General features: G+C 43.9%; 2 protein-coding genes across 6 annotated transcripts; both read left to right on the plus strand.

Moving 5' to 3' along the window:
- The first annotated feature begins 41,245 nt into the window (after positions 1-41,245).
- Positions 41,246-185,755, plus strand: AGL (amylo-alpha-1, 6-glucosidase, 4-alpha-glucanotransferase). Of its 5 annotated transcripts, none has more exons than XM_068239967.1 (34): positions 41,246-41,300; positions 74,480-74,629; positions 96,117-96,327; positions 99,891-100,057; positions 105,519-105,722; positions 108,962-109,143; positions 117,681-117,792; positions 119,137-119,260; positions 121,749-121,851; positions 123,131-123,228; positions 123,954-124,093; positions 125,950-126,137; positions 128,723-128,846; positions 131,266-131,429; positions 136,334-136,435; positions 136,565-136,720; positions 139,789-139,939; positions 147,387-147,511; positions 147,593-147,705; positions 153,274-153,408; positions 154,601-154,731; positions 158,841-158,977; positions 159,703-159,836; positions 161,672-161,847; positions 163,211-163,313; positions 163,480-163,705; positions 165,090-165,201; positions 166,294-166,429; positions 170,863-170,975; positions 175,401-175,612; positions 177,730-177,827; positions 181,017-181,104; positions 181,181-181,314; positions 184,841-185,755. In XM_068239967.1, exons 2-34 carry the CDS (start codon positions 74,548-74,550, stop codon positions 184,956-184,958), a joined length of 4,599 nt encoding a protein of 1,532 aa, XP_068096068.1. In that variant the 5' UTR covers positions 41,246-41,300; positions 74,480-74,547; the 3' UTR covers positions 184,959-185,755. The 5 variants fall into 5 exon arrangements, with proteins under 5 accessions (XP_068096068.1, XP_068096069.1, XP_068096071.1 ...); XM_068239968.1 differs by lacking the exon at positions 41,246-41,300 and adding an exon at positions 51,429-51,517; XM_068239970.1 differs by lacking the exons at positions 41,246-41,300; positions 128,723-128,846 and adding exons at positions 74,043-74,133; positions 127,989-128,112.
- Positions 185,756-210,274: 24,519 nt separating this feature from the next.
- On the plus strand, positions 210,275-247,948 carry LOC137522552 (putative ferric-chelate reductase 1). The gene is made up of 6 exons (XM_068242633.1): positions 210,275-210,364; positions 227,617-227,815; positions 230,756-230,892; positions 243,092-243,180; positions 246,451-246,538; positions 247,781-247,948. Exons 2-6 carry the CDS (start codon positions 227,620-227,622, stop codon positions 247,835-247,837), a joined length of 567 nt encoding a protein of 188 aa, XP_068098734.1. The 5' UTR covers positions 210,275-210,364; positions 227,617-227,619; the 3' UTR covers positions 247,838-247,948.
- The last annotated feature ends 40,410 nt before the right edge of the window (positions 247,949-288,358 follow it).

A 288,358-nucleotide genomic window follows, 5' to 3' on the forward strand; every position in this document is an offset into this window, starting at 1 on the left:
GCAGATGATAAGTTACAACAAGTACTCCAACCAGGCTGTAGGTTCGCCTATAAAAAGGCCCGATCTTTGGGATCCACCCTCTCTCCCAGTCCTCTACTGCCCCAGTGCGGCCCACATGGCTGTCCACTGTTGGGTCGTACAGGTGTGGTTTCTCCACCTGTAATTTTTGTGCCTACCATCGTTCTTCACGTACAGTCTCATCCGTTGCTAATCAGAGGAATTTTCCTTTACGACAGTTTATCAATTGTAATACGAAATCTGTCATTTACGTGGTCACATGTACAATTTGCAACCTACAATATGTCGGTTGCACTACACGCTGTTTGAGGCAAAGAATCTCTGAGCATTTTAATGGGGCCTCCTGGAAGACGGATAATATTAGCAATGTGGCGAGACATTTCAGGGAGAAACATGATGGTATCATGAGGGGTTTTACTTTTCAAGGGATCGAGAGGGTTACTGTTTCACTTAGACGAGGTGATGCATACAAAAAATTACGAATAAGAGAGGCTTTTTGGATTCTACAGATGGGCACTAGGGAACCTAATGGCCTAAATGCCAGGTGGGATATTCATTTTATATACTGATATCGTTTTAACTGTTTTGGTAATTTTGTACTTTTGTACTTTTTTTATTCGTGTCATTGTATTTTTTGTCATTTTGTCATTTTATGTATAGTTTCATGGTGGACATATCTTTCCAGACCTTATGTCTGTGCCTTTAAATTCGAGTTAAGGCCTCTCTCCTATGGCTGTAGGAGTACACGCCCCTAGGGGCGGTCCTGACAATATATATGCTCCACCAAGATGTCAGTGTGTTTAGGCTATGAGTAAGGATCTTATCCGAAACATGTCAGCGAATTTTCTGTATTTGCGAGTTGGATTTAAATAAAAACCCTTGGATTATACCAGCGAGTGTGCGGACGTCTTCACTGTGTTCAGGGCAAGAGAGAAGTTGGATGGCAAATTGGGACACCTCTGGCCACAGGTCAAGCCTGCGCACCCAGTAGACCAAGGGTTAATCGTCGCTGCTCGCAGTGCCTACATCCACAGTAGTCGGCTACCTGCCGGTCCAGGCGTTGGTGGAGGGTGGATCCGGACGGGCTACGGCGTGGCGTTGGACTAAAGAATGTCCGCATGTCCAACATCACCATGAGATCGCTGGAGCTCCTGTCCTTGCCTGCGTGGACATGGGAGGAGGAGGATTACTGCCAGTGGTACCTTTATTGCGTTGTGCTGTCACATCACCCTTAAACGCATTGTAAAGCATCATTGCCAGCTTGTTCTGCAAGTGCTGCATCCTTTCCGCCTTCTGTTGAGTTGGTAACAAGTCCGCCACTTTGTGCCTGTACCGAGGATCTAGTAGCGTGGCCACCCAGTACAGGTCATTCCCCTTGAGTTTTTTGATACGGGGGTCCCTCAACAGGCTGGGCAACATGAAAGAGGCCATCTGCACAAAGTCGGATCCAGACGTACTATACATCTCCTCTTGCTCTTCCTGAGTGACGTTACGCAAGTCCTCTTTCTCCCCCCAGCCACGAACAATACCACGGCAACATGAAGCAGCACAAGCCCCCTGTGACGCCTGCTGCGGTTGTTCTTCTGCCGCCACCTCTTCCTCCTCCACAGAAACACCTTCCTCATCATCCGAGTCTGACTCCTCTTCTTCTTCCTCCTCCTCCCCCTCTGTGCTGCCGCTGGTGTTGAGGAAACATCTGGTTCGGATGAAAATTGCTCCCACGACTCCTCCTGCCGTAACTGTTCTTCTTCACGCTCCTCTACAGCTTTATCCACCACTCTATGCACGGTACGCTCCAGGAAGTAAGCGTAGGGGATCAAGTCGCTGATGGTGCCTTCAGTGCAACTCACCAGGTTGGTCACCTCCTCAAACGGCCGCATGATCCTGCATACATTTTGCATCAGTGTCCAGTTGTTGGGCCACAACATCCCCATCTTCCCAGATTGTGTCCTTCTACTGTAATTGTACAGGTACTGGGTGACGGCTTTCTCCTGGTCTAGCAGGCGAGAGAAAATGAGCAGGGTGGAATTCCAGCTTGTCGGGCTATCGCATATCGAGCGTCTCACCGGCAAGTTGTTTCTCCGCTGAATTTCCGCAAAGCGTGCCATGTCCGTTTAAGATCGCCTGAAATGCCCACACAACTTCCTGGCCTGCTTCAGGACGTCCTCTAAGCCTGGGTACTTTGACACAAATCTTTGCACGACCAGATTCAGCACATGTGCCATGCAGGGTACATGTGTCAGCTTTCCCAAATTCAAAGCGGAAAGGAGATTGCTGCAGTTGTCACACACCACGTTGCAGATCTCCAGCTGGTGCGGGGTCAGCCATTGCTCCACCTCTTTGTTAAGAGCAGCCAGGAGAGCTGGTCCAGTGTGACTCTCCGCTTTGAGGCAAGACATGTCTAAAATGGCGTGACACCGTCATACCTGGTATGCAGCGTAGGCTCTGGGGAGATGGGACTGTGTAGCTGGAGAGGAGGAGATAGCAGCACCACTAGAGTTGAACTGCCACTCACCCTAGGAGGAGGAGGAGGATGACAGCGAAGAGGATGTAGCAGGAGGAGAAGGAGAGGAGGTGGCAGGAGGCCTGCCTGCAAGCCGTGGTGTCACAAGTTGGTCCACTGCGCAGCCACTTACTCCCTGCTTGCCATCAGTCACCAGGCTGACCCAATGGGCTGTGTACGTAATGTAGCGGCCCTGCTCGTGCTTGGCAGACCAGGCATCTGTGGTCAGGTGGACCCTTTACCCAAAGCTCTTCACAAGAGATGACACCACTTGCCTCTCAACTGCATGGTACAGTTTGGGTATGGCCTTTTTTGAAAAATAATTGCGGCCTGGTATCTTCCGCTGCGGTGTCCCAAGCGCCACAAATTTACGGAAAGCCTCTGACTCCACCAGTTTGTATGGTAATAGCTGGCGAGCTAATAGTTCCGCCACGCCAGCTGTCAGACGCCGGGCAAGAGGGTGACTGGCAGAAATTGGCTTCTTCCGCTCAAAGACTTCCTTCACGGACACCTGGCTGCTGTGAACAGAGGAGCAGGAACCGCTCAAGGGCAAAGACGGTGTGGAGGAGGGTGGCTGTGAAGGTGCAAGGGAGAAAGCGGCTGAAGACTGTGCACCTGAAGGAGGAAGAGGAGGCGGAGGGTGGCTTGTCTTTTGGGTGCTGATTTTCCTCAGGTGTTCTTGACATTGCTGTTTGTGCCTTTTCTCCAGGTGCCTTCGTAAGGCACTTGTCCCTACGTGAGAGTTGGCCTTTCCACGGCTCAATTTTTGGAGGCAGAGAGAACAGACGGCTTTGCTCTGATCTGAGACACACACGTTCCAAACTGACGGGGTGATGGCACTATGGTGGCATCAGCAGCTGACGTTGAAGGGCATGTTGGCTGGCTGTCCATAGCTGGCAATACATGGCGCCGGACACTGCCCCCAGCTGTTTCTAAGGATGAGCTCCCTCTGCTTCTTTCATTGACTCGTCTCCTCCTACTCCTCTCTGACTCCCCCTCTGAACTGTCCCCCTGGTCATCTCCTCTATTGGGAACATACGTGGCATCCGTATAATCGTCATCATAATCCTCATGTCCAGCTTCGTTTTCCTCAGACAACTCCAAAACTGCACCAACACCAGGTACTTCATCAACCCCCTCCTCACACGTTACGTCCATACTATCGCCACCTAACTCAGACGTATGAGGTGGTGTAACTTGCTTAGCGCCTTCATCTTGTTGTAGCAGTATTGGCTGTGAATCAGTGATTTCCACACCAAATAACTCCTGCGAAGTGTCAAATGCAGAGGATGTGGTGCTTGTAGTAGCGCTGGTGGCTGCGGGAGATGAGGTGTTCTGTGTTAAATAGTCAAGCACGTCCTGATCTTGGGAAGTGATAGCACATGCCTTCTTCTGAGCACTGTACTTTGGGTCAGGGATGCACGAAATCACATCAACACGACCTCGCACAGACCTGCCAGTGCCAGGTGGCCTTCCTCTGGGTCTGCCTCTTCCTCTACCTGGTTTTTCCATCTTGGGGGGATGCTAGGTATATGCAGTGAGGTGGGTTCACTGAACACAGAAGGTAGCTATATGCAGTGAGGTGGGTTCACTCAACACAACAGCTAGGTATATGCAGTGAGGTGGGTTCACTGAACACAAAAGGTAGATGCAGTGAGGTGGGTTCACTGAACACAAAAGGTAGTTAGATGCAGTGAGGTGGGTTCACTCAACACAACAGCTAGGTATATGCAGTGAGGTGGGTTCACTGAACACAAAAGGTAGTTAGATGCAGTGAGGTGGGTTCACTCAACACAACAGCTAGGTATATGCAGTGAGGTGGGTTCACTCAACACAACAGCTAGGTATATGCAGTGAGGTGGGTTCACTGAACACAGAAGGTAGTTATATGCAGTGAGGTGGGTTCACTGAACACAAAAGGTAGTTAGATGCAGTGAGGTGGGTTCACTGAACACAGAAGGTAGTTAGATGCAGTGAGGTGGGTTCACTCAACACAACAGCTAGGTATATGCAGTGAGGTGGGTTCACTGAACACAGAAGGTAGTTATATGCAGTGAGGTGGGTTCACTGAACACAAAAGGTAGTTAGATGCAGTGAGGTGGGTTCACTGAACACAGAAGGTAGTTAGATGCAGTGAGGTGGGTTCACTGAACACAAAAGGTAGTTAGATGCAGTGAGGTGGGTTCACTGAACACAAAAGATAGTTATATGCAGTGAGGTGGGTTCACTGAACACAGAAGGTAGTTATATGCAGTGAGGTGGGTTAACTGAACACACAAGGTAGTTAGATGCAGTGAGGTGGGTTCATTGAACACAAAATGTAGTTAGATGCAGTGAGGTGGGTTCACTGAACACAAAAGGTAGTTAGATGCAGTGAGGTGGGTTCACTCAACATAACAGCTAGGTATATGCAGTGAGGTGGATTCACTGAACCCAAAAGGTAGGTATATGCAGTGAGGTGGATTCACTGAACACAAAAGGTCGTTAGATGCAGTGAGGTGGGTTCACTCAACACAACAGCTAGGTATATGCAGTGAGGTGGGTTCACTCAACACAAAAGGTAGTTAGATGCTGTGAGGTGGGTTCACTGAACACAAAGGTAGGTATATGCAGTGATGAGGTGGGTTACCTAAACACAACAGGTACTAGGTATATGCAGTACTGGATATTACAATGTGCAGCTCCCTGTCACACACACAGGTAGTCACTGAATGTGCTGGGCTGCTGGCAGTGGCACACACACAGTATAAATTATCAATGCTGTCTATGCAACACAAGTGTCAGTTTGACACACAGAAGAAAAAAAATAGATCACAAGAACAGGATTAGCTCTGAAAAGAGCTGTTGAGGGGTGCTATTAAAGCAATAAGATTCAGCCAGGAGCAAGCTAACAAGCCAAGAGCCTAAATAATCTTTCCCTAGGAGAAAGTCTGCAGCAGCTCGCCCTACTCTGTCTATTTGCAGGCACACGAGTGAGTGTAATGGCCGGCGGAGCCTGCCTTATATAAGGTGGGGAGTGGCTCCAGGGCTGAGTGTAGCCTGATTGGCTACAATGTGCCTGCTGACTGATGTAGAGGGTCAAAGTTTACCCTCAGAGCATTATGGGATGAATCAAACTTCCGAGAAAGTTCACCTTCGCCGGCGAACCACCCAAAGTTCGCCTGGAACCGTTCGGGCCATCTCTAGAAGTAATTTACATTTAATTCAGAGGTGGACAGGGAGCCAGTGAAGGTACCTGTAAAGAGGGGCAGCTGAAGAGGAGTGGTGGGAGGAGTAAATGAGCCTGGAATCTGTGTTCATAATTGATTTCAGGGGTTGGAATCTGGTCTCTGGAAGCCCAGAAATTACGGCATTGCAGTAGTCCAGAAACGGGAGAGGGACAGAGCAAGGACCATGAGTTTGGCAATGGCAGGGGTTAGGTAGGGGTGAATTTTGGTGATGTTGGAAGTGGCAGATCCTGGATGTATTCTGAGCTTTTTAGATCTTTAATGGACCTACAACGGGTGGTGAAAACTCAGATCTTATTCGGACCCACTTCTGAACTCTATGACTGTAGTTGTTATTTTCTAATATAATGTACTTATGTAGCACTCTTTTTTTTATTATTATTATTATTATTGAACTCAGAGCTATCATGAAGTTCCAGTTCCTTCAGAGGAAAGCTCCAAAATGTTGATTATTTTCTTGACTCGATTTTGGTAGATAGGTGAATTTTAGTTAAATCACTTGCTGCTCCAGGGGATATGATGGGTTTATAATTATGGGCATTTTGGCATGCAGAAGCTGTCAGTCTTGTTGTGCTCAAATGTTTGAATGCCAATGAGAAATGGAGAAAGGACACCTCCAAGTTGATTCTGCAGCATTTTTTCATATGCTCTTCTCTACCAGAATATGGACTCAGTAACTCGTCTGCTAAATCTATCCCTACATTGCAATCTGTACACCATTGTTAATATCAGTATTTTGTGCATCATTCTTTAATTCTGTAATGTCCCTGTATAACATTTTAACCACTTGATGACTGAGGGTTTTTTCCCCTTGTGGACCAGAGCAATTTTCACCTGTCAGCGCTTCTCCCTTTCTTTCGCCAATAACTTAATCACTAGTAATCACAGCGAAATTATCTATATCTTGTTTTTCTCGCCACCAATTAGGCTTTCTTTGGGAGGTACAGTATGCTAAAAATTGTTTTATCCTAAATGCATTTTAACATGAATAATAAGAAAAAAAATTGAAAAATGCATTATTTCTCAGTTTTTTGCCATTATAGTGTTAAAATAAAACGTTCTACTGTGGATAAAAGCCACACATTTTATTTGCCCGTTTGTCCCGGTTATTGCAACATTTAAAAATTGTCCCTAGTACAATGTATGGCGCCAATATTTTATTTGGAAATAAAGGTGCATTTTTTCAGTTTCGCATCCATCACTAATTACAAGCCCACAAATTAAAAATTAATAGAAATATACTGCCTTGACATAAATTTAAAAAAATATTTTTTTTTATGTAATCCCCCCCCCCCCCCATATAAAATAAAAAGTTTGGGTACTATGGGAGGGTGTGGGAGGAAAATAGTTAATTATAAAAGTCAGTGTAGGGATTTTTATTAAATAAAAATGTATTTTGGTGTAATTTACTATTTGGCCACAAGATGTCCTCAGTCATTATTTCCGATTCACGTACGTAAGCACGTGAATCGGAAGTAATGCGTAGCAGTATAACAACAGGAAGATACAATGAATGCCAACATCTCTTAGACGCCGGTATTCATTGAATCGGGGACTTAGATTTATGAATGGGAATTGCGATCCCATTCATAAACCTATCCGCTAAGCGCGCGCGCAGGCAAACAGGGAGTGAGCGTCGACTGCACACCGCTGCAGACTTGTATTCACGGCCCTGGTGCATCCTGTGAACTTTGCAGGGCCGTGAATGTACTGCACGGCGTGCATCAAGTAGTTAATTTGCAATTGTTCACGTGCATATTTTTCTTCATACAGTATTCATTTTATGCCAAAGCTGCCACTTGCAAGGCTTTTCCTGTGAACACGGGAAGACAGCAGAAGCCATATTCTACCATATCTTGGTCTCAGTGTGTAGTTTACCACATTATTATTATTTTTATTGATTTATAAAGCGCCAACATATTCTGTGGTGCTGTACAAAGTAAGAAACAAACATGGAGTACATAATACAGACAATGGTGTACACTAATATACAAGATACATAATTAGAGACAAAATACAAAAAATGATACAGCATACAGAATACAAAATACAGAAGTGGTAACGACAGTGATAAAAATAACATGATGAATAAAATGTATAATGATTTCCAAGACACAAAAGGGGGCAACATGTACTCAAAATCTGAAAAAACTCCCAAACCCATATCGCTCAGGATATGGATATGTAAATTTTGCCAACAATATCTCAACATCTCATACCAAGTGAGCATGTATAAATTATTTTCATATCACAATACTGTAAACACAGGTTTATTAAAATTTGTGGCTTCACTTGCCCAAAGCCCGAGCAAGAAAATCTTACATATTCTCTTGAGAGTTGCTTGTAGAAGACAAGCAGTGGGGTGTGAGGTTTTGTGCTGCGGAGCTGTCTTTCAGCACTGCTACCTCGCTCCCCTGTAAGATCTGCTGCACCTACATGACATCTGTTGCTCACTGCCATTACTGCTACAAAGCTCCCCCAAAACTCACGCGACTTCTGCAAGGGACTCATCCCCACCTCTATTTGTTAGAAGTGGTGGAAACTACTCCCATGCATGTGGGCATATGTAATGGAGGGGCATTATAGAGGTATCTGGGAACTTCTTTTAATAAGGCAACTCTCAAATGCCTGTCCCCCTTAGAATAGCTAAAGGGGGGACATTTTTTGAGCCTCTACTTAGATATAGATATATATCTTTTTTATTACTCACTTCTTTCTTCTGTTATTTCTCTTTTGTCTTCTTTATTCTCAACTAACCTTAGTTGAAGTGTCCCCTGACAAACTCCACTGCTCGTTACTACCATCCATCGCACTGCCACTACTTACTAAGTTTACACTGTAATACTATGCAGGGAGCCCTAGCAAAAACATGAGAACTTCAGTGGCCCACAATCTTAACCAATGACAATGCTCTCTGCATTGCTCAGTTTCTGTTATTCTTCTGTGTTCCACTTTTGTTTTTCTGGTTTTCTTTCTTCATCCTAAATTCAATATACCACCCGTAATCCATCCTTGAAATCCTTTGCTAAAGATTAGGAGCCCTGTACGCAGTATATTTAAATTCCCCGTTGAGACAGCCCATTATTCCATGTGGCGGGAAATTAAAACCATTGAATCTTACTTGAATTTTCTGTCCTTCCCTTCCTTATTGGTCCAATAAATTACTTTGTGAATTTCCAAAATCCCAGTGTGGGTGGTATGCATGCATGGCATGATCCCTTATTTGAATTTCACTATCAGAGAGGTCCTACAGTCCTTCACTGAGTTCTCCCCCCTTTGGGTTACTATATTGGACTCACCCCAGAGAAACTTGGGAAAATGAGAGCCTACCTAAGGCCAACTACAGTAAAAAGCAGGGGAGGAGAGCCTGAACTCACTTGGGTTCTTTTATATCTTGACATCAGGAGGGTTACACTTTGCAAAAGCTGCTGCATAAACATAACAGAGGGGAGATAAGAGCAAGGGTTTAAATTGTGCCAATGGAAGATATTTTAGTGGATAAGAATAGCCCATCAATCTGTGTAACAATCCTCCAGATTCCCATTGGTCTGTTAATAGACCAATGTGGAACCTTGCAGGGAAATTTTAAGTTGCTTAGGGCTCTTAGCTATACTTAGTATAGCTGAGAGAGGTGCGGGACAGCAGCGTGTGTGGCAGCAGGTGCGCAGAGATCTTCAATCAAGGTATCTGAGGATACTAGCATGGGACATTTCTGAGGATATTGGTGTGAGAACATTTTTTATAGTTACGTATTCATGCTTAATTTAGAACATTAAAATACTTTACTTGTGGTTTTGTTTTTATTTCTTTTCAACCCTTTGTGGAAATGGGTAAGGAGTACTATGTACCCCTTTACTCACTTCACCTGGGGAGGCGGCTGCCATCTGGGGGTCCCCTTCTGAAAGTGGAATATAACTGACATAACATTCAATAAAAATGTGTTTTCCTACTTTTTATTACCCATACAGTTATCATATTTGCTTTTGAGCACAAATAATATTGCGTGATTACAAATTACAAGTTCCCAAAGTACAGTTTATCCACTCTAAAAGCTGCCATTGCATTTTATTAATACATTATATTTATATATATATATATATATATATATATATATATATATATATATATATATATATATATATATATATATATATATATACATACATACACAGCAGCTAGTGACAATTTCTCATTTGTCCCTGCTTGGCAGCTCCCCAGCAGTTCCTTCTACATGTAGCTGGCTGTGTAACTAATTATAACTACTGAGGAATATAAACACAAGATAATGTTATCTCCACTTCCGATAGGAACCTAAGCCGAAGGGGTTCTCTCCATGGCAGGACAAAGTGCTGTGTTTAACTGTTTGAATGCTGTTCTACTACAATATTTTTCTGGTAGTAAGCTTAAAGGATACCCGAGGTGACATGTGACATGATGATAGACATGGGTATGTAGAGTGTCTAGCACACAAATAACTATGCTTTGTTCTTTTTTTTCTTTCTCTGCCTGAAAGAGTTAAATATCAGGCATGTAAGCGTCTGACTCAGTGACTACATTGTGACCCTCACTGATAAGAAATTCCAACTATAAAACACTTTCCTAGCAGAAAATGGCTTCTGAGAGCAGGAAAGAGATAAAAAGGGTCAATAGTTCATACATTTGAGCTCTGGCATACTTCAATGAATGTGCCATTGAGAATAAAGCAGTTAAAATTTAAAAAGTAGATTTAAACATAAAATAAAACTGTGGAATATCTTAAAAAGTCATTTTTTTAGGAGAAAGAAGATAGATACAATTGTTTATCTCATCAGTTTATCTTCTAGAGCAAAGAAGAAATGTTAAGTTTCAGATCACTTTAATGGGGACTCCCAGATGCCACCATGGGCGTCATCGGCCCCCTGGAGGAGAGGGGGGGGGGGGGGTTGGCCTCCCCTCTCCTCCCCATACCATGGACCATGCGGGCTGGAATAGCTCAAGGTGCGAAGCACCACGGGGCCGGGGCTCCGCATTCTGGCTATCCCAGCCTGCGTGGGGAACAAGGGGTTAAGGAGACTCGGGAGGGGGGCCCTCACATCATTTTTTTTTGAAGTGGGGGATTTCCCACACTCTGAACATATATTTTTAAAAAATAAATACATTTATATACATGTTGATACGCTATCTGTCATTTTACCGCAATTTCAATATAGACTTTTTTCCTCCAACTTTAACATCGATTTTCTCCAAAACTATAAGGTCTTTTTGAAAAATGTTTTTCCTCTTGTTCCCACTGTCCTCCTAAACATACCCTGGAAATTAGGCGTTTCCAGCATGTACAGGAGATTTGCTATTAACCACTGTAGTCAGCGGTCACTTAACTTTAAAAAACGTTTGTGCAAAATACATACTTATTGGCGACTATTTCACACCTAATCCTCCTCCGCCATGCCACTGTCCAGGTTTTGGTATGCTTTTTACAACTTTTTTTAAAGAAATTATTATATGCAAAGATGCCCTGAAAGTTTTAAGGTTCACCTGCCCATTAAAATCGATGGAGCTCACCGTAAACGGTTGGTTCGCAAACCTTTGCGGTAAATTCAAAAACGCAAAATTTTGATGTTCGCCATCACTACTGGTATGGTCGTGTGGGTGGCTACAGGGCCTGGCTATAATAACATGAAGCCTGACTACTATTGAGTGGCATATTTGCTTATGAACTCATTTTCTAAATGAGCTCTAGAGAACACAGCCTTACTCTTATTGAACGCTGGGTCAGATTTCATAGAGCAAAGCAGTCAATTTTGGCTCTGGATGCGCTGTGGTACTTTGGCACATAGGAGCTGATATACATACAGTAGCAAGAAAAAATATGTGAACCCTTTGGAATTATATGGATTTCTGCAAAAATTGGTCTTAAAATGTGATCTGATTTTGATCTAAGTCACAACAATAGACAACCACAGTCTGCTTAATCACTTGAGGACCACAGTCTTTCTACCCCGTAAAGAGACTCTGAAGCAAGAATAAATCTCATTTCAGAGCTCATAGTTAGCAGGGGCATGTTTGCCCCTGCTAAACCGCCGCTATCGCGAGGCTAAACAAGGGTCCCTGACCGCCCAAATCCCCTCCGTGCAGTGGGGGATTACTTCCTGTTTGAGGCAGGGCTAACCGCCGCAGCCCTGCCCCACGCGCGTCTGTTAGTGCGTATCTCCGCCTCTCCCCCGCCCCTCTCAGTCTTCCGCTGAGAGGGGCAGGGGAGAGGCGCGATGCGCCGCTGATAGACGCGACTAGAGGCAGGGCTGCAGCCGTTAGCCCTGCCTCTAGGAGCAGCAAAATCTACGACCAATCTGGTCGTTGATTTTGCGGAGGGGGGGGGGGGGGGGGGGTTGGGGTTGCCCCTGCTAACTATGAGCTCTGAAGCGAGAATTATTCTCACTTCAGTGTCTCTTTAAGGACCAGGCACTTTTTTTCCAATCAGACCACTGCAGCTTCCACGGTTTATTGCTCGGTCATACAACCTACCACCTAAGTGAATTTTGCGTCCTTTTCTTCTCACTAAAAAAAGCTATCTTTTGGTGCTATTTGATTGCTGCTGCGATTTTTAGTTTTTATTATATTCATCAAAAAAGACATGAATTTTGTCAAAAAATTACTTTTTTAACTTTCTGTGCTGACATTTTTCAAATAAAGTAAAATTTCCTATACATTTGAGCGCGAAAGTTATTCTGCTACATGTCTGTGATAAAAAAAAACATTCAGTGTATATTTATTGGATTGGGTAAAAGTTATAGCGTTTACAAACTATGGTGCAAAAAGTGAATTTTCCCATTTTAAAGCATCTCTGACTTTTCTGACCACCTGTCAGGTTTCATGAGGTGCTAAAATTCCAGGATAGTATAAATACCCCCCAAATGACCCCATTTTGGAAAGAAGACATCCCAAAGTATTCACAAAGACGCATGGTGAGTTCATACAAGATTTTATTTTTGTCACAAGTTAGCGGAAATTGATTTTTATTTTTTTCACAAAGTGTCATTTTCCGCTAACTTGTGACAAAAAATAAAATCTTCTATGAACTCACCGTACTCCTAACGGAATACCTTTGGGTGTCTTCTTTCTAAAATGGGGTCATTTGTGGGGTTCCTATACTGCCCTGGCATTTTAGGGGCCCTAAACCGTGAGGATTAGTCTTGAAAACAAATGTCTCAAAATGACCCTTGAAATTCTAAAGGTACTCATTGGACTTTGGGCCCCTTAGCGCAGTTAGGGTGCAAAAAAGTGCCACACATGGGGTATCGCCGCACTCGGGAGAAGTAGTTTAATGTGTTTTGGGGTGTATTTTTACACATACCCATGCTGGGTGGGAGAAATATCTCTGTAAATGGACAACTGTGTGTAAAAAAAATCAAAAAATTGTCATTTACAGAGATATTTCTCCCACCCAGCATGGGTATATGTAAAAATACACCCCAAAACACATTATACTACTTCTCCTGAGTACGGCAATACCACATGTGTGGCACTTTTTTGCACCCTAACTGTGCTAAGGGTCCCAAAGTCCAATGAGCACCTTCAGGCTTTACAGGGGTGCTTACAATTTAGCACCGCTCCCACTTGCCAGGACAGTTAACAAACCCCACAAATTACCCCATTTTGGAAAGAATACACGCTAAGGTATTCCATGAGGGCCATGGTGAGTTCATAGAAAATTTTATTTTTTGTCACAAGTTAGCGGAAAATAACATTTTGTGAAAAAAAACACAATTTCTGCTAACTGACAAAAAATAAAATATTCTATGAACTCACCATGCACCTAACGGAATACTTTGGGGTGTGCTCTTTCCAAAATGGCATCATTCGTGGGGTTTGTCCTGGCATTTTAGGGTCTCTGCAATCATTACATGTATGGCCAGTATTAGGAGTTTCTGCTATACTCCTTATATTGGGCATAAGGGTAATGCACTCTGGGCTGAAAGGAAAAATGAACGTCAAACAATCAATCAATCAATCAATGTGGATGAAAAAATATCTGCCAAAAAAATTTGAAAAAAAAAAAAAAAAAGTGGAAGGCGTCTGCCAGGACATAGGAGCTGCCGCCCCAAAAATCCAAACCCACCAGCTCGTAAGCCCTGGCAAACCTGATTTATCCATTCACACCGATCGATGTGGATGAACAAATCATTGCCAGAGTTCTTTCTTGATACAAAGTGCTTGCCAAAGCATATGAAATCCCAACACCGCTCCTCGGCCCATATGCCTCGGCAAACGTATCTTTTTGACTGCGGAGGAGAACTCTCGTCCTACATCGCTGCATGCACGAATTTTGTGTAATCTGACAGAAGCACAATGCTTCTGTCAGGATGCACAATCAGTGCTGCAGCTGATTGGTCGGTCTGGATAGAAAAAAGAGAGAAGAAAAAAGACAAAACAATACAAAAAGGAGGGGAAAGCGTCTGCCAGGACATAGGAGCTGCTGCCCCAAAAATCCAAACCCACCAGCTCGTATGCCCTGGCAAACCTGATTTATCCATTCACACCGATCGATGTGGATGAACAAATCATTGCCAGAGTTCTTTTTTGATACAAAGTGCTTGCCAAAGCATATGAAACCCCAACACCGCTCCTCGGCCCATATGCCTCGGCAAACTTATCTTTTTGACTGCGGAGGAGAAATCTCGTCCTGCAGCGCTGCATGCACTGACTTGTGTGTAATCTGACAGACGCGCAATGTTCTGTCAGGATGCACCATCAGTGCTGCAGCTGGTTAGTCATTCGCTTGGTCCACCTGGAAGGTTAATGGATGGAAAAAGAGAAAAAAAAATACAAAAAACCCCCAAAAAACAAGCAAGCAGCAAAGCAATTACTTCATTAACATTAATAAACTTTGAACTTTTTTAATCAAAACCTTAACACTGCGAATTAAACATTAACTTTTTTGCTTACCTGTTTATGTTTTTTTTTCAACGTACCTCCCGAGGACAAACCTCTCCTGCCCCATGGGACAATGTGCGAAGTGCAAATCGCACAGAGTTGTGGCGAAGTAAATTCTGCATTTTGTCCCAAGTGAAAGGAGAGGTTTCTGGCAGCCCTGTGTATTAGGGTCTCTGGAAACCCGATGTTTGGTTTCACACTGCATATTGACATATCCGGTGGGTCGAGCCCGCCGCACCGTATCGTCCAAAACAGACCTTCAGGGAAAACCACAAGGAGTAGCATTCGGCCTAGTAATGAACTGCGTCGCCATAGACTAACATCACTTCCGGGCCGACCGAAATTGCCGCAGAAGCCACGCATGCACTAGGCATGCACTAGCGTTAAGTCAAGCACTTCCGGCAGAGGGGGGGACCGCAAAGTGTGACTTTCGCTAGGCATTTTGCCCTAACGCATCGCAGCAGTGTGAAATAGCACTGAGAGACCCTTGTGTGCCTACCGCTGTGTCTGTAGTTCCCTACTCTCTAATAGTGTACCTGCTCGTGGTACCTCTCAAAACACTCCCCTAGGCATAGGCCAGGCTGGTCAGGGCAGCGGGGACAATAAACAGTGGTGTCACGCCTTGTTCCAGCCCTGCTTCAGACACGACAACGCTTTCTTCGGATTCGGTGACCTGGGGTACTCGGAATTGGATAGACATAATGCCTTCTATGCAGCCGGCTAGTTGCATCTTTGGGTTGGGCCCGGACACCTCCTGGATACAGGAGTTCCATAGTGATCTGTCTCTGAAATTGAAGAAACGATCCAGTTCTCCCAGCCTTACTGTAGAGAACAAAGCTGTTGTCAACTGCCAATTGAATTAAATAAAAAGACACTTTTTTATACCAGCGCCTTGTTTTGTGGGAAAGTAAATAGGGCGCTAAATTCTGGTCATTGAAGTCCACCCCTCCCATGTTGGTATTATACTCGTGGACGACAAGAGGTTTTTCAATGACCTCACTTCGCCGTTGAATTTCAACTGTCGTGTCTGCGTGAATGGTGGACAGAAAGTAAACATCCCTCTTGTCCTTCCATTTCACTGCGAGCAGGTCGTCAGCACTCAATGCGGCCCTCTGCCCCGTTGAAGTTTGGTGGTAATGAACCATTGGGGGAAGCCCTGGCGACTAGGCCGCATGGTGCCACAGCATCAGATTCCTTCTAACTTTAAGTGCTGATAGAGGGCCACACTTGAGTAGTAATTGTCCACATAAAGATGGTACCCCTTGTGGAACAAGGGTGACGCCAAGTCCCACACAACCTTTCCACTGCTCCCCAGGTAATCAAGGCATCCGACCGGCTCCAATTTGGAGTCTTTTCCCTCATAGACCCTAAAATAAGATGTATAGCCTGTGGCCCTTTCACAGAGTTAATACAGTTTCACCCCATACCGGGCGCGCTTGCTTGGGATGTACTGTTTGATGCCAAGGCGCCCGGTAAACCGTATGAGGGACTCGTCTACGCAGATTTGCTGTTCAGGGGTATAAGCATCTGCAAATTTTGATGACAGGTGGTCTATGAGGGGCCGAATTTTGTGGAGCCGGTCAAAAGCAGGGTGGTCACGTTCATGACAGGTTTTGTCATCATTGAAGTGCAGGATGTTCTCAAATCATGTCCTAGACATGGCAGCAAAGTACAAGGAAACATGTTGTGATGGATCCGTAGACCAATAAGACCGCAACACATTTTATTTGATTAGTCCCATGTGTAAGAGAAGGCCACCAAAAAATTGTAATTTCGGAAACTTGGACTGGTTTCCACCGAAATGGCTGGGCAAGGGGGACATTCGGATTGGCGGTTAGAAATTGTGTGGCTTTACGGTTGGTCTCTGCCACGACTAGGTCTAAGAGATCCTGGGTGATGAACAGATAAAAAAAGTCTAGGGGCGATCCTAGATTATCTGTCTCCACCTGGACTCCAGACTGGGCGGTGAAAGGGGGCAGTACGGGTGCGGCGGTATCAGGGGATTAGCAAAGAAATGAACAGCGCTACTTAAAAACAGATGAATGCTTACCTGCAAAAAAGTGCAGACCCCACTCATGGGATACAAATACACAATGAGCACACATACAACCTGTCTACCACTTGGAGGATGTTAGTTTCCACTAACAGCTTGCATGCAATTTGTTAGGTACTCGTCCCTTCCACTGTCGAAGAAGTCTTTCCTCCATGGGAGGGGACCTAACACTAACTAAATCCTACCTATGCATATGCATAGCCTGGGCGCGCTACCAGTAAAATTAAGAATTGCGCAGAAAAAGTGGGATCAGCGCATCACCAGGCCGCCTCTGAATGGCCTCAGCTCAGAGATGCGCTGAGCCCCCCCAGAGACTACAAACGCACCTTGAACTCAAACAGAGGCTCTGCATATACACCAAAGAAAAAACTAACATGTGGGAGCAGCTGGCCAGAATTAAATCAAACATAGCAAAGAAATGAGCAGCGCTACTTAAAAACAGATGAATGCTTACCTGCAAAAAAGTGCAGACCCCACTCATGGGATACAAATACACAATGAGCACACATACAACCTGTCTACCACTTGGAGGATGTTAGTTTCCACTAACAGCTTGCATGAAATTTGTTAGGTACTCGTCCCTCCCACTGTCGAAGAAGTCTTTCTTCCATGGGAGGGGACCTAACACTAACTAAATCCTACCTATACATATGCATAGCCTGGGCGCGCTACCAGTAAATTAAGAATTGCGCAGAAAAAGTGGGATCAGCGCCCAGGCTATGCATATGCATAGGTAGGATTTAGTTAGTGTTAGGTCCCCTCCCATGGAAGAAAGACTTCTTCGACAGTGGGAGGGACGAGTACCTAACAAATTGCATGCAAGCTGTTAGTGGAAACTAACATCCTCCAAGTGGTAGACAGGTTGTATGTGTGCTCATTGTGTATTTGTATCCCATGAGTGGGGTCTGCACTTTTTTTGCAGGTAAGCATTCATCTGTTTTTAAGTAGCGCTGTTCATTTCTTTGCTATGTTTGATTTAATTCTGGCCAGCTGCTCCCACATGTTAGTTTTTTCTTTGGTGTATATGCAGAGCCTCTGTTTGGGTTCAAGGTGCGTTTGTAGTCTCTGGGGGGGGCTCAGCGCATCTCTGAGCTGAGGCCATTCAGAGGCGGCCTGGTGATGCGCTGATCCCACTTTTTCTGCGCAATTCTTAATTTTACTGGTAGCGCGCCCAGGCTATGCATATGCATAGGTAGGATTTAGTTAGTGTTAGGTCCCCTCCCATGGAGGAAAGACTTATTCGACAGTGGGAGGGACGAGTACCTAACAAATTGCATGCAAGCTGTTAGTGGAAACTAACATCCTCCAAGTGGTAGACAGGTTGTATGTGTGCTCATTGTGTATTTGTATCCCATGAGTGGGGTCTGCACTTTTTTGCAGGTAAGCATTCATCTGTTTTTAAGTAGCGCTGTTCATTTCTTTGCTATGTTTGATTTAATTCTGGTCAGCTGCTCCCACTTGTTAGTTTTTTCTTTGATGTATATGCAGAGCCTCTGTTTGGGTTCAAGGTGCGTTTGTAGTCTCTGGGGGGGCTCAGCGCATCTCTGAGCTGAGGCCATTCAGAGGCGGCCTGGTGATGCGCTGATCCCACTTTTTCTGCGGTATCAGGGGATTGCCAATTTGGATTTTCCAGCACCTCTGGTAAACTAGGGGTAGTACGGGATCGTCTCCTTGGTGGCTGCGACTGGGGTGTTACTGCACGTGCCACCGAACCAGTTTCAACTTCCATGCTGGTGCTCGCCACTTCACCAGGGTGTACGGAAGTACTGGTTCCAGGTCCAGGAGATGCTGTGCTGCTGGTGCCTGCCCCACCATGAAATCTCAGACCAGCACGAGCACCACTCTGCTGCCCTTGAGGCTGATCCTGCGCCACCTGCGGTCCAACGACATGGGGTGTGGTACGCATGGCTCTAGCCGGGACCTCAACCTCGTCATCGCTATCGGTCAGTGAGCCACTGCTTAATTCAGGTTCAAACTCTGACCCAGATGATTTGTCGAATGGTTCGTCCCAATCGTCCTCATCCGACTGGGACATGTACCTGAACACCTCATCATCGGAATACCCCTTTTTTGCCATGGTGGACTGCTAAATTTAGGGGGTATTCCTCTGAGACTACCTAGGAAAAAGAGCACCTACCTAGCGAAAGGGAGTATTTGAGCGGTAGAAAGCTGTGATCACTGAGTTTTGATGAAAAAAAAAATCAAAACTGATGTTTACAGTGCACAGCTAGTGTACAGTGGTTTTTGCAGTGATCAGAAAAAAAAAATTCTGTCACTGCGGTGGGGTGGGCTGAACGCAAGTGCAGGCGAACGATCAGACCTGAGCGGGCAAACACTGCGGTTTTTAGTGGATCCTAGTGACCCTAATAGATCTGACTGCGATCAGTAATGATCACTTACAGATACTATATAGTAACAATGTTGATTAGCGACAGTGATGACGCTAATTAGTGACTGTGGTGCAGTGGGCTGAGCACTAACGGACACTAACAAAGGGGCCTAGCTAACTGGGCTAACTGCTAACACTAGTGATACTAAAAAAGTGACAGTTTTCAGTGATCACTGTTTTTAGATCACTAGGATAGTGACAGGGGGGTGGTGGCGAGTGGGGAATCAGAGGCAATCAGAAACAATCACAGGACAATCAAAGCCAATCACAGGCCAATCAAAGCCAATCACGGGCCAATCAAAGCCAATCACAGGGCAATCACGGGACAATCAAAGCCAATCACAGGGCAATCGCGGGACAATCAAAACCAATCACTGGACAATCAAAGCCAATCACAGGCCAATCACAGGGCAATCACAGCCAATCACAAGGCAATCACAGCCCAATCACAGGGCAATCACCGGTCAAACACAGGCCAATCACGGGGCAATCACAGGCCAATCACGGGACAATCACAGGGCAATCAAAGCCGATCACGGGACAATCAAATACAAGACAATCAAATACAATTACAGCACAATTAGTGTTGGGCGAACACCTGGATGTTCGGGTTCGCGAACGTTCGCCGAACATGGCCGCGATGTTCGGGTGTTCGCGCCGAACTCCGAACATAATGGAAGTCAATGGGGACCCGAACTTTAGTGCTTTGTAAAGCTTCCTTACATGCTACATACCCCAAATTTGCAGGGTATGTGCACCTTGGGAGTGGGTACAAGAGGAAAAAAAAATATTTGAAAAAGAGCTTATAGTTTTTGAGAAAATTGATTGTAAAGTTTCAAAGGAAAAAATGTCTTTTAAATGCGGAAAATGTCATTTTTCTTTGCACAGGTAACATGCTTTTTGTCGCCATGCAGTCATAAATGTAATACAGATAAGAGGTTCCAGGAAAAGGGACCGATAACGCTAACCCAGCAGCAGCACACATGATGGAACAGGAGGAGGGCGGCGCAGGAGGAGAAGGCCACGCTTTGAGACACAACAACCCAGGCCTTGCATGACGACAAGAAGCGTGCGGATAGCATGCATTTTGTCGCCATGCAGTCATAAATGTAATACAGATGAGAGGTTCCAGGTAAAGGGACCGGTAACGCTAACCCAGCAGCAGCACCCGTGATGGAACAGGAGGAGGGTGGCGCAGGAGGAGAAGGCCACGCTTTGAGACACAACAACCCAGGCCTTGCATGAGGACAAGAAGCGTGCGGATAGCAATGCATTTTGTCGCCATGCAGTCATAAATGTAATACAGATGAGAGGTTCAATAAACAGGGACCGGAAACGCTAACCCATCACAGATGTTCATTGTTCATGTTACTTGGTTGGGGTCCGGGAGTGTTGCGTAGTCGTTTCCAATCCAGGATTAATTCATTTTAATTTGAGTCAGACGGTCTGCATTTTCTGTGGAGAGGCGGATATGCCGATCTGTGACGATGCCTCCGGCAGCACTGAAACAGCGTTCCGACATAACGCTGGCTGCCGGGCAAGCCAGCACCTCTATTGCGTACATTGCCAGTTCGTGCCAGGTGTCTAGCTTCGATACCCAATAGTTGAAGGGTGCAGATGGATTGTTCAACACAGCTACGCTATCTGACATGTAGTCCTTGACCATTTTCTCCAGGCGATCGGTGTTGGAGGTGGATCTGCACGCTTGCTGTTCTGTGGGCTGCTGCATGGGTGTCAGAAAATTTTCCCACTCCAAGGACACTGCCGATACCATTCCCTTTTGGGCACTAGCTGCGACTTGTGTTGTTTGCTGCCCTCCTGGTCATCCTGGGTTTGCGGAAGTCAGTCTGTTGGCGTACAACTGGCTAGAGGAGGGGGAGGATGTCAATCTCCTCTCTAAAGTCTCCACAAGGGCCTGCTGGTATTCTTCCATTTTGACCTGTCTGACTCTTTCTTCAAGCAGTTTTGGAACATTGGGCTTGATTCACAAAGCGGTGCTTACTTGTTAGCACGCCTGTGAAAACCCTCTTAGCACGTCTAAACAGGCTTTTCGCGCACAAAACTTTACGCGCGTAAAACTTTACGCACGCACTGCACAGAGTGCAGGGCGCTCCGCGCGAAGTGCCCATTAAAACCTATGGGACTTAGCGCGCGTAAAACTTTGCGCGCGCAAAACTTTGTGCGCGGTACTTAGTGCGCGATCTAAATCAGAAATCCGGTGCTAACCTACTTAGCACCCTGGTTAGCATGTCTAAAGACTTTAGACATGCTAAGTAGGTTAGCACCGCTTTGTGAATCAAGCCCATTGTGTTTGTACCGTGGATCTAGAAGGGTATAAACCCAGTAATTGGTGTTGTCCAGAATGCGCACAATGCGTGGGTCGCGTTCAATGCAGTCTAGCATGAATTGAGCCATGTGTGCCAGAGTCCTGCCAGAATCCTCATCATCCTCTTGTGAGCGTTGTGATAGTTGTGATGCATCATAGTCGTCACCTTCTTCCTGGTCTGCTTCTGCTGAGCATTCGCGCTGAATTGTGGAAGTCCAACGTGCACCGCTCTGGCCCTCGTCAGTGGTGGCATGAAATTCCTGCTCCAACTCCAGCTGTTCCTCCTCCTCTTCTTCGTCATAGCTGCTGGGGCCAGCGTTTCCTAAAGCAGATGGCCTGATGTTGGTATCATCACGCTGATCGTTTTCTCCTTCAGATTCCCCCAGTTGCATCATGACAGCTGTTTCCTTGATTTTCAACATTGACTTCTTCAGTAAACACAGCAGTGGTATGGTAATGCTGACTGAAGAGTTGTCACTGCTCACAAGCAACGTGGATTGCTCAAAATTTTGGAGGACTTGGCAGAGGTCCAACATGTTGGCCCAATCGGATCCACAGAAGCTTGGCAGCTGTCCGGTTGCGCCTCGGTACTGCGCCGTCATGTACTGGACCACTGCACTCTTCTGCTCGCAAAAGCGGGCTAGCATGTGCAGAGTAGAATTCCAGAGCGTAGGGACATCACACAGCAAGCGATGATGGGGGAGATTGAAGCGCTCCTGCATCTTGGCGAGTGCCCCTGAAGCAGTACTGGAATTTCTACAATGTTTGGCCACTCGTCGCACCTTCAACAGAAGATCGGCCACGCCTGGGTATGTCCTCAGGAACCGCTGAACTACTAGGTTCATCACATGCGCCAGGCAAGGGATGTGTGTCAGCTTAGCCAACCTTAAAGCGTGAATGAGATTACTCCCATTATCACACACAACCATGCCCGGTTTCAGGTCCAGCGGTGCCAGCCACAAATCCGTCTGTTCCTTTATTCCCCTCCAAATTTCCTCCCCTGTGTGCTGCTTATCCCCAAGGCAGATCAGCTTCAGCAACGCTTGCTGACGCATGCCAACAGCTGTGCTGCACTGCTTCCACGATCCTAATGCTGCTGGGTTAGCGTTTCCGGATGAGGTACAGCTTTGAGATGCGTTGGAGGAGAAGGAGTCAGAGAGGTAGGTGCTGCTGTTGTTATCCAGTGGGAGGGACGGCGGTGCAGCTGTTTGCGGCGTGGGCAACACCCGCGCCGTAGCAGGTGAGGAATCGCTGCCAGGCTCCACAAGGTTCACCCAGTGCGCGGTAAGGAAGATGTATCGACCCTGGCCGAACGCACTCGTCCAGGTGTCAGTGGTGAGGTGAACCTTGCAGGCAACGGCATTCTTCAAGCTTCGGGTTATTTTGCTGACCACGTGCTCATGCAACTCAGGCACTGCACAGCGCGCAAAGTGGTAGCGGCTGGGAACCACGTAACGTGGGATGGCCACTGACATCATGCCCTTGAAGCTGTTTGTCTCCACCACTCGATATGGCAGCATTTCGCAGGCCAGAAGCTTGGCTATGCTGGCTGTTAGTGCCACGGCCCGGGGGTCATTTGCTGGCAATTTCCTCTTGCGCTCAAACATCTCCGAGACAGACAACTGAACCGTAGGGCTGCACACTGAAGGGCTGTTGGTTGTTGTGTTTGATGAAGACTGGGAGACCTCAAGAGCACTATTCCGGAAAGTGACAGTGTCAGCGTCGTCTGATGTTTGTGAATGTTGTTGTGAACCACGCAATGGCTGGGCTACTGCTGCTGCTGAGGAGGGTCTGGTGGTGAGTCTGGTGACCACAAGGGAGGCAGTGTTGCTGGTACCCTGTCCTGCCGCGTTTGCCCACAGAGTGGGATGTTTGGATACCATGTGGCGGGTCATGCTGGTGGTGGAGAGGTTGTTAATATTTTTCCCCCTGCTCAGGCGGGTCTTGCACACCTTGCAAATCACCATGGTACCATCCTCACTGCAGTCTTCAAAGAAAGGCCAGACTTTGGAGCACCTGCCTTGCTGGCAATTTCTGTTTGCGCCTCTTTTGCGTCTCACTTGAACTTCCACGCTTGTGGTGCCTGAAATTTCGCGCCGCCTACCTTGTGGCACAAGGCGAACTCGTGCAGCAGTGGGTTCTTCAACAGACTCATCTGTGCTGCTACGACGGCGATGTTCTCCTTCACATACAAAATCTGGGTCTGTGTCCACATTGTCCAAACCCTCCTCTTCCATCTCCTCAAACTCGTCATATGTGATTGTGGGCCGCCGCCGTGGAGTAGAGCTCCCCAGAACAACCTCTGCGCAGCTCACTCCAACGTCGTCTTCCAGATCTTCTCGGCCGACCTGCAATTGAAACCCCTCCTGCCCAACTTGCTCTGGGATTTGGGTTTCAAAGTCCTCGGACTCGCCTTGCATTTCAGTGCGCGGTGCATTTCCCACAGTAAATGGTTGTGAATCCGGGCACAACATTTCTGGCTGTTCCATTGACCTTTGAAAGGTGGAAGTTTGTTGGGCTGGGAATAGCTCCTGCGAATACCCCATTGTGTCCTGAGGAAATTCTTCGGACTGGTTATTTGGCAGTTGTGTGCGTGGTGTCGCTGCCGGTTGTGTCAGCTTTGTGCCCACTGGCTCCTTGTAACTGGCTGAGGACTCGGACCTCGTGCGTGATGTGCTGGTGCTGCTTAACCCACTGCTGGACGCTTGAGAGGTCATCCAATTAATTATCTGGTCCTCTTCTTTTGGATTTGTGAGGGTTGATTTCCTGGACAACATGGGCGGTATTGAGTGGGTTTTCTTCGGTGCTCCACTGTGGCCTGTACGTGAACCGTCAGGGGAAACACCTCTTCCCTTGCCCCTCCCTCTTTCACAGGATTTCTTCTTCATTTCACTCATCCTTAAAGTACACGCTGACTGGCAGCAGTACAGTGGCAGTACAGAAATGCTATATAGTGGTGGGTGAGCGGTGTACTACTATTCCCAGCAGCGACACAGAGCACAATGCTATACAGTGGTGGGTGAGCGGTGTACTACTATTCCCAGCAGCGACACAGAGCACAATGCTATACAGTGGTGGGTGAGCGGTGTACTACTGTTCCCAGCAGCGACACAGAGCACAATGCTATACAGTGGTGGGTGAGCGGTGTACTACTATTCCCAGCAGCGACACAGAGCACAATGCTATACAGTGGTGGATGAGTGGTGTACTACTATTCCCAGCAGCGACACAGAGCACAATGCTATACAGTGGTGGGTGAGTGGTGTACTACTATTCCCAGCAGCGACACAGAGCACAATGCTATACAGTGGTGGGTGAGCGGTGTACTACTGTTCCCAGCAGCGACACAGAGCACAATGCTAAACAGTGGTGGGTGAGCGGTGTACTACTATTCCCAGCAGCGACACAGAGCACAATGCTATACAGTGGCGGGTGAGTGGTGTACTACTGTTCCCAGCAGAGACACAGAGTGGCAGTAAACACAATGCTATACAGTGGTGGGTGAGCGGTGTACACAGAGTGGCAGTAAACACAATGCTATTTAGTGTGGGTGAGCGGTGTACTACTGTTCCCAGCAGCGACACAATGACTGGGGGGACCCTGGCTAGCTTGGCTGGAGAGAGAACTACCCTGCCTGCCTACCCAAAGCTAAACCCACAGACAAATGGCGGAGAAATGACGTGGATCGGGTATTTATTCACCCGAACCACGTGACCCGTTCGGCCAATCAGAGCGCGTTCGGGTCCGAACCACGTGACCCGTTCGGCCAATCACAGCGCTAGCCGAACGTTCGGAGAACGTACGGCCATGCGTTCTTAGTTCGGCCATATGGCCGAACGGTTTGGCCGAACACCATGAGGTGTTCGGTCGAACTCGAACATCACCCGAACAGGGTGATGTTCTGCAGAACCCGAACAGTGGCGAACACTGTTCGCCCAACACTAAGCACAATCAATTACGATGTCATCACAATCAAATACAGTTACAGCACAATCAAATACAATTACAGCACAATCAAATACAATGCACTGGGAAGGTTATTGGGGGGGAGGGGGGTCTGAGGGCGATCTGAGGGTGTGGGGGGTTGATTAGGTGCCCGCACGGGGCAGACTGGGTCCTGATCTGATGGGTGGCAGACACAGGGGGTGACCGATGGGAGATCAGTGAGTGATTACAGGGGAGAATAGATGTAAACGATGCACTGGGGAGGTTATCAGGAGGGGGGTTCTGAGGGTAATCTGAGGGTCTGGGTGGGTGATCAGGTGCCCCCAAGGGACAGTTTAGGGTCTGTTCTGATGGGTGATAGACAGGTGATTAGTGGGTAAGGCAAATGTATACAATAGTATACAGGGGGTGCTCTGGGGGGGGGGGTCTGGGGGATCTGAGAGTAGGGGGGGGTGTTCAAGGGACCCTAGGGGGCAGTTAGGGACCTAATCTAAATTATAGCGTCGGCAGATAGTGGCAGGGGGTGATTGATGGGTTTATTAGGGGGTGCTTGGGTGTAAACAGGGGTGTGCTGGGGTGGTCAGGGGGGGTCCTGAGGGCTGGGGTGGGCGATCGGGGGGTCTACAGATAAAAAAAAACAAGTGTTGTGCAGCTTACGACAGGGCTGTCTCCTCCTCTGATGATGCACGGACGAAGAGTGTGGAGGAGGAGGAGGCAGCCTGTATAATACACTTTGTCATGTAAACAAAGTGTATTATACATTTTGATTGGCCAGATCACCGATTCAAACCCCGTCGGCGCTGCTAATTGGCCGGCGGGGTATCGGGCCAGGTGGGCGGGGCTTTATGCCGGCGGCAGCGTGCGTCATTAGTGTCGCGGTCGCTGGCCGGACACGCCTTAAGGACCCGCCGCCGACAGGCGTATTGCGGTCCTTAAGGTGTCCACTTTGCCGCCGCCCATCGGCTGTGGGCGGTCGGCAAGTGGTTAAACTAACACCACACAAATAATTAAATGTTTCCATGTTTTTACTGGACACACCATGTAAACATTCACAGTGCAGGTAGAAAAAGTATGTGAACCTTTGGATTCAATAACTGCTTGAACCTCCTTTGGCAGCAATAACTTCAACCAAGCGTTTCCTAGCAGGAGTGCTGAAATTTCTCCATTTATAGACAGTTCTTCTTGCCGTGGACTGATGAACTGCAAGGCTTTTGGAAATACTTTTATAACCCTTTCCAGCTTTATGCAAGTCAACAATTCTTAATTGTAGGTCTTCTGAGAGCGCTTTAGTGCGAGGCATCATTCACATCAGGCAAAGCTTCTTGGGAAAAGAAAACCCAAAACTGGTGTGTTTTTTATAGCGCAGGACAGCTGTAACCAACACTTACAATCTTATCATTAATTGGACTCCAGCTGGCTTACATTTCGCTCCAATGAGCTGTTGGAGATGTCATCAGTCTAGGGGTTTACATACTTTTTCCACCTGCACTGTTAATGTTTACATGGTGTGTTCAATAAAAACATGGAAACATTGAATTATTTGTGTGGTATTAGTTTAATCAGACTTTGATTGTCTATTGTTGTGACTTAGAAAAAGATCAGATCACATTTTATGACCAATTTGTGCAGAAATCCATATACCGTATATTTCGGCATATAATACAACCCCCCCCAACTTTTCCAATTAAAATATAGCGTTTGGGATATACTCATCGTATAAGACTATCCTCTTCTTGCTATGGCTGAATATCTACTGGTGCTGTACTGTATGTGGTACCCAATATATAGGTGATTGACTGGTTGGATTGGTCAACTCTCCCTAAGTGGATTGGTCAGCACTCCTTGTCTACCTGTTTATCAGAGCAGTATGGAAGAATAGATTGCGATGTGCCCATAAAACACGCCTCTTTCATCCATCTGGCCCACCCTTGTATCCCATTTACCTCCTTCTCTGCCTCTCAGATCTCGCACATGTGTGCCTGCGCCACCTCACTACAGTCCTCAGCAGCGATATCTGAGAGGCAGGAACAGGATGGGGGGGCCAGACGGGTGGAAGAGGTGTGTTTTATGGGCACAGCGCAACCTCTTTCTTCCATACCCTGTGTGTCCTAGAACTTGCAGCGTGAGCGATGAGCTCCCCCCAGCATTAGCGGCGACCGCCGAATCTCCAGCACCCGTTAATGAATCATCAGCATGTCGCGTATGCGCAACACGTATCAGCATCATGTAAACATCAGCATGTCCCATATGCTCATCCAGTATCAGCATTGTGTATCACCCAGCATCAAAGACACCCGGCGTATAAGATGACCCCCGACTTTTTTTTAGAAGATTTTTAAGGGTTAAAAAGTAGTCTTATACGCCAGAATGTACTGTAATTCCAAAGGGTTCACATACTTTTTCTTGCTACTGTAGCTGTGATTGGCCCAATAAAATAGTGGTCACTGGGGCAGCCTGCTATACAAACTCAAATTACCACTTATAGCCACTGATTGCAGCTATTTACATTGGCACCTATGGCAGTGCTCAAACTACCCTTTTGTAGTTGCAGCTTAGTTAGGCTTAGGCATCGGTTTGGAGGGGTCAGTTAGGTTTAGGCATAGGTTTAGAGGGTCATTTAGGGTTAGGTATAGGTAGAGGATCAAGAGCTTCATTTAGGGTTAGGCATAGGTTAGGGGTCATTTAGGATTAGGTATAAGTTAGATGGATCAGTTAGGTCTAGGCACAGTTTGGGGGGTTGGTTAGGAATCGTTTGGTGGGTCGGTTAGAATTAGGCATCCATAGAATTCAAGTGTGAATGGGGTCACGTTAGGTTAGGTGGTAGAACATAGTGGTAAACATTACAGATTTTACTATTATAATTACATGCAGCCTAATAGTAGAATATATTTTACCAATATTTTACTTGTGGCTTTTTCAGTTGTCCAAATTAACACGGCACCTTTTTTACATATATGCTCATCAATAACCACTTTAATACAAACCTACATAAATCAACCTGCGGGTTGTTTTCATCTTAAAGGAGAACTTTAACCAAGGATTGAACTTCATTCCAATCAGTAGCTGATACCACCTTTCCAACAAGAAATCTTAACCTTTTCTCGAATAGGTCATAAGGGGGCTCTATATGGCTGATATTGTGGTGAAAACCCTCCCACCGTGTGATGTAATGACCAAGGTCCTGACAGTTTGCTGTCTGTGAACCTAGTTGCATTGTGGGAAATAACAGCTTTTTTCAACTGTCAAGCTCTGTGAATAGAACTCTCAGAAACATTTGGTACAGATCTAATTACATAAGCAAATTTGGTTGGCCAACATATAATTACAGCACTACTCCGTCGGAGGAGGCACACTGGTAATTTGAACTACTACACATAATCCACCAAGGAACTAAGAGTATCTTCACGTGCATAAATACAATTTTTTGGTGGCATACAAAATATAGCATGTGGTGGAGCTCAAACTCCCCATTTAAATTCATTCTAAAAACAATGGCTGTGGCTGGCACAGAGTGCTGCTGGTAATATAATTCCCACTGTCTTTGTGAGGGTATTTGCCCGCACCAATCGCCCAGCAATGCTATATTTTGTATGCCACCAATAAAATTGTATTTATGCACGTGAAGATACTCTGGTTCCTTGGTTGATAGTGTGTGTGTGTGTGTGTGTGTGTGTGTGTGTGTGTGTGTGCGTGCGTGCATGCGTGTGTGTGTGTGTGTATGTCAGTCACCACCAGTGATAAATGTTAGTATGTAAATCAGGAAGAGGAAAGATTTTACAGTGGGAAAAAACTGACTAAATTATCTATAAATAAGCAATTTTATAGATCATGTTTTCATGACAGTTCCTCTTTAAAGATAGAAGCAATTTTCCCCATTAGCCCTCCTCCCATTCATTTGCCAATAACTTTAACACTACTTATCAGATCTAAATGATCTATATCCTGTTTTTTCACCACAAATTAGGCCTTTTTGGGGTGATACTTGTTTTCATTTATTACCTCTACTTTATTTTCTATGAATTTTATGGGGAAATAGAAGGAAAAAAGTTTTAAAACAAATAATGCTACTGCAGGTAAATCCCACACATTATTTGCCCAGTTGTTCCGGCTATCGCAACATTTAAATTATGTTCCCAGTACAATGTATGGTAGCAATATATTATTTGGAAATAAAGTTGTATTATTCTGTTTTGTGTTTTATCAATAATTACAAGCCCTTATTTGCTAAAATAACTATACTATACCCTCATTACATATTAAAAACAGCTCAGACCCTAAGGTAACTATATAATAAATAAATATATATTTTTTTTTTCTAACTGTCACTTTAACATGATTATGTTTGGTAGCTATGGGGAAGGGGTGAGGGGTTAATAAGATTGTATTAAATGTATTTTGTTTATACTTTAATTTTGCTTTTTGACCATTAGATGGTACTATGCACTATCCAGGAAAATACCAGGAAGCGCTTGATCTTTTTTTTTTAACTACATTTGTACTTTCACTTTTAGGAATCAAAATGACTTGTGATTCGAGGCATGTTGATTCATTTGCAGGCGCTTCGGTTGGCGCAGTCTTGCACAGAAGCACAGAGGAAAGCCTGCTGCATCTGCTTATAGTATAAAGCTGAAGTATAAGATTTGTCGTGGGGAAGTCTGCTGCAAACCACAGTGTGTATGCTACCTCAGAGAATGCAGGAGCCAAATACGAATCAACTGAAGAGAAAATCTGCATCACTGTGTCAAGGTACAATCTTTATTCAAACAAACATGGACAGCAGCTCATAATGGTTAAATAGCACACTGTGATTAAATAGTTTGACATTTCTGACATTCAGTTCATCAATTACCTTTTTGTAAAATTCAAATAAAACATTTTAGTACCAGTATCTTTGTTTCTCCGCTGTAATTGCAATTAGGAAGTATGTAGAGAATATTGCACATATGCATCCCCGAATAAACAACAGTGTTTGCCAAGTATCCTTTATTGTGATGCCAATATACTTTTCTGAAGTACTTCATTGTGAGCAAATGCTTTCCAGACATTTCTTTATATGTTTTTAATCAACTAAAAATACTAATTTAGGATTGGGCTGTAGTGTACAGGATTCATCCTGTTTCACAGAAGACAAAATACAACCAGACAATAATTTTCTTGCAATACAATGACCTCTACTGGCAACTACAAGGTAGAGCAATAGAACTTGCCTGGTCTAGGAGAAGACCAGTTATCAGCTAAGCTATACCCCCTGGTGGTTAAAAGCTATACTGCAAAAAATAATAACTAGTTCAGTATTAGCTCAGGCACGGCTCTTACTGCAACATACTGATTGCTATATAATCCTGGACATTTTTCTGCCATTTGGACTATAAGGACAAGAAAGTACTGTACTGCTCTTGGTGTCCCTGTTGAAATAAATTCTCTAGAAGCCATTGGGTGGAGCTGCATGTAGGGATGAAACTGCTACTCACCTCCCGCATGCACGGCACGGATCCGCTCATCTTCAGAAGTACTCAGAGATGCAAGTACAGTAAAACCGTGGATTGCAAGAAACTTGGTTTAAAAGCGCTTTGCAAGACAAGAAAAACATTTTATGACATTTTGACTTAATAAGCAAGCAACGCATTGATATAGAAGCACAGTACGTGTCATAGTCACTGATGACATGTCATTAGAAGCCGGCACTAGAGGAAGCTGCACAGAGAAGCCGGATGTCATCAATATGAAGACATTCGCTTTGATATAAGAGTACTTTGGATAACAATGTTTCCGGAACAAATTACACCCATAAACTTAGATTCCACTGTACTTCTGAAGGCTGCCCGTGGAGGGACAGAGAGGTATGTGACCTAGTCGCTCGAAGGACTTCACAGGGGTTCAGCACTGGAACAAGGGGCCAGAGAGAGGACCAGGAAGGGTTCATGGTTTTTCAGAGCCTTCCCTCTCCATGGGTAAGTATCTATTGCTGCCTATTCTGTAAAATTGTTTTTAAAATGAATGTTTTAATGGTATATGGTTTGTTATTTATTTACACATTTAATGGTATTGCAAGTTAGACATTGCTATTTCTCTTTTTAATCTTGTTTATGTAAGCGAAGGACTTCCTTAATACGCTAGTAATGCCTAATCTACTTCTCCTAACTTGTAAAATAAATGTACAGTATTACTTCCTGGTCCCCAAATTTTCAGTCCTATTATTAAGATGTTAAAGATTATCAAGTGTGGACTCTCCAAAGATAGGAAATATAAGTGATTACGGGTCTTCACCAAAGCCCCCTGCAAGGGAAAATGGGTCACTACCCCTAGGTGGTGGACTGCTTTGCTTCCTAGTAGCCACCATTCCATGACCCTCAGGATTACCCTATAAGCAGTGGCGTTCCTATCACAGGGCGCAGGGGGGCGTGGCGCACCGGGTGCCAGACAGCCAGGGGGGTGTCGCCACGACCCCCCAAGTCATGCAGGAGCGGGGAAGAGCAGCGCTAAGAGGAGGGGTGACAGCAGGGATAGCATCGGGAAGGGGAGACATATCCCCCCCTCCCTCACCTGGGTCCCATCCTTCTGCCTCTCCCCCCCCCCCCCCCGAAATGCGGGCAGCGGGCCGTGGGCAGCGAGCAGGCAGGCGCGGAGAATACTTACGTCACTTCCGCGTATCAGCCTGGAACGCTGTGTCGCCGTCACGTGCCTCTTCTGCTCCTCCAATCATTGGAGGCGCAGAAGAGGCACGTGACGGCAACGCAGCGTTCCAGACTGATACGCGGAAGTAACATGAGTATTCTCCCTGCTCGCCGTTTGCTGCCCGCATTTTGGGGGGGGGGGGGGGGAGAGGCAGAAGGAGGGGACCCAGGTGAGGGAGGGGATATGTCCCCCCCCTCCCCACCGCTATCCCTGCTGTCACCCCTCCTTCTAGCTACACTGGGGGGGGGGGGGCACTATATTACCTAAACTGGGGGCCACTATACTACCTATACTGGGGGCAGCTATACGGGGGCCACTATACTAGCTACACTCGGCATGGGGGTCGCTACACTAGCTATACTGGGGGCCACTATATTACCTATAGGTGGGGGGGGGCACCATACCAGCTACAATGGAGGCCATTATACTAGCTACACTGGGGGCCACTATACTAGCTATACTGGGGCAACTATGGGGGCCACTATACTACCTATACTGGAGCGCAGCTGTACGGGGGCCACTATACTAGCTACACTGGGGGCAGCAACACTACCTACATTGTGGGCAGCAGCTATGCTGCCTATCCTGGGGGCAACTATACTAGCTATATTGGGGCAACTATACTACCTTCACTGGGGGCAACTAGCTACCTATACTGGGGGCAACTGCTAGCTACCTATACTGGGGGAAGTTGCGGCACTGGGGGGGGGTGCTTTGGGTGCTGAAGCACCCCCTAAAATTCTCCAAGCACCCCCCAGCGTGAACTGACTTTCGGCATCTAATAGATGTCGTGTCAGTTCACCGCAGCAGCAGAGCAGGGCTATAGTAAAATGTCCGAAGCCCTGCTCTGGAGACTTTAGGAGTTTCAGTTGCTGTCTGCAGAGGATCGTGGGAGCTGCGCACCGGACGGAGGCTGGAACAGGAGCTCTGCTGCAGGTGAGTAAATGTTTTTTTTTTTTTATTTATATTTTTACGTTTATGTTCTGGCCAGGTCTGCCACACGATTGAAGTGTTTTCTGGGCAAATCTGCCGACATGATTGCATGTATTTTCTGGGCAAATCTGCCGACATGATTGCATGTATTTTCTGAGCGAATCTGCCGACATGATTGCATGTATTTTCTGGGCAAATCTGCCGACATGATTGCATGTATTTTCTGGGCAAATCTGCCGACATGATTGAACGTATTCTCTGGGCAAATCTGCCGACATGATTGCATGTATTTTCTGGGCAAATCTGCCGACATGATTGCATGTATTTTCTGGGCAAATCTGCTGACATGATTGAACGTATTCTCTGGGCAAATCTGCACACATTACGTGTATTTTCTTGAGAAAACCTGGACAAGTATGTGAATTTTCTGGGGAAAGGGTCACCAAAACTTGGGTCCACTGTCTTTGCGTTGCACTTTTAAAGGGAATCCGAGGTGAGAATAATAGTGAGGCTGCCATATTTATCTCCTTTTAAGCAATACCAGTTGCCTGGCTGCCGTGCTGGTCCTCTGCCTCTAATTCTTTCAAACGTAGACCCTGAACAAGCATGCTTGTTTCTGGTGTGATTCAGTTCACTACTGCAGCTAAATAGATCAGCAGGGCTGGCAGGCAACTAGTATTGTTTAAAAGGTTTTAAAAGGAAATAAATATTGCAGCCTCCATATCACTCTCACCCCGGGTTCACGGTAAATTACAGTTAGCTCCGCCCTCATCCAGTCACGGCCATGCCCATTTTTTTGCCGCGGCTATATCCCCACCCGTTTTTTGCCCCTTTACTTTTTTTTTTTGACTAACAGGACTGACCAGCAGAATTGTTGGACAGGCTAGGGATGGAGAGTGTGGAACTAGACTAAACTAACAGGCCTGGACTGACAAGAAAGGACAAGCAGGCCTGTGCTGCACAGGACAGGAGTAGCAGGGCAGACTGGAGAGTGACAGGCTAGGATTGCACATGACAGACTGGACAGGAGGTATGGGTATATTAGGAGTGACCTGCAGGACTGACAAGACTGCATGGATGGACAGGGCAGGCCTGAACAAACGGACTGGTAATACGGACAAGGGAGGCCTAAACAGACTGGCAATCGTGCCAGAACGGCGTGGCAAAGTGCCGTGGCTGTGAGCAAACAGCACTGAATGCTGTTTGGCCATGGTTTAAATAACCCTGGGATTTGTGTCAGGGGCACAGCCCACCTCCCGCGGCTTTGTTACTATGCTACTGGTAGTTGTTTGGACATTTTATTTGCATATTGATGAGGACATTAGACACAACACAAAGCTGTTACCTGGTGTGATCATGTTCTAAATATAGGTACTGCTCTACCCACTTAAAATATGGTGCATGTTTCTGCAATTTAGAAAATAAAAAGAATTACTGGATAGGAGATTATCAGTGGTTACACTACATGGTATATAAGTTATAATATCTGTTTGGTGAAATAACCACTGCACAAGGACTGTGCTACCAACCCCACTTTCTGCCCCCAATACATTTCCTTACGGAGCCAACTTTTCTACAGAGAAGACGGCAACAGGATAAAGACTATGTTTGGGGCCTGAATGTAGAGATAAAAATAGCTCCAAGTTCAGGCATTATTATAAGTGCTATATTAAGTTAACTGAAGATCTGTGGCCACTAATCCTTTTACCAATATCACAGGACTGGAGAGTCTGACAGATGGCAATTGGAAGCAGCTTAGTGGAGGGTAATTTACAACTCCAGTTCAAAAGGAACTATATCTACCGTAATCCCCAAGGTGAGGATGCAGTGTATACAGTCGGCTTGGTTCCCTGCAGCTGGATCATGTACGGCTAGCAGGAGAGGACAATGTAGTGTCTGCGCCGATAGTCTGCTGGGGTCTGGATGGAACACGGGGTGGATGCGTTTCAACCATAGGCGATTTAGGAAATACATCTACCTATCCGGGATTATCACAGACAGTATAGAAGTGCGGTTCACTTACTGCAACAGATCCATTGCAGACAAACAAGTGTGAATGGCTCCTACATATAAAAAGGATCCGTTCACTGTCTGTTTTACAATGCTGTAGGGACACAGCCTTAGGGCTCATACACACTGATAGATCATCATTTATGGAAAAGAAAAATTATGAACAATGACCAACCTTTGAATGATGTTTAGACTTATAGCCTAAAGACAAGATCACTAGCAATAAAAATTGGTTCCACTCATTGTTTATGTATTTTAGGTCATACTGACAGCATTCTGGCTTGAAGCCTCTTGCACGGCTGGCTATGATCCATTCTGGCTTCAAACCTCTTCCTTGTGCCCTGCCCTAGAGAAAAAAACAAACAAGCAAAAATGAAACAAAAGTGATGCAAACGTGCCGAGATCGATTTTGTGCACTGAATGATATTACATGCTCTGCAAATGAAAAGCTATTCTTTATTGATCAAAAACATGGAAACATCAGGAGATTCCTTCATAAGCAACTGATATTTTCTGCCTTGCCCGATAGAGAAATCTTGACAATTTTCCCAGATATCGATCAATTTTTATAGATCGAGCATGATGCAACATACTCGATTATCCCTCGATTCGATAAAATTATCAAATCAAAAGGCCGATAATCCCCCAAATTTGAATAAAGTATGGCCACCTTTACAATTTCTTAGGAAAGGAAAACAACATTTAGCTGTATCAGGTCACTCTGCAATCAGTAAAGCTAGTCATACACTGGTCAATGGGGCCATCAGATAGATCCCTCTGAGATCATGATCTGTTTAGAGAGGGATCTATCTGATCCCTTCACACAGATTCTAACAGGATTTCAGCATGAAATTTATTGAAAACCTATGCATGTTGCCTGCCAGGCCTCCCAGTTGAAGACTCTCCATTGCCGGCGCTCCTCCCTGTCTCTTTACTCCCAGGGAGCTGTGTATCACCTGATTAAAGGCTAGAGACCAAACATTATGGGCACAGTGGCACATACCTTAGTATTTGGCCTCTAGTGTTTGACAGGTGATACACAACTCCCAGGGAGTAAATAGACTGGTAGAAGAAGCTCCAGCGGCAGCATTCAGGGTCTAGAGACTGTTCACAATGGGGCATTGCAGTGCAACATAATGGACACATCATAACGCAGAAAGTTGCACTACAGTGGTAAATTTATGCAATGTTCACAGGTGCGTCTGGTGCGATCTAACACGGTGCCATATCCGCATAATGTGTGCATTGTCAGCAGCAGTGAAGCATACAGTCAGTCGCATAACATCTGGTCCAATTTGTTAATTCTGTTGTGTTCCTGTTTTTAACCAGAACAAAACGCAACACCCACTGTAAATAGAGCTTAAAGGAAATGGCCAGGTGACACTTGAGAAATCCCTAGGCTAATGAGGAACACCTGCTGAAGAGTGATTTCTCAGCTATCGGTAATTCTGGTGCTACCTGCAGGTAAAACAGGCAACTGCAAGCCTTATAGTCATTGAAGGGTCACCCGCTTGTGGACTCTGGAAATTCGTCACAGCTCATGTCTCCTTTATAACGCATTGCCTAAAGTGACCAAACCCTTTCACCTCCTTACAGGGCAGCCGGGATGCTCATTACTCATCAGTAGCATCTCCAACAGTGAGAGTATAGAGGATAAGGGACTTCCTAGGTTCTCTCCGCTGCTGAGGTGCTAAGGTAAAATCAAGTAGACTCTACTGTGTAAACAATCATTTTTTTGTCTTGGCTGCAAATCTGTGTACAAGTCTACCCTAACATTGTTGGCAGAAGCGTATCTATAGGGGTGCAGGTGTGGCATGTGCCATGGGCCCATCTTACTGGGGGCGCTGCTCAGTAGCATTCTTGGTGTTCTCCATACAAATTCTAGTTTTTTATTTGGGGAACATTCTGCTACCTGGTAATATCTTTTGGGGGGACAAGCTCCCTGTTATTTGCAGGATATGTGTAGGCCAGGCTTTCTCAACCAGGGTTCCTTGGGTACTCTGCAAGCATCCCTTGGCATTTTCCCCATCGTGAGGGTTTGGAAAAGTATGATAGAAAGCACACTATAAAAGGGGTACTGTAAAAAGAAGCATTAAATTCAGAATGATAATGAGCACATTAATAAAAAGCACTAGAATAAGGAGACATTATAATGAAGGACACTGTAATAGGGGGTAGTGACAATCAGCCACACCAGCTTTAAAGACCATGCCACCTGCAAAATAAATGCAGGGGTTCCTTGAGATCCAGAAATCACTTGCAGGGGTTCCTTGAGGTCCAACAAGTATTTGCAGGGTTCCTCCAAGGTAAAAAGGTTGAGAAAGGCTGGTGTAGGCTGACCTATTACGATGCTACATTCTTATAGGCCATGCTTCACCTCAACTTGGACACAACCAATTCAAACGAGACTAAATATTTGGAGGGAACACCACCTTCCCAAGGGGCGGATTTCAGTGTTTGCCATAGGTGCTGTTTTCTCTAGATACAACTTTGATTGTTGGCCTCCCTTTAGTGATCTGGCAGGACAGATCACTGTCCCCGACTGAAAAGGAGTTCTAGAAAGAACTCTGTTTATCGTTCCTAAAGTGGGATGCAGCTCACCCATCCTCCCCCTTTCAAAGGGCAGAACATGCTGACATACTCCTCATCCATGAGCAGCAGGGTGCCTATACAGGAATTATTACTTATCTAAAACTAAAAATCAATTTAGGCAACAGAAGTTGAAAATGTGTATGTTACTTTACACATTTCAGATCAAATAAGAACAATGAAATTAGACATGGAACAATAATGTGGCAACACACAAAATGTTTGCAGGGTGTACTTCACATTATGTCGTTTTCACTTTATGCATCCGAGCAATGTTCACCTCCCATTCATTAGCCTATAACTTTATCACTACTTATCACAATGAACCGATCTATATCTTTTTTTTCCACCACCAATTAGGCTTTCTTTGGGGGGTACATTTTGCTAAGAGCCACTTTACTGTAAATGCATTTTAACAGGAAGAATAAGAAAAAAGCTGAAAAAATTCATTATTTCTCAGTTTTCGGCCATTATAGTATTAAAATAATACAAGCCTCCATAATTAAAACCCATGTATTGTAATTGCCCATTTGTCCGGGTTATTACACCGTTTAAATTATGTCCCTATCACAATGTATGGCGACAATATTTTTTTGGGAAATAAAAGTGCATTTTTTCCGTTTTGCATCCATCACTAGTTACAAGCTTATAATTAAAAAAAAAAAAAAGAAATATTTCATCTTTACATTGATATTTAAAAAGTTTAACCACTTCACAATTGAGGGGTTTTACACCTTGAGCACCAGAGCAATTTTCACCTTTCAGCACTCCTTCAATTCATTCATCTATAACTTTATCATTAGTTATCGCAATGAAATGAACTATATCTTGTTTTTTTCGCCACCAATTAGGCTTTCTTTGGGTGGGACATTATGCCAAGAATTAGTGTATTCTAAATGTGTTTTAATGGGAAAATAAGAAAAATGTGGGAATTTTTTTTTATTATTGTAATTTTTTTTTACATTTGGATGTAGTTTTACTTTTTGGCCACAAGACGGCAGCCATGAGTTTGTTTGCATGACGTCACTCTAAGCTTAACATGTACGCTTAGAGCGACGTAGGGGGACGCAAGAGGCAGAAAAAGCAAGGCTTCCGAGAGAAGCTGTCGCTTTTTCTGCGGGGGAGAGGAATCACTCATCGAGCACCATGTCTCAATTGATTGATTCCTGGGCTAATGATCTGCGGTCCCCCCAGTCATGCCCAGGGAGAACTCCCAGCAGCAGCCATTTAGTCATGTGCACCCGAAAAACGTCTTTGCACACCAGACAGTGAAGCACACCCAGGTGACAACCTGATGTCCAGTTGGACAGCAGTGTCACCTGATGCAGAATGGGATTGGAAGCCAGCGAATTACTGCTCACTGGCTTCTCCATGGATGGGTGGTGCCAACACTGCTATTCTATATGTGGGCTGCCGATATTCAAAGGTACAATGGGCCACATCTATAAGTTATACATTTTATGTTTGAGGGGCCAGTGAAAAAGCTTGCGGCCGTAGTTTGAGGACCACTGCTCTATATTTTTCTCACTTCAGTTGCCCTTTAAGTTCACAAGATTTGGACTGAGGTTCACTTTCAAAGTATGGCCGTGCCTGCGCAGGTGCAGTATGGCCACACTTGTACATAGTGGGGGGCACATGAACTTTCAGGAGGTCCTGAGCAGCAGTAGTGATCTCAAGGACGAGTGAAGATTTAAAGGATACCTAAACTGACATGTACCATGATGAGATAGACATGGGTATGTACAGTGCCTAGCACACAAATAACTATGCTGTGTTCCTTTTTTCTTTCTCTGCCTGAAAGAGTTAAATATCAGGTATGTAAGTGGCTGACTCAGTCCTGACTCAGACAGGAAGTGACTACAGGGTGACCCTCACTGATAAGAAATTCCAACTATAACACACTTTCCTAGCAGAAAAGGGCCTCTGAGAGCAAGAAAGAGGTAAAAAAGGGGAATTTCTTATCAGCAAGGGTCACACTGTAGTCACTTCCTGTCTGAGTCAGCACTGAGTCAGCCACTTACATACCTGATATTCAACTTTTTCAGGCAGATAAAGAAAAATAGGAACACAGCATAGTTATTTGTATGCTAGGCATTGTACATACACATTTCTACCACATGTCACATGTCAGTTCGGGTATCCTATAAAAAAACTTCTAGATGTAAACCAGTTAGATAAGATTATTTTCAGAAAAACACAATTTAAATTCGTTTTGCTATTACAGGTAGTTACAAAGCCAAGGATGATAACGGGGCGCTAGTCTACTTTAGGGGACCCACCGCAAATCCCCATAGACACTTTCAGCTGGGCTGCAAAACGGAACAAATGGCTTCCGTTTGCTTGTTGAAACCCCCACAAGCCTTATATCCCCGGGTAGCTACGCATGTCCTCTAACGAATTTTGCGGGTTTCGGTAAAAAAAAAGTTTGAACTGACTGTGTAGGAGCCGCGGAACGACCGCAATTTCGGGTCCGTCGGCCATCTTGGTACTGCTCTGCAGGTCGTTTCTTCCTCCTCATTGGAGGGATTGTTAGGTGGGGGCGTGCCAGCTAACAAACCCTCCAATGAGGAGGAAGAAAGAGACCTGCACAGCAGAATTAAGATGGCCGACGGAACCGAGATTTAGGTCGTTCGCATAGCTCCCAACTGTCCCTCTTTCGGAGGGACAGTCCCTTTTTGGGAGCCCTGTCCCTCTTACAACCTTATTTGTCCCTCTTTCAGGACTTTGTCCCTCTTTCTATGTAAATATATATATTTCTATACTAAAAATGTGTTTGATTGACTCTAAACTTTTTTCCCATCCTTTAAATTGATATAATACTAATTTTAAAATGTTACTATGAAGAAAAATGAACCAGGATAGAAAGAACCAGTGTGGTTTGAATTATAAAACAACATATTTTTCTTATGAAATCTTTATGGTATGCGTGGCTAGAGGCATGGTGAGGGCGTGGTCAGGGGCGTGGCTTAAGTGTCCCTTTTTCTCATCTCAAAAAGTTGGGAGGTATGCGTTCGGTGGCTCCTAATTTAAACTTTCTGTTACCGAAAACCTCCCAATTCGTTACAGGGCATGCTTACCTATCCATGGGTATATGGCTTGTGGGGGTTTCAGCAAGCAAACGGAAGCCATTTGTTCCGTTTTGCAGCCCAGCTGAAAGTGTCTATGGGGATTTGCGGTGGGTCCCCTAAAGTAGACTAGCGCCCCGTTATCATCCTTGGCTTTGTAACTACCTGTAATAGCAAAACGAATTTACCTTTTCAGGGGCGTGGCTTAAGTGTCCAAGAATTTTGGAGAGAATTTTAAATGTTTGTGCCATATTAATTCGATATGTACGTGGTGATTTATCAAAACAGGAGCAAAGCAGAAGTGCTGCATTTGCTCAAACCAACAATTCAGTACACTTTCTCAATTCAGCAGCTAAAACGCGGTTTTCTTTTTTTCTAAGCACAGCTCCCCTTCTTGCACCTGTCTCGATAAGGGAACCCTACTGTCTGTAAGATACATCGCTTGGAAACTCCACAATATACCGATACAGTAAATTATGCATAACGGAGAAAGTGATCTGCACTAAAACGATTTTGAAGCTACCGTATGTCAGATTTACTCCATCTTGTTCTCGTTTCAATAAAGTTGTGTGAAAGAGGACAAACATTAGAACAAGCTTTATTGTCCCAGAAGATAGAGACAAAAGGCATAGAGGGAGCAGCGGAGGTGAAAGCAAGGTGAGATAATGCATAAATGGATGGATAGTGTGTGTGTGTGTGTGTGTGTGTTGCTGCAGGCGTGGCTGCTTATTAACCCTTCCTTGCCAGAAACAGCTTATGGGTTGAGATCTTTGTGCACGTAGCCTGTGTACTGATCCATTCCCTGCTTCTGAATCTGTAAAGTAAGTGGGACTCCTGTCTCCTGTTATGAGAATTCCCTGCCACTTCAATAGCATGTTGTGGTTTACAGTGTCCATTTAGCCATAGAAATAGGTGGCCACAGCTTTCACTGTAGTAAGACTGAAATGCAATCTGCTATACTGTTAAAAATAATCAAACAATGAGTAGGGTGGAAGCAGGGAAACCTAAATGCAAATCAGGTAATAGTGAGTTAAGCCTGGTACACACTTTCAATTTTGATTGACCAATTTTACCACCTCTGTGTAGTATTATTATTATTGATTTATAAAGCGCCAACATATTCCGTGGCGCTGTAAGTAGTATGAGCGTTTACCTACACAATCTGTTCATTGTATTGAAAATCGTTTGGCTCTCCTGGTACATGCTCTTAACATTGGTTAGTTAATGGCCCATCAAAATTGAATGTGTGTAACATGGTTTAAGATCACAAATAAATGCATTTAGAATTTGCGGTAACAACTTGGGCCGATTTCACACTGGTGCATTGCGTTAGACAGTATAATTTTATTGCTAAGGTGATGCAATTATATTGAAATGGTAAGTTTACATCAGCATGCTAATAATGCAGTGCTAGAGATCCATGCAGCACAGTACTGTATGGCCCCTTGCCTTTTATGCCAGTGTTCTCCCCAGAAATTTTTTCCAGCCGGGTGGCATGAAAAAGTAGCCAGATGGGGTGTAATGCTGGGCATACACGGGTCGTTTTTGGGGCTCAATTAGCTGCCAGTTCGACTCCCGCCGCGTCCCCGCGCGCGCCTGGATCGATTCACTTTCACTCGTTTTCCGCTATTGTCTGCCTGCGGGGATCGAGCACAGAATCTATCTGCCGGGTCATCAGACACGTCGGATATTATCAATCGAGCCATCAGCGGCTCGATTGATAACAAAAAAACGACCCATGTATGCCCAGCATAAGAGGGGAATGCAGGGTCGGTGCAACTCTGCTTCCTGCAGAGGAGGAGGTAAGCTGATGACAGCCGGCAGTGTCCAACTGGGAGGTGGAAAAACTGAGGAAATCCACCTGCTGGCCAAGCAACAGTAACCCCTCGTTATCACTCCCGATAGAAACCTGCAGCAAGTCTTCACTGTGAGCAGCAACACCTGATTACTGCTGTTTGGCCAGCAAGTGGATTTCCTCAGCTTTTCCAGCTCCCAGTCCGACACTGACAGCCAGGTGCTCACCAAAATTAGCTGGGTGGAGCACCCGGCTAAAGGAGCCTGGGGAGAACACTGTATGCACTCCCATATTAGACTTCTGGGTTTTGACTGGCTGCAGGTCCATTTGAACGCTGCTCTCAGGAAGTCTAACACAGGTGCTTTGAACTTCCAGGGGACTGTCTCCGAGTAATCTGCTCTAGTGACTACCAAGGAGCAGACATGTAAAAACCACACTGCTTCCACAGAGAGTTTAATGTGTGCATTAAACACCAAGTAAAAACCTGACATATCTGGCTTAGCAAATTTGGCCTAATTGGCTATTCATGAGGCAATGCTCATGCAAATATGCATTTGCTTTCGCATGCCAAATCATGCAGGGTAAAAAAAACAATACCGCAAAGCGGTTGCCCTGCGGGAATTAGTTCATGCTACATTAGCACTATCCAGGAGCGCCATGGGGAGGCTTCCCAATGCCCACATACAACCGGGGAGCCGCGGGGCCCCAAGCTCTCTCACTGCTTGGAGACCACAGCGGCACCCCGGAGGAGGAGGCTGGGAGGTTCAGGTGACCCCCCCCCAAGCCAATGCCAGGGAGGGTCGTCCGCACCCGCCTCCTAAGATTAAAAACAGGCACTGGTACTTATCCGTTAGCCGGGCGCATCTGGCAGGTGGCGCTAATTACTATTCCCCCTCCAGGCCGCCATGGATAGTAGGGAAAGATGTAACTCTGGTGGAGTTTTCTCGCCACCTGCCGGATGTGCCCGGCTAACGGATAAGTACCCGGGCACTTACCTTAAAGTGAACCTCCGGACTAAAAATCGACTCAGCAGCACTGAAAAGGCCTGGTGTTTCTTTAACAGTATCACAGCATCAGAACTTTGTTTCTCTTATCCAAGTCTCATTTTTAGCTGCACAGAAGAAAACTGCCCGGGCTTTTTTCCCCTGATGCTGTGCAAAGCATGATGGGATTTCTGATGTTGTTGCTCTCATTTTTTTTTTTTTACATTTTGAATTTGACATTTGAAGCCTAGTGCAGCTGGGAGGGGTAATCAGGACACAGGACAGTTGGAACTGTGTCTCCTGCTCCTTGTCACCTCTTTTCAACCAAAAAGATGGCTGCCCCCATGACAAAGATGGCAGCCCCCATGAATCACAAACATTTGCCTGTTCTTTTAAAACAGGGTGGGTAAAAAATATATTACCTATCTATTCTAATTAAAATAACTAATGTAACTTAATGACAGTATGTTTGTTTAGGCTGAAGTTCCCCTTTAACGTCCATTGCGTTCTGCTACTGAGCATGACTTGGGTGCAACACAAAAGAAAGGAGTGAAGCAAGGGTCAACCCAAGCTTGTGGAGCTCAGGGTTGGCTCACACGCAGCACTCCAAGGAGGAGGGGCGCAGACAGCTCACTCTAGGGCTCACACCACCCAGAACAAGCCATCTACCACCCACCTCCAAAGAGGGGATAGAAATGAAATGCTTCCACAGAGAGTTTAATGTGTGCATTAAACACCAAGTGAACACCTGACATATCTGGCTTAGCAAATTTGGCCTTATTGGCTATTCATGAGGCAATGCTCATGCAAATATGCATTTGCTTTCGCATGCCAAATCATGCTGGGTCAAAAACCAATACCGCAAAGCGGTTGCCCTGCGGGAATTAGTTCATGCTACATTAGCACTATCCAGGAGCGCCACGGGAAGGCTTCCCAATGCCCCCATACAACCGGGGAGCCGCGGGGCCCCAAGCTCTCTCACTGCTTGGAGACCACAGCGGCACCCCGGAGGAGGAGGCTGGGGGTGCAGGCGACACCCCCTCCCCAAGCGTGCTGCTCTTCCCGGCGCTGGCCACGCTTGGGGGGTGGGTTGCCTGCACCCAGCCTCCCCCTCCGGGATGCCGCTGTGGTTTCCAGGCAGTGAGAGAGCTTGGGGCCCCGCGGCTCCCCGGTTGTATGGGGGCATTGGGAAGCCTCCCCGTGGCGCTCAGGGCAACCGCTTTGCGATATTGGTTTTAACCTTGCAAACTTTGGCATGCGAAAGCTAATGCATATTTGCATAAGCTATGTCTCGTGAATAGCCAATTAGGCCAAATTTGCAAAGCCAGATTTGTCAGGTGTTACTTTGTTTGATGCACACATAAATTCTCTATAAAGTGTAATGTAAAAACCACATACAGTACCTGCACTCACTTCCACCCTCCATGCTGAATAGCAGTGGATGGAGTTTTCCTTTCAAATATAAAAGTAAATATATAGTGGGTTGCAAAAGTATTCAGCCCCCTTGAAGTTTTCCACATTTTGTCATATTACTGCCACAAACATGAATCAATTTTATTGGAATTCCACATGAAAGACCAACACAAAGTGGTGGACACATGAGAAGAGGAATGAAAATCGTACATAATTCCAAACATTTTTTTACAAATAAATAACTGCAAAGTGGTGTGTGCATAATTATTCGGCCCCCTTTGATCTGAGTGCTGTCAGTTGCCTATAGACATTGTCTGATGAGTGCTAATGACTAAATAGAGTGCACCTGTGTGTAATCTAATGTCAGTACAAATACAGCTGCTCTGTGACGGCCTCAGAGGTTGTCTAAGAGAATATTGGGATCAACACCGTGAAGTCCAAAGAACACACAAGACAGGTCAGGGATCAAGTTATTGAGAAATTTAAAGCAGGCTTAGGCTACAAAAAGATTTCCAAAGCCTTGAACATCCCACGGAGCACTGTTTAAGCGATCATTCACAAATGGAAAGAGTATGGCACAACTGTACACCTACCAAGACAAGGCCATCCACCTAAACTCACAGGCCGAACAAGGAGAGCGCTGACCAGAAATGCAGTCAAGAGGCCCATGGTGACTCTGGACGAGCTGCAGAGATCTACAGCTCAGGTGGGAGACTCTGTCCATGGGACAACTATTAGTCATGCACTGTACAAAGTTGGCCTTTATGGAAGAGTGGCAAGAAGAAAGGCATTAACAGAAAGCATAAGAAGTCCCGTTTGCAGTTTGCCACAAGCCATGTGGTGGACACAGCAACCATGTGGAAGAAGGTGCTCTGGTCAGATGAGACCAAAATAGAACTTTTTGGCCAAAATGCAAATTGCTATGTGTGGCAGAAAACTAACACTGCACATCACTCTGAACACACCATCCCCATTGTCAAATATGGTGGTGGCAGCATCATGCTCGGGGGTGCATCTCTTCAGCAGGGACAGGGAAGCATGTCAGAGTTGATGGGAAGATGGATGGAGCCAAATACAGGGCAAACTTGGAAGAAAACCTCTTGGAATCTGCAAAAGACTTGAGACTGGGGCGGAGGTTCACCTACCAGCAGGACAATGACCCTAAACATAAAGCCAGGGCAACAATGGAATGGTTAAAACAAAACATATCCATGTGTTAGAATGGCCTAATCAAATTCCAGATCTAAATCCAATCGAGAATCTGTGGAAAGATCTGAAAACTGCTGTTCACAAACGCTGTCCATCTACTCTGACTCAGCTGGAGCTGTTTTGCAAAGAAGAATGGGCAAGGATTTCAGTCTCTAGATGTGCAAAGCTGGTAGAGACATACCCTAAAAGACTGGTAGCTGTAATTGCAGCAAAAGGTGGTTCTACAAAGTATTGACTCAGGGGGCCGAATAATAACGCACACCCCACTTTGCAGTTATTTATTTGTAAAAAATGTTTGGAATGATGTATGATTTTCGATCCACTTCTCACGTGTACACCACTTTGTATTGGTCTTTCACGTGGAATTCCAATAAAATTGATTCATGTTTGTGGCAGTAATGTGACAAAATGTGGAAAACGTCAAGGGTGCCGAATACTTTTGCAACCCACTGTATGTGCATAGGAGCTGCTTTACCCACAACCTTGAAGGCACATGGCTGAGTGCTTAGGGTTCCATCTTGACACTCTAGTATGAGTTATAGACCAACGCAGTAGTACCTTGTAGTTTGTTAATATCATTCAGCAGCTTATAGGAATGTGTCCTTACTTTGTGGAGATTCTCATCTTTGATAAAGGTCGCGTTTTGCTGCATATGCATTTGTGCGTTTTCTGTGTATTTGGTGTTTTTTTCCCCCGCACATGCGGTTTTCTTGTGCTTTGCATGCATTTTAATGCGTTTGTGGTTCGCATATACAAAACGCATATGCTTTTTGCATGCGTTGTTTTAATGCGTTTTATGCAAATCACTAGTCAACAGGAAGTGGAAATACATTATCAAGCTTGTTTCTTTTTTTTTTTTTTTTTTTTTAAAGCATATAAAAACGCATGCAAAACGCATACTAAATGCACTAAAACGCAATACCTCTGTGTAACCATTGACTTTCATTATGTGCGTTTTTGATGCATTTTGGAAAAATATGCAGCAAAACCAGGGTTTTTAAAAACGCACATTGCTGAGTGCAAACATATGCGTTTTTTCATGCGGCCCATTGACTTACATTAGGTGTGTTTTCTGCTAAGTTTTCCACAACGCTAGTGTTTCTGCTTTATTGTGTTCCCAGCCCGAAAGTTACGGTAAAATCTGCCTTCTATTTGGAGAAATTAGAAGGTTTAGGTAATCTGGACAATGAGACAAGAACACTATACACCAGCGATATGATCCCTGCTTGGGACAGGATTTGAGAGCACCTACCGTATGCTCAAAATGCGGTCCTGGTTAGTCAGAAGTCCGTGCACCCCATGATCTGGATTGTAAAATATTTTATTGCAGGTGGCTGAAGGTTTCTGCTGCCGGCAGTTTGTGCACAAGCAGATTATTCAAAACCTAACCCCCGAATAATGTTCTCTTTAACTACGGTATTTATTGCAAGGAGGACAGAATACCTATGTCCTTTGCATCTTCATCTGAGCCTCATATATGTAGATATACACCTTCTGCAATTAATGAGCCTAGTACATGTGTCAGCATGCACTTGTTCTCATTACCCCTAGGGTCTTCAGCGGGTTAACTTGGGAAGCCGTCCCTGGTGCCCAACCCCACTTTTCTTCCCTGCAGGGATCAGCAGCAGGAAGTGATGTCAAAGTAATGAAATTCACCTCTCCCACATTCCACTTGTGATGGCAACTTTTCCATGTTTTACACTTCAATCTGCTTCCTCTGGCTGTATATACCAGGTTACATCACCAAGATGGGACATGGCACATCGATTAGAGGAGACAAGCTACAGTACAAGAATGAGAGCACTGCTCAGAGCTTTGCACTGGGGAGTGTTGAAATAATACCCAGCCTGCCTTTTGCTGCAGATCTCTGCATGGGAAGGAAACTGCTTGTGTTCCATGGAAAGTTATAAATGAGCAAGGGAACCACTAGACCACCAGGGAAAGCTATATACAGAGTAGGGGGCACTGCTAAACCACCAGGGAAACTGTATAAAGGAGAGAGGAACTACTATGCCACTAGGAAAACTTTTGACCAATCGATTCAGTGCATGATCGGGTTTAGAATAGCACATGCTCAATGACAGAAAGCACTCATAGACAAGTGCTTACTTTTGGTGTGCAACCATGGTTCGTAACTCACGCCTAGCAGTTTTGAATATCTTTGCGCCGCTCAGGGGAATTTTCAAAATAGTATTAAACAGAGGAATCCAGTTGAACCAGGGACAGGGAATGGGAGCTACCCAGAAGTCAATGTCTAGAGTCTATGGAGGAGGGGTGCTTTAAGGTGCTGTGACAAATTAATATTGGATACATTTTTACCAGAATATTTTACCTGCTTCATTAAACTCCCTTCAGCTTTGAAGCCCTACTTCAGGCTTTTAATTTTAATGCATATTATACCTTTTACATAATTATTTGCATTGCACAGAAACCATTTTTGCATTATTTGATTTTTATTGCCAGACATAACGTATAAACCATTCAACATACGGGTAACTGATCCAGTATGCTCATACGGATACGTTAAAGAAGGAATGATGTGGGGTAGAGTCTTACTTTGGCATTCAGCCCCTTACACGCTCTTTAGGAGTTCTGGTTCACCATGAGCTTCCTGGGCAATCTGTAACTCTGGGCGTTTGAAGTAGTACCCCATAGACACCAAATTAAGAAAAAGAAACCCTGGAACAAGTACCACTCAATATAGTCACTTTTCAAAAAATTACACTGATCTTTATTATAACATGATCAATCACAAGGTAAGTATTATTTACTATGGATAATCCAAAAAGAATAAAACATTTAAAACAGAATCCCATAAAATTCCTTGCCAGAAATACCTGTTGCAACCAAAATCAATGTATACACAACACAATAGTATGCTGCTATCAGCACCAGGGGCTCAGGAAAATGCCCCCGGGGCTGTGTGATCCCAGGTTCAGTAATTAGTAAAGTGATGACTGTAGGGGTTAGGGGAAAAAGAGTTGAACTTACCCGGGGCTTCTAATGGTCCCCCGCAGACGTCCCGTGCCCACGCAGCCACTCACGGATGCTCTGGTCCCCGCTTCTGGTTCACTTCTGGAATTTCCACCCTCACTCGCACCAGGAGTGTATTGCGCAGGCCCAGTATGCTCCTGGTGACGTCAGCGGGAGTGAGGATACGGCCACGCAGGCGCAGCGATTTTCCAACTTTAAAGTCGGAAACTCCTAAAGTGAACCGAAGGCGGGCACTGGAGCATCGGGGAGTGGCTGCGCGGGCACAGGACGTCTGCGGGGGACAATTAGAAGCCCCGGGTAAGTTCAACTCTTTTTCCCTTTACCCCCCCTACAGTCGTCCTTTAATGCTAGTGCAAATATATTGAAAATAGTTTGTACAAAATCAATGACATACCATACATATCAACAAATAAAGTGCTCAATTAGTGCAAAATCATGAACATATGCTAAAAAGAAAAACAATAGTATGTATTATAGGGAGCCTATAGTGAAACAGTGAAGCAGCCCACAGTAGAAGTGCAAAGAAATTAGATACTTAGCCCAGGTATTTAGAAGGTGCTTTGGCAACAGAGCAGCGAGGAAGGACGGAGGATCCCTTCTGACAACCCCACTAGTTCTGCGGGAGTCACCCTGCTTTTCCAAAAAAAGGGGAGGGACCGTGAGAGATGGTGTATGTCATTGATTTTGATCAAACTATTTTCACTATATTTGCACTAGAATTAAGCAATAAGCACTTATTACTAATTACTGAACACGGGTTCATACAGCCCCGGGGGCACTTTTCTCAGCCCCTGGTGCTGATAGTGGCATACTATTGTTTTGTGTATATGTTACGGCCAGAACCCGAAGTGTGGCCACTTCGCGTTCTGGCCAGCCACTTCGGGTTCTGGCCGGCCAATTTGCGAAGTGGCCGCAGCGCAGCGGCCAATGTTAGAAATGCAAAGCTACACTTATTTTACGGCCGTCTCGCTGCGGCCAAATGTATTAAAAGTTGCTTAAATTTAATGAAATATAGCCGGCGGCGATGTGATAGATGAAGCCGCCGGCTTTCGCACTGCCTCCCCCCCCCCGCCTCTCTCCTTGTCCCCGCCTTCCATACAATACGGAGCCGCCGGGAGAGTCGTTCGTTGCGGCAGGGGAAGCAGAGCGGGGGAGGCTGCAGACATTGTTTCTGCCAGCACCCGCTCTGCAGGAACGGCAGGATTCCCCTGCCGCGACGAACGACTCTCGGGGACACGCGTGTCCCCGCCCGGCTGCTCCGTATGTCGTATAGGAGGCAGGGAGAGGAGAGAGGCGGGGGGGGGGGGGGAGGGAGGAGGAGGAGGCAGTGCAAAAGCCGGCGGCTTCATCTATCACATCGCCGCCGGCTATATTTAATTAAATTAAACAACTTTTAATACATTTGGCCGCAGCGAGACGGCTGTAAAATAAATGTAAACTTTCCATTTCTAACATTGGCCGCTGCGCTGCGGCCACTTCGCACATTGGCCGGCCAGAACCCGAAGTGGCCGGCCAGAACTAGAAGTGGCCACACTTCGGGTTCTGGCCGTAACATATACATTGATTTTGGTTGCAACAGGTATTTCTGGCAAGGAATTTTATGGGATTCTGTTTTAAATGTTTTTATTCTTTTTGGATTATCCATAGTGCATAATACTTACCTTGTGATTGATCATGTTATAATAAAGATCAGTGTAATTTTTTGAAAAGTGACTATATTGAGTGGTGCTTGTTCCAGGGTTTTCTTTTTCTTCCTTTGGTGTATATGAACAGACCCTAGCACATTCTTTTCTTACAGGTGCTGCGGATACAATGTGTTAAGTAGTACCCCATAGAGCCATATTAATCCATGCCATGCACTGATGAGGATCAACCAATCCGCAACAATCTGTATGCACGTTGGATTAGTTTGGATCTGTAATATCAACAAGCTGACATATCATTGCATTTCAGAGGTTCTGGAGGTGTGTTTTGCTTTCAGGAACAACAAAGAGATGATTTGCATATTTAGCAGTGATGCATTGTGGGACACCTCGTATGCTCACTCCAACCTGAATGATCGCAAATACCTTCTGTTTTAAGAAGGCAAAATTCTGTTATGTAGCTATGTGCTTTGAATATTTCTTTGCTGATTTATATTCTGCTGCCGTTGGCTGTCATGTTCCTGCTGTGAGATTAGGCTCCACACATCTAATTAGGGACATACCAGCACACTGAATAAGTAAACAAGAAAATGACACTTGATCATGTTTCACTGAGAGGAACTAAATTGGTCCTGCACATACTCATTTCAAAGAGGAGTGGAAATGAGTGAGATGTACCTTCCTGTTACTGCCTGGTTATGTTTGATTGGGTGGAGCCAGAGAGGGTTCTGTGGGTTCTCTCTGACTTAGGGGTAGGAGACAGAACTGGAGACTGATACAATGAAAAGAGGTCAGTGGGAGAGCAGAAGTTAAGGAGGCACATCTGCATTGTCCCAGGTATGTGTCCATATCATAGGACTGCCATTGTTTATATGTGATTGGATTAGTAGAGCACAACAGTGGGTTTAGAACTTGTGTTTGGGAAACAGTGGCGTAGGGATCACTATAGCAGCCATAGCAGCTGCTATGAGGCTTGTAGCCGAGTGGGGCCTGGTGCGAATGGTTAGGTGAATGTATTTGCTGTCATGTTATGGTATCTGTTTTTTTTACATGGGTCTGCATCTTGTTGAATGTGTCTTTAGGTTTCATTGCTTGAAATCATGCTTTTAAAGGGAACCTAAACTGAGAAGGATATGGATTTTTCCTTTTAAAATAATACCAGTTGCCTGACTCTCCTGCTGATCCTGTGTCTCTAATACTTTTAGCCACAGCCCCTCAACAAGCATGCAGATCAGACGCTCTGACTGCAGTCAGACTGGATTAGATGCATGCTTATTTCAGGCGTGTGATCCACTTACTACTGCAGCCAAAGAGAGAAGCAGGACTGCCAGACAACTGGTATTGTTTAAAAGGAAACATCCATATCCCTCTCAGTTTAGGTTTCCTTTAAACATTGAGACTTCTGGCCAGTTAGTACCTGAGTCATCCACTGGAACCAAGCATGCAAGACTAGAGTTCACATTTCAGGTTTTATTGGCTGTTTGCTAGGTCCAGCTTAAAGGGCACTTGAACTGACATGTAACCTAATGAAATAAACATGGGTACATATAGTACCTACCCTGCTTAGATACTTAGAGTTTGCCTGTGTTCATTTTTATGTTATTCATTGCAAGGGGTTATAAAGCAGTACTATATCTATTAAAATAAGGCCATTGAATTGCAGTTGAATGCAATTAAATAAAAGCAAAAACACTTGAAACTGTCTGAACAAGCACTCCTAATAGCATGATAGTGCTGAACAGATAAAAAGATCATTATTTCGCTTTGTCTTGAAGTTGAATGAACCAATATGATTTTACACTGCTGTTTACATTTCAGATAGAATTGCAGCTCTGAAACTGCTATACAGACAATTATCTTAAGTTTATTTTCCGCTCACTTTGCTTTAATGACTACTTATTTCTTGAAAAGAAATAAGTCAGAAAATGTGGGTGCCAGAGGCACAGGGGAAGCGTGGGCCCCCCACAGACACCCATGTTACATGGCGTCCATGTTGTTCATGGGGCCACAAAACTTCCCCGGATCCTGATATTTATGATGTATAGTGGCAAGCCGGCAAAGGTGATGCAGATATTGGCTGGGCAGTCATGGTTAGGCGTTGGTGGGGGGAAAGGTTAGAATTATGCATTGGTTGGGGGGTTCAATTAGGGTTTGGCATCGGTGGGGGTTGGTTAAGGTTAGGCATTGGTGTAGGGAGGGCACATGTGAGAAAAGGGTTAGGTTTAGAGAAAGTAAAATATCGGTAAAATGTACTGCGAACTAGTAGAATATCAGTAATTTCACCAATATTCTGCAAGCAGATCTTTACGGTGCTCAAATTTCACTTATTTTGCATGCAGACAGGTGAGGGTGCCCTATAATGTACATGTTTATAAACAACTAGTGACCTAAGCCCGTTTGAAAACGGCTCTAAGTCTGTCATTACTGCACGCCGCGTGCGCACACACCCGCCGCTCAAGAGTGTGCGCCCGCTAGTTGCGTGCCCACCTGCTGTTGCACGCTCTCTTGCCCGCCTGCTTGCCTTCCGCCCATCCGCCCTACGTCCTGTCCTAACTGCTGTCAGTGCTTGACATACGCAGTAGCGCAAAAGCACTGACACATGGACAAGACGCAGGGACACTTGATGATTCTTAGGTAGGATTGCCTATGGCATTTCCTCTAGCTCTGTCAATACAGGCTCACCCTGCGGTGTATTAGACGGAGGATTATGATGTCAGTTGACTTCGTCATACTGTTGTGTAACTGTCACATTGCGGTCAGTTCACGAAGGGCTGTTTGGAAAACAAAAAACTAGGTTGGTAAAATACCACGTTCTGTATTTTACACTTTTTTTTTCAAATTCTCTAAGATTTCCTCAAATGCAGTAAAAGTTCAGTAATTAACTGAAACTTTTTGCTTCAATTTACTAAGCCCTGCTTGGTTTGTCTCATCAGCTGTAGAGTAGGTTAGGCAGCCAGATGAGATTCTTCTTTCTGCATGTGCCATTTTTTGAAAGTAAAATGCCACCTATATCCCTTTAGATGTGCATGCAGCCACTAGAGGTCTCCCCTCTGTGTATTAGTATAGAAATCGGCACATTTACAGACATGCAGAAAACCTTTTTCAATGTCTCCTTTTTCTGAACTTGTAGTTTTTTGTGTGATGTCCCACCCCCAGTGCATTTGATCAAATGCATGAGAAGAAGGGACCAGGAGGCTCTTCCTATTCAATGTCTGGCTGTCTGCCTTGTCTATAACTGTTATCACATGGTGATAGTTAATGGCAAAGCCAGATAGGTCTTAAAATAATGAACATTTTACTTGCTTTGTGAATGCTCTGATGTTGGTGAATTGACATTAGATATGTGCTGTGTGATGTATTTACCAGACAAGCCGGTAATTTACCTCACTAGTCTGTAATTTTACTTTTGAGTATGGTAATAGCTTTAGTGAATTGTTGTTTGAGAAGATGTTCTGTAAACTCCTATTTTCTGAATTACCAAATGTGGTAATGCTTAGCGAATCAAGCCCAATATGTCCAAACAAAAATGTGAAAGGTGGGGTATGCACTGCTCATAAAAATGTTCCATTTAGCAGAACTGAACAGAACAAACTGGCATGGATGTGAACCGATCCTATGCAAAGGAATAGGATTCATTCACATTAGTCTGTTTGAAACAGATCTGTTTGATCTGTTCTGACAAGTGCAACGCAAGTATGGTTCCCATGGTTTCTGCACAATGTTTCAGGATCATCCAGATTAATCAGATGCCGATGGAATCAATGAAAACCTATGAGAATAGACAGAGTCGCTGGTCGCCACATGTTTTCACCATTTTTTTTACTCACCTGCTGCCGTCACATTCTGTCACTGCCGCTTCCACTGCAGAGAAGTGCCAGTATACAGATCTGAGCCCCATCAGAAGAAGCATCAGGCTCCCATTGGATTGCAACAGACCAATGAGAATCCTCCCTGGTTTGTGGTGTTTGAAGGAGGATTCCCATTGGTCTGTTGCAATCCAATGGGGTCCCTTAATGCTTTTGCTGGGCCTTAACTCTACCGGAGCTCCCCCCATGCAGCGGACCTGAAAGGCAGCGCCTCCTACTTCTCTTATGACTGTGACGGTTCTCTTTCATACAAGTCCTACTATATACGAAAGAAAATAAGTCCACTTTAACTAGATGTTTTTTGTTCACCATTAGCCAAGTGTCTTCATCAGTTGAAATGAAATGAAGGAGCCAGGAGTAAGGATGCACTTTATGTGGACTACAGATCAGCTTTAACTACTGTAACACACTGGCTTGTTACATTCATAACATAATACCTTTTGATAATTGTAAATATACATCTCGTTTATAGCGTTCATTTGTCCTTTTTTATCTTTTGATATCTCAGTTATGCTTTAATGAGAGCAAATTTGTTCTTTAACTTTTGATTGGAGCCACACGTGTATAAAGTAAAAAGGCAAAGTATGAGGAAGCTGAAGTACAGGGCCCAGGCCACAATAACTTGCAACTGATCACCTGCAGAAGAAAAATATTCATTACAATACACACACACACTGATTTTAGCAGTTATTTGAGCAGCTATTTCTATACTATGGTGAAAATTTCATTCTTTCTTTTGCCATTATAGAATCTTGTCCAGTGAATTAGATGCAGCATGTATAGTATAAACTTATTATTATTACTAGTTGACCTAAGGATCTTTAAAAAATGGCCCTAGGTCTCTGACACTGCCGCCGCATGTTAGTGCGCATGCGCTCGCACACGCCTGTTGCGCTGCGCGCTACGGCTCCCTGGCTCCGTCCTCCTGCCCCAACGCTGTCCATGCTGCACATGCACAGTAGCACAAACACACAGACACAGGGACAGGATGACGCAGGGACAGTTAGGCTTTATTATATAGGATTATTATTATTATTATTATTATTTAGTATTCATATATCACCATCCTCATTCGCAGTGCTGTACAGAATATATCCTTTAACCAATTCAGCCTTCAGTCGTTTTTCACCTTATGCATCCGAGCAATTTTTACCTCCCATTCATTCGCAAATAACTTTATTACTACTTATCACAATGAATTGATCTATATCTTGTTTTTTCTGCCACCAATTAGGCTTTCTTTTGGGTGGTACATTTTGCTAAGAATTCTTTTTTTCTAAATGCATTTTAACAGGAATATTAAGAAAAACATTGAAAAAAATAATTATTTCTCAGTTTTCGGCCAGTATAGCTTTAAAATAATGCATGCTACCATAATTAAAACCCACGTATTTTATTTGCCCATTTGTCCCGGTTATTACACCACTTAAAGAGAATCTGTACTCTGAAATTCTTACAATAAAAAGCATACCATTCTATTCATTATGTGCTCCTGGTCCCCTCTGTGCTGTTTCTGCCATTCTCTGCTGCAAACCTGGCTTGTAATTGCCAGTTTTAGGCAGTGTTTACAAACAAACTAACCAGCTTCTAATAGGCTCAGCTAAGCAGAGTGTGTTAGTCACACAGAGCCTGCAGGGGGTGTGTACAGCTTCTAGCTAATCACAAGCAGCCCTGCACATTCCAGTCTGACTGCCTCAGCCTGACTGTGCCGACTATAGAGAGAAGATTAGATCATATAACAGAGATAACACAGCTACTGTGCAATTAGGAAAAGCTGCAGTAAGCCAGACCACATTAGAAAAGGCATAGGAACTTATAGCATAGAAGAAATAAAGATAAACAATTTGTTACAGAGTCTCTTTAAATTATGTCCCTATCACAATGTATGGTGCCAATTTTTTATTTGGAAATAAAGGTGCATTTTTTCAGTTTTGCATCTTTCAGTATTTACAAGCTTATAATAAAAAAAAATAATATTTATTTATTTATTGTATTTATAAAGCGCCAACACAATATACCCTCTTGACATGCATATTAAAAAAAGTTCAGACTCTTAGGTAACTATTTATGTTTTGTTTGTTTTTTAAAAAATTTTTTAATTAAACATTTTATTTGGGTATTTTTTTAAGGGTGGGAGGTAAACAGTTAATTTTAAATGTAATTGTTTGGGTGTTTATTAAAAAAATGTATGTAGATGTAGTCTTACTATTCAGTCATTTTTTTTTCCTGTAAGCGAGTGCTCTCGCTTACAGGAAGTGAAGGGAGGACATGAAACTTTTTTTTTTCTTTAGAAAGATTGCGGCTTCTAATAGAAGCCGTCTGACTTTTTGAATGGGACTTAGATCAATGAAATGGGAACTGCATTCCCATTTATTAATCTCCAGGCTAATGGGCGGCGGCAGCCACGGGAGCGCGCAGCAGCAGCAGCGCGGCATCAGCCTTTTGGACATAGCAGCTACGTCCGAAAGGCTAAAGTAGTTAAAATACACCTGAATTGAGAGGCATATAGGGGCTGCCATATTTATTTCCTTTTAAACAATGCCATTGCCTGGCTGTTCTGCTCATCTACTGCCTCTGCTAGGTACACACCTAGTGCAATTTTCTGACAGATTTACTGTCAGATCGATTATTTCTATCATGTCCAATCTGATTTCTAAGATTTCTAAAATCAATCGGAACTAAGATGTCCTCTGCACCATGCAGGGACCCCGGGCTGGCAGCTGCGAACGGAGCTGTCAGCCTGGGACAGACAGCTGCCAGGGGCTGGAGAAAGCCCCAGGTAAGTAGATTGGATTTACTATATCTTTGCCTGATGATTCCTTTAAAGGATACCACAACTGACATGTGACATGTTGAGATAGACATGTGTATGTACAGTGCCTAGCACACAAATACCTATGCTGTGTTCCTTTTTTTCTTTCTGGGCCTGAAAGAGTTAAATATCAGGTATGTAAGTGGCTGACTCAGTCCTGACTCAGACAGGAAGTGACTACAGTGTGACCCTCCCTGATAAGAAATTCCACCTATAAAATACTTTCCTAGCAGAAAATGGCTTGTGAGAGCAAGAAAGAGATAAAAAGAGCAATTTCTTATCAGTGAGGGTCACACTGTAGTCACTTCCTGTCTAAATCAGGACTGAGTCAGCCACTTACATACCTGATATCTAACTCTTTCAGAGAGAGAAAGAAAAAAAAGGAACACAGCCTAGTTATTTGTGTGCTAGGCATTGTACATACACATGTTTATCTCATTATGTCACATTTCAGTTGTGGTATCCTTTAAGAGGAACTTTAACCGAGGATTGAACTTCATCCCAATTAGTAGCCGAGTAGTTTCCCATTAGAAATCTTGAATACATCATTAGAAACTTCTTTATGGCTAATATTGTGGTGAAACCCCTCCCACAGTATGATGTCAGGGCCATGACAGTTTGCTGTCTGTGAACCTCATTGCATTGTGGGAAATAAGGGCAATTTCCAACTGCCAAACAAGTAGTATCTTCCTCTGTTTTTGAAACTTTCAGTAAGCGAACATTCAACAGAGATCACCTGGTTGGTATAAACATGTGTCCAACTGTGATAAATTTCAGTATTTAAATCGAGTGAGGAAACATTTTACAATAGGCAAACACTTCATTTTATAAGTAAATATTGTAGAAAAACAAGCAATATAATTCATCCTAGGGCTAACCATTGACTGATTATTAGTACAACAGAGACCAGCACACTCCAAAATGTCTTGCTATTACATACTCTTATTTTGTTGCAAAAAGATCTTTGCAGCGTATAAGCAATAACTTATTGTGACAGACCAGTGCAAGCTGCAGGCAATAGGTAGGTGACCAAGGATCCCCACATCAATAAACCCACTTGCCACCGGTAGTGTAGGCTATATTAGACTCCCATTCCAAACAATCTGTGTCCTTTACATCATGGCAACAGAAAGGAGCAGTTAAAAAGTTGCTATTGTTATTGTTATTTATTCTAATATATGGGCACAATAGTTATTCATTCTAATATATGGGTGCAATTGTTATCTATCATAATATCAATAGTTTTTACGCTATTTAGTGGGTGGCTGCAATTTAATTGAAATTTATCGTTTTATTATCATTATTGGGGATTGTGGGGTGTTATGGTTAGGCACCACCAGGGGGGTATTAGGGTTAGGCACCACCAGGGTGGTTTTAGGGTTAGGCACTACCAGGGGGGGTCTTAGGGTTAGGCACCACCAGAGGGGTCATAGGGTTAGGCGCCACCAGGGGGGTCTTGAGGTTAGGCGCCACCAAGGGGTTTTTAGGGTTAGGCGCCACCGGGGGGGGGGGGGGGGGGTCTTAGGTTTAGGCACCACCAGGAGGTTCTGAGGGTTAGGCACCACCAGGGGAGGGTTCTGAGTGAGAGTAGGGAGAGGTTAGGTTATAGTTAGGTTATACATTATCTGTAAATTTACAGATAATATAATATCGCAATGAAATTTTACTCGTTGTTTTTGTTATCGTTGTCGTTATTTAACGTTGCACTTAAATTGTTATTTACTGTTATTTACCATCGCGCCTAAAATTAGCTCACAAATTTTTCAAATTCGATTTTTGCCTAAATTAAATCAAAATTCGATTGTTTGGACATTTTGGTGGAATCAATTATCATCAGATTATTTGAATCTGCGTACAATTTAAATATTGGTACCTTTAACAATAGCCCGCCTGACTAGAGATTAACTGTCATTTGCATACCTGAATATTTAATCCTTAAATTGAGGAAAAGAAAAAAGAATACAGCCTAGTTGTATGTAGGTATGGTACTGCATATGCAAATGTTTATCTCATCATGCAGTAAGTTAGTTCAGGAATCTTAACCAGGGCACATTCTGCATAGAGGTTTTTTTTAATGCTTTCACCATGTTTTTTTTTTCAAGGTGCTTTGGTTAAAGCTATAGGCTTGCTATACACCAGCGGTTTTGGATGCTTGCCTGGCTTACAGGGGCGAAAATAGATAATTTGCATATTCAGTGGTGGAGCATTGTGGGTAACCACAAATGTTCACTTATAGCTGAATTATTGAAAGTTTTAAGAAGGTAAATTTCACCAAGCATTGCTTATTAGTAGGAGGGCTTTTCGGTCTCTTTTATACCCCTATACATTCCTAGTGGTTTGGGTCACCCCGAGCTGCTTGGTTAGGGTCTATTTCCACTACACGCGGATTCTGGATGCAGAAAACTGACTCCAATTAATGCTTATGGGAAATCTGCATCAGAAAAATCGTGTTTAATGGAAACAGGCCCATAGGGATTCATTGGAGTCCGTTTTTCTGCATCCAGAAAATGTGTGTAGTGGAAACAGGCTCTTACTCTGCAACAATTAGAAACCAAGTGTAGGTTGTCATTGCGCAGCCATGCCTATATTGAAAGACCTTATTAACATTTTGCTATGGGCCCCACTATACCACTGCTCACAAATGTAATGCTAAGTTAAAGTGGACCTGAACTCTTTCATAGGACAAAAGGAAAACAGAGAGAATTGCACCCTGTATGTATTTGGAGAGTTAAGCCAGTCTAATTCCCCCTCACCTAATCACCATTGTAACTTGATCTCTCAGCAGTGTCAGCTAAGGAATCTCATCAGCCATGACAGAGCAGCTAATTTGTAAACACAGGATGTTAACCCTATGTCTGCTTCCATGAGAGCAGGAAGTAGACACACTGCAGATTTATCGCAGGATTTGTACCAGCTGGAACAAAAAAAAGTGTTTTTCTTTAAAGGTTATTATGCTGTTGCGTATGTTTTAGAGCAGAGAAGGGGTTCTGAATTCAGGTCTGCTTAAAAGGTCTTCTGTGGTAGCAGACCCGGATTTACCTCACAAGAGACTATAGGCACAGATGTCCTGGCACCTTACAAACCTACAAATCCCCACCAAACTGCACCGCAAGTGTGCTGACTGGCCCAGCTGTCACTTCTCCCTTACTTCCCTTGCCCATCATAGGTAGCTACAGGTGCCACTCAGTATTAGGTAGCTAGAGGTGCCCCCAAGTATTAAGTAGCTAGAGGAACCTCAGTATTAAGTAGCTACAGGTTCTCCCTACTGAAGGGAGATCTTGTCAGGGGAATGTTGAGTGCAGGGTGAGTAACCTCTCTTTTATACTCTCATCAGGACTCTGCATAGGGAGGGAGGCATTCAGGGAGGGGAGTAAGCTGCCTTTCCATCATCAGGCAACAGAGGGGTAGCTATGGGTGGGCCACGGGTGCAGCACTGTAAGGGGGCTCAGCACAGCCACTACACCTAAACATGCATGAGAGGCAGCTCACTGGCTGCCTGAAGTGCCCCTGCTTCTCTCCCTGCCTCTGCAGAGGAGTGCAGAAGCGCTAACAGCAGCTTAAAAAGCGGGGCACGTCTGGCTATCTAAAGGGGGCACATATGGTTATTTATGGGGAGGGGGCACACCCACATCTAAATGGGGGAAGGGGGGGCAGACATAGCTATCTAATGCTGGGCATACACAGGTCGATCTGGCGGCTCCGGATCGACTCCCTCCGCGTCCCCGCTCGTCCCCGCGGATCGATTCCCACTCGTCCCCGCTGGCGCTCCTTATCAGCCACTCGATTCCCCGCTATTGTCCGCCGGCGGGGATCGAGCGGGGAATCTATCCGGCAGGTTATCGGACCTGTTGGATATTATCAATCGAGCCATCAGTGGCTCGATTGATAAGGGAGAAACTGCCGTGTGTGCCCAGCATCAAGGAGGGCACATCTGGCTATCTATAGGGGGGCACATTTGGCTATCTATATGGGGCACACCTTGCTATCTAAAGGGGGGCACATTTGGCTGTTTGAAGGGTGACACATCTGGCTATCTGAACAGGGGAAGGGGGCACATTTGTCTAAACAGCATTTGTACATTTGACTTCAACCATGACCACGTCCACATTCTGATATGTGGCCATGCACATTTTGTCCAGGTGTGAGCACAAAAAATTGTCTTTGTCCCCGGGCGCTGAAAATCCTAGCTACGCCTCTGTCAAGCGCCTGTAGGCACGAGCCTACAATGCCTTATGGTAAATCCAGCCCTGTGTGGTAGTGACATAAGAGTTCAAGTCCCTTTTGAAGGACAGAAAGTAATGTGAATTTTTCACAATATAAATATATGTAAAATAAATAAATATTAGCAAGTTTTCTTACCACTCTTGTTGTCCTCTATGTGTAGAACTATAGAACAGCACTTGGAACCAGGATCTGCTGAGGATTTGTTAATATAACAGCTATACTCCCCCGCATCACTCTGAGTAATCTTCTCTATTGATAAAGCCATCATTTCACTGTGAGCCGACCATTGCAGAGACACTGTAGTCCTGCCCATGTAGGCTTTACTCTGGTTTTGGTGTTGGTCATATGAATAAACCACAATGTCTTCTGGTCCATTTGCCTTCTTCTGCCATACTGCCCACATGTCATCTTTGGAACTCTCAGATGGGGAAAAGTGGCATCGCAGGATGGCAGTTCCCCCTACAGTACTTGCTACTTCATATTTTGAGGTACAGACAGCAATATCTGCATAGAAGGAAGGGATCATTAGAATAGCAGTGGTAGTGGTTACCTATACTAGAATAACCTCCACATACCCAGCATGGTTCAGATCTGGTCTGGGGATTCTGTAGCATTCATTTCAATTTGTCCATGATGTGGTATTTTCAGAGCAATGTTGTGTTCTTTTTTTACCCCGATCACATATTCTGAATGGCCACTTCTCGATTAAACATGCCCACATGGAGTGTGTATCCCACCAGGAGTGTATGTGTTTCATACACAGTGTAAATATGGTGGTACAAGCATCTGTGAGCCCCTGTTCTGAAAACCTAACATTGCTGCACAAAATGTGGGTCACAAGCTACCAGCTATGGGTACATACTAGGATAATTGTAAAGTATGTTTCTCACAAAGAATGTTTCTCACTTACTTGTGAATCCTGCAGTTTGAGTGACCAAGAATGAAAAGGTTAATCCAAGCAGTAGGGTAGCCATAGTTGATTACTTCTGCGTAGTCTAAAACAGTTAGACCTTTTAAAGACAAGGTTGCTTGGAGACAGACTTTAGCCAGAACTTCTGTCGTTTTCAGTTTCCTTTTAAATATTATGTTTCCTGTATAATGACTATGACAACAGTGTGTGGTAAACAAAAAAGCCACAAGTCAGCATGGTAATAGAAAATGAAAGAATAAATCTAATTTTGATACACATTTGTTGGACTTAATCCTGGTCTTTCTAGGCTGGAGTGCACTGCAGAACCTGCATGATTTAGCACAGCTGGTATGGGTATTTGAAAGGTTGTCCGCTATTTAAAGAAAGCAGTTTTAGCTCTCTCTCCTGTGTCATAGAGTGAGGATTAGGAAAATGATCGTGAAAAATTGGTCATGTGACTGCAGTCACCTGAGCTACTTGTAGTGTAACACATTTCTGATATAATTGCAGGTTGTCCTAGATTTCTTTCAAAATGTTTTCACTGCAGGTGTGTGCATATGTGTATAATTGCACAGCTGCTGTTTCACTAACTTTTTAGCAAACCACGTACTGACAAACCGATTGCTGACACTCAGGAATTTTGGGTTTGTGACAGTGCATTTCTCTGTGTTTTACCTCACAAAAGTGAGTACACCTCTCACACTTTTGTAAATATTTTATTATATCTTTTCATGGGACAACATTGAAGATGTGACCCTTTGTTACAATGTAAATTAGTCAGTGTACAGCTCATATAAGAGTGTAAATTTGTTCTTCCATCAAAATACTGTAACTCAACACACAACCATTAATGTCTAAACCGCTGGCAACAAAAGTTAGTATGCCTCTTAAAGTAACCAGAGACGAAGCACCCTCATGTATTTTACCATCTATATCAGTGGGAACATTAGAGAAAACACCTACCCTGCTCTCTGTTTCATTTTTCACTGCACAGCCTGCTTCTTATCAGCCCTGATAAAATCCCCTACTTAGCATTCAGTCTGGCTTTGCTCAGGAATCATTATAGCTGCGTAATTATACAGAACCAGAAGGGGGCAGGCTTGGGTTTGAAAAGACATCAGAGAGGAAAGACTCAGCTATAATGATTCCTGAGCAAATCCAGACTGAATGCTCAGTCGAGGATTTTATCAGGGCTGATAACGAGAAGGCTGAGCAGTGAAGAATGAGAGCAGGGTAGGAGATTTCTCTAATGTTCCCAATGATATATATGGTAAAATACATGAGGGTGCTTCGTCTCTGGTTCACTTTAAAGGGAAGATCCGGGGGGAATAAAAAAAAAAGATCTTACCTGGGGCTTCCTCCAGCCACTGGCAGCCGTCTTGTGCCCTCTTCCAGCCAGTGGCGGCTGAGCTGCTAGTCACCACGCTCACGTAGCCTGGCGAACTCCAGACCACGCAAACGTGATTGCGAGTGGCGCTTTTGCAGGCGCAGAAGATGCCGACCTAGCAAGGTCAGCATCTGCTACGGAGGGGAGCACGGGACACCAGCTGGGAGCAAAGCTGCGGCGAGGGCACAGGACAGCTGCCAGGGGCTGGAGTAAGCTCCAGGTAAGTACATTTTTTTTTTTTTTTTGCTCAGACCTTCCCTTTAAGTGAAGAATTAAAAAATTCTGCCCAATTAGACATTTTGTTCCTCCGAAGAGTCATTCTATTTTACAAGGTAAAGACAACCATGTTTACATATAAAAGAAAGTCTAAAGTAATAAGGTGCAATATTAAAACTTCTGGATCCTGTAGAGGCTTCCTGCTGTGTCCTCTGGTCCCCTGTTGCGGTGTCCTCTGGTCCCCTGTTGCGGTGTCCTCTGCAAAGATTTCCAACAATTGCTTGTTAAAAAACTGATTGGGGCCACGCCACTCTTCAAGCATTAGCGTAGCAGTACTGCGCCTGTGGGAGTACAGCCGTGCCTGTGTGGTAAGGCGGAGCCCTAGTGCATTGGTGTAGCATGTTCACGCTCTGCTTGAAGGGGAGCACAACTCAGATCTTCTAGTGCGTCACACCAGGAAGCCTTTATAGTAAGCAGAGGCTTCCCTCTTCTTTGGTAAGTATTACCTTTTTGATCCAAAATTCGGCTTAGGTATACTTTAACCTTATGTGTTTTTAAAATTTTATTGAAGTTTTCTTTTTTGTAACATGGAAAATAACAGAACATGGTATATAAACAGAATCACCATAGAAAGACAATGAGGTAAAATTGCACAAGGCAAACAAATAAAAGAAAACTGAACTAAGCAAACAGTGCAGCTATGAATTGCCCATCAGCCTAGGCTGATAACAGGTATGAAAGTGCAGGATTCATGCATGTGTTACTGTGCACAGCTATTAAAACCAAAAAAGAGAGCAAACAAAACGGGGACCTAGTTAAAATCACATAAAATCAAAGTGAAATCAAGGTGGGGGCGGGCAAGGGGAAAGTAGTTCACTGAAACTCTAATGTGCTCCAGAGGATTACAACCAGTTATCTGAAGCATTCTTTGAGAGGAGCGGGAAAAGGGAAGTGGAACTAGCCTGAGGTGATGAGTGTCGGACAGGGAAGGAAGCCATGGAGGTCTGCTCTATAAAGCGGGCAGGACCTTTGCCAAGAGGTAAGCTAAGGGGTATACTTTAACCTTATAATATGCAATTAAAAAGATTCAGAGAGATTTTCTAATTAATGTATCATGCCATATGCTACATGTAAGTAGAGCTGGGGAGGAGTTCCTGTCTGCATAAATAATAGGGATCATACTATTTAGATTCCCTGACACTCCTTTCTCTCAGTTCGTTCAACAGCAATCCTATATAATAATAGGCAACTGTCTCTGCGTACAGCAGGGACAGTTGTCTCTGTGTAGCTGGGTCCGTGCTTTTTGCTACTGTGCATGTGCGCAGCACGGACCCAGTCTCACACAGACAGGAGGACGGGCATGGGCGGGCGTGTTTTAAAACGGGCTTAGGTCTGCTAGTTAAATCATAAAACACAAATAATCCCTACATGTTTTGCTTCCTAGGGAGGCTTCGTCAAGGGTGCAAGTGAATGTAGTGTCCCACTCAATGCTAGTGTACTGAAATACATTCAAACAAAACAATAAATAAAATGTAGCAGCATGATAATGGCCAGTGGCCTCTAAAAGTTGTTTTGTGGAGTTTTGGTAGCTGTTGAATGAGCTAAGAGAGGAGTGACAACTGGGACGATCCCTATTATTTATGCACACATAATCTCCTCCCCAGTGCTAGTTAGATGTATCATCTGGCATTCTTCACAAATTGGAAAATCTCTCTGAATTTCTTTTAAGTGCATACTAAAGGTTACATTTTAATATTGTACTTTATTGCTTTAGACATTTTACCATAGTGTTTTTGTTAGAATCAGCTTTTTTTTTTTTTGGAATCAGTTTTTTTGGTAGTGTTACAAGGTCTCGGGTGTGAGTGGGGAGCAGGTGTGTTACATTTGGTATTCTAAATCTCACACTCTCTTATACTGGTCAGTGGAAGTTCTGCATGGCACCTCATAGCAGAGAACTCTCTGGGGATTGAGAAAGAATTGTTGCTAAACATAAATATGGCCTAGGCCAGACTTTTTCAACCAGGGTTCCCTGGAACCCCAGGGTTCCTTGAGTAGTCTGCAGGAGTTCCTTGGCATTTCCCCCCATCTAGGGGGAAGTATAATAGAGCACATTCTATTATATAAGGGTGTACTGTAAAAAAGAAGCACCATATTGGGGCAGCACAGTGGCGTAGTGGTTAGCTCTCTTGCCTTGCAGCGCTGGGTCCCTGGTTCGAATCCCAGCCAGGGCACTATCTGCAAAGAGTTTGTATGTTCTCTCCGTGTCTGCGTGGGTTTCCTCCGGGCACTCCGGTTTCCTCCCACATTCCAAAAACATACGGATAAGTTAATTGGCTCCCCCTAAAATTGGCCCTAGACTACAGTACTTACACTACATAATATAGACATATGGCAATGGTAGGGATTAGATTGTGAGCTCCTTTGAGGGACAGTTAGTGACAAGATATATATATATATATACACTGTACAGCGCTGCGTAATATGTCGGCGCTATATAAATACATAATAATAATAATATTGTTGGTCAGAATAATGAGCACATTAGTAAAAAGCTCTAAAATAAGGAGACAGTATAATGAGGGTCAGTGTAATAGGGGGTAGTGACATAAACAGCCACACCAGCTTTTAAAGACCATGCCTCTTGCAAAATAAATGCATGGGTTCCTCAAGGTCCAAACATTATTTGCAATGGTTCCTTGACATCCAAAAAATTTGCAGGGTTCCTTCAGGGTAAAAAGGTTGAGAAAGGCTGGCCTAGGCTATAAGAAGATTGTCAACTTCCTGAAACTGAGTTGTAGCACTGTGGCCATTACCATACATCAATTATGCTGGATACACACATTGCGTTTTGCCGCGTGATTCGCGGGATCGATTCCATCGATTTGATTATTTCCAACATGTTCGATCGTGTTTCAATGGTTACAGCCGTCGATTTTACATATTAAGTATGCAAAATCGACGCCTGTATCCATCGAAACACTATCGAACATGTTGGAAATAATTGAATCGATCCCGCGAATCGCGCGGCAAAACGCAACGTGTGTATCCAGCATTAAACAGAACAGATTCTTCTCAGAACAGGCCATGGTTGACCAACAACCATGGTAGACCAAAAAAAGTTGAGTGCATGTACCCAGCATCCTATCCAGAGGTTGTATTTTGTAAACAGATCTATGAGAACTGGCAGCATAACTGCAAAGTTTGAAGGGGTGACTTCACTTCACTTAAAGGAGCACAGCCTTTAAATGACACGTGACTGCAGGACTACATGACCTGTTCCACTCCAAATACCTGGGAGTGCACTCGGGGGCACAGATCACTCTCCTACTGTATGCTTCGCTCACCATGTGGTGATAGGGCACTTGAGTGGAGAGGGTACAGTAGGTGACTTGCGTATAGGCTAAGGGATTAACTTTTCAGCACATTTTGGGTGCTAAAATATTCTGCTTTTACGTGATGATCATTATCTCATAAGCTTATTTTCAGTTCAGGTTGGTTTTCAGGGCCCTTTTAGACTGTGCTGGCTGCATTGCAATTCAAATAAATGTAGCATTTTGTTTTGTGAATTTTTATGTAACAGACTTGTATACCACTTTGTCCAAAGTTCTGCTGCTTGGTGTTTGCATAGGAGCTTAGTGTCATGCTGATTCTTGGCTCAGCATTATCCTGTGCAGGCTGTGAGGGGTTGGGCCACAGACAGAGCCCTTTGAGATTAATGTTGGATATAACCCAATACGTTTGTGCTGCAGGAAGTAGCTGGTTAAGAAGAGCCAGACCAGGTACTTTGAAAAAGTAATGTATCCAACATCAACTAATAATGTGTTTTTTGTTGTTTTTGTTTTTTACATGGGAGGCAGATGTGTGCACTAGTTGGGCAACTCAGCCTCACCTTATTGTATCACCTTACGGCTGCAAATTCATGCATCTGAATGGTAGTGTTTGTTACTCCACATGTGGGAGTGCTGGACACATGGTGCACTTGGCAAGTACATGACCAGTGCACGGCAGCAGCTGACAGGCGCTAGAATCATCACCACCTTCACCCTCCCATGTGAAAGAGACCCAAAAAGCTTCTACACAGGACTAGGTAAAACCATTCATGCCTGAATTCCAGTTTAAATTACCCTTTTGTTCAGTATCGTAGAAAACTCAATGGTGGATGATAGAAGTAGGGCAGAGCAATCAAATGTTTGCTTTGCTTCCATCTTCACAAGTGAGACACCTATGTTGCGTATTACAGATACGGAAGGGTCCCAGACTTCCGATTTAAAGTAAACCTGAGATAGGAACTTAAAAACTATATATATACCTGGAGCTTCCTCCAGCCCCCTCCCGTCTTATTGCTGCCACGCTGTTCTCATCCACCTTTTCATTTGTCTGCAATTGGCCTCGGAAAGTTCTCTGGTCCGGGCTCAGCTGCACATGTGCAGCCCGGCCGAGCACACTCCCCTGTCTTGCTCCCTTCGCCAGGAGCTTTCTGCGCCATGCAGAACGCTCCCGGCGAAGGAAGCGAGACAGGGGGGGTGTGCTCGGCTTTACTGCGTCTGCGCTGACTACCCCCGACTGGATGACTTACCAGGGCCAGTTGCGAAAAAAACGAGGAGACGGGGGGACGGTGTGGGAGCAATAAGACTGGAGGGAGCTGGAGCAAGCCCCAGGTATGTATATTTTTTCCCCATCTCTGGTACACTTTAAATATTAAATACTTAATGCAGGAAAGAGTGAAGGTGAGACTAAATAAACTATAAACTCGTAAGGCACCGGACCCAGATGGCATCCATTCTCGGGTATTAAAGTGGATCAGAGGTGAACTTTTACACATTGCATAATTGTGTTCCTTTCCTATTGTTTATAGGGCATTCCTCAAGCCAAATACTTTTTTGTTTTTGTTTTAATACTCGAATTCCCTATAAACTAAAAAATCCACACCCACAAGTTTTCAGAGAGCCTTGGCAGTAGCAAGGGCTCATGGGAGCTCAGTCTGGGCAGGAGGAGGGGGAGGTGTTAATAACCAATGATTTCAGAGGCAGGAGGGAGGAGGAGAGGGGATTAGGCTGATGGCTCAAGATACAGATACATACACATGTCGGATTTCCGCGAACGAAGGGTTGTTTGAACGTCCCGTCGTTCCGTCGTTCGCCCGCTAAATCGGGCATGTGTACAGACTATTGTTCGTTTGATAAGAGTGAGTTTGAGCGATCCGCCAGGCGGATCGCTCAAACCCACTCTTATCAAACGAACGATAGTCTGTACACACGCCCGATTTAGCGGGCGAACGACGGGACGTTCAAACGACCCGTCGTTCGCGGAAATCCGACATGTGTATGGGCCTTTAACCTGCCTCTGTGTAATTTTTACAAACAACATGTCTGCTGTCATTGTATCACAGGAATAAATATTCATATTCTATTAAAACAGTTTGCAGCTAGATTTGCTGTGTAAACCATCTAAACTTTAGATAAGAAATATAGACAAGTTACTTGTTATAGTTAGTTTTTCATCTCGGATCCACTTTAAGGGAATTAAGTTCAGTTATAGATAAACCCCTGTATCTTATCTTTTGTGACTATCTTTCAAGTGGGATAGTACCAGTGGACTAGTGTACTGCCCATTCTTTCCCATGACAGTATTTAAGAAGGGCAGAAAATCAGATCAGCGGACAATATAATTTTCTTTCGCCTCACAATAATATGCAAATAGTTTGAAGAAGGGGAGAGAGGCAGAAATTTCCTCTCCCTGTTTTCCTGTACCTTGGCTGTCTGTTTTCCAATTAAAATGTGCAAGTGATAGCGGATGTAGTCTATCTCAATTGCTTTCACTGTTTCCATCAGTCTACAGAATTTCTGCAGTGTCAGAAAACGAAATGCTGGACTTGACTTTGCATTCCAGTAAACAACAGAGACAATGGATGCGTTAAAAATGGATCCGACGACATGTCTGTTTATTTCTTGGTCCCCTTTGTGGAATATGGCATGTTTTTGGTATACATGTAAAAAAGACGCCGGGAAATTTGGCTGAAAACGTCTCACCCTACTGTGGAAAATTTCCTGGTGGCATTATTTACTATTCCCTCTCAAAGGCGCCGTTCAGTGGGGGTTAGATGCAATCCGGCTTTCAGCTATTGCTGGCGGCCAAATTGTGTTGTTTTTTTTTTTTTCGTAATTTGGGCTCCATCTTTTGCTGGTGCCCAAATTACTCGCCGAGCACCGCTATAGCCATACTGTACTGTATATACTCGAGTCTAAGTCTAGAAATTTAGGTCTGATTCACTTCATAAGAGTATAGGGGTCGACGTATACACAAATCACAGGCTACACTGAGCACACTGAGTAATGTGTGTTCCAATAGTGACATTTGCAGCAATTTACCCAGCGGTAATTGATACTTTGAGGAAAGGAAATGCCAATAAAATACAGGTCTGAAAGCCTTGGCCACAACAATTAACAAGAAAGGGGCAGGAGGGAAATACTGGGCTGCATAAAAGGGAGGGAATAATTGCAGCACTTTGGGGTCTGGAAGAGGTATTGGCTGCAATACTGTATGCAGTGCAGTCATTAACCCCTCCTGAGTCTCAAGTGCAGCCATTAACTTTGCTGGGTAGACTTATACTTGAGTCAATAAAAAATTCCAACTTAAGAGGGTCGACTTATACACAAGATCAACTTGTATTCGAGTATATACGGTAATTCACATTACAGCCTATGGTAGCGCCCAAATGTCCTCAGCCGCGTGGTGCTCTTTTAATCTGACTCAATGTTTTTGTGTGTAGTGTGAACCTAGCCTAAAGGTGGCCACTGATGCTACAATTTGCTGAACAATTGTTGACACATGATTATTTACATGAAGGATCGGAAATTATCGTTTGGGGCCACTAATGGACAAGAATCTCTTAACCAATCTGATCACATGAATGAAATTGATCCGATTTTTGAATCAATCCCGACAATCTGATTGAATTAGTTAGGAGAGTTGTTTGGTTGGTGGTCCCAAACACGTACATTTTGGATCTTTCATACAAATAGTTGTTTGTAAACAGTCGTTTGGCAAATTGTATCATTAGTGGCCACCTTTAGATAGGGGCTACCATTAAAGTGCTCTTAAAAATACTAGAATGCAAGAAAGCATATAAGTTAATATGGGTTTGATCCCATTAGAATGCTGGCATCCCTTTAGCCATAAAGATAGCACACAGTGTGCCTGGTGCATTTTGCCATATATAAAAAGCACACTGATTATTATTATTATTATTTTTAAATAAAAAAAAAAAAAGTAACACTTTAATAAGGGCTGGCTCAGACGGACGTCTGCGGAGCGTTTTAACTCAAGTGAATGGGAGCGTTTGTACCAGGCTTTTACAGGCGTTTACGCAAACGCGGCTTTCAGGTCCCGATTTTCCCTGGCGTTCAAGGCGACCCTGGACGCTACATGTAGCATCCTGGGGCAGTTAACTGCCACGGGTAATGTTCCCCTAGGGTAGGAAAAACACAGACCGCATCCAAAAGCTACGTGAAGGCTGCTGAAAGCCCAAACGCGTCGCTGCCGCAACGCCACCAAACGCGACGCCACAGAAAGCCGGGCGGACGCCCGTGTGAACCAGCCCTAACAGTATTGCTACTGCAGCTTTCCTACTGGACAGGGTTGTTTCTCAAGTTTGGTTCTGCTACACTTGGTGTACACAAGTGGAGTCAGGAATTCCTATACCCGGCACAAGTGTTTCCATAATCTCAGGTACTGCTGTATGTGTATGTTGTATAGGTATGATGGCTTTGTGCAAAGAATGTTGTCTGTGTTTAGTAAACAGAGATATCTCCACAAGACTGCTGAGCAACATATACTATCACTAGGTGGCCTGAGAGTTTTTTGTTTCTTTTTTCTTCCAAAGGAAAAATGAGCATTTGGGTGCTTTTTGATAAGGCAGTTCCATCATTTTCCATCAAATAATTTTCCATTGAGTTAGATCCTTTCTTATTCATTGAGATTGAGGTGAGCTTTTATGTGGTAGAAGGCAACAATGAAAACCATTGATTTCTTGGCAAATTCCATAGGAAGCCAAATGAAACCCAGAATTGATCGTTTTTATCGCCATTCGTGTGCTCTATTAGGGCCAGTTCACACCACAGTGCTCTAAATGGCCATTTTGCTGGATCGCAAAACTGACAATCAATGGATCGTATGTTATTAATAGGATCTTTTGACACTTGCCAGTCTGCAATGGATCTATGGGATCAGCTATGGTAAGTGCAATGCAAAGTCCTGATCTACACATTTTTGTAGACAAGTGAATGCATTTTCTATAGAAACCTATGGTGGAAATACCATTAGAGCGGATACCACAATGTTCACTCCTATTGGCCATTGGAGATCCGGCTCAGATGCAAGGCCGGATTTATACTTGTTGTGACCATAGGCCAAGCATGCTTTGGCTGCTCTTTCATGTGCAGCAGCACTCCTACCCTCATATGTGCAGCCCCCTCTTCCATGTTTATCATCTATGTACAGAGTCCCTTTCTTTTATGTACAGCTCCCTTGCGCATCAGTTTCCCCTTTTCATGTGTTACGCCCCATTTTCAGCCTTCACTTTCATATGTAGCAACACCTCTTTTATGCTCAGGTGTCCCTGTGGCTGCGGACTGCTGCCGCCCAAGGCCCAGACCTTTAGAAATCTGGCCCTGCTTAGATGGGAAATGAACCTATTCGGCATTCCTAGAATTCACTTGACTTCTTTAATTAGAATAGCATCAGTGTTACCTCATAAACACAGCAGGGTAAGTGATGAAATACATAAAATCATCACTAGCCTGTAAACAGTGAGGCCAACGTTAGCCTAGGTTAGGTCTGATAGGAGGGGCGTGTAATCTGTATTCTTATCGCTTCACTTAGGGCTGTACATGGGTGTGTATTCTTGGTTTTTAGCCATGTCTGTACTGAATAGGATTTTCATTATTTACCATGCCTCACTTTTGTGTACTTTGCAGTGTTTTGTTGTTGGCCAAGCACTGCCTGACGATCATAAACCTTGCAAGTGATGATATTTGGAGGTTGTGTGAACATATGTGCCCTGTGTCCAGTGTGAAATGTGTTCTCCAATAGGTATGTGTAGAAACGCCATATGGTATGTCTGTTAGTTGATATGCTGCTTAACAAAACTTACAAATATATACTGTATATATTACACTCCCTGCCTTACGAACACCAAACTTATGTACAGTTTTCGATGTAAAGAAAAAAAATGTAAGAAAAATGGTTTGGAAGTAGTAAAATTATTTTTTTGCTGCAGTGCACTGAGGGCACAGGGGAACAGAGGGGGACAGTGAAGGCACGGGGCAAAAGAGGTGACATGGAGGGGGACACTAGAGGCACAGGGGGCATGGAGATGATACAGGGGGCAGAGATGGCACAGTGTTTCAACTTATGGACAGATTCAGGTTAAGAACAAACCTACAGTCCCTATCTTGTTCATTAACCAGGGACTACCTGTATATCTGTCTATACATTTGTCTCCTCTCTATCTTTCCATCTGTCTCCTCTCTCTGTCTGTCACATATTAAAATAGGGAGTTTTTGCAGCAAATACTTCTGATTCTGGAATTGTATTGCCAATATGTAACAAATATAAGAATCCATATTCTTATATCCATATATTTCCCATTAATATTTTGTCTGTGTTGTGATCTCTCCATATTACATTGTATTTTTCCTGTAACAGGCTAGTCCAATGCTTATGTTGTCACTGTAGATCTATGTAACTGAAGCAGAGGAAATGGTGTGGATTTGTCTGTACAGTGAGGGTTGCAGCTAAGGCAAGGGAGCTGGAAAGCAGAGCTGTTTGTGTGTCTCATTCTGCAAGAAGGGGGTGGGTGTAAGCTGACAGCATTGCTTGTCTCTGGCTATGTGATAGGAGGGCTGAGATGCATAAGTAGAATGGGAGGTCTCTGGTCTTTGCCCTGTCCAGACTCTGTCACTCTCTGCACGTCCTACATTCTGTCAGGGTCTCAGGGACATTTAGAGGGTCTTTGAAGGGGGTGTACAGGAGGAGGAGGTGAGATCTATATATATTTAGATTGTTTCTCAGATCACAAGCGTTGCTTGAATGCCAGTATCATGTTGTGAGTGCTTCCTCTATTTATGAGCCTCACTGTGTGTCTGACAGCCTATGCCTGGCAACACACCTTCAACACTGATCCTTTTCACGCTCTCTTTAGTCTCTTGCACCTAACATTGCAGCAGCAATCTGTAAAGTGTTTTTTCCCCTTTCTTTAATTAGCTTTGAAAGTTTTGAAAAATGTAAGTGTGAAGCTGCAGCTGCTGCAAATCCATGTTTTTTATGCATTTAATCCTCACTTATTTTACTTCTATAACATCTTTTAATTTTTTTTTCTTAACAGGGGTCACTTGGGTTTCTGTGTCAGATCTGTTTGCGGCGTGAAGGAACAACAAAGGCCAGGAAACAAGAATGGAGCACACTAAGCAGGTCCGTGTTCTGCCGCTGAACGATATGGAGAAACTGGAAAAGAGACTTTTCAGGCTTGAACAAGGTAAGACGCTCCAGTCACTAGTCAGCCTCTCCCACCGGCTCTGGTACTCTGAAGACTTCAGTTAGTCTGTCTGCCCATTCACCAGATTTTGGCTGTAGTCAATGATTTGCAGTGGATGCGACCTTTGTAAGATCTTTATCCTTGACACCATATGGACTCTTCTGTATGTATTCTCGTTATATAAATGGCAAGTTATAGGAATGCCAGAAAAGTGTCTGCAGCAGACTGTAAAGCTTATCCATCACTTGTGTGCACTTCCTATATGTTCTGGTTATCGGCTTAACTACGTGATTATTGTTAGTTAAACACAGGACTGTGCTAGTGAATATTAGATTACATCCAGACTGTCCATTTATGGATTGCAGATCTCCCTGCTGCTAAATTGGTTGTGAATAGCCGTACGTTCTACAGGAATCTGGATTATTTAGTGCAATGGTTTATTGATCTTTATTTGTCTTCTATATCAGTTTGATCATTGTAAATGTAATATGGAATAGGGAATCATACAGTGATATTATGAAATATGCTTTTTCTCATTCAATTCTAACGAATGCTAGTTACCTGGCTGACATGGTGATCCTCTGCCTTCCTAAGCCAATGACCCAGGACGGGTAGCGCAGACCAGGTGTTCTGACCTCAGTCTGTGTAAAGCCTTACAGGAAGGGAACATGTGCATTGTTAATAATCCATGGTTAATTCCATAAAAGTGGCAGTAGTTCCAAAAAAGGGGACTATTTACTTCTAAAAGGTACTCTTTATATGGATGGTCAGTGAGATCGTTAGAATTCCAAGTTGATGCACATTTTATGCAAATTAATTCAGCTTGAAAATGGACCAGTGAAATGCAACAGTTCCTACATCTGATTGGTCCATTTTCAAGCTGCATGAATTTGCAGAAAATCTGCCCCAACACGGAATGATTTGCCATAACGAATCACTGGTGAAAATCTTCTTTTCTCTAGACCCCACCCCTTCTCCATCACTTCTGCTGTCATGGAAGTGACTGTGCAGCCTTGTAGAACTCTCTGCTGTCACTTTGTCTTGGCTTAGAAGGGCGCTTTCTGCACTTTTCATCCACGCATTTTTAGAAGGTGGGATGGAAGTGCTGGAATAGGCTATTTCCTTACATGTTGTATGCAATGATGTCAACACTGTGGCAGATCATTCTCACTTAATTTTCAGGCCATGCAAAGCATCCCGGCCAGACACCCCTGTACATAAATGCATGCCTGCCTTTGCTGACCGACATTTACAGAGATAGAAAATTAGAAGCTAATATTTCTGACTTGCATGCAGATTTCATGCAAACTGCATGCAGGTTGGAACTGGGCCTATCAAATGCACTTCCTATTGATTTGCATTGGCCTAATACTAAGATGCATGCAACTGTCATTACATTTGCAATGATGTCTTTAAAGGACATCTGAACTGAGAGGAATGGGTCAGCACCATGTAATATGTTGGCGCTTTATAAATCAATAATAATATTTTGGTGGCTGCCATGTTTATTACCTTTTAAACGATACCAGTTTCCTGACTGCCCTGCTCATCCTCTGCCTCTAATACTTTTAGCCATAGACCCTGAACAAGCATGCAGATTAAATATTTCTGACTGATGTCTGACTTAATCTAGTCAGACGTCACTTGCAAGCTGCATGCTTGTTTCTTGTGTGTGATCCAGACAGATACTATTGCAGCCAAATATATCAGCAGGACTGTTGGGCAACTGGTATAGTTTAAAAGAAAATAATTATGGCAGCCTCCATATGCCTCTCACTTTAGGTGTTCTTTAAAGATATCTTTATAGTGTAGTATTAGGGTACTTTTGCACTATACTGAAAAAGATGATTACAATGGTGATGAAAAGTTGCATCGCATGTTGCCGATATGCTGCAATACCTGCAGGGCAGCATACAGTCCACAGACTTATGCCAGCACTGTGACCGCATGGGTTGGCTGGTAACACGCAGTATGCTGCATGCTATTCCAACGACAATCGTTGCATTGCAGACACACTAGTTTAGAAGTTCCTTTGGAATATAATTGCATTTGGATGTGATTATAATGTCCATTGCACCACAACGCAAGGGATGTAGCATGAAAGGACCCCTAGTGATGTATAGAATTAACATTTACAAGTTTGATTGGCCAAAATGATCATTCATGATTTATAAAGGTGCTTTTGCAGAGTCTTTAGCAGTTCTCCTTAAAGGGGAACTGAAGAGAGAGGTATATGGAGGCTGTCATGTTTATTTCCTTTTAGACAATACCAGTTGCCTGGCAGCCCTGCTGATCCTCTGCCTCTAATACTATTAGCCATAGCCCCTGAACAAGCATGCAGCAGATCAGGTGTTTCAGTGGTTCAGACTTATAAGTCTGATCTGACAAGACTAGCTGCATGCTTGTTTCTGGTTTTAATCAGATACTACTGCAGAGAAATAGACCAGCAGGGCTGCCAGGCAACTGGTATTGATTAAAAGGAAATAAACATGACCGCCTCCATATACCTCTCTCTTCAGTTCCCCTTTAAAGTGGACCCAAATTAAAAATACAACATTTCAGAAATAAAATCTATTTTCTAAATTATAATAATAAATAGCAGCCTTTTTTCAGCTGCATGATGACAAATATAAAATATTTTACATTTATTCGAGGAACCCCTCCCTTCCTTTCAAATTGCCGGGATTTTTCCGGCAAACTGGTGGAGTAGATGGTGTCCAGCAATGGAGGAATTGCTAATGGCTGCCCCCAGTATAACCCTAGCTATGAAAAGAGAAGGGTGAAAAGCATGCACTGAAATGATCATAGGTTTGAAGAAGTGTTTATTTATCTTTGTATGTGTCAGAGTGGTGCAACTAAATATTTTCAATTAAAAAATGTTTGGTTTGGGTCCGCTTTAATGCCCACTAAGTGGTTGCTACTTAGCAACTGGGTATCCTGGTAAACTATGCCTGATCACTATTGTTATTAACTGCTGAAACTCTCTCCTCATTCACACCCCCTCTCTTTAGAGCAGAACATGCTACTTGGCAGAAGTTCATATTTGTACAGAGAAAGGCCTGTACTGGACCATATACTGACAGTTCTTGTTTGTGCAGAAGCACAGCCAATAAATTGTATGTGTATAGGAGGATGTGATTGGCCTATGATGACTGTCAACTCGCTCAGAATAAGTTCTACATAATTACCCCAGAGTTTTGTTACAACAGTGCTCTATTGTCACAGTTCCACAAAGCAATTACAAAATGCTAAACTGCAGCCAATGATTCTTTTATGCTTGCACAAGAGTATATCAAGCTTCCTCCTCTGTGTGCCCAACATTTACTAAACCGTAAATCAGACATTTAAAGTGATTGTTACAGAAAAAGGCTAGAAAGAAAATGTGTAGTGATACTAAAATTTAATTCGTTTTAATGGCTGAGTGAGAACTATTACTAGGACCTGTTCACACATGTCGGATTGCAATGGATCCAACACAAAAGTCCTGACCTGTATGGTTTTCCAGATAGCAGTGGCGTTTCCTGCAGGAGCCTATGGTGGAACGCCTCTGCCTCCAGACTCACAACAGACCACAGCGGACCACCAGAGCGAATATTGCATTGGCTGCTGGAGATCTGGTGCAGCCTCTGCCCAGTTGTGAACGGAGACTTAGCCAATTTATTTATTCATCTTCCTGCTTCTACCAATGACTAACCCAGTATCAGTGGCGTCACTAAGGAGCTTGGGGCCCCAGTGTGAGTTTTACATGGGGCCCCAACCACTATATTGATATGGAGCCCCAAACCTACCAAGGACAGCTGCTGTGTCAGAGAGGTGTATTAAGGACACAATTTAAGGATTAGTACTATGCAATATGCATATAGAGGTGACCATCAGTGATGCTCGGATACCCCTTTTCAAAATCCGGATCCGATTCGGATCCTGATACCCCGATATCCGATCCGGGTCGGATATCCGAGTTCAAAATTTTCTGATCCAAATGCAAATCGGATATCCAACCACAGTATCCGGGCTATCCGGGCAAATGGCCTATGGCCTCAATTCACTAAGATCATGCTAGAGATAATAAGGCAAGAGAAAACTTACCTCCACACGTGAGAGAGTTATCTTACCTCTTCATTCCTTAAGTTACCTCTCCTGTAGTTAATTTACCTCCTCTGTAGTTAATTTACCTCCTCTGTAGTTATTTTCACATGCAGCTAATGAACAGCCTGTCTTTAACTCTGGAGTTATTTTAAGGATTGGAGAGTTAATTTAAAGACAGGAGAGTTAACTTTAGGCTTGCCTGAGGTAAAATGTTTCCTGAATACTACATGCCTTATCACCATGGTAACAACTCTAGAAGAGTTATTAAAGACAGGAGATAAGTTTAGTGAATTGAGGCCATAGTGTTGTATGCTGCACGCAACTTTGTAAGGACGGCAGGAGGGAGAGAATGGGAGGAACCTGGCCCTCTAGCGACGGGCCTGCTTCATAGCGGCCATGGGTTGAATCTGCCCCGCGGGCCATAGTTTGTTTAGGCCTGCTGTACACTGACATGGGATGATCATTTTTAATACTGTAACATTAAATTGCTAAAAGACTTGTGCAGCACCCAGCCTTATTCATTGCAATATAATCACCAAAGAAGAGACAACCAATTACTGGGTCAGCTACACAAAACATGAGGCTTAAATCATGTGGTAATCAAAACCCTTTACACACCAGTGTCTACTGTTCATAACTTGTTCTGAGATCCTGAGTACACTTTCTGTAGCCTCCCGTGAGGCTAGTGTAAGCCTCTAATACGCTTTGAATGAAAGGCGCAGAGCATTGATGCTGCCTGTCTCACCTGTGCAGATGATTGATGCTGCCTGTCTCACCTGTGCTGAGGATTGATGCTGGCTGTCTCACCTGTGCTGAGGATTGATGCTGCCTGTCTCACCTGTGCTGAGGATTGATGCTGGCTGTCTCACCTGTGCAGATGATTGATGCTGCCTGTCTCACCTGTGCTGAGGATTGATGCTGGCTGTCTCACCTGTGCTGAGGATTGATGCTGCCTGTCTCACCTGTGCTGAGGATTGATGCTGCCTGTCTCACCTGTGCTGAGGATTGATGCTGCCTGTCTCACCTGTGCTGAGGATTGATGCTGGCTGTCTCACCTGTGCTGAGGATTGATGCTGGCTGTCTCACCTGTGCTGAGGATTGATGCTGGCTGTCTCACCTGTGCAGATGATTGATGCTGGCTGACTCACCTGTGCTGAGGATTGATGCTGCTTGTCTCACCTGTGCTGAGGATTGATGCTGCCTGTCTCACCTGTGCAGGGGATTGATGCTGGCTGTCTCACCTGTGCAGAGGATTGATGCTGCCTGTCTCACCTGTGCAGGGGATTGATGCTGGCAGTCTCACCTGTGCAGAGGATTGATGCTGCCTGTCTCACCTGTGCAGAGGATTGATGTTGGATGTCTCACCTGTGCAGAGGATTAATGCTGGCTGTCTCACCTGTGCAGAGGATTGATGTTGGATGTCTCACCTGTGCAGAGGATTGATGTTGGATGTCTCACCTGTGCAGAGGATTGAAGCTGGCTGTCTTGCTTGTGCTGAGAATTGATGCTGGCTGTCTCACCTGTGCAGATTATTGATGCTGCCTATCTCACCTGTGCAGATGATTGATTCTGGCTGTCTCACCTGTGCTGAAGATTGATGCTACCTGTCTCACCTGTGCAGAAAATTGATGCTGGCTGTCTCGCCTGTGCAGAAAATTGATGCTGGCTGTCTCGCCTGTGCAGAAGATTGATGCTGACTGTCTCGCCTGTGCAGAAAATTGATGCTGGCTGTCTCGCCTGTGCATCCACCATAGGGTTACTTCCACACAGAAAACAAAGATACTGGGTCTCTACCTGGATTTAAGGCCAGCTGGCCAGTTTTATTGCAAGTGCCATAGTGCTCTGCACTGTGGCACTTGCAATAAAACTGGCCAGACTGCCTTAAATCCAGAGCATTGATGCTGGCTGTATCACCTGTGCAGAGGATTCATGCTGCCTATCTCACCTGTGCAGAGGATTGATGTTGGATGTCTCACCAGTGCAGAGGATTGATGCTGCCTGTCTCACCTGTGCAGAGGATTCATGCTGGCTTTCTCACCTGTGCAGAGGACTGATGCTGCCTGTCTCACTTGTGCAGAGGATTGATGCTGGCTGTCTCACTTGTGCAGAGGAATGATGCTGGCTGTCTCGCTTGTGCAGAGGAATGATGCCTGCTGTCTCACCTGTGCAGAGGAATGATGCTGCCTGTCTCACCTGTGCAGAAGATTGATGCTGGCTGTCTCACTTGTGCAGAGGAATGATGCTGGCTGTCTCGCTTGTGCAGAGGAATACTGCTGCCTGTCTCACCTGTGCAGAGGAATGATGCTGCCTGTCTCAACTGTGCAGAGGATTGATGCTGCCTGTCTCACCTGTGCTCAGGATTGATGCTGGCAGTCTCACCTGTGCAGAGGATCGATGCTGCCTGTCTCACCTGTGCAGAGCAATGATGCTGCCTGTACAGACATCACTTTGTAAAAACAGGATTGCTAAGCAATAGATGGGAAACATTGCATTGTGCATGTAAGATGCTGCACATACAGTGGAGCATTCAGTCATGCTACGTTCACAGTGGTGCGTTGCGGTGTACTGCCATATTGTAACACGGCTTGCCACGTTAACAGTACCAGTGCAGCATAGTTTTCATTGAACATATTCTTAAATGCCTGCGACACAATGCTCAGATAACATGTGGTGTCTTTTTACTGATTTATTGCATTCCTGCTGTTACAGGGAACGCTGCGTTGCTCCCACTGAGAACCTAGCCTTAAAGTGTACCTGAGACGGAGGCCCCGCAATAAAATATGAATACCAGGGGCTTCCTCCAGCCCCCTCCAGCCTAATCGCTCCCACGCCCTCCTCTTCTGCTTGCCTGTTCATCCACTACTGGCCCTGGAAAATCCATCATTTGGGGCCAGTTGGCGCATGGGCAGTCGGGCCAGGTGCACTCTCCTGTCTCGCTCCTGTCGCTGGGAACATTCAGCGCCTACACAGTACTACTGCGCAGGCGCAGAACACTCCAGGCGATGTGACCACAGAAGCGTATGGCCGGGCCTCGCATGCGCAGTTGCCCTGAGACCAGATGAATTTCCGGGGCCAAATTCGGGTGAATGGAGAGAGAAGAGAGGAAGCAGTGGGAGCGATCAGGCTCGAGGGGGCTGGAGGAAGGTCCAGGTATGTATGTTTTATCCCAGGGGCCCCGTCTCAGGTTTCCTTTAAGGGCTCATTCACACTAATTAGTGGAGGGGGCTGGAGGAAGTCCCAGGTACATATAAGTACTTAATTTTTTTTCTCTCAGGTACACTTTAACCACTTCCGTACCAGTAGTCTCTGGCCCATTGAGACCACTGGTACTAAATGCAGGGGCTCGCTGACGTCACTCTGATTTCATTGGCTACTGACGCTGTGATCAATGTGAGCCAATGAGATTGGCTCACAGAGCTCTGCCATCATACCAGCGGCAGGGTGAGTGAGCTGCAGTGGCGAGAGAGTGACACTATTGGTGGCAGTGGCAGTAGCGCACGGCAGGGAAGTTGAAATCTACGTCCTCTCAGAAGTAAGTGGCCACAAACAGGACCTAGAGTTCAACCAATGCAGTCCAGAACAGGTTAATGAAATCATGGTTCACTGCAGCTGTAAACATGCACGTTGTTTGATACTGCATAGCATGCCTCATATTATTCTAATGAAATCTGTCACACGCATAGCATGTGCACATGGGAACGTTCCATACAATATTATTGCATTACGTTGTCTGATGCCCGTGTGAAAGTAGCCTTATAATACACATTTGTTCATTTTACATTCATTTCTATGGCAGATACTATTTCATCAAAAATGTGCCTAAAGAAGCAGCGTTAAACTTTAGAGATACTTAGCTAAAGAGAGGGAAGGCTCAGGATTCTATTGAGTTGTCTGCTCTCCCAATACTGAGCGCGGCCCTCCTCTACACCGGTGCCACACTCTTCTGCAACAAGTGCGGCCATGCAGTGGCTGTGCATGCGTGCACGAGTGGCCCTGGCTTATTGCGCATGCACGTCCATGCTCTAGCTGCTCCTGCTGATGCTAGAAGAGGGGCATGGCCCTGATATGATTGGAAACTATTTGTTGTCTGAAATCTTCCAGGCCGTACTCGGAAAGTGGGTAACGCAAAGGGATACCTCAGTGGGAACCGGAGTCTTCCCTCTATTTAGCTAATTATCTCTTTTTTTGTACCTGAGCTTCGGCCCGGATACACTTTCGAAGTACCCCTGAATCGGGAAGGGGGGAATGAATGATCTCATAGTGGGCTAGATTATCTGCTTTTGAGTGTCCAGACTCCAAATGCTGTTTGTTGTCCTCCCTGTTTGCCGTTTCTGGTCCTGTACGTGTTGGATGGGATCCTTCAGCTGGATACTTTTTATAGAAGTTCCCCCCAAGCGGCGCAGAACTGCCAGGCACAAGTTAGGAACCACAGGAGCACAGTGAAAGTAAGCCCTTATCTATGAGGTCTGTCTTTTACAGCGCATGTGTAGTTCAAAATTCATGCATGCAGTTTCACAATCGCTCTGTGCTGCTTAGAAGAACTTCCGAGAGACTGGGGAGGGGAGAGGTCCAGGCATGGGGGACAGGAGTGTTCCTGAGGAGCAGCATCTGGACACTCAGGAGGAGATAATCTAGGCCACCATGGGCTTTTTCAGTATGCTTTTTTCCTGATCCAGGAGTATTTTAACCCTTTGCTGACTGCTGATAGTAAATCCTACGCCGCACTGATGGCTATCTAAGCCTGACGCGGCGTTGGATTTACAACGCCTGCCGTTTCCGCTCCCGACGTGATCGTGCACACCCGAGAGGGGAGATTAAGCTGTCATATGACAGCTGACATCTCCCCTCAGTGATCAGGAGCCATCGCGATTAGCTTCTGATCACGTGATCGTAGTGATCACCATTAGAGCTGCGACAGTCTGATGGGAAGAAGAGGATTCACTCACCTTCCTAACGTTCCCCCGATGATCGTCGCATGCCTCCACTCTGCTCGGCATCTCTGCTCGCTCTGACTTAAGTGTCGGGTCCTGGCTTGATGACATCATCAAGCCATGACCCGGGACTGAGAGTCAGTGCGAACGAGGATGCCGGCCAGAGCGGAGGGGGGTAGTGCTGCACATCGCAGGACCCAGGAAGGTGAGTAAAGGCTGCTGGCTACACTGGGGACAACTGGCTACATGAGGGGACACAAGCCTTGCTATCTACACTGGGAAACCGGCTGCCTGCTCCCCCTAAATGCACCCTCCTCCCCGCATGTAAAATGGCCTGGTCCTTAAGGGGGTGTAGGCAGCCGGTCCCCAAATGGTTAAAGTGGGTCCCACTCATAAATAGTGCAGAATACTTGCATTACTGCTTTTATTGCTCTCAGAATGTAATGCAATGCTGCCAAAAAGCCACAGCGTGTAGTGCTACCATGCAGTGAGGCAAGCAGTACAATTAAAGTATGCTTCACTACCACAGTAAACACGCATATTGCCCGGTTAGAGCCCGCCGCACTGCGCTCAGTGTAAAAGTACTATAGGAATATCATTGCATCAAGTTGCAATGCGATTGTACTGTCTGTTGCGATCTAATGCAATGGACACAGTGTAAAAGGACCCTTTAAGCGGACCTGAACTCAGATCTTCCTGTCTGCTCTAAAAGATAAGCAACAGTATAATAAACTTTAAAGAAAATAATTTCTTTGTTACAGCTTTGTTACAGCTTATAGAACTCCTGCAATAAATCTGCAGCGTGTCTACTTCCTGCTTTTATGGAAGAAAACAAAGGGTTCAAATTCCTTTTTACATATTAGCTGTGTCTGCCAGGACCGCTGAATTTATGTGCTGATACAGCTGAGAGATCAAATTACATTTGTGATTACTTGAAGATGAGGGGGAATTAGACAGGCTCTTCGCTCTAAAAACACACAGGGTCAATTTCTCTGTTTTCCCGGTCCAATATAAGGTGCGTACCCACTTTTGAATGGTGTTGCCCGTCAGGGATCAGGACCTGATCTCTCGGGCAACATCACTGGCCCGGCTGAACAGATCCAAAGTCAGCTGTATAGGAAACAGAGGGACGGTGGAGTGGCATGTACGTCACGTCACACAGTGAGCATAATAGAAGTTATAGATAGAGTTGGCCAACGCTCAGCCAAGTTTACCCAACCGTGCGGGTCACTTGGGGTGTGGCATTTCAGGATCAGGGGCCGCTCTATACTCCCATGATTATCAGGTGAGGAGGTTGTTATTGCTGCCTTTGATCAAGCATGAGTACATACCTTCAGACTCATACAAGAGCTAAAGCCTGAGTTAAGACAGATATAAAGAGATAGTTTCATCCTCGTTTCTAAAGTGTTCCGCACAGTTTTCCTTCATATAGACTGTCCCCTGCTTACAAACAGGTTCTGTTCAATACGTGTAATGTGTATATAAGTGTAAACATATGTGTAAACATAAGTTTAATGTGTATATAAGTCAAGTCGTGTTATGCATAGTAAAACACAGAGAAATTATTTACGGTACTTTCCGTCAACTGTCAATTTGGGCATAGAGCATGAATTTTTTGGTTATTTTCAATGTGCTTGAAGGCCTGGAACCCACTAGGAGCGCTTTTCTGAGCGCTTTGTGATTTATTTTAAGTATTTATTTAGCGCCGACATATTATGCAGCGCCTCTACAGAGTATATTGTCTTGTCACTAACTGTCCCTTAGAGGGGCTCACAATCTAGTCTCTAGCATAGTCATATGTCTATATTGTGTAGTGCATGTTTCATAGTCTAGAGCCAATTTAGGGGAAAAGCAATTAAGTTATCTGTATGTTTTTGGGATGTGGGAGGAAACCGGAGTGTCCGGAGGAAACCCACGCAGGCATGGGAAGAACGTACAAAATCCTTGCAGATGTTGACCTAGCTGGGATTGGAATCGGGGACCCAGCGCTGCAAGGTGAGAGCGCTAACCACTACCCCACCGTGCTGCCCTGATTTGAACAGGTCTTTCTAATGTCATGCTATGGGTGTGATCCCACTTGAGCGATGTGATTTTATAAAAATCCCCATAGCATTGCAAGAGCAAGAGCTTTTTCAAATCACTAGCACTTAGAAAAGGCTGCTAGTGGCTTTGAGCCCTTAATGTGTTTTAACTACCTTAAGACCGCTCCACACCCACGGGCGTGGCCGCGGCGGCAGCTCCAGGACCGCCTAGCGCCGATTGGCGTCAAGTCCTGGGGCTGTAGTTTGCAGGAGATCCTGCGCGCGCATCTCCTGCTCGGGGGGCGGAGCTCCGCCCCCTCTTCAGTCTAAGACTGTTAGACAGCGTTATCGCCGTCTATTTACATGTACAGCGCTGGGATCGGCAGCAGCGATGTACTGGGGACAGCCGTATGACACGGCTTTCCCCCTGGGGGACAAGAGAGTAATCGCCTCTCATAGGCAGGAGCCTATGATAGCCGATCAGCAGGATTGGCTGGCTGGGGAGTGGGAGGGTTTAAAAAAATAATAATAATAAAGAAATAGTAAAAATAAATAAATAAAAATAACATAAATATTGATAAGAAAAATAAATAAACACGGGGGGGGGGGGGGGCATCAGACCCCACCAACAGAGAGCTCTGTTGGTAAGGGGAAAAGGGAGGGGGATCACTCCTCTGCTGTGTTGTGCGGCCCTGCAGCTTGGCCTTAAAGCTGCAGTGGTCAAATACAGAAAAGACAGCCTGGTCTTTAGGGGGGTTTAGCACTGTGGTTCTCAAGTGGTTAAAGGAAACCTGAGACAACAGAAAGACAAACATTTACACTTATCTGAGTCCTCCTCCAGGACCCTGTAGGCCGTGGGCTTCTTCACTGTCCTCCTGGGCGGTTCTGTTGTCCTGCAGTCAGCTGGCCGTGACTGGGAGCATTCTGTGCCTACACAGTCTTAGCAGACTGCGAAGTGCAACTGGGCCAGTTGGGGAATTTACCAGGTCAGACTGTGGGAGAACAGAGTGGCCCAAGAGGACAGTAAGACAAAATCAGTAATGCATGTATAATGCATTATTGTTCAGTGACACATTTAAAGGAATACTGTAGGGGGTCGGGAGAAAAAGAGTTTTACTTACCCGGAGCTTCTAATGGTCCCCCGCAGACGTCCTGTGCCCGCGCAGCTACTCACCGATGCTCCGGCCCCGCCTCCGGTTCACTTCTGGAATTTCAGACTTTAAAGTCTGAAAACCACTGCGCCTGCCCGGCAGCGCCCACGCTAATGTCACCAGGACCGTACTGAGCATGTACAGACCGTACTGGGCCTGCGCAATACACTCCTGGTGACATCAGCGTGAGCGAGGACACGGCAACGCAGGTGCAGTGGTTTTCCGACTTTAAAGTCTGAAATTCCAGAAGTGACCCGGTGGCGGGGCCGGAGCATCGGTGAGTGGCTGCGCGGGCACAGGATATCTGCGGGGGACCATTAGAAGCCCCGGGTAAGTTCAACTCTTTTTCCCCCGACCCCCCTACAGTATTCCTTTAAAGCACGGATATGAGACGCACCATAAAAATAATAGCAGAGATGTGTTAGTACGTTTTAGTGTATAAAAACACACTTAAGACATGAAAGGGTGAATGGACTTTAGTCAGAGTTAGAGGTACCAGTGTCTCACTAAAATGTACAACTCCGTTTCCCATGACTGACCGAATGTGACTTTTTTTTTGGCTAGCTGCTAGCCTGTAGCACATAACCCATTCAAGTAGGGTGTTATCCAAGAATGGTTTAATTTCCTGCTGAAAGCTAAAAACTTTCAACATTAAAATCAACATGGCAAACAATGTAACCTTGCATACATATATTTTATTACTCTTTTTATATTTTGTCTGGAGTTGTCCTTTAAATAAGCTGTAAGCCATGTTAGTAAAGGGCATGGTGCTTTTAGAAGAGATGGGAATGTCATGTGTCTACTTAGGAACTCTTAAAGTAGTTGACCTATCCTACCAATAATAACTCTGCCACTACAATGACTGGAGGGTCCATGTGTAGAACTGGGTCTGAGGCACGCTCCAGGCACGTGTGACCCATATATTTTGTTAGCACAGTCATATGTTTTAAGTTACTGTAAATTACCCCTCACACTGAGCACCTCCACTCGCCCCAACCCATGACATTCCCTATGCAAATAGATCACATCCATCACTTACCTATGCATGGATCAGTAGTGCTTTTCTGCACAGCGCTTTGTTAGTCTGTAGCGACAAGGCTTTCATTTGGAAGGGTGCAAGGTGACAACATTGCCAGGGTCCAATCTCCTCAAAAGCCTTCAGGCCCATTTTACTTTCACCTTTTCTGTGCCTGAAGAGCCTGCTGTGAAGTTAGCAGATCAGTGCTGAGCTTCATTGCTGTACACTGAAGTGAACGCCTGGAAAAGTCTGTGCACTTTCCTCCTCTTTACATATTGCAGCACGAAAGGAGAAACATGACGCTACAGGAAGGATCTGCACTGGGGAAAGCTTATAATCCTCAGACCCGTAGTAAGTGTGCTGGGGAGGAGAGGGAGACTGCATGTGTTTACTGTATAGTATTGTGTGTGTAATACTGGATGGTGTGTATGCCTGTCCCATACAGGATTGTGTCTGTGTGAATGTATACAATAATATTGAAATTTTAAGTATAATATTGCTATCTTCTGGACTTCATTTTGAGTAGTATGTTGTTTTATGCTACTGGCTTTGTGTATGAAGGTCATGGGTAACTCCAGGGGTGGTAAGTTTCAGGAGTGAGGCGAGAGAGATCATGTGTGCCCTGAAGGTCCTGATGGTAGCATATTTCTGCTCTTCACTCTGCTCTGTATGCTGCCAGCTGTCATGGAAACGGCTTCATGATGGCCATACGCAAAACAAACTAAATGAACAATTGATCTGGATATAGATGAAGGAAGCAACACATCATCTTTGATGTGAAAGGACCAGTTGTAGGCATCTGAATAATCTTTTTATTTTTGTCCAGCAATGTACCAAATTAGACTAAGGGGACCTGGGGAATGATGTTCTATGGAGAAGAAAAGAAAGAGTCATTATTAACTTTTTGATTGCCTGGTTAGCATCCTTATTACTTGTTTACCAGAGAAAAATAGAGAATTGAAGTTTGATTTTATGCCTGACAGTTACTCTTTAAAAACAAACATTGCCCACAAAAAAAGTCTAATTTGGGTAAAAAACAACAACCCAGAATATAGATCATTTAGGCGTGATAAGCAGTGACACAGTTATGGCCAAAATAATGGGAGTTGTGCTGACAGGTGAAAATGGCCCTTGGTGGTAATCGTAAAATAGCCTGTGGGACGAAGTGGTTAAAGAGAACCTGTAACAAAAAAAAAGTTCCCCTGGGGGGTACTCCCCTCGGTAGGGGGAAGCCTCAGGGTCCCAATGAGGCTTCCCCCTCTGCTGTAGCTGCAGGCAGTCCGGTGCTGGGTCCCCCGAAGTGTCCCGCAATCCAGGTTCGATAAGCCTGACAAGCTGAATTTATTTACCTTCCCTGGCTCCAGCGGGGCGCTGTTGCGGCTCTCAGCATGGAGATAGGCGAAAATAGCCGATCTCCGTCAGGTCCACTTTACTACGTAGGCGCGGGAGACTTGCGCCTGCTCAGTAGAGCGGCCCGACAGTGATCGGCTATTTCCGCCTATCTCCAAGCGGAGAGTCGATACTGCGCCTGCGCTGGAGCCGGGAAGATAAATATTTACATCCCCGCCGTTCGGAGGGCCAGAGCGAGACCGCTGTGGGACACATGAGGACGGGGGAAGCCTCGTTAGGATCCGGAGGCTTCCCCCTACCGAGGTGAGTACCCCCAGGGAAACTTTTTGGCGTTACAGGTTTTCTTTAAAGGAATTCATATATCATTTCTTTAAAGGAAACCTAAAGAAAGAGAGATATGGAGGCTGACATATTTCTTTTTAACCTCCTTGGCGGTTAATTTTTTTTTTCCTTATTAAAAAAATCCTTTTTTTTTTAAATTTTTTTTTTTTGTTTCATGTAAAGCTACCAGAGTGGTAGCTACATGAAACACCACTAGAGGGCGCATGTGGCCCTCTAGTCCGATCGTCGCCGGCATCTATAGCAAACAGGGGAACGTGTATAGTTCCCCTGTTTGGCTTCTCCTGTCGCCATGGCGACGATCGGGATGACGTCATGGACGTCAGCCGACGTCCTGACGTCAGGCTCACCCGATCCAGCCCATAGCGCTGCCCGGAATTCATTGATCCGGGCAGCGCAGGGCTCTGGCGGGGGGGGGGCCCTCTTCAGCCGCTGCGTGCGGCCGATCGCCGCAGAGCGGCGGCGATCAAGCTGTGCGCGCGGCTAGCAAAGTGCTGGCTGCGCGCACAGCAATTTACAGCACAGAAATCGCCCCACCAGGGGCTGAGATCTCCCCCTGCGCGGCATAGCCCGAGCTCAGCTCGGGCTTACCGCCAGGGAGGTTAAACAATATCAGTTGCCTGGCAGTCCTGCTAATCTATTTGGCTGCAATTGTTGTCTGATTAACACCAGAAACAAGCATGCAGCTAATCTTCTCAGATCTGACCATAATGTCAGAAACCTCTGATCTGCATGCTTGTTCAGGGTCTACGACTAAAAGTATTAGAGGCAGAGGATCAGCAGGACTGCCAGGCAACTGGTATTGCTTAAAAGGAAATACATATGGCAGCCTCCACATCCCTCTCACTTAGGCAGCCCTCTTCCCAGGTTAGATGGTCAGATGTAGTCACAGTATTTTTATTACACATTATAAGCAGAGCGCTATAGAAGTACTGCAGAAATTACTCACCTTATTTCTCGGTGTTGGGATCACCTCAGCCATGTCACAGTGTCTCATCTCTGACTCCCTCTAGTGGCAACACGTGCGCCGCTGGAGGGATTCATAGAGAAGACACTCTGTCATGCCTGAAGAGATCCCAGCACCAAGAGGTGAGTAACTTCTACAGCGTTTTACTTGTGACACTGCAATGACCAGGGGAGGGGAAACAGAGATGCACCCTCAGGGCTCTGTGCCCCAAGGCTGGTGCCCCCCAAGTCTTGGCCTGGTCCTGACACATAGGGCTGTATTCTAATAGACGTCACACCATTTTCACTTTCCCGCAGCTTACCTCAGCCAGAGGAGTCAAAGCAGGGCTATGGGAAGATGGCGTCCGAATCCCTGCTCTGGATACTATTTGTGTCTCCAGTACAGGGCTTTGGGCGCCATCTTCCCGTAGCCATGCTCTCTGCCTTTCAGCACGGGACTTTCAGCTGGCTGCAGGCACATCAGGGAGCTGCGCGCCACTGGTCACATTATTTCCTAGTGAAACGCTTTCCCACATTACGATAGTTTTCTAGTTAAAGGATAGATCCGTGCATACTACAAAAAACAAACTGCACTTACCTGGGCCTTCTTTCAGCTCCTGGTAGTCGAACGGTGCCCTCGCCGCAGGTCCTCTCCCTCCCGGCGTCCAGCGGTGAAGAAGCCGACCTCGCCAGGTCGGCATCATGTGCGCTCCACGGCGCGGGTCACGTGGTGTAGGTGACGTCATCGGGTCTCTACCGCGCAGACGCAGTAGTTCTGCGCCTGCGCAGTAGAGACCCAATGACGTCCCTACACCACGTGACCCCCTCGCCGTGGAGCGCATCGAAGCCGACCTGGAAACCGACCTGCCTTCTTCACCGCTGGACGCCGGGAGGGAGAGGAGCTGCCGGGAGGGAGAGGAGCTGCGGCGAGGGCACCGATCGACTACCAGGAGCTGGAAGAAGCCCCAGGTAAGTGCAGTTTGTTTTTTCTATTATGCGCGAACCTTCCCTTTAAACATTGCTGCAGTATGATTATTTTATTGTGAAACGCTGGCCACATCACGATTATTTTATCACGATTATTTTATGGTGAAATGCCGGCCACATCACACAATTGTGTTACAGGTTTTCTTGCCTGGAGTGACGAAATGGCTAGAAGCACCCCTGGTGTCAGGGCCCTCGGCGTCCTCTGGGTCCACTTCGTTGCCCTGTTGCCAGCTCAGAAATATCTGCGACTGGAACTCCAGTCCAGCTGAATGTGAATTTGTGGTCCCATCTGCGTGCCTACATGATCGCGCTCCCAACTACGGGAGTATTCTGTGTATGCACATTTTTCAAAAGAATGAATCGTGCATGCGCTGCACAGGGTAGGAACTTGTCACTTATTCTCCACTTGGACAGTCCCACATCACAGTCTCTGTGATGAACTCTGTGGAATAACTGTGTTTTACATGCTTACATGTAGGAAAGTTGAAGCAAGGTTTACCATTAAAAAACGTTTAAAAGGCTAGTGCTGTGAGTTTAGCACTGCCCTGCCGGTCATACCTTTAAAAGCATTGTTTTTCTATAGTGCTGTGCTGTATGGCTCACTCAGATGCAGCTTTGAAAATGCAGCTGAGAGGTCTAATCTCTTACTATACTAAAAGTAAATATTTTCAATGATAATTGGCCAATCACTGACCAATTTTACCACCTCCATGTAGTATTAAGGAGGCACACATCATACAATTTTTTAAATATCTTTTCAATTCAAAAATTGACAATCTACCTTACACCACTCGATTTTCATGAAAATTGATCAAAAAAATCCAACACTTCCGATCTTCTTTCGTTGAATAAAAATGGCAAATTAGAGAAGCATTCTCGAACTAATTAAAAAAAGCTTTCAATTTTTTTTTTGGTACAACTGATCGTATTTATCGAATTGGTGTAAAATTGGATCATCTAATTGTATGGAGTGTGGCCACCTTTAGGGTCAACAAATATTGAATACCATGAGCAGATTATAGGGAAACCCTCATACTACATTCAGAATGAATCTATTCCTACCACACACAGCACATACATTTCTAATAGATAGAAAATCATTTGAACCGCAGTACTATGTGCCATTATTCTGCACCACTCCTGGTTTAGTAAAAAAAAAACGATTTTAATTTGAATAATTGGACATTTAATTATCTGCAGGGATTCGAGTGGGGAAATTGATGTGTGTGTGGGTACCTTAAACCTGGAAAACAGTCTATATGTTTTAGACTTCTGATTTATAGCAATAGAAATTATAGTTCTTTTATTTGGGATTACAGTGTTCTTTTTTTTTTCTTAGAATAGTGTTTTGACCCAGTGTTTGTGATTTACTATTTATAGACTGTTGTATTTGTAATGACAAGGAAGCAGAGTCCTTGCTGTGTAAACATCTTATTGCTTTAGGTTAAGGAGAGGTGTGATTAATTGATAGAGCATTTTACACGTTTTCATCCATAGAGGACACTAGTGCCATACAACCGCTTGACCTTATCCCGGGCTTTTACATTGCCGCCATCTCTTGAATGGTGAAAGGGCAAGTTAATTTGAGATAAATATTCTTGGTGTCATCAACCTCTGAAACAGGACACCGGTGGCATATACCCTTGCAGCACAAGCTAATATTAGTGGAGAGTACAGTGAGTGGGCTGGCGTAGGACCTGGAGGTGACCTTTCAGTGTCAGGCCCTTGCCTCACAATAACCTGAATGTCATTTGCTGTCTAGCTATATACTGTATGCTGTGTGACAGGAACACATACAGTTTAATGGTTATTCTGATTTGGCAGACCTCAAGGTTGTTGAAATCCCAGTTCCCTCTTTTTGGCAGGCTGCTTATACTAATACAGAAAATAACTTGCAACAACTTGTGTCACTACATTTTTGCAGACTGTTACTGCTATCATTTATTTATGTGGAGAATTACTAAAGGATTAAACAAGGTGGAATAGTACGTGTTGTACAAAGTATTAAATTGCAACATTGTTGTTGCAGGGAAAATGTGCTCCCTTCAATTGAGCTCTATACTTTACAGGGATTGATAGAAAAGGTTTATTTATTGCTTACATGTGATCATGTAAAACATCCCAACAGAGAGCAATATGAGAGTGTCAAAATTGGCTTGAAGTCAGCAGATAAGTCCAGGTGTGGAAAATAAGTAACACACTCCTATTCTGTGCAGTTAATTAGTTGTTCAGCAAAATGGGAGCTTTCTAGACAGTCTGTACTCCACAGGTTCCAAACTTGTAAATAAGTGCTTCAGCTTCACGTCATGTTTGGAAATAGCTGGCTTTAAATTGAATTGGAAATAAACTTTTTAATAATCTTAAATAATAAAAAGTCTTGTGAAGCACAAATATGCATTTGTGTTAATTTTCTGTGAAATTGAAACTCATCTCTGGGTTCTCACAGTAATAAAGCCAGAGTCCCCATACTTGGCACAGTTGGTCACTTGGTGACCAGGTTAAACATTTGGGGAAAGTGAGTGAAAAACAGCCAATCAAATTTGAGCAATAATTTTCAATTGGAAAATGTAAACTGCAGCCACTCTTATGGTGCCCATACATGGTACAATTTTTTTTTCATCCAATATTACCATTTCTATGTAGTATAAGGGTAAATTAAGTGAATATACTTAAATAATAATTTAGGCAGTTACCTTATATTACATAGAAATGGTAAGATTGGATGACAAAAGTTATACCATGTATGGGCACCATAAGACTGTTAATCCCTGGGTTTTCAAATTTGGTACACTTGCTCACTGGGTGACTGGGATTAATATTCAGGAAAGTGGGTGGAGCCTACAACAGCCAATCAAAATTCACCTATTGATTTTCAAGGGGAATATTTAAACTGCTGCTATTCTTATACTTTTAATGGCAGAGGCCTATAACCTGGTACAGTCAGTCATTGGGTGACTGGTTTTTAAATTCACTAAAGGGGCAGTGCCACAAACAGCCAGTCAGATTTCTTAGCTGGATAAACTGCTTCCATTCACACATTTTTGATGCCAGGAACCCGAAAGCTCACAAACTTGGTCATTAAGCGACTGTGTGTCAAGGTTACAAAAAGTGGGCAGAGCCAAAAAGCATTTCACTGGGAAAATGTAAACTGCAGACATTCTTACACTTTTAATGGCAGGGTTCTTAAACTTCGCACTGATGGCCATTGGTTGACTAGGATTACTATTCAGAAAAGTGGTTGAATTCTGCAAAAACCTACAAAATTCACCTATTGATTTTCAAGGCGAATATTTAAATAAATTGGCCATTCTTGCACTGTCAATAGCAGAGGCCTTAAACCTGGTACAGTCGGTCATTGGGTGACTGGGGTTCAAATTCAGAAAAGGGGGCCGAACCACAAACAGCCAATCACATCTGTTTCATTTCTATGGGAAAATTAGAATTATTGATGCAGAGAAACCCGAAAGCTTACAAACTTGGTAATTGAGTGTCTGTGTGTTAAGCTTAGAAAAAGTGGGCGGATCCAAGAACAGTCATTCCCGGAAAACGCCGGGTCTTCAGCTAGTAAAAAATATTAAGTAGTCACAAGCATCCAGATAAAGTAATGATGTAGTCACATACTGCTAGATAAAATAATTGGGCAACCAATAGCCTCAAGATAAACAAATTAAATAGCCACATGCGTCAATAAAAACAATTAAGTAGCCAAGTGCCCACCACATACATAAATGAAATGGGAATGTCCCCCAGATAACAGAACTATTTGTGCCCCTCAGATTGTATTAGGTAGCTAGTATTACCCCCAAAAACTATTAGGTATACAGGCCCACCAATACAAATAGCCAGGGGTGCCCCTCCTCCCAGTATTATGTAGCCAGATTTGCCCCCAGTATTAGGTAGCCAAAGGTGTCACACCAGTATGGCTATCAAGAGGTGTCTTCAAAGTACAGAGGTGCTCCACAGTATAGGTAGTCAGAGTGATCCCCCCAGTATTGGTAATCAGAGGTAGCCCCTAGTATAGATCACCAGAGTTAGCCCTCCAGTATAAGTAGCCAGATAGCCAGAGGTCGCTCACTAGTATAGGTAGCCAGAATTAACTCTCCCAATATAGGTAGCCAACCAGTTTAGGCTGCCATCCCACCATAGGTAGTGAGAGGTGTCCCCCAGTATAAATAGCCCCCTCAGCATCACCCAGTATGGTGGCGCAGCACAAGTAAGGAGGGGGCAGGTACAGCGCCTATGGTGTTGGGGCACCCAAAGCAAGAGCCATGCTTGTACCCCTTTAGATGCACCACTGATTGGCTCTAGTGCTTTATCATACTGTTTGCAGGTAGCTTACATGATGACTTGAATCTGATTTTGCATTGGTGATCCTGGAGTGGATTATGGGTACAAATCCCCTGTTTTATTGTGAACCAGATGTTTTTAATAACCGCACATACAGTATCTCTTTCAGTATAGTATATTGTATTCATATGCATGAATGTTCTACAGGGTCACTTTTTAAACTCCCTGTGTGAGAAAGAGCATTCTGTGATATTTATGTTGGAAATTACTAAAACGCAGCTGTTACTTCCTTGTGCTATACATTATGAATCAATACAGTTTTCCAATGTCTCTGTCAAGGTCGCGCTGTTTTAATATCCTCTTTTATTTCAGGCTTCGAGCTACAATTTAGGCTAGGCCCCACTCTTCAGGGGAAGGATGTGGCGGTATACACAAATTATCCTCTGCCTGGTGCCGCCTGTGACCGCCATGCTTTCCGACGATTGGAATGGCAAAACCCAGCAGGCCGAGAGGAGGACTCGGACAAGTTCTGTAGTCTGGATCTGAAGACTGCTGGCTCATTTCAGTATAGGTTTGATCACTCGTAAGTATCAGAAAACTTGTGTGCTGATAACTATTTTCATATTTCTTTGTTCTACAAAAGATAGTTCATAAATCACGCTATATTGGTTTGCATTGCTTAAAGGAATACTATCGATGTATGCATTTATTTTTAAATGCTGTATGTTGTAGCACACATTAGGACAAGTACTAGGAGCAATTTGATTCCTCACACATCTGTTCCTCTCAGCTGTAAAATCCTCCGTCAGTTTTGGCGTCAGTGTTGGATACAAAATGTATCTAATACTGAGCTCCCAGAGGGCTAGACCATGTCTCTGCACAGGGGAGTTGCTATCAACTCCTAAGTTTATAGTTTAATTATCACCTTGCTGAAAGAATCTTATTGATATGGTGGTAAGGGGTTAAAGATTCTAGCAATGTGTGTTTTTTATCTTTGCTTCTCTTGACTGATAAAGATACTAATAATGCTAATTGTAGACAGTGGTCTGCCCCTCTCAGCAGCTTGTAAAGTGGATGCAGCCTGGAGTGAATCGCCTCAAGCAGGCAGCCAGTCTGAGTGTAAACACAGACTCCTGGTATAGCTAGTTATATTCCAGCAATATTCCAGCTCATTTAGTTACCTGTTACCACCTCAGATCAGCCTATTTCTCCTCATGTCTGCTGCATGCTGTGAGTGACACAGTGAAATATATTTGTGAGCTGTGTGACAGAGTAACCAAGCAGCTCAGGGTGACCCAAACTACTATGAGCTGTGTGACAAAATGAATTTTTAAGCAGGGATAGTGAGAGAGAGACCTGGGTGAATAAATAAAGTGCCCCTAGCACTAGTGGTAATGTGTACACTAATATAGAGTATTAAAAAAAAAAGTTGTTTCAGTCGATAGTACTCCTTTAACATAAAATAAAATTGTTAAGTTATAAAAAATCTTTTTTATATATATGGATTTCATCTGCCATATGTGGAACCAGCCTCTGGCTGTTATGTTTTATGGCAGCCCCATCAATACAGAACTAAAGCAAAGTGCACACTTCAGTTTCAGGTATCAGTTTTAGAACAATCTCTGTACAGATGCTGATTGGCTGAGTTGAAGTAAAAAGGTTTTAAAATGATTCAAAGGCTCGGGTCCCAATTACAAAGCTAAACAGACATGTTGTCTGTTTTGCTGGATCCCGAAAACAGTCAATGCATCCTATGATATAAAAAGGATCCATTCAAGCTTGTTAGTTTGCAACAGTTCCAACACAATATGGGTGCAAAGCAAAAATCTGATTTGCATGGTAATTCCAGCAGATGCATTTCCCACAGAAGCTTGTGGTGGAAACCCATCTGCCCTTGTCTCCAACCAGACCACAATGCACTATTAACCCTTTCCTTGCCAGACGATTTGTCCTAGACTCGAACATCTACTGCCTAGCAGTTTTAAGACATTTTTCACTCATTAGGTTTGCTTGGAATTTTCGACTAGAAAAACCTACATGAAATAGGGCATATTACAGTGGGATGCGAAAGTTTGGGCAACCTTGTTAATTTTCATGATTTTCCTGTATAAATCGTTGGTTGTTACGATAAAAAATGTCAGTTAAATATATCATATAGGAGACACACACAGTGATATTTGAGAAGTGAAATTAAGTTTATTGGATTTACAGAAATTGCACAATAATTGTTTAAATAAAATTAGGCAGGTGCATACATTTAGGCACTGTTGTAATTTTATTGATTCCAAAACCTTTAGAACTAATTATTGGAACTCAAATTGGCTTGGTATTCTCAGTGACCCCTGACCTACATACACAGGTGTATCCAATTATGAGAAAGAGTATTTAAGGGGGTCAATTGCAAGTTGAACCAGTAAGGCCTCGTTCACATCATTTAGCGCAGATGGCTGTGCGATTGGAACGCAACGCGTCCGATCGCACGCCATCTGCGCTCCTATGCGCTGCACTGCAGATCCCATTCATTACAATGAATGGGATCTGCGCTGCGATTCCCAAAAATGCGTGCAGCACGCGATAGCGCAATCGCGCTGCCACGCAGCGCATATGATGGGAACGGTAGAAGGGCTGTCTATGCCCTTCTACCGTTCTTGCGTGTCGCACACTATACGCGCTGCCAAAATGCGGACGGCAGCGCGTATAGTCTGAACGAGGCCTCACACGTAAAAACGTATGTGTTAATGTTCCTGCACCAGCGGAAATGCGTAAAAATGTATACAATGCATCCCAGCGACCCCGAGGTCGACAAAAACAAAACTAGCTGGCGGAGGGGGACCGGAGCAGCAGTGAGTGACTACGAGGGCACAGGGTGGCTGCATGGGGCTGGTAGAAGCCCCAGGTAAGTGAAACTCATATTTTTTTTGCCTGATAATTCCTTTAAGCCCAGGATCCTCAAGAGGTTAAAGGACATCCGAGGGGAAAATAAACTGATGAGAAAAACAATTGCATCTATCCTCTCTCTCCTAAAAATTACTTTTTTAGATATCCCCAAGTTTTATTTTATATTTGTTTTTACTGTTTAATTGTCTCTGCTCAGTGACACCTTCATTGAAGTATGCTAGAGCTCAAATCTATTAATTATTCACCCTTTTTATCTCTTTCTGCTCCCAGAAGCCATTTACTGACAGGAAAGTATTTTATGGCTGTTATTACTTATCAGTGAGGGTTATGCATATAGTCCAACCCAGTCCCGACCCGAGCAGAAACTGTCACTTGCATGCTTGATGTTTAACTCTTTCAGGCAGAGAAAGAAAAAAGGAACACAGCATAGTTATTTGTGTGCTGGGTACTGTACACACACATGTCTCTCTCATCATGTCACATGTCACCTCGGTTAACCTCACCATTAAACTTTTTCCTCAAGAGGAGTAAGTTTTATTTTTAAATTGTATTTAGTCATTTTATTAATTTTATTTCACTTTGGTGCCTCTGAAGCACGTACATAGGCTTTCCTTGCTCCTGTTTTAGTTCTTTAGTTTAAAAGGACCCTAAGCAGTGGATTAAAATGAAATTGGTACTTGCCTGGGGCTTCCTTTCAGCCCACCGTAGGCCGCAAGTTCCCCCAGCGTCCTTCTGGCTCCTCTCTGGGGCCCCCCTGGTAGCTCCTTTACCAGTGACTTTTGAGCGAAGTGTCACCCATCACTTCCTGGACCAGGATGGTCCTCGTCATCACGGTGGCTGGCATGACAGTCCTGCACATGTGTGGTTTTCTAACTCTGAACCGCGCATGCCCAGGACTGTCACACCGGCTGCCGTGATGATGCATAGCAGCCGGCGTTATCACGTGGAGCGTTCCGGTCCAAGAAGTGTTGGGCTGACACTTCGCCCAAAAGTCACCGGTAAAGGAGCCGCCAGTGGGACCCGGGGAGGAGCCAGTTGGACGCTGGGGGACCTAACGGCCTACGGTGGCCTGGAGGAATCCCAAGGTAAGTACCAATTTCATTTTTATCAACTGTTCAGGGTCCCTTTAAGTACTCACTAGAAGCTGTAACACCCAGTCCATGCTGCTTTCCCTGCAATATTCATCGATCTGTGTCTCATAAGGCTCTTGCAACAGACTTTATCTAAAATGTTTGTTCTCTTTTGCAGTGGACAGAAAAGTGGGGAAGGCTACATTGTTGTGGACCCAGTCCTGAGAGCGGGAATGGATAATCATGTCCTCCCTCTGGATTGTGTTACCCTGCAGACCTATCTTGCTAAATGCCTGGGGCCATTCGATGAGTGGGAGGACAGACTGAAAGTGGCCAGAGAGTCAGGTAACATAGTACTTACTGCTAAAGTGCAGTATAAGTAAAATCAGAGAAAGCATGTAGCACTACCATAGAAGTAGTAATATGTAATGTGCAACCTAAAAGTACATACCTGTAATTGTAAAGATACTAAATTTAAACCCAGTGGTGGCAGTGAGAATTGTACCGTTTTAGCCATCAGAAAAAGCAAAACGTTTTGAATCAGGATGATACCATTTATTGGCTAACTTGGAAGAAAAAGAGTAAGTTTTTCGGCTGATAAGCCTTCTTCAGACTCCATTCCTGGAATCGAATCTGAAGAAGGCTTATCAGCTGAAAGCTTATTCTTTTTCTTCCAAGTTAGCCAATAAATGGCATCATCTTGATTCACAACTTAGCATTCCTGTTTAATTCACTGTCCGTTGTTACAGGCCTCTCTCTACCCCTCTCTGCTGGACTGGCTGCATAGCTTTTTTGCTTAAAGAACAACTATCAGATAAACTGTTTTTCTGTAAACCCCACATACCTATAGAGCTTTTAGCCAGCATCACTCACAAGCCTTTTGCAGGTCTCTCAACACAGCCCGTGTGAAATAATTACAGCTTGTAACAATTGAGTCAGTGTCCATGTTGAAGCCATACCATGTGGGAAGGTTACACTTCTCTGTCACTGTTCACAGAGGAATGATATACCGTTTTTTTTTTTTTTTCACACACACTGCTTTATCACAGTTTATATAAGAATAGGTGCAAGATTTTTGCAACTATAAAACCGCTTTTAAAGAGGAGTCTCATTTATTCCTGTCAGATTTGGAAGCTTACGCCCCCCCCCCCCCCCCCCCCATTCAGAAGGGGCTATTCCTGGCTGTAAACACTGTTTACTTAAAGGAGTCATCAGGCAAAAATTAAAAAGCTTTACTCAGCTGGGGCTTTCTCCAGCCCCTTGCATCCAACTGTCCCACGCTGTCACCTCCGCTCCCCGCTGCTGTCCCGCTTTCGCCGCACGGTGCAGAAGCCGACCGCGGGATGGCCTTACTGCCTCTGTCAATCATGGCCACGTGGTCCGCGGTGAACTGTGCAGGCGTATAGTTCTATGCCTGCGCAGTTCGCTGCGGACCACGTGACCATGATTGACAGCGCCGGTTCGTGCAGGCGCAGTAAGGCCGACCCCGCGGTCGGCCTTTGCACTGTGCGGCAAGAGCGGGACAGCGGCAGGGAGCGGAGGTGACGGCATGGGACAGTCGGCTGCAAGGGGCTGGAGAAAGCCCCAGCTGAGTAAAGTTTTGTTTTAATTTTTGCCTGACAACTCCTTTAAGGTGGCCACTACCGGTCCAATTTCTAGCAAAAAATCATTTGAGCGATCAGAAATTGTGATCGGATTGGTTGAAAATAATCTCAGTTGATGGGCACAATCGATTATGAATGACTATAAATAAAATGGATTTTTGTCAAGCTAAAATTTGGATTTTCTTGGTTGGTTGCGATAGATAAGAAGCAAAAATTGGTTCGTTGATGGTGTAGCGAACGATTTTTCACTAGAAATTGGACCATTAGTGGCCACCTCAGTGTTCTCCCCAGAATTTTTTTCCAGCCGGGTGGCATGAAAAAGTAGCCGGGTGGGTCGGCACGGGGAAATTTGGCGGCGTGCGTAAGTTACCAGAGCACGCTATGCTGCACTACCGCAGCCTAGCGTACGCTCGTCTCTCTATCGCTGTCCACTTTTACCATTTAGTTTCCAGTTGCATTGGTTGTGGGGTATTGCAGATAGTGTGCAGGGGCCACATATAATCAATTTATTATAGGAAATGTCCAAGGAGTTAAACAAAGATCTACTTACCAAAGGGGCATTCTCCAGCCCCTGGCAGCAGTCTTGTGCCCTCGCCGCAGCTTCGGTGTCCCGGTATCTCCTCCGTTTCAGATGGCAACCCTGTCTGTCTGGCATCTACTGCACCTGCGCAGAACGCTGACACCAGGTGCAGTAGATGCCGACCTGGCGAAGTCGGTATCTCCAACGGGGAGGATCCCGGGATGCCAGAGCTCAGGCGAGGGCGCAGGATGGCTGCCAGGGACTGTAGGAAGTAAACCTTTGTTTACTAACTCCTAGGACACTTCCTTTAATATATTATAATCATTATATGTAGCCCTTGCACACTATCTGCAATATCACATGACGCCCCATTTACCCTCCCAGCAGCCCCCTCCCCCCGGCGATATCATGCACATCAACCCATATCCATGGTCAGTGAACATAACAGCCTGCAGATTGCGTATACAGTATATATAATCACAGCCCGCATATAGAATTTGATCACAGCCCGCATATAGTATTTGATCACAGCCCACATATAGAGTTTGATCACAGACCGCATATAGAATTTGATCACAGCCCGCATATAGAATTTGATCACAGCCCGCATATAGAATTTGATCACAGCCCGCATATAGAATTTGATCACAGCCCGCACATAAAATTTGATCACAGCCCGCACATAAAATTTGATCACAGCCCGCACATAAAATTTGATCACAGCCCGCACATAAAATTTTATCACAGCCCGCACATAGAATTTGATCACAGCCCGCACATAGAATTTGATCACAGCCCGCACATAGCAGCCCGCACATAACATTTGATTCAGCTTCAAGCCGACAGTGAGCTGTGTGCATACCTGTCTCCCCGTCTCTGCACAGCTCACAGACACACGGCTCTGCAGTCGGCGGCCAGCGCGACATCTCGCGCTTCCCGGCGAGCTGGTGCTGTGATTGGCTCAGCGCATAAGAGCCAATCACAGCACCAGCTCGCCGGAAAGCGCGAGATCTCGGAAGCAGGAGAGAAGCAGCGCATCCTGACAGCCGAGCACTCGTTAGCGGCGAGCGCTGCTCACGGTGACAGGGACACAGCGTCACAGTGACAACGGGGCATGCAATCTCACCAGCCGGGCGGTAATTAAATTTACCCGGGCGCTCCGCCCGGCTGATTGATCCTAGGGAGAACACTGCACCTTTAGACTCGGTGAGCAGAGAGACTCAGAAACACCACAGAGCTGTTGGTGATGAGTTACTGTATATACACACGATCACTATTTGAAACTATATTTCTGCTTTCTATCATTCTGAAGATATTTCAGTCACAGTATTACTCCTAGTGAGAACACTCTGTATGCTGGATGTCCTGAACACAGCACTCCATAGTAATGCCCACAGTGAAAACTGTTCTCTGTCATTTTTTCTTCACACAAATGAAACAATGAAAAAAGCCTTTGTATTGCTATTTGCTAGTAATTACTGAAAATATATGTGGCATTTAGAATTTTAGTTAACTTTGATAGATGTCCTTTAAGGTGCACTGAACAAACCTGCTAGATTCAGCACCATTTATGTGGGTGCTGCATAGTGTACGCTAGCACTCATGGGGTTTTACTCGTTGTGAGCATTTTTTCACCCTTTACTGTTTGCTTTGAGTGCCAGTGTTCAGCTACAGTGGGTTGAAGTTTTCCACATTTTGTCACATTATTGCCACAAACATGCATCAATTTTATTGGAATTCCACGTGAAAGACCAATACAAAGTGGTGTACATGTGAGAAGTGGATCGAAAATCATACATCATTCCAAACATTTTTTACAAATAAATAACTGCAAAGTGGGGTGTGTGTAATTATTTGGCCCCCTGAGTCAATACTTTGTAGAACCACCTTTTGCTGCAATTACAGCTGCCAGTCTTTTAGGGTATGTCTCTATTAGCTTTGCACATCTAGAGACTGAAATCCTTGCCCATTCTTCTTTGCAAAACAGCTCCAGCTCAGTCAGATTAGATGGACAGCGTTTGTGAGCAGCAGTTTTCAGATCTTGCCACAGATTCTCGATTGGATTTAGATCTGGACTTTGACTGGGCCATTCTAACACATAGATATGTTTTGTTTTAAACCATTCCATTGTTGCCTTGGCTTTATGTTTAGGGTCATTGTCCTGCTGGAAGGTGAACCTCCGCCCCAGTCTCAAGTCTTTTGCAGTCTCCAAGAGGTTTTCTTCCAAGTTTGCCCTGTATTTGGCTCGATCCATCTTCCCATCAACTCTGACCCGCTTCCCCATCAACTCTGACCAGCTTCCCTGTCCCTGCTGAAGAGATGCACCCCCCGAGCATGATGCTGCCACCACCATATTTGACAGTGGGGGTGGTGTGTTCAGAGTGATGTGCAGTGTTAGTTTTCTGCCGCACATAGCGTTTTTTGCAGAGCACCTTCTTCCTCATGGTTGCTGTGTCCCCCACATGGCTTGTGGCAAACTGCAAACGGGATTTCTTATGCTTTCTGTTAACAATGCCTTTCTTCTTGCTACTCTTCCATAAAAGCCAACTTTGTACAGTGCATGACTAATAGTTGTCCTATGGACAGAGTCTCCCACCTGAGCTGTAGATCTCTGAAGCTTGTCCAGAGTCACCATGGGCCTCTTGACTGCATTTCTGATCAGCGCTCTCCTTGTTTGGCCTGTGAGTTTAGGTGGATGGCCTTGTCTTGGTAGGTTTACAGTTGTGCCATATTCCTTCCATTTCTGAATGATCACTTGAACAGTGCTCTGTGGGATGTTCAAGGCTTTGGAAATCTTTTTGTAGCCTAAGCCTGCTTTAAAATTCTCAATAACTTGATCCCTGACCTGTCTTGTGTGTTCTTTGGACTTCACAGTGTTGTTGCTCCCAATATTCTCTTAGACAACCTCTGAGGACCTCACAGAGCAGCTGTATTTGTACTGACATTAGATTACACACAGGTGCACTCTATTTAGTCATTAGCACTCATCAGGCAATGTCTATAGGCAACTGACTGCACTCAGATCAAAGGGGGCCGAATAATTATGCACACACCACTCTGCAGTTATTTATTTGTAAAAAAATGTTTGGAATCATGTATGCTTTTCGTTCCACTTCTCATGTGTACACCACTTTGTGTTGGTCTTTCATGTGGAATTCCAATAAAATGGATTCATGTTTGTGGCAGTAATATGACAAAATGTGGAAAACTTCATGGGGGCCGAATACTTTTGCAACCCACTGTATATAATAGCCAAAAGCTGCCTCCAGCTATAAAGAAATTGTCTGTTATGTGCTTGATTTTAGCGATGGTGATTGGCTGTTATTTAGCTGAAGTGCTATTTATTAATATTGTAGTCCCTAGTGCTTGCATTTAGCACTGAGGATGAAGATGATAAAAAGTGAGTATAGGTTAGGTTTCCTCCGCACCTCATACAACGCATGTGCCTGATAAGTATCACAATTATTATTGCTATGATTGTATGTCAGCTTTTTTATAATGGATCTTATTAAAAGTTAAATGTTTTATGGCCATGGTGAGCTGCTCCTGTAGCCTCTTTTTCTCTTTGAACATAGGGTAGGTTTCTACCGTTAAGGAGAGTTACTGTTAGGGAATAAGGTAGGAAAGGTAGGTTTGTTTTAAGATGCGTTACACTCTAAAAGTTTTTTTTTCTCCATTTTAGGTTACAATATGGTACATTTTACACCCCTCCAGACTCTGGGGAAATCTCGGTCTTGTTATTCTTTGGCTGATCAGTTACAGCTGAATCCCGAGTTCTCCAAGCCAGGAAAGACGTATACCTGGGAGGATGTTGGAAAACTGGTGGAAAAGATGAGAACACAGTGGAATATGATGAGCATCACTGATGTTGTGTATAACCACACAGGTATAATCACATGTTCTGTAGCTGATGAATGGTGTTTTTCTTCTGTATTATACATCAAAACATGTATTCAGCTCAATACTGGCTGTTAATGGGAATAGTACAATTGTCAAGTAGTGTGCTAGTAGTATACATGCCCGAAGAAGACTCAAGAAGCACTGCATGCTCACCTTAGGCCTCTTGCACACGGCAAGTGATTCCGATTCAGATTCCGCTTTTTAATCAGTTTTTACATCCGATTCCGATTTGCAGTGTGCAGGGAGCAAACTGCAAATCAGAATCGGATGTAAAAACTGATTAAAAAGCGGAATCTGAATCGGAATCACTTGCAGTGTGCAAGAGGCCTTAAAGTGAGTATGGCCCTTATTCAATTCACTTTATAGCCTATGTTTTCACCTAGGAGATAGATTATAATCTTCTGTTTAAAATAAAGGTGCCCATACATTAGACGATGTATGGGCAGATCGACCAAGAGACAGATCTCTCTCTGATCGGAGAGAGATCTGTTGCTTGCCCATACAACACAGGCCGATTCCCGTTCAATTTCATGCTGAAATCGATCCGGAAACGGAATTGTGATGCTGCATCCGCTGCATCGCCACTCCAACACTGTCCCCCCTAATATTTTAAATAACACACAGCTTTCTGCTTTTTTTCCACACAACACACATATTCGCATACAGTACATGACGGCACAAACGCGTAAATGGGGAAGTATTCACGGAAAAATGTTTGTGTTAAACACTAATACAAAAGCCGACCGAGACCCGGAATCGCACAGGAACACGGCCTTACAAGTGTGTTCCCTGCCTTAGTGTGCACATGCCAAAGCGGATGCGTGCGCACTGTTGAATTGTGTGTGTTTTTCCGGCCGTGGCAAAACGTGTCCATACGCGTATAGTGTTTTCCTTGCCTAAAGGAAACCTTAACTAAACTAATGAAAAGAGTTTCACTTTCCTGGGGCTTCTACCATCTCCCTGCAGCCGCCCTGTACCCACAATGTCCTGGAACGATCCTTTGGTCTCCCGCAGTGGCTTAGTTTCAATTCCAACAACAGAGCCAGTTGCCGGTGACTGCACCTGCACGGCCCTGGCTGCGCGCATCCTCGATCATGCTCCCGCCTCTAGGAGTTGCAAGCGCAGTAGGAGAAAACATTGTACTGACCATGTGCAGAACACTCCCGGGGGATGATCCCATTCTAGTTTTCAGTATGGTAACATTTATGACATGTATCAAATGCTCTGTGACTCCATGGCCTTTGATAAGAAAGAATGACTTTGTTACATTTGGTGAGAAAAAAGGGCCTTTAGTGCTACTGGTAGTTAACAGTCTGCCGTGTGCCCAAAACCTAACTGATTATTTATAAAGGTTATGATTTTAACTGTGACAAGCGAGAGTATAGAATTCGGGGTGTTCGAGCGCTGAGGACCAAGTCATTAAAAAAAAAAATTGTGCCAAAGTTGAAAAAAAACTATAAAAAAAAAAATACCATTTTCAAAGTTGTGGTACAATTTTAGCAAAAAATCGTATAAGTACAAATGTTACAAAATATGTATATTTGAGTAGATCTAGGACTCTAAAATAGAGCGGTGACATTTATGGCTTTTGTTAACTGTTCAGACGCTCCATGAGCTTTTCTAAGAAGGAATGACTGTTTTGCTTTTGTTGCAAAAAATAGGCTTGAAAAATCAGTTGGTTCTGCTCATGGTTAACCGTGTATTGCATGGCCAAAAAGTTATCTGATTATATATATAAGGTATCATTTTAATTGTGATAAATGAGAGAATAGAATTTATTTGGGGTGTTTGAGATCGGAGGTCTATGACATTTTAATTTGTTTAGCTGCAAGCTGAATGAGAAGTAGTAAAATTGATATTTTCATATACTTTGTACAAAAATAAAGCAATTGTAAAAGAACCCAAAAGTGACAATAGTGAAAAGAGAATACATAAATAGTTACTTTAGCGACTGAGTTTTTTAAATATGTATACTCCTATTTTTGCTAATAAGGGCTTGTAATCATTGGTAGTGTGCAATGAGAAAACAAAAACCTCAACACAGAAAAAAATACACCTTTATTTCCAAATAATATATTGTCACCATACTTTGTACTAGGGACATAATTCAAATCTTGTGATAATCAGGACAAATAGGCAGATAAAATGTGTGGGTTTTATGTATGGTAGCATTGTTTATTTTAAAACTATAGGGGATGGAATTGGAGAAATTGTGTATTTTTTCCATGTTTTTTCCCTTTAAAATGCATAGAAAGTAAAGTAATTACTGAAAACAAATATCACCCCCAAAAAGCCTAATTTGTGGTGAAAAAAAACAAGGTATAAATCATTTTGTCTTGGTAAGAATTGAAAAGTTATTGGCAAATGAAAGGGAAGAGCGTTGACAGGCAAAAATTGCTCTAGTCCGTTAGGATAGAAACCCTTGGGGGTGAAGTAGTTAAGGTGCATGCCGAGATTAAACTAGGATGATACATTAATCTAGGGGTTGAACTACACATGTAGACTGTCAGCTAAATCAATCATGAATGATAATCTTGGACTGAATGTAGCATTTAGGCGTTTGTCAGGGAAAGGGTTAATCTCAGGGCTAGGGAGAGTGATTTATAGTAGGAAGGTAAAGGGAATTTGAAGTGAGAGAGAGAGGGAGGCTGCCATTACTATTTCCTTTTAATTAATACCAATTGCCTGACTGCAATGCTGATCCTATACCTATAATACTTTTAGCCGTAGACCCTGAACATGCATGCAGATCAGGTGTTTCTGACAAGATTAGCTGCATGCTTGTTTGAGGTGTGTGATTCAGACACTACTGCAGCTAAAGAGACCAGAAGGACTGCAAAGCAACTGGTATTGTTTAAAAGGAAATACATATGGCAGCCTCCATATCTCTCTCACTTCAGGTACCCTTAAAGGATAGCCAAAGGTAGTAAGTGGGGATATTAGGCTTATGTAAAAGGCCAAGTGAGTTATACTGACTGAGCTTTCTACTCTATGACTGCTGGGTTTGAAGATATTGTGAGCCAAATTGTAAATGGATTCGTGTCATACTTACTATACATTTTAATTTCTAACCTATTGATGTGGGGGCAGGTAACTATCTGTATATGCTTGGATTGCTGCTGAGAGTTCAGCTTTATTGTTGGATGAAACATATTGCTTTTATATGATATACATTCATTTTACAGACGGGGGACTGTTTTCATTCGTTTTGTACTTTTTATGTAGCTGCAAATAGTAAGTGGATTCAAGATCATCCAGAGTGTTCATACAACCTAGTAAACTCACCACACCTGAAGCCAGCGTGGTTACTGGACCGAGCACTGTGGCACGTCACGTGCAAAGTGGTGGCTGGGAAGTACGCTGCTAGGGGGTTTCCGGCCCTCATCCAGAATGACCAGCAACTCAATGTAAGTTAGTTATTATTATTATTATTATTATTATTATTATTATTTAGTATTTATATAGCGCTGACATATTACGCAGCGCTGTACATTGTATATAAATATATTGTCTTGTCACTAACTGTCCCTCAAAGGAGCTCACAATGTAATCCCTACCATTGCCATATGTCTATATTATGTAGTGTAAGTACTGTAGTCTAGGGCCAATTTTTTTTTAGGGGGAGCCAATTAACTTATCCGTATGTTTTTGGAATGTGGGAGGAAACCGGAGTGCCCGGAGGAAACCCACACAGACACCTGGAGAACATACAAACTCTTTGCAGATAGTGCCCTGGCTGGGATTCGAACCAGGGACCCAGCGCTGCAAGGCGAGAGAGCTAACCACTACGCCCCCCTGCTGCCCCGTTGGCCTCATCTATAGAGTGTAGCACTGGAGAAAGTGAATATTTGCTGTATAATTATGTTGGTGTATTTGTGAGCATCTGCCATTTGAGCAGATTTGTAGAGAAGGCTTGATCTAAATCAGAATTTGCCTATCTATGCTGTCAAACTGACTTATTAAGCCCATAGATATCCACTACCACTAGGGTTTAGCTTATCTGGATCTCATAGATGTGAACATATGCAGTTAAACAGCTAAATCTGTAAACAGAGAAACAGAGTTGGTATTGTATTTATATGAGGTACCACTCCATGGTCCACTGTGGGGTCCAAGGCCACTCCTTAGTGAATCCTTGCCATGAATGCAATTATTAGCAATGAAGTCCGCTATCTGAAAATAAATTGTAGTGGCTGAGGCCTGATTGGTGGCTGCCAAGCTGGGGGCGGGCCGAGGCCACGCAGATGAAGGTTTCCGAATAGCTGTGGCAGTCTACGGAAAGACTGGTGCTCCTGCACTGCCAAGGAGGAGCGGGGGAGGGGACTAGAGGGGGAGGTATGTATTTAACCCTGCTGGCAGCTCTGAAAGAATATCGGAAAATTGAATACTTTCCACACCTTCTGTAATTTTCCTTTCCTGCATCGAACGATGGCGGCATACATATGGGTATAGGCCCCGCCCGCTGACCCCGATAGGATAGTTCACATAATAAAGTTGAAGAACACACCCCCTCTTGCCACTCTGGTGAATCCTCGAATGGACAAGAGGTAGGGATTCGTATGCCGCCATCGTTTGATCCAGGAAAGGAAAATTACAGAAGGTGAGTATTCAATTTTCCGATTTCCTGGACCAAACATGGCGGCATACATATGGGATGTAAAAAATCACAACAGAGGGAGGGAATACTGCAAAAAGTGAACAATTTATTTACATAGAAGAACAGCTTTCCCAAAATCTTCATGCACTGTATGCACTGAAGACCAACTAGCCGCTCTACAGAGTCCAGAGATACCTTTGAAAAGCATGCCCAGGAGGCAGACATGCCCCTTGTAGAGTGGGCATGCACCTCCTGTGGTATTGGTAACCCCTTAATCTGATAACATCTTTGAATTAACTTCACTACCCATGATGCGATAGTTCTTGCAGACACTGGTAACCCTTTTCTAGTTCCTCGAAAGTCAATAAATAAACTATCTGATGATCTGACATAGGCAGTAGCATCCAAACAAACTTGAATATTTCTTCCCACGTCCAGAGGATGACATTCTTCATTTACTAACAGTGTAGGTAATGTAAGCTCCTGGTTCACATGAAACGATGATGCTACTTTTGGAATATAGTCCAGAACTGGCCTAATGACCACCCTATCTGGAAAGAATTCCATCAGGTTGCCGGAACAACCAAGAGCTTGAAGGTCAGACACTCTTTTGCCTGAAGTGATAGCCACCAGGAACACGGTCCTCAGGGTGAGATCTTCTAATGAAATAGAGTCCAAAGGACTATAGAGGGTTGAGGATATTTGGGGACCACTCCACTTCCTCCTTCACACGGACTGTGGAAACATAGATGTGTTCCACTAAAAAATATCCGTATAAAATACAAGAGGAAGAAAGCACTCTTTTTTAACCAAAGGAAAACAACGCATGTGCAAGAAAGGTGTATAGAAAAAAATTGACACCCTGTGCATAAATTCCAAGAAATCAGGCTTGCATTTAGCATCCTGTTACTTTTCTAGGACCAATTCCTCCTCATGAACACCTGCGCAGTAAGCCCTGTACAACGTGGGCTTGATTGACAGCGGCGGTTCGCACATGCACAGTGTGGACGACCTCGAGGTCGGCTTCCGGACCGAGAACGGAGACCGGGACAGTGGCAGGGAGCGGAGGTGACAGCGTGGGACAGTCGGCTGCTAGGGGCTGGAGAAAGCCTCAAGTGAGTAAAGTTTTTTTTTTTTTTTTTAATTCGCCTGATGACTCCTTTAAGAGAAAAGTGGAGAGCCTGGGATTATTCATTTGATATGAGCATAGGATAAAAAAAAAAACATCAATATGTAAAAAGATAGCATTATACCTGAAGTTATGCTGAGAAATGCAGCTGCTTTTTCTCCCAAACGCCTTGGGAGCTGACAGAGTGTCAGTGTGACACCAGCGCTACAACGCTATCCACGCCGCCGCAGCCCAGCCACTCCACCGGCGTCCACGCTGTAAACACTTCCTGGATGCCTTATACACAGAAAGGCGCCCAATCACAGCTTCCCAATGCAAATTTTGCTTCTCGCGAGCCTACCACGGCTTCCTGCTCTGCGCAGCTCTCAGGAACGCCTGACTCTGCCATGATTGAGCAGGGAAGCCCTGAGGAAGAAAGCCAGCAGAGGAGGAGAGGCATGTATCAACTCCTATTAGGGGTCTCAATGCCGCAAAGACACGCGGGAGAGGCTGAACCCGCTCCTTGCACAAGGAAACAACAAAACACAAGAAAAAAAAGGTAAAAAAATATAAAAGAAAAAAATTACAGCGAACCTGTCCATTCGAGGACTGAAAACAGAACGGTGAGAGGGGTGAGAGGTTCTTCAACTTTATAATGTGAACTGTCCTATCGGGGTCAGGGGGCGGGGCCTATACCCATATGTATGCCGCCATGTTTGGTCCAGGAAATAGTGATGATGAACCAAGCTGATTGATTTTCAGCAACAAAGCTCAGCATACAATATGCAGAGACATCGGAAAGTGCATAAACAGCCCTGTCTGATGGGTAAGCTGATGCTCTGGAAATGTATGAAGCTTGAAAATTCACCAATCTAATTCCAGCTTTCAAGAAGCATACATTTGCACAGAAATATTGTATCATCCTGCATTAACTTGTAGCATTTTGCACCTCATTGTCTATCTCTAGTGGATTTAAGAAATGCAGTTTATAACAAATGTTAATTATAATGCAGCTGGCTTCCATTTTCTATGTACTGCAATAAGGGACTAATACCACATCAATTCTTAAAAGGAAGAATGAAATACCACATGAAATATCAACTAACACATGAAATACCACATGTATTCTTAAAGTGACACTGAAGTGAAAAAACTTATGATATAATGAATGGTATGTGTAGTACAGATAATTAATAGAACATTTGTAGCAAAGTAAAGAATCTTATATTTTTATTTTCAGTTATATAGTGTTTTATTTTTTATTGATTTTTTTTTTTTATAACATTGCATCATTCTCTAATATTTGCAGTTTAGAAAAATACACTCTGTATTTTAAACTATGAAACAGAGCAGAGCTAATGACCCTTTGAACTTTTCTGCAGTAAAATCTTATCTGAAGCTGTCTTTCATTGTTTCTTTGATGTATAAGTGCTTCAGGCTGGGTGCACACATAGCAGAAGTTAGCTAGCGTTGCGTAAAACGCTACGTTTTTGCCTCTAATGGAAGTCTATGGGCCACAGGAAAAACACATATGCGTTTTCAAACCTGCATTTTTAAAAACGCTGGTTTTGTTGCACATTATGCAGGAACACTGCCAAAACGCACATAATGAAAGTCAATGGGAACGGAGTGGTATGCATTTGTCATGCGTTTTCCATGCATTTTTATATGCTTTTTTTCCCAAAAATATTTTTTTGTTGCTCTCTTTTTGCCTCCTGTAGTCTTGCAAGTGATTTGCATACATGGAAATATAAAAAAAACACATAGAAAACGCATACAAAATGCATATGTGTTTGGTATATATCAGTGATGGCTAACCTTGGCACTCCAGCTGTGACAAAACTACAAATCCCATCAGGTCTCTGCCTCCCTGAGTTATGCTTGGAGCTGTCAGAGTATTGCAATGCCTCATGGGACTTGTAGTTCCACCACAGCTCGAGTGCCAAGGTTAGCCATCACTGGTATATATGAACCACAAACCCATTAAAACACACACAAAATGCATGAAAAACAAATGCACAAAAAATGCACAAAAAACTCACACAACATTAACATAAAACATGACATAACATGCAGTCTATTACGCTATAGGCCCATACACACGTCGGATTTCCGCGAACGACGGGTCGTTTGCACGCCCCGTCGTTCGCCCGCTAAATCGGGCGTGTGTACAGACTGTCGTTCGCCTGATAAGGGTGAGTTTGAGCGATCCGCTGGGCGGATCGCTCAAACTCACCCTTATCAAGCGAACGACACCTTATCAAACTCACCCTTATCAAGTGAACGACAGTCTGTACACACGCCCATATGAAATAACACATGTATTCTTGAAATAAGAAACTCATCTTTAAAATAAAGCATAAGGTTAAAACCTTTGCAAATTGACATGAAGAGTGTGCTATTTTGCTGTCTGTAAAATATCACCAGTGAGGAAATAATCGTCTTAGTGAATTGAGCCCTTAGCTTTTAAAAAGCAGAGCAACACAAATAAACAGCAACTGCTAAGTATGACTGACAACCCCTGCTGTTTGAATGGAAATGTACTGGCCATAGCAGTGATGTGATACGTCTGGGTACAGAAAGTTTCCTGTTTGCTGGGTGGCTCAGCTGCAACGTGGGACGGGAATGGGATATACAGGATCTTCTCCAAAAATTAGCATATTGTGATAAAGTTCATTATTTTCTGTAATGTACTGATAATCATTAGACTTTCATATATTTTAGATTCATTACACACAACTGAAGTAGTTCAAGCCTTTTATTGTTTTTCTTATTGATGATTTTGGCATACAGCTCATGAAAACCCAAATTTCTTATCTCAAAAAATTAGCATATTTCATCCGACCAATAAAAGAAAAGTGTTTTTAAAATAAAAAAAGTCAACCTTTAAATAATTATGTTCAGTTATGCACTCAATACATGGTCGGGAATCTTTTTGCAGAAATGACTGCTTCAATGCAGCGTGGCATGGAGGCAATCAGCCTGTGACACTGCTCAGGTGTTATGGAGGCCCAGGATGCTTCGATAGCGGCCTTAAGCTTATCCAGAGTGTTGGGTCTTGCGTCTCTCAACTCTCTTCACAATATCCCACAGATTCTCTATGGGGTTCAGGTCAGGAGAGTTGGCAGGCCAATTGAGCACAGTAATACCATGGTCAGTAAACCATTTACCAGTGGTTTTGGCACTGTGAGCAGGTGCCAGGTCGTGCTGAAAAATTAAATCTTCATCTCCATAAAGCTTTTCAGCAGATGGAAGCATGAACCCACTTTTGAACCAGAAACAGCGGCAGAAGCGCCTGACCTGGGCTACAGAGAAGCAGCACTGGACTGTTGCTCAGTGGTCCAAGGTACTTTTTTCCGATGAAAGCAACTTTTACATGTCATTCGGAAATCAAGGTGCCAGAGTCTGGAGGAAGACTGGGGAGAGGGAAATGCCAAAATGCCTGAAGTCCAGTGTCAAGTACCCACAGTCAGTGATGGTCTGGGGTGCCATGTCAGCTGCTGGTGTTAGTCCACTGTTTTTTTTATCAAGGGCAGGGTCAATGCAGCTAGCTATCAGGAGATTTTGGAGCACTTCATGCTTCCATCTGCTGAAAAGCTTTATGGAGATGAAGATTTCATTTTTCAGCACGACCTGGCACCTGCTCACAGTGCCAAAATCACTGGTAAATGGTTTACTGACCATGGTATTACTGTGCTCAATTGGCCTGCCAACTCTCCTGACCTGAACCCCATAGAGAATCTGTGGGATATTGTGAAGAGAAAGTTGAGAGATGCAAGACCCAACACTCTGGATGAGCTTAAGGCCGCTATCGAAGCATCCTGGGCCTCCATAACACCTGAGCAGTGCCACAGGCTGATTGCCTCCATGCCACGCCGCATTGAAGCAGTCATTTCTGCAAAAGGATTCCTGGCCAAGTATTGAGTGCATAACTGAACATAATTATTTGAAGGTTGACTTTTTTTGTTTTAAAAACACTTTTCTTTTATTGGTCGGATGAAATATGCTAATTTTTTGAGATAGGAAATTTGGGTTTTCATGAGCTGTACGCCAAAATAACCAATAAGAAAAACAATAAACGGCTTGAACTACTTCAGTTGTGTGTAATGAATCTAAAATATATGAAAGTCTAGTGTTTACAGAAAATAATGAACTTTAGCACAATATGCTAATTTTTTGAGAAGATCCTGTATACTAAAATGTTAAGGTGTCCATTAATGTTACAATTTTAGTGGACGATTGAATTTTCATTCAGATTATTCCCATTGTATTGTATGCAAACAGAAAAGCTGGTGGGCCCAATTGATCCCAAACAAGCGCATTATCGGTTGTTTCTTTAAAAAATCATCTTTCCGCATGGTGGATTTTTTTCATTGATATAATCAAAAGGGCTGGAACCCACTAGAGCGCTTTTGTGAGCATTTAGGGAGCACTTTAAGTTCCACAGTAGCGATTGCGATAGCAAAATCGCAATCACAGGACATGCAGCATTTTGGGTGCGTTTGCGCTTCAATATAAAGTATATAAAAACTGGCAAATCGCTTTATGAATCACTACGCACAGCAATTTGTGTGTGATCAGAATCGCTGGCAAAAAGCTTACACTTTTTGAAATTGCTACCAAAATCGCTGGAAAACGCTCATGAAATCACTTACAAAATGCTAATTAAGTACTTCTGTACCAGCAGTCTCTGCCCCCTTAAGGACCAGAGACTGCTGGTACCAAATATCTGCTCCTCCTGACGAATCGCCGCACATAACCGCTGGTCGCCGCGGCTCCTCCATCTCTGCAGGCACCTCTCTCTGCCGTCGCTATGACGGCTGAGCTCTGTGCGCCGGTCAGGAGCAGCTTTCATTGGCTCCTGACTCTGTCCATCAGTGTAGCCCCCTCTTCTCCGGCCGGCATCTCTGCTCCTAATGCCGCTCAGTTCCGGGTCGTGGCTTGATGACATCATCAAGCCGGGACCCAGAACTGAGCGGCATTAGGAGCAGAGATGCCGGGCAGAGCAGAGGGGGGGGGGGGGGGTGCCGATCGTTGCTGGAATGGCAGGGAGGTGAGCGGATCCTCTTCTTTCCCCCCCTGCTGCCGCCACTGTCAAAGTGATCACTACGATCCACCGGCGATTGTAGTGATCACGTCATCAGCAGCCATACGCGATGGCTGCTGATCAGTGAGGGGAGATGTCAGCTGTCATATGACAGCTTAATCTCCCCCTCCAGGTGTGCACGATCCCGTCTGGAGCGGAAACAACGGGCCGGCATAGATAGATTCTATGCCGCATCAGGATAGATCAGCCACAAGTGCGTCGTAGAATCTAATGCAGGCGGTCCGGAAAAGGTTAAAGAAAACCTGTAATAAAGAAAACTGTCGCTGGGGGGTACTTAGTTCAGGAGGGGGAGGCCTCTGGATCCTAATGAGGCTTCCCCCATCCTCCAGTGCAGCACTGATCCACCGCTGGCTCTCTTGAACAGCTGCAGACGGCAAGGACAGCAAGGACAGCAATATTTACCTATGAGATCCAGCTCAGGGGCAGCACCAGCTTCCCCTTCAGGCTCCGGTGGAAATAGCTGAGCTCAATTGGGTATGCTCTACTGTGCAGATGTCTTGCCTCCCCATACACTGCATGCCGATTCCTGATAGATTTTAGCATGAAATCCCTTGGGAATCGGCCTTGTGACGAGCATCATCGCCTCACCTCCTGTCCCCCCTAGTGTAAATTGTGCCCCATGAAGTATACTTTACCTGTCTGTGTCCGCCGCTAGCTCCACACTCTGTCTTTATTACCATCCCACATGGTAACATTACACACGCGCCAAAATAGATGCCTACAACCATGTGGGGCGCATGTATAGGCATAGAGGACGGAACGCGGAGCCAGAGACAGACACCGACAGGTAACGTATACTGCATGGGGCACCAGGGGGCAGATTTTACACTATGGGTATAGCGCTGTGGGTTCCATTGGATTTGTTGCTTGTACCAATATTGCACGCCGTTGCTGCGCACACAATAGAGCATGTCGGCCCTACATCTTGCAACATGTCTGACCGATACATGCAAAATTGGTTGCATCGTTGATCTATCATGCCCTTGGCACCAGGGATTTCTTCTGATCCGATTATAATAAATGAATCAGATGGTCGCAGGCACCAAGTCACCTGATCTATGGCCACCTTTATAGTGTGTTTACTGGTACTGTTTTTGATGGTCATATTTAACCAGCTTTTCCTTTTTTGCAGACTCTTCGAGGCATCTTATGGGAAGATGTATTCCCAAAGATCAAGCTGTGGGAGTTCTTCCAAATCAATGTGGCTAAAGCTGTGGACCAGTTTAGAATTTTGCTTAACTCAGGTATGCCACGTACAATTCCTGGTAGTAAGCAGACAGGAAATATGATACCAGCCTGAGCTCTCAACCATACATGAATGGGTAGAGCTGATCCTCAATATTAAATGGTGGTTGGAAAGTAGGAATGGAAGCCGAATCTGTTAACAATACTTCATTTTTATAACTACAAATCGTTGAGGCTGGTCATAGATATCAGCTAGTGGCTGGAAATCAGGAAACTGTGTAAGTGTTGTATAGTGTCTTGGCAGCCAGTAGGGAACTTTTGTATCATGTGAGTGTGCTATGTCTCTGTGCTATGTTAATCCCCCAACACTTATGTTGTTTTGTTCTTTTGGAAGCACACAAGAAACTAAAACATTACTGGAACTTTACTCTTAGGGTTTTCCCCTGGCCCCTTTCACACTACACGGAAAGCAGGAAAATGCTAAATTAAACGTATCCAATGTTATTATTATGATGTGTTCATACTGTCAACCGGGAATGCAAACCCATCATGCATGGACTAGATTGCAAATGCAAATTCCTGACCTGCTGCGTCTTCCCACTAATGTAACGCGATACCGCTGCAAAGGAAGCCTATGAGAATAGACGTGTCTGTTCACACTAGGCATCTCGCCGCAACAAAAATGCTCACCTGTCCCGTGGATTTTCAGTTCCACCACTGCTTCATTCCACTGCAGGGGATCTGAGAGCAGAAAAAGCATGGGACACCTTATTAGTTTGCAAAAACAAAAAAAAACAAAAAATGGAAACCTACTGCAACAGGAAAACATCTCTATGGTTCGTGGTGGACCAATGAGAATCCTCCCTGTTGCTAGTTAGGATTCACATTGGTCTTTTTTTTTTTTTTTTTTTTACAATTCAACAAGGAAGCTCCATGCTTCCTGGTCTCGGGGACGATTGGTGGATGGTTGGTGGTGGTTGGCTCAGAGGATGCGAGAAGTGACAGTGGATGGAAATGCAAGGTAATTTGAATGGAGTCAGTGCATCCTGATTGGATGCGGTTACCGCACCGTTTCCTCTTCCGCAGTATTTGCATTTTGGTGTGAACCCGGCCTTAGGATCTATTAGCTGGGGTGTCTGCAACAATCTAGGGTCATCAATAAACCTCACATAATTCTTATCCTAGTGAAGGACTGAGTTGGTATGAATCTGTCTTAAGATAATCATGACACAGAGAAAACCTATAGTAAGAAAATCTGTAAAAATACTCTAATGCTGGGCATACACGGTTCACTTCTTAACGTAACAGATGCACTGGTTTCAAGTTTTAATTCTTTTTGAGGATTGGCTGGTTGCATAATTTCCTATGAAGATACCTGTAGATCTACTTGTTGTGTATTTCAGGCGCACAGAAGAAAGGATCCAAAGCAGACCCAAAACACTTAGTGATCATTCAGGACCCCCAGTACAAACGTTTTGGTTCCACTGTGAATATGGACATTGCTCTGAACACATTCGTACCACACAAGTAAGAGATGGATAATGAGACCATTTCACGTTACTGTGCATGTTGCTAGAGTGTATATATTGGATCTATACTGTGTAAGTAAGACTCCAAAATCACATTGGTTGAAAATGCCAGGCTAAAGTTGGCCACTACCGATCTAATTTCTAGTGAAAAATCGTTTGAGAGATTGGATACTTCTGATCGGAAGTGAAATCGTTCACTACACCATCAACGAACCAATCTTTGCTTCCTGTCTATCACAACCAACAAAAAAAATCCAGATTTTGGTTTGATAAAAATCCAATTGGCCGACTATTTATATAATTGTTCGTAATTGATTGTGCCCATCAACGGAGATTATTTACAACCAATCCGATCGGAACTTCTGGTCGCTTTAGAAATGTTTTTGCTAAAAATTGGTCCAGGTGTCCACCTTTAAAAGGATACCCGAAGTGACATGTGACATGATGAGATAGACATGTGTATGTACAGTGCCGAGCACACAAATTACTATGCTGTGTTCCTTTTTTTCTTTCTCTGCCTGAAAGAGTTAAATATCAAGTATGTAAGTGGCTGACTCAGTCCTGACTCAGAGAGGAAGTGACTACAGTGTGACCCTCACTGATAAGAAATTCCCCTTTTTACCTCTTTCTTGCTCTCAGAACCAATTTTCTGCTAGTAATGTGTTTTATAGTTGGAATTTCTTATCAGTGAGCATCACATTGTAGTCACTTCCTGTCTGAGTCAGGACTGAGTCAGCCACTTACATACCTGATATTTAACTCTTTCAGGCAGAGAAAGAAAACAAGGAACACAGCATAGTTATTTGTGTGCTAGGCACTGTACAAACACATGTCTATCTCATCATGTCACATGTCACTTCGGGTAAGGAAATCACCTGGGAGTGAAACAATTCCTGATGGAATGCAATGAAGGTTATATCACGGCTTTAAAATAACTAGTACTAAGGAATACCCAGAGAGCTCACGGTGACCCAGATCCATTAGGAATCTATAAAGGGCTAAAAGAGACCAAAAATTACATTTAAAATAACCAGATCAGTCATTTAGTTTAAATGAACTAGTGACAATCCTTTAGGGCCCATTTTCACTAGCGTTGTGGATGCAAGGCGATCGCTACATCGCCTCGCATCCCCCCGCAGGTACTTCCGGCAGTTGCCCGTACAACCAGATGCGGTGTCATGCGGCTTCCCGTCGACGGCTATGGGGAATTGGGTGTGTGCTGCGGAAAACTGCAGCATGCTAGCCATAAATCCCCCCGCGTCGCATCATGCCGGATCGCGTAGGTCAGTACGCGTCAATGGAAACTACTCCATTGACGTGAATTGCTTGCAGTTTCTTTGCATTGCGTTGTGATGCGGTTTCTTCATAGCAACACGTCTAGTGGAAACCGGCCCTTATAGTGAAAGGGGGTCTTTCAGCTGGCTCATCTTTCACCATCTTTAAACAATGGCTAAAACCAGCCTTTACATGATTCATTGTGAGAGCAGCCTTGTTTTGACTTGGTGTTACCTGCTACATAGACAATCAAGTGGGCTGTGCTCAGTCTACACACAGCTTGCATTGATTTGTATAGTGACTGATTGTGAATAAGGGTTCAGTTCATGGCTCCTCTTTCAACTTAAATAACCTTGATAACAGTTTAACTATGTTAAATATTGACAAGATTAGTACAGCCCTTTGAACTCCGGAGCACAGGCTGCTGTCACTAATGCAGCCCTGCTGAACTTCAGTGAGAACCGGTAATTTGGGTGTACTTGCTGGTTCAGAAACCCAGTCATGTCTACACCTGCTCATACCAGAGATGGATTAAGATGTAATGGGGCCATAGGCAAGGTTGTAGATTTGAGGGGTTCTTGTGGTCCTTTTGGTAAGCTGAAAAGTAGAGAGGTCAAAGAAGGTGGCAGGTGGGCCCCTTGACCCCCACTATGCCCCAAACACCTGCCTAGGTTGCCTGGTTGATAATCCTGCTCTGGCTCATGCAACACCCCCTCCTGGCCATGCCTCCTCACAGGGCCATAGTGTTGTTATCAACTGGAGACTGCACCATTACAGAGGACATATAGTTGTTAAGTGGGGAGGGGAAATATTAGTCAAATCATAGCCAGACTCTGATCTGCCCCCTTTTTTTACAACAGGCACTTCTGCTGAGGTAGTAAGACACACAGCTATATTATACAGTTCACTACCAGCTGAGGAGTAAGTGATCCACTGTGGTTTTTTTCCCCCTATCTGTGTATTGAGCAAAAACGACACTTGAGTGCTATGAAGCAGAAGGCTAGCCTAAACATCACTGGGAGGGTGGGGCTACATACCAATATACAGCAATATATTGTTATAAGAAGTGTTTCTGATGCTGAAAGGAGGATAAACATAAAATGTGTTTCCTGAATAATTTTTGATATTCTTACAGGTGCTCTTTAACTGAAAATTTGTATCTAATTTCTTTCATTAGTATTAAGTTTAGTACGTTCCATTTCTCCCTACAGTAGTGGAACTGGAGCCATTGAGGAATGCTGCACTTGGTTCCGTAAGAGACTAGAAGAACTAAATGCTGAAAAACACAAACAGATGAATTTCCACCATGAACAGGTAGGAGCCTACTTGTATAACCATATAGAACTAAGATCATTTGTGGACAAAAGCCACTGAAAACCTAAGAATTGCTGACAACTCTCCCCCTAGTCCACGGCACGGTAATATTGTCCATTGACAGTACAATCTTGATTGTACAATCTTACCACTCTTTTGTAAGATGAGGGACTACCTGAAGTATCAATTCACTCAGTTTACCCTTTACTAAAGAGATTGGTTCAGTCTGTACACTCGAGATTCTATTTTCAATGGGCACCTTAGACACCTTGCCTGCTAAATGCTGTTTTTATGCAATGAAAACCTCATGAATGTAGATCATGTAGCAGCAGAAATGCCAGGATGTGCGCACACAAGACTGTTGCAGTGAGAGCAGTTTTAAAAGACCACTATAGCAAAAAAAAAAAAAGTAAGCAGTTAAAATCTGACAGAACAGACAGGTTTTGTAATAGTCCTTCTACTCATGGGGGGGTTCTCAGGGTTTTCTTTGTTTTCAAAAGCATTTCCTGAACTGCAGTTGCTAAGTTTAACTGTCAAAAGAGTAAGATACACCGGCCAGCATCCCTACTGAATTGCACACTATTTTGGCAATTAGACTTGGCAACTGATGTTTTGGATTGCGTTTGAAAACAAAGAAATTCCTGAGAATCCTCCATGAGGAGATGAACTAGTCCAAAATAAGTCTGTTCTGTCAGATTTTAACTGCTTACTTTTTTTGCTGTAGTGGTCCTTAAAGCTTGAGACCAGTAAGATCACACATTTGCTGCTGCATTTGAACTGTTTCCAAGCTCTTTCCAACAATGGATCGTTTTCACCAAACATTGTAAAATTGCCCTGAGTAGGGGATGCATGTCAATTTTAGCTTTACTTGCGCAGATTATGTAGCCTTTGTGCAATTAGCGCAATATGCATTATCCTAGTTATGCGAGTGTGACCCGTGTAAAGTGTGTTGCACTCATTGCATGCTACATAGTAAAGGTACACTTGTCATGCAGCCCCATATGACGTTTTCGTCCTGTGATTCAACTGTCAGTTTAACATATTAATATGGAATTTTGGCTTCCCATTGCCAGTGCTCACCAACAACTGTTATTTTAAATATAATCTGACCAGATTCTGAGAAAATATATGGAATATATATATACAGTATATGGAATAAATAGGTGCATTGTTTCAGTTAGCCGAGTGTTAGTGCTTTATGTATAGAATGCTCGTAGCTACAGTGTGTGAATGGTTTGTACTGCACTGCAATATAACATGTATCTTGTTTTGCATTTAGGCAGTGAACTGCATTCTGGGTACCCTGACGTATGAGCGTCTGGCAAATCACGGTCCAAAGCTGGGAGCCATAACGGAGAAGGATCCTATAGTTACTGAGTACAGTCTTTTCACTCTCTTCTATTTGAGGGGTTTACCAGCATTTATTGAATATGATTTTCTATTTTATAATTGGCCCAGAAGTGTTTACTTATAGCTCTAAGGAAAGTGTTATTACAGTGTTTGCTTTTCTATCACACAGCGCAGGCTTATACATAACAGGCAAGCTATATTTGCCGTTTATATCCTTGCTTTCTTTGGGAATAAAGAACCCATGCAATCTTGTGCGCTTTACTACCACTTTTCACAGTTACTTGACATCTATAAGACAAGACAAGTCAAATAACGTTAATATCGCACTGTTTTCCTGGCAGACTCAAAGCACCAGAGCTGTAGCCACTGGGATGCGCTCTATAGGCAGTAGCAGTATTAGGGAGTCTTGCCCAAGGTCTCCTACTGAATAGGTGCAGGTTTACTGAACAGGAAGAGCCAAGATTTGAACCACGCAGAGCCCTTTACTAGTGCACTGTCCAGCCACTATAAAATGTTGGAACCGAGGAGGGTCCATTCATTTAGTGGGAATAGTTCATAGGTCCCAGGTTGGCAAGCTAGGCGATATCCTCTATATTCACGGATGTTTTCCAGAAAGTGTCAGTGTAAACTGGCCCTTAGTTGATGGTTTAAGTAAATCATATCTATAAAAAAAAAGTCTGCTTGTGTCTGATTGGCTTTTTTTGTGTGCTTTGAGGTATTTTCAGTTGCTAAATGTTCATTTTTGTTTGCAGATACTTCACTTTCCCATTTGGAGAAATGTCTCTGGAAGCAGAGGAGCCACTAATGCACCAGCCGGAAAAAGCATGCTACTTTATGGCACACAATGGCTGGGTCATGGCAGATGACCCTCTGAGGAACTTTGCTGGGCCAGGTATGTAGATGATTTTCTGCTATGAAGCCTGTACAGGTAACATCCATTCTCGCCTGAGGCTCTGTTCTGCTTCCTTCTTTGTGTATCGCCATGTTCAGTGTATTACATAATTCATTGCTTTCCTGCAGGTTTATATATATGTGTTGGCATCAAGCTAGTCTCCAGAGTATCTAGCACTGATGGTTTTCTGGGCAGAAAAACATGGGTACTATTACAGCTAAATGGCCTAAAAAGCTCTCATGACCCAATTTTACTTATGTAATCACGGCCGAGTAAGCTTAGTACAGCTGTGATATTTAAAGCTTAACTCTGTAAAAAAATGTTTTTAGCCTGTCAACTGTTATGTAAAAAGGCAAGTCTTATACTCTCAGGATCGCTGCAGTGTTATATTATTGATTGCAGAAAGTGTACTGGAACTGCTTGCCAGTCAGAATCATGGAGAACTATATGACATAAAACAAGAGCAGGTTTTAGTGCAACAGATGGAAAAGTTCCTACAGAGATAAACATCCTTTAGGCCTCTTGCACACTGCAAGCGATTCCGATTCAGATTCCGTTTTTTTATCAGTTTTTACATCTGATTCCGATTCCGATTTGCAGTTAGCTCCCTGCACACTGCAAATTGGAATCTGAATCGGATCTAAAAACAGATTAAAAGGCGGAATCTGAATCGGAATCGCTTGCAGTGTGCAAGAGGCCTTAGCCAGTATGGGATTATCTCAGCTTTAGCCACCAATAAAGACTGCTTCTGGCAAGAATCTAACGTGTGTATGGGAGTCTCTTGGTGTCGCCTAAGGATCCAGCATACCGGCCCTTTAACCAAGTTTGATGCCCAAGCAATCCTTCAGCGCATTGTTCTCCTACTCACTCTGCCTGCTGGAATCATGCGGCCCACATCGTCCCTTCTTCTAGCTCCATAGTAACAGATGCATTGCTAGCCTCTAGGCTGGTGATGTGTATGCACAGAAATTGGCCCTGAAGTATGAAAATGAGTCTTTCAACTGCTGATCAATTAGCTGGCGGTAAGCTAATTAAAGGACACCTGAAGTGAGAGGGATATGGAGGCTGCCATATTTATTTCCTTCTAAACAATACATGTTGCCTAGCAGTCATGCGTATCTTTTATGCATCAGTAGTGTCTGAATCCCACACCCGAAATGAGCATGAATCCAATCCAGTCAGACTTCAGTCAGAGGCATTGTTCTGCATGCTTGTTCAGGGTCTATGGCTAAAAGTATTAGAGGCAGATGACCAGCTGGATTTTAAAATTGATATATAAAGTCAGCGCAGGTCTATAGTAATACAGCTTTCGTCATTTTCTGGTATACAGGATCTTCGAACAAAAAGGTAAAGAAGCAAGGCTTACCAGATTCCAACAACACACATTATAAGGTTGTACACGAGTTTGATAGATGGTCCGCAGAACTTTCAAATGGTGTCGTTTCACCAGCGATGTTGCACACCACAGATTCCTCTGGAATATATTAGATATCATACGGGGCCCGTGCACTGGGAACCCCGAAAAAGTAGCGCGCATAAAATGGTCAATAGAAGACCTCAAATAAAATGGTGCCGCCTGTCGCCTTCCCAGGATCGGCAACCTCCGTGGTGAATGGAGGTAATTGTAGCTGCTGCCACCTCCGCTGCTGCTACGCCAGTGCTTATTAGCCCTATGCAGTGAGTGTTTGTCAGGTGCATCTTGGTTAGATGCGTGACCATTTCATTGAATCGCTTCCTGAATAAAATAATCTATTCATGTTTTCCCTTTTCGGAAGTCTACACAATTTCAGAAAGAGTTGTGATGATTTGATTTTCACTGATAAATGTTACACATAATATGATGCTGTATTTTTCAGATTCCAACGTGTACCTGCGAAGAGAGCTGATCTGCTGGGGAGACAGCGTAAAGCTGAGGTATGGTGACAAACCTTCAGACTGCCCCTATCTGTGGGATCATATGAGGAAGTACACTGAAATAACAGCAACACATTTCCATGGAGTGCGCCTTGACAACTGTCACTCCACCCCAATCCATGTGGCAGAGGTAAGCAGCTCTGTGTGACTCCATCATCATTTCTGACCAAATGACATAACTGGCGATACTTGAAGGTTTTCTGTAACTTGGTGCAAAATGAAGTGAGTGGGAACCAGCCTAAAGGTTTTAGTTTTACTGTAGCTTTTCTGGCATTATATATTTTTCTTCTTCATTGTATTTACCTTTTTTTCCATATACTGTAAAAGGTGTGGTATTCATTTAGTTGGGTACCATAAATTTGCTTTAGTATTAAAATTATTATTTTTAGTACTTCTATAGTATTAAACGTATTTAGTACTACAGAAGTGGGCTTTAAGTTAACTTTTCAGCTTATTTTACCACAGCTGTTTGGGTTTCAGGTGAGGAAACCCTTTGATGTCTAACTCCTTCCCTGTAGTGGTTTGATGTATGAGCCTGAGATGGTAGGCTGAAGATGCTGTACTTCTTTTATTTAATTGTATACATGTCCCAATTGTTGCTAAGCAGTTATCTTTACTCTAGCCATGATTCTATATGATACTTCGGGCGTGTTGCATATTTTTTCATATTTTTCATAATAAGAACAGTGTTACCAAAAAAGAAGTGGGCTGTAAGTGGGCGAAGTAACCCCAAACAACTAACCAGATTTTCTCCTCACCAGGATGGGGCAGTTAGAGTAGTGGAAAATGACTCCTTTGGGGCTATTGGAGATAGCTATACTTGGTATGTAACCTGTGCCTTGTGAAATAAACATGTATCTGTAACTAGCTCCCATCAAGGGGTGCCACCTTGTGATTCATGTTTGCTTGCTACTATTGCCTTGTGGGAAGGTTCAAAACCATCCCGTCCCAGCGCAAGGCCCTCCATCCCCAAACATTTTTTATTTCGTTAAAACGGTATAAAACCGCATACACACGTTAGACTTTTCTCAGCCAGGGCGGCCAGGCAGGCCTGTCTCATCTGCGAATCTAGCATGTGTGCCGATGTCCCCCAAGTAGGGATGGCCCTGCCTAGGAGAACTCATGGAGAAGCATGTGATCAGTTTGATCAGCTGTTAGATTTGTTTGTAAGACTCTGGTTTGCTGGTCATGATCATGTGTTAAACCAAGAAGTCATCACAGCAAATCAGAACCTTACAAATCTATCATCTGATCAAACTGATCACGTGCTTCTCCATAAGCTCTCCTAGGCAGGGCCATCCCTAACCCCGATGTGTTCTAAGGGAACTTAAAAAGTCATATAAAACTCATCATTTCTTATTTGCTCTAAAAGTCTATTCTTAAACCTTACTACCAAATAAAATTGCTAGAAGAACAGCATTCAGTTAAACACAGCACTTTCTTCTTCAGTGGGAAGCTTTCTGCCGAAGTTAGACGGGAACTCGAGTGATAACATCTTGTTTATGTTAGCTTAGCGGCTATACAGCTAGTACTTGGAAACATTGCTGTGCAGTGTATCAGCTTGTATAGACGGCAGAAGGTAAACACTTTCATAGCAGATAAACTGTACTTTTTCACTTAGCCATAGACCCTGAAACAGCATGCAGATCAGATGTTTGACTGAAGTCTGACAAGATTAGCCACATGCGTGTTTCAGGTGTTTGATTCAGACACTACTGCAGCCAAAGAGATCAACAAGTCAGTCAGGCAACTGGTATTGCTCAAAAGGAAATATATATGGCAGCCTCCATATCCCTTTCAGTTCAGGTGGTCTTTAGTAAGCTGTTTTTTTAGTAATGCATATTATCATTTAGCACTGTTGAATGTATGTGTGTACATGACATATATACATTTCTGTAAATGCATTTGGTATTCCATGTATAACTGTGATTTTTACATCTGTATGAGAAACGGTATCATCCCCAGCACTTTGTATCTGTAGGAAATGCTGACCATAGCCCGGTCAGTGAGGCCCAATCTCTATGTGATTGCTGAGCTGTTCACAGGCAGTGAATATATCGACAATGTGTTTGTCAACCGCCTGGGGATAACCAGCCTCATTCGAGGTATCTGCTATGTGAAGCTGCACTAATAGACTTTATGCTGCGGTCATATACTAAATGCTGCCATGTTTTTTTCTCCCCCTTAATCTCTTTCACCTGGCATGTCATGTATTTCTCTGCTTTCTGCATGCTACTTTCTGTTGTGCATCCTCTGCATGAATATGGGCTGCCTTCTCTGCCCTTTGCCACTGGGCCTAGTACTCTATTAACCTCCATTCCATTCATTTCCTTCACATCTGCTCTGTGCTTGTACTTTGCATGTATGCATCATATCCTGCCGTCTCCTCTTTGCCACACCTGCCACTTAATTATTCATTGCTTTCCCCTCATCACCATCCCGGTTATCCTCTATGTTGTTGTCCTCATCCTTTCTGCAATTTTCCTTTTTCTTTTTATCTTGTTTATTCTGTCCCGCTCCTCTTTTCCTCTCTGCTCCCCTCACCTCTCATACCTCCTTCTAATTTGCTTTCTTCTCCTTTTTTCCCACTGTTTCTCCTTCTCTTATAACCACCTGTACTGTTTTACTTCCCATCTCCTACTTCCTGTACTCCACGCTGCCCTTTCTCTTTTCCTACATGTGTTTCCCGCTCTCTCCTGGCTGTGCTATTTGTAGTACTTACTGGATGCTGCAAGGAAGTTACGGCCGGATTTGTATGTAGTGGCTGAACTGTTCACTGGGAGTGAGGAGCTGGATAATGTGTTTGTCACTAGACTGGGCATTTGCTCCCTCATACGAGGTAGGCTGCTTCATTTTTGCATGAATTAACTGCACAAATTCCTTCTCATCTAACTTGGTAATAATTGTAATTGTCATTTTACTGTTTTATATGTTTAAAGCACATTGGCATTGTAAGTCTCTGCAATGTGTGTTCAGCATACATCTACTATATGTTAGAGATTGACTTTTAAGCATACAAGGAAGCCATTCATTCTCAAATTACCATAAACACATTGCTATGAAACAAATGAGAGTGTAACTGTTTACTTATTAGCACATCACACTGTTCACTTTGTAGTTTATGTTTTAAATACCGTATATTCTGGCATATAAGACGACTTGGCGTATAAGACGACCACCCAACTTTTCTAGTTAAAATATAGAGTTTGAGATACACTCGCCATATAAGACTACCCCTCTTCCAACACACACCAAATACAAATTTTAAAAAAATCATATACTGGTGCTATGCGTGAACAGATACTGGTGCTTTACTGTATGTGGTACCCAATATATAACAGTATATAGGCAATTGACAGTTTGAATTGGTCAACTTTCCCTCTCCCTAAGTGGATTGGTCAGCTCTACCTGTCTCCCTGTTTATCAGAGCAATATGGAAGAATAGATTGTGTTGTGCCCATAAATCACGCCTCTTTCACCCATCTGACCCACCCTTGTATCCTATTTAACTCCATCTCTGCCTCTCATATCTTACACATGTGCGCCTGCGCCGCTTCACTACAGTCCTCAGCAGAGAGATCTAAGAGGTGGTAACAGGATAAGGCGTATCACCCGGCAACAATGACACCCGGTGACCCCTGACTTTTCAGACGTTTTTAAGGGTTAAAAAGTAGTCTTGTACGCTAGAATATTCAGTATATCGCTTATGCATCGCTCAATTATAATCAATGACATTTATGTCAGTATACTTACCAACTCTTTCAAAAGCTGCTGTGATAACATTTTTTCCTTGCTACAAAAAGTGATGACTTAACAGTAAAATGCACTTGTGCACACACAGACACAATAGCCATTGGTCATATTCTACTGACTGTTAAAGCAAACCTGTCTCTACCAGGTATCTGTAATAATCTTAATCTCCAATCAGATTGTTCTTACAGTCCACTCTAATTCTTATAGTGAACATTTTCCAGTTTGAAATAGCTGTTAACAGCATCTCCTGCTTTGACTGGGGCTGAAAGCCTCTAATGAAAATGTTTAAAGTGTGTCCAGTCTCTAATGCTGGGAATACACGGTACGTTTTTACCACTCGATTGAGCCATTTAGATGGCTCGATTGATCATTTCCGACATGTCCGATCACCCGCCCGATCGATTCCGCGCTCAATACCGCATGGGAACAATGGGAAAAAATAGGAAAAACAAGCAGAATATAAGAGAATCGCCCGCGGGGATCAGGCGGCAGAATCGAACCACGGAAACGCACCGTGTATTCCTGGCATTAAATGCAAAAAAAGTGGGCGTTTCATAATATAATCAATCAATCAATACCGCTAATGAATAGTATTTCAGGCTTGACAAAAAAGCAGAAGGTACAGCAATTAGATATCAGGCAGAGTACTGCATTTGAATGTTAAAAAGTGCATTTGTGCTGTTGAAAAGGTCGCATATGAAATCATATCTCAAATACAGATGGTCTGCACACTTTTTGTTTTTTAATATGTTCTTAAAGGGAACCTAAACTGAGAAGGATATGGATGTTTACTTTTAAAATAATACCAGTTGCCGGACTCTCCTGCTGATCCTGTGTTTCTAATACTTTTAGCCTCAGCCCCTCAACAAGCATGCAGATCAGGTGCTCTGACTGAAGTCAGACTGGATTAGCTGCATGCTTGTTTCATGTGTGTGTGATTCAGCCACTGCTGCAACCAAAGAGTTCAGCAGGTCTGCCAGGCAACAGGTATTGTTTAAAAGGAGGCATCCATATCCCTCTCAGTAAAGGTTCCCTTTAAAGGGACACATCCCATAATGCATTTGTTGTCCTTCATATACTTCTGACTGTATACTATCTTTGGCACACATGGTGTGCTTATATACTGATGTATTCTATTGGTATTTAATTATCACCATAGATGTCTTTTTTGTTTAAAACATTTTGTTAATTTATTCCCTTTGAGGTTCCATTTGTTGTTTTTTGCTCCACGCTTCATTGTTTTCTCTCTCCTTTTGGTTCATTAATAACACCCCAGACTGACAGTAGAAATACAGTCCTCTCAAAACGTTATACCAGTTACAGAATGGAGATTCAGATTATTACACATGCTCAGATCCTGCACATGTTTGCTAGGTGTATTTTAAACTCAATAATAGTTTTTGCTGAAATCTGTAGTGCTAAAAATAATGAAACATACGTGAATGTTTTACCAGTAGTATCACAGAGAAATATGACTTTGTAATTCTATCTGTTCTGGCAATCAGAGGCAATGAGTGCATACAACAGCCATGAAGAAGGGCGTCTTGTGTATCGCTATGGGGGTGAGCCTGTTGGATCCTTTGTACAGCCATGCCTGAGGCCGCTGGTTCCTGGAATTGCCCACGCTTTATTCATGGATGTTACACATGACAATGAAAGCCCAATAGCAGTAAGAATTTCTTTTTGTACATAATATGGTAGTGCAGAGCAGGAATATGCTGTGATACTGTATAGATTGTAATACAATGAATCTGTATTGTAAAAATAAAGGTTTTTCCGTTCATTTTAAAGACTGAAGCCTCAAAAAAAAAACAAAAAACATTTTTTTTCTTAACAGTCTTCATTAGCATTAATGCCTACCCTGAAACGCTGCATCCCCACGGCTAAATTTTCAATTAAAATCCACGAAATCCCGGGGCAAAAATCCACGACTGTCCAAGTTGTGGATTTTGCTGCCCTGGGTAGGCAGAGCTTTAAGGCTGTAGCTCTGCACTGATCACCGCCTCTCCCCGCCCCTCTCAATGAAAGAAGACTGAGAGGGGCGGGCGGAGGCAGAGATCCGCACAGATTGACGCAAGTAGAGGCAGAGCTACTGCCCAAAGCTCTGCCTCTACTTGGAAGCGATCCCCAAATCTTCCCCAGGGGATTTCGGGATATTAATTGAGAGTTCAGCTGCGTGGATGCAACGTTTCAGGTAGGGCATTGATGCTAAAGAAGACTGTTAAGTAAAAACGAGTTTATTTGAGGCTTCATTGTCTCTTTAAAGGGCAACTAAAGTAAGAGCAATATAGAGGCTGACATATTTATTTCCTTTTAAACAATGCACATTGCCTGGCTGTCCTGCTGATTCTCTGCCTCTTATTATTTTAGCCATAGACCCTGCACAAGCATGCAGATCAGATGTTTCTGACAAATATCTGACAACATTAGCTGCATGCTTGTTTCAGATGTGTGATTCAGACACTACTGCAGCTAAAGACATCAGCAACCAGGCAACTGGTATTGTTTAAAATGAAAATAAATATGGAAGCCACCATATTCCTCTCACGTAAAGGAATCATCAGCTAAAATGAAAAAAAAAATCTGCTTTACGTACCTGGGGCTTTCTCCAGCCCCTTGCACCCGGCTGTCCCACACTGACCGCTCCGCTCTCCACAGCTCTGCGCCTGCGCAGTAAGCCACGAACAACATCAGCTTGAATGACAGTTTCACACAGGCGCAGTAAGGACGACCTCAAAGTCGGCCTCTGCACTGTGCAGGGAGCCCGGGACGGTGGCTAAAAGCGTAGCTGTCAGAGTGGGACAGTCGGCTGCAAGGGGCTGGAAAAAGCACCAGGTAAGTAAAGCGGGTTTTTTTTTTTCACTTTAGCTGATGATTCCTTTAAGGTGTCCCTTAAATTTAGAACTTTTAACACAGTTATCTGTCTTTATAGTAACTTGGAGGGGTAACATCCTTTCAAAACTTCTTTCTCACAGAGGAACAGATCTGAAGCGTGTAGGTCAGTGGTCCTCAACTAAGGCCCGCAGCCTGAATGTGGCCCCCTGAGGCTTTTTTACCGGCCCCCCACACACAAACTATATTACTTATAGTTGCGGTCAACTAAATCTTTAAATATTGGTGCTCCACATATAGAATAGCAGTCCTGGCACCACCCATCCACATGGAAGCCAGAAACCAGTAATTTGGCCCGCAAAGACTTCTACATCATTTTATGTATACTCCGGCCCCCCAAGCAGTGTGAAGTATGTTGGCCCGGCCCTTGACCCAAAACGTTTGGGGACCCCTGGTGTAGGTGAAACCTGATAGTGTAGCCAGATCTTTCAGATATACAGTGGCTTGCAAAAGTATTCGGCCCCCTTGAAGTTTTCCACATTTTGTCACATTACTGCCACAAACCTAGATCGATTTTATTGGAATTCCACGTGAAAGCCCAATAAAAAGTGGTGTACACGTGAGAAGTGGAATGAAAATCATACATGATTCCAAACATTTTTAAATAACCCCAAAGTGGGGTGTGCGTAATTATTCAGCCCCCTGAGTCAATACTTTGTAGAACTTTGTAGACCCACCTTTTGCTGCAATTACAGCTGCCAGTCTTTTAGGGTATGTCTCTACCAGCTTTGCACATCTAGAGACTGAAATCCTTGCCCATTCTTCTTTGCAAAACCGCTCCAGTTCAGTCAGATTAGATGGACAGTGTTCGTGAACAGCAGTTTTCAGATCTTGCCACAGATTCTCGATTGGATTTAGATCTGGACTTTGACTGGGCCATTCTAACACATGGATATGTTTTGTTTTAAACCATTCCATTGTTGACCTGGCTTTATGTTTAGGGCCGTTGTCCTGCTGGAAGGTGACCCTCCGCCCCAGTCTCAAGTGTTTTGCAGACTCCAAGAGAAGCACCCCCAGAGCATGATGCTGCCACCACCACCATATTTGACAGTGGGGATAGTGTGTTCAGAGTGATGTGCAGTGTTAGTTTTCCGCCACACATAGCGTTTTGCATTTTGGCCAAAAAGTTCAATTTTGGTCTCATCTGACCAGGGCACCTTCTTTCACATGTTTGCTGTGTCCCTCACATGGCTTGTGGCAAACTGCAAACGGGACGACTTATGCTTTTCTGTTAACAATGGCTTTCTTCTTGCCACTCTTCCATAAAGGCCAACTTTGTGATGTGCACGACTAATAGTTGTCCTATGGACAGATTCCCCCACCTGAGCTGTAGATCTCTGCAGCTCGTCCAGAGTCACCATGGGCCTCTTGACTGCATTTCTGATCAGTGCTCTCCTTGTTTGGCCTGTGAGTTTAGGTGGACGGCCTTGTCTTGGTAGGTTTACAGTTTTGCCATACTCCTTCCATTTCTGAATGATCGCTTGAACAGTGCTCCGTGGGATGTTCAAGGCTTTGGAAAACTTTTTGTAGTCTAAGCCTGCTTTAAATTTCTCAATAACTTTATCCCTGACCTGTCTTGTGTGTTCTTTGGACTTCATGGTGTTGTTGCTCCCAATATTCTCTTAGACAACCTCTGAGGCCATCGCAGAGCAGCTGTATTTGTACTGACATTAGATTACACACAGGTGCACTCTATGTAGTCATTAGCACTCATCAGGCAATGTCTATGGGCAACTGACTGCACTCAGAACAAAGGGGGCTGAATAATTATGCACACCCCACTTTGCAGTTATTTATTTTTAAAAAATGTTTGGAATCATGTATAATTTTCATTCCACTTCTCACGTGTACACCACTACGTATTGGTCTTCCACGTGGAATTCCAATAAAATTGATTCATGTTTGTGGCAGTAATGTGACAAAATGTGGAAAACTTCAAGGGGGCCGAATACTTTTGCAAGCCACTGTAGCTATCCATGAGTATAAATACTAGTATTTGTATTGAGTAGGTATACCCCATAGAGCTGTCACGTTTGTTCTAGGAATTAAAATATTTTTGCATATGTAGCTGCCATTTTTTGTGCTTCCGGTAAATACAGGATGATGCACCTGAGGGTTTCCTATAGAGTTTTTATTGATTAGGTTAAACCTCCTATTTTAATTTTGTTCCTATAAATATATTTGTCATAGATAAGGTACATAGCAGCATACCATTATTTTTTACTTGCTCTTACTTTTTGGCATTTGAATTGTGGGTTAGTTTTAGGCCTTAATATACTTTCTACCTAATAAGATAGGAACATAACTGTAGTGGCATGGTTAATGTTGGGGATAATTGCCCGTGATTAGTTTATGTATTAGGACTATTTCTTTATAATAGTGTTAGGCTTATTGAAGTTTAGGGTTAGGCTTAGTTTAGAGGTCAGGGTCTTGCATCCTTCATGGCTAACAATGAATTTTTGATATTATAATTGGGATGATGTCTTTTTTTATATTTATCCAGGAGAAAGACTAAAAAACCTTTAGGTCCTTTTCGATGTGATCCACTTCTAACAATGAATTTTTACCTGCCGATTCTAAATTTCTATATATAGTTCAAAGACAAACCAGCACCACATTCAAATTTTACTTTACATATATTATATAAACTGGAATGCTAAAAGCTAATAATAGATACAGTATCACAAGCAAAAAGTAGCCCAAGAAAGCACCAAACCACTATATATGAGGAAAATATTAAAAAAGCTTTATTGAACCATTCCAGAACAATATTAAAAGCAGTTAAACATCCACCAGTTGGTGGAACCTGGGGAAAGAGCACATACAATCTGTCCAGCATAACTAATCATTCAATGTTTTTCACCTTATACAGCATGGTAAAATACATACACAGAAACACAGTGCTTATCAATAGGGGTATAGGTGTAATAAACAATGCATCTCGGTGTAGATAATATAGCCACATGGACACCTGTATATACAGTCCTGATAAATCTCGAGTGGCTGAGATATAGGACAAACAATAGAAAAAATTCCAAAAATTATACAGTATTTATAAAAAAAAATGTATAGTGAAAAATTGCAATTGATAAAAAAGATAAAAAGATGTCCCAGCTAAATCATTCACTCAAAGGAACATGTATAGTGGGCATGCAGTGAGAGCTGCAAATAAAACATAAAAATAACAGTGTAATCAATAGAAGGCAAGGAGGTGAACTGGAACAAATCTGCAAAGCAGAAAGAAATAAAGGAGTAAATAAGGGGTAACTCCTTAGGCGTTCTGGGGGTCTCTCTGGCTGGCGATACCCATAGGTGTTTTCTTTTACCTCTTGTTTACTCCTTTATTTCTTTCTGCTTTGCATATTTGATCCACAGTGCACCTCCTTGCCTAAACTTTGGCAGCGATCAAATGCCTTTTATGTTACCGTACATACTTCCAATCAACAAGATTATTATATGCAAATAGTCAGAGTGGGTGGAATCAGAAACTGAGGAGTTGGTGGAATCAGAAACGGAGGAGTCTGAGTTTGGGTCAGATCATTTTTGAACTGACTCCACAGCCCTGCATGCTACACCAAGTGGTGGTAAAAAGTAATGTACCAATTTAGCAGTTACTGGATGTAGAATTTTGTATGGTATTAAAGTATTATGTGTAAACTAACATGATGTTTATTTACCTAGCATCGGTCTGCTTATGATTCATTGCCTAGCTCTGCCATTGTGTCCATGGCTTGCTGTGCTACAGGGAGCACACGGGGATATGATGAATTGGTTTCACACCAGGTGAGTTGCAGGTGTTTCCAGCATTTTTGTTCCTGAAAGCAACAATTACAGTAAACATGCCTTGTTATGTTGTGCACACAGATTAATGTACAATTGGGATAGTAAAGTTTGATTGCATCCCCCTGATAGATCTCGGTTGTGACAGAGGAGAGATTTTATACCAAATGGAACCCGAATCTGAGTGCTCCCAGCTCGTCAGAAGTGAGTGGACAGACTGGGATCATTGCAGGAAAAAGAGCACTGAACAGACTTCACCAAGAGTTAGCATCTGGCGGATTTATCCAGGTAAAGCTTTCTAGGTCAGCTGCTGAAAGCTACAAGTTTCTTCATCATAATCAATATGCATCATAAGTTGCTTCTATTTGGAAGATGAAAAAAAAATCTTTTTTTATACTTGTCAGTCAGTTGATTTTACAAACCCTTTTAAAGGAAACCAGAGACGTACAACAAGAAAAATTTGATACTTACCTGGGGCTTCCTCCAGCCCCATAAGCACAATGGAGTCGCTCACCTTCCTCCCACGGTCTGCCGTTAATGCGCAGAAGACCGCGACTGACGTGCCTGAACCAGTTACCAGGGCTGATCGCGGCTGAACGGCAGACCGCGGTAGGACGATGAGTGACTCACACGTGCTTATGGGGCTGGAGGAAGCCCCGATAAGTATCAAATCTTTCTTGTCATACGTCTGGGGTACACATTAAGCTTAGGTACCATAATAAAGAGACTGCTTTTAAATTGGTAGCCGTTACACTTTATTTAACTCTTTAGGCAGAAGTATATTCGGTTAGTTTTATTTTGTCATTAAAATCCCATCTGGCTCCTTTTCATTATATCATAAAGTTTTAGTAGTAGGGTAAAAGTCCTACAGAATAGGTCGTAATAAAGCACCTGGCATAATACGCCAACATTGGAAAATAACATTCTGCTGTTACAACAATTTATGTAAACAACAACTCCACTTTTTTTCAAAAGCAATATTTGTACCGAGATTAATACAGCAGGAGCGCATTATTGATTTCTCCCTTGTGGATAGCTGTTCCATTTTGTTCCACCCTGTCACTGTGTAAAGAGATCGCTTACTGATTTGATCAAGATAAAACCGTATACAGACCAGAATCATAACGATCAGAAACTTCAGTCTCTTGAAATCAAAGTGCCAGTTCTAAAGGTCTCCTGTTTAAGCTTTCATCCCACTGGACGCCTTGCTGTTCCTTGGAAGTCATTAAACAAGGGGGTACATTTTTGTGCTTTAAAGTGGCCATACACTTATAGGTGGTTACCAGATCGACTATCAGTTCCTTCTCTGACCGAATCTGATTAGAGAGGAATCTATAGCTGCCCACACACTGTACACAGATTCTCAATAGATTTCAGCATGATATCTATTGAAAATCTGTTGAGCTGCTGTGCCACCCAGGTCTTGACCACCTAATGTGACCCCTCCGGGTTTTGTCAGCGGAGCTACTCTCACCCATCCTCCGGCACACCTCCCCGTGTCTGGTATTTTCTCTCCACACCTTGGTGCTCCTCCCTGTATCTACTTTCCCAGGGTGCCTGTGTCATGTGACAAATACTAGAGGTTCGGCGTGAATGCCACGGTGCCTCTAGTGTTTTGCCTTTAGCGTTTGTCACATGACACAGTCGCCCTGGGCTAGAAGACACAAAGAGGAGAGCCACAGCATGGAAAGAGGATACTGACAGGAAGCTCGCCTGGAAACAGGTTGATTAGCTCTGCTGCCAAAACTTTGTGTTGGTTGTCCACATATCGAACGCTGCTACAACCGTGCTCCCGACCCACCGCCAATCAAGTGATATGTTTCATCTGGTGTAATCAACCAATTCGATACATTTTGGGCAAAAATCGATCTGGTATTGTTTACGTTATTGATTTCTAATGGATTTGATCACAGTGATCGAATCTGCGGGATATTGAAGATTATAATCCATAAGTGTATGGAAACCTTCCTGTAATTGTGCCTGGACAGGATGTCTTAAGGAAAAGCAGTTCTTTCAAAAGAGATAACGTTAAGGGTCTGAGTGCATTTCTTTTACAGGAATCAGGAATCTTTATTTCGCCAAGCATAACTGGGTCATGCCCGGAATTGGGTTTGGCACAGTACATATAGCTCCGAAGAGACAGCGATAGGTAGCGTAGAACAGCAGAACAGAAGTTGCATTACACTTATACACAGAGGACAAGCATTTACAGCAGAGGACAAGCATTTACAAAGAAAAATACATTATATTGCACTAACATTTGCATTACATGCAAGAGCAGCAATTAAACAGTACCCGTGACAGGTCAAAAGACATAGAATGGCCTATCATTAGTTATTGTGTGCAGATGGGAGTATGTGGAGGGAATTTAGGAGGCTAACGGCCGCAGGAAAGAAAGAGTTACTGTGTCTGGAAGTCCTTGTGGAGATGGCCCGAAGCCTCCGTCCCAGTGGGAGCTGACAGAAGTAGCGGCGGCCCGGGTGAGTGGGATCGTTAGCGATCCTCGGCGCCCTTGATCTCAGCCTTCTCTTGTGTAGGAGGTCAAGTGGGGGAAGAGGTCTCCCAATGACCCTCTCCGCTGCCCTGATGACTCTCTGAAGTGTGAGCCTGTCACACTGTAACATGCAACAACTAAGAGCACAGACATACTGGAAGTCTAGCAGCTTTGGGCTGCATTTACAAACCGAAGTAATGATCTTTTCAAATCTAAGCAACACTAGCAGTGCTTTCTCATCCACATAGAATTGTTTTGCTTTCTACTTACTGTTTAGGACATCAGGATGTATTCAACAAGCTATTTGACAGCCCAATTTGCATAGATTACAGCACTAGCTTTTTAACTTGTAGTGCTGGAAACTAGAAAGGGATTTTAGACAGTTTTTTTTTTAGTATGATTACTGTAGCACTGCATGTGCTGATGATTATCTCATCTTATCAAATGTCCGTTCAGTTATGCTTTTAATGAGTTTTAATATTGCTTTATTTGATTGCATCCAAATGAAGGAGTGGAGTTGGGAATAGGAGTGGAGGCATCCAAATGAAGGAGTGGAGTTGGGAATAGGAGTGGAGGCATCCAAATGAAGGAGTGGAGTTGGGAATAGGAGTGGAGGGTGGTTATCTAAAGCATTTGGAACCACCAGTACACAGTGGATAAAAATGAGTGACTCACAGGTAGACATAAATACAGTATATTGCTATGCTTTTTTTTTTTTTTTTAAACGTGATTATCAATACTTACCGTAATATGTACGGTGAAATAAAATCTGGAGATATGCAGTGAGATATTAGTGAAATAGATCATAGTTCCCTTACCTTGCTCTTTAGGGAATAATAATTGATTCACTCTCTTTCTTTAGGTTTATGTGGATCAAGTGGATGAAGATATTGTGGCGGTCACACGGCACTGCCCTCATTCACACCAGTCAGTGGTGGCTGTATCCAGAACGGCATTTAGAGATCCTAAAACATCTTTCTATAGCAAGGAAGTCCCACAAATGTGCATTCCAGGTATATTTAATGCACAATAATTGTACCTTGCACTTGACCATTCCTTAAAGCGGTATTGTCACCATAAAAATCAAATTTCAACAGCAACTGGTCTGAGTGTATTAAGCGATAAAGATGCTAATCCTGCATTCAAAACTTTCAAAACTTTTTCTGCTGTTATGATTTGGAGTTATCACATACTTAAGGAGCACTAGCCCTTTAGTAGTCAGTGCCAAACAGCTGCATGCTGGGGGTTATTTTTATCTATAAAAGAACCGCCTCTTCCATTTATTTCCCTGCTTATCTGAAACACGACACCCTGCTCACTTGTGTTTACTAGCAAGGCTGAGGTGACTCAGCGATTGAAGGAGAAAAGAAAAAAAAGTAAAGGGTAGAAATGACATCAGGATTTAGCCTAAACTGTGGGCAAAGGGCATGGTTCCCACCAGGAACAGAGTTCCCACCAGGAACAGAATTCTCTTCATTATAGAACATTCACTGAATTCAAAATGTGGACAGTACAATACATGTGTTATGTAAGCAGATCAAGTATTTATCTACTTATATATGTGTTTTTTCCCTGGCATAGTATGGCTAATCCTACTGCTTTCACCTCTTATGGACGGTAGTGATTACAATCTACGCCTTTTTGGGAGCTGTTATTCTTGCTAGGGCGTAGATCTAAATCACTTCCACCCACCCCCTCTTGCTGCTCATTCCACTCTCTCATCGCTGCAGCCCAATCACTCTGCTGTCGCGCTGACAGCAGAGCTCCGTGCGCTGGTCAGGAGCCGATTTCATTGGCTCCTATCCACGTGATCACTGTGAGCCAGTCACAGTGATCATAGCTCAGCTTTTGGAAAAAAGGTATCTGGTCCTTAAGGGGCCGGAGACACTCGGTCTGAAAGTGGTTAATATACTGGATACATACTGTACTTATAAAAGGCCTGGTAGATATGCCATATAGGGTCCATTTAAAAAACACTTCTAGTATAATAGACGGAGCCTGTCATGTAAGGTTCTGTCTTAAAGTAAATAGTACACTTTAGTAAGGAAAATCACCCGGCACTCAGCTAGCTGACCAGGGGATGGGCTTTGTTCCAGGAGCCCTGCAATCTGTATAAAAAATCTTCACCCCATACACATACACCTTTTTAAATGGCTCACAACTCAGGCTAAGAGACGTGCAGCAAGCATGAACTGTGCAGAGCACAAACTAAGGACACATGGCACTTGGAGAAAGAAGCTGTGCACCTGTCTCTTTAAGCTCTTTTATTTTGTCCTTCAGCCAACAACATGCATTTCTGACATATTTGACAAATGAAAAGAAGATGTCAAACCTCAGTTGAAAAAGGTGCGGAGGTGTGTAGGGGAAAGGTGACCAGTGAGATGAGTGGACGGCACTACAGCCGTTTCACGCCAGTCCTCCAGTACAGAGTGCAGCCAAGCACTAAGTCACAAGCTCTGACAGAGTGCAGCCAAGCACTAAGTCACAAGCTCTGTGTATGTTTCTCGCTGCTAGACGGCGAGTCTCCGCCCCCTTACCCCTGACCTTCACTTTCCCACGTTCCACACCAATGAGACAGCGCTGGGGGCGCGGCCTGGAAGTTCTTCGTAAGAGGCCGCACAGCGCTGTCTCAGTAAGGACACACGCACGTGAACAAGCGCCGGACTGGCCTGAAACGGCTGTAGTGCAGTCCACTCATCTCCCTGGTCACCTTTCCCCTACACACCTCCGCACCTTCTTCAACTGAGGTTTGACATCTTCTTTTCCTTTGTCAAATATGTCAGAAATGCATGTTGTTGGCTGAAGGACAAAATAAAAGAGCTTAAAGAGACAGGTGCACAGCTTCTTTCTCCAAGTGCCATCTGTCTTAAAGTAAATCTGAAGCGGAATTACAAACAAAAAAAAATCTACTTACCTTAGGAGAGGGAAGGCTCTGGGTCCTGTAGAGACTTCCCATCCTCCTCACGGCCCCCTCGTTCCCCGCAGGCTTCTCCGATTCAATTTCTCGCCACGGGAGACGTCCAAAGTCTTTGGGAGCCCAAGTCCTCACGAAGACAGGCAGCTCTGTACTGCGCACACATAAAACTGTTGTAGACTGCTAACGGAGAAGCCTGCGGGGACCGTGAGGAGAACAGAAAGGCTCTATAGGACCCAGAGCCTTCTCTCCTTATGTATGTGTTTTTTTTTATTTTAATTCCGCTTCAAACGCCCTTTAATGCTATCTTAATGGACAATTATTTGTGCAAGTGGGAACGGAGCCTCGTAAGTGCAGGACTCTCACATAAGGTTGTTTAAACAGAGTAGCAACAATACGATATTGAGGAAGAGATGTGTTAATTACATTTTAAAACCTTATAAACATGAAAACTGACCACATTTTTGAACCTTTTTGTTTCCCACATCATTCCATTGTGATTTGACCCTGTCCACTAGTTTAGTGCTGAACACCAGCAGGCGGGGAGTATTCGAGTGTTTCACATTGGCTATGCTGAATTGTAACACCAACACTTATGTCCGGTATCCGTAAATGATCGTGCACTACACAAAAGTGTGTTCTCACCACAATGGACGCAGGGGATCCATTGCAAGTTTATTATTATTATTTTTAATTAATGTAGTGCCAACAAATTCCATGGTACTTTACAAATACACGTTCATCATTATTATTATTATTATTGATTAATGTAGTGCCAACATCTTCCATGGTACTTTAAAAATACACGTTCATCATTATTATTATTATTATTATTATTGATTAATATAGTGCCAACATCTTCCATGGTACTTTACAAATACACGTTCATCATTATTATTATTGATTAATATAGTGCCAACATCTTCCATGGTACTTTACAAATACACGTTCATCATTATTATTATTGATTAATATAGTGCCAACATCTTCCATGGTACTTTACAAATACACGTTCATCATTATTATTATTATTGATTAATATAGTGCCAACATCTTCCATGGTACTTTACAAATACACGTTCATCATCATTATTATTATTATTGATTAATATAGTGCCAACATCTTCCATGGTACTTTACAAATACACGTTCATCATTATTATTATTATTATTATTATTGATTAATGTAGTGCCAACATCTTCCATGGTACTTTACAAATATACATTCATCATTATTATTATTATTATTATTATTATTATTGATTAATGTAGTGCCAACATCTTCCATGGTACTTTACAAATATACATTCATCATTATTATTATTATTATTATTATTATTATTATTATTATTGATTAATGTAGTGCCAACATCTTCCATGGTACTTTACAAATATACGTTCATCATTATTATTATTATTATTATTATTGATTAATGTAGTGCCAACATATTACCTGGTACTTTACAAATACACGTTCATCATTATTATTATTATTATTGATTAATGTAGTGCCAACATCTTCCATGGTACTTTACAAATATACGTTCATCATTATTATTATTATTATTGATTAATGTAGTGCCAACATCTTCCATGGTACTTTACAAATATACATTCATCATTATTATTATTATTATTATTATTGATTAATGTAGTGCCAACATCTTCCATGGTACTTTACAAATATACATTCATCATTATTATTATTATTATTATTATTATTATTATTGATTAATGTAGTGCCAACATCTTCCATGGTACTTTACAAATATACGTTCATCATTATTATTATTATTATTATTATTGATTAATGTAGTGCCAACATATTACCTGGTACTTTACAAATACACGTTCATCATTATTATTATTATTATTGATTAATGTAGTGCCAACATCTTCCATGGTACTTTACAAATACACGTTCATCATTATTATTATTATTATTGATTAATGTAGTGCCAACATATTACCTGGTACTTTACAAATACACGTTCATCATTATTATTATTATTATTGATTAATGTAGTGCCAACATCTTCCATGGTACTTTACAAATACATGTTCATCATTATTATTATTATTATTGATTAATGTAGTGCCAACATCTTCCATGGTACTTTACAAATACACGTTCATCATTATTATTATTATTATTATTATTATTGATTAATGTAGTGCCAACATCTTCCATGGTACTTTACAAATACACGTTCATCATTATTATTATTATTATTGATTAATGTAGTGCCAACATCTTCCATGGTACTTTACAAATATACGTTCATCATTATTATTATTATTATTATTATTGATTAATGTAGTGCCAACATATTACCTGGTACTTTACAAATACACGTTCATCATTATTATTATTATTATTGATTAATGTAGTGCCAACATCTTCCATGGTACTTTACAAATACATGTTCATCATTATTATTATTATTGATTAATATAGTGCCAACATCTTCCATGGTACTTTACAAATACACGTTCATCATTATTAATATTATTGATTAATGTAGTGCCAACATCTTCCATGGTACTTTACAAATACACGTTCATCATTATTATTATTAATGTAGTGCCAACATCTTCCATGGTACTTTACAAATACATATTTTACAAACAAGAGAGATGGGCAGAAGAGGGAAATATCAAAACAGTTGTTTAGCACATCTTGTTCTAAGTAAAAATACATGAGTTAGTCAATAAATACAGCAATATTAAAATACAATAGGAGAGAGGGAGTGCCCAGCCAAGACAACCTTACTGTCTAAAGATGGCAATTAAGAATCCAATTTCCAGAACAATCGATTGTGATCATTTGGAAATAATTCAGTCCCAGCAAAATGATAAATCAAATCAGACCAAAAGAATTATTCCAAAACTCGGCTAGGCTTAATGATTGATAGAATGATCATTCGCTGTTCTCCATTCAAACTCCCAAAAGAAGATTTCTTAAAGTATGCGCAACTTTCCCATCTGTTCCACAATAAACCAATAAACATTCCTGCACTACCGAGAGCACCATACGCTAACTTAAACGCCACTATTCACCTCAAAAAAGGTATCTCGCTTTGGTACGACTTTCTAATCCAAAGCAACTCTCCATCTTTACAAAAATATGCTACTGCCTGGTCAAATCTAACCAAATCTGATATAACTTGCAAAGACCTGATACAAGCCTCATCCAACATTTCCAAAAGTCTTCCAATATACTCCATTGGGAGACTCATCAAAAATTAACCTTTGACTGGTACCACACACCGACCAAACTCTCTTAATTTATTCCCCAACAATCCAACCTATGTTGGAGGAACCCAGGAACTCTGTACCATATCATTTGGGATTGCCCTGTAATCAAAAACCTGTGGTTGAAAAAAGAAAAACTAATAAGTGACTTATTGGGATCCACTTTAACACTCGCCCCCCCCCCCTCGGCTTGGCCATACTTCATACAAACCTCCAAAATTTTCCCCCCACCCTACCAAAGAGCAGTATCCCACATCCTTTACGCAACAAGACAACTGATATTACTTCAATGGAATTCCATATCCATTCCGGAACTCGCACAAGTAATATCTTTAACGGCTCATAACATAAAGCTAGAACTCGTCTCCAACAAAAATACAGAGGTAATCAACTCTCTCCAGTTAATCACCAACTTAGGCCAACATAATATGACTTCTTAAATTTGCTTACATGCTCAACTGAAACGTAAATGCCATTGCCATTGTATTTGTTCCTTTTTATCTTATTTGAAAGATTTATGCTTCCCTATTTTAATTTACTACAAGTTTTCAACTGTTATACACATTACTGTATATTTGTTCTACTTCCCTTGTATGCAAGTTACATTCTTGAACTCCTATCTGGCTCACTATAACTTCCACTCTGATAAATTATATATTATATAATATTATATATATTATAATATTATTCTATACAAGGCATTCCCTCCCGTGAAAGTCAAGTTGCAGGCAGATGGCTTTGCCCCTGCAGCTACTATAAAGTTATCTACTATCCTGCTAGCCCTTCCCCTAGTACTTCCCTCAAATCATGGAGCTCAGTTTATCTTCTCAACATTAAGATCACTCCCCAATTTCACCCAAGGTGAAGGTGACCCGTATACGAAGACTATTCGCTTATCTACATGCAATTACTCATCTACTCAATTATCTACTCTGTTAACTTTACTACAAAAAAACATATCTACAACTGTTAAATGTTCTCTTTTTGAAAATTTCAATAAAGTAAATATTGAAAAGAATGATCATTCGCTGTTGATAGGCAACATTAGTGGTACCTATTATATGCTTGCTTCTAAAAGTGTTTTTGTTTTTTTGGGGGGTTGCCCTTGCACTTAACCAAGGATGGACAGTGTTACACATATTTACAGCGGGAGTTCCAGAAGAGGGGTGATATCTAAGCATATTAAGAAATCCTGTATGTGGGAGTTGGAAGAAGTGATTATGATAGGAGAGAAGAAGGGAGCAATAGTGGAGCACAGGTGGTATCTGGAAATGGATGTAGCAATATGTGGAGTGGCCAAATTGGAGAGAGCTTTTGTGGACAAGAGTTAGAAGCTTGAAATGCATCCTGTGATGGATAGGCAATTAGTGGAAGGACTGACAAAGAGGAGCCGCTTCTGATGAGTGAGAAGAGAGTTGGATGAGTTGAGCAACAGGGTTAAAATGGATCCGAGATAAACTTTTACTCATTGCATAATTGTGTTCCTTACATATAGTTTATAGGGCATTCTTCAAGCCAAATACTTTTTTTTGTTTTGTTTTAATACTCTAATTCCCTATAAATTAAACAAACCTCACCCACAGCTTTTTCAGAGTGCCTTGGCACTGTAGCAAGGGCTTATGGGAGCTCAGTCTGGGCAGGAGGAGGAGGTTACTAGCTAGAGATTTCAGAGGCAGAGGGGAGGAGGAGAGGGAACTGAATTTATCACAGGCTGAGGGCTGGAGATGCTATCAGCTTGCCTGTGTGTAATGTGACAAAAAAAACATGGCTGCTGTCATTGTATCACAGGAATAAATAATCATAAAATATTGAAGCTTTTTGCAGCTAGATGTGCTGTGTAAACGATCTAAACTTTAGATAAGATATATAGACAAGTTACATGTTATAGTTAGTTTTTCATCTCAGATCTGCTTTTAGGGCCCTTTTCCACTAGCAATCGCTAGCGTTTGCTCTAAGCGATTGCGATTCAGCAAAAATTCTTTTTTTCCCTGACGATTGCGATTTTGCTATGCACTGGGCTGCAGCGCTTTCTAAGGAAGGGGAGTGGATTATTGCTGCACTTGGGGACCTGGAGGAGTTGTTGGGTGCACTTTATAGGCCAGTAGGGCTTAATGGCTGCAATACTTTATGCAGTCATTAGCCCCTCCTGATCCTCATGTGCAGCTGTTAATTTATCCTGCTCCCAAAATGTAGCCATTAACTTTGCTAAGTAGACTTATACTTGAGTCAGTAAAAAAAATCCAGTTTAAGAGGGTCAAACATTTTTTTTGTTCTTGTTTCTCTTTGTGAAGGAAAAATTGAGGAAGTAATATTAGAAGCCAGAACAGTTGAGAAGAAAGCCGAGCCATATAAAAAGGATGCAAAGTTCATTAACGGCTTGCCTACATACACTGTGGAGATCAAGGAACATATTCAGGTAATGTACCAGTTAATCCCTATGTCATTGTAAATCTGTGAAGAAGCTATGAAATTTCATTCATCCGTTTTTCCATTTCAGCTGAAAGACAGTAAAATTGTGAGACAAGCTGGAGTTGCTACAAAGGGACCCAATGAATACGTCCAGGAAATAGAATTCGAAAATTTGACTCCAGGAAGTGTAATTGTTTTCAGGTATTAAGCTGAATACCTATTGTTATGACATTTATTAATAGAATTACAAAGACAACTGGATTAGATGACAGCTGCTATTTTCTGATGATTATCAGTCGCTATTATATGTTGATATCCTGAAGAGTAACACTAACTAATGCTGGACACCCACTTACATTTACAAAATCACTCTCAAAATGCATTTTGATTTTGCATCTTAAAGCAGAGCGATTCCAGAGCAATTTAAAGGAAAGTTAAAGCGGAATGAAACCCAGCATTTCTTCTTTGCTCTAAAAGATTATTTACAGCATATTATATACTACCACCATTTTTTTTTTTACTAGAATAGCATTCAACTAGTTCAGAGATCTGCAAACTTGGCTCTCCAGCTGTTAAGAAACTACAAGTCACATAATGCATTTGCCTTTATGAATCATGACTGTGGCTGTCAGACTCCTGTAATGCATTGTGGGACTTGTAGTTCCTTAACAGCTGGAGAGCCACGTTTGCAGATCACTGAACAAGTTAAACACAGGACTTACAAGTTCCCTGCAGAGAAAGCTGGACACCCTTTCGAACTGGAGATAATGTTATCTTGTGTTTACATTCCTCACTTGATACAATTGAGTAAATATTTCTCTGACTGTGCAGACACTCCTGAACACAGTCAGACACCCAGAAAGCATTGCTGCTTATATTACAAGATGAATAAAACAGTTATGAATAAAATGCAAAGGCAACTCTCAGAGCAAAAAAATTGTACTTTGGGAACTTGTAACTTCTAAACGAATAATAATACTCATGCACAAAAGCAAATATGATAACCGTATGGCATAAAAAATGAAGAAAACATGTTTATGTCAGGGTTTTATACCGCTTTAATTTGGACCTTCACTCCTTCACTTTGAATTGCTCAGAAAAGCTGAATATTCCGCGTTTGCAATTCTGACAAGTTGCAATCACAATGTAGGCACTGCTTAGTTGACTTGAGTTAGCCAAAGTGTGGCTAAAAGCGCTCTTGTTGGGCATAACCCTCTATTTTCTTCAGTGCATAAATACTATTGTTAAAACAGACAGATGACAACTGTCACTGAGATTGGTCAAGTATTGCCATATTAAGCAAGGCGTGTCCCCTTAGCCTGCGCAGCTGACAAAAGTCGCCTTCCCCTTTCCACAGCACCTTTTTAGGATGTTCTCCTGCCCTTCTTCTTTTTTGTTCAGTCATCTAATAATATCTTCATTGGCTGCCAATTAACCAGAGCATCCTTTTCAAACTCTTAACCCTAAACCTGTACAACTCTTCACTAGTTTCCAGAAACCACCCCAACCCATGCCTGATGGTTAGCGTTAGGCATAGGTGGGGGGGGGGGGGGGTCAGTGAGAGTTAGGTATTGGTAGGGGGCAGTTAGAGTTAGGCATTGGTGGAGGGGTCGGTAAGGCATTGGTTAGGGGGAGTGGCAGTTGGGGGTTAGGCGTCACGGGGGGGTTGGTTAGGCTTAGGCATTGTTGAGGGAGAGCTCGTGTTAGAATAAAGTTAGGTTTAGTATAAATAAAATATCGGTAAAATATACAATATTTTGCTATCAGAATAACTTCTGCCCAATAATAGTAGCAGTAGGGTATTGTACCGTGTTAGCCATCAGTAAAAGCAAGAAGTTTTAAATCAGGATGATACCATTTATTCAGTAATTTTACTGATATTCAACTAGCGACTATTTCTGGTGCCCAAATTTCTCTGGCGCCCTTTTTGCATGTACTTTTAAGCAGACCAGATGGTTCTGAAAATCCATATGAACTTTCATATTGAACTACTTTATTTGTGTCTGCATGCCCAGCCTTAAAGTGATCCTGTGTCAGAAATGACTCAATACCTACAGAGGGTAGGTCTGCTTTCATTGCTATCTTACCATGCACCCTGCAGTGCTAGATTTAAAAATGAAGTTGCAGGGTCTTGACAGCTATTTGTGCAGTCATTTGCTACTAGACTACATCTTCATTTGTAATCATAGATATACCCCTCTGCCTACCCTCATGGTCATAAGCTAGTTTCTATATTGGAGCCAAGGCTAGCTTGCAGTATGATAAGTGGTCAGTAGTGTGGCTATACCCACCTGATATACATTATCCTATACAATGGAGAAAAGTCTGTCTTGAAGTTATGTGAAGGGACCAGGATTTATTTTCCTACCTACCCAACTATAAATCAGCCCCACCCTCATAATAGAGGCTTTTGCATTATCTGGTGCTTGGAGGCATTACTGCAGCCACAAATACATGGGTAGTGTACCCAGAAGTAAAGAATACAATTACAGCTGTTAAAGAATTCTGGAGTGTCATATTATAAACAAATCACAAAAAAAACAACACTCCAGACAGTGTGGTAAAGCTACAAACACTACAGCTGTACTTGTGTGTTGACAGTTTCTGTTTAAATTGTTTTGTATGGGCTGGTCAAATGGTACAGGGACTTATTGAGGGGTCTTAACTGATGAGACGGTTTGACCATATGTATCTTTGGCACCCTCTTTTTGGTTTTGGATGCCATAAGTTTCCTGATTAATCCAATACCTAGCCTAACTTCATCCTTTGCCTGGTGCTTATTCCTAACCTCCCTAACTGTCTATTCCCTAGCACTAGCACCTGAATGATATCTACCCAATAGCTCTAACCTAAACCTAGTGCTTAAAGAGAAACTCCGACCAAGAATTGAACTTCATCCCAATCAGTAGCTGATACCCCCTTTTACATGAGAAATCTATTCCTTTTCACAAACAGACCATCAGGGGGCGCTGTATGACTGATATTGTGGCGAAACCCCTACCACAAGAAGCTCTGAGTACCGCGGTACTTCTGGCAGTTTCCTGTCTGTGAACCTTGCTGCATTGTTAGAAATAGCTGTTTACAGCTGTTTCCAACTGCCAAAACAGCAAGCAGCATCGACATCACCTGCCAGCAGTAAAAATGTCACCATGTGATAAATGTCAGAATATAAATCAGGGATTTAAAATATTTTACAATGGGCAAACACTGACTAAATCATTTATACATAATTATTGTAAAAATGAAGCTCTTTGAAGGGAACCTGAAGCGAGAAAAACTATTTAAAGAGAATCTGTATTGTTAAAATCGCTCAAAAGTAAACATACCAGTGCATTAGGGGACATCTCCTATTACCCTCTGTCACAATTTCGCCGCTCCTCGCCGCATTAAAAGTGGTTAAAAACAGTTTTTAAAAGTTTGTTTAGAAACAAACAAAATGGCCACCAAAACAGAAAGTAGGTTGATGTACAGTATGTCCACACATAGAAAAATACATCCATACACAAGCAGGCTGTATACACCCTTCCTTTTGAATCTCAAGAGATCATTTGTGTGTTTCTTTCCCCCTGCAGTTCTCATGCACTGAAGTTTCAGGCTGCTCTTTTCTTCCTGCAAACAGCTTTGCCCTTGTTTGTAATTCCTCAGTATGTGAAAGCCCAGCCAGCTCAGAGGATGATTTATCCAGCTTGTAAAAGATAAGAGAGAAGAGAGAAGCTGCCCTAATCTAAATAATACACAGGCAGTGTGCATAGAGGGGCCTGGAAGGGGGAGTTCATAGCAGAACCACAACACTGAAGAACTTGGCAGCCTTCCAGACACAGGCCGACAAGTCTGACAGGGGAAAGATACATTGATTTATTACAGAGACTGTGATAGTAGAAAGTGCTGCAGTTAGCCAGAACACATTAGAATAGCTTTTGGAACTTGTAGGATGATAAAAAACAGGATGCAATTTTTGTTCCGAGTCTTTTTAAAATAAACACATGGCGTAGCTGCAAATGAATATTACATACTAACCTCACCATCAGTTCCACTCAGAGGCTCACCATTTTCTTCTTACAGTGATCCCTTCCAGTTCTGACAATATTTTGATTAGAACTGAAATATACCAGTTGCTGTCAGTTATATGTCAGCAGCTGTCAGTTGCAAATGAATGTGCAAAGTAATGTCCATGCTTCCCTATGGCTCAAGTGGGTGATATTACAGTTTAACAGTGTGCTGACCAGGAAGCTGTTATGGGGTAATGGCCATTTTTAAAATGGAGTATGGAGAAATGCATTGATCACAGCGCACAAATGGGACGCAAGAGAGGAGAAAGAGATTGAGTAGTAGACTACACAGGAGGTAAGTATGACCCCTGTATGGTTATTTTGACTTTTTATTTTCAGTTCAGGTTCTCTTTAACCTTAACCGCTTTCCAACCCTGAACTTTCACCTAAGCCTCACCCTATCCAACACTTTTTAAACTCTTAAAAACGCTAATCTCCCAGTCTGTGTTTACCCTAACCTGGTGATATGCTTTCACCTATCCCTAACTAATGAACCTAGCCTTAAAGGGAAGGTCCAAGCAAAATAAAAAAATGAGTTTCACTTACCTGGGGCTTCTACCAGCCCCATGCAGCCATCCTGTGCCCTCGTAGTCACTCACTGCTGCTCCAGTCCCCCGCTGGCGGCTTGCCGACCTCGGAGGTCGGCGGACCGCATTGCGTACATTTTTACGCATTCCCGCTAGTGCAAGAACATTAACACATACATTTTTACGCATTACTGGTTTGATGCGTAAAAATGTACGCATTGATTCAGTAATGCGTAAAAATGTATGTGTTAATGTTCCTGCACTAGCGGAATGCGTAAAAATTTACGCAATGCGGCCCGCCGACCTCCGAGGTCGGCAAGCTGCCAGCGGGGGACTGTAGCAGCAGTGAGTGACTACGAGGGCACAGGATGGCTGCATGGGGCTAGTAGAAGCCCCAGGTAAGTGAAACTCATTTTTTTTATTTTGCTTGGACCTTCCCTTTAAAGCGGATCCGAGATGAAAAACAAACTATAACAAGTAACTTGTCTATATATCTTATCTAAAGTTTGGATAGTTTACACAGCAAATCTAGCTGCAAACAGCTTTAATAGAATATGATTATTTAATCCTGTGATACAATGACAGCAGCCATGTTGTTTGTAAACATTACACAGAGGCAGGCTTATCTGCATCTTGAGCAAAAAAAACCTAATCCCCCTTCCTCCTCCCCTCTGCCTCTGAAATCTCTGGCTAGTAATACCTCCCCCTCCTCCTGCCCAGACTGAGCTCCCATGAGCCCTTGCTACTGTCTAAAAGTGCCTTGGCTCTCTGAAAACCTGTGGGCGTGGCTTGTTTAGTTTATAGGGAATTAGACTATTAAAACAAAAACAAAAAAGTATTTGGCTTGAGGAATGCCCTATAAACAATAGGAAAGGAACACAATTATGCAATGTGTAAAAGTTCATCGTATCCACTTTAATTTGATTGTCACTCCTCCAGATCCTGATACTACTCACCCCAATGCTGATATGCAGTACTTGTGAGGCAAATAAAAGTATGATTGTCCTTGCAAAATATAATAATAGCTTTGTATCAGAAGGAAAATATACCGTAATTTGTTCAACTGGATGCATAAAAAGTCCTTACTTTATTGATTTGAAACACCATCAAATAGAGAAAAGTACATCTTTAATAGTATTATATTACTGTAAAAGTGTATTCGCTAAGACTGTTGTGTATTCTGATACTTGCAGAGTAAGTTTGGATCCTAATGCTCAGAAATCTGTGGGAATCCTTCGTCATCATTTGGTCCAGTTTACTCCTCAATACAAGTCGGGCAGTGTGCCAGATGACCAGGCATATCCAGTCTTGAAGTTGCCTTTTAAAGAGTGAGTATTGTGCTAGACCCATTACTTTGAATTAATCGTTATGTATTGTACTAAATTTACACACCATCCTTATTGTGCTTACCACTGCAGGTGGTACTCCAAAGAAAAAGAGTAATGATCACACACAAAGCAAATAGGTTTTGTATTGTGTTCCAACAAGTTGCAACAAATGCAAAACAGTAGTAATATTGTCTTTAAAAAGGTAGAATCATTTGTATAGTTGTCTGAAGTGTGCAAAATTGCCCTGCATATCGACTCCCCCCTTTATTCAGAGACTCCTGAGATATGTAGGCTACCCCAACACCTGTCTGGCACACTGCATCACCACTCCGTTTTTTTATATTCTTCAGTATAACATAACCACCAGGTCATAGGTCAAGGAATGCCCCAGCTGCTAGACAAAGCTCCTGGACTAGGAGTCCATACATGTCAGATCGATTTTATCAATCGAAGCTCCACCTGTCAAATAGCCTTTGAGGACTGTTTATAAGGTGTATGCGGCTTAAAATAATTTGCACCTCTGAGGACTTCAATCCCAGAGTGGTCTAGAAGGAGAAGGCTGCATACCTAAATAGCCTAGCCTAAACATCACTGGAAGGGCAGGGCTTTATACTAATTTACAGCTGTATGTAGGTACAGAAAGTGTTTCTGATGCTGAAACCAGGATAATGCATGTAAAATAAAGTATCCTGAATAAAGTAGTGGGCAGCACGGTGGTGTAGTGGTTAGCGCTCTTGCCTTGCAGTGCTGGGTCCCTGGTTAGAATCCCAGCCAGGTCAACACCTGCAAGGAGTTTGTATGTTCTGCCCGTGTCTTTGTGGGTTTCCTCTGGGCATTCAGGTTTCCTCCCACATCCCAAAAACATACAGATAAGTTAATTGGCTTCCCCCTAAAATTGGCCCTAGACTATGATACATACACTATACGTGACATACATAGACATATGATTATAGTAGGGATTCGATTGTGAGCCCCTCTGAGGGACAGTTAGTGACAAGACAATATACTCTGTACAACGCTGCGTAATATGTCGGCGCTATATAAATACATAAATAAAGTAGTGCATCCAACTATCAGTAGTTACAGAGCCTTTTAATATTTCCTCACTTTCATGAGTTTCATGTGTTTGGTAAATTACAAATGCCATTGCAGCAATGTCATGTTACCGTCTCTTCCTTCCCTTTCTCTTAAGCATTGCTGCAAAGCTGACTTTGGCTGACCTCAATCAGGTCCTTTATCGATGTGAAGCAGAGGAACAGGAGGATGGTGGTGGCTGTTACAACATCCCGAACTGGAAACCCTTGAAATATGCTGGCCTGCAAGGTTAGTGTGCTGTAATCCTGTGGGTAGTGAGGACACAGTGGCCCTGATGCACGAAATTCTGCTCCTGAATTTTGACTTCCTCTCATCCTTGACTGATCTGTACAACAGTTTCTCAACAAATGAAAAAGACTAAAAAAAAAAAAAAAAAAAGTTTTCCAAGATAAACAAAACTCATATTATTTTTCTTACATTTTATTGTATAAGAAACCCTGGTGGAACTACAAGCTGGCATAACACACAATTAAAAGGCTTTCCCAAATCCTAATTGACTATATGGTTATCTAACCTGCTCTCCACACATAGTAATGTCATGTATATAAACATCTTTATCTCCTTCACTCCCAACACATTCAGAAAGATTTGGCAGCAGAGTTCTTACATAATAATGTAATATTCAGTTTAGTCTGTAAGTACGATACAGCTATTTTTAGACTTCACATGTTTTTGCCTTGTCTGTCTATCCAGAGGTAAAAAATCGGCAGCTAGAGAGCTCAGTTTTGGGGCTTAGTGCCGCAAAGCTCAGTTATTTGATAAGGTTCCCAGGAGAAAATGAAACTAAAACTATTAATCCATCCAGGAAAGTTAGTTTCTAAACAAAAGGGTGAAATTTTAGTCCCACTCTATAGCGGGATTAAACTTAAAGGAAACGTGAGACCAGACTAATTGCATCAATTATACTTACCTGGGGCTTCCTCCAACTCCATGAGGACCATAGGCTCCATCGCCGTCCTATCCAGCCGCTCCGTTCTCTCGTTCTGAGCTCTGTTAGTTTGGCCAGCTGCACTGTTCTGCGCATGCTTGACCTGGCCACACGCGCAACCCCCAGCCGTCATGCTCCCACAGGCGCAGAACACTCCCATCCATGGGAGTGCGGCCGGTTCACACATGCGGAGAAGAGCACAGCTGGCCAAACTAACATGGAGCCCACAGTCATCATGAAGCTGGAGGAAGCCCCAGGTAAGTATACATCATACAGTTAGTCTTGTCTCAGGTACACTTTAAAATAGAAAAAAAAAAATCATAGTTAAAGAGGAACTGTAATGAGATATAGTAGAATGCAGTTAATTCAGGAAACCCACTTTTATGCTAATTATCCTGGTTTCAGTATCAGAAACACTTCCTATAGCTGTGTATATATAAATCCGGGAGAGGAAAGATTTTACAATTGGCAAACACTGACAGCATGATTTATAAATGAATATTGTAAAAAAAAAAAAAAAAGCAGTTTTATTTATTGTTATTTTGGTTACAGTTCCTCTTTCAATGAAAAAGTGCCATTAAAAATATATATAAAGCCAGTTTTACAGGCTAAATAAAGCATTATTTCATCCTGTCTTCTACCTTTTTTTATTCTCAGGACTGCTAGTACCCGAAGCCGAGAACAAGCTGCTTTTTTCAATGCTTGCAACCAAAGAGTCCAGCAGCTTCCTTTCAGAGTTCTAATTTATGATCTACAGCTGCCTCCATCTCTGGAGCCACTAAACTCTTCAGCTTTTCCCAGGCTGCAGGGATTGAAAGAAAAACCCTGTCCCAGAATGCACAGTGGCTTGTTTTCGGTTTCAGGTTTTAGCAGTCCTGAGAATAAAAGAACATAAAAGACAGGCTGATATCCTGCTTTATGCTGCCTTTAAAATGAAGTAGATATATTTTAAAGGCACTTTTTTCATATTACTGTAATTTTTATTTTAGTTTAATCCTGCTTTAAGCAATCAGTATGTGTAACAGGTGACTAATGCTGGCCATTCACTGGTCGATTATAGGATGATTGACCTATTGATTCTTAGAATCGTTTCAAAATGAATGAATCGATTGAACATGAATCTATTTTTTGCCCATACACTAGGGTCGATTTTTGTTCCATTTTTCCACCTGTAATCGATTGGAGGCTATTTTCGATCACAAAATAAGCGCCCTGATGAATCAGATCGAGTAAAGGTCATTTGAATACATGATGAAAAGCTCTCAACTCTTGTTCCATCGATTTAAATAACCCGACATACTCAATCGATTAATTTTAAAAATTCGATCGAATATCGGCTGATAAGAATCTTTTCTTCATCAAAATGACAACTTGATTTTTGATCCATTCGATACATTGATACTTTGATCCAATCGATCGAAGTAAAAAAATTGACTAGTGTATGGCCACCTTAACCACTTAAGCCCAACTGGACGAACATTCTCGTCCAGTTGGACTGTGCGCACTCCCGCCGCCGGACGTTAGCCCAGCGATCAATGAATGGGATTATAGATCCCATTTATTGATCAAAACCACCGCAGAAAAAACGGCAGGCTCTAATCAGAGGCTGCTGTTTTTCTGAGTTACAAAAAGTTCCCTGTCTTCATTCTTCTTCCTGGAAGCGTACGATCACGCTTCCAGGACTTTTTCACTGTGGCCATCTCGTGACCAAATAGTAAAGCTACACACACATCCATTTTTTAATAAATACTTTTTTTCCATTTAAAATTAGCTGTTAACCTCCCACACCAAATATTACCCACATACAATTTTTTATGCAAAAAAAAAAAAAGACAATAAAAAAAAACGTAAATAGTTACTTAAGGGTATGAACTTTTTAAATATGCATGTCAAAGGAGTATATTAATATAATTTTTTTAATTATGGGCTTGTAAATAGTGATGGACGCAAATTGAAAAAATGCACCTTTATTTCCAAATAAAATATCGGCGCCATACATTGTGATAGGAACATAATTTAAATGGTGTAATAAGCGGGACAAATGGGCAAATAAAATACATGGGTTTTAATTACGGTAGCATGTATTCATTTCAAACTATAATGGCCAAAAACTGAGAAATAATGATTTTTTTCCATTTATTTCTTAATATTCTTGTTAAAGTGGATTTAGAATAAAATAATTCTTAGCAAAATGTATCACCCAAAGAAAGCCTAATTGGTGCCGGAAAAAACAAGATATAGACCAATTAATTGTGATGAGTAGTGAAAAAGTTATTGGAAAATGAATGGGAGGTCAAAGTTGCTCAGATGCAAAAAATAAACAACCCTTCAGGCTTAAGTGGTTAAAGGGAAGACCCGAGGTAAAAAAAAGTACTACTTACCCGGGGCTTCCTCCAGCCCCTGGCAGTCGATATGTCCCTCGCCCCAGCTCCGCTTTCAACCAGGGTCCCCACCGTTGGGGATGCCAACCTCGCCAGGTCGGTATAGGCTGCGCCTGCACAGCCGTGCAACCGCCACGTTCATGATCGCGCTAACGTGGTCTGGAGCATTCTGCACAGGCACCACATATTGGCTGCCAGGGGCTGGAGGAATCCCCGGGTAAGTAGAACATTTTTTTTTTACCTCAGATATTCCTTTTAAGTGTCTTTTCAAATGAGTTATCTCTCTTTATAGCTTTCTTTCTTTTTTTCCACTGTTTTTTGAGAATTGAAAGCATATCGTTCGTAATCAAGCTAGAGGTCCAAACTCAGTTTCACACTACCTGTTTTGGTATAGAAAACACAGCATGCTGCATTTTTACAGACAATGTACATATTTTCATATCTAATTATTTTGATTGGCTGCCTACTTTTAAGTGGATATTACGTGTTAGAAAATGCACTTGAAAACGCATAAACAAAAGTTTTAAAAAGTTTGACCAAAGCCTTAAGCTAGGTGCACACGTTGTAATTTTCTTGACCAGGTGTTTGCTGGGGAAAGTTCATCTGTGGATACATCACTGTAAAATCTTGAGTGCGTGTTTCCATCAGCATCACTTATAGTGCTGTTAGAGATATATTACCACGTTAGATGTTCCAGATAACAATTATTGAAAAGTTGACAAGGTTAAACTCTTCAGTAGTCCCAGCCATCTATGTTTCACAACAAAAACACAATCCCATTTTACTGACAGTTAAAACAAGGCAAACTCAGAGTAAGGAAAGGTGTCAAATGAAAAAAGAAAGGATTGTTAGCGTAAAAGCCTTTACTGGTCCACCATAACTCCCTCAGGACTCTGTAGATGTAAACTCTTGTTGTCGCTAATAAAGGGTCATAATATTTCATCCATGGCTCCCATTCTTTCACTTCTGTGCATCACTAGCAACAAAGTCAATCCATATAAGTTACCCTGTGTTTTTGTTTTTAACAGGTTTAATGTCTGTCATGGTGGATGTTAGGCCTAAAAATGACCTGGGACATCCATTCTGTGATAATCTGAGGTCTGGAGATTGGATGATTGACTACGTCAGTAACCGTCTCATTACACGAGGAGGGGCATGTGCAGAGGTAAGTGAAAAGCTGTCATCTGATTTGGATACTTGAAAACGAAGAAGGTCCGCACGATGCTCCTAAGATCCTATATCTTTATTTATGGACGTATCCAAAAAGGTCAACACATATCACCAGCTGACATGTTTCGGACCTACTGGTCCTTATTCATAGCGGTGGTGAGCGGTTTCCACCTTTCTTTTCTATCTGATTTGGATAGTCACTGTAGGTCTATATATACTTGAAAGAAACATTCCTTTATTTCAGCAAACTTCTGCCATGTTTACATACCTAATAAGCATTAATTTACTAGTGCGCAATATTACCTCACCTTGCTGGCTGGAGCTGCCAAGGTCATGAGTTCAGGTACACTTTAAGGTCCCATTCCAAGATGTTTTTTGTTTCATTTCGGATTGTGGACTAAGAGGTTTAAGAACCTCTTTTAAATGTTATTACTGTCTGTGTCCCCATCTGGGTGAATTTCCCTGTCCAGACAGAAATATGGTACATTTATCCAACAGGGAAAGGGACAACAACAAATTAAAACCTTTTTTTTTATATAATTTGGGGAATAGTTAAAATTTTGTAATTTTTTTTACCTTGTCTCGTTACTTGTACTGTGAACTACCCAGGGTTTATATTAAAGTTCATATGCTTGTAGTGTTCACTGTTATATGCATATGTGTAATGTGCTATTATACTATACTGTTGTGCTAATAAAGATGGATGTCGTTGTGTTTTAGGTTGGCAAATGGTTTGATGCCATGTTCTCCTACTTGAAGCAGATCCCACGTTACCTTATACCATGTTATTTTGATGCTATTTTGGTTGGAGCGTACACCACACTGTTGGAGGCCGTATGGAATCAAATGTCTAGGTATACAACTACTAAAGTAATTTCAAAACAAACAACACAATTAAAAACATATACAAGCATATGTGTATATTACTGCAAAACTTACAGCACAATACACAGATATTTGATAACCTCACTCTTCTCTGTATTGGCCATACACATATCACCCTCAACATGGCCAACCGATCACCCTTCAATAAATGTTGTCAGTTTATCAGTCAAAAAGTAATCAGGCATTAGGAATGATCAACGATTTGCAAATATTTCTGAGTTATTGCAAATGTATGTAAACTTTTATGCAAATATATGCAGCTTCACAATGGACCAAACAATTTAAACCTGTGTGGGACTTGATTGGTCCATTTTTAAGCTGCATATATTTGCATAAAAATTTGCATAAACTGTGACATTTTTGCATCTCATGAATCATCCCTATCGGGCATGAGTAATGTAAATAGCAGGGAAGCAGCCCCCTTCAGTTACTGGGAAGCCCACTTTTTCTCCTAGGCACCCTAGCTTTCCCTAGTGTGAACCCACCCACCCCTTACACAACAGTGTGATGCAGAGTAGGAGCTTTAACTGCTCCTGCGCAACATCAGTTCCACTGTTCACCACAGTCAGCAGCCGCTCGCTGTGCCAATACAGCACATATATGGCTCCTTATTGTTACTGTGAGTCACGTGACATTCAGTAACCATAAGGAGCCATAGGAGGCAATGTAACAATACAGATGGTGGCTGCTGACTGCTGTGAAGAGTAAATGCTAAACATTGGGAGTACCGTAATTATAATATCCTTAGTAGTGTTTTACCACACTGTTTACAATCTTCTGTACAACCAAAGGATATCCATTTAAATAGCAATCAAGAAATCCATTTGGAAAAACTCTTAACCAATCTCTTTATTAACTCAAAAGGTACTCAGTACAAAAAATCATAAAAAAGATTGAGATCTTTCTACAGGAGCCAAAGAATTGCAAAAATACGAATCTAAGATCCCAAATAATTATTTGTAGACAAAATTTGACATGTTTCCCTGGGTTTAAAAGGTCCCGTTTTCACTAGTGACTACCTGAATGGTTATCCTCTATTTGTTGGGATCTCAGAATTGATTGACCTATCTATTTGAATTTGGAGGTGTTTTTTTATATAAATACTATGCGCTGCTGTATTATTATTGCTGTTCTTGTGGGCCTGATGAAGAGTCATTAATTCGAAAAAAGTTGGCATTGTCACCTACAATTAATTGCAGCACATCACATATGAACTTTTATTTGCATTTTTGCAAAATTGTGGCCCCTATAGAAAGACATACATGATTCAATTTTATGAATGTTTGTACTGAATATTTTGAATATTTTTTGTATTAACAAAGATAATGGTTAATTTTTTTTTTCAAACCGGTTTCTTGATCGGTTTGCTGCAAAGAGTGTGGTTGAGATGGCACTGGAGTAGGTCAAGCTGCTTCTCGGTGCTTCTCTACACATGGGGGGGAGGGGAGGGGGGGTGCTGGCTGCACTTGTTAGGAAGGAGAGGGGGATTTGGCTGCACGTGTTATTGGGGCATCCTTCACATACATACATTCTCTCCTTGATATTGCTGTAATCCGTTAGGTCAGGTATATTTCCAGAGGCGCTGGACAGGACTAAGTATTGGGCTAGGATCCAAAACGTATTCCCAGAGAGAATCCAAGCAGTACTGATATAATTGAAGCTTAAGGGTGACACAAGAAATACTATATTCAAAGGCATCATTCATGTTGTCACCATTAGAGCAGCCTTTTTCTGCTCCTTGAAGAGTGCACAGCTGTTCATCACACATTTATCCGAAGCTATCTTGTTTCTTTCCTTTCTACAGCTTTGTACAGAATGGATCCACTTTTGTGAAGCACTTGGCTCTGGGATCAGTGCAGATGTGTGGAGTTGGCCGATTTCCTACTCTGCCAGTTTTGTCCCCTTCTCTGCAAGATGTGCCATATCGTATCAATCACATCACACAAGAGAAGGAGCAGTGCTGTCCTTCATTAGCTGCTGGCAAGTATTCCACTGTGTAAACATGCTGGACTATTTCAGTCAGACAACTGAGCCTTTATTTGAGAACTTTTGTAATACAGGACTGATAAGGGGTGGGACCACCATTTCCCTGGGTGAATAAAGGATGGACTGGCATTCAAATTAAGCCTGGAAAATGAGTGCATACAATAGCTGTGTAATAGAAGACAGTAACTAAGGATGGACAAGTAGTAATAAATGAGGCCCTTAGGAGTGATGTCCCTTTCCTTTCTGAGAGGTTTCCTCTACCCTCTTGTTGTGTCCGAGGACATAATTCATAAGAGACACAAAAAGAAGCAAACTTCTGGTTGAAATAAACTAAAAATAAAATAATTATTATTGTGGCACTTAAACAGCAACTGTAGTAAAAATGACTTCATGAATAAAATGGCTTATGTTTTTATGACATCTTACGTAATAAAATCGCTGGTTTCTGTGTCCACCTGTGTCCGTGTGTGCCACCTGGCCTTAGTGAGCGTGTGTGGGACCGTGGCAGTGGCCACAAGCTGTGCTTGTGGGGGAGGGCACTGTGTGCATGCCGGTACTTGCATGCGTGGGACCATGCACATGGCTGTGCATGCGCTGTACAGCCTGGTCTCCCAGAATGATCGGGGATGGGGAATTCCGCGTTATAAACAACTTAGTCCAGGCCTCACTGGGAGGGCGGGGCTACATACCAATATACAGTAATATACAGCTATAGGAAATGTTTCTGATACTGAAACCAGGATTTTTAGTGCAAAAGTGGGTTTCCTGAATAATTCACTGCATTCTACTATATGTCATTACGGTTCCTTTTTAATATATTGCACAAATCTAGCACTGAATGCAGAGCAGCAGATTTACTGAATCATCAGATGAAGGCACTGTTCACACTACACTATTTACTAAATGCTTTATGCACTCTGCAACATGGCAACACATCCTGTGCATTCATTACATCTCATGCAGTACTTTGTAGTGAGCTATTGAATTTCACTGCAGGACCTATTTTGGTGCACTGTAACACACGGCACCCTTCACTGTAGTAGTGGTGTATGCATTACATCCCACTCCAACTCTGCCCACAGTGTATATGTGTTGTAACCCACACTGAATATTATTATTGTTACTCTGTAATAATAATGATAGTGATGAATGAAAATTAGGTATCAGCTATAATAATTACCATCATAATAATGTGTGAGAAATCCCCTGTTGACATTATTATATATTATATGTGTTACTTTTTGTTTGCTGTGATTATTTTGTATTGGCTCTTGAGTAATATTTGTGCTGCTTCTTATATTTATTTAATTTTTAGCTCTGCTCTACCTTTCTTCAATTGTTTTAATTGCTTTTCCAGGTCTTCCACACTTCTCCGCTGGGATTTTCCGTTGCTGGGGCAGAGACACGTTCATATCGCTGAGAGGATTGCTGCTAATTACTGGACGTCACACTGAAGCCAGGTGAGGAGCAATCCTTGGTGTACAGTAATCCAACACACAATTCGAAGATGTTTGGCATAAAAATAGGATTTGATTTTACATAGAAAAGGAAGTTGTGATAAATATAGCGGACAAATAAAATAATAGCAGTATGATTGTTTGCTTATTCCATTTCTTGCACCTCCAGGAACATTATTCTTGCCTTTGCTGGAACTCTGAGACATGGGCTGATCCCCAACCTCCTTGGTCAGGGCACCTATGCTCGGTATAACTGCCGGGACGCTGTGTGGTGGTGGCTGCAGTGTATACAGGATTACTGCAGTGTTGTCCCTCATGGCACGGATATCCTCAAGTGTCCAGTGTCCAGAATTTACCCCAAAGATGACTCCTCCCCAACACCTGCTGGACAAGTGGTAAGTGTTGATTTTTTTGTGAGATAATTAGTAACTCATATTATGTAACGTAGACCTGCAGATGAAACACTTTGTCCTGGATTCTATAGCTGGAAAGGCCATGTGTCTTTCTTTGTAAGTTCCCTTTTAAAAGTAGATGGATGAAACTGATGGTAAGGCTTCATGACATTACTAACTCAGCACTGTTCCTAACTGTCACTGGATCGCAGGACCACTTTATTAAGACGTGAAGCCTGGTGGATGGAAAAACTGGGTACTCAGTCACCGTATGGCCTCAACGAAGACTTTAGTCTTAGGTGCTTCTTATGAGTATATATTTTTGCCGCTCTCTGACCCTTTAAGGGTCATATGTACCTTTAAGTATGTGCCCGCCCCCCAATTAGTTTGGGTGTGGTGTGTAAGTAAAGTTTTATATATTCACAATGTGTTGCCAGATGACTTGAGCACTTGAGAAAGGGCCTCTGCCCGAAACGTTGTGCTTTTTAGTGTGCTGTAACACCGCTATATAAAAATAAATATTTCGCTGTAATTCACTTTAGAGGGTCGAGTCCTTGTGGATCGTTGCTGATTGTCCTAACTGTCACTAACAGGGCTCCTTGGAACCCTAGCAGTTCTTGGAAATCAGAGTAAAATCTAGTATCAAACTGAACCTCTAGTCCATACTTCTACCCCATGTGAACTATACCTTGCTTTTGCATTGGTGCTAAGCCCCCTGTGGAAGGAGGCGTTAGCATTGTTAGATTGGGCGGGGCATAGAGGGAATGCAGCTCGAATGCTGCAACAGGAAGTCCAGCTGAATTTGGGTAACTTCGGGGCCTGAGGAGAATATTGTTAATGACACAGTGACTTTGGTATTGCTGCGGTGATATGCAGCCTTAGCACCAGTTATGTTTACAAGAAACCACTGTAACTTATCTTTAGTTTGCCAAGAAACAAGGCAACCTTTTCCAGAATTACCATCACCTAATCTGCTGAGAACTTCCTTGTACGCTGTAGTGAAAATGGCTGCTACAATATATTTCACTGATAATTATTTAAATATTTAGAAGATGATGGAAAATCTGGTGGTTTGATAACCTCTTCTGTCTATGTGTCTTTTAATTGTCTGTTTCAGTTCTTACTTCTCTGAGGCAGGGTATTGGTTTGGGAACAGAAACAGTTGATTCAAACTTGTCATCATGCATTTCTATGGAGCAGTTTATAAATGCTGCATCTGTCCAGACCAGATTCTAACCTAATGTTACTTTAATGGCTTATGGTGATGAGAAATTAGTTCTTCTGACAGAACCACTTTCACAAATATTTAGTTCACTGTGTAGATGTATAATCATGGTTTTCTTAATTTTCATAATGGTTACAGGATTGCTTGTCTTTGTATAACCAGGACCAGCCGCTTTATGATGTCATCCAAGAGGCTCTGCAGCGTCATGTGCAAGGGATTCACTTTCGAGAAAGGAATGCTGGTCCACAGATAGACCGGAACATGAGAGATGAAGGTGAGTATAGCAATAAAATGGCACTTGCATTCTCACTATATTCATTGTTCACTCGTACACACGTTCAACAAACCCAAAGCCATGACCAACACATTCCACACAGCCAAACCAACTAAACGCCTAACTTATTTACAAGTACAAGTTGTTCAAATGGCTTGTACACACGTGGCCAACTGCATGGTATCAGCCCAACAGTTGTGTGAGTTTATCCGCTGATTGGATTGGGCAAACTGCCTGTTATCAGTCGCTCCTCTAGTCTTTTGCCACACATACACATGCCCAGCTATCGGCCAACAGACCAAGTTTGGATGTTAGTTGGATGGAATAGTTGCACATATGCGCAAGCCTTTAGTCTCATTAGTGCTCCAGCACCAATCCTGTCCTGATTACGTAATGATCCCAGATAATTGCTATTGTACACCTCTCTAGTGGGAGGTACCCTGCTTTTCTGTTTCTCTTCCCTCTCCATAGAAACCAATTCTGAACTAAACTGAGCATTGTACTTCTATGCCGCTTTGGTGAACCAGTTGTTAAAGGATACTTTGCTCACCCAATAACCATCTTAAAGTAAACATGAAGTGATTTAGATAAAAACAGTTAGATACTCACCTATGGAGAGGGAAGGCTCTGGATCTCAAAGAGCCTTCCTGGTCCTATCTGTGCTGTTCCCCCCCCCCCCCCCCCATGAATGTCCCCACCGTAGTGAGTCCTCTTCAGGTTTTAGCAGCACTCATGTCCTCAAGTAGTTACGAAGACAGGTGGCTCCATACTGCGCATGGGCAAGTGTGCACTAGTACGTTTGTAGTACAGAGCCGCCTGTCTTTGGAAGTACTCAGAAATACAAGTGGTTCTGAAGCTTCAGAGGTCTTCTGAAAGTGTATTCGACAAGTTGGTCAAATAACTTTAACAGGGGGACAGAGGTGGACTGAGCACATGGAGAGAGGACTGAGAAGGCTATAATGGATCCAGAGCCTTCCCTCTCCATAGTTGAGTATCTAACTTTTATTCTCCTGGGTTGCTTTCCTTTGCTTTAAGTCTGTACCAGTCTATTTTACTGCCATTTTCTAAATGCTTTCTGGTATGGGTTTGTAGGCTTTAACATCAGTGCTGGAGTGGACCCAGTGACAGGCTTTGTGTTTGGAGGAAACAGATTAAACTGTGGCACATGGATGGACAAAATGGGTGAAAGTGAGCGTGCCCGAAATAGAGGAATCCCAGCAACGCCAAGGTAAGAGATATCCCTCATACCCATATAGCACAATAGTTATACATTTACCGTATATATTGTCAACATTTTTTCCAAAGTAAAGTGGAGAATATTGGTTACTTCATGTATCTGTCAGTTTCTGGGACGTACAATCTACCACAGTCTAGGGATAATTTTTGTAGTGAGCCGTTGTATTATTTTATTAAAGATGTGATTTGCAGAAATAATGACACCCTTTTCTGGAGAGCTGTAGATTGATATAGTTATAAATGACGATCAGCATAAATTCAGGGCACTTTGATAAGGGTTCACCTGTTCCTCACGATTGCTACTTTTCATAATAATTATTGGTAGTTGGTGATTGCCATATCTATGAAGAGGCAATCAGCTGATCCACACTTCATAGATCACCAGATAGCATTTGCCACGTTAATAGTAAATAATCGTGTTTTCTTCAGTGCAACTAAGAGGAAAACTGGATTTTTCAAACATCCATATGCCATTTTTCCACAGATTTCTGTGGTTGCCACTTCTGATCCTGAAAGCGATTCCTGAGGCAGGAGCACCGCCCGATCGCATTGTTCTCCCTCCTCCCCCACCTGCGGGAAACCGCTCCATTGTGCGCCACTCATTTTCCCTCTGCTCAGAATAGTAACAGATGTGTTGCTAGCCAGGAGGCTGATGATGCATCTGTACAGTGTTAGCAGTGCTCTGTCACCCAAGGGATCGCATACAGAGGTCCCCCGGTGTGTACAGGGCATAAGTCAAGAGTTCTTAATACACTAGCAGCAGTCTAACCAGCATATGCATTTTGTATACACGTTCCCATCCTACTGTAGAGAAAGAGAATGGAAATATGTACAATATATAAAAAATGCTCAAACAAAAACCCTTTCCAGAATATTCAACATACAGTTAACAAAGATAGTCTGGCACACCCAATATTGTGCAAATGTTATTCTGTTTCACAACAGTTACAAATACACAAGCAGTTGTATATCAAAAGCATCCATAGCTGCATAATGTGTTAAATGAATACAAGGAGCATTCATACATCCATAATCCATATTTATACACCGCTTGATATTTATAACTAAACCAATTAAAATACAAGCGATCTTCCATTGGATACTTCATAGAATCACTCGGTAGCCTGTAACTAAATGAGGAGCAAGCTGATATTGTACAGCTGGTACAAAAATAGAAGGAAAAGAACAATGGTGCATCTTTGCAGTGATACAGATATGCAGAAAAAAGGAGATTACAAAGGAGCAGTAGAATACTACTAATGTTTCAAGACAGGAGCCCATTATATGATACTGTTGCATCCCTAGTGGACGATATCTAGTGCTTCTAGTAATGTACCTGTAGCTACTAATCAGCTGCACAGTGTACACACTGATATGGATGTATATATGCTTCTTATGATTATTTAACTTATTATGCAATCATGAGGGTGTAAAGTGATACATATGGAACATGTCAAGGTAAATTTGATGCACGTTAATAAAGCTGGTAAAATGATCTAACCCACAATTCTTTATCTGCTTTACAATGCTCTTTTTCTGTGGTTGATTCTGTGCTTGTCCACGTTTGTTCACCTAATTGTAATTCATTTTTTTTAGTATGAATTCCTGTCCCAGTTACCTAACGCCTTGTACACACTTTCAATTATGATTGGCCAATCACTGACCAATTTTACCACCTTCATGTAGTATGAGAGTTTACCTACACAATCTGCTCATAGTATTCCATATCTGTTGACTCTCATATTACATGAAGGTGGTAAAATTGGTTAGTGATTGGCCAATCAGAATTGAAATTGTGTACCAGGTTTTAGGGTGCATGTACACATCCAATTTTAATTGGCCAATCGCCAGCTAATCTTACCACCTCCATGTAGTATGAGGGCTAACCGATTTTGAATATGATGAACAGATTGTGTAGGTAAAATTGGCTAATCAAAATTGGATGTGTGTATGCACCCTAACATACCTGTAAATGTGTGTACACATATCCAGTCTTGATTGGCCAGTTTTATCACTTCTATGTAGTATGAGAATTTACCTACACAAACTGTTCATAGTATTTAAAACCTGTTGCCACTCACAGTACATAGAAGTAGTAAAATTGTGAATACTACAAAAGACAGGAGGTCCGACACTGCTGTGGCTTTATTGGGTCACATGTGCAAACAGCTCAAAGTGTTCCCCGCACCCTCCGCTACACCATCCACCAGGTTTGTTCATCCAATCACCATGCTAGTTGTACTTTCAGCTGTTTGCACATGTGAACCAATAAAGCCACAGCAGTGCAGGACCCTCTGTCTTTTGTATTATCCATGCTGAACTTTTGTTCTGGTCCAGAGCACACCCTGGCTGATGGTGGTGGTGACCAAAAACTGAGAACCTCACACGGTAGTGCTGATCCCACTCTATTAACGTAGTGGTAAAATTGTACCTGGCTTAATCCCCTGTCTATACAATACAATACAATACAATAACATTTGTAAAGCGCTTTTCTCCCATAGGACTCAAAGCGCATAGCTGTGTCTCAGATTAATACAGGGTTTCAGGCTGGGTTGTGTTACAGAGGAGATAGTCAGATGTTCATGAATGCCAGACTGAAAAGGTAGGTTTTCAGTTTAGACTTAAATGTTTCCAGGGATGGGGCTGTCCTGATTGGGTGTGGCAGGGAGTTGCAAAGTGTAGGGGCAGCATGACAAAAGGCTCTGTCTCCAAAGGTTTTGAGGTGGACTCTGGGGGTGACCAAGGTGTTACGTCCTTTTGATCTAAGATTGTGGGGGGTGTGATGTAGTTGCAACAAGTCCTTCAGGTATCCAGGGCCCAGATTGTGCAAGGATTTGAATGTCAGTAAGCCAATCTTAAACAGAATTCTCCATTTTATCGGTAGCCAGTGGAGTGAGCTCAGGGTTGGTGTTATGTGGCAATGGCGGGGTTGGCTTGTTAACAGCCTTGCGGCGGCATTCTGTACTAATTGCAGGCGGCGTAAGTCTTTCTTATGCAGGCCTGTGTAGAGGACGTTGCAGTAGTCTAACCTTGATGTGACGAAGGCATGAACTAGGGTTGGAAGATCCTCTGAAGGAATTAGGTGTTTAATCCTTGCAATATTCCTTAGGTGAAAGAAGGAATGTTTCACAACAGCTGAGATTTGATTCCTGAAGCTTAATTTCCCATCAATCAGTACTCCCAGGCTGCGCACACAGTCTGAGTTGTTCAGGTCTGAGCTCCCTATCCTTAGCGGTGTTGGTCGAGACTGGAGCTGCTTTGCTGTTGAGCCCTGGCCCTCGATAACAAGAACCTCTGTTTTGTCAGCATTAAGTTTTAGCCAATTATTATTCATCCACTCCTGAAGCTCAGCTAAGCATGCGTTTATTTGTGGAGTAGGGTCTGTGACGTCAGGTTTGAATGACAAATATAGCTGGGTGTCATCAGCATAGCAATGATATGTCAGGCCATGTTTTTGTATGATTTCTCCAAGTGGCAGCATGTATATGGTGAACAGTAAAGGGGATAATATTGCGCCCTGAGGTACACCGTATTTTAGTGGTACAGGGTTGGAGAGGAAGGGCCCTAAGGCTACCCTTTGTGTTCTGCCAGCCAGGAAGGAGTTGAACCACAGGAGAACAATGCCATCTATGCCACAGTACTCTTGTAGCCTGTTGAGTAAGATTTCATGATCGACTGTGTCAAAAGCCGCTGAGAGGTCGAGCAAAATCAGGATGGAACATTGACCCTTGTCTCTTGCAATGAGCAGATCATTGCAAATCTGGGTGAGGGCTGTTTCACAGCTGTGATATTTCCTGTAGGAAATACTGGTAGCTCTAACCTTCCTGCATATCATATTTGTAATCCCACGCTTAACTCTCTGACTCCCTGCCTAATGTAATCACTTTCTGATGCCTAATCCTAACTTTCTAACCATAACACCTAAAAGCTAACCTCCTCTGACCATATACCCTAACAATAAACCTAACTTATACAGGCGTATAGCCCTAAACGCCAAACTCTATAATGTTTTGGTTACAGAGTAGCCAAAACACTGCAGTAAACGTACAAGCATTGATAACAACGTGTGGTAGTTCTGGGTATAAAATAGTTTAACCTCCATGCTCATATCCTAGCTCGGTATATGTTCTATAGAAAAGCCATAACAATTTTTTTGTGGTGCTACAAACAACTGTTTAGATGTAAAATGATTTACTGTAGAATTCATTTTGTATATGCTATACAGTTGCTTGTATCCTTTCACTTCTGTGAAATATAATAATTTTGAGCACAGTATTAGTATTAGGTGTGCCAGACTTATTCTAAACTCTAGTAAACTATAGTATACTACTATACTAGACTTATTCTAAACTCTGCCAGCTTTTGTCTGCATTACTAGCCCTCGTACAGCAGGTGGTGCTGTCTCACTATATTTTGTTTCTGTAGGGATGGATCTGCTGTAGAGATTGTTGGCTTGAGTAAATCTACAGTGCGTTGGCTGTCACAGTTAAGCCAGAAGAACGTCTATCCATATAAAGGCGTCAAAGTGCAGAGGGAAGGTAAGAAACGCCTCAAGTAATGTTTAGTGCGTAGGCTTATTCCTGGTTTGTCAGGTTTATATTGAAATTCTTCAGAAAGCCTATGAGCAGCTGCACAGTGTACACACTGATATGGATGTATATATGCTTCTTATGATCATAGATTTGTCTTTATTTGTTCAGTATGTGTATCTTTGTATTAGCAATGAATGTTTCCTTTCAAGTTCAGTCCATAGAAATTCTGCTTTATGTTGAATAGCGTCTGTAGTCTTAAATAGCCACAGGGTCAGTGGGGTTATTTAAAGTTCAGAGCTAACTTTCACAGAAGGGTTCATTTTTGTATGTGTGGACAAATGCCCTTATTTTCTCACACCACTCATATATACCAAAGACTGTTCACATTTTTTCACAGCAGCTAATGTGAAATTATTATTATTGATTTATAAAGCGCCAACATATTACGTGGTGCTAAGAAATACATTCACTGAATGCAAAAATTTGCATAAGATTTGCATAAGATGTAAGCTAACCCATTGATTTACATTGATTATAAGGGGCTGTCTAATGCAAATTCGCATGCAAAATAGTCAAATGAATGCCCTGCTTTAGAGTAATCTCTTCTGTATGTACACATGTAGATCTAGTTTTTGAGTGTGAAAATCCCTATTTGAGCCTCCCATGTTTTAAATGTATATGATAAATTGGCAGACTTTTTGCAATATTTATATTTAGCCCATTAGCAGCTTCAATAGTGTTATCTCGTCTGAGATAAGTGCACTACTTTTGACCTCAGTCAACAGAAATTGTGCTGTAAATTCTTGGAATGCTTTGATCCCTCTGTCTGCTAGCAGAAAATATAGAAACTGAAAACAGAAGTCCTCTGTTATTGTCTCACACTGCCCCCTAGTGATACGTGACAATAAATACACATTATAGTAGTTCTAATTAGAAGCAAGGAAATATAACAAGTAAAAAATAAACAAATGTGCTCAAATAAATTTACAAATGTGTTCAAATAAAATTTTCCCGAAGCACGTGTAAGCCTCTAAATAAAGTGGCTGATAAAGGGTTAATACCTGGTTTTCTGGCTCATCTAGCTCAATTTCCTGTGCAGATAACATTGCAGCTTGATTAGAGAAACAGTTCTCTAAACTCCTCCCCCATTCCATCTTGAGGAAGTCAGGAAAGTGTTCAGTGTGGGCTGCCACCCTTTCACTTTGCACAGGTCACCTTACCTCACGCCACCCACTTCCTCCATCTTCTGAGAGTTTACCTTTTTGTGGCCTGAACAGTAACACTATAGCTGATCAGAATCCTATCCCTCACACTCTTCCTAGTGTCTTTATACAGTATAAGGGTTATGTAAACAAGCAGCAAGATATGGCTTCTTATTCATGCAAGGCAGGGTATTGAGAGATACACATTACTTTTATAAACACACTGGGAGTGAAGAAAATAAATATATTCATCAAAAAAGTACAGGTGTCTAGTGAAAAAACAAACTGGTGCATTGCTAATGGATGCAAATTAAAAAATGGGAGGCTAAATTAGGGCTTTAACATAAATGTGTTTCTTGCTTTCTGCATTTATTCTACCACCAATTATTATTATTATTATTATTTATTAGATTTATATAGCGCCAACATATTACGCAGCGCTGTACAATAAGTAAGGTTACAGACAATGATAACAGGGGTGACAGAACAATACAGGTAATAGACAATAGATACAACTAAATACAGGTAATAGCAAAAAGATACACAACACAATGCAGACAGTAGTACAATGCCAGATCATAAACTGGAGTGGTAGTGGTAACAAGTTCCAAATTCTGGGTAAAGTGCACACAGTTATGTATGATACACAAGGGGAGAGGGCCCTGCCAAAGGCTTACAATCTAGAGGGAGGGGTTGGTGACACAAAAGGAGGGGGTGCAGCAAGAAGTTATTGGCAGAAAGGATTAGGGCAGTGTTGAGTTGATGTAGGCCTCCTTGAAGAAGTGAGCTTTGAGTGCTTTTTTGAAGGTGTTGAAGGTGGGAGCGAGCCTGAGAGGCAGTGGGAGAAAGTTCCACAGGATGGGGGCAGCTCTAGTAAGGTCCTGCAGTCGTGCATGGGAGTGTGAGATGCGTGGGGTGGTTAAGAGGAGGTTGTTGGAGGAGCGAAGTGGGCGGCCAGGTGTATATCTGCTGACCAGGTCAGAGATGTAGCTTGGGCAGGACTTGTGTATGGATTTGTAGGCCAGACATAGGACCTTGAAGCTAATTCTGAAGTGAATTGGAAGCCAATAAAGGGATTTGCGTAGGGGAGTCGTGGAGACAGAGCGGTGGGAGGAGTAGATGAGTCTGGATGCTGCGTTCATGATGGATTGTAGGGGGGCTATGCGGTTTTGAGGGAGGCCTGACAGGAGGGAGTTGCAGTAGTCCAGGCGGGAGATGATGAGGGCATGGACAAGGAGTTTGGCAGTGTCTGGGGTCAGGAAAGGCCGGATCTTGGAGATGTTGCGTAGGTGGAAATAGCAGGCCCTAGCTACGGTTTGGATGTGGGAGGTGAAGGAGAGGGCAGAGTCCAGGGTGACACCCAGGCAGCGGGCTTGTGTGGTTGGATGAATGATTGTGCAATTGACAGTGACGTAGAGGTCAGTGGGGGGTGAGGCAGCACGGGGTGGGAAGATTAGGAGTTCAGTCTTATCCAGGTTTAATTTTAGGAACCTGGCAGACATCCAGGATGAAATAGCCAAAAAGCCAGAGGATACCTTCTCCATGGTGGTGGTGGAGAGGTCAGTGGTATGGAGGTAAATCTGGGTGTCATCTGCATATAGGTGATAGTTGAAACCCAGAGAGGAGATGAGTTTTCCGATGGAGGTGGTGTAAATGGAAAACAGCAGGGGACCAAGAACAGAGCCTTGGGGGACCCCAACTGAAAGTGGGATGGAGGTTGAGGAGGAACCATTGAAGGAGGTCTTGAAGGAGCGATTTGAGAGGTAGGAGGAGAACCATGCTAGGGCAAGGTCTTGGATACCCACCAATTAAACTGATTCCTAGCCTCCCAAGATACTGCATACGCTACAGTTTAATGATTTCTGTTGCCTCTGGTGTATTGTCTTCCTGTAATAACAGCTACCAATTGGCTTCTGCACAATTCAAGATGCCTGAGTCCACTTGCACAGCCAGCTATGGATAAATATTACTCCTCATTTCATTTTAATTTTCCTTGTACATTAAGCTTACAATCTATAAAAATAGTCTGACATTAATAGCGCACAATAACTATAATCCTGAATTTGGATTTTAAATTGGTTTTCTTTGCAAGCTCGGGACCTGTACTGTTTTTGTGTAGTACAGACTGCCTAGAAAGCTCCCCTCTTTCCCTATGAGTAATCAGCTGCACAAATTAGGAGCTTCTTTAACATCTGGTCTAATTCAGTAAGTGACAGTAAAGTTAGACATTCCCCTATCACAGTCTCAGTAAGGAACACTGTGGAATTACTGTGTGTTACAAGTTGAAATAAGGTTTTCCATTATTCCCTGTAATGTATAGGGCTGACTTATAGGTGTTGCCATTTTGTCAACAATTTGAAGTTTTATTTAAATAAGATGAATATTACCAATTTCATGTTAAAACACTCTCCGTCATAAACCAATCACTATAATATCCTGCATAGATATCCTGAAGCGTGACAAATTGAAATGAAGTTGTATTTTACAGTAATGGGTGCTTTATACCTTCTGAGGTTTTTTGGTAAACATAAAACACACTACCTGCCTTGATTTTGTGCAGTCCCTCTGACCTCGTGAACTAATTAATGGGCATTGGCCCGTATAAATTATCGGTAATCGTGTGCTCAGGCAGTGACTAGTAATCTTACTAGGTGGAAAATAAACAGAAGAGGTGAGCATATATTTTGTAAGTGATTTACTGTGATAGTGGTAATTTGGGTGCCGATGGGGGGATTGTGCTAGACATTAGGGGGGGGTGTTAGGCTTAGGCACTAGGAAGGGAGGATGAGAGGGTTCAAGTGAGAATGGATGCTGGGTGAGTGCATAGTAAAAGACTGGTAATGCAAATGTAATGTTATGTAACTAGTGGCATAGATTTTGTAAGCATGAAAGAAATGTGAAGTGCATCATTTTTAAAAAAAATTCGGGGGGGGGGGGGGGTGAGCAGGGGAGCTGGCAAATTACAAACACAGCTTTTTGTTGATACCTTTACATATTACATTACCCAAGTATCAAGGTAACAGACAACTGCTGAGTGAGCACTGGCATTCTGAAATGTGCTATTTTGTATTGCCGCAATAAGCTGAGCAGAGATCATGTGCTGTGTTCTCACCCTCACTGTTTGCCAAAGGTTAGAAGCGTAACCTGTCCTTGTGTCTACGGAGGCTATATTGTGTTGTGGAAATGATCATCAGTACCAATTATTTTTTTTTCCTTCTCTATCTTCCAGGGAAGGAAGTATTGGTAACTTTCTCTGAGTGGAACCAGCGCATACAGGAGCATTTTGAGAAGTACTTTTATGTCTCTGAAGATCTGTCTGACCCCAATGAACAACATCAAGATCTGGTTCACAAACGCGGTATTTACAAAGACAGCTTTGGTGCATCCAGCCCCTGGTGTGACTACCAGCTCCGGCCAAACTTTGCTGTAGCTATGGTGGTGGTGAGTTTGTTGTGTACTATTGCACAAAGATTACACAAACCCTTCGATTGCAAGACCTGTGCATGTGTGGATGATGTAAATAAGATTAAGAAGCACTGTTGAAATCCTTACCACCCACAGACATCTTACAGAGGCAGTTGCTGTTAAAGTGAACCAGAGACTAAGCACCCTCATGTATTTTACCATATATATCAGTGTGAACATTAGAGAAAACACCTACCCTGCTCTCTGTTTCATCCTTCACTGCTAAGCCTGCTTGTTATCAGCCCTGATAAAATCCCTGACTGAGCATTCAATCTGGCTTTGCTCAGGAATCATTATAGCTGAAGCTGTCTTCTCTGATGTCTTTTCAAGCCCAAGCCTGCCCCCTTCTGGCTCTGCTTTCCTGTTCTGTATATTTGCAGCATCACAGAAGGCTGTGATGAGATGGGAGGAGCTGCTAATGTAAGGGTATATTAAAAAAGTTTTTTCTATCTATACTTGTTAGTCATAAGGGGTTTTTAGAAATGGTGATTTCATTTTGCACACAGCCCACTAAATAATATGCTTTTTTGATGAATTGTGTTTTGCATGGAGTTTTACTAAAAAAAAAAAAAAAACACAAAAAATCAGCACACCAGAGCGGTGAAAATACCAGGTATAGTATTTATTTTGTAAAGTCTATCGGGGGATATGTTTATTTTGTGCCAAAGCGTTCATCTCTGGTTTCCTTTAAATGGTCTTTATAATGGTGTGTGCAAAGATATGTGAGTGAGGTTTCTTATAGTATGTCATTTACATTTATTTTTTATAACAAATAAATCGTTACTGCTGGAGTGGAGGCAGTCTCTTGGACACAAGTAAAAGGTTGGAATTGTATGTGCTTTCACTGCTGCAATTCCTGATCAGGGATGAGCTGGCAAGTATGAAATTCATATTCACCTGCGTGTTGCTGGGTGCAGGCTGCTGTAGAGTGGATTAAAGAGAAATAAGTAGCATTTTTACCTCCCAGGGCAGCTCAATAGCACATCGAAAATGCATGCTAACAATGTGGCTCATTGAGGAAAAAAACTTTCAATTTACCCCCTTTTCCATTTAAGAGTTAATTTACAGGCTGTATTCGTCTACTTCTGAGGTTTCAGAAATTGCTAGCAGATACGAACTGTTGTAATTAGTCTTCATTGCACAGTAGCTGAGATCAAACAAAAACATTCAGCATCAAGGAGAAGGAGCACTGAGCTTTAAAATGTTGAGAGTAGTCACACATGCTGAACGTCACACCCTGATGCTGACTAATGGCCGCGAGGGGGTTAACTTGTCGAACATGGCAGCTCTTTCAGAAATTTCAAATCAGGAGAAACTGCAGAAAAATAAAGTAATTCGTCCAGGGCACTGCTGCAGATTGCTATTAAAATACACTGGGTAAAGCATTGTGCCTGCCACTGATTTTAAGTTTTGTTTGGTATTTGCTGCTCAGATCCATTCAACTCACGTATAGGTGATGTGCTATATGGCATTAAAAGAAACTACAAGCACAAAACAGCTGTAAGGGCTCGTTCACATCTAGGCGATGAGCAGGTGATTCCCGCTGATCGCCGAAGCGCTAGCGTTATATTAACTATATGGCAGTGATCTTACTGCCGGGATTGCCGACAACGCAGGCTTTTCGCAATTAGCAGCAATTGCAAACATGTTACATGCAGCATTTTTCACCGATTCGGGAGCAATCGCTGTTAGCGTGCTATAGAAGCGCTAATCGCCATCGCTCATCAAACGTGAATTTGTACAGTGCTTTTACTGCGATAATGAGCGCTAGCATTTTGCCTTTTTCAAGTGTGAATGGGCCATTAGGCTACTCTCCTCCCCCACACCCACCATCCGCCTATGCACTATGCTAGTATGTTATCATTATTACGCACGCTAATGCATAATCATGTAATGCACTGAGCAGTTTATATAAAACGAGGGGACCCAGCATTGCCGACCCTTCCTCTAGCTCTTCCAGTTGAACACACTAGGAACTTAGGTTGTTCAATTAAAGTTTTGAGAATGATGTCACCAGGAAAGCTGACAAAGCTCAGTTTTAGGTCAACATTTATCTAATGAATACATAACACTTCTTTTTACATCACTTTCAGGCACCAGAGCTGTTCAGCCCTAAGAAAGCTTGGAAAGCTCTGGAGATTGCAGAAAAGAAACTTATGGGACCTCTGGGAATGAAAACACTGGATCCAGAGTAAGTGAATGAATGTCATGGATGCAGCATCACTGCTTTAATGACCACATTTATTTGCAGCTTGTAAGGTGTTAGTTGGCGCAGGGCAAATACCCTAATAGAAGGCCCTTATATTATGTTTTCACTGGCTAGCACAGTGTTTCTCAAGAGACTGGAGGTGCTGCATGTTTACTTTGAAGAACCCCCTTTTGGAGTATTGCTTTAAAGCGGGATTGTCTTCCATAACTTCAAATTCCATTCACCCACTGCTTTGTGTTTATTATGCAGTCTACAATGTGACCCTGCATTGCAAGCATTCAAATATTATCATAAATGTGTCTGCTATAATACATCTTATCTCAGTCAGCCTGGCTCTATTTGGTACATTGCCTCCCTGATTGGCTAAGGGCAGTTCAGTGTGACACAAGGCAGAGAAGGAAAATACACCTCAGCCTTCTGCAGAAGTTGCTGAAATACGATCTATGATGTGCTCTTATGTGTTTACAGAGTGAGCTGGATATGGCAGTGCAGCTTCTAGGAGAAAAAAAGGAGTAAGGGAGGAATTAACATCAGGATTGGCTTCAGTCAGAGGCAGTAAAGATGGAAAATGCCTGAAACAGTTTTCTTTTTATTTACATATAAATTCACTGAAAAAAAAATGTGCACAGTACAATACATACCGTATGTTATGTACGTAGAACAAGTATTTATCTACTTATATGTGTTGTTTTTTGCTGGGATAGTATGGCTGTCTCTGCTGCTTTAAAAGCCTAATATATAATATTTACTGCTTCAGCTGGGGAGAGAGGAGTTATCAGCTGTTAAAACAGCTTGAGTGAGCAGAGGGAGAGCAATTCAGTAAGCCAGTTTAATGACAGAGAGGAATTTTTAAAGAGACACTGAAGCGAATTATTTTTGCCAATTTTACCTTATGATTCGCTTAAGTGCTCTTATCACAAGTAATCCGCCGTGTCGCCACTGCTAAACGAGGGCTGCAGAGCTCCCAAACCCCTCTGCAAATATCCACGACCAACTTGGTCGTGGATTTTGCTGCGCTGAGGGGCAGAGCTTCCAGCTGTAGCTCTGCCCCTCCTAACGTCAATCGCCGCCTCTCCCCGCCCCTCTCTGTGAAGGAAGAGTGAGAGGGGTGGGGAGAGGCGGCGATGCGCCGCGATTGACCTCAGGAGGGGCAGAGCTGAAGCTGAAAGCTCTGCCCCTTCCAGGAAATGCCTGCCGGATTGCCCCCCGGGGATTTGGGGGCTCTGCAGCCCTCGTTTAGCGGCGGAGACACGGGGGATTCCTTGTGATAAGAGCACTAAAGCGAATCATAAGGTAAAATTGGCAAAAATAGTTTGCTTCAGTGTCTCTTTAAGTATTATCTTTAAACATGTAGTAAGGAGGCTTTTAGATTGCTTACAGCCCCTTAAGCCCCATACACGTGCTCAACAGCAGTCTTTTATGCAGCACAATTGTCAAACAACTTTTGTTGTGAAACAAGTTGAAAAAACAAAGAAAAAAGCCTTTTGCTATTGTTCAAAAAGCAGATAAGACTAGTAAGAAATCAATCCAACAGTTGGATTGACTTCTTATCAGTTTTATCAGCTGTTTGAACAATAGCAAACAACTTTTATTTAGTTGTTTCAACGTGTTGTGTTTCACAACAAAAGTTGTTTGACAATTGTGTTGCTTAAAAGACCGCTGTTGAGCGTGTATATGGGACTTTACACACTCCTAGGAGTTCTGGTTCACCGTGAGCTTGTTTGATACGTGATGCTTTTCATATTAGGTACATGCTACTAGTGATGAGCAACGGATGAATCCCGAATGGGTTTTATTCGGAGTTCATCCAGGTAATTAGTACACCTGAGCTGGGGGCGTGGGAGAGTTAAACTTACCCAGGAGCCTTCTGCTTTAATCCGTCCCACGGCGTGTTCCATGCTGCCTTCCAATTCACAGTTACATGACCAACACACTTCATCCTTCAACCCGAAAGTGCAGTAGTCATGTGACTGTAAATTGGAACACAGCGTGGGATAGATTAAAGCAGAAAGCTTGGGTAAATTTAACCCTCCCGCACCCCCCGCTCAGGTGTGCTAATGGATGAATTCCAAGTAAAACCTATTCGGAATTAATCCGTTGCTCATCACTACATGCTACCAGGTTCAACCAGTAGCCTTCTTTTCGTCACTAGTCATGTTCATTCGCCAAGTCGCAGTTACTTTATCTGTACTTGTGTTTTGTTATTATGAAATGACAAGACACAGAACATTTATATAGTGCTTTTCTCTTGGCGGACTCAAAGCGCCAGAGCTGCAGCCACAAGGGCGCACTTAGAAGGCAGGAGCAGCATTAGGGAGTCTTGCTCAAGGTCTCCTTGCTGAATAGATGCTGGCTTAAGGTGGCCACACACGATACAATAAAATGATCCGATTTTACGGCAATTCGATAAAAACGATCGTATCTCCCGAAAAAATCGAAAGCTTTTTTTCCATTTGACTGAAAAATCTGATCGGATTTCCCATTTTCATCGATTTTTAACGATCTGGAATGCCAGATATTTTTCTTCAATCTCTAAAGATTGTATGGTGTGTGTTATATTGTTTCCAATCATTTTTATCATAATTGGGGAAAACTTGAACATACGTGTGTGGTACATTGGTCATATTTTTTAAATGTTACAATCAGTCAGAAAAATTGATTGCAATTCTTAAATTGATCAGATATTTAAAAAAATTGTATGGTGTGTGGCCACCTTTACTGAGCAGTAAGAGCCAAGATTTGAACCCTGGTCTCCTGTATTATGCTGGGAATACACGGTACATTAGATGGCTCGATTGATAATTTCCGACATGTCCGATCACCCGCCGGATCGATTCCGCACTCGATACCGCGGCCGGGACAATGGAAAAAGATAAGGAAAACGAGCAGAAGATAAGAGAATCGCCCGCGGGGTCGAGCAGGAATCGATCCAGCGGCATAATCGAGCGGCGGAAACGTACCATGTATTTCCGGCATAAGAGGCAGACCAGTAAACTATCCAGGCAGCCAGAACGTATGCATTTAGCAGTAGACCGGCACAGACTGCGAAAAGACTGAAGGCAAGTACTTGACACCTTAGTAATTCTCACTTGTCAAATTACAGGCAGACTGTATGTCACATTGTACTGTTTGTTCTCTGCATTAAAGCTAATGAATTATTTGTTCTTTCAGCGACATGGTATACTGTGGAGTTTACGACAACGCTCTAGATAATGATGATTACAATCTTGCAAAGGGATTTAATTACCATCAAGGACCGGTAAGTCATTAGTATTTTAAGCAGCTTTTAAACATGTGCAAGGCAAACATGGTTATGCATGTACCTTCTTTTCTAGGAATGGCTCTGGCCCATTGGATACTTCCTGCGTGCCAAGTTGTACTTTGCAAAGCTCATAGACCGGGAAACACATCTGAAGACCATTGTTTTAGTGAAGAATGTTCTTTCCCGTCATTACACACATCTAGAAAGGTGAGACAAGAGAACTAGAGTATTTAAAGGAAACTTGTCATGAGAGACGTATGGAGGCTGCCACTGGTAGACTCCTGCTGTAGAAAGAATAGTCATTTAGCTGCAATGTCTATCTTTTAATTTACAATATTTATAATTTATACCTAAAATCAGACATGCAAATCAGGTGTTTTTGTTTTCCTAACCTTCTTAAAGTGAACCAGAGACGAAGCACCCTCCATATATTTTACCATATATATCAGTGGGATCATGACAGTAAACACCTACTCTGCTCTTTGTATCATTCTTCTCTGCTAAATATGCCTGTTATCAGCCCTGAGAATCCCCAGCTGAGCATTCAGTCTAGCTTTTCCCAGAATGTTATAGGTGAGTCAGTCTTCTGTGATGTCTTTTCAAGCCCAAGCCCGCCCCCTCCTGGCTCTGCTTTCCTGCTATGAGGATACGTAGCAGGAAATCAGAGCCACAAGGGGGCAGACTTGGTCTTGAAAAGACATCACAGAAGACTGACTCAGCTATAATCATTCTGGGGCAAAGCTAGACTGAATGCTCAGTCAAGGATTCTTATCACAGCTGATAAACAGGCAGATTTAGCAGAGAAGAATGAAACAAAGAGCAGAGTAGGTGTTTACTGTCATGTACCTATTGATATATATGGTAAAATACATGAGGGTACTTCGTCTCTGTTTCTCTTTAATCTGCATATTTATTAAAATTCAATGACTATTAGAAATATTGAATCCCAATTCCAGCAACCAACCCCTCGTTTCCCTCCTAACCAGTGGCGTACCTAGGGCATTTGGCACCCGGTGCTAGTTATTATAAGACACCTTCCGCCACCACCCCCCCTCCCAACTTCCCCCCCCCCATAAAAAAAGGAGCGAGTGTGGCATACTAAGCGCGCCACGGTGGGTAATGCCTGGTATAGGTGCTCCCTGTATAGTAAAGTGGACAGCATTTCAACAGAAATTAATCGTAAAGTGGGCAGAATTTCAACAGAGATTATTTGTAAAGTGGGCAGCATTTCACCATAGATTAATCGTAAGGAGACCAGCATTTCACCATAAAATAATCGTAAAGAGAGCAGCATTTCAGCAGAAATAGTGAAGTGTGCAGCATTCACCAGAAAATAATTGTATAGTGGGCAGCATTTCACCCGAAAATAATCGTATAGTGGGCAGCATTTCACCAGAAATTAATCGTTATGTGGGCAGCATTCACCAGAAAATAATTGTTATGTGGGCAGCATTAACCAGAAAATAATCATTATGTGGGCAACAGTCACCAGAAAATAATCGTCATGTGGGCAGCATTCACCATAAAATAATCGTAATGTGGGCAGCATTCACCAGAAAATAATCGCTATGTGGGGAGCATTCACCAGAAAAAAATCGTTATGTGGGGAGCAATCACAACAAAATAATCGTAATATGGGCAGCATTCACCAGAAAATAATTGTTATATGGGCAGCATTCACCAGAAAATAATCGCTATGTGGGCAACAATCACCTGAAAATAATCATTATGTGGGCAGCATTCACCAGAAAATAATCGCTATGTGGGCAGCATTCACCAGAAAAGAATCGTTATGCGGGCAGCATTCACCAGAAAATAATCATTATGTGGGCAGCATTCACCAGAAAATAATCATTATGTGGGCAACAGTCACCAGAAAATAATCGTTATGTGGGGTGCATTCACCAGAAAATAATCGCTATGTGGGGAGCATTCACCAGAAAATAGACCTGTAAAAAAAAAAATTCACTCACCTGGCCGGCCTCTGACGAGCAGCTCCCCGACTATCCTCCAGCGACGATCCTCCTGCAGCCAGTGTAAATCTCCCGCGCTGACAGGCAAAGAGCAGGGCTACGGGAAGATGGCATCCGAAGCCCTGTACTGGAGACACAAATTGTCTCCAGTGCAGGGCTTCGGCAGCCATCTTCCCGTAGCCCTGCTCTGCCTCCGGGAGGTAGTCCCCCAGTTGGCTGCGGGGAGTTCAACACCTGGGGGGTCTCGGGCGGGCAGCGGGGAAGAGAGGCAGAAGGAGGGGACCCAGGTGAGGGAGGGAGGGGGGGATTTGTCCTCCCTCCTCGCCGCTGTCCCCTACCCCTCCTTCTAGCGCTGCTCTTCCCCACCATGAGGGTCGTGGCAACACCCCGTTGAGTGTCATTCACTCGGGGCGCCACGCCACCCTGCGCTCAATAGTAGGGACGCCACTGCTCCTAACTAATCTTCCAGTGTACCCCTTTTCTCCAAAATATCTGTGAACTTCTGTTAAACCCATACAAATTCTTTCACTTTACTGGAACCCGCACCACCCTGCTCTCCAAGCTTAGTTCCAACAATTGTATATCATATATAACATATAAAGAGAGAACAGGCAGAAGAACTAGAAACCACTGCACCAAGTCATATTAAATCATTTATTAATCATGCCATATTAACAGTACTAAGTGGGGGTATTCTTCCTTAAAGAGAGTCTGAAGCGAGAATAGATCTCGCTTCAGACCTCATATATAGCAGGGGCACGTGTGCCCCTGCTAAAACGCCGCTATCCCGCGGCTTAACGGGGGTCCCTGTCCCCCCAAACCCCCTCCGTAATGCGGGGGAGTGCTTCCTGGTTGGGGCAGGGCTAACCGCCGCAGCTCTGCCCCACGCGCGTCTGTCAGCGCGTATCTCCGCCTCTCCCCCGCCCCTCTCAGTCTTCCTTCACTGAGAGGGGCGGGGGAGAGGCGGCGATGCGCGTCTGATAGACGCGCTGGGAGGCAGGGCTGCAGCCGTTAGCCCTTGCCTCCAGGAAGAGACAACCAGCGACCATTTTCCGACCAAGGTTTGCGGGGGGTGGGTTGGGGGTGAAGGGACCCCCGTTTAGCCGCGGGATAGCGGCGTTTTAGCAGGGGCACACGTGCCCCTGCTATATATGAGAGCTGAAGCGAGAGTTAGTCTCGCTTCAGTGTCTCTTTAATAAAAAATTAAAACCTTTTAAAATGTGAACTTTCCTATATAAAGTGAATATTATGTTATGTTCATTAATTGTAATGACTCCCCTGTAATCTCAAAAATATGTTTTCCCTGAGATGTAAGCTGTTTGCCTTTTCTCTCTTCTCATGACTTTAATTTACCACTCAAAAGACATTGGCACATAGGCAATTAACTTTTTCTCCCTGGTGATCTTTTCACACCTTGTCAAAAAAATACCCTTTAATCCACTAGCAAGAAAGAAAATACTTTAAATTGTTTTAATAGTACCTTTTCCCCTACTTTTTTGTACTTTTTCTATTGGAAAATGCAGGAAAATTATGTATCCACTTTCTGATTTTGGACGTAAGACTCATGTTCTCTTTTTTTTATCTTTAACCCGGCAAGGGCGTGAGTCTCACCTCCTAGAACTTACCCTGTTGTTGTGCACGATCGCTCACATGCTCCCGTGGTTCCCGCTCACGTGCACTTGCTCTCGGGCATAGATGGTGCTGTATTATCATGTGCTGCAAAGGTTTTGTTTACCTAATGGTGCATTTTATTTCCACAGGTCCTCCTGGAAAGGCCTTCCTGAGCTAACCAATGAAAATGGCCAGTACTGTTCCTTCAGCTGTGAGACTCAAGCCTGGTCCCTGTCAGTAATACTGGAAGTCCTTCATGACCTTTAGATCTACCTCTCACAATAGCACTGAATTTACCTATCACTGAAGTTGCTGAACGTTCTGGATCATACTGTATGTTGAATGTTGAAGAGGATCTTTGTGGCTGCTAATGAGAAATAAGATATATTTTACAGGCTCCAAACAGTCAGGTGGAAAAAAAATATTACAAAGGCACATATTTTTTAATACAATTCACTGATTCAGATATGTATTGCCTTGCTTATTTTGCACATTACACAAATATCAGCCATAGAATAATCCCATATAGTTCTGGTTGAACTTGATGGATGGATGTCTTTTTTTTTTTTCAAGCCAACTAACTGTAATTATGTGTACCACCATCACTAAATCACAGTCTGCCATTTTGACTTAGTTTAGTTATTCTTGCAACTTTTTATAAATGGAAATAAAGTCACAGAGACCTTACTAAGGACGCCACACTGAAGCCAGTGTTGTGAGAGGCTGTGGTCTGAGTATGCATGTATCTATGAGGAGCACTGATGAGTCATGGGGATCAGCTGATCTTAGAATGCCCTCTAAATGTAGAATCACAATTGCATGAATAGTTGAAATGCTTGCAGTTAGGTGGGACTTACGAAGATGAAAGTAACCTATATTAATTTATTTGATCTGTTACATCATAGTATATCATTGTCTTCCTGGTCAGAGTCATAGCAGAGTAGGCGGTCAGGAATCTTTGAGGCACTGCGTAATAACAATATGATGAGGTTGTAATGGTGTATTCCTTGTTGTTTACAGTCTGCTGTATATCAGTGCAATAAAGTATATAACAGTTTGGTTGATTTTGGCTCAGTTGTATACTGCTGTTAAAGCAAACTTAAATTGAAATTTAAAAGTAAAAATAAACCTACAGATGTCATATTTACCTGCCACATAGTGTACTCATCAATCCCTTGCTACTACTCCTGTTTGTCCACTGTGATCGATAGAATTCTCAGTGCTCCGTTTAAAAAATGGCAATGATCATGTAACAGCTTCTGGGTCAGCACACTGAAGAGTAACTGTCAGGCATAAAATCCAATCCAAAATCAATTATCTATTTATAGCTGTAAAATAAGTAAAAGGGATGCAAACCAGGCAATTAAAAAGTTTAAAATCAATCTTACTTTTTTCCCCCAATAGAATATCATGACCCCGTGCCCCCTGGCTCTTATTTCGTATGGCTGTTGGATAAAGGAAGGTGCAGTGAATGCTAGTTCAGCCTGATTGGCTGAATCCTCTTTCCCTCCTGTTTTCCCCTCCCACATCTCTGTTATTGGCCGCCCTGGAGATCCTTTTCTCCTCCACTATGGTGGTCGCAGGCTGCTTGGGCACAGGGAGGGGACCAGCACCTGTCCTCTGTCCTCGGCCCCCCTCCTGTACTATTCCACAGTCCGCTCTCTGCACGCTTGCCGCATCGCCCCTCAGCATCACCTCTCCTTCCCGCAGCATTGCAGAGTGCAGCGGGGAGGAATAAAGGCAGCGCACAGAGACTCACCTCATGGTTCCAAGCACTGGAGTTCTCTTCTATACTCTGCACTACTGCCAACGGTAGTGCAGAGAGTGTAGAAGGCAACTCCAGCACCTGGAACCATGAGTAGGTGAGTCTGTGTGCGCTGCCTTTATTTTTACCCGCTGCTCTCTGTACTGCTGCGGGGAGTAAGGGAGGAAATGACATCAGGATTGGCTTCAGCCTGAGGGACCCAAGATGGTCCTTGCCTAGGAACAGAATTCTCCTAATTTACTATATAAAATTCACTGAAATAAAACGTGGACAGTGCAATACATCTGTTATGTAAGTAGAGCAAGTAGTTATCTACTACATATGTGTTTTTTTTCCTAGCATAGTATGGCTAATAGTTCCTCTTTAAACTGTAATATAGCCCACTTAAAACGTAGGAAAACGTGGTCATTACCTCGCACATCATTTGTCCTTTCAGTTATAACTGACAGCAACTAATATATAACTGACAGCAACTGATATATTTCAGTTCTGACAAAATCTTGTCAAAACTGGGAAGAAGCATTGTTAGAAGAAAATGGAGAGCTTTTGAGAAGAACTAACAAAGAGGTAACTATGTAATATTCATTTGCAGGTACATGATGTGTTTATTTTAAATAATTTTACTAGGTTCCGGTCCACTTTAAGCAAGACCTCATATTGTCCATTAGTTTGAATTTTGCAAAGATCACACTCACTTGTGTGTACAGGATATCATTACTCAATATGTTTGTGCTCATTTTCCAGAAGTCTATATGGGGTAATATAGAGAGTGCTTTTGTTACTTCCTGTTGTATACAATTAGTTGAATATGTTTTGACTGAGAATTTCTTCACCATCCTTGTGACATTCTGTTTACCAAAGTATACTGCTGTGGGCTCTGTGGGTCATTTAAACTAAAATAACCCGTTCATCATTAAGCAAGAGTGGTTACAGTCTTTCAGCCACAGTTTTCTTATGCATCAATAGAACATGGTGACAGACGTTTACTAAATTTCAGCAGGTAATGCTTTGCGGCCTAGTTATAAAGAAATGGCCGTCTGATTACTACTAAAGAACAATGTAGTGGTGAATCTGTAACGTCAGATCACTCTTTTAATATTGTGTTCCTACTTTTAGTTATCAGTGATATGATCAGATATTGAAGCTACCCTAAGGACAAAGCAGATAAAAAGGGTGTCGGAGCTGGGCTTTCCAGCCTCTGAAACCAGATAAGCCCTTTCCACGGCTGGCCTACTCTGGAGTGGTTACACAACTTACAGAGTGCGCTCTTTTCCTCTCTTTGTGACTTGAAAGTAAAGCTGGCCATACACTGGCCCGATTTCCGCCCGTTTCGACAGCAGATTCGATCACTGGGATCGAATCTGCTGCCAATCATTCACGCTACACGCCGAATTTTAATCCATTTCGTCCGATCCCGTCGATCGCGCCGTGCGGAAAATAACCGTCGATCGCCCGCGGGTAAAGAGCGCATCGCTAGCGGCGTTCGATTGCCCGACGACCGACGCAATAGAGCCCGAATACATTACCTGCTCCGCCGCCGCAACTCCAGTCTCCCGGTCACCGCTGCTCTGTCTGCGCTCTGGTCTCCAGGTCCGGCATGCCTCACTTCTTCTAGCCCGGCAGGAAGTTTAAACAGTAGAGCGCCCTCTGCTGTTTAAACTTCCTGCCGGGCTAGAAGAAGTGAGGCATGCCGGACCTGGAGACCAGAGCGCAGACAGAGCAGCGGTGACCAGGGGACTGGAGTCGCGCCGGCGGAGCAGGTAATGTATGCGGGCGGGGGCAGCAGCACCACCACAACAGATTGTGAACGGTTTCAGGCTGAAATCGGTTCACAATCTGTTTGCTGTAAAGGTAGCCATACGATCCTTCTCTGATCAGATTCGATCAGAGAGGGATCTATCGAATCTGATGGCAAATCGACCAGTGTATGGCCACCTTAAGAGGCCAAACCAGTGGCAAACAAATGCGCCTGCGACCCCCAAAAATGCATGAGGGCTATAGTGGACAACTCCTCTATCCCCCTCTTTTGCACTCCTTCTAGCTCACCCTGTAGTGCAGATTAGCACAGGGAGTGCTGTTATATTTACTGCGTCCACACAGTATCTGGTCTTTTCTTTTTGCTGGGAGCCCTGTTCCAACTCCCCCCCCCCCCAAAAAAAAAGAACAGAACTTGAAACTACTAAAGAAAACTTCTTACAACCACCGTTCCAGCACTGGATCCCTCTCTGAATAGGTTTCTTCATTGTGCGAGTATGGGTGTGGGCGAGCGTGTCCGTACTGGGCATGTACAACTAAGGTCGGTGCATGCCCTGTAGAACTAAGGCACTTGTGCAAGGCTTTTTTACTCCATGCACATGCATTTTACTGGGCATGTGCAGACCTTACTTGTGCATGCCCAGTACAAATAAACTCACCCACAGTCACACTTGTGTACTGAAGAAAACTATTCAACCAGAGAGGAACCCAGCACTGGAAAGGTGGGGTATAAGAAGATACAGGAAGCCCATGTATTTTCCTCCCCTTCCATAGAGGCACCAACAGCTCCCAGCAAGCCCTACCCCCCCTTTGTAGAAGTACCACAGTTCCCAGCATGCTTCTCTCCTCCATAGAGGCACCACAGTTCCCATATAGTATTGGGTTGTCACCAGGGTCTCAGAGATGGCTGCTGGGCCCCCAAGCCTCCTCCAATGGAAATAGTGGTCCCCCAGGGCCCAGGCAGAATATTTCTTAGTGGAGGGCACTCACCTGTCTGGCCAGTTTGCTCCTCTGTGTGCTTCATCCTTGTGGGTGCCTCATCTCCATGACCTGTGGCCACAGAGATGAGGCGCCTGCAAAGATGAAGATGGGAAAACACACAGTCGCGCTGGCTGGACAGATGTGGTCTGCTGCAAATATTTAAAAGCTCTGGGGTTTAAATGTGCTTAAATCACCAGCAAACAAGAAAATAGTCTTGATAGTACTTTTCCACTAGCTTTTTGGTACTTTTTCAATTGCAAAGTGTTGAAATGTTATTCTAAATAGAAGATGAAGAATTATCTCTTAGGAGAAACAGATAATTGTATATGGATCAGAGGATCAGCAGGGCTGCCAGGCAATGGGTATTGCTTAAAAGGAAATAAATATGGCAGCCTTCATATCCCTATCACTTCAGTTGTCCTTTAACAAGGAACTTTTAAGGATTTCAATAAAATGTGACATTGTACTGTACCTACACCCAGATTAAGTACAATCTTGCAGCGTCAAAGGGAGAAGAACCATTGGCTCAGTTGTGATGACTAGAAATGATCAATGATATGCAAATGCTTCTGAGTTTATGCAAATGTATGTAATTTTTATGCACATATTTGCATCTTGAAATTGGACCGATCAATTTAAACTTGGGTCGGACTTGATTGGTCCATATCATTGATCATCCCTAGTGATAATGACGTGATGCATGTATATGTTCTGTGCTTGTATATGAAGAAGTTGCTTGCTTATCATGGTTGTGTGCGGGGGCTCCTCAATAATCTTTCCGGGGGGCCCAGTGCACTGATTTGATGCCCAAAACCAACCCTTGAAAAACAACCCCACATCATTAACCTCCCTCAAGTATATTTTACACTTGCCACAGTGCATTCAGGTAAGTGCCTTTCTCCTGGTATGCACCAAACCTAAACTCGTCCATCAGATTGCCAGACAGAGAAGCTTGATTCATCACTTCAGAGAACATATCTCCACTGCTCTGGAGTCCAGTGGCAGCGTGATGTAAGGCTGAGATCCCATTCCATGAAGCTCTCTGCACTGTTCTTGAACTAAACTGAAGGGCATACAAAGACCCATAATGTATCACCTCAGGAATGAAGCAAATAAGTCATTCTAAGGCCTGGAACCCACTAGGAGCCATTTTCTGAGCACTTTGTGATTTGAAAAGCTCATACTAATGCCATGCTAAGGGTGTGGTCCCACTAGAAAGATGTGATTTTATAAAAATCCCCCATAGACTTGCATAAGCAAGAGCTTTTTCAAATCACTAGCGCTTAGAAAAGGCTTCTAGTGGGTTTCAGTCCTGATGCAGTTTGTAAACAGAAATTCTATGCTGTTTTATTATTTTTCTGGTGAGTTATAAATTAGCAAATCTGGATACATGCTTGGCTTTCAAGAGCACATAAAATATTTCATTTTACCAATGCTGGACTTTAATTGAGGATTCATAGGTTTTTCATTTAGGTGTTACATGTCTTTCTGATATCTCTTCACCTTTCAGGGGTTAAAATAAGAAGGAAGTCAACCGGTGTCCCCATGGCTAGGGGGACTGAGTCATAAACTTGAGATTTCTCAATAAGAGCAGGCTGTTGCTAGAATATACATGACAAAAGAGTCATTATTACGGCTCTGGGTGTGATCTGTGAAACTGCATCTACCCAGCAGCATCTTTAAAGTATTAATTTCAATGTGTGAATGAGTGAGCTGAAGGGGATGCTTATTAGCATTGAATGAACAGTTGGAGGATGGGAATGCTTTCTAGAAAAACAAATGGTGAAATAAAATATTGAATGTCACCAGACACAAGATGTAAAGGAGAACAATGTTAAGACAGGATAAAGAGAACAAAATGTAAACAATGCTGACACAATGAGGTTTTCTGTACATTAAACTGCTCCATTAACTTGCATGTACAGACATGAAACCTTTTCACAGTTAGCTTTATAAACTACCGGTAGTTAAAATGGCTGACTTTGTCAGCACATTCCAACTATAAGCTTCGTTTGACTTGTTTACCTTATTAATGTGTAAAGGCCCATACACACGTCGGATTTTCCCGAATGACGGGTCGTTTGAACGTCCCGTCATTCAGTCGTTCGCACGCCAAATCGGGCATGTGTACAGTCCGTCGTTCGGGTGATAAGACTGGTCTTGAGCGATCCGCCCGGCGGATTGCAGTGTTATCACCCGAACGATGGACTGTACACATGCCCGATTTGGCGTGCGAACGACTGAATGACGGGACGTTCAAACAACCCGTCATTTGGGAAAATCCAACGTGTGTGTGGGCCTTAACTGGACTGACATGTGACATGATGAGATCATCGTGGGTGCATTTACAACGGCTTCAGGAAGTATTCAAGACACAGACCATTTATATCACGCTTTTTCTCCTAGTGGACTCAAAGCCTCAGAGCTGCAGATGCTAGGACGCGCTTTTTAGGCATTAGTAGTGTTAGGGAGACTTGCCCAAGGTCTCCTCACTGAATAGGTGCAGGCTTACTGAACAGGAAGATCCAAGATTGGAACCCTGGTCTCGTGTGTCAGAGGCAGAGCCCTTATCCATATAAAATAGACACAAGGTGCGCTCCTTCCTTAAATGATACCCCAAATCGAAAACAATATTTGGATGGCTTGGACTTATTGGCCCATATGCAATTCACTTTTTCTCCTAGGTGATATTTTCATCCTTTTCAATAAAATGCTTTTTAAACCACCAGGAAGTAAGAAAATGCTCAAAATAAATTTGATATTACTTTTTCAGCTACTTTGTGGTACTTTTTCAATTGTACAGTGTTGAAAAGTAGTTTAAAAAGTAAGTAGAAAAAATATCTCCTAGGAGAAAACTTAGGTGAAAAAGTGAATTGCATATGGGCCATGGTTTTGATGTGAAACCCCTCACAAATACATTCAAATAGTCCAGCGCTCAACAAATCTGTTAACAAGAAGATGGAATTCCACAATAGACTCGGTTAAAACCAATCCAGTTCATATAGTTCTTGGATAATTATGTGCTCTCCGAGAGCCCTTATCCAGTACACTACTATCCAGCCACTACTCAGACTGTCACTTTTCAATTTCGTGATATTGCAGCCCGATGCTATAATCATCCAGATTCTTTTTTTGTCTCATTAATCTATACTCAATACATCATAATGACAAAGCGAAAATAAAATTTGAATCATTTTTGTACATTTATAAAAAAAAATGAAATATAACATTTAGGGAGGGAGTTAACTTATCATGATTTTTCAGACATTTTGGGGTTTGTGGTTCTCATATTCGATTTTCCCCCTTTATTTGCATTTTTTTCAGATGCAGCTAAATACATTGGCATCGGGAACATACACATCATGCAAAAAAGTAGAAAGATGTCTCGTAAAAAAGGCAAAACGGGAATGACTTGTGAGGAAACGCGGAAAAGCCGCCGCGTGTGCCAAGAGCTAGGCGGCTGACTCCGCGTCCTACGCGGCGGTTTGCACGCGTCTGGTTGTGTGGTGGAACGCGGAAAAACCGCCGCATGTCCTGACAGCAAAGTGGCTGTTTGCATGCAGCAGCATGTGCTTGGTGTGGCTGGGTCTGTTAGTGCACCTAGGAAGATGGAGAGCCTTGCTCGCGCGGGCCTGAATTCAGGACCTTTATACCTGCAGAGGAAGTGTCAGCTGATCAGGAAGGTCAGCTGATTCCTACAGGACTCATGATTGGCTGAATGGTTCGGGCGGGGCAGCAGAGTCCAGCAACTATATATTCTGCTGCTTATTCAGTTGCTGGTGGTCTGGCGTTGCGATCACATATGTGGGAGCACTCAGATCCGTAGTCAGATCCGCAAGTGTGCCGGGACCAGCTGGAGCTGTAATCCTACACTTAGCTAGATTCTGTTGATAGCTAAAGTACTAGTTTGATTGTGATTATCTGTTATGACTTTTTGCCTGCCTGACTATCCTCCTGAACTCTGACCTTGTACCTCGATATTTCTGATACTCTGTTGCCGAACCCCGGCTCGTCCTTAGACTCTGTTTCTGCCTCCTGATCTTGTACCTCGATATTTCTGATACTCTGTTGCCGAACCCCGGCTCGTCCTTAGACTCTGTTTCTGCCTCCTGATCTTGTACCTCGATATTTCTGATACCCTGTTGCCGAACTCTGCCTGTACCTAGACTCCGCCTCTGCTTTATGATCTTGTACTTTGTCTGTCCGTGTGTGTACGACCTGGCTTGTCCGACCTCGAGAACCGACCTTACGCTTGGAGGCGGTTCCCCGTCCTGTCAGTGACATCTCCTCCTGAGTGTCACTTTCAGACAATCCTTCCTACTGTCGGTCTGACTCCTCCCGTCTTGGAGAGCTCAGGTCTGCGGAAGGAATCTGTGCAGTACTCCTTGCTGCACTGAGGCCTAGTCCTCTAAGTGTTACTGTTACACCAAACACTACACTCTACTCAGGTGAACAGAGGTTAGCTAGTATATCGGATTATCGGTGATACTGCAGATCACTTATAATCTGGTATACATCTGTATTCCCAGTGATACTGCAGATCACCGGTAATCAGATCCTCTCTGTGCTTCACCGATCGTTACAGAACACCAGACCAATTAACAGATGGACGCACGCACTGACCCTCTGACTGTGCTTGCCACTTCGGTGGATACCCTCCATCAAGCACTGGGCCAGCACAAAGCCTTAATTGATGCCCTAACAGGCTCTGTGCAAACCCTTCAGACGTCAGTTGATTCGGTGCGATCCCCTCCTAGTGATGACATACGTATGCCCGTACCAGACAAATTTTCCGGCCACAAGTCTGACTTCCGGAATTTTAAGAGTAGAGTGTTGTCATATTTCGAGTTGAGACCCCGATCCTCGGGGACTGAGACCCAACGGGTCATTTTTATTAAAACCTTGTTAACTGGTGATTCCCAGTCCTGGGCATACAACCTGCCTCCCACAGATACAGCTCTGACCTCGGTAGAGGAATTTTTTAAGGCCATGGCAGTGATATACGACGACCCTGACCTTGCGGCAACCTCTGAGCGGAAGCTCAAACTTTTGCGGCAAGGCAGAGGCTCGGTCAAGGATTACGCGGCAGAATTTCGTAGGTGGTCAGTTACCGCCAGATTTGACACCTATGCCCTGATGGATTACTTCCTGTCTGGGTTGTCGGAGGAGGTCTCCGACCTAATGTTAACCTTACCCGAGCCCCAGACAGTCGATGAGGCCATCTCATCGGCCATTCGAGTCGACCGTCGGCTACGCCATCAGAGGCAGACTCGGGGCAGTCACCGTGTCAGGGTGACATCTTATGTGGCACTATCCGCTGCACCCTCAGTAACGACATCTCCGCCTGTCTCTTCCTTTCCGGCCTTACCTCCACCCGAGCCAATGCAGATTGGTCGATCAAAACTGACCCAGGTGGAGCGAAGGCGGAGAATAGCTGAACAATTGTGCCTGTACTGTGCAGAAGCGGGGCATAGAGTGTGAAACTGCCCTAACAAGCCGGGAAACGAGTCTGCCTAGGAGTAGTGGGGGGTGACACCCTAGGCACACCTTTCTTACCCCAAAAAGAGAAAAAATTGCTTCTCCCCTGTACGATTACATGGGAGAATAAGTCTGTAGCCACTGAGGCTTTTATTGATTCTGGCTCAGCGGCTAATTTTATGAACCTTGAATTTGCTCAGGAGTTGGGTATTCCCCTCACTCCAGTAAGTCCCCCCATTCAGGTCACGGCAGTAGACGATTCCCCTCTGCAACGGGATCGTTCCCTGTCACAGACTCCGCAGGTGAAAGTCACGTTAGGGGTACTGCATGGGGAACAACTACAGTTTTTTGTATTGAGTATGTCAACCTCCACTATCATCCTAGGCATGCCGTGGTTACAAGTCCATTCTCCACACATAGACTGGGCTACGGGTCAGGTAATCAGATGATCCGATCATTGTCACCAACAGTGTTTAGGGAAGGTGACGTTGGGTCGGACCAAGATTTGTGTGGACGGGGTTCCCGAAGAGTATTCTGAGTTCTCTGATGTATTTTGTCCTAAGTCTGCTGATCAATTACCTCCTCATCGCCCGTTCGATTGCCCCATTGATCTCCGTGCTGGTTGTATGCCCCCCAGGGGTCACCTGTATAACTTGTCCGGTCCAGAGAAGATGGCTATGCAGGAATACATTCGTGATAACTTGGCCAAGGGGTTCATCCGGCCCTCCCGGTCGCCTGCTGGGGCCGGTTTCTTTTTCGTTAAGAAGAAAGACGGGGGTCTCCGACCTTGTATTGATTATCGGGGGCCTCAATAAAATCACGGTAAAAAATCGCTATCCGTTACCCTTGATAGATGATTTATTTACGCAGGTCACAGCGCAAAAATCTTCTCTAAGTTGGATCTGAGGGGGGCATACAATCTAATCCGCATTAGAGAGGGCGATGAGTGGAAGACGGCCTTCAACACACCCGACGGGCATAAAGAGTACCTAGTGATGCCCTTCGGGTTGTGCAATGCGCCAGCCGTCTTCCAAGAATTAATCAATGAGGTATTCCGGGAGGTATTGGGTAGATTCGTGCTAGTATACCTTGATGATATACTGATCTATTCCAATAACCTCTCCGAGCACAGGGTCCACGTGAAGTTTGTTTTGAACAAATTAAGACAAAATAGGCTCTATGCTAAGGTGGAAAAGTGTATTTTCGAGGTGACCACTGTCACGTTCCTAGGGTACGTAATTTCCACCTCGGGCCTTTCAATGGATCCTGCCAAGGTCACAGCTGTGTTGGAGTGGCCACAGCCGGTGGGGTTAAAAGCCCTACAAAGATTTTTAGGTTTTGCGAACTATTACAGGAGGTTCATTAAGGGGTACTCCACGTTAGTTGCGCCCCTTACCAGTCTGACGAAAAAAGGGGCGGATACCAACCACTGGTCCCCTGAAGCCATGGCAGCATTTTCTCTTCTTAAGAAATTATTTTGCTCAGCACCAATTCTGAGGCATGTGGACATGTCTTTTCCCTTTATCGTGGAGGTTGATGCCTCAGAAGTTGGGGTGGGGGCGGTGTTGTCTCAACGATCAGGCTTGCAGGGCAGATTACACCCGTGCGCTTACTTTTCCCGTAGGTTCTCACCTGCAGAAAGAAATTACGATATAGGCAACCGGGAACTTCTGGCCATTAAATTGGCGTTTGAGGAATGGCGCCACTGGTTAGAGGGGGCAGAACACACGATCACAGTTTACACCGACCACAAGAACTTGGAATACATCGAGGGGGCGAAGAGGCTAAGTCCCCGTCAGGCCCGATGGTCTTTATTTTTTACAAGGTTTAGGTTTATAATCTCGTACATCCCAGGCAGCAAAAACGTCAAGGCAGATGCCCTCTCCAGGTGTTTTGAACCAGAAACGGCACAGCCACCCGCTCCTGAGTCCATCATCCCGCGGGAACTAGTGTTAGCCGCAACGGAGACTTGGGAGGATTGGACAGAGGTTTTGGGCCCCTTTCAGCAGGATGTTCCTGAGGGAAAACCCGAAGGGGTTATGTTAATCCCTCTGCCTTTTCGTTTACAAGTCCTGCATCTCTTTCACGCCCATAAGAATGCTGGTCATCCTGGAGCTGCCAGAACGCAGGATCTGATTGCCAGGTGTGCTTGGTGGCCTTCTTTGGCAACAGATTGCAAGGAGTATGTCAGGGAGTGTGCGGTCTGTGCTAAGAGTAAACCCTCCCGGCTGGCATCTGTAGGTAAGCTGCAGCCTTTGCCCACCCCGAGTGAGCCATGGACCCACTTGTCCATGGATTTTGTGGGAGAATTGCCCAGGTCTGAAGGAATGTCGGTCATTTGGGTGGTAGTCGACCGTTTTAGCAAAATGGCCCACTTTGTGCCCCTGAAAGGACTCCCCTCGGCTCAGGAACTGGCCGAGTTGTTCATCATTCACGTCTTCCGGCTGCATGGCATTCCGGAAGACATTGTGTCGGATAGGGGAGTCCAATTTGTGTCTGGATTCTGGAGGGCATTTTGCCACCAAATGGGCATGAAATTGTCTTTTTCGTCAGGCTACCACCCACAGACTAATGGGCAGACGGAACGTATCAACCAGTCTTTGGAGCAATTCCTAAGATGTTACGTTGCGGAGGCACAGAGTGACTGGGTAAAATTTTTGCCCTTCGCGGAATTCGCACAAAATAATTTGAAGAATTCCTCATCTGGGTTCTCTCCATTCCAGATTGTGACAGGGAGGTCACCCAAATTCTCCCCTTTTCCAGTTGTCTCGTCTCCATTTCCAGCACTGGAGGATTAGCAGAGGTCACTCAGGGACAATTGGGGAATTGTTAAGGGGAATTTGCAGAAGGCGTTCCAGAGTCAGAAGGGTCAAGCAGACAAGAGACGATCCGTGGAAAGGAAGTTTCAGCCAGGGGATTTAGTCTGGGTGTCCACACGTCACTTGACCCTGAAGCAGCCTTCTGCCAAACTGGGTCCCAGGTTTGTCAGTCCATTCCCAGTGACCAAAAGAATCAATAACGTGACTTACGCCATTGATCTTCCTGCCAGCATGCGGGGCGTAAGGTCGTTTCATGTGTCCCTACTCAAACCTGTGGTCCAGGTGGGTCCCACTCCTCCTCCTCCTGTGTTGGTGGATGACCAGCCTGAGTACGAGGTAGAAAAGATTTTAGATTCACGCTTTGTACAAAACTCGGTACAGTATCTCGTACATTGGAAAGGGTACGGCATTGAGGAGAGACAATGGGTACCGGGGAGTCGCATGCATGCGGACGAATTAAGGAGGGAGTTTCACGCCTTACATCCCGAGAAACCTGGTAGGAGTTATCCGGAGTCCACTCCTCGGGGGGTTACTGTGAGGAAACGCGGAAAAGCCGCCGCGTGTGCCAAGAGCTAGGCGGCTGACTCCGCGTTCTACGCGGCGGTTTGCACGCGTCTGGTTGTGTGGTGGAACGCGGAAAAACCGCCGCATGTCCTGACAGCAAAGCGGCTGTTTGCATGCAGCAGCATGTGCTTGGTGTGGCTGGGTCTGTTAGTGCACCTAGGCAGATGGAGAGCTATGCTCGCGCGGGCCTGAATTCAGGACCTTTATACCTGCAGAGGAAGTGTCAGCTGATCAGGAAGGTCAGCTGATTCCTACAGGACTCATGATTGGCTGAATGGTTCGGGCGGGGCAGCAGAGTCCAGCAACTATATATTCTGCTGCTTATTCAGTTGCTGGTGGTCTGGCGTTGCGATCACATATGTGGGAGCACTCAGATCCGTAGTCAGATCCGCAAGTGTGCCGGGACCAGCTGGAGCTGTAATCATACACTTAGCTAGATTCTGTTGATAGCTAAAGTACTAGTTTGATTGTGATTATCTGTTATGACTTTTTGCCTGCCTGACTATCCTCCTGAACTCTGACCTTGTACCTCGATATTTCTGATACTCTGTTGCCAAACCCCGGCTCGTCCTTAGACTCTGTTTCTGCCTCCTGATCTTGTACCTCGATATTTCTGATACTCTGTTGCCGAACCCCGGCTCGTCCTTAGACTCTGTTTCTGCCTCCTGATCTTGTACCTCGATATTTCTGATACCCTGTTGCCGAACTCTGCCTGTACCTAGACTCCGCCTCTGCTTTATGATCTTGTACTTTGTCTGTCCGTGTGTGTACGACCTGGCTTGTCCGACCTCGAGAACCGACCTTACGCTTGGAGGCGGTTCCCCGTCCTGTCAGTGACATCTCCTCCTGAGTGTCACTTTCAGACAATCCTTCCTACTGTCGGTCTGACTCCTCCCGTCTTGGAGAGCTCAGGTCTGCGGAATGAATCTGTGCAGTACTCCTTGCTGCACTGAGGCCTAGTCCTCTAAGTGTTACTGTTACACCAAACACTACACTCTACTCAGGTGAACAGAGGTTAGCTAGTATATCGGATTATCGGTGATACTGCAGATCACTTATAATCTGGTATACATCTGTATTCCCAGTGATACTGCAGATCACCGGTAATCAGATCCTCTCTGTGCTTCACCGATCGTTACATGACTGAACAATGTGTGATTCCAGACCAATTAACAGATGGACGCACGCGCTGACCCTCTGACTGTGCTTGCCACTTCGGTGGATACCATCCATCAAGCACTGGGCCAGCACAAAGCCTTAATTGATGCCCTAACAGGCTCTGTGCAAACCCTTCAGACGTCAGTTGATTCGGTGCGATCCCCTCCTAGTGATGACATACGTATGCCTGTACCAGACAAATTTTCTGGCCACAAGTCTGACTTCTGGAATTTTAAGAGTAGAGTGTTGTCATATTTCGAGTTGAGACCCCGATCCTCGGGGACTGAGACCCAACGGGTCATTTTTATTAAAACCTTGTTAACTGCAGTACTCCTTGCTGCACTGAGGCCTAGTCCTCTAAGTGTTACTGTTACACCAAACACTACACTCTACTCAGGTGAAAAGAGGTTAGCTAGTATATCGGATTATCGGTGATACTGCAGATCACTTATAATCTGGTATACATCTGTATTCCCAGTGATACTGCAGATCACCGGTAATCAGATCCTCTCTGTGCTTCACCGATCGTTACATGACTGAACAATGTGTGATTCCTGAGTGAACCATTGACTTTAATGGCTAGTGCAGCAATGCATGTTTTGCAGTGTGCTGTAAGATGCAAATTAAGTTTGGTCCCTGCCTTATATATATTCAAACCTTGTGCAACAAACCTTTAAATGTACCTCAGGTGCCTCCTATATATTTTGATCACTTCTGAGATGTTTCTGAACTTCAGTTTATTACCTGTGGTAAAATAAATTGATTGGACATGATTTGGAAAAGCACACACCACTCTATAGAAGGAAGAACAGAAAAAGAGACGCAAATAAGTGTGTTAAAGTAAGTTAAAAAAAAAAAAGAAAACAAATGAGAAGTGGCTTACCTCAATATTGGACACAACACTTTGAAAAAATGAAATTTTCTTTGTACTATGGACATACTTTGCCATATTGCAAATAAAGTTCCATTGTTTTAAATTGATGTGTCCACTATTAAGGTAAGCCACCTTTTATTTTTTATTTACCATTTTTAACTTATTTTATAACACTTGAGTGCCTCTTTAGGTGGCTAGATAGTGTAATGGTTAAGGGCTTTGCCTCTAACATGGGAGACCAGGGTTTAAATCTTGGCTCTGCCTGATCAGTAAGCCAGCACCTCTTCAGTAGGAGACCTTAGGCAAGTCTCCCTAACGCTGCTACAGCCTATAGAGCGCGTCCTAGTGGCTGCAGCTCTGGTGCTTTGAGTCCGCCAGGAGAAAAGCGCGATATAAGTGTTTGTCTTTAGGCCCAGTTCACACTTGTGTTAAAAAAAAAAGGACCGTTCCCGGAACGGATACTGTGCAATCGGATGGATGCGAATGGATCCAATGTTAACTTACGGATCCGTTCACATCCGTCCATTCAAATGTATCCGTTCCGCACTATCAGCAGAATGGACCACAAGTTTCCAGCTGCAGACTATTTTTCCGAAACACTGAGCCCAGCGGACCATAAACGATGAGAGAACATAATGTTTATTCACACCAGTGAAGAAATGGACCATTCCAAGGGGCAAAATCCACTGGGGGTGGGGGTCCAGGGGGGATGTGGGGACGCGAACCTGGCCTAAACAGTGCACCTGAGCTGGTGGGTGAGGGAGGCTTAAAAGTTAATCAGGCTTCCGTCTTCTTCATTGCAGCCGGGCGGTAGGAAGGGTTTCTTCCAGGCTTCCGTCTTGAATTGAATTGATGATACTAAACTATCTGGGCTCCTGGTGTCCTTGTGTTTTTTAGAAGGTGTTTTCAGTACATCTCATTCTACTATCTCTCCATAGAAGGTCTTATTGCTGGCAATGCTGCATATCAGAGTAAAAACCAAAACCAGGATTGACTTCAGAACTCAGAGTCGGGCCCATATATTTTATCTTTTCTCTGAAGTTTTCTCCCTGGAGATGTTTTTAAACCTTACAAATAAAATTCCCCCAACAAACCAAAAAATACTCGAAATAAGCTTAACATTACTTTTTTTTAACCTGCTTTTTAGTATTTTTACAATTGCTAAGAGCTGAAAAGTTATTTTTTTGGAGATGTAAAATAATCTCCTGGGAGAAAACTCAGAGGAAAGGTTAATTGGAATTGGATCTGGGGAAGGCTACACAACATTCTGCCACACTGAAGGTCCCTTAGAGCCTAGTGGCCTCCATAATTCTTGAATAGACGTTTGGTTTAACAGGAAGTTTATGTTGAGGAAAACTATGGAAATAACCCTGTAATATGTATTGTTGAAACAAATGTACAAGTGTAGCTATGCAAATTAGAAGTGTAGCTATGCAAATTAGCCTGCAGTTAAAGAGTTTGCAGATCTTAAAGAGTTGCTTTACCTGGCTAATTGACAGGAAACATGGCATCAACAAGAGATTTCATACAATGGAAAGGATTATAAAACTCCTTCATTCAACATGGATCGTGGCAAAAGATGTTGGCTATTTCCAGAAGTCAATATTTGTGACAGAACTGTAAGAAACTGTCAGAACAGAAATTTGACTCAGGTACAGAAAAGCCAAATGTAAATAATTATCACCTAAGAGGATTAAAATAATGTTACACTGGGTTAAAGAGAAGCAGTCAGGGACTATAGATGAAAGTGGTATTCAGCAATGTATCCAAAATCTGCATTGGCCAAGGAGATGATGCTGAAATATTAACAACTGCCTATAGAAGCAAAGTTCCAGAGATTGATAATATGAGGTTGAATGTCAACTTTAGGACCAAGGCAGATGGCAGCCATTGGCCTAAATTCACTAAACTTATCTCCTGTCTTTAATAACTCTTCTAGAGTTGTTACCATGGTGATAAGGCATGTAGTATTCAGTAAACATTTTACCTCAGGCAAGCCTAAAGTTAACTCTTCTGTCTTTAAATTAACTCTCCAATCCTTAAAATAACTCCAGAGTTAAAGACAGGCTGTTAATTAGCTGCATGTGAAAATAACTACAGAGGAGGTAAATTAACTACAGAGGAGGTAAATTAACTACAGGAGAGGTAACTTAAGGAATGAAAAGGTAAGATAACTCTATCACGTGTGGAGGTAAGTTTTCTCTTGCCTTATTATCTCTAGCATGATCTTAGTGAATTGAGGCCATTATCTCTACTAAGTTGACTCAGCCACCTGGTTATACAAGCGTGCATGGATGACAAACGATCAAATAAAGTTTAACTTCCCCTCCCCCGGGACGAGTAACTACATCCCTGCAAAACGCAATATTGCTGTGCAGGGATGTAGCTACTATGTCCCTCCACGCTGCGCGCTCCCGCTAGCCCCCCGCGCTCATTACCGCCACTCGTTAACTCCAGATCAATGAATGGGAATGCAGCTCCCAATTTTTGATCTAATGCTAGGTACACACCATACAATTTTGTGTTAGATAGATGGTTTGATAGATACAGCGTTTCCCCGAAAATAAGACACTGTCTTATATTATATATTTGTGACAGAACTGCAAGAAACTGTCAGAACAGAAATTTGACTCAGGTACAGAAAAGCCAAATGTAAATAATTATCACCTAAGAGGATTAAAATAATGTTACACTGGGTTAAAGAGAAGCAGTCAGGGACTGTAGATGAAAGTGGTATTCAGCAATGTATCCAAAATCTGCATTGGCCAAGGAGATGATGCTGGAATATTAACAACTGCCTATAGAAGCAAAGTTCAAGAGATTGATGATATGAGGTTGAATGTCAACTTTAGGACCAAGGCAGATGGCAGCCATTATCTCTACAGTAAATGTACAGGTGTTCATTGATATTTTGGACATTGTTTTATTATTTAATTTGATTTAATTAATGAAAAGTAGATTTGGGGATCATCATTTTTTTCCTCAACATAGGGTAAGTCCATGATCCTGACTGTATATATCATACCCCCTGTGTTTGAACATAGCCCTGACTCCTGCATATATGTTTTTTTGGGTGACGATCACTCTCGCCAAAATTGAGCACAAGGTGTCTGCAGGCTTCACAGTGTGCGGGAGTGCAATAGAGAGCGCAATAGAGAGCACTGATGATTATTGTTTATCTTTGACATACTGTTCCATGGTGGATTGGAAAACCTCTGGCTGCTGATTGATTATATCAATACACTGCGCTTATATTACATCTACATCCTCTACGTCCATAATCCTCTACTGGATCAAAAAGAGCAACAGTGCCAGAAGTGCCTTGCATGCAGCATGGACATTGGGTGAGCAGCAAATGTTAGGGACTGCTGGCCGAGGACCCTTCAATCAAGATTTAAAGGAGAAGGCAGAAGAAAGTAGCAAAAAGTAAAAGAAGGAAGAAGTGACAGATAAAAACCAGAAGAATACAGAAGTATGTTTTTCTCTAATAAAGGTTATTGGGCTATATTTTAATGCTAAATAGAAATAGGCTCAAAAGTGACTCTATATACCTGTTTTACCTGGAAAGGGCAAGACAGCTGGGGGTCCCCTTATCAAAGAGGCTCTCTGTTTCCACATTAGCCTCCCTGAACATATGCACCCCCACCTCCTGCTGGGCATCAGAGGTGGGAATGAGCCCCTTGCACATGATATGGACAAAGATCTTGTTAGGAGGGTGTCTTTACATGTCAACTGGTATGTCTAATATGGGGGAGCCCCACGCAAGTTGACTCAGCCACCTGGTTATACAAGCGTGCATGGATGACAAATGATCAAATAAATTTTAACTTCCCCTCCCCCGGGACGAGTAACTACATCCCTGCAAAACGCAATATTGCTGTGCAGGGATGTAGCTACTATGTCCCTCCACGCTGCGCGCTCCCGCTAGCCCCCCACGCTCATTACCGCCACTCGTTACCACCAGATCAATGAATGGGAATGCAGCTCCCAATTTTTGATCTAATGCTAGGTACACACCATACAATTTTGTGTTAGATAGATGGTTTGATAGATACAGCGTTTCCACGAAAATAAGACACTGTCTTATATTAATTTTCCTTCCAAAATATGTGCTAGGGCTTATTTTCAGGGAGGTCTTATATTTTGTGGGGGTAGCCAGATCCCCCTTTAGTATTTAGCCAGATTCCCCCTGTGTATATGGCCAGATTCCCCCTGTGTATATAGGCAGATTCCCCCTGTGTATATAGGCAGATTCCCCCTGTCTATATAGGCAGATTCCCCAAGTGTATATAGGCAGATCCCCCTGTGTATATAGGCAGATTCCCCCAAGTGTATATAGGCAGATCCCCCCTGTGTATATAGGCAGATTCAATTCCCCCCCTCCCCCCCTTGCCCGCCCGCTTTACCTCCTTTGTGCTGGCTCCTGTCCCCCTCAAGAAAGTTGGATCCCCGTGCGGTTTATGGCAGGTATAATGCAAACTGCAGATCAGCGACAAAGGCAGCTAATGTAGTCCAGTAAGCACTGCCATATACAGTACAGGAAGTGATCTGTGTTTACTTCCTGTACAGGGCGGCGCTGTTACTGGGCTACAGGAGCTGACGTCACCGCTGATCTGCGGTTTAAATGATGCCAGGCAGTAACCGCAGGGGGATCCAACTTTGTAAAAGGATAGGGACAGGAGCCGGCACAGAGGAGGTAAAGCGGGCGAAAGGGGGGTGGGGGGGGCGTGTACTAGGGCTTATTTTAGGAGGATGCCTTATATTTCGAGTATACCCAAAATATGGGCTAGGGCTTAATTTAGGAGGATGTCTTAAATTCGGGGAAATACGGTAATTTCCGACATGTCCGATCTTATTTTCGATCGTTTTTCTGATTGATTTCTCATAGAAGTGAATGGAAATAGATAAGAAAAGATAACAGGATTGAATCGGCAATTGATCGGAAAATCGAATCGGAAATCGATCGGAAGGAAAATCGACCTAAAAAACGCATCGTGTGTACCCAGCATTAGTCCCCGTGTGAATGACTGCAGCCGTCTATTAGACGGCTCTGCCATTAACAAAGACCCTCCACACATCACTTTCTCTATGCATGCTAATACTACGAATGAGAAAGTGAACAGCGAGGAAATCTTGTGACCAAAAAGTAAAATTACATCTACATTTTTTTTTTCAATAAAGGACATGTTTTTACTTTATTTGTACATGTAAAATTAACCTCTGACCTCCTACACTCACCATTAGCTACTAAAAAAATGTTTATTAAAAAAAAAAAAATTTTCAAATAAAAAAATACATAAATAGTTACCTTAGGGACTTAACTTTTTTAATATGTATGTAAAGAGGGTATATTCCTGTTACTTTATAAATTATGGGCTTGTAGTTAGGGATGGACTCAAAACTGAAAAAATGCACCTTTATTTCTAACTAAAATATTGTCGCCATATATTGTACTAGGGAAAATTTTTCAACGTTGCAATAACTGGGACAAATCGGAAAATAAAATGTGTGGGTTTTAATAATGGTAGCATGTATTATTTTAAAACTATGATGGCCAAAAACAGAAATAATACATATTTTCCATTTTTTTCTTATTCCCGTTAAAACGCAGTTAGAATAAAATATTCATAGCAAAAAATACGCCTCCAAAGAAAGCATAATTGGTGGCAAAAAAACCAAGATGTATATTGTTTTGCTGTGATAAGTAATACAGTTATAGGCAAATGAATGGAAGGAGCGCTGACAGGTGAAAATTGCTGTTTTTTTAACCTCCTTGCCATTTATCCCGAGCTCAGCTCGGGGTAACCTGCGTAGGAGGATTTCTCAGGCCCCACTGGGCCGATTTTCACAATTTTTTTTTATTGCACGCAGCTAGCACTTTGCTAACTGCGTGCATATCCCGATCGTCGCAGATTCGCCGCTACCCGCCTCGCCGCCCCCCCCTCCAGACCACTTGCGCAGCCTGGCCAATCAGTGCCAGGCAGCGCTGAGGGGTGGATCGGGATTCCCTCGGTGACGTCATCCCGCCCCGTCACCATGGCGGCGGGGGAAGCCGGTCAGGAAATCATGTTCTGAATGGGATTTCCTGCTTGCAAAGATCGCCGGCGGCGATCGAAGTAGCAAGGAGGATGTCGCTTGTCAGCGGCTATCATGTAGCTAGCGCTAGGCTAGCTACATGAATTTAAAAAAAAAAATGTAAAAGTGCTGCGTCGCCCCCTTGCCAACAGAATTGGAACGGCAAGGGGGTTAAGGGGGTAAACCCTTCGAGGCGAAGTGGTTAAAGGGGAGGGGCAATGCCTTTTTTTTTTAAGAATGTAAACCCCTCCTTTACTTAAAGAAACCCCTTGTCGCCCAAAGGGAAGATTCTCCTTGGTCTAAACCTATACAAGATTTTGCATGTGCTTCACCCCTCCTCTGGAATCCCCAGCCACAACACATCTGACACTCTCAACCTTTGATTTAATTAATTAAACTTTAAACACTTTGTACAGTGCCACAAAATATGTTGGCACTTAATAAATCAATAATAATAATACCCCACCTCTTGTTTCCCCCCAATTCCTTTAGATTGTAAGTTCGCAAGGGCATGGCTTCCTCACCCTTTTGTGTCTTGGAGTTTGTTACATATTTTATTCTTGTCATTGTTGTCACTGTAATTACTAATTTTGTATTTTGTACCAATACTGTATTTTGTATATCGGTGAACACCATTGTCTGTATTCTTATGTACACCATGTTTGTTTCTTACTTTGTACAGCGCCACGGAACAGGTTGGTGCTTTTTAAATCAATAATAATAATATATAAATATTAACCACTTGAGGACCACAGGTTTATACCCCGGTGACAGACGATTTTTTTTACAATTCAGCACTTTGGCACTTTAACGATTTATTACTCAGCCATACAACTTACCACCCAAATGAATTTCCCCTCCTTTTCTTGCCACTAATGGTAATGGAGGATTTTTCGGGGGGGAGGGGGGTCTCTGATTGCTGCTGCAATTTTTTTTTCAATTAATTTTTTTATTATTTTTCTTTATACAAAAAAATCATTTTTTTCCTCTCCCTCCCTCCCCCCTAAATTGGCCCTGTCTGCAATCCTTACACTACACTCCCCTTTTCACAGGCATTAGCCTATGAAAGAGATTACATTGTGAGCCACTCCTGGAGACAGTTAAGTGACAGGGCTGTCCTCTGTACAATGCTGCGATCAAACAAATGTTTGTTGCTTTTTGCTCCAATTGCGGCTGACAGGCAGATCAAGGAACCCCGCTGTGTAACTTGGCAGGGACCCTGCGCGCATGCGCGTATATTCTCTGCTAATCCCCACCTCCAGGACTTGATGCCAATCAGCGTTAGGCGGTCCTGGTGGCGCCACCCTCCCACCACCCATTGGCGTTAGGTGGTCAGGAGGAGGTTAAAGAATGTATGTACTGAGATAAGATAGATGTTCATTATTTATTTATTTATTTGAATATAATCAAAATAGTTAAACTGATTTGGCAAACTTAACCACTTTACCACCAGCGGTACAGATATCTCCGTCCCTTTTTCCACCCTGTCAACACCAGGGACGGAGATATCCGCACCTCCCGCCTCTCCACACACTCCTGCTCGCTCGTGCGTGCTCCCCCGTGCTTGTGCACGCCGCCGCCCGCTCGCTTGGAGATCAATGAACGGGAAAAAACGTTCCCGTTCGTTGATCTAAGCCCCCCGCAATGATCAGCTGCATCTATGAAAAGCAGCGCGATCATTGTGAAGAAAAAAAAAGTTTCCCAGCCTCATAACACTTCCTGCAAGCGTACTTCCTACGCTTGCAGGTCGCATAAACAAAACGTTACTGTGGCCATCTTGTGGCCAAATAGTGAAACTACACCCTAAAGCCTTTTTCAGATACAAATACATTAGTTTTACACAAAAAAATAACTCATTACCCCCCACACTCCCCAATTATATTTTTTTGTAATTACAAAAAAAAAAAAATTACAATAAAAAAAATACATAAATAGTTACCTTAGGGACTGAACGTTTTAAATATTTATGTCAAGAGGGTATAACACTGTTACTTTATAAACTATGGGCTTGTAATTAGGGATGGACGCAAAACTGAAAAAAATGCACCTTTATTTCCAAATAAAATAATGGCGCCAAACATTGTGATAGGGCCATAATTAAAACGGTTTTATAACCGGGACAAATGGGCAAATACATTTCATGGGTTTTAATTACAGTAGCATGCATTATTTAAAAACTATAATGGCCAAAACTGAAAAATAATGAATTTTTTCACACATTTTTTCCTATTTTCTCATTAAAACACATTTAAAATAAAATAATTCTTGGCATAATGTCACACCTAAAGAAAGCCTAATTGGTGGCAAAAAAAACAAGATATAGTTCATTTCATTGCGATAAGTAATGATAAAGTTATAGACAAATGAATGGAAGGAGCATTGAAAGGTGAAAATTGCTCTGGTGCTCAAGGAGTAAAACCCCTCAGTTGTGAAGTGGTTAACCTAGAATTGAACTTTATCCCAATCAGTAGCTGATACCCCCTTTTACATGAGAAATATAATGCTTTTCACAAACAGACCATCAGGGGGCGCTGTATGACTGATATTGTGGTGAAACCCCTCCCACAAGAAGCTCTGAGTACCGCGGTACTCTGGGCAAACTGCCACAATGTAACAATGTTCACAGTCAGGAAAAAGCTGTTTACAGCTGTCTCTAACAGCCAAAACAGCTAACAGCAGCTATATAACCTGCCCACCATAAAAATGTCACCATGTAATAAATGTCAGAATGTAAATCGAGGAGAGGAAAGATTTTACAATGAGCAAACACTGACTAAATCATTTATACATAATAATAATGGTAAAAAATGAAGCCCTTTTTTTACTACATTATTTTCACTGGAGTTCCTCTTTAAACTGAGTCACAGGGTAAACACAGATGGTGACTAAACTATGGACATCCACGGTGCTGCACTCATAATAGAATTTACAAACTTTTCTCAGCATAACTAATGTATACTTAATATAATAAAACGGTCATCATGCCACATTTACATATGAGGAGACCATAAACAACTGGTTTTACTTACCTGGGGCTTCTTCCAGCCCCTAGAAATCGTTTGGGTCCCTTGCCGCATCTCCTGTCTTCGCTGGCAGCCCACTGAACATCGTCAACCCCCGGATGGTTCACGTCTTCTATGCATGCCTGCATACATGTCACCAGGAGCGTACTGTGCCTGCACAGTACACTCCTGATGACATGGGCATGCATTCGCAGAAGACACCGACCCATCCGGGAGTCGGCGATCTTCAGCAGGCTGTCAGTGAAAACAGGAGAAGACTGGAGGTATGGCGAGGGAAGCCACGTGGGAGCAAGAGTGCAGAAGAAGGAGCAGATGGACTTGCGTATGCCAGACAGTTAAGAGATTTTAATGCACGGGCATCAGGGGCACATTTAACATTTGGGGGAACAGCGGCTGGGAGTTCTGTTGCGTTCATCCCGATATCCTACACTTTTACCGCCACAAGCCCCATCAACCATTTCAGACCAAGATTTTCCAGTTTGTGCAATCAATTGGGCATGCTTGTTTAGGCACCGATTTTCATACGATTTGATAATGACTATTACATTATAAACATCCTACAGAGATTTGGTGCTCTTACACCTCAAGAATACTTACTTGTATTGAATGACTTACACAACCAGAAACATTTATGATATAGTTTTGCTCTAAATGACTAATTAAAATCATTGGGATTTGAGCGGTGGTCTTGAAAAAAGATTTGGCAGCATAAAAATGTAATCTTTAGGAACAGTGGTTATTTATTGCTGCTGGGCACCTCTTGATTTGCTGCTTATATTGTACATCTTTATTTTTTAGTCCCTTGTCTACACAAGGCGTGACTAGCTCATATTGTACTTGAGAGGTCTTCATGGAAAGAACTCCATTACTGCACACCAGGATTCTAAACGTACACCACTTTCATTATATTATTTCATCTGTTCTATGTTTAATGTGAGCCACAGCTTCTAGGCATTACGTAATAATACATGAAAACCTGTGTATTAGGGAAGGACTTGCTTAAACAGAAGTTCTTCTCACCTAAAATGATTGTGCATCATCATATTGCGACATCTTGAGGGTGGAGAGGAGTAAAGGAGAAGTAACCAAATGTATTAGGCAAGGATCCAACTGATAGTAATCCACACCGTGTGAGTTCAACAAGACAGCTAAATTGTCTTCTAACTTCAAGGATTCATTGGGTAAGTCCTGATCATTTTATACACTTAAATGCTAGATACATAGATACACAAGCACTAACTATAATTTATAATGATGATACCGTAATTATCATTGATGATTGTATCACAAATGGATTCTTTCCTTGCATCAAAGACTGACACAAATTATTGTGGCTTCTTTTATGTGTAACTCTTTCTTGCAGTATTGGTAGTGAAGAGATGTTTAGATAGTATATTGTGTTTAGGGCTGGTCCATATAGTATAGTTCACACTTAGTCCAGAATGGACAAACCCTCTGGGTACAAAGATAGAGTACGGTCACTCTTGCGTAAAAAACTAATTAGTTAAAAAAGAGTCCTAATGCAGTCCTCTTAACAGTAGAAGCGGTATATTGGGTCATGAGTGGAGGTCTTCGCTTATCCCCCACACCGTCAAGTCTGCCAGAGTGGTGTAGCTATTCCACATATATGCCGCTCCTACAGATACAGAGAAAGTTGCAGTGATCATGCAGGGTCAATGTATTGTAATACCTATGACCTGCAATGATACCAAGTGGAACTACAACTATCACTGTAGGCGCTGAGGTGGTATAGAACAGTGCTTGAGTGCTATTTACAAAGTGGTTGTATATTGTTAATCTGACATGTTTCACCCTAATGGCTTTCTCAAAGATTGCTGTACATATATACAATGAAATAATAAGTGCACCCTCCACCAACAAAATTCCCCCCAGCAGCAGTAGCCCCAGTCAGAGCTGAAGCACCGAGTTCAGTGCGTGTTTAACCACTTGAGGACTGCAGGGCTAAACCCCCTAGTGACCAGGCCATTTTTAGCTAAATTGGCCACTGCAGCTTTAAGGCCAAGCTGCAGGGCCGCACAACTCAGCACACAAGTGATCCCCCCCCCCCTTTTCTCCCCACCAACAGAGCTCTCTGTTGGTGGGGTCTGATCGCTCCCCCCATGTTTATTTTTTTTAAAATAAATATTATTGTTATGGGATTTTAGAAAAAAAAACCTGTTTCTTTAAATTTATTCCCTCCCTCCCTCCCCACAGCCGGCCAATTATGGCGATCGGCTGTCATAGGCTTCTGCCTATGAGAGCCGATCGCTCTCTTGTCCCCCATGGGGACAGCCGTGTCACACGGCTGTCCCCAGTGCAGCGCTGCTGCTCATCGCAGCGCTGCACCTAGTAAATAGACGGCGCAATCGCCGTCTAACTGTCTCCCGAGCGGCAATAGCCGCTCGGAGACTGAAGGCGGGGCGGAGCTCCGCCCTCCGAGCATGAGATGCGCGCGCACCATGCGCGCGATCTCATGCTAAACAGAGCCCCAGGACTTTACGCCAATTGGCGTTAGGCGGTCCTGGGGCTGCCGCCGCAGCCACGCCTACTGGCGTGACGCGGGCGGCAGGAGGTTAAATACTACTGAAGATATGCAGACCTCCCTTCTGGGGTGTGTCCACTATGTATTGCTCATACCTGTTCAGTGGTGGCATGGTGGGGGGCGGTGTGCTCTCAATAGCACTCAAAGTAGCGTATATGTGCCCCTGAACAAGCGCCGTCTATACAGAGCGGCAAGATTAGTGACGCTGCCGCACTTCCGGTTAGCGGCGGCGTCACTTCCGGTATCGGCGTTCCCATGGTTACTGGAGACGCCGATAGAGGTAAACAAAGCGTCCTACTCTAGGACAGAGGCGGGGAGACCGATCGGTCATCGGCTTCTTACAAATTTTAACAAGCCCACATGCGATGGTTTTTTGACACCATAAAACGGGGGATTATTTAACATATCATAGAGACATGATAAAATCCGCCTCACCGAGTGCGTCCGGTAATCCGGGCTGTAATGTAGATGTGGGTGGAGCATTGGGTCGCTTGTAGTTGTAACACAATATGCATTATGCAGGTGCAAAAAAACTCATCAAGAACTTGGCAACTTGGCAACTAGATCACCTGCCATATGGTGTGGTGTGGTGCATATTAATTTTTTAATATGCACCACCCCACACCATATGGCAGGTGATCTTGCCAAGTTCTTGATGAGGTTTTTTGCACCTGCATAATGCTTTAGACGGGATGGGCACTGACGGGGGCGCATGGTCGCATATGATATGGATATGGTTACTGTGCCACCTGTTTTATATACATTTCAGCATCTGCAGCGAAATATTGCATATTATAATACAAATAATGCAGAATATAAGCGTATTGCATATTGTGTTACAACTACAAGCGACCCAATGCTCCACCCACATCTACATTACAGCCCGGATTACCGGACGCACTCGGTGAGGCGGATTTTATCATGTCTCTATGATGTGTTAAATAATCCCCCGTTTTATGGTGTCAAAAAACCATCGCATGTGGGCTTGTTAAAATTTGTAAGAAGCCGATGACCGATCGGTCTCCCCTAGTGTTGGGCGAACAGTGTTCGCCACTGTTCGGGTTCTGCAGAACATCACCCTGTTCGGGTGATGTTCGAGTTCGGCCGAACACCTGACGGTGCTCGGCCAAACCGTTCGGCCACATGGCCGAACTAAGAGTGCATGGCCGAACGTTCCCCGAACGTTCGGCTAGCGCTGTGATTGGCCGAACGGGTCACGTGGTTCGGGCCCGAACGCGCTCTGATTGGCCGAACGGTCACGTGGTTCGGGTAAATAAATACCCGAACCACGTCATATCTCCTCCATTTGTCTGTGGGTTTAGCTTTGGGTAGGCAGGCAGGGTAGTTCGCTCTCCAGCCACGCTAGCCAGGGTCCCCCCCAGTCATTGTGTGTCGCTGCTGGGAACAGTAGTACACCGCTCGCTCAGCCACACTATATATAGCATTGTTTACTACCACTGTGTACCTCGCTCAGCCACGCTATATATAGCATTGTGTTTTCTGACACTCTGTGTACACGGCTTAGCCTGGCTATATAGCATTGTGTGTACTGCCACTGTGCACCTCGCTCAGCCACGCTATATATAGCATTGTGTTTTCTGACACTCTGTGTACACGGCTTAGCCTGACTATATAGCATTGTGTGTACTGCCACTGTGCACCTCGCTCAGCCACGCTATATATAGCATTGTGTTTACTGCCACTCTGTGTACACCGCTCAGCCAGACTATATACCATTGTTTACTGACACTCTGTGTACACCGCTCAGCCAGACTATATACCATTGTTTACTGACACTCTGTGTACACGGCTCAGCCTGACTATATAGCATTGTGTGTACTGCCACTGTGTACCTCGCTCAGCCACGCTATATATAGCATTGTTTACTGACACTCTGTGTACACGGCTCAGCCAGACTATATAGCATTGTGTGTACTTCCACTCTGTGTACACCGCTCAGCCAGACTATATAGCATTGTGTGTACTGCCACTGTGTACCTCGCTCAGCCACGCTATATATAGCATTGTTTACTGACACTCTGTGTACACGGCTCAGCCAGACTATATAGCATTGTGTGTACTGCCACTCTGTGTACACGGCTCAGCCAGACTATATAGCATTGTGTGTACTGCCACTCTGTGTACACCGCTCAGCCAGACTATATAGCATTGTGTGTACTGCCACTCTGTGTACACGGCTCAGCCAGACTATATAGCATTGTGTGTACTGCCACTCTGTGTACACTGCTCAGCCAGACTATATAGCATTGCGTACTCTGCCAGTCAGTGTGTATATTGCTGGGATCAGTAATACTCCACTCACCGCCAACCACTATATGAGCTCACCATGAGTTCCTCAGAGACCTCCGCTGTGAGCAGCACTCCCAACAACAGCAACAGCCAACGCCCCACGCAAGCTATAACATCCACCCCAGCAGCCGGTGGTCAGCAGCAGCCCTCTCCGGAGGAGAATGTTGTGTCCATCGGTCCGTCGCCAGAACGATTAATGAGGGCTGCCATTGAGGAGATGATGGGGCCTGATGTGGAGGAGGAGGTCGGGCTCAGGCCAGCATCCCAAGTTAATGTTGAGGACGATGAGGGGTCTGTGTCTGGGGATGTTGGGGTGGCAGAGGTGGTGGGTGGGTCAGACTCAGGAGAAGAGTTGTATGATGAGGATGATGATCGGGACCATCTGTATGTGCCTCAGAGTCCGACCCCGGAAAACATGTTGTATCGTGTGTTTAGGTACTAAAATCTGCGTTCCCACATCCCAGTACTGCCCGCAGTGCCCGGGTCCACGGATCCATATAATTTTTTGGGCAGCACTATCAAACTGTGGTACTATGAGTGAGTTGCCATGGTCCTTCTGTGCTGCCTGTCACACTCACCGTCTGTCTGCAGATGGATTGTTCAACACAGCTACGCCATCTGACATGTAGTCCTGGACCTTGACCATCTTCTCTAGGCGATTGGTGTTGGAGGACGTGGAACTGCCCGATTGCTGTTCTGTGGGCTGCTGCATGGGTGTCAGAAAATGTTCCCACTCCAAGGACACTGCCAATACCATTCCCTTTTGGGCACTAGCAGCAGCTTGTGTTCTTTGCTGCCCTCCTGGTCCTCCTGGGTTTGCTGAAGTCAGTCTGTCGGCGTACAACTGGCTAGAGAAGGAGGAGGATGTCAATCTCCTCTCTAAAGTCTCCATCCTCAAGGGCCTGCTGGAATTGTTCCATTTTTGACCTGTCTGACACTTTCTTCAATCAGTTTTTTAACATTGTGTTTGTATAAACTGGGTATAAACCCAGTAATTGGTGTTGTCCAGATTCCAGAATAATGAATAATAATGAATAGTGAATAATGCGCGGGCCGCGTTCAATGCAGTCTAGCATGAATTGAGCCATGTGTGCCAGAGAGTCCTGCCAGACTCCTCTATCTTCATGTTCTTGTAAGCGTTGTGATTGTTGTGATGCACCATATTCGTCACCAGCATCACTTTCTTCCTCTTCTGCTGTCCTTTCCCGCTAAATTGTGGAAGTCCAACGTGCACCGCTCTGTCCCTCGGCAGTGGGGGCATCCAATTCCTGCTCCAACTCCAGCTGTTCCTCGTCCTGTTCTTTGTCATAGCTGGGACCAGCGTTTCCTGAGGCAGGTTGCCTGATGTTGGTATCATCACGCTGATCGTTTTCATCTTCAGAATCCCCCACTTGCATCATGCCAGCGGTTTCCATCTTCAACATTGATTTCTTCAGTAAACACAGCAGTGGTATTGTAATGCTGACTGTAGAGTTGTCACTGCTCAGTCACGCAACGTGGATTGCTCAAAATTTTGGAGGACTTGGCAGAGATCCAACATGGTGGCCCAATCAGATCCACAGAAGCTTGGTAGCTACTAGCTGCTGGAATGCGCCTCGGCACTGCGCAAAAGCGTGCTAGCATGTGCAGCGTAGAATTCCAGCGCGTAGGCAGGGACATCACCCAGCGAGCGATGGTGCACTAGATTGAAGCGCTCCTGCATCTCTTGGTGAGTCCTTCAGAAGCGGTACTGGACTTTTAACAATGTTTGTTTTTTTTTCCTTCAACAGAAGATCTGCCACGTTGGAGTGAGGAGGACGCCGCCGACTCCGACACCAAGCTGAACCCCGGCGAACTCCAAGCAGAGGATCTTCAGGAACCCTCAAGGCTTTGAGCAAGCTGAGGAGGATCAGCAGTCCCGACGAGACCTCTCCTCATATGCGACTGAGTGCAGTGGAGCTCCCCAGAACAACCTCTCAGTTGTCACTTTGTCACTGGTCACTTTGTCACTTTGTCATTTTGTCACTTTGTCAGTTGTCACTTTGTCACTGGTCACTTTGTCACTTGTCACTTTGTCATTTTGTCACTTGTCACTTTGTCACTTGTCACTTCTCACTTTGTCACTTGTCACTTTGTCATTTTGTCACTTGTCACTTTGTCACTTGTCACTTCTCACTTTGTCACTTGTCACTTTGTCATTTTGTCACTTGTCACTTTGTCACTTGTCACTTCTCACTTTGTCACTTGTCACTTTGTCATTTTGTCACTTGTCACTTTGTCACTTTGTCATTTTGTCACTTTGTCACTTTGTCACTGGTCACTTTGTTACTTGTCACTTGGTCACTTGTCCAGATGATCTCGGTACACCTCCTGAGATTCAAATTCCTGCACACATTGCTCTGGGATTTGGGTGTGATGAATGATGCATCTAACTGGCCACCGGAGGCAATTAAGGCCTTCAAAACATTGAAAGCAGCTTTCTGTTCCGCCCCCATTTTGCGTCATGTTGAGTTGTTGACGTCATGTTCATCCTCGGCCTCGCCTTGCATTTCAGTGCGAGGTGCATTTTCCACAGAAAAAGGTTGTGAATCCGGGCACAACATTTGTGGCTGTTCCATTGACCTTTCACAGGTAGAAGATTGTGGGGGTGGGAATAGCTCCTCCGAATAGCCCATTGTGTCCTGAAAACTACTCATTGCATTGCTTTGCGCACACATTTTTTTGTCCTCATGCAAGGCCTGAGTTGCACCTGAAAGCGTGGCCTTCTCCTCCTGCGCCTCCTCCTGTTCCATCACGTCTGCTGCTGCTGGGTTAGCGTTGACGCCCGGTCCCTGTTTATTGAACCTCTTATCTTTATTACATTTATGACTGCATGGCGGTAAAAAGCATGCTATCCGCATGCTTCTTGTCCTCATGCAAGGCCTGGGTTGTTGTGTCTCAAAAAGCATGGCCTTCTCCTCCTGCGCCTGCTCCTGTTCCATCACGTGTGCTGCTGCTGCTGGGTTACCGTTACCGGTCCCTTTTCCTGGAACCTCTTCTCTGTATTAGATTTATGACTGCATGGCGACAAAAAGCATGTTACCTGTGCAAAGAAACATGACATTTTCCACATTTAAAAGACAGTTTTTCCTTTGAAACTTTACAATCAATTTTCTCAAAAACTATAAGCTCTTTTTCAAATATTTTTTTTCCTCTTGTACCCACTCCCAAGGTGCACATACCCTGCTAATTTGGGGTATGTAGCATGTAAGGAAGCTTTACAAAGCACGAAAGTTCGGGTCCCCATTGACTTCCATTATGTTCGGAGTTCGGCGCGAACACCCGAACATCGCGGCGATGTTCGGCAAACGTTCGCGAACCCGAACATCTAGGTGTTTGCCCAACACTAGTCTCCCCGCCTCTGTCCTAGAGTAGGACGCTTTGTTTACCTCTATCGGCGTCTCCGGTAACCATGGGAACGCCGATACCGGAAGTGACGCCGCCGCTAACCGGAAGTGCGGCGGCGTCACTAATCTTGCCGCTCTGTATAGACGGCGCTTGTTCAGGGGCACATATACGCTACTTTGAGTGCTATTGAGAGCACACCGCCCCCCACCATGCCACCACTGAACAGGTATGAGCAATACATAGTGGACACACCCCAGAAGGGAGGTCTGCATATCTTCAGTAGTATTTAAACACGCACCGAACTCGGTGCTTCAGCTCTGACTCCCCTACTGCTGCTGGGGGGAATTTTGTTGGTGGAAGGTGCACAAATTATTTCATTGTATATATGTACAGCAATCTTTGAGAAAGGGTGAAACATGTCAGATTAACAATATACAACCACTTTGTAAATAGCACTTAAAGAGACACTGAAGCGAAAAAAAAAAGATGATATAATGAATTGGTTGTGTACTATGAATAATTACTAGAAGATTAGCAGCAAAGAAAATATTCTCATATTTTTATTTTCAGGTATATAGTGTGTTTTCTAACATTGCATCATTCTCTAATATGTGCAGATTACACAACACTCAGCATTCAAAATGAGTCTTTCAGAGCAGTCTGTGAACTAATGACCACTCCTCTGGCAGAGAAAAAGAAAACTGTTCACTTACAGTTGAGATAATAAAAGTCAGAAAACAGCCCTCTCCACGACTTTGAAAGTCGTAGAGATTAATGGCTTTTTTGCATAGAGATAACAACTGGAGTTTCTTAGCTCTTCCTGTACTGGAAACAATTACACTGATGTATCTGATCTTAATGTTTTATTTCTTAGGTGTACTACACATACAAATCATTATATCATAATTTTTTTTTCGCTTCAGTGTCTCTTTAAGCACTGTTCTATACCACCTCAGCGCCTACAGTGATAGTTGTAGTTCCACTTGGTATCATTGCAGGTCATAGGTATTACAATACATTGACCCTGCATGATCACTGCAACTTTCTATGTATCTGTAGGAGCGGCATATATGTGGAATAGCTACACCACTCTGGCAGACTTGACGGTGTGGGGGATAAGCGAAGACCTCCACTCATGACCCAATATACCGCTTCTACTGTTAAGAGGACTGCATTAGGACTCTTTTTTAACTAATTAGTTTTTTACGCAAGAGTGACCGTACTCTATCTTTGTACCCAGAGGGTTTGTCCATTTTGGACTAAGTGTGAGCGATTAGTTTCCCTGGTACACATTTTCTCGGCAAGTGTGCGCCATATAGTATAGTCAAATGTTCACACCACTGAAAACTAACTATAGGCTTAAGTGAGATAGTTTACTAGGAAAGACAATTTTACAGTTAGGGGCACTCTGCACAGAAAAGGAAATGTTCAATTATTTCGCGAGTGAGATAGAGGCTGCCATATTTATTTCTTTTTGAACAATACCATTTGCCTGGCTGTCCTGCAAATCTTTCAGGCATCAGCAGTATCTAAATCACACACCTGAAACAAGCTTGTTGCAAATCCAGTCAAACATTAGTCAAGGGACATTTGTCCAGGGTCTATGGATAAATAAATTAAGGTGGCCATACATCAGGCAATTTACGGCCGATCGACCATCCGATTTAATTATGATAATTGGAATCAGATGAAACATACAGCCAGGGCAACAATGGAATGGTTTAAAACAAAACATATCTATGTGTTAGAATGGCCCAGTCAAAGCCCAGATCTAAATCCAATCGAGAATCTGTGGCAAGATCTGAAAACTGGTGTTCATAAACACTGTCCATCTAATCTGACTGAGCTGGAGCTGTTTTGCAAAGAAGAATGGGCAAGGATTTCAGTTTCTAGATGTGCAAAGCTGGTAGAGACATACCCTAAAAGACTGGCAGCTGTAATTGCAGCAAAAGGTGGTTCTACAAAGTATTGACTCAGGCGGCTGAATAATTACGCACACCCCACTTTGCAGTTATCTACTTGCAAAAAATGTTTGGAATCACGTATACTTTTCGTTTCACTTCTCACAGGGGAGGACTGGGACCTTTCAGCCTAGGGGGGAAAACACAAACTAGAGGCCCGTTTCCATGGCAGCTCAAGGCCAAATTACGTCAGACACGTACCCCACGTGCTACATGCTGGTAGTCACGTGGGGCGTCTATGCGGAAATACAGCAAGGACACTTCCAGGGCAGTGTGACAGGTAAAGTATAACTGCACAGGCACCGGGGATCACATAATACATTTGGAGGGATGACAGCAAGGGGTTTCCGTTGTGTCCGTTGTTCGTGATTATCGCACGTCATTACCGCTGCACACCAAATCAACCACATTGGCCTGAGATTTCCCAGCATCTCAGATTCAACCAATTTCCGCCCCAAATCAGTCAAATCGTCAATTGGGCATGCTTGTGGCGGCACCGATTTTCACCCAATCCGATAGTAATTATCAAAACAGGTGGTTGATCGCTGAGACAACAGATGTATGGCCACCTTAATTCCAGATGACTTCGCCCCCCACACACACACACACACACACACGCACACACACATACACACCTATGTCTATAGAGGTACTGTCCCGTCAGAAGAGGGACAGTTGGGAGCTATAATGGTGTGAAAGCAAACAGTTTTTTTGTTTTTTTTTCTATGGACCCTGCAGGCAAGCCTCTGCTCTGCATCTTGCTGTGTACATTTACCAGCTTACCCATCCTCTAATTGCTCCGTAATTGCACCTTTATTTTTCTCAGCCAGCCTAATGTTTCACATTGCTTTGTACAAAAACCTGAATGCAGCAAGCACTGTACCAGCCCTAAATCATTAAATGAGAGGCAGCCTGGGGGGAAATTTCCCCCTTTCCCCCCTGGCCAGTCCTCCCCTGCTTCTCACATGTACACCACTTTATATTGGTCTTTCACGTGGAATTCCAATAAAATTGATTCATGTTTGTGACAGTAATGTGACAAAATGTGGAAAACTTCAAGGGGGCGGATACTTTGGCAAACCACTGTACATTACCTGTCCGCAGCCTCTGCTGTCCGTACACGTGCAGACTGCATTGAGTTGGCAAGGTGGTCGGATGCGGCATCACAAGGCTGATTCCTGATCATTTTCAGCATGAAATTGATTGGGAATTGGCCTGTGGTGTATGGGCAGCTGACATCTCTCTAATCAGATTCGATAAGAGAGAGATTTGTCTCTTTGGTCGAATCTGCCCATCATCGCTAGATATATGGGTGGGTACCTTTAGAGGCTGATTATCAGCAGGACAGCCAGGCAATTTGCTTTTGTATAAAAGGAAATAAATATGGCAGCCTTTGTATCCATCTCAGGTCAGGCATCCCTTTAGGAAGATTACTCTTTTTTTCTGTAGATCTTCTTGATTAGAGATGGCCCAAAAGGTTTGCCAGAGAACTTATTGGCGCCAACTTAGCTGGTTCAAGTTTGCGGTGAACCGCGAACACTTAGCAAGTTCGACCCGCCCCCTATACTACATCATTGGGCTAAACTTTGACCCTCTATCACAGTCAGCAGACACATGGTAGCCAATCAGGCTGCACTCCCTCCTGGAGCCCCCTCCCCCTTATAAAATGCAGCAGCGTCGGCAATGTTCTCACTCTGTGTGCTGCTGTATTAGTGAGCGAAGGGAGAGGCATTGGAGAGATAGGGAAAGCGATAGTTAGAGGTCTGTTAGGTTGCTCCTTGCTGATATTTGTTGATGAAAAGCACCCCAAAACTGCTCTTTTGAGAGCTAATGTTCTTCTGATGTGTTTTTTGTGTGTGCCACTGACACTGCATATACAGCCCTGTCTGTCGCAGCCGGCCCTTGCTAATTGCTGTACTGTGCCAGGCCCAGCACATTCAGTGCATACCTTTCACTGCCTCTGTGTGACTGCACTTTGTATTATACCACCAGCAGTCAGGTCAAAAAAAGTGTTCAGTACCTCACCTTTATCAAAATGAATGAGGCACGGATCCCGAGGGCTACTGCCTGCCCTTAGACTTAGTCAGTCCCCACAACACAGCATCTCTGCCTGCACGCCGTGTGACTGCCTGCCCCAAGACTTAGTCAGTCCCCATACAGCATCTCTGCCTGCTGGCCGCTGCTGCCTGCCCCAAGACTAAGTCAGTCCCCACATAGCATCACTACCTACAGGCTACTTGACTGCCTTCTCCGCCACCACCAACTGGGTCCAGACCAGGACTCCAGGTGGATTCCTGAATTTTTAAGGCCGCTAACAAAAACAATAATATTTTTTTTTCTGGTGAGTGTACATGCCTGCCTAATTTTTCTGGCTGCACTGCGGCTGCAACAACAAAACAAAAGGCACATACATGTGTCAATTCCCCTTCGTGACCGTCACTTTGCCGCGGTGAAGGGGCTTGCGTATCACAATAAAGCAATGACCGGCTATGTGAGTGTTTGGGGGGCACACCTGACCCAAGATAATAAGGTGTTGCTTGAAAACCGCCATCGCCTGCACTCTCGCCATCGTGCGCACCAGTCCAGCACGGCCATCACTACACAAACAGCTGTTTGTGGTGCGTTACACAGTGAGTTTGGTCTGTCAGTGTGACGCAGTACACTACTTACACTAACTGCTGATCCATGTATACAGTACACATGCAAGATGTTTTCAAGCACTTTAGACCTCCAATTTAGCAATGCAATGTGATTTTTGCCTTTTATGAATTATAACCCTGCTGTGCGGCAAATCCATAATTTTCCCTGGGACTTTTGGTGTGTATCCCACTCTGCCATGCGCCCCTCCAGGTGTTAGACTCCTTGCAACATCTTTTCCATCACTTTTGTGGCCAGAAACAGTGTTTGTAGTTTTTCAAGTTCACCTGCCCATTGAAGTCTATTGCGGTTCGAAAAGTTCGCAGGTTCACAAACTTTTTGGGAAGTTCGAGGTTAGCGAACTGAAAATCGGAGGTTCGAGCTATCTCTATTCTTCATTAAACCAGTGTCAATTAATGGTTTATCCTGAAGATATTAATTGCACTCTTCTTTTGAATTAAATGCTATTTATATAGGTGACAATTTACATGATCATCTGAAATGTGTCATTGTGTTTGCAGACATAAGGTTACTTTTAAAGAGAAACCAAGAATTGAACTTTATCCCAATCAGTAGCTGATACCCCCTTTTACATGAGACATATATTCCTTTTCACAAACAGGCCATCAGGGGGCACTGTAGGGCTGATATTGTGGTAAAACCCCTCCCACAAAGAAGTTCTGAGTAGGTACTCTTGGCAGTTTCCTGTCTGTGAACCTTGCTGCATTGTGTGAAATAGCTGTTTACAGCTGTTTTCAACTGCCAAAAAAACATGCAGCAGCTACATCACCTGCCAACAGTAAAAATGTCACCATGTAATAAATGTCAGAATGTAAATCAGGGATTTAAAAGATTTTACAATGGGCAAACACTGACTAAATCATTTATACATAATTATTGTAAAAATTAAGCACTTTTTATTAATTATTTTCACTGGAGTTCCTCTTTAAAATTACTGTATCTATAGATTTCATACATGTTTGTCCCAATGATTTAAACATCAGTTTACTGAACATTGCTGTTATCAATCAAAAAGTGGTTTAACTGCTGTGTTATCAGTATTGAGCAGTGCCCTGTTCACCTAACATGGGACTCGTCCATTCGTCTAACAAAATGGAGAGTGATAAGAAGTGTTCAGCTAATGTTAGGTACACACAATGCAATTTTCGGACAGATTTACTTTCAGATCGATTATCCCCGATTATGACAATCCTGACAATATTGATTATGTCCGATGTGATTTACGATCGATTTTCTATAGAAGTTTATGCAAAATCGAGCGGAAATCAGATTAGACATGTTGGAAATAATCGATCTGACAGTAAATCTGTCAGAAAATTGTATCGTGTTTATCTAGCATAAGTGTATCTCTCTTCACAGAGAAGACATTCAAGTCCTGTCTCTGGCACAGAAAGAAGGAGTGCACATTCAGTGAGAAAGCCCTGATGAGGATAGGCATACCCTATCGAAACGCGTTGACCTGGCTGCAAGAGTGAAGTCACTGCCAGATAACGAACTTGAATATTGGCCCCAGACCTCCTAAGACACCGGTTAGGGCTGAAAGTCTGTTGTGCATGCCCTGAAAGTCGATACATCTCCTCTGCATCCACCATTAAGGACAGTACATGCAGGGCCGGCCCGCTCATGAGGCGGGGTGAAACATTTGCCTCAGGCGGCAGATCTGGGGTGCGGCACCCGCCTGTCCATGCGCTGGGGGCTGCCCGCCGAGCTGGAGGGGTAGCGGGCAGAAAGGGGGTATTGGGCCTAGCGGCGGGGAAGGGGGTCGGACCCCCCCCCTCCCTCGCCTGGGTCTCCCGATCTGCGCTCCCCTCCAGCGTTAAGTACAAGCCTGCATATGATGAAGAGTCAACAGGCGGGGGAATCACTCACCTCTTCCGCGTTCCATCGTGCGCTCCACTGACGTCACTTCCTGCAAGGCCGTCCACTTACAATGCAGTGGGCGGCGTTTTGCCTCTTCATCATATGCAGGCTTATACTTAACGCTGGAGAGGAGCGCAGATCGGGGGACCCACGCGAGGGAGGGGGGGTCCGACCCCCCTCCCCGCCGCTAGGCCCAATACCCCCTTTCTGCCAGCTACCCCTCGAGCTCGGCGATTTTTTCTAATTTTGCCTCAGGCTGCAAAAAGTCTAGGGCCGGCCCTGAGTACATGTAAGTAATACAATTACGGCTATTTCAGAACAGAGCTGGAACTGTGCCAAATCAAGGACAAAATGAATACACATGCTTAAAAACACCCACTTTTAAACGTTTTTAAAAACAAGTGTAAAAACATTTTTTTTCTTTTTAACTCATTTAGGATTGTAAGGCTTTTTCTAATTTTTTTCTTTGTGACCACTGTAATTGGCTCACAGGCATTGAAATTGGCTCATGACCATGGTACTGAGCTCAGCTGTCATTAGACAACCGAGTTTACTTCCAGCAATGACACGCTATCACATCCCATGCACAGGAGCAAGTGTAGTTAAAACTACTGTACACCACATCAGGCTTAACCACTTAAGGACCAGGGGTGTTTTGCCTGATCTGTGCTGTGTGGACTCTCCAGCCCGCAGCACAGATCAGGATTATGCCAGGGCGATCAGACTTACCCCCTTTTTTCCCCACTAGGGGGATGTCCTGCTGGGGGGGTCTGATCGCCGCCGGCTTGCTGCGCTTTGCGCGGGGGGGGGCTCTTCAAAGCCCCCCTCCGCAGCGTTTTTGGCGCTCCCTTCCTCTCCGTCCCTCCCTCTCCTTCCATGGGCTGCGCAGGACGGATATCGTATTGTAGTATAGGCTCCAGCCTATCATGTGTCGGCGATCCCCGGCCAATCAGAGGCCAGGGATCGCCGATCTGCCTTACGGCGCTGCTGCGCAGCAGCGCCGTATGATGTAAACAGCAGGGATTTCTTCCCAGCGTGTTTACATTTTGCCGGCGAGCCGCGATCGGCGGCTCTCCGGCTGTTCACGGAGATACCCTCCGTGAACTGACATGGAAAGGCCGCTCGATCGAGCGGCCGTTTCCATGGGAAACCACTTATGACCTGCCGACGCCTATCGGCGTTAGGCGGTCGTTAAGTGGTTTTAAATTAAGCAAGCACAGCGTAGTTTTAATTACAGGTGGTCCCAAATCGATGTGTGCTCACCTCTAATAACTGCCACCTGTAGCAATCAGATGCTACAGTCCAGGGAACCAATGCTGTACACAGGGCCGGATTTGTAGTTTCCAGCACCCTAGGCCGGCTGTTACCAACCGCAGCACTTGTCAAGTACACATACCCATAACACTCCCTCGGCTCCTGTGCACATGCATACAGGAGTGCAAAATCACAAGGAGCCCCAGTGGACAGCGCTGCTTCTTTGTCCTCTGTGCTACTTGCTGCCATCAGAGCCACAAATAGGGGAAAGTGCAGCACAATGCAGAGAAGCCCATCCAAAACAGAGAACAGGTAAGTAGAAGGATCCGACACTACACACACTGGCATAGATGTAGTGTAATGCTAGGTACACATGATGCAATTTTCTGACAGATTTACTGTCAGGTAGATTATTTCCATCATGTCTGATCTAATTTCAATTTTTCGATCAATTTGCTGTTCACTTCTATGAAAAATCATTCAGAAAATTGATTGGAAAGCAGATCGGACATGTTGGAAATAGTCGATCTGACAGTAAATCTGTCAGAAAATTGCATTGTGTGTACCCAGCATAAGCTCAGGTGTACTTTACACAATGACAATCTAGCACTTTTTTTTATAACACTTTTTATTGGCTAACCAAAAGAAAAACAGTGAGCCTTTGGTGAATGAGCCGTCTTCAGACTTTGTTACTGTATACAAGATGTTAGGCACACAGCTATATATACAGTCAGCAGGAGATCCATTGATTGTTTTGTAAATATAAATAAATGTAACACAGTTGTCATTCTGTGTCAAAACACCCTGCTTTCACTGATGGTCAACACAGTACTTTGCTGGCAAAAAAAAAGCCAGGGAAGAGTTAAACTGTAGCACAAAGAATGTTGTTGGCATTCTCTAGGAGAAAAAAAAGAGCCATAAATTTAACAGATCTGAGGCCTTTAACAGCACTTACCTACTAGTAATAAATTAACATCAGTCAGGGAGGGGGAGAGCTGCTAATTCCTGCCCGTGAATGCGTGCTACATGCAAAAAAACAATCGGAACTCAAGAGTTCTGCTACTTGAGCCCATATATTTTTCTTCTCACAGCAGATTGTTTGTCCCCTCTCATCATACAGGTGACAGCAGATGCTGACTGCCATAACACACACTTTGCACAAGAGATATGCAGGGATCTCTGGAATTCAGGCAGACCAGAGCAAAGCAGGAGAGGTGATTTACTTTGACATGTGACCTCTTATCTCTCCAAGTCCTGCGCCCTGCTGATTTTTATCTCCCTAGGCCATGGCCTCTGATACCTTCCCAGAAATCCGGCCCTGGCTGTACAGATGTATCACTCTACCATTGCCTAGTGATGCATCTGTGTCAGGGGCACCCAAATTGTCATTCTAGCGGTCAGATCAGATCCAATCACTACAGCTTTGCAGTCTGGGAATAGTGATCCTCTACATTCCCAACTAGCAATGAATTAATACATACAAAAGTCATTTTAACCGGGAAGAGCCAAGGAAGATATTTTGAGGTATTTATAGCAGTAACATTTGTTATGTGAAAATTAGGAAGAGTGAAACATGAAAATGAAGTATATTTCCTGCACTTAAGTCTATTTTCTACTGTAAATGGCTATGAAACAAAAAAATAGGAAAAAAAAAAAGTTTTATACATACCTGGGGCCCCCTCCACGCTGATTGCTTCCTCGCCATCCTCCTCCGCCTCCTGGATTGTCTGGTAGAAGCCCAGTTAACTTCGCCAGTCAGGGTGTACTGCATAGTTCGGCGTATGCACACCCGCCCCATTCCCGATGCTGGAAGCGCCCTGCACAGAACACTTCCAGCTGCAGGCGCATGATGGGAGAGTGCAGGCAGACTGCACCTGCGCAGACTGGCGAAGCTAACGGGGCTTCTACTGGACAATTCAGGAGACGGAAGATGACGTGGGAGGGGCTGGAGGAAGCCCCAGGTATGTATAAAACTTTCATACCTTTTCATCTCAGGTACACTTTAAGGGTTACAATCCTTAGGATGTCCATGTTGACATAATTCCATCATGCAGTTTCTACCGATCTGCTAACTGTTAGTTCTAAGTCAACTGTACAGTAGAAACCTAAGGGACTTATGAATTAAAAAAAAATAATAAGATACACATGCTCACATGTTCTGCAGCAAAATCATTCTGTGCTTAGAATTGCTGAGAACAGATTCCAAAGACATAACAACAAAAGTTGTGTAGGTTATACCTTTAACTGCACACAATGAGAACAGATTGTTTCCCTTATTCTGTGTTTGATGTGAACATTAGCTAAAGCATCTGAGCTGTGTCTGCTTGATGCTGCCAGATGATTGGCTGAATATGTGCTTGAATATGAAGGGCCACTAGTGTTCCTCAGAAACTGCTCAGTCAGTGTGAGATATTGTATTTAGGCGGATCTTGTTTTCATTGCATACTACCAAACCTTTACTTTGTTTATTTGCCTTTCTAAGGAAATGGAAACTTCACTGAAAAGCATCTTCCTGCTGGTCACCATCTTTCCCACAATCACCCTTGCCTATCCTAATGGACGTGTGGAAGTTGCCTGCACCACAATGCTACCCAATCATGGTGTTGATCCTCAAACAGATCTGGCTCCATATAGCCTGACCTTCTCTAGCACCAACTACACTGGAAAACTAGCATTCCTGAGTAAGTGCTTCATGGGTTAAACTGCAACTCCAGTCAAAACATGACTTCTACAGCTCAATGTCTATCTTTGGGAAGATTATTTCTTACTTCCTGTTCTCTGTGGCCCTGTCACGACAGGAAGTGGCAAGAATCTTCTTATGCAAAACACATACAGCAACAAAATATTTACAGTATATAGTTTGTGACACATTTACAAAATTGAGTATTATTATTGTATGTGCCCCCAGTGCATTTCCTGTCCTCAGTAATCCAATCAGTTGGACAGGTGAGCATGAATTTTCCTAACTGCAAAATTGCTGCAATTCAAACATGGCTGGAGTTCTCACCATTACCCTTTCTTTTCAAAAACAGAAACTTACAATAAAAAAAAAAAAACACTGAAGTTCCACCTTAAAAATGTTTAAAGTGAAATTATGTGTATGTTCTGCTTCTATATTGCCCTCATGTAGACATGTTCCCAATATCAAAATAAATAGACCATACTCTTCCTACACTCCCATAAGTGCAGCAATAATCAGAGGCGTATCTAGAGGGGTGCAGACATGACTCGTGCCATGGGCGCCACAGCATCTTAGGCGCCATGCCTGCTGCGTCCCCTTGCCTGTCCCTGGGCTGAGCCCACATGCCTACCCCTGTGCTGTGCCGCCATGCCTGCCCCCGTGCCTCTCCGTCACTCAGACCTCAGAGCAGATTAATTCTGTTATCTCGGGAACATGGCTACTTAACTTATGTATGTAGGGTGCACTTGGCTTAGTGTTAGAAAAGATGATAAAGAGAGAATAAGAAAATATATTTTCAAAAAATTAACCAGCAATATTCCGAGATAAAAAATACAGGCAACATGTCCGCGAGAAAGGATGCTGTTTGTTAGAGGGGAGGGGGGCTCTGACTGGAAGGAAGGGGGGGGGGGGAGGGGAGGGCGCAATTTCAGTGTTTGCCATAGGCTCTATATTACCTAGATACACCCCTGGAAATAATGACCCTTCCTATAAATGTAGTCCTAATGCTTCCCCCATATGGTTAGCAATAATGTTCTGCTCCCTAATTGTAGAAGTAATTCCTGCCACCCCTCCCCATATGTGCAGCCATAATGTATAGTTTATAAGTAAATATCAGAAGAGATATTGGCCCAATCCAATTATCTTTTTATCCTGTTTTCTCCTAGGTGATATTTTAACATCTTATGTAAATAAAATGCTTTTTAAAGTAAACCAGAGCTGAGCAACTTTAACAGTTTTATACATACTTGGGGCTTCCTCCAGCCCCATCCGCATGGATCGCTTCCACGCTGCCATCCTCAGTCTTCTCCTGCACCGGTACAGGGTTCTGTCACTTCAGCCAGTCTGGACCAGTCTGACGTAAGAGAAGTGCGCCCTCTATGCATCTCTCCAACAGCTGCCGGAGAGATACGTAAAGGGTGCACTTCTCTTGCGCAGAGTGGCCATGACTGGCTGAAGTGACGGGACCCGACACCGAAGAGGGAGAAGACTGAGGACGGCAGCGTGGGAGCGATCCGTGCGCATGGGGCCGGAGGAAGCCCCAGGTATTTAGAAAACTGTTAAGAGTTGCTCAGCTCTGGTACACTTTAAAGAGTAACTGTTAGCCCCCAAAGTGAAATTTAAATCTGTACAGCAATGTTTTATTTAGTATTAAAGTGATCAAAAAAGCCAATGCGTTCTGCAAAAATCAGTATAATTTTGCTACTATGTAGCCTTTTGCCCACGCTAACGACGCAAAGCCGCATATCAGATACTGATGACATGCCTATGTTTGCCCTCTCCCCCTCTCCCCCCTCTCCCCCCCAGGACCAGGTGCCGATCTATTTGCACCACAAACAGCTGACCGATCTGACACGGAGACAGAGCGGCAGCACTTCTAGCCGGAGCACCGCAGAGCAGCCGCCGCCGTGCATCTCTCACATGTGATTCTCTCACATGTGACTCGGCGGCGGCTGCTCTGCGGTGCTCCGGCTGGAAGTGCTGCCGCTCTGTCTCCGTGTCAGAGCGGTCAGCTGTTTGTGGTGCAAATAGATCGGCACCTGGTCCTGGGGGGGAGAGGGGGGAGAGGGGGAGAGGGCAAACATAGGCATGTCATCAGTATCTGATATGCGGCTTTGCGTCGTTAGCGTGGGCAAAAGGCTACATAGTAGCAAAATTATACTGATTTTTGCAGAACGCATTGGCTTTTTTGATCACTTTAATACTAAATAAAACATTGCTGTACAGATTTAAATTTCACTTTGGGGGCTAACAGTTACTCTTTAAAACACCAGCAAGCAAAAAATTATTTTCACAGTATTTTTTCACCTACTGTTTGGTACTTTTTTCAAATGCAGAGTGCTGAAAAGTAATTTAAAACAGAAGATGAAAAATTATCACCTAGGGAAAAATGTAGGAGAAAAAGTGAATTTGATTGGGCCCAATATTTATTTTAAAACAGGTCAAATAGATATGTAGGAAATCATAGTGATAGCCTAAAAAAAAAAAAAAAGAAAGAAAAAGAAAAATAATCTAGAATCCCATTTTCTTTGTCTACTAGTAATTTTAACCAGTTCCATTAATGTGTGCTAAACGGCCTCCCGTGCACGCACTGCCGCAGCCCCGGTGTGCGCATGGTGCCCCCTGCACGGCCATAGCTGTGGTCACACACATGTGCAATATGCCTCCAGGCAGTGCATGCTGACGCATATGCCTGTGATTTTATTGGGTAAGGTTATATGTTTAAGAATGCTTTGCAACTGTACAATTGAGAACAGTGAAAATTCCACAAACTATACAAAAATATATAATTTATTAAAATATATTTTATATACCCCATTGTGTATATATACAGTAAAATAACAGAGGTGTTTGACATCAATGTAAATGTTAATGTTAAAGAACAAAATGCCTGTATTGGTTTCACTGCTCAGCTCATTTCTCACCTTCATTTACTTTGCAGTCACTCTTAGCAAAGAGGCTGAACAGGACTTCAGGGGTTTCCTGATCCAGGCTCGTGCTCCTGGTGGTAATAACATCTTAGGCTCTTTCGTGGTCAATGGTTCTGATGCACAAACCCTGACATGTACCACCCCTAATGTGAGTCTATCATTTTTATTTGCTGTCCTAGTAAAAACTAAGATACTTCACTCTTCATGTGAACATTTGAAAAAAAAAAAAAAACACATTAAGCACTTCCTAATAGTGATGCATTTTGTGCTCCTTTACTTCTGTTGGTATGAATTCTACCATTTTGGCTTTGCAACATGGATTCAAGAGAGTGGACACTTACCTATTAAAGTATAACTGTTGGGCATAAAATCAAAAATCAATTCTTTATTTTTATCTGGTAAACAAGTAATAAGAATGCTAACCAGGCAATCCAAAAGTTAAAATCACTATTACTTTTATTGTTGATAAATGATCATTCCCCAGTTAACCTGGCTCTTATTTGGTACACACAAAATTTGGTACACAAAAAGGAAGTTGCAGGGCATTCTGGGTTGTTGTAATGATCAGCTCTGCTGTCTGCACAGGCAGACAGCTGTTTGACCATTTTGTAAATCTGAGTGCTGCAGGTCCCTGGAAAAGAGACCTGTCTCCACTCTGCAAGCTGCAGAGTTGCTGTTCCGGGGAGGAATTTGCATCCACTTGTCATGCAAATTGCTTAGATGCTTCCTCTGATGGCTTGCAGTATAAAAAACATTTCTTCCCAGAATTCCTTGCTGGTCATGATGATTTGTTCCTGCTGACTTACCTGGAGTCTCAGCCTTTGCTAATCCTTTGTTAAGATTATCTTAGAGTAATTCCTTGGGAGTGCACTAGGCATTCCTTCTAGCGTAGTCAGGTTGTATTATCTGTTTGCCTTCTACTGTCTATCTGTTGCGATTGTCTTGTCACCAGCGGCGGTCGACAGGAAATCGTTCTGTCTGTTGGGATCGCATTCGCCCTAACGGTAGTGGCGGTGGTTCCCTCTGTATTATGCCTTAGGGGTGCTAACCAGCGCAGCGGTTGCTACTGCTAGCCCCATCTGTCTGTCTGGATCGCATTCGCCCTAGCAGTAGTGGCGGTGGTTCCTTCTGTACTCTGTCTGGGAGTGTAGGCCAGAGCTGCGGTTGCTGCTGGCTACTCCTTCTCTCTGTCTTGTCTGGTACGAACGCTTGCTGTAGGCTCGGTGAGGTAACCGTTTAGCAAGCGTTTGCGTTCTCTATTTGTGTTACATTGGTTAGTTAGGGTGGCACGCTTATCACTGGGCACCTAACGCGCGGTGATCGTGTCTTTAACGCGTTTGCTGTTGCGAATGAGTGCGGAGTTCGCGTTTAGCTAGCGTTTGTTATTTTCTTTCACATTCTGATCATTGTTATTTGCTATGTCTTTCTTGCTACACTTGTGCTCTGTCTGATTCGGTCTTGTGTCACTATTGGCAATCGCCACGCTTGCGATTGCGTTCCCACTTCGTTTCCACTGTTGTGTGTTCACCGTCGCTGGGTGGCGACTAGATTGGTGAACACACATACATTCTGTTTCTGTGCTCTCTCTCTTTAAGGGCTATATTGCCCTGCATTGCTTCAACTCGTGCAATTCCCATTTGGCATCTGTGGCAGGGCAGAGGCTGTGTTCCTCTGCACTCCACAGCTCCATCTGCCGGTGGGAATTTCCCTCTACAGATGCATAGCACCATAGCTGGGTTCCGTTAAATTACACGCTTGTGGAGGATTTCCGCAGTGTCGGTGCACATCTTGTGCGCTGACCATGGAAATAATTCCGCAATCGTTACAGTATGACCAGCCAAACCAAAATTCCCAGTGTAGAGGGAATTTTCGATTTGTCTCAGGTTTCATTGCCCAAAGCAAAAGCATATGTGGATCCTATTATGGGCTGAATTATACATTATATTAAAGCTGTCAGAAAGTCTATGCTTGTTTCTGATCCCAACCCGTATAAGTGTTTCTTTGATACAGGGTTGTTTGAGCCTCCATTCGCTCCGTGGGAGATTGGGGCTTTGATTGAGAAGTTTCAGTTTGATTGGAAGGCGTTTTGCGATTTTTACATCGTAAAAAGCGAAGTGATTCTTAATGCTTGTATTGAGTCTGTGTACGCTTTGTTAGGATCTGATGAGTGTGACGAATGTTTTGTGGATCCGCTGATTTGTGTCTGACAGACGATTTTGGATGAATTGCACACACACCAACCAATTAACTCCAATACAGCGACACCGTTGTCTGATGATTGTTCTTGTCTTTCTGGGGTAAAGCAAGTGAGTTTAGACACTGTGCGATCTGAAATGAATGGGTGTACTACTGTGGTTGACACCTGTGTGAATTCTGAAAGATTCTCTCCTGCTTGTGTGGAGTTTGAATCTGCACGGTCTGATGCCTTTTTATCGGATGTTCCGGCAGATTATGATCAACATGATTGTGTCAGTTTTGTAAAAGGTGTGTGGGATCCCTTGTCATTTAAAAACAGATCTTTTCCTCACAGTGATTCTGTGAGATATCCCATCTATGATCCTGCTATGGGAAAATACCTAAACTATGCGGCCTCATGAGTAATGTTAATATGACTGATAAAGTTTCTCATGTTGTTGTCACAACCTCTTCTGCAAATAAATCTATGTTCACAGGTGTGAACAGAGCATTCACACCTGTGAAGGCATGTTGCCAGATGACAGTTGTTCCAGTGTTTCTGTCCTGAACACTTGGCAGTCTGCTCCACAGATTGCGGAGTCTTGCGCTTTGGAAGCCTCAGTTTCACAACCTAAAGCGATCTTGGATTCGCAAATTTTGCGTTCTGTCTCCTCGGATTCGACATTGTTAGCCGAGTCTAGGGGTGAGACAGCGCTTTGGTTTTGCGAATCTGATACTGAGGAAAGTAATGACTTTCCACCCTGTACTCTGGATGAGTCAATATTACCTTGCAATGAACCTCCTGCAGGGAGCCCAGAGGCTCCTCTAGGTATTGCAACTAAGTGCATCTGTTGTTCTTCCATTTCAGAATTGCAGTCTGGTTTGACTGCTATGAAGGATTCTGCCTGCAGTGAAACAAGACTCAGGGAGTCAGTGTTGGTTTCACTGGATATTCCTATGCATCTTATTCTGGAAGATGAAATTCAGTCCCAGTGTATGGTAAAACCATCCCTGGGACATCTGCCCTGTCCGCAGAAGGTATTTGATGTTCGGCCCTGTAACATGGATAGTTCAGAATCCTTGTCAGAAAACGTAGGAAATTATGTTCCTGAAGTTTTGTTCAATGTTCTGGAGGTCTCCGAGTTCCTCCCAAAGGGTGCAGAACTTTTAGGAGGTGCCTCCTGCCCCGCAGGGCCGTTTGAGGTTTTGCCTACTTCAGTAGGCATTGCTGCTATACTGACTACCTGTGCAGCTCTTGTGGAGCTTCGGTCATGAGTAGTCCATGATGAGTTCTGGTTGGATACAATTACAGTCATAGAGACTTCTAAGTCTGAGTCCAAGTCTGCTTTTTAAAGACCAGTGCTTGTGACCACTACTCGTGATGATTTTTTGCCCGGTCCTGGTTTTGGTCTTGTTGTGACGAACTCTGAGGTCGGCAGTTCCTCAATGTGTCCTGAGGTTTCTCTTGTGCTAGTGTACCCCGATGTGCTCTGTGACCCAGAAAGCCCAAGTGTGTCTCGGTTAGCAGCATGCTCAGATGCTTCCTCAGTGGAGACATGTTCTGATATTGCCTGCCTGCCTGCCTGCCTCCCTGCCTGCCCAGAAGTGGTCCCTGAAAGCCCTGATCTTGATGTTTGTCCTGGTAATCCTGAATCCGGAATTGTCATAGGTTCCATAGGGGTTCTTGGTAGTTCTCCATGTGAGCCTGGTGAGCATTCTGGCCTCTTGGGATCTCTGTGGAGCTTCAAAGCGTTCTGGGAGATTCTGGGAGAAATTTTTCTTGGTACCCTGGATGGGATCAACAGTGGCTTCTCTGTTGAAAGGGACACTTCAAATGGCTATTGTGGCAGATTTGGTATTTTTGGACGGTCCCTGGAAGGTGGTGGTTATTGCTTGGAGGGTATCGCTGGGTTCTTCTCTGGCTTTCACAGTTCTGATGGGTGTTAGGCTGAGACTTATTACTGATGGGCATGTTTCGGTGGTTTCTGCTTCCGACGAGTTCGGTTTTGGGAAGATTGACTCTGGAATTGAGCCTTGTCGGGCTGTCCCGACCTTCATGAGTGTTCAGTCAGTTTTGAGAGACGTCTGGAAGCCATCCCTAGAGGGGGGGGGGGTGTTCTGTAATGATCGGCTCTGCTGTCTGCACAGGCAGACAGCTGTTTGACCATTTTGTAAATCTGAGTGCGGCAGGTCCCTGAAAAAGAGACCTGTCTCCGCTCTGCAAGCTGCAGAGTTGCTGTTCTGGGGAGGAATTTGCATCCACTTGTCATGCAAATTGCTTAGCTGCTTCCTCTGATGGCTTGCAGTATAAAAACCATTTCTTCCCAGAATTCCTTGCTGGTCATGATGGTTTGTTCCTGCTGACTTACCTGGAGTCTCAGCCTTTGCTAATCGTTTGTTAAGATTATCTTAGAGTAATAGTGCACTAGGCATTCCTTCTAGCGTAGTCAGGTTGTATTATCTGTTTGCCTTCTACTGTCTATCTGTTGGAATTGTCTTGTCACCAGCGGCGGTCGACAGGAAATTGTTCTGTCTGTTGGGATCGCATTCGCCCTAGCGGTAGTGGCGGTGGTTCCCTCTGTATTATGCCTTAGGTGTGCTAACCAGAGCAGCGGTTGCTACTGGTAGTCCCATCTGTCTGTCTGTCTGTCTGGATCGCATTCGCTCTAGCGATAGTGGCGATAGTCTGGGAGTGTAGGCCAGAGCTGCAGTTGCTGCTGGCTACTCCTTCTCTCTGTCTTGTCTGGTACGAACGCTTGCTGTAGGCTCAGTGAGGTAACCGTTTAGCAAGCGTTCGCGTTCTCTATTTTTTTAGTTAGGGTGGCACGCTTATCACTGGGCGCCTAACGCGCGGTGATCGTGTCTTTAACGCGTTCGCTGTTGCGAATGAGTGCAGAGTTTGCGTTTAGCTAGCATTTGTTATTTTCTTTGACGTTCTGATCATTGTTATTTGCTATGTCTTTCTTGCTACACTTGTGCTCGGTCTGATTCGGTCTTGTGTCACTATTGGCAATTGCCACGCTTGCGATTGCATTCCCACTTCGTTTCCACTGTTGTGTGTTCACCGTTGCTGGGTGGCGACTAGATTGGTGGACACACATACATTCTGTTTCTGTGCTCTCTCTCTTTAAGGGCTATCTTGCCCTGCATTGCTTCAACTCGTGCAATTCCCATCTGGCATCTGTGGCAGGGCAGAGGCTGTGTTCCTCTGCACTCCACAGCTCCATCTGCCGGTGGGAATTTCCCTCTACAGGTGCATAGCACCATAGCTGGGTTCCTTTAAATCACACGCTTGTGGAGGATTTCCGCAGTGTCGGCGCACATCCTGTGCGCTGACCACGGAAATAATTCCGCAATCGTTACAGTTGTCCTTTTTTGCTTCTCTACTCCTCCTCAGACTTAACTAACGCAGCCTGATTGGCTGAAGCCTCTTTCCCTCCTGTTTTCCCCACCCACACCTCTGTTCCTCTCTGATAGGCCAACATTTCTCATGTGGAGACAATGCAATTTCTATAGTGAAGGGCAGGCAAATCAGACAGAGGAGAGTAAGGGAGGAAATTACATCAGAATTGGCTTCAAAATAGCCACAGTTAAAATGGGAAATGCTAAGAAGGATTTTCTCTTTTTTTTACTGTAGAAAAATCACTAAAATCAAAAAGTGGACAGTGCAACACATATGTTATGCAAGTAGAGCAAGTATTTATCTACTTATATATGTGTTTTGTTTTTTTTAGATAGAATGGCTGACAGCTCCTCTTTAATAATCAGTGATTTTGATATGCCCTGCATATAGATTATTCGGTAACTACAGCAGCATGAACAAACTCATACATGGGATACACGATTAGGGGAAAGAGGCGCCCTGGTTGAGAAAAGCTTCTAAAAACAGTTTAAAATCGAAAAGGGAAACGAGTTAGCCTACCTCAATGACAAAATCTTTGTATTATACAAAAGATTTTATTTAGCACAGGCTATTGAGAAAGGTGGGTGAGAGGCAGAGCTGCTCAACAGTAGGCATTTTGCACGAGTGCCTCTCCTGCAAGGGATTCCACTTCCCCTCGTGTGCTGCCGACAAGCTGCTTGTTGACAGTGCAGTGTTGGGGGAGCAGAGAGTTTCATGGGGGGACACAGAGGCATGTCATGGAGCAGAGAACATCCCTCTGTGTCCCATCTGTGCCCTCCCCCCCCCCCCCCCCAGGCTGGGTACACTTTAACTTCTTGCTGACCGCTTCACGCCAATTGGCCTGAATACGGCAGCAGCCCCAGGACCACTCCACGCTGATTGGCCTGAATGCGGCAGCAGCCCCAGGACCACTCCACGCTGATTGGCCTGAATGCGGCAGCAGCCCCAGGACCACTCCACGCTGATTGGCCTGAATGCGGCAGCAGCCCCAGGACCACTCCACGCTGATTGGCCTGAATACGGCAGCAGCCCCAGGACCACTCCACGCTGATTGGCCTGAATGCGGCAGCAGCCCCAGGACCACTCCACGCTGATTGGCCTGAATGCGGCAGCAGCCCCAGGACCACTCCACGCTGATTGGCCTGAATGCGGCAGCAGCCCCAGGACCACTCCACGCTGATTGGCCTGAATGCGGCAGCAGCCCCAGGACCACTTCACGCTGATTGGCCTGAATGCGGCAGCAGCCCCAGGACCACTCCACGCTGATTGGCGCGAATGGCTCTGGGTGGTGATTGAAGGGGTGCGCGCGCATCCCCACTGGAATGACGGAGCTCCACTCCGCCTTCAGTCTGCCGCTCAGAGACTGTTAACATTGTACAATGCTGCTATCTGTCCCCTCCAGAGGCACAAAGGCGATCCGCTGTCATAGTCTGAAGCCTATGACAGCTGATCTCACTGATTGGCTGGCGGAGGGAGGGAGGGGGGATTATAAAAATAATAAAAACTAGAAGAATTTATTTAAAAAATATTAAGATAAATATTTATTTTAAAAAACCATCCTGGCAGCGATCTTAGCCCACCAACAAAGAGCTCTGTTGGTGGGCAGAAAAGGGGGGGGGGATTACTTGTGTGCTGAGTTGTGAGGCCCTGCAGCAAGGCCTTAACCACTTCGCATCCAGACCTTGTTTTCCCCTTATTGACCACCAGAGCAGTTTTGACGCTTTAGCGGTGTCCCTTTTTAATCAGCCATAACTTTATCCCTACTCACGACACCTAAATGATCTAGGTATCGTTTTTTTCAGGACAAACTAGACTTTCATTGGCGGGTATTTTGTCCCGATATTTTTTTTTTTCTGCGCATTTTAGCAGGAAAAAAGAGGGGAAAACGTTAAAATTGCATTATTTCTCAGGTTTTCTTCAATTCTAGTAAAAAATACAAAGTGCTACAGTAGGTAAAAGACATGCCATCAGTATTAAGTCCCCCAAGGATAGATAGCCAGATGTGTGACCAGTATCAGACCCCCCCAGTATAGCCAGATGTGCCCCCAATATCAGCCCCCCAGTATAGCCAGATATGCCCCTGCATTTGCGACCCCCCCACATATATTTATACAGCTGCGTATCACAAATAAGCACCCCTCATTATAGCCAGATGTGTCCCCAGGAGCAGTGTTCCCCATTATAGCCAGATGTGTCCCCAGGATTAGCGCCCCCACCCCATTATTGCATATGTGCCCCCCAGCATTAAGCTATGTCCCTCAGGACCATCAGATGTGCCCCCCATTATAAAATCCCCCACCCCATTACCCTGATGGGCCCCAATAATAATTTCAAACCCCCCCTTTCAGATTTTAAACCCCCACCCTCTGTTATGGGCAGCCTGATGTTGCCCCCCCCCCTTATCACGATGCCCCCCCCCCCCCCCAGATCGTAAAAAACCCACCCCTGCAAGATGAATATCTCACCTTACCTGGTTCCTGCGATCATCCTGCAGTTCCAGCCTCCATTCTCCGCTCTTCACTCAGCCCTGTGATGCTGAATATCCGGGTCCCGGCTTGATGACGACATCAAGCCGGGACCCAGATATTCAGCGTCACAGGGCTGAGTGCACCGCGGAGAATGGAGGCTGGAGCTGCAGGATGATCGCAGGAACCAGTTCAGGTAAGATATTCATCTTGCAGGGGTGTTTTTTTTACGATCTGGCCACGGAGGGGGAAAGATGAATGATCACGCTGTTTGCTACAGCGGTGATCATTCATCCGCGGGGGGGTCACTAATTGGCTACAAGGGAACATGTTCCCTTTTGCCAATTAGTAAGGCAGCTGACAGTGCCGGGGGGTGCGCTCTGAAGCGCACCTGTCCCTGCACAACAGCGCTGCAAGCAGGTCAGTATATCTACGTGGCTGTGGCTTGGAGGGTGCCACAGCTGAGGTAGATATACTGTAGTGGAGGGGAAAGTGGTTAAAGCTGCAGTGGCCTATTTAGTAAAAGATGTCCTGGTCACTAGGGGGGTTAACACCGTGGTCCTTAAAGGGAACCTAAACTGAGAAGGATATGGATTTTTCCTTTTAAAATAATACTGGGCGCCTGACTCTCCTGCTGATCCTGTGCCTCTAATACGTCTAACCACAGCCCCTGAACAAGCATGCAGATCAGGTGCTCTGACTGAAGTCAGACTGGATTAGCTGCATGCTTGTTTCAGGTGTGTGATTCAGCCACTACTTCAGCCAAACAGGTCAGCAGGAGAATCAGGCAACTGGTATTGTTTAAAAGGAACCATCCATATCCCTCTCAGTTTAGGTTCCCTTTAAGTGGTTAAAAAGCATCAAACTACCTCAGTAGTAGAAAAAGTTTTTCACACTGCTTGTCAGTAACAGTTTCAGAGTGTCTGGGGAATTTAGCAACTTGTGCATCCCTAACTGCAAGCTTGTTGCTCTTCTCCTGGGAGAAAGAGGAGAAGGTAACGGTTTGAGCTGGGACATTTATACACCGGTTTATACCAGAGGGATCAAAAACTGATCCATGAAACGGATCAGTTTCTATTTGGCAGCAGTTTTTGATCCGTTCTGTTAGTGAGCGGTCAATGCGGTGTGTCTGTCACTCCAGATTTATCACAGCCTCCCCAAACTTGTGGTCTGTTCGGTGGAACGAGCCGAACGGTTCCATTCTAATGGAGCAATATGAATGGATTCTATTGATTAACATAACAACACAGATCCGTTCACCTCCATTAAAGAGAAACTCCGACCAAGAATTGAACTTTATCCCAATCAGTAGCTGATACCCACTTTTACATGAAAAATATAATGATTTTCACAAACAGACCATCAGGGGGCGCTGTATGACTGATTTTGTGCTGAAACCCCTCCCACAAGAGGCTCTGGTACCGTACGGTACTCTGGGCAAACTGCCACAATGTAACAATGACACACACAGGAAATGGCTGTTTATAGCTGTCTGTTAAAGCCAGAACAGCTACATAATCTGCCCACAGTAACAATGTCACCATGTAATACATGTCAGAATGTGAATCTGGGAGAGGAAAGATTTTACAATGAGCAAACTCTGACTAAATCATGTATACATAATTATTGTAAAAATTAAGCACCTTTTTATATTAAATTATTTTCACTGGAGTTCCTCTTTAAGATCCAGACCATTTAGCTCTGCTTTATACATACAGCATAACTGAAAACACTAAGGCGTCACTTCCGCCGCACCGCAACGCTCCGCCTGAAACAGGCCTTCGAGGAATACCGTGTTACCATGCTGTATTCCCTATCTGGAATTGGTCCAAACAGGAAGTGACGCGCCTGCCGTCACTTCCTGCTTTGAGATGTGCGGAAGTGCACGGAAGCGTGTTGTAAAAATACGTTTCGGCGCATGTGCGCTGCGATGTCGCGTTGTTCCTTTTTTAAGTCTTCCCATGTCACCATAGACTAACGACTTCCAGGCCAATGCAGATCGCCGCAGTTCAACGCAGAAGCCACGCGGTAATGTAGTTCTGGACCTGCAACGGAGATGTGGCAAAAATGTCACTTCCGTTGCGTCGCACCGCAATGTTTCAGTTTCAAAGTCTCTATACACTTTCATTGCCCGGTGGTGGAGTGCGGTAAAAATACCGCACCACCCCCGTTGTAAAAGGGCCCTGAGGATTTTCTCTACATCAGTGGAATTTCCATTTACCTGAAAGCTGATGAGAGTTACTACAGAGGCATCAGCTGCTCCAGTCCACTGGCCGGGCGTTGCTAGCACTCAGCAGGGGTGGTCAGTTGGTGGGGGGCGTTGGTAGCACTCAGCAGGGGTGGTGGACAGGTGGCCCCCATGGAGTTGCATCTGAGCATGGCAGTTGCCATCCTCTGATGTTACACGAGTCCTTTTTTTGCCACCTGGTAACACCCCTGCACATGTCAAATGTGACATGAGTGGTGTTACCAAACGCTGCCATTCGGCTGCATTTAACTGCAACCTAACGTTGTTTTTGGCTGGCAGCTGGGAGGCAGAGCTGCTCGACAAACCAGAGCAGTTCAGTTGTCCATGGAAAAGAATCCTGCAGCTGAAGTATTTTATTCTTGTTCCAGCAGCTGTTTCACTTACCGTATTTGATTTCACTTTTTGATCACAGAATATTATATCTATCCATTAACATCCATTTCTTCGGCTGGGCACTTTGGTGGATAACACCATTCCCAAATGGTTTTGTGGGTACAGTGGATGTGATTTACCAAGTTGTCTAGAGCAAAGATTCAGTTCCCCAAAGCAATGCTTTAGAATCCTTGTTTCATTTACCAGCTAAAAATTGATTGGTTGCCCTGGGCAGCTTCTCCACATATTCTACAAGTTTTTTTGCCACTTCCTAGTGGTAACTGTCACTCGCTGTCCTGTGCACTCAAAGGGGCATACTAGCTCACTCTATTTGCAAAGGGATCCCTTGCAACCCAAACCCTACAACCCAACACCCTAGTCCTGCCCCCCAAATGGAGAAAGAGGATAGAGAAAAAAAGAAATAAAAAGATAATTTTTAAAGTAAAAGATGGTACTTCTGCCACCAAGGAGTAATTCCTACTATATTTTCATAAGATTTGGATAGTGTCCAGTCCTGCTAAACCTCAAGGGGTTTTCAGTAAATAATTATGAAGAAGAGAAGGGTTCAGTGTAAAGCCCCAACTACACGATACGATTCTTTGTGCGATTTGATTATGATTCTATTTACGATCCGATTAAATCCGACATGTCCGATCGGGTTTTGATTCGAATCAATTCGATTTGCCATTGTTTTACAATGGCAAATCGAATTGAATCGAATTCCGATCGGACATGTCGGATTTAATAGGATCGTAAATAGAATCATAATCGAATCGCACAAAGAATCGTATCGTGTAGATGGGGCTTAAGATGTAAGATCTTCCAGTGTAAGAAACTGCAACTACCTTATGTAAAGGTTGGTGAATTTCTAGATGTTTTAACCACTTGCCGACCGCACGCTTATACCGTGCATCGGCAAAGTGGCAGCTGCAGGACCAGCGACGCAGTACTGCGTCGCCAGCTGCAGGCTGATTAATCAGGAAGCAGCCGCTCGCGCGAGCGGCTGCTTCCTGTCAAATCACGGCGGGGGGCTCCGTGAATAGCCTGCGGGCCGCCGATGGCGGCTCGCAGGCTAAATGTAAACACAAGCGGAAATAATCCGCTTTGTTTACATTTGTACGGCGCTGCTGCGCAGCAGCGCCGTAAGGCAGATCGGCGATCCCCGGCCAATCAGCGGCCGGGGATCGCCGCCATGTGACAGGGGGCGTCCTGTCACTGGCTGCACAGGACGGATAGCGTCCTGTGCAGCCCGGATCACCGGGGAGGGGACAGGTAGGAGAGGGAGGGGGGAATTTCGCCGCGGAGGGGGGCTTTGAGGTGCCCCCCCGCCAGCCACACGCAGGCAGAAGAGATCAGACCCCCCCTGCACATCATCCCCACAGGGGGAAAAAAAGGGGGGCAATCTGATCTCTCTGCCTGCACCCTGATCTGTGCTGGGGGCTGTAGAGCCCACCCAGCACAGATCACTAATAACCATGCTGGTCCTTAAGGGGGGGTAAAGGGTGGGTCATCAAGTGGTTAAGTGTGGTAACTATATCACTTGCTAATAATGGAAAAATAATATGCCATTAAATGTAATCTTATAGTTTGATATTTTGATAAAATTAGAGCATTTTGACTTATCCTTATTTCTGCTGTTCCTAATCCTAACCAGCAAATGTGCTTTTATGTGATCTTTCCATAGAGTGCAGTGAGCCACACATCAAGGTCCGCTAAATCAAAAATAGAGGTGATTTGGCTACCCCCCTCCTCATCATCAGATATACAGTTCAGGTAATGGTGAATTTACTGATTGAGATATGGGAAACCTATGTGGTCTGCATTCTCATTTTACCAGGGATAAAAATAGTTGGAAAAAGTGACTGTTGAAAAAGGACAATTAAAGGGCTAAGTGAAAAGAGACAGTGAGCCATATGCAATTCCTCAACTCACGGGCATTAAGCATCAGTGAGTTCTAAAATTAGGCAATGGGAAAATTGATACTAATTATAACCCAGCCATGAAGAACTTGTTAAACGATTCAAAGGGCGCCCTTTTATAGCCAAGATTTTTATTTTTAGAGGGCTGGATACAGCCGAGGTATTTGTTTCAGCTACAAAAGGTGCTGGCTATACCCAAGATTTTTTTTCGGCTATATAAATGTGGCTACAAGATCAGGTAAATCAGTTAATTTGGTTATATCAGTTCAGTTAATTCGATTAATGAAAGGGAGGAGCACTGAAAGGTGAAAATTGCTTTGGTCCATAAGAGGAAAAATCCCTTTAAGGTGAACTGGTTAAAGGACTACTACAGAGAGAAAAAGAAACAGTTAAAGCAGATCTAAACTCTAGCACTGCAGTGCAGGAAAACAAAAATAGTTGCTAAGAACTTTTATTGTGTGTGTAGAGAGAGATTAGCATGTCTAATTAGGCCTTATCAGCAGGTAAACAGCAAGTGTCAGGTGTGCAGCTCTGTACCATTGTTTGGGCTAATATGTAATACAGGAAGTTAGCCCTTTCTGTGCTCCCATGATCCCAGGAAGTAAACACTGCAGGGTTTTTGTAAGAGTGCTGTAAGTTGTAACAAATAAATGTTATTATGCAGTTGTTTACCTTTTAGGGCAGAGAAGAAGCTCTGAATTTAGGTCCGCTTTAAAATCTGACAGAGCCTACAGGTTTTGGACTAGTCCATCCCCTCGTGGGGGATTCTCAGGATTTCATTTGTTTTCTAAAGCATTCACTGAACAGCAGTTGCTAAGTTTAACTGCCAAAATAGAGTGCAAGCTGGTATCTTACTATTAGTAACTTCCATTCAGGAAATGCTTTTGAAAATGAAAACAAAGAAAACTCTGAGAATCCCCCATGAGGAGATAGACTTGTCCAAAATATGTCAGTTCTGTATGATTTTAACTGCTTACTTTTTCATTATAGTGGTTCTTTAAAAATGGTAGCTTGATAACGACAGCAAAGGCAACTGGAAAATGGCAGTTGAAACATGAAGTTTGGAAAATGGTAGTTGAAAAACGACAGTTGAAAAATTGCAAAATGGGAATTGAAAAAAGGGCAGTAGAAAATGGTAGTTAGATATGACAGTTTAAAATAGTAGTTGAAAAATGACAGTTGGAAAATGTCAGTTGAAAAATGACAGTTGGAAAACAGCTTTTGAAAAATGACAATTGGAAGATGGCATTTGTAAAAGACAGTTGGAAAATGTCAGTTAAAAATGACAGAAGAAAATAGCAGTTGGAAAATGACGTAAGAAAATGTCAGTTGAAAAATGACAGTTGTAAAATGATATTTGAAAAATAATGTAAAACGGCAGTTCAAAAATGACAGGTAAGTCTAAAAAGATCTGGAGGCAAATTTGTCTTGTTGGGAAGTTACTTGAACTTAATGGCTGGATGTCCTTTTGTGATGAAACTTCGGAAGACACTCTAGGCTCCATAGCCCATATGCAATCAACGTTTTCTACTGAGTTTTCCTTAGTGGCTGCAGCTCTTGAGCGCTTTGAGTCCAACAGGATAAAAGCACTATACAAATGTTAGGATTATTATTATTACAGTGTATTATTATTATTATTATTATTATTAATAAACTTCACCAGCAAGAAGCAAGCAAGACAATACTTAAAATACTTTTGATAGTACTTTTTCTGACTACTTTTATTTAGTTAGTTAATTGCAAAGTGCTGAAAAGTTATTCTAAATAGAAGATGAAAAATGATCTCCTGGGAGAGAATTTAGGCGAAAAAGTTAATTGCATATGGGTCCATTTCTCTTCTGTATAATATGTATTGACTGATAAGTACCGTATATACTCGAGTATAAGCCGAGATTTTGGGTCCAAAAAATCATAACAAAAGTGGGGGTCTCGGCTTATACGCGAGTCATAACTTACTGCCAGTGTCGTTCCCCTCTCCAAGTGCCCCCTCTATCAAATGCCGGTCAGCTTGTGCAGACAATTTCTTAATTGCTCCCAGAATTCCCCTGCATGCCTATCATGGACTCACTCCTATGATGCCCTCCAGTGGCGAGACGCCACTGCCTGACGTCATAGGAGTGAGTCCATGATAGGCATGCATGGGAATTCTGCCGGCGAGGAACGGTGAGTGAAAAGCTGCCGCTATTTACCGATCAGCGTATGCCGATGGGAGGACTGACAGCAGGCATATACTTCGCAGCTCTGATCTGCCGGCGAGGATGAGTGAGTGAAGGCTCCTGCTCCAAACCATGCAGCGTATGCCGATTGGGGGATGGGGTTTGCAGACGGGATCCGTCACCTCATTGCAGTGCATTCTGCCTGCTCAATTAAGATTAAATTGCCTGCACAAGCTGACCAGCATTTGATAGAGGGGGCACTCGGGGAGGGGGACGACACTGGCAGTAAGTTATGACTTGGGGGGGACCAGGTCACTTCTGTCTGCACAGTTTCTACTTCCTGATTCACGGAAGCAGACATATTGTTAACAGCCTGAGATTATCTGCCATTTATGTCGTGGCAGTCAGAGGACCCAGGGAAGAGATCAACTTACAACTTGTGATTAGATACAAATGATGGGGAATTAAACAGGCTAAACACTCCAAGTACATACAGGGTGCATTTCTCTATGATTTATTTCTGTCCTGTGCAAGAGGTCAGGTCCACTTTAACTAGCAGTAGGGGATGCAGAGGCTGCGACCGCAACGGCCCCCTGGACCAGTCCTTCATCCATCTTGTTAGCTTTTAATTGATGCTATGCTTGCAATGAACACCCTTATATGTGCATTGCATAGTGCTAATCCTTAAACTGTTTCTCTACTCTGATTACACCTTTCTGACACTTTATATATATTTGTAGCTGCTTCATTTCCTATCCCCGGCTTATACTCGGGACAATACTTTTTTCCTGTTTTTTATGGTAAAAGTTGGGGGTCGGCTTATACGCGGATCGGCTTATACTCGAGTATATACGGTAGGAAATTACATATTGTAATATATATATTATGTAAAATGTTATAAAATACCCATACTGGCATCAAATTAAGTCCATATTTAATCACAATATGCTATGGTTGTCTTAAATCAGAGCCACTGTGGTGCAAACCAGGAATGTATTTTGGACAAATGTGCTCAGTGATGTCTTAAAAGCAAAATCTGCAAGCCAACAGACTTCGGTAAGTAAATGACATCATATTTAGGTCAAACATTTTGTCATAACTGAGCAAAGTTTTTCATATAAAAGCATGGCTACTGTCTAATTGTATTCTGCCAACCTCCCCACCCCCAGAACTTCCCCCAATTCTTCCATGCAGCAGGTATAGAACAAAACACAACTGCTGAAAATGAACCTGAACTAATTTAAAAAATAATAAGTTGGCCCACTGACTGGCAGGCAGCACCATTAGGTGCCAATTGTCACAGTCATTTAACTAAACTAAATTGTGATGAGGACCAAAACATCAGAAACAGGTTGTATGCATGTTGGATTGATGTGGCTCTGTAAAATGTTTAAGCTATAGGCTCATTATACACCAACAGTTCTGGATGTAAGCCTGGTTTCAGGGGCATAAAGAGATGATTTGCTTATTTAGTAGTGATACATCATGGGAAAAACAGTTTATTCCTTAAAGCTAAATTACTGCAAATACCTTCTGTTTGAAAGTGAATCTGAAGTGATTTAAAACAAAGAAAATCAGATACTTACCTAAGGAAAGGAAGGCTCTGGGTCCTAATGAGCATTCCCGTTCCTCTCATGGTCACTTCATTCCAGCGCTGGATTCCCCGTTCAAATCTCCCACCGTGGGAGGCTTCAGAAGTCTTCAGGAGTCCAACTGCTTCCAAAGACAGATGGCTCCGTACTGCGCATGCACTTGTACTTGTCTTCGGGAGCACTCGGGCTCTAAGACTTCCGAAGCCTCCCGCAGGCAGCATAGACCACTCTCTGATCCATGAAAGGGTGGGGTTTAGGGGTGTTACGTAGCCAAATCCCACCTCCGTTATATGTTACTGTCAGGCGTGTGTGCGTGTGTGTGTGCGAGGAGGGTAGAGCGATGGTATTGTTAGATGTAGGGTTAGCGTTAGTAGGTGGGGAGGCTAGTTTAGGCAAAGGTTGGGGAGGGTGAGAGATAGGTCTGGGAAGGTGATAGTAGAATATCGGTATTGTCACCAATATTTTACTGTAGACACTGTCCATTGTGTCCAAATTCTTTTCTATGTATTCATGAAGGAAATGACCTCAAATATACAGATGGATGCAGCACTTTTCAGAGTTTATAGTCATGACACTAACTGTTCCTCTGAGGAGCTCACAATCAATTTCCTACTATTTAAATATTCTAGGGTCTCTATCATAGCCTAACGCCAATTTTGAGTGGAATCAATTAATTTATCTGTATGTTTTTGCTTTGTTTTTTTAGGCTTCCATATTACTTCTGTTTCTAATCTGTAGCTCTACACTGATGCACATTCTCTGATGCATGAAGACTGAAATGCACTATGACATCCATTTAGGTCCAGGACAATGCTTCAATTTTATTCCATCTACTTGTTTGTTTAAAAATAAATACATACATGTGTGTGTTGTACTCCTGTTGATGCATTTTGCTGTGGAATTTAGTGGAATAAGATTGGAATGTTTATCAAATCAAGTTTGTACTACTGAGAGCAGATGTAGCCACAGTACCTCTTTTCATGGAGAATGATATATTTTGTACACATCCAAGTGCATACACCACTTCTTGCAAGATTTGGCCTTTTCAACTTGAGGTTACTTCCCACATGCATTGGGGTAGAGCCTCGGGTTTCTTAGCTTCTATAAAGGCACCGACATGCATAGTGGATCTATCTTGGCTGTCTCTCTCTTTCGATTCAAGTGCCTGTCATAGCAACCATACAATTCTACATTCAGTAGTGTAGGACTCTGCGTTATGGTTGTTTTTATTGTTGTGTATGCCCTCAGTGTGACAATTTTATCTTCCTGTCCTACAGCCACAACAATACATTTGAAGAAATATTTTATCCGCCTAATGCTAGGTACACACGATACAATTTTCTGGCAGATTTACCTGCCAGATCGATTTTTTTCCAACATGTCTTATCTGAATTTCGATCGATTTTCTGATCAATTTTCCATTCACTTTTATGGAAATTGATCAGAAAATCGATTGTAAATTAATCAAAATTCAGATCGGACATGTTGAAAAAAATCGATCTGGCGGGTAAATTGTATTGTGTATGCCTATCATAACAGATGCCTGTGTTAAAGTTTGGCTCTCGAGCACCCAAGGAGTCAGTTGGGCATCCAATGCATTTAATGGTTGTAGATGATCATTGCTGATCATCTACTACTATCGCTAGTTTGGGTGCCCGAGGTTAGGGTTAGGCATAAAGGGTTTGGGTTAAGCATTAGGTGGGGGTTATGGTCAGGCACCAACAATGGAGGGTTAAGGTTAGGATTACAGCAGTATGTAGTAAAATATTGGTAACTTCAATCATCAGTATTTTACTATTTGCAGCACCCTTAGGTACCCAGCTGATGTGGCAATGCTGCAATATGTACTGCTTCTATTTTAATGGCAAATCTAAAATATTGGATATCAAGTCTGAGAGGACATTTCCTTAATAGGGATAAAAACAAAAGTAATAACGTTACAGTTTAAAGCTTTAACAGAAGCCTGATACATATTTCTCTCTTCCAGGGCTGGTTCAAGCTACAATGGGTCAAAAATTAACCCCCCAACCCCACCCCTGCAGCAGATTCACTCACCCCCACAGCAAATTTGCCCTCCTCTGCAGCAAATTCACCTACCTCTGCAGCAAATTCACCCACCAGCAGACTGACTCCCCCTGATTATTTTTAGACAAAAACTTAATGAACGTAAAACAATAAATGGGTTTGCATTTTTTTTAAACAGAGGATTTTTATTGAATTTAAAGCCCAAGGGGCTAAACAACAAAACGAGAAAACAACCTGAGTGCACTCAAAGAAGATACAACCAAGGTTATGGCATATACATGTACACGGGACACAGACATAATAATATTAATAATAATAATAATAATAATAAATATCTTAATTCCATTTCAACACAATTATCAGAATTATCATATTGTATGTGGCTGAAAAGACATTGAACATCAGAGGTTCTGTTAAAATATAGTAAGGTCTGTTACTTAAAGGAGTCATTAGGGAAAAATTAACAAATGAGCTTTACTCACCTGGACCTTTCTCCTGCCCCTTGCAGCCGACTGTCCCACACTGTCACCTCCGCTCCCCGCCGCCATCCCGGTCTCCGCGCACGGTATTTAGGCCAACCCCGAGGTCGTCCTTACTGCAGCTGTGCAAAGCGCCGCTGTCAATCATGGTCACGTTGCTCGGGGAATACTGCGCAGGCGCTGTAGTTCTGCGCCTGCACTGTAGTCCTGCGCCTCCGCAGTACGCCTCACAGCCCATATACACAAGTATCCGGTGTTGAGCACAATTCTTGTATGAATTTCAGATTGCGGTGGTACCTGCATTTGGCTCATTTGATGTTTGTATACGGTGTGCCTCTGAGGTAGCGCCTTTTGGCCGTAAAACACGTCAGACAATCTTTTATGTGAATTGGAACTCTGAATTTGTACCCATACGTCTTGTCCGCAATTTGAAGACACTGTGAATGAAGAATAAGTAAGAGAATATTGGTTAAAAAAAAAAACACTATTTGTTTGCTTGGAACGCGTTCAGAAGCTGCTTGGGAGATGTGGTAACCAGAGCTGTAGTAAAGGCAAGTAGATATACATGCTGCAGCATGCTCTAACACGCACTTTGCTCCCACCGCTGCTGCGGCACATGGGGAGGGGGGAGTCAGCGTATTAGCGGGTCATAGCTTTTGGCCTATTTTTTAGGCAAAAATTTAAGGGGAGCTTTATCTGCAGGTGGGCCTGTGTGTGAGTATACATAGTATATAGCTAAGCAAGATGAAAACAAATGGTTTAACTGGCCACTGCGCTACTGTCCAATTGAGCTGCTGTCCAATCAGATCGTGGCCTAGAGATCATTTCCTTAACTAAAGCTAGCTATCTACAGCAAAGTCCCTGTTATCCAGAACTCAGGCAACCAGAAGTTTTAACCAACCGGCATGCCTGAGTGATAACGCAGACTTTTGTTTTGGGCAGGTTTGGAGGCTTTTGTAATATTTACCGAGCTTCCAGCGACATCTAGCAGCCTTCCTGCAGCACCTGGCGGGTTCCTAGTGGCTTCCGGCGTCCGTGCACATAAGTTGGCGTGTCATGTAACCTGATGTGGGTCAGGTGACACGCCGGCTTCCGTTCACGGAGGAAGCCGGAAAGCCACTAGGAGCCCCCTAGGTGCTGCAAGAAGGCTGCTAAATGTCGCTGGAAGCTTGCTAAGTATTTGAAGGGAGGGAGGTGGGGTTGTGTTTTTTAGGCAGGTTGCTCAAGCATCTGACAAGCATATGAATCCGGCATCAGGCGATCCCCGCTGGTACGGGATACCTGGGACTCTGTTGTATACTAGGCAATAAGCACCCAAACCAGGAAATGACTCTTAACTGAAAATCAAATAAGGAGAAATGTTTTTCCACCTAGTGCTACTAAATTTCAATCAGATTCTGCAGAAATCAATTTGATAGATGATCACCACTTATGGCATTGTTTCTATCTGTGCAATACAGAACTGTAAAGCTATTTGTTTCAGGATGTTCCTTCTCTCCCCTAACATGCCTTTCCCAATCAAGATTATGTATTATAATTATTATTTTGACAGGAAACAATTAATAAACTTTTACAGTGATTTTTTTTACTCAATGTCTGTATCTAATTGAATGCCTAATACATTAAATGTATCTATAGGATCCAGTGCCTTCCCTCTCCATAAGACCGCACTTAGTGATGCTCATCACGACCTCGTGATCACGGTATAGACATGATTCATGAGCATTTTTTCACTATCCGACATCGTGATCCGAATTCGTGATCGCCTTATCGATCACGGATTTAGTTCCGAATGCACTCGTGATCGTGGTCTAAATCTGGGTCATGATCACGGATTTAGCCGACTAATTAAAATACGCCGACTTTAGCGGTTAATAGCAAAGCCCCCTTACTTGATATAAACACCAAATTTGCAGGATATGTTAAGTAGAACAGTGGGGACAAGGGAACAATATTTTTTTATAAAGACCTTATAGTTTTTTGAGAAAATCGATTTAAAAGTTTCAAAGGAAAATAGTATATATTTAAATGCGGTAAATGACAATTCATGTATTTACCACATATGCATGTATACTTTTTTCCTTGGAAACTTCCTTTGAAACTTTAAAATTGATTTTCTCAAAAACTATAAAGTCTTTTTGAAAATTTTCCCCTTGTTCCCACTGTTCTACTTAACATATCCTGCAAATCTGCTATTTCTAGCAAGTAAGGGGCTTTGCTATTAACCGCTAAAGTCGTTGGGTTTGGGCAGTTTTTAATCACGAACACTTTTTTCATTTGAAATTTTAAAATCGATTTTCTCAAAAACTATTAGGTCTTTTTGAAAAAAAAAAATGAATCTAGACAAGTATGGGGGCTTTGCTATTAAGGTTAAAGTCAAAGCACGTTAAAGTCAAAAACGGCAAATCCAAAGCTCCGATTCAAATCCAGATCACGATCACAGCATATCCGGATTTCGATTCTGCCGTGGCCAGATTTACTTGAATTCGTGATTGGGGGTATCCGAGTAACACTAGACGCACTTTTTCTCCCCCAAAAGGGGGGAAGTCAGGGGAAGTCAGTGCATCTTATGGTCTGAATGTACCCCAACCAAGTACCTTCAGAGTTCAGCCCAACTCCTTCCGTCTCCTACACGGTCTCCGGCATGTTATCTTCTCTGGGACATCCTGTTGGGAGGATCAGGAGTGCTGGCCACCTCGCTGTGTCCCCGATTAGCTTGTAACATCCATTCCGACCTGCTGGCTACGCCCCCAGGATGTCCTCTTCTCTGCAATATGCCAGCTGCCCTGCTGTGTCCCCGCTATGTCCCCGATCAACCTCTCCAGCTCCCAAAGACAGCCTCTGCAGCATCCATTGTTAAATGCCCACCATGCCACCACCATGCTCTCCCCTGTGCGACATGGAGGATCCGGAGTGCTGGCCACCCTGCTGTGTTCTCCTGTGTCCCTGATCAGCCTCTCCAGCTCCCGAAGGGGCCACTCCCACCTGCATGTTCTTTCTTCTGGACACGTGGTGGGGTGATCGGGAGTGCTGGCCCCTGGGATCCTGACCGCATCGCATCTGGCGGCTATGACTTGGATATGAGCTGTGCAACATTAAGCCCCCATGTGTCCCCCTTGGTGCAGTGGGTTTTCGTCATGAACACTTCCATGCTGGCCACGCCCTCTCTTTCATGGAGGCCTTGGAGGATTTCTTCAGCAGGTCTTGAGACCAGAAGAGGATAAGAGGACTTGCAGGCTGGTTCTTGTGAGATCTTTTTTGGCTGTAGTTAGTTAGGGTAGCTGAGGAGGGGCAGAGGCAGCATGGGTTAGTGTAGGGTAGATAGTGTAACTATTGGGGCAATAGGGGTTAGTCTAGGGAAGTTAGTGTACCTAGTGGGGCAGCAGGGGTTAGTCTAGGGAAGTTAAGTTAGTTAAGTTAGTTAGTGTAGTTAGTGAGGCATCAGGGATTAGTCTAGGGTAGTTAGTGTAGCTGGGTGGGGAGTAGTGTTGGGCGAACAGTGTTCGCCACTGTTCGGGTTCTGCAGAACATCACCCTGTTCGGGTGATGTTCGAGTTCGGCCGAACATCTGATGGTGTTCGGCCAAACTGTTCGGCCATATGGCCGAACTAAGAGCGCATGGCCGAACTTTCCCCGAACGTTCGGCTAGCGCTGTGATAGGCCGAACAGGTCACGTGTAGTGTTGGGCGAACATCTAGATGTTCGGGTTCGGGCCGAACATGGTCGCGATGTTCGGGTGTTCGAGCCGAACTCCGAACATAATGGAAGTCAATGGGGACCCGAACTTTCGTGCTTTGTAAAGCCTCCTTACATGCTACATACCCCAAATTTACAGGGTATGTGCACCTTGGGAGTGGGTACAAGAGGAAAAAAATTTTGCAAAAAGAGCTTATAGTTTTTGAGAAAATCGATTTTAAAGTTTCAAAGGGAAAACTGTCTTTTAAATGCGGGAAATGTCTGTTTTCTTTGCACAGGTAACATGCTTTTTGTTGGCATGCAGTCATAAATGTAATACAGATAAGAGGTTCCAGGAAAAGGGACCGGTAACGCTAACCCAGCAGCAGCACACGTGATGGAACAGGAGGAGGGCGGCGCAAGAGGAGAAGGCCACGCTTTGAGACACAACAACCCAGGCCTTGCATGAGGACAAGAAGCGTGCGGATAGCAATTTGCATTTTGTCGCCATGCAGTCATAAATGTAATACAGATGAGAGGTTCAATAAACAATAAACAGTAATTGGTGTTGTCCAGAATGCGCACAATGCGTGGGTCGCGTTCAATGCAGTCCTAGGCCGAAGAGGTCATAGCCTAGGGTCACAAAAACCTGTTTATTTGGGCAATTTCAATGGTGGCGAGTCTGACGTACATAAATCGCAGCAATGGCCGTTAGCAACATCTGAATCTCACGAAATGTCTCATGCAGGTAGAAGACATATTGTTAGACTTGGGCTCCAAAGATAGGTTCCCTACATCTCTGCAAACCAGAGTTACAGGGCTCCAAATTTGGTTAAATCCCCCATAGGCTTTCATTGGGCCTCCTATTTACAGTTCCAAAATCTCACATCTTTTCAAAGGGCAATTGCTCAGCAGTGGCAAATTTTCTAGCATTGTAGGGACCCTTAGGGGGAACATGACTGGTGAGTTTCGGGCCCCTAGGCCAAAGAGGTCATAGCCTAGGGTCACAAAAACCTGTTTATTTGGGCTATTTCAATGGTAGTTATGCTGACGTACATAAATCTCAGCCATGGCCGTTAGCAACGTCTGAATTTCACGAAATGTCTCATGCAGGTAGAAGACATATTGTTAGACTTGGATTCCAAAGATGGGGTCCCTACATCTCTGCAAACCAGAGTTACAGGGGTCCAAAATTGGTAAAATCCCCCATAGGCTTTCATTGCCTCCCTATTTCACTTTCCAAAATCTCACATCTTTTCAAAGGGCAATTGCTCAGCAGTGGCAAATTTTCTAGCATTGTAGGGACCCTTAGGGGGAACATGACTGGTGAGTTTCGGGCCCCTAGGCCAAAGAGGTCATAGCCTAGGGTCACAAAAACCTGTTTATTTGGGCTATTTCAATGGTAGTTATGCTGACGTTCATAAATCTCAGCCATGGCCGTTAGCAACGTCTGAATTTCACGAAATGTCTCATGCAGGTAGAAGACATATTGTTAGACTTGGATTCCAAAGATGGGGTCCCTACATCTCTGCAAACCAGAGTTACAGGGGTCCAAAATTGGTAAAATCCCCCATAGGCTTTCATTGCCTCCCTATTTCACTTTCCAAAATCTCACATCTTTTCAAAGGGCAATTGCTCAGCAGTGGCAAATTTTCTAGCATTGTAGGGACCCTTAGGGGGAACATGACTGGTGAGTTTCGGGCCCCTAGGCCAAAGAGGTCATAGCCTAGGGTCACAAAAACCTGTTTATTTGGGCTATTTCAATGGTAGTTATGCTGACGTACATAAATCTCAGCCATGGCCGTTAGCAACGTCTGAATTTCACGAAATGTCTCATGCAGGTAGAAGACATATTGTTAGACTTGGATTCCAAAGATGGGGTCCCTACATCTCTGCAAACCAGAGTTACAGGGGTGCAAAATTGGTAAAATCCCCCATAGTCTTTCATTGCCTCCCTATCTCACTTTCCAAAATCTCACATCTTTTCAAAGGGCAATGGCTCAGCAGTACCAAATTTTCTAGCATTGTAGGGACTCTTAGGGGGATCATGACTGGTGAGTTTTGCCACTGCTGAGCCATTGCCCTTTGAAATGGTGTGAGATTTTGAAACGGTAAATAGTAGGCCCAATGAAAGCCTATGGGGGATTTTACCAATTTTGGAGCCCTGTAACTCTGGTTTGCAGAGATGTAGAGACCCCATCTTTGGAATCCAAGTCTAACAATATGTCTTCTACCTGCATGAGACATTTCGTGAGATTCAGACGTTGCTAACGGCCATTGCTGCGATTTATGTACGTCAGACTCGCCACCATTGAAATTGCCCAAATAAACAGGTTTTTGTGACCCTAGGCTATGACCTCTTTGGCCTAGGGGCCCGAAACTCACCAGTCATGTTCCCCCTAAGGGTCCCTACAATGCTAGAAAATTTGCCACTGCTGAGCAATTGCCCTTTGAAAAGATGTGAGATTTTGGAAAGTGAAATAGGGAGGCAATGAAAGCCTATGGGGGATTTTACCAATTTTGGACCCCTGTAACTCTGGTTTGCAGAGATGTAGGGACCCCATCTTTGGAATCCAAGTCTAACAATATGTCTTCTACGTGCGTGAGACATTTCGTGAAATTCAGACGTTGCTAACGGCCATGGCTGAGATTTATGTACGTCAGCATAACTACCATTGAAATTGCCCAAATAAACAGGTTTTTGTGACCCTAGGCTATGACCTCTTTGGCCTAGGGGCCCGAAACTCACCAGTCATGTTCCCCCTAAGGGTCCCTACAATGCTAGAAAATTTGCCACTGCTGAGCAATTGCCCTTTGAAAAGATGTGAGATTTTGGAAAGTGAAATAGGGAGGCAATGAAAGCCTATGGGGGATTTTACCAATTTTGGACCCCTGTAACTCTGGTTTGCAGAGATGTAGGGACCCCATCTTTGGAATCCAAGTCTAACAATATGTCTTCTACCTGCATGAGACATTTCGTGAAATTCAGACGTTGCTAACGGCCATGGCTGAGATTTATGTACGTCAGCATAACTACCATTGAAATTGCCCAAATAAACAGGTTTTTGTGACCCTAGGCTATGACCTCTTTGGCCTAGGGGCCCGAAACTCACCAGTCATGTTCCCCCTAAGGGTCCCTACAATGCTAGAAAATTTGCCACTGCTGAGCAATTGCCCTTTGAAAAGATGTGAGATTTTGGAACTGTAAATAGGAGGCCCAATGAAAGCCTATGGGGGATTTTACCAAATTTGGAGCCCTGTAACTCTGGTTTGCAGAGATGTAGGGAACCCATCTTTGGAGCCCAAGTCTAACAGTATGTCTTCTACCTGCATGAGACATTTCGTGAGATTCAGACGTTGCTAACGGCCATTGCTGCGATTTATGTACGTCAGACTCGCCACCATTGAAATTGCCCAAATAAACAGGTTTTTGTGACCCTAGGCTATGACCTCTTCGGCCTAGGACTGCATTGAACGCGACCCACGCATTGTGCGCATTCTGGACAACACCAATTACTGTTTATTGTTTATTGAACCTCTCATCTGTATTACATTTATGACTGCATGGCGACAAAATGCAAATTGCTATCCGCACGCTTCTTGTCCTCATGCAAGGCCTGGGTTGTTGTGTCTCAAAGCGTGGCCTTCTCCTCCTGCGCCGCCCTCCTCCTGTTCCATCACGTGTGCTGCTGCTGGGTTAGCGTTACCGGTCCCTTTTCCTGGAACCTCTTATCTGTATTACATTTATGACTGCATGCTGACAAAAAGCATGTTACCTGTGCAAAGAAAACAGACATTTCCCGCATTTAAAAGACAGTTTTCCCTTTGAAACTTTAAAATCGATTTTCTCAAAAAACTTTAAGCTCTTTTTGCTAAATTTTTTTCCTCTTGTACCCACTCCCAAGGTGCACATACCCTGTAAATTTGGGGTATGTAGCATGTAAGGAGGCTTTACAAAGCACGAAAGTTCGGGTCCCCATTGACTTCCATTATGTTCGGAGTTCGGCTCGAACACCCGAACATCGCGGCCATGTTCGGCCTGTTCGGCCCGAACTCGAACATCTAGATGTTCGCCCAACACTAGTGGGGAGCAGCAGGAGTTAGTGTAACTGGGCAGTGTAGCCTAAATAGAGACTGCTTAGGGAGAAAAGGTCCACAAGACGCCCCTGCACCATGGATGCAACAGGTTAAGCATTTTTTTCCCCAGATTTTTGCCTTCTAAACCTGGGTGCAGCTTATGGTCCGGAGCATCTTATGGTCTGAAAAATATGGTATCTGACTTTTTTTTCTTGCTTCAGTTTTACTTTAAAGGGAGGGTCTGAGTTAATTAAAAAACAAAAATCTACTTACCCGGGGCTTCCTGCAGCCCCTGGCAGCCGCCCTGTGCCTTCGCTACAGCTCCGCTGGTGGCCCAGGGGTCCCTTCCGGTGCAGATGCCGTTCACACCAGGTTGGCATTTACTGTGCCTGCACAAGACTCGCGGTCGCATTGACGTCATCTGGAATGCTCTGTACAGGCGCAGAACTACTGTGCCTGCGCAGTACACTCCAGACCACATCAGTGTGACTGCATGCGGCTCTCATGCAGGCCCAGTAGATGTCGATCTGCGGGGGTCAGCATCTGCACCGGAGGAGACCCCCGGGGCCGCTGGCTGGGAGTGGAGTTATGGCAAAGGCACAGGATGGCTGCTGGGGGCTGGTGGAAGTTAAAATGGCTTTTTGAAGATGGACATTTAAAAACAGTTCATTAAAGTAAACCTTTTGGCAAGAAGAAAAAATGAGTTTCACTTACCTGGGGATTCTACCAGCCCCCTGCAGTGGTCCTGTGCCCTCGCCGGTCCTCAATGATCCTCCGGATACGCGTGCCAGGGATGCAGTGGCCCGCCGATTCAGAGTCATCAAAAATGAAACTAACCCACGACGGGGGAACAGAGAATCATTGAGGATGATGTAGAAGTGCTATTAAGCACTTCTTAATCTGTGGCAGTTTAGCGATGAATTTGCACCTTTCTTAACTGTAGTGTAGTTCTAGAAATACATGCTAAAGTGCCGTTGTCAAAGGATACATAGAAGCACATTAAAAATAAAAAAAAAATCCGCTTACGTGGGGCTTCCTCCAGCCCCTGCCAGCTATCCTGTACTCTCGCTGCAGCTCCACTCACTGCCGATGGCCCAGGCTCCCCTCCGGCGCAGGATATCCACTGCGCCTGCACGGGCAGCTCTCAGAGTTGCACTAACACCATCCCGACTGTACTGTGCAGGCGCAGTAGTTTTGCGCAGTAGTTTTGCGCCTGCGCTGTACAGTCCGGATGACGTCAGCGCAACCAGTGAGCCGCATGCTGGAGAGCAGAAGAAGCCATCCAGGAAAGCCGACCTGGTGAAGTCTGCATCTCCACCGGAGGGGACCAGAAGCCACCATAGCTGCGGCGAGGGCACAGGATGGATGCAGTGGGCTGGAGGAAGCCCCAGGTAAGTGCATTTTTTATTTTTAAATTGCTCGGACCTTCCCTTTAAGTAGGATTTAAAGTTTACCTGAACTCAGAACTCGTCTCTGCTCTAAAAGTTACACAACAGCATAATAACCTTTAAACAAAAAATATTTCTTTGTTACAGCTGATACAAATCCTAAAATAATTCTGCACTGTTTCTACTTCCTGATTCACGGAAGCATTGTTTACAGCCTGCACTTTCAAATGGGCTCTTCTGTTTATCTGCCATAGCCAGTCATGTGACACGGGGAGATCAAATTACAACTAGTAATTAGACACAAATGAGGGGGAATTACACAGGCTAAACTCTTTAAATACATACAGGGTGCATTTCTGTTGTTTTCCTTGTAAGAGTTGTTTTCCCTGTGCAAGAGTTCAGATCCACATCTACCCTTGTCCCCCATGCAATCTGGAATAGCCAGAATCAGTGGCATAGCTAAGAAGCAATAGGCCCTGGTGCAAGTTTTGGATTGGGCCCCCACTAAGCTCTCTATATAGAACAATTGATACGGCGCACCAAAACCTGCCAAGGACAACCACAGTGTCAGAGTTGCAAGAAGCGGATGGGGAACAGCTTGTTAATGATTACTACAATTCAAAGCATCTATAAAATTGATTATTACCAGCGCAGGACCAATAAAGAGCTAATAATGCGTTTGAGAAAGGACCCTCTGGCCCAAGGGCCCCGTTACAGTAGAGACCTCTGCAACCCCTATTGCTACGCCACTGGCCAGAATGTCGAGCCTCAGCGAGAATGCAAAGCCCCAGCACCCGAAGCCCCAGCACTCTGAGCTATACCAGCCTGCATGATCCATGGTGAAAGTGGATGGTGTAAATGGATGGGTAAGGAGGCTCCCCCCGAGCCTCCTTACCCATTTTCACAAAGAGTTAAAGTAAAATAAAAATGCAATGAGAAAAGTCCTTTAATGACCCTTAATTAACCACAAATACTTATCTTTATTTAATGTTCCCACGCCAATATCATTAGAAAGGTCCCACACCAATATCCTCTGGTTACCTTGAATGAAGATCTCTGCGCACCGACGCCACACACAAAGCTGTAAAGATGCAGGTCTCAGCTATACTAACTGTAGCTGAAAGCTCCATCCAGAGATTGCTGCCAACGCTTCCCACTGTATTTCCCACCCATCCACAATTATCGCAACATCCCACGCCAGCACCTAAAACACTGCAGGTGCTAAGTATACTAACTGTAGGTGTTGACGTGGGTGGTTGCAATAGGTTTGGGTGGGTGGAGAGGACAGTGGGAGTGGCGGCGGCAGTGTCCAGATGGGGCAGAACTTTCAGCTATACTAAGTAAAGGGGACTCCAAGATGCCACCATGACCATTCCCCCCCCCCCCCCAGGGTATCATCGGCCCCACCTCCTCCTGGTCACTGAAGGTGGAAAAGGTGGAGTCCCTATTTCATGGATTGGCCAAGGGCTCTTGGGGAGAGGGGGAGGTTTGGCCTCTCTTACAAAGTTGCCCCATACCATAGACCATGTATGCAGGTATAGCTCAGGGTGTGGTAACCCACGAGGCCAAGGCTCAGTGTTCTGGCTATTCCAGCCTCCGCAGGGGACAAGGGGTTAAAGAGGCTTGGATGGGGCAATCCCAAGTTTTTTTTTTATTTCTCACACTCAGCACATAAAACTTTTAATGGTCCAAAAAATAGGTATATGTAGTTGCCGGAGATCCTTATACAGCCATATTGTGGCAGTTCCATAGGGTTTCTGGGTGGTCATTATGAACTACATAATGACCTCCTAGAAACCCGGTCATGGAATTCACTGCTCTTTCTGTTGACATACGTGAATGTGCACTACCAATAGGTTGATACATTATCTGTCATTTAACCGCATTTAAATATATACTATTTTCTTATCGTAAATTTAAAACTGATTTTCTCTAAAACTACAAGGGCTTTTTGAAAAATAGCCCTTTGTACCCACTCTATACATACTCTGCAAATTTGGTGACTCTAGCACTCTAGCTTTTCTATTAACCCCTAAATTCGGCAGTCATTGATGTTAACGTTAATGTTAAATGCGAATGCAAACTTTTGACACAAAAATTTGCGATAAACGCAGACAGGTATATGGCAACAGTTTGCAGGGAACTGTTCACCTGGCAAACTGTTCACCTGGCAAACTAGAAATCCAATGTATCAGCACATCACTCCAAATTAATCACGCTCTTTTATTGAGCCATGTATGTCCACAAGGATAATCAGCCGACTGATTATCCTTGTGGACATACATGGCTCAATAAAAGAGTGTGACTCATTTGGAGTGGTGTGCTGATACATTGGATTGCTGATTTGAAGGAGAGTATCAAGCACCCAGCATTATTTTGACGGACGGCCCTGCCACAACCTTTTGATGCACCTGGCAGACTAGTCTGCCGTCCAATGATGATCATAATCAGCTAATAATGATTATGTGAAATTTCACAATTACACCTATACGTAATTAAAGATTGTTAATTCAAGAGATAATAGATGACCAGCACAGGAAGACTTATAAGTTCTTTTTTATTCACTGCAGCTAGAGAACAAAAATCAGCCAACATCCGTATAAGCCATCAGATGTAGCTATAGCTCACAGCGCCAGATTTACCATAAGGCACTGTAGGCACATGCCTACAGGTGCTTGATGATGAAAAGGTGGCTCACTCCCCTCCCGTAGTGCCCCCCTCCCTTCCTCCTTCCCTATTCAGAGTCCTGATGAGAGTGTAAATGAGAGGTTACTCACCTGGCTCTCGGCATTCCACTGACAAGATCTCACTTCAGTCAGGGGCACTTCTAGCTACTTAATACTGAGGTTCTTCTAGCTACCTAATACTTGGGGGCACCTCTAGCTACTTAATACTGAGGGTACCTCTAGCTACCTAATGCTAACAGACACCAGTAGCAATCTATGATGACGGATAAGAAAGAAGTGACAGCTGGGCCAGCCAACACACTTACGTTGCGGTGTGGTTATGCGGTGGTTTGTAGGTTCATAGAGGCCATAGTCTAGAGTTCCAGGACATCTGTGCCTAAAGGCTCCTGTGAGGTAAATCTGGGCCTGATCGCTCATATGTATAGCTCTCCATACTACTACTCAGTAAGGGACTGTCATTTTGCCCCGCATACTCAACGAACTTCTTTGAACTGGATCTGGACTTGACTAGATTCTTTAGGAATATCAAGTTTAAGAACTTTTTCTCTGGTGTACCCGGCCTGGAACTTTGGATTGAGGAGTCGAAGCAATTTCTCACCACCATCGTATCCTGTGATAGACAGCTTTATGGACAATGCAAAGAATGACATCAAACAGCTGGGAGATGACATGAAGAAACAACAAGGTCCAATGAGAAGGGCAATCTATCGAAATCTAAAAGACAGGCATTATAGTCTCTCTCTATGTCCAGGGACATTGTAGTGAAATCTGCAGACTAGGGGGGAGCCCTTGTTGTATAAGACTTTTTACATTAATAGTGCCCTGTCTTTATTGAATGATCACTTTACATACCGACGCCTGGAGGCGGATCCTTTACCAGAGATCGAACGGAGATCAGGAATATTGTAGACAAAGCTATAGAAAAAAAAATTATAGATGGTAGTATAGCAAAGTTTTTGTTGAATATGTGCACTGGTATTCTACATAGTACCTAAGATACACAAGGGTATAACAAATCCACCCGGGAGACCAATAAACTCAAGGTGTGATTCAGTTTTGTCTACCTTGGCGGTCTTTTTAGACTCTGTACTTAAACCCTTTCTCCCAATACAAATATCATATGTAAGGGACACAGGAATGTTTTTGGAACTTTTGAGCTCTATATCAGTACCTGAGAAGGACTTCTTATTGGTAACCATGGACGTGGAGCGTCTGTACACATCCATCCTCCATGAGGAGGGAATGGAGGTAGTACAACATGTTACAAACCAGATCAGATTATAATAAGGCACAATGTGATTTCTTCATGTCACTCTTGAGTGTTGTTCTAACCAGAAATTATTTTCTTTCTCAGGATGATTATGTACATGTCCGGGGGACGGCGATGGGTTTGAACGTGGCCCCTTCCTATGTGAACCTGTTCATGGAGATGTATGAGGAGCAGTTCGTATATATGTTACGGCCAGAACCCGAAGTTTGGCTACTTCTAGTTCTGGCCGGCCACTTCGGGTTCTGGCCGGCCAATGTGTGAAGTGGCCGCTGCGCTGTGGCCAATGTGAGGAATGGAATGATTCATGTAAAATGAATGTATCTTCTGGCCGCAGCGCAGCGGCCAAATGTATCGCAACCTAGTTAATTTAATGACATTAAGCCGGCGGCAATGAAACAGATGAAGCCGCTGGCTTTTGCTCCGCCTCTCTCTCCCCCCCCCCCGCCTCTCTCTCTCCTTTTCTTATGGGCAGCCGAGGGGGGGCACGCGTGAGTCGTTCGTCGCGCTAGGGAAAGCAGAGCGGGGAGGCTGCAGACATTGCTTCTGCCAGCACTCGCTCTGCAAGAACGGCAAGGAAGCCTGCCGCGACGAACGACTCTGGAGGGGACACGCGTGTCCCCACCGGCTGCCAATAGTAAGAGAAGGAGAGAGAGGCGGGGGGAGGAGAGAGAGGAAGAGCAAAAGCCGGCGGCTTCATCTGCTTCATTGCCGCCGGCTTAATGTCATTAAATTAACTAGGTTGCGATACATTTGGCCGCTGCGCTGCGGCCAGAAGATACATTCATGTTACATGAATCATTCCATTCCTCACATTGGCCGCAGCGCAGCGGCCACTTCGCACATTGGCCGGCCAGAACCCGAAGTGGCTGGCCAGAACTAGAAGTGGCCAAACTTCGGGTTCTGGCCGTAACATATACACATCGCTATTCCATGGACATGGTAAGATGTGGATTAGATACATAGAAGACATTTTTGTTGTGTGGAAAGGCCCACAATCAAGCCTAGATATCCAATTATTACGTTGACATCGCATGTTAGTGAGATTACAGTGGATTTTTTAGATGTGAGGGTTAGTATAGATGGGGGTGGTTTTATACGGATCTATTCAGAAAATCCACTGACATAAATTCACTATTGAGGTTTGAATCTTTTCATCCGAGAGGATAGTATCAGATCCAACACTTAGATCAGAAAGCGTAATGGAACTTAAAAATAGATTTAGACAGAGGGGCTATCCCAATAGCACTCTAACAATCAGACAGAAAGATTGTAAGAAAAAAACTGCTACAAGTAGGGAGAGAATTCCATTTATATACACTTTTAATATAGCCTCATACCAAGTTAGAGCTATTATCAATAAAAGATGGCCTATCCTGAAGGAAGGACTTCCAAGAGTCCCTGAATTCAGGGAACCTCCACTTTTCTCATTTAAAAAAGCACCATCCATAGGGGACAAATTGGGCAGGCCAGATGTGGGCTCCAGTAAAAGAGGGGTTACAACGAGACGAGGCACATTCCCATGTAGGGACTGTGCCCAATGTGGGAATGTTCTGGGAGGAGATTCTGCCTGACATTAGAGATGTAGCGAACGGTTCGCCAGCGAACGGTTCCAGGCGAACATTGGGGGTACGCATTCGCCTGCGCCAGGCGAACTTTTCCGGAAGTTCGATTCGCCCCATAATGCACTTTGAGGGTCAACTTTGACCCACTGCATCACAGTCAGCAGGCACATTGTAGCCATTCAGGCTACAGTAAGCCCTGGAGCCCCACCCCCCCTTATATAAGGCAGGGTCCAGCGGCCATTACACTCACTCGTGTGCCTGCTAGTGAGAGGAAAGGGACAGCTGCTGCAGACTTGTTTTTCTAGGGACAGATTAGTTAGGTTCTTGGATGCTTAGTTTGCTCCTGGCTGATTGTTATTGCTTTTATAGCACCCTAGCTCTTGTCAGAGCTCATCCTGTACTTTTTTTTTTTTACTGTGTGTCAAACTGACACTTTTGTTGCATGCACAGCCTTGCTAATTGATAGTGTGTGTGTGCCACTGCCAGCAGCCCAGCACATTCAGTGACTGACTGCCTGTGTGTGTGACAGGGAGCTGCACAGTGTACTACCCAGTACTGCATATACCCAGTACCTGTTGTGTTTACTTAACCCACCTCATCACTGCATATACCTAGCTTTGTGTTGAGTGAACCCAGCTCACTGCATATACCTACTACCTGTTGTGTTTACTTAACCCACCTCATCACTGCACATAACTACCTGTGGTGTTGAGTGAACCCAGCTCACTGCATCCTACTACTACCTGTAGTGTTTACTTAACCCACCTCATCACTGCACATAACTACCTGTAGTGTTGAGTGAACCCAGCTCACTGCATATACCTACTACCTGTTGTGTTTACTTAACCCACCTCATCACTGCACATAACTACCTGTTGTGTTGAGTAAACCCAGCTCACTGCATATACCTACTACCTGTTGTGTTGAGTGAACCCAGCTCACTGCATATACCTACTACCTGTTGTGTTGAGTGAACCCAGCTCACTGCATATACCTACTACCTGTTGTGTTGAGTGAACCCAGCTCACTGCATATACCTACTACCTGTTGTGTTTACTTAACCCACCTCATCACTGCATATACCTAGCTTTGTGTTGAGTGAACCCAGCTCACTGCATCCTACTACTACCTGTTGTGTTTACTTAACCCACCTCATCACTGCACATAACTACCTGTAGTGTTGAGTGAACCCAGCTCACTGCATATACCTACTACCTGTTGTGTTGAGTGAACCCAGCTCACTGCATATACCTACTACCTGTTGTGTTTACTTAACCCACCTCATCACTGCACATACCTACTACCTGTTGTGTTGAGTGAACCCAGCTCACTTCATATACCTACTACCTGTTGTGTTGAGTGAACCCAGCTCACTGCATATACCTACTACCTGTTGTGTTGAGTGAACCCAGCTCACTGCATATACTTACTACCTGTTGCGTTTACTTAACCCACCTCATCAGTGCACATAACTACCTGTTGTGTTGAGTAAACCCAGCTCACTGCATATACCTAGCATCCCCCCGAGATGGACAAAATGGACAAACCAAGTAGAGGAAGAGGTAGAGGCAGACCCAGAGAAGGGCCACCAGGCACCGGCAGGTCTGTGCGAGGTGGTGTTGCTGTGATTTCGTGCGGACCTGCCCCAAAATACAGTGCTCAGAAGAAGGCACGTGCCATCACTTCCCGAAATCGTGAGGAGGTGATTGAGTATTTAACACAGAACACCTCATCTCCCGCAGCCACCAGCGCTACAACAAGTACCACATCCGCTGCATTTGACACTTCGCAGGAGTTATTTGGTGGTGGTGGTGGTGAAATCACCGATTCACAGCCACTACTGCAATAACAAGAAGAAGGCGCAGGTACACCACCTCCTACGTCTGAGTTAGGTGGCGATAGTATGGACTTAACGTGTGTGGATGTGGATGATGGACCACCTGAAGTTGGTGCAGTTGAGGAGGTTTCTGAGGAAAGCGCAGCTGGCCAGGAGGATTATGATGACGATTATACGGATACCACATATGTTCCCGGTAGAGGAGATGACCAGGGGGACAGTTCAGAGGAGGATTCAGAGAGGACTAGGAGGAGACGACTCCATGATAGAAGCAGAGGGAGCTCGTCCTCAGAAACAGCTGGGGGCAGTGTCCGACGCCATGTATCGCCAGCTATGGCCAGACAGCCAACATGCCATTCAACGTCAGCTGCTGATGCCACCGTAGCGCCATCAGCCCAGAAGGGCTCAGCGGTTTGGAAATTTTTTTACGTGTGTGTCTCAGATCGGAGCAAAGCCATCTGTTGTCTCTGCCAGCAAAAATTGAGCCGTGGAAAGGCCAACTCTCACGTAGGGACAAGTGCCTTACAAAGGCACCAGGAGAGAAGGCACAAACAGCTATGGCAAGAACACCTGAGGAAAAGCAGCACCCCTCAAAAGACAAGCCACCCTCCTTCTCCTCTTCCTCCTTCAGGTGCATCGTCTTCATCCACTTTCTCCCTTGCACCTTCACAGCCACCCTCCTCCACACCGCCTCTTCCCTTCAGCGGTTCCTTCTCCTCTGCCCACAGCAGTACCCAGCTGTCCGTGAAGTAAGTATTTGAGCGGAAGAAGCAAATGTCTGCCAGTCACCCTCTTGCCCGGCGTCTGACAGCTGGCGTGGCAGAACTATTAGCTCACCAGCTATTACCATACAAGCTGGTGGAGTCGGAGGCTTTCCGTAAGTTTGTGGCCATTGGTACACCGCAGTGGAAGATACCAGGCCGCAATTATTTTTCACAAAAGGCCATACCCAAACTGTACCGTGCAGTTGAGAGGCAAGTGGTGTCATTTCTGGCACACTGCGTTGGGTCAAGGGTCCACCTGACCACGGATGCCTGGTCTGCCAAGCACGGGCAGGGCCACTACATTACATATACAGCCCATTGGGTCAACCTGGTGACCGATGGCAGCAAGCAGGGAGTACGTGGCTGCGCAGAGGACCGACTTGTCACACCTCTACGGCTTGCAGGCAGGCCTCCAGCCACCTCCTCTCCACCTGCTATCACCGCTTCGCTGTCGTCATCCTCCTCCTCCTTGGCTGGTGCCGCCATCTCCTCTCCATCTACACAGCCCAAGCACCCCAGGGCCTATGCTGCATGCCAGGTGCGACGGTGTCATGCAGTGTTAGACATGTCTTGCCTGAAAGCGGAGAGTCACACTGGAGCAGCTCTCCTGGCTGCTCTTAACAAACAGGTGGAGCAATGGCTGACCCCGCACAAGCTTGAGATCAGCAACGTGGTGTGTGACAACGGCAGCAATCTCATTGCTGCGTTGAATTTGGGAAAGCTGACACACATACCCTGCATGGCACATGTGCTTAATCTGGTCGTGCAAAGATTTGTGTCCAAGTACCCAGGCTTAGAGGACGTCCTGAAGCAGGCCAGGAAGTTGTGTGGGCATTTCAGGCGCTCTTACAAGGCCATGGCATGCTTTGCGGAGATTCAGCGTAGAATCAACTTGCCGGTGAGACGCCTGATTTGCGATAGCCCGACTCGCTGGAATTTCACCCTGCTGATGTTCTCTCACCTGCTAGACCAGGAGAAAGCCGTCACCCAGTACCTGTATCATTACAGTACAAGAACACAATCTGGGAGGATGGGGATGTTGTGGCCCAACAACTGGACACTGATGCGAAATGCATGCAGGGTCATGGAGCCCTTTGAGGAGGTGACCAAACTGGTGAGTCGCGATGAGGGCACCATCAGCGACTTGATCCCCTACGCCTACTTCCTGGAGCATGCCGTGCGTAGAGTGGTGGATACAGCTGTGGAGGAGCGTGAACAAGAAGAGTTAGGGCAGCAGGAGTCGTGGGAGACACGAACCCGATGTTTCCACAACACCGGCGGCAGCACAGAGGGGGGAGGAGGAGGAAGAAGAGGAGTCGTGTGGGGAAGGAGAGTAGTCAGACTCTGATGATGGTGATGATGAGGAAGGTGTTTCTGTGGAGGAGGAAGAGGCGGCGGAAGGAGAACAACCGCTGCAGCCATCACAGGGGGCTTCTGCTGCTCCACGTTCCCGTGGTATTGTTCGTGGCTGGGGGGAGGAAGAGGAGTTGCGTCCCATCACTGAGGAAGAGCAAGAGGAGATGGAAAATACGTCTGCATCCAGCTTTGTGCAGATGTCCTCTTTCATGTTGTCCAGCCTGTTGAGGGACCCCCGTATCAAAAAACTCAAGACGAATGACCTGTACTGGGTGGCCACGCTACTAGACCCTCGGTACAGGCACAAAGTGGCGGACCTGTTAGCAACTCAACATAAGGCGGAAAGGATGCAGCACTTGCAGAACAAGCTGTCGATGATGCTTTTACAATGCATTTAAGGGTGATGTGGCTGCAAAACGCAATCAAGGTACCACTGGCAGTAACCCTCCTCCTCCCAAGTCCACGCAGGCAAGGACAGGACGCTCCAGCGATCTCAGGGTGATGTCGGACATGCGGACGTTCTTTAGTCCAACTCCTCGCCATAATCCTTCCGGATCCACCCTCCAACAACGCCTGGAGCGGCAGGTAGCCGACTACCTGACCTTGAGTGTGGATGTAGACTCTGCGAAAAGCGACGATGAACCCTTGGACTACTGGTTGCGCAGGCTTGACCTGTGGCCAGAGCTGTCCCAATTTGCCATACAACTTCTCTCTTGCCCTGCCGCAAGCGTCCTGTCAGAAAGGACCTTCAGTGCAGCTGGAGGCATATTTACTGAGAAGAGAAGTCTTCTAAGTCACGACAGTGTTCAGTACCTGACCTTTATCAAAATGAATGAGGAATGGATCACGGAGGGCTACTGCACGACCGAAGACTAAGTCAGTCCCCACACACAGCATCTCTGCCTGCAGGCCACTTGACTGCCTTCTACGCCACTACCAACAGGGTCCAGGACTCTAGGCGGATTCCTGAATTTTTAAGGCCGCTACACTAATTTTTCTGGTGCGTGTACATGTGCCCATCCCCCTTCGTGATCATTACCTTGCCGTGGTGAAGGGGCTTGCGCATCACAATGAAGCAATGACCGCCGGCTATTTGAGTGTCTCGGGTGGGGGTGGCACACAAAAGATAATAAGGTCGTTGCTTCATTGTGGTCAGACCAAATTTGATCAGCTGGACAGTCACTGTTCTGTCATTCAGCTACATCAGCCGGGCGAGCATATGGGCTGAAAAGCCACCATCACCTGCACTCTCGTCATGGTGCGCACCAGTCCAGCACGGCCGTCACTACACAAACGGCTGTTTGCAGTCACTGCATACCTTTCACTGCATCTGTGACTGCACATTATACCTGGCAGTCAGTGCATAACTTGCACTTGAATGGATACACTTTTAAACAATTTAAAAATACAACCATCTAAACTTTCAAACAATTTAAAAATACAACCATCTATCATTTTCAAAATTTTTTAAAAAAGGGCAAAAAAACTTCGTAAAACATTCTTGGCAAATGCTTTCGACTTGGTTTGTCTTCTGCTGGCTCAAGGGTCCATCTGACCACAGATGCCTGGTCTGCAAAGCACGGTCAGGGCAGCTACAGCATGGGTCTCAGCAGGCTCCCACTTCGGGCCGGAATCCAACCTTCATTCCCCACGGTGACAATGGCAGACTTGCCCTCCATAACGGATTCCTGTTAAAGGATTTAAAGTTAATTCATTTCAAATACACAGCAGGGCCTCGAAAGTCCGCCTCCTGTATTGTTATTTTTGGTCACTACCTCGGGGCGGGCGTGCAGACTTGCCCTCCATAACGTTAAAGGATTTAAAGTTAATTCATTTCAATTAGGGCCGCAAAAGGTCCTCCTGAGTCCTGTATTGTTATTTTTGGTCACTACCTCGGGGCGGGCGTGCATGCCTGCCTGCCTCCCTCCTTGCCTGGATGTGTGGTGGTAGACGTTGATCAGGCTCCAACTCCGGAACGCAATACAAGAGGGAGCTCGTCCTCAGAAACAGCTGGGGGCAGTGTCCGGCGCCATGTATCGCCCGCTATGGCCAGACAGCCAACATGCCCTTCAACGTCAGCTGCTGATGCCACCGTAGCACCATCAGCCCAGGGGGGCTCAGCGGTTTGGAAATTTTTTAATGTGTGTGTCTCAGATCGGAGCAAAGCCATCTGTTGTCTCTGCCAGCAAAAATTGAGCCGTGGAAAGGCCAACTGTCACGTAGGGACAAGTGCTTTACGAAGGCACCTGGAGAGAAGGCACAAACAACTATGGCAAGAACACCTGAGGAAAAGCAGCACCCCTCAAAAGACAAGCCACGGAGAACAACCGCGGCAGCCATCACAGGGGGCTTCTGCTGCTCCACGTTCCCATGGTATTGTTCGTGGCTGGGGGGAGGAAAAATGGATACACTTGTAATGATCGCTGCTGCAGCAGCTATTGCTGGAAGTAGTGCTGCAGCTCAGGCAGTTCTGATCTATTTCCATGCAAGCTGCATAGCGTTGTCTGTCTTTCCCTGCTGTCGGCTTGTGACTGATTATCATTCACCTGTGTGGGAATCTGCATGTCTGCTCCCATTGGATGACCTCAGTATAAAGATCTGCTTCCTGCAGGGTTTCCTTGGGTTTTCATAGCTTCAGCTTAAGCCTGTCTTGCTGTCGCTTTAGCCCCCGATCGTGTTTCTTGTTCTAAAGATACTTTGCTGGTTTTGCATCATATATTGGTTTATTGCCAATATATATGCATACCAGCACGTTTATTATTTTCCTTGTATTTGTGTTACGTGATACATCAGTGTCGCTGATGTATATGTACACGAACTGTTTATATCCTGTGTTCAGTTAGTTAGTTTTCCAGCACGTTTTGGTAGTTTGCGCGTACCGTGAACACCCGTGCTGAGCTAGTTATCCTGTTCCTGGTCCTGTTTGTGGATTGCGTTCATCTCTGCGAAGAGATAACGAATCCTTCTGAATCCTGTTCTGTTACCGTTTGTGGATTGCGTTCATCTCTGCGAAGAGATAGCGAATCCTTCTGAGTCCTGTTCCCTGTATTACTCCATTCCTAGTCAGCGTTCCTGCTTATGTCATATATCGGTTCATTGCCGATATATACATATGTTAGTCAGACGTTACAAATAGTTTCATTGATAGCTGTAATTGTAATACGCTAGGAAAACATACTTATTGTATATTTATCTGTGTTACGTTTATCTATCTTAATCCTGCTATTTTCTGACTGTCCTGTCTTTGTGAGGCACGCCATCGCCGCAGCGCATTGGCTGCCTCATTCCAGTCTGTCTGGTTTTGGACGCTTGCTGTCGCTAAGTAACCGCTAGCTAGCAAGCGTTCATTCTGTCTACCTGTCCTGATCTCCTCAGTTCTGGTTTGTGCGCTCGGCGCTACTTTGCGCTGAGACTTTATTACGAAAGCATTGTTTGTGGCTGTCAGATCTGCACCGGCTCTGTGCGCCACAATCTCCTATTGGAGTCAGTCCTCCCCTCCACTATACTAGGGATAGCCTGTTTCCTTGTGCTAGTGTGTGTACCTCCTCCACGCCAGCTCATGCGTTGCATGCTGACTGTGGAGAATACACCACCAAGCCTTACATTATGAAAACCCCATTACCAATCCCCATTGTGGGGGGGATTCCCAGAAAGTATGACACTGTTAATTATGGTTCCTGTTCCTTTAAGAAATTTGAAGAACTTAGCTCTGAAACAGAAAATGAGTTTTTCTCTGAATGTGCCAGGTTCCTGACCAATCCTGATCTCCAAGCGACTCCTGTTTCAACCTGGGCACTCCAACTAAGTTATATTTTGTTTAAAGGGGAATTATTCCAGTGGGCATTTGATGTTCTCAATCATTCCGATTTGAAAGAGAGACCGCTGGAATTTCTAGCGTTTGTGATCCATAACTGGTTGCGCATAGATCCATTGCCTTTTCCTCTTAATGAACTCCTGGCAGCAGGCCAATCAGCTGCTCCTTCAATTGCTTGCAAGAATGAGCAGCAAGCAGAAAGTGTTACTGATAATTTTCCTGCAGCTTTGAATAAATCACCAAAAACCGCAAGGTCAAAGGCAAAACGCAAACGTTCTAAGAAACGTGTCCAATCTGCAGAATCGTTATCCTTAGCGACTGAGACCTATAATGAGATTCTGCCATTAACAGATAATGAAATGCAATTGTCTTTCAGGGGAGTTAAATGGACTTATGAAACTCAGTGTTACTTCCCAGTAAAACAGAAGCCACTGATACATTCTTAACCTTGCCCTGCGCAAATTTCTCAGCAGAGAATCCAGAGGTCCTGCTGACTTCCGAGTCCAGCCTAGCCAGTACTCATGACTCTTTGTTTAGTGAAACAGACACCAGAAAAATCTTGCCTGTCTCTGCAAACACTTCTGCAGAAATTACCTGTGTTAATAAAGTTCAACTCCTGTCTGATCCAGCAGATGCCAATAGATGCACTACATCAGTTTCCGAGTCCCAGCAATCCTGTCTAGTAAACTCAGAACCCCAGCATCTGAATTTTCCAATTTTACAAATGAATGGTGATTCAGATGCGCAAACATTGTGTCTTGATCTTCCTGTTTCTACACCTCGCTCTAGTTTCGTGAATAGCTCAGAGCATCTGCTATGTGAACCTGAAATCGCAGAATTATTACCTTGTTCAGAAAATTTTCCAATAAATTTGCCCTGTACCATGAATTGTGCAGTAGATCTCTCCAATGAAACTCAGGTCACAGAATCATTATGCTGTCCAGCAGGTGCTTCCATGGTTTTGCCCTGCAATATGGACTGTTCAGTGATCCTGTCCAGTGAAGCTGTGGTCGCAGAGTCTTATGCTTCACCCAGTACTTTGGATACTTTAAACCCTCTAGCAGAGGAGGCTGAAGCACTGCTTACCTCAGTTGGTGTTGCAGTAATATTCACTTGTCTAGCAGCTGTTTTGGAATTACAGTCTGCTCTAATAAAACTTGATGAATTTCTGCCCAGCAAAGCAGAAGCCATTGAAATATTGTCCTCGTCAGCAATTGTGTCAGATACCTTGCCCTGTACACAGTCTGATTTAACCAATGTTGAGTCCCTCTCCAGTGTTGTAACAGCCGAGGAACTCCAGCCCTGTCCTCTGAATGTTTCAGAAGTCTTGCCCTGTAACATGGATAATTCTGATTCTCTGGTCAAAATAATAGAAATCTCAGAATTTCAGTCCGGTCTGATGTGTGTTCCTGAAACCCAGCCCTGTATCCTGAAAGATTCTGGTTCTCTGGCCGCTGTGGCAGAGGTTCCAGAGTCCCCTTCCTGTCCAGGGAATTCCTCAGTTTTGCCTAGTCCAGTGGGGGCTGCTGCAATGCTGACTTGTTCTGCAGCGCCTCATGAGCTCCAATCCAGTGTATTAGATGAGTCTCTGTCCAGTTCAGAGGTAGTTGTGGAGTCCCTATCTGGTTCAGTGCATACATCAGAAGATTTGTCCTGTCTTGTTAGTGCCCCTGAATCTGATTTGTTACTGACTTTGCTGGAATCAGCGACATCTAAGTCTGATCCTGCATTCTCGTGTAAAAATCCAGTAGTTGCGAAGTCTAGTCATGATGATTTTTTTTTGGCCAGTCCTGGTTTTGGTCCTGTCTTGGCTGACCCTGAGGCTCACAGTTCCTTGACATGCCCAGAGGTTTCTCTTGTGCCAGTGTGCCCAGATGTTCTTTGTGTGCCAGAATGCCCAAGTGTGTTTAAGGTGTTAGCGTGCTCTGATGCTTCCTTAGTGGGAACATGTTCTGATGTTGCCAGTCTGCCTGCATGCCCAGAGATGGTTCTGGTCCCTGAAAGCCCTGATATTGATGTTTGTCCTTGTGGCCCTGACTCGGGAATTGCCCTAGGTTCCATAGGGGTTCTTGATAGTTCTCCATGTGAGCCTAAAGGGCATTCTGACCTATGGGGATCTCTTTGGAGCTTCAAGGTGTTCTGGGAGATCTCTGAGGAAGCTTGTCCTGGTACCTTGGACTGGTTCAACAGTGGGTTTTGTGTTGGTAAAGACAGTACCGGTGGGCATTGCAAAGGCTTTGGCGTTTCTGAACGGTTCCTGGAAGGCGGTGGGTATCGCTCAGGGAGTTTCGGAGGGCTTTCTTCTGGAAATCATGGTTCTGATGGGTGTCACACTGGGGCTTGTAGTACTGATGGGCATGGTTCTGTAGGTTCTGGTTCTGATGGGTCCAGTCTTGTGGGGACTGATTCTGGAATTCGGTCTTGCCGGGCTGTCCCGGTCATCATGAATTATCAGTCAGACTGTTTTGTTGGAAATTTCAGTTTTGAAAAGCGTCTGGAATCCGCTTTTGAAGGCGGGGGTACTGTAATGATCGCTGCTGCAGCAGCTATTGCTGGAAGTAGTGCTGCAGCTCAGGCAGTTCTGATCTATTTCCATGCAAGCTGCATAGCGTTGTCTGTCTTTCCCTGCTGTCGGCTTGTGACTGATTATCATTCACCTGTGTGGGAATCTGCATGTCTGCTCCCATTGGATGACCTCAGTATAAAGATCTGCTTCCTGCAGGGTTTCCTTGGGTTTTCATAGCTTCAGCTTAAGCCTGTCTTGCTGTCGCTTTAGCCCCCGATCGTGTTTCTTGTTCTAAAGATACTTTGCTGGTTTTGCATCATATATTGGTTCATTGCCAATATATATGCATACCAGCACGTTTATTATTTTCCTTGTATTTGTGTTACGTGATACATCAGTGTCGCTGATGTATATGTACACGAACTGTTTATATCCTGTGTTCAGTTAGTTAGTTTTCCAGCACGTTTTGGTAGTTTGCGCGTACCGTGAACACCCGTGCTGAGCTAGTTATCCTGTTCCTGGTCCTGTTTGTGGATTGCGTTCATCTCTGCGAAGAGATAACGAATCCTTCTGAATCCTGTTCTGTTACCGTTTGTGGATTGCGTTCATCTCTGCGAAGAGATAGCGAATCCTTCTGAGTCCTGTTCCCTGTATTACTCCATTCCTAGTCAGCGTTCCTGCTTATGTCATATATCGGTTCATTGCCGATATATACATATGTTAGTCAGACGTTACAAATAGTTTCATTGATAGCTGTAATTGTAATACGCTAGGAAAACATACTTATTGTATATTTATCTGTGTTACGTTTATCTATCTTAATCCTGCTATTTTCTGACTGTCCTGTCCTGTCTTTGTGAGGCACGCCATCGCCGCAGCGCATTGGCTGCCTCATTCCAGTCTGTCTGGTTTTGGACGCTTGCTGTCGCTAAGTAACCGCTAGCTAGCAAGCGTTCATTCTGTCTACCTGTCCTGATCTCCTCAGTTCTGGTTTGTGCGCTCGGCGCTACTTTGCGCTGAGACTTTATTACGAAAGCATTGTTTGTGGCTGTCAGATCTGCACCGGCTCTGTGCGCCACAATCTCCTATTGGAGTCAGTCCTCCCCTCCACTATACTAGGGATAGCCTGTTTCCTTGTGCTAGTGTGTGTACCTCCTCCACGCCAGCTCATGCGTTGCATGCTGACTGTGGAGAATACACCACCAAGCCTTACAACACTTTTAAACAATTTAAAAATACAACCATCTAAACTTTCAAACAATTTAAAAATACAACCATCTAAACTTTCAAACAATTTAAAAATACAACCATCTAAACTTTCAAACAATTTAAAAATACAACCATCTATCATTTTCAAAAAATTTAAAAAAAGGGCAAAAAAACTTGCCCTCCGTAAAACATTCTTGGCAAATGCTTTCGACTTGGTTTGTCTTCCGCTGGCTCAAGGGTCCATCTGACCACAGATGCCTGGTCTGCAAAGCACGGTCAGGGCAGCTACAGCATGGGTCTCAGCAGGCTCCCACTTCGGGCCGGAATCCAACCTTCATTCCCCGCGGTGACAATGGCAGACTTGCCCTCCATAACGGATTCCTGTTAAAGGATTTAAAGTTAATTCATTTCAAATACACAGCAGGGCCTCGAAAGTCCGCCTCCTGTATTGTTATTTTTGGTCACTACCTCGGGGCGGGCGTGCATGCCTGCCTGCTGCCCTCCTTGGATGTGTAGTGGTAGCCGTTTCTCAGGCTCCACACCGGATTCCATCCCTGATTCCCCGGCCATTACCCGGGGTCACAAATGGCAGACTTGCCCGCCTCCATATGATTCTCGTGAAAGGAATGTGGTGTCATCTTTGCCCGCCATAACTGGTTCTCGTTAAAGGATTTAAAGTACATTCATTTCAAATACACAGCAGGGCCTCGAAAGTCCTCCTCCTGTATTGTTATTTTTGGTCACTACCTCGGGGCGGGCGGGCGTGCATGCCTGCCCGCTGCCCTCCTTGGATGTGTAGTGGTAGCCGTTGCTCAGGCTCCACACCGGATTCAAACCCCTCATTCCCCGGCCATTACCCGGGGTTACAATGGCAGACTTGCCCGCCTCCACAGGATTCTCATTGTAGCGGTACTGAACAAGTACACAGCAAGTAGAAAATGTAATTTAAAAACAGAATGTAAGCTTTTTAACAATGCCATGGAAAGTTGAGAAGGAAGTCACACATTACCTGACATCACTGAGTGAGGAAGAGCAATCTCGCCATCTTGCGCAGTAGTCCAGCATGGCCGTCACTACACAAACAGCTGTGATGCGCAAGCCCCTTCACCGCGGTGCGTTACACAGTGAGTTTGGTGTGTCAGTGTGAAGCAGTACTCTAATTACACTCCCTGATTGATGTATACACATGCAAGATGTTTGAAAGCACGTTAGGCCTGCAATTTAGCATTCAATGTGATTTCTGCCCTTAAAACGCTGCTTTGCGTCACATCCAGATTTTTCCCCGGGACTTTTGGCATGTATCCCACTCCGCCATGCCCCCCTCCAGGTGTTAGACCCCTTGAAACATCTTTTCCATCACTTTTGTGGCCAGCATAATTTTTTCTATTTTTCAAAGTTCGCCTCCCCATTGAAGTCTATTGCGGTTCGCGAACTTTTCCGCGAACCGAACCTTCCGCGGAAGTTCGCGAACCCGGTTCGCGAACCAAAAATCGGAGGTTCGCGACATCTCTACCTGACATCCAAGAAGTGGTGAAGCATTTTCGATTAAATGTTTGTATGACTTTAACTCACAGTACGTCATATATTGTATTAGATGTCCATGCGACATACTATACGTCGAGATGACCACATAGAGGGCAAAGGACAGAATCTCCTCCCACAAATCAGCGATTAGAACTAAAAGTAGGGATCAGGCTGTTGTAGCACATTTTGCAGAGCAAGTACATAATGTGTCACAACTTAATTTTCAAATTATACAACAAATTCCAAAGGGAAGGCGGGAAGGGGACAGAGAAAAAGCTTTATTGAAAGCAGAAGCATGGTGAATTAGAAGTTTAGAGACCTTGTCCCCCAAAGGTTCAAACAGGGAATACAATTTGTTTCCAGAATGTTAATAGTGATATTGTAAGGGATGGTGGGCAGTGTTACACCAAGGCATGTTTCTGCCTTTATATGTTACCTAATCAAAAGTCAATTTTGGTCAAATAATTCTACCCCAATCACTACTTTTAAGGGTAATTTTTGTGGGGCAACAGAGAAGATTACAACAGGTCAATAACTGGCCTATGTATGGGAGTTTGTATGGTCTATTTACTATGGTGGGGTTTAGCAATTATTTGTAGCTTATGTGATATGTGATAGTCCTTGTGGATAAATTTAATGATTGCTATATTCTCATTGCCATTCTCACTGTGGTTATTTGGATTTTCCGTGCCCACTTGACTTGTTTGCGCTTATAACACAGTTGGATGCAAAAGTTTGGGCAACCTTGTTAATCGTCATGATTTTCCCGTATAAATCGTTGGTTGTTATGATAGAAAATGTCAGTTAAATATATCATATAGGAGACACACACAGTGATATTTGAGAAGTGAAATGAAGTTTATTAGATTTACAGGAAGTGTTGAAACGAAATTAGTCAGGTGCATAAAATTGGCCACCACAAAAAAAGAAATGAAATCAATATTTAGTAGATCCTCCTTTTGCAGAAATTACAGCCTCTAAACACTTCCTGTAGGTTCCAATGAGAGTCTGGATTCTGGTTGAAGGTATTTATTCCTCTCTACAAAACATCTCTAGTTCATTCAGGTTTGATGGCTTCCAAGCATCGACAGCTCTCTTTAACTCACACCACAAATTTTCAATTATATTCAGGTCTGGGGACTGAGATTGCCATTCCAGAACATTGTACTTTTTCCTCTACATGAATGCCTTAGTGGATTTTGAGCAGTGTTTAGGGTCATTGTCTTGTTAAAAGATCCAGCCCCGGCGCAGCTTCAGCTTTGTCACTGATTCCTGGACATTGGTCTCCAGAATCTGCTGATACTGAGTAGAATCCATGCATCCCTCAACTTTGACAGCATGATGGAACCGCCACTAGATTTTACTGTAGGTAGCAGGGGTTTTTCTTGGAATGCTGTGTTGTTTTTCCTCCATGCATAAAGCCCCTTGTTATGCCCAAATAATTCAATTTTAGTTTCATCAGTCCACAGCACCTTATTCCAAAATGAAGTTGGCTTGTCCACATGTGCTTTAGCATACCTCAAGCGGCTCTGTTTGTGCTGTGGGCGGAGAAAAGGCTTCCTCTGCATCATTTTTGCATATATCATCTCCTTGTGTAAAGTGCGCCGAATGATTGAACGATGCACAGTGACTCGGCTCTGCAGCAAGATGATGTTGTAGGTCTTTGGTGCTGGTCTGTGGGTTGACTCTGACTGTTCTCACCATTCGTCACTTCGTCACTATCTGAGATTTTCCTTGGTCTGCCACTCGGAGCCTTAACTTGAACTGAGCCTGTGGTCTTCCATTTCCTCAATATGTTCCTAACTGTGGAAACAGACAGCTGAAATCTCTGAGACAGCTTTCTGTATCCTTCCCCTAAACCATGATGGTGAACAATCTTTGTCTTCAGAGCATTTCAGAGTTGTTTTGAGACCCCCATTTTGCGACTCCACAGAGAAAATTAAAAGAGGAGATAAACTTAAAAATGACCCCCTTAAATACTCTTTCTCATTGGATTCACCTGTGTATGTAGGTCAGGAATCACTGAGCTTACCAAGCCAATTTGAGTTCCAATAATTAGTTCTAAAGGTTTTGGAATCAATAAAATGACAACCGTGCCCAAATGTTTGCACCTGCCCAATTTTGTTTAAACAATTATTGCGCACTTTCTGTAAATCCAATAAACTTCATTCCACTTCTCAAATATCACTGTGTGTGTCTCCTATATGGTATATTTAACTGACATTTTTTTATCGCAACAACCAACAATTTATACAGGAAAATCATGACGATTAACAAGGTTGCCCAAACATTCACAATCCCACTGTATATGTGCAGCCTACTACGGGGGTATCTAATCCCGCATTTAAGTTGTGTACAGTTGTTTAAGACAATGAAATATAAATTAAGTGCTATTTGGCAAATTTTCACTTTTCCATTGTTGGATAAGGCAGAAATTTGCCTACCTATGAGGAATTCCGAATTAAAGGCAGAGGCGGAACAGGAAGTGGTTTGGATACTGCTGTATTGTCAGAGTTCCCCATCAAGTCCTCCTGGTCAGGGATTGGTTTGAAGGGAAGGAGGGGAGTATAAAAGGAAATGGTGATGCATAATTTGTTGCATTACCCACTTGACAAAAGACGGAGACAGTCCGCTGTATTTGGAACCATGCTGCGGTGTAACACACTGCCTATTCCTCCTGGTAGTAGACACACTGTCTTTGGCAGCATGGAATGCTACACATGCGAGCTATAATTACATCTGATGGCTTATATGGATGTTGGCTGATCTTCATTTACTAGCTGCAGTGAATAAAAAAGAACTTACAAGTCTTCCTGTGCTGGTTATCTGTCATTTATGAGATTGAGGATCCTGTCTCTGTCGGACAGACTAGACCATGCACAGATTGAATCATGAAAGAAAGTGTGCCCTCACACATCTGTTTCAAATTGTTAATTCAATTGATATGGTATAGACTTTGTAATTTCGCATGAATTTTCACATAATTTTTGTACAATTTTGTGCCAACTTTGGTGGTGAATAGGAAAGCCCCCATACATGCTATTGTCTATTAATTCTGCTATTCATTTTTCAAAAAGACCTTGTAGTTTTTGAGAAAATCGATTTTAAAAATGTAAAGAAAAATACTTTTTAAACTCAGAAAAATGGCAGTTTAAAAAACATTTTTCTTTGCATTTTTAAAATCGATTTTCTCAACAACAACAAAAAAAAAACAAAAAAAACCTGCAAGGTCTTTTGAAAAATAATTTTTTGGCTTGTACCCTCTATTCTCCTTAGCATATATAGCAATATTGGTAACAATAGCATGTATCAGGGCTTTGCTATTAACCGCTAAAGTCTGCACAAAATTGCAAAAAAATGTATGCAAAATTATGAATGATTACAATTACATTCGAAATTAATTGTGATTTTAACCGAAATTTCACTTTAAAATGACAACGCGTAATTACACATAGGCGTAATTTCTGCTTATCACTACTGCTATCCCTACTGGAAGAGAAGAGGAATGAAATGGGAGGGGGGACATAATGATTTAGAGTATCAAAATCTAGTTTTGCTCAGGGTGTTAGGAGACCAAGGCCAGCCCTGCATTAATTAAGTGTGGCTGGTGGATTAATATACGCCCTATCACATCACCCAGGAGTTCAGTGAGGCACAAGGGATACTCAGTGTTCTGGCAGCGATGGACGAGTCATGCTAATAAGCATGGTTCATTTTGCAGGAACTAGGGCAGGCCTGGATTAACAATACAGGAGCCTATAGGCACAGATGTCCTGGCACCCTAAACTTCACCCTCCATGAACCTACAAACCCCCGCTAAACCGCACCACAAGTGTGAAGTGTGTTGGCTGGCCCAGCTGTGACTTCTCCCTTACCAGTCATAGGTAGCTACAGGTGTCCCTTAGCATTAGGTAGCCAGCTAGTGGTGTCATGACTGAAGGGAGATCTTGTCAGTGGAATGCCGAGAGCCAAGTGACTAAACTCTCATTTAAAGGACAACTGAAGTAAGAAGAATACGGAGGCTGCCATATTTATTTCCTTAAAAACAATACCTGTTTTCTGGCAGCCCTGCTGATCTATTTAGCTGCAGTAGTGTTTGAAAAAAAAACAGAAACAAGCATGCAGCTAATCTTCTCAGATCTTACAATAATGTCAGAAACACCTGATCTGCATATGCTTGTTCAGGGTCTGTGGCTAAAAGTATTAGAAACAGAGGATCAGCAGGATAGCCAGACAACTGGTATTGCTTAAAGCGGAATATAACCCTGCATTTCAACTTTGCTCTAAAACATTATTTACAGCATATTATATGCAACCAGCATTTTTTTTTTACTAGACCAGCATTGGAAGGGTTACACACAGAGCTTTAACCACTTGCCGACCAGGGGATTTTTCAGTGATCGGTGCTGCGTGGGCTCTACAGCCCGCAGCACCGATCAGGAGTGCAGCAGGGCGATCAGACTACCCCCCTTTTTTCCCCACTAGGGGGACGTCCTGCTGGGGGGGTCTGATCGCTGCCGGCTGCATTTGCTTAGCGGGGGGGGGGGGGCTCTTCAAAGCCCCCCTCCGCAGCGTTCTCCGCCATCTCGCCGCTCCCTCCCTCTCCCTCCCCCTGTGAGCTGCGCAGGACAAATTTCCGTCCTGCGCATTGAAGGATAGGCTTCAGCCTATCATATGCCGGCAATCCCCGGCCAATCAGAGGCCGGGGATCGCCGATCTGCCTTACAGCAGCGCCGTATGATGTAAACAGCGGGGATTTCTTTCCCGCCTGTTTACATTTTGCCGGCGAGCCGCGATCGGCGGCTCTCCGGCTGTTCACGGAGACGCCCTCCGTGAACTGACATGGAAAGGCTGCTCGATCGAGCGGCCGTTTCCATGGTAACCCGCAGACGACCAGTTTACGCCAATCGGCGTTAGCTGGTCGTCAAGAGGTTAAAGTTCCTGGAGAGAAATGCTGCCGCAGCCCAAGTTTAGTTAGATACATTTAAGTAAACACAATGTAACAAGTGAGGAATGTGACTCACTCTCTCTCTGTGTCCCGGGAGCTCCTGCACAGTCAGTGTGTGTCACATTCCACACTTGTTACATTGTGTTTACTTAAATGTATCTATCTAAACTTCGGATGCGGCAGCATTTCTCTCCACGGAACTTTAAAGCTCTGTGTGTAACCCTTCCAATGCTGGTCTAGTAAAAAAAAAATGCTGGTTGCATATAATATGCTGTAAATAATGTTTTAGAGCAAAGTTGAAATGCAGGGTTATATTCCGCTTTAAAAGGACATAAATATGACAGCCTCCATATCCTTCTCATTTCAGTTGTCCTTTAAGCTCTGCTCAGGACTCTGCATAGGGAAGGAAGGAGGTGCTAGGGGAGGGGAGTGTGCCGCCCCCCCTGTCATCAGGAACCTGTAGGCACGTGCCTAGGGTGCCTTAAGCTGGCCATACACTGGCCCGATTTGCCGCAGTTTCGACAGCAGATTACATCACTGGGTTTGAATCTGCTGCCAATCGTTCGCGCTACACGCCGAATTTCGATCCATTTCGTTCGATCCCGTCGATCGCTCCGTGCGGAAAATTACCGTCGATCACCCGCAGGTAGGGAGCGTGTCGCTAGCGGCGTTCGAGTGCCCGACGACCGACGCAATAAAGAGGCAATACATTACCTGCTCCGCCGGCGCGACTGCCCCTGCTTTCTCCGCTGCTTCTTCTCCGCTCTTGTCTCCGGCATGCTTCAGTTCCTCCTGCCCGGCAGGAAGTTTAAACAGTAGAGGGCGCTCTGCTGTTTAAACTTCCTGCTGGGCAGGAAGAAGTAAAGCATGCCGGACCTGGAGACCAGAGCGGAGAAGACAGCGGAGACCTGGGGACTGGAGTCGCGCCGGCGGAGCAGGTAATGTATGCGTGTATGCGGGCATGCGGGCGGGGGGAGCGGCGGCAGCACCACCACCACCACAACAGATTGTGAATGGTTTCAGGCTGAAATCGGTTCACAATCTGTTTGCAGTAAAGGTAGCCATACGATCCCTCTCTGATCAGATTCGATCAGAGAGGGGTCTATCTGTTGGTCAAATCTGATGGCAAATCGACCAGTGTATGGCTACCTTTATGCTAAATCCAGCACTGAAACAGGGGCAATCAACAAAAATAGTTTGGCCTCCTAGCAATCTCAAGAACAGTCATATGGCCCTTGCACTTATGATATACTGTATATTCAAAAACATAGCAAAGGTCCTTTTAAGGGAGGAATGTTTCTTGTTTTCTGCTGATGCAGATGCAGATGAGGAATTTTCCTGACCAGACCACTATTTCTTGCTTGGCAAGAAATATTTTCTCGTGGGAAATGACAGAAAGTTCTAGACAAACAGAACGAAATCACCTGCATCATTGCTGTGTGATTATAATATAATGCTGAGTCATGTCTACAGTTAGGTGTGTTAGTGCTCTTTACTTAAATTATATTTGGAAGTATGTTTATGAATACAGTGAAACTGGTTTGTGAGCATAATTCGTTCCAGAAACATGCTTGTAATCCAAAGCACTCCAATATCAAAGCGAATTTCCCAATAAGGATTAATGAACACTCAGATGATTTGCTCCACAATTCAAAAACATTTATAGAAAATTATTTAATACTAAGTACTGTACTGTGTTAAGTAAAAATGTAAATAATGCTTTGACTATATAAAACTAGCAGAAACATTGCTATCTGTTTGCTCAGACCAACCATTTTCTTGTATGGATTTAACAAGGAAGTTTTATTGAATGACAGTTGCTTTTTGCCTACTTTTGTGGATTTCACAGAAATGTGACATTGTACAGTCCCTACACTCAGATTAAGGACAATTAAAGGGAAGGTCTGAGCAATTTAAAAATAAAAAATCCACTTACCTGGGGTTTCCTCCAGCCCCCTGCATCCATCCTGTGCCCTCGCTCCAGCACCTGTACCCTTTGGTGGACATGCCGACCTCGCCAGGTCGGCTTCCGTGTTGGCCTCTTCTGCGCACCAGCATGCGGCTCACTGGTCATGCTGATGTCATCTGGACTGTACCGCGCAGGCGCAGAACTACTGCGCCTGCGCAGTACAGTCGGGATGATGTCAGTGCAACTCTGAGAGCCGCTCGCGCAGGAGCAAAGGACATCCTGCGCCGTAGAGGACCTCAGGCCATCGGCGATGAGCGGAGCTGCGGAGAGGGCACAGGATGGCTGACAGGGACTGAAGGAAGCCCCAGGTAAGTGGATTTTTTATTTTTTGCAAACACCCACAGCAGCATCAAAGAGAGAAGAACCATCGTCTCAGTTGTGGTGATGTTTTGATTGTATTGCAAAGGGCCCTTAAACCACGTTACTTGCAATCCAAGATTTTACTGTACATTGCTTCGCTGATGCTGTCCCACTCCTACTCTCCCACTGAAATAAAAAAAAAAATGTAAAAGTACCCAAATAAAGGAAAAAAAATACTTTATTCTTACACAATGCAGGCCATATTGCAAGCTTTGCAAAGTAGTGATGGCTGAACTTCCACAAACGCTTCCATGAGCGTTACTGTGAAAGTTCGCAAACCAATAGTTTGCAATGTGCCCCACTGACTTTAATGGCAGGGTGAACATCTGACACCTTCAGGGCATCTCTGCAGCCACAGTTTCTTTCAAAAAGGTGTACAATGTAAAGCAAAACCCGGACATTGGCATGGCAAAGTGAGATCAGGGGTGAAATGTTCCACAAAAAAATATGTATTTTTACACGGAGAGATTTTCCATGCCAAAAATCACATATAGTTTCTAGATTTGTCAAATAAAAGTCTTTAGAATAGCCACCTAAGTTACCTGCCTAGCAATTGTTATATTTAGCCACTTTAGCTGAAACCAGAAATGCATGTCATTGAAAATGTATCTATTACATTCTGAAACTTATTGAGATCTAAAATTTCAACATTTCAAATATTACAACTCAATGTCCCACGCTGCCTGTGACTCTACTTTACAGCCTCACCATCCTTTCAGGCCGATGGCAGAACCACACCAGTCCTCAAATAGGCCTGAAAGAAACAACCCAACTTTACTGAAGGAACAATGCAATTTACCACTAAGGCAGTGTAAAGCAGAGGTCAGCTGTAAATTATATCCCAATCTAATACCACGCTCTTCACTTAAAGGACAACCGAGGTGACATGTGATATGATGAAATAGACATGTGTATGTATAGTACCAAGCACACAAATAACTAGGCTGTGTTCTTTCTTTCTCTGCCTGAAAGAGTTAAAAATCAGGTGGGCAAGTGACTGTTTCTGTCCGGGTCAGGACCGGGTCGGACTGGTGGTGGTGGTCACGGGAGGATGAGAGGGAAGGATGGGGAGGGGAGGGCAGGGAGGCGGGGTTTAAACACAGACCTAGAGCCCGTTTTTAAACGGGCTTAGGTCTACTAGTGTACAAATAATGTCTACGTTGCTGTGTAAACATTTTCCTACAGTTCATGTTAAATATCAGAGGCAAAAACTGTCATTTATTGTGTGTATATTTTAGCTACATTTGTAATGTCACATTTGCAGAGATATGAATCTCTGGAGTCTGACATGCTTAGAACAGTGTAATATTGAAGCAGAGTTAAATCAGGTTTCACACACACATTTGCAAATGTTTATGTTGGACATAAGATACATGTCCTCTGCTCTCTGTGAGAGAAAGCTCTACCTGTCTGCACACACAGAGTTAACAGATACACTGTGAGGGAATCCCCCCCTTGCCCTCATGACTCACTCTGGCATCAGATTACAGCAGACTGCCGTCAGAAAAATGTGAAAGGAATTAGATAACAGTAAACAAAGAGATAAGGATTCAAATGTATACACCAGTATTTAGCAGCTCTTTCCAAACATTTCCTATCTCAACTGAAAAAAACATGTTATTTAATAATGTTCCTTTAAACACCAAGCCCCCACATGAACGAGAGATGAGAAGTTGAGCAGTCCCCCGACTACAGCCACACCATACTTCCAGGCTGATGACAAAGGCATGCCAGTCCTCAAATAGGCCTGAAAGAAACAACCCAACTTTACTGAAGGTACAACACTTAACAACAAAAAGTGCCTGAATTTCTCAATAAGGCAATTTACAATATATTTATAATGATTAAAAAGTAAGAAGAAAAACCATGGCTGTGGAGTTAGCACAAAAATCATCTGACTCCGACTCCTCAGTTACCCAAAAATTGCTCTGATTATGAAACCTTGTCTCCAACTCCACAGCCCTAAGAAAAAAAAATGGATATGTACAAACTACAAAATGTAAAGGTAACATTAAATAATCAACCATAGCACATGGTTTGAAAAATAGCAAAAATCAGTAACCCTTTGCACACTCGCATGCAAATGTTCAAACAAATGCATTCACAGATTCACTCATCCAGGCACCACTGTTATCCCTACAGCTAAGTTAAAAGCCGGGGTCTTAGTTCACAAAGGAATGCATTCTCTTGCTGTAAATGCATTTGTTTGAACATTTGCATGCGAGGGTTACTGATTTTTGCTATTTTTCTGGCCACAGACCTCTTTAGCACCTCTCTTTTCTTAAATTACTTATTTAAATGTCCTAACTAGAGGCGATGTGCCTTGAATTCATGTTTTTTTTTTTATAGCACATGGGGCCTGATTCACAAAGCAGTGCAAAGTGTTTGCACGCCTGTGAAAAGCCCTTTATCACCACGCCTAAACTCAGTTTAGGCGTGATAAAATGAAACTCGCGTGAAAGCAATTGCGCGGCACGCATTGCAGTGCGCGCGATGCGCCCATTAAACCCTATGGGCACTGCGCGCGGAATTGCGCGATTGCGCGCGGGACTTTGCGCGCGATAACCAGCACAAAGCGGTGCTAATTCAGCGGTGCAAAGGTTATCACGCCTAAAGTCTTTTTGGCGTGATAACTGAGTTATCACCGCTTTGTGAATCAGGCCCATGGTTTACTTACCAAGGTGACAGGGCCGGCCTTAGGTTTCACAGCGCCCTGAGCGAAACCTGATTTTTGTGCCCCCCCCCCTTCATCCTCTTCCCACGTGCATATACACACACACACACACACACAGACCCATATGCAATTCACCTTTTCTCCTGAGATATCTCCTAGGACAGTGGTTCCCAACCTTTTTGACGTTGTGACACATCATGACAAATGCTCAGATCTCCGTGACACGTCACATACGTATAATAGAAAAAATACTATTAATAACCACAAATGGATGTAAAGAGTGCATTATCCTGAATACACCTAAAAATTAAGGCTATAACCTTTCAGGAATATTAACCCATTCGCGTTCCGTCGTTTTCACTTGAGAAATGTTCACCTCCCATTCATTAGCCTATAACTTTATCACTACTTATCACAATGAACTGATCTATATCTTGTTTTTCCGCCACCAATTAGGCTTTCTTTGGGGGGTACATTTTGCTAAGAGCTACTTTACTGTAAATGCATTTTAACAGGAAGAATAAGAAAAAAACGGAAAAAATCATTATTTCTCAGTTGTCAGCCATTATAGTTTTAAAATAATACATGCCTCCATAATTAAAACTCACGTATTGTATTTGCCCATATGTCCCGGTTATTACACCGTTAAAATTATGTCCCTATCACAATGTATGGCGACAATATTTTATTTGGAAATAAAGGTGCATTTTTTCCGTTTTGCATCTATCACAATTTACAAGTTTAAAATAAAAAAAAATATAGAAATATTTCATCTTTACGTTGATATTTAAAAAGTTTAGACCCTTAGGTAAATATTTACATGTTTTTTTTTTTTTTTATTGTAATGGTTTTTTTTTTTATATTAAACATTTTATTTGGGTATTTTTGGGAGGGTGGGAGGTAAAGTATAGTTTTATAATGCAATTGTGTGTTATTTTTAATTTTTTTTTAATTTTAGTTGTAGTTTTACTTTTTGGCCATGAGTTTGTTTACATGATGTCACTCTAAGCGTAACACACGCTTAGAGTGACGCAGGGGGGAGGGAACGGCCAGAAAAGGCGCAGCTTCCGAGAGAAGCTGTCGCTTTTTCAGCGGGGGAGAGGAATCAATGATCGGGCACCATAGCCCAATACATTGATTCCGTGGCTACCGAATCCGCG

Source organism: Hyperolius riggenbachi, chromosome 6, assembly GCF_040937935.1.
Source record: "Hyperolius riggenbachi isolate aHypRig1 chromosome 6, aHypRig1.pri, whole genome shotgun sequence".
In the NCBI taxonomy this organism is placed as follows: domain Eukaryota; kingdom Metazoa; phylum Chordata; class Amphibia; order Anura; family Hyperoliidae; genus Hyperolius; species Hyperolius riggenbachi.

What these genes read in the sequence shown, in the direction of transcription:
- AGL (XM_068239967.1), top strand. Translation starts at nt 74,548, where the DNA reads ATGGAGCACACTAAGCAGGTCCGTGTTCTGCCGCTGAACGATATGGAG. An exon ending in TAGAATTTTGCTTAACTCAG is followed by an intron (nt 117,793 to 119,136) that starts GTATGCCACGTA and finishes TGTGTATTTCAG; the next exon opens with GCGCACAGAAGAAAGGATCC. An exon ending in AGATCAAGGAACATATTCAG is followed by an intron (nt 147,512 to 147,592) that starts GTAATGTACCAG and finishes TTTCCATTTCAG; the next exon opens with CTGAAAGACAGTAAAATTGT.
- LOC137522552 (XM_068242633.1), top strand. Translation starts at nt 227,620, where the DNA reads ATGGAAACTTCACTGAAAAGCATCTTCCTGCTGGTCACCATCTTTCCC. An exon ending in TCATCAGATATACAGTTCAG is followed by an intron (nt 243,181 to 246,450) that starts GTAATGGTGAAT and finishes GTCTTAAATCAG; the next exon opens with AGCCACTGTGGTGCAAACCA. An exon ending in CTGCAAGCCAACAGACTTCG is followed by an intron (nt 246,539 to 247,780) that starts GTAAGTAAATGA and finishes TTGTTTTTTTAG; the next exon opens with GCTTCCATATTACTTCTGTT.